We start from the raw sequence: 231,373 nt of genomic DNA, 5'->3' as shown, positions 1-231,373 counted from the left end.
ATGATGCTATGGCAGCCGTTCTCAATCTGTGGGTCATGACCCCACAGGGTTCTCATGTCATATACCCTGTCTATCAGATGTTTACATTATGATTCAGAATAGTAGCGAATTCATAGTTATGAAGTAACAACGGAAATAATTTTATAGTTGGGGTCACCACAACACAAGGAGCTGTATTAAGGGGTCACAGCATTAGGGAAGCTGAGAACCGCTACAGTAGAGGCTGAGCGTGCTGCTGGAACAGACCCACAGAGCCAGAACTGGTCAGGGTCAAAGACCCCCTATCCCGAAAGCTTGGAACCAGGAAAGCTGGAAGTTTAATTTTTCTTTTCTCATGTTTTAGAACTAGATCACAGGCTGGAGAGATGGCTGAGAGGTTAAGAGCACTGCCTGCTCTTCCAAACGTCCTGAGTTCAATTCCTAGTACCCACATGGTGGCTCATAACCATCTATAGTGAGATCTGGTGCCCTCTCCTGTCATGCAGGCAAAACACTATATACATAATAAATAAATAAATCTTAGAACAAGAGCGCATACAGAGTAAGAGATCTAAGCATGAAATTCACTTATGGCTCATATAACATTATGCACAGAGCCCGGAGGTCATTAATATACAGTGTTTGGTCTCTTGTTTTGTTTGGGACAGAGTATACGTAGCCCAGGCTTTCCTGAAGGAACTCACTATGGAGACCAAGCTCAAACTTGTAGAAATACGCCTGCCTTTTCTCCCCAAGTGCTGGGATTAAAGAAATGTGCCTGAGGGGCTGGAGAGATGGTTCAGCGGTTAAGAGTACTGACTGCTCTTCCAGAAGTCCTGAGTTCAATTCCCAGCAACCACATGATGGCTCACAACCATCTGTAATGTGATCTGATGCCCTCTTCTGGCCTGAAGGTGTACGTGCAGGCAGATCACTGTATACATAAGAAATAAGTCAATCTTAAAAAAAAAAAAGAAAAAGAAATGTGCCTCCACACCTGGCAGCACAGTGCTTTTAATAATCACATGCCTATAACAGAGCTTCATACTTTGGAATTTTCTAGATGTTGCCTTGTATGTGTATTTTTTGGGTTAGGGATGTTCAGCCGGTCCTTGGACTCTCTGGAAAACAAAACAAAACAGAACTTTTGTTTTATTTTGGTTTGGGGTTTTGTTTTGGAGGAAGGGCTCCTTTTGTTTGTATTTATGTTTTGTTTTATGGTGAGGGGGAGGGTTCCGTGTTGTCCAAGCCCTCTTCAAACTTGCTATGTAGTTGAAGTTGACTTTGGACATCTGACCCTCCTGCCTCTACCACGCAAGTGCTGGGATGACAGGTATGTAACCCCACACCCATCTCTGGAGCATCTTTGGTAGTGTGCCCCCAAATACGCTAGTGACTTTGAGACTTCTCCAGTCTAATGGGCAGGAGAATCTGGCGTTGGTAGGTGGGGCTGTGAACCCTCAGACCTGCCTGTACATGGGTGGATTCCAGCCCTCCTGGGACATGTGGACCTCTCTGTCACCGCTTTCTAGTTGTGAAAGTCAATAGCAGAGAGCCCAGGGTGATCACACCCACCCCTTTGGATGCTCGCACACTGTTCATGCGGCTGTGTTGTGTGACAGACACTGGCTGTCTCCTTTCCTGCTAGATCCACTTACCTTCAAACTTAAACACTTTGGGCAAATCAAGTAACAAGAGCCCTTTTCAATTTTAATTTGTTTTTGTTTTATACCACTTCTACAGCTAAAATAGCGTCAGCAGCCAATATGCGTCTGCGCTTTCTGGGCTGCTGTTCTCAATACCGTAGGGCTCTGCAGTGCAGTATTTCCACTGATGAGCATTTTATTGAGAACTCACCATAAAGACGGGCTACGGTCTGGGGTGCAGGAGAGAAGTCATTAGAAGGGAGTTAGCCAGGAAGAGAAGGAACAACACCCATCCCCACGCAGAAACCAGAGGACACAGAGGAACTGTGGTAGAGGGAGCAAGGTCAGTTCAAGGACAGGTCAGGTGGTTGGTGAGGCGGGAACACAGAAGAGCTGGTTAGTTACATAACACATGCACCTTAAAGCCTGGGTTCTTTTAAGCATTGGTAGCAAGAGGAAGCCATCCATTTCAGTGTCATAAGCAAGTCCTGAGAGTGTGGTGTGCAGAGCAGGGAGAAAGGCAGCTGATATAGTCTCGGAGGAGAATGTGGAAATAAGTTGAGAGGAGGGAGTTCAAGGCTACGCCCCCACACCGGTCCCTTGGGGGGGGGGGGTGGCGGGGTTGATATGCTAATGAACAGCACCCATCTGGTATGCACGTGAAGGAAGAATCAGACTCAAAGACCCTATATCCATAACTTCCCCTGGAAATCTGGCTAGTTGGCCTATTCACCCTGAGATCTCCAACCTTCTGCCTTCCTCGCCATCCAGTCAGTTTGCAAGCGGCCTCGACAAGCAGGAAGGGAGGCAGGGTCAGCCTCACTTAAACCAGGCCCCAGGGGTCACCAGCAGAGCAAACAGTGACTAACAAGGCAAGCACCCTGAAAAGGAACACGGCCCCAGGAACAGCCCTCTCAGATGCAGAGTAAGAGTCCCCAGATGTACTGGGGTGGGCCTGTCCTCCTCAGGAGGAAGGACTAGAAATAGCTCTTACTGTGGGCTTTGGGGCCTGGCAACATGATCACAGAACAGCCTCAGATGCTGATGGAAGCTTTCGTGAAATGAGCTACATGGGGTCTCGCCAGGTAGACACACCCAGGAAAGCAGCCACCATAGGCCAGAGCACACTCATTCAGTCCAGGGCTTCTATGGCCCTGTAGCCTCTAGAGTACCTCTCTGAGAACTACATGACAGAAGAATTTCACAAGCTAAACAACATCTCCTCTTCGGGGGTCCACCATCTTTGAAATAACCCTTAGTTTTCTGTTAGATCCCAGCAAATCCAGCCCCATGTTGTACACCACAGTGATGCATCTATGGGAGAAGGAAACTGCTTTGGCTGAAAAGCCCCTTACCTCTCCTCAAGCTGGGACCATGACTGGTGGAAGGTTCTGGAAAGGCTGGGCACCAGTTCTCACTGAGCTACCCACGAAATGTGGACGTGGGGCTGGGGATGTGGCTCCGTGGTACAGCGCCTGCCTAACCAACCTGTGCAAGACCCTGAGCTCCGACCCCAGCACGGTAAAAGGAAACGAAAACTGTGGAAAGTGGCCAAGGATGGTAGGGAACACCTGTAAACCTAGCATTCCAGAAGCAGAGGCAGCCAAATCTCTTTGAGTTCAAGGTCAGCTTGGCCTAATCAGCAAGCTCCAGGCCAGCCAGGACTGCTTGGTGAGACTGGGTCTTTGAAAAAAGTTAATGTGAGAGAGGGAGGGAGGACTGGAGAGAGGTGGCTCTGTCGTTATACAACACTGGCTGCTCTTCCAGAGAACTGTGGTGCAATTCCTAGCATCCATACTGCAACTCACACCCAGATGTGATTCTAATTCCAGGGGATGTGCTGCCATCTTCTGGCCTCTTCAGGGACTGCATGCATATGGTGCATAGACACATATGCAAGGCAAAACACCAAATTAATATTTTAAATTGTGGAAACTAGGAAAAAGTTATGTGTATCAATAAGATAAAAATCATTAGCTGCAGCTGTGCCTAGTGGCACACACCTTTAATCCCAGCACTCGGAGAGGCAAAGGCAGGCAGATCTCTGTGAGTTCGAGGCCAGCCTGGTCTACAAAAGCAAGTCCAGGACAGGCAAGGCCACAAAGAGAAACCCTGCCTTGAATAAATAAATAAATAAATAAATAAATAAATAAATCGTTCACTGCTTAAAGACATAGCACAAGACAAAATAATACTCCTTCAAAGAACCAGTTTCACTTATACAGTTTGCACTGTGCCTGGGAGGATGAGCCAGGTGATGACTAAATAAAACATGGTAAGTGATTAATATTACTTGTTTTTATTTTTGTCCCAAATACAGGTTTGTTTTTTGTTTTGTTTTGTTTTAAGAGTGTCATTGTGAATGAGGGAGGGGCTTCTCATGCAGCAGCTAGGCAGGATTAGGGGACTGGGTCTTCACCCACACATACACACTGTGTTGTCACCTTGTCAACAGTGCCTTCCCCTCCCATCCCACCCTACACCCACCCCCAGACCCAGGAGAGCTCCTGCAAGCACTTTCAGCATCTGACCCTTGTTGACGGCCTTAAGGGATTGTCGGAGAGAGTGACATTTAGAAGGTCAGGAGTCTCACCAACACGAAGCCTGGCTGTCTGAGCGGGAGACATCGGTTCAAGCATTTATCCATTTATTGACGTTCCGAGTCACAGGGCCCGGCTCGTCTCTGGCACTGTCAGAAGTGGGCAAAGCAAAGATGTCTAGAACCTGCTCAAAAGCCTCTCTGTCAGGTGTGAGATGAACTCGCGAGACAGTCGCAGGACACAGTGGGGTCAGAGCTGGTGGGGAAGTTGACAAACGAGCAAAAACAAAACAAAACAAAACCAAAAAAAAACAAAACAAAGAAAAAAAAAAACAGGAAGAAAATCCTGTAGTCTGTATGAACATCTGACATCTGAGCTGGACACCAGCAGGCAAGAAGGCCAGGGATTGAACTGGTGCTAAAAACAGTCAGTCCAACAGACCATCTGAAGGTAAGAAGGCTACAGTGAGGGCACCTGAAGAATGAGCGAAAATTAGCTCGGGGCTGGAGGCTTGCCGGGCAAGAACAAAAGCCCTGGGCCTCACGACAGCAACAAGGAGATGAAGGAATCACCTGGGAAACTTCGACAGAAGCCCCAGGCCCTCTCTCCTACGGCGGGAGCTAAATTAGGAGCCAGGTGTAGAGGGCCCTGGGTGGCTTCATTTGCATGCAGCACTTGGAAGTAATTTAAGGGTGAAGGGGCGGGGCCTAAGATAGGCCCCTCTTCACCCTGCGGACAGAAAGAAGGAGCGCCCGAGACTCTGGCTAGAAGCTGAGATACTGTGAGTGGGGTTCTTGGAAATGCGTAGAAATGAGAGCAGAGGGGTAATGTAAGAGGAGAGGGTGTAGAGGGCAGAATGGGCTGAAGGGGGAAGGACTCCTGGTCCTTCCGGGTCCTAACCTGGTCAAGGAGGGAAGGGTCTGTACCTTCCTGGGGTTGGTGACAGTATCGGCGTGGGTTGAACTAAAGCAGGAATCCTGCCACGGCCTTGGCTCTAGGTCCTTCACTTCCACTAGCCCCTAGGTGAAAGGGCACTACACTTAGGGGAGGCGAAGGGGGAAAGCTATTAATAAGGACTGTTCTGTTCCGTCCGGTCACACCCAGGTCCCACGCTGGTACCCGACTGGAAAGACAAGGGTCTACAGCCTTTGCCGCTGTCTACGCCTAGTCTCCACTTTCCCAAGCCGTGGTATCCTCCCTTTGGCCACTAGATGGCAGCCTTTCCCAGGAAATCTTGATAGGCTCGGTGTTTGCCGTGAGAGTGGGCTACCAGAACCTGGCCCTGGAAAGCGATGAAGGGTTCCTTGGGTTCCAAGAAGCCCTATTGCAGGATGGCATAGCAGCCTAGGGAACACAGAGACCGATTCTCATTGCAGCTCCTCCTTACACATCCCGGTACATTTCCCAACGTCCTTCACATCCTTAGTCGGTACCTCACTTTTTCCTCATTCCTAAAATAAAAACAAAAACATTGCTGGAGTCCGGCCACTTAAAGAGGTGGAGAATCCACGGGGGGCAGGAAGGTGGGGTGGGAGGAAGGGAGCGGGAGGAAGAGGGAGGGGGCGGGGAGGGGTGCCTCAAGGCCAACCTGGCCTATGTGAGACAGTCTCAAAAGAGAGCTTCAGTTGAAATCCCAACTGCACCCCCTCTCCAGCTACGTCTGAGCACTTGCCCTAACCTCTTCTTGTGAGGTGGGCATGAGAAACCCCAACCCCAGCCGCCAGTTGTTGTTGTTGTTGTTTTAAGTATGCACAAGGAAGCCACGATTAATGCTTCACAGTAGGCTATTTTCAACCTTAAGCAAAAAAGGTCCCTGGCCCTCCACCCACCTCCCAGTTTTCGAGACCTTTCCTCCAACCTCTCCCTTTCCCTCCTCCTCTATCCTTTTGTTCATCTTTCCCTCTGAGCCCAAACCCAGGGGAAGAAGAAGTGATCTCATACACTCACAGACCCTGTCATTCAAAGTAGCTGACCTCACTTGAACCTCCCACACACTGGGAGGCAGATGAGGGAAGGGGGCGGCAGGCCTGCAGGCCTAGAGAGGCCACATAACTAGCTGAGCAGACACCACCCTCCTCCTCTCCCCCCCCCCCCCCCCCAGATGGCTGGACATGTCTCCTCCTGCCATAGGTAACCATCTCTGACCCCAGGCTGGGTTACTCCCTCCACAAGCCCTTATCTTGCCCTCATCGCTACCCAAAGCATGCAGCTTGATTCTGAGGTGAGAGCCCTTGGCCTGAAGGCATCTGTCTTGTTGACAGTGACAGGAATGTTGACAGAACATCTGTGTTGTTAAGAGTCCAGCTTCTTTTTTTAAGTGAGATGATGAAGGAGAGAAACAGATTTGCTCCTGACCCCCAAAGGGCACCACAATATTAACCAAGAGATTTGTGGCCATCCGGGGAACCCAGGAGCATGGCTCACTCCAGGCATGGTGGAGTCAAGGGCTGAAAGGATGTCCTCGAGGTGCCATCTTTACTCACAGGCTGCGTTCTGCTTCCCTTGGGACGTGGCCTATCTCCCAGAGAGGCTTCCTCCTGGGGAAAGATGGTTGCTGTAGCCTAAGCCTTGTAGCAACCATGGCAACAGCAGAGAGACCCTGCCCCTCCCTTTGTTCCTCAGAAAACCTGAACCCTTCCAGGGATCCAAATGGTAAAAAAAATGGGAGGAGTCCAGGAAGATGGCTGCCTAGGTCACAGCAGAGGAGCCACAGACACACACCTTATCCATTCTGTCCCTAGTAGGGCCAGGCACATTTGGGTGCTCAGGAGAAGAAGTTGGGTGCTGGGAAGGGGGAGGGGGTGGGAAATAAACCAGCCATTCAGGCAAAGGGCACTGCCAGCAGAATACACAATAATGGAGGTATTGAGAGAGTGACCTCCAGCTCCTCCTCCATCATCAGTCCACCTTGGGGGCTGTGTCCAGTATGGAGCGGGCAGACCTGAGTGCTCCAGAGCCAGGAACTGAGTGTGTTGCACTGCCAGCTATCACATCAATAGAAATGAGAGGATGATGAGGAAGAGGAGGTCAGAATTTCCCATGAACCTTTGCCCAGGAGCAAAGGAAGGGTTATTGGGGCCCGAGGTAACAGGGCAGTGTATCATCTCTTCATCCTGCCATGCCCCATGTCAAGGGTCACAGAGACCCACAGAATTCCATGTGATGGTACATGGATGATGCTACTGCAGTGTTCTCTGGGCAAGTCCTGGGGATGCAGGCTCGGAGATTGATAACCCTTCCAGAGAGAATGTGAGCTGCTGTCTGCCAGTCCTCAGCTGCTAAATCTTCACTGGCTCCCTTGAGGAGATGGCAGGCTCAGCAGCACAATCTGCCCCATCACTTTCCCTCCTTGCCACACCCTACTTGTGTGTGTCTTGGTCCTTGTAGCCTGTGGCTTGAGGTGAGGTGACCATCGATATCCCAATGTTTATGAGAGAAAGGTGAACCAGTAGAAGGCCTGGCCTGCTAAGTGGGCCCTGAAGAGTCCAGCAGACTTTATTGTGCAGGGCAGCATATGTTACATGGGGCCTGCAGCAAGAGCAGCATCCTTCCTGTACCGGAAAATTCCAGCATCCATTGCGTGCCTGCCCATGTGCAAGGTAGCATATGCTGAATGCCCAGTGAGCTCCAACTAGCACCTGTGTCTATGTGCATGGAGGAAGAATGCCCCTGTGTGTTTGTGCTGTGCGTTGCAAGCACTCGGGACAATGTGTAGCGCGGGCTTCAGGAGGTGTATGCAGGCTGTGTGTATCCAGATGTGAGTGAAAGTGTATCAGAGGGTGAGGCGGAGAGACACACTGGGGTTGGAGGGTGTTCACCGTATGTCCAGCGAAGGCATACGAGATGCGGCATACACCAAGTGAGCCTTGGAGGTTTCTATCCATTCCCTGGTATTCAGACATATGTCTTTCTGTGCCAAGGGCAGACAGGACATTAGAGTAGGAGGCACGGGGCATCTGGCATATACTGAACACACATAAGAGTAAAAGGGAAGGAAACGCAGGGCACCTCTTTTCTCCTTCCTGCTTTTGGGTCAGGTCAGCTCTGTTCTGAGTGAAAATGTGGTGGCATAAGGTTTTGTTTTTGTTTTGGTTTGGTTTTTTCAGTTGTTTTTTTGTTTTTTGGTTTTGTTGTTGTTGTTGTTGTTTTGGGGGGTTTTTGTTTTGTTTTGTTTTTTGCTTTTCGAGACAGGGTTTCTCTGTGTAGCTTTGGTTGTCCTAGACTCACTTTGTAAACCAGGCTGGCTTCGCACTCACAGCGATCTGCCTGTCTCTGCCTCCTGAGTGCTGGGATTTAAAGGTGTGCTTCACCATGCCCAGCTTGCGTTAAGTTTCAGAACCAATGCTTTGTTTTGTTTTGTTTAACTGTTTTTCCCTTTATTTTGTTTTGCTGGTTACTGCAGCAATTTTATTTTTCTTTACAAAATAACATGTTGTCGGGGCTAATATTCTCACTGAATCATTTTTTCTAAAAAATCATTTCTTAAATAATTGGATCCAGTAGCACTTATATAAATTGAAAAGATGAGTAAATTCACAGATGTCAATGCAAATGCCCAACCCCCCCACCACCCCACCACCCCACCCCCGACTCAAGGCACGTAACAACCCACAAGGGTCTGGAGGGCAAATACCAGAGCGAAAACAGGATCCTAAGGCTCAAACTTTCCCAGCCAGTTAGACAGCAAGAGGGAAGGAGTAACTGGTTCAAGGGCCCTTGCTGAAATCCTGGAGCAGTCAGCTGTCAGGTAATACCCGGCACAGACCACAGCACACCGCTCGCACTGCTCCACCAGGCTGGCTGAGGATTTCTCTTCTGTAGCCTGATCTCCTCAGCTACCAAGTGACTGCGACTGCTAAAGGCCCAATTAAAATAAGGTATGCACAAGGTAGTAAATGCATACCAAGGAAACAGTTAACTTAAATACAAGGTCAAACTCAGATACAAGCTCCAAGGACAAGTTTCTTTCCAACAGCTTGTTCCAGTTTCATGAGGCTAGCATGAGGTGTGCACACTTTCCAGGGAAAACTGATACTTCAGAATCCTCTTGGCCTCTGCATGGTCCATCTAGAAGCATTTGCAGTAGATGATGGAGGGACCTGACTCGCCATACTCCTGTTTGCTGACCCGCGTCCTCTGGAAGGTGGACAGTGAGGCTGAGATAGAGCCACCAATCCAGACTGGGTAGCTGAGCTGAGGGGAGCAATGGCCTTGATTTTTGTCATGCTGTGTGCTAGGGCTGTGGTCTCCTTCTGCACCCTGTCACCAAGACCTGAGTACACAGTGGTACCACCAGACAGCACGGTGTTAACATACAGGTCCTTGGGGATGTTCACATATTATACTTTATGATGGTGTTGAAGGTGGTTTCGTGGATACCATGATTTCGTGCCCAGGAAGGAGGGCTGGGAAAGCTCCTCTGATACCAGAATCGCCCCTTGCCAATGGAGATCACCTGCCCATCAGGCATCTCCATGAGATGCATCTTCTCCACAGAGAAGAAGGGCAGCAATGGCTCTTTCTTGCTCAGAATCCCAGACAACTTAACTTAGTTTCTCCTTAGTGTTGCACACACTTTCCCACTCAGCCAGGGTGGTGGACTTATAGCCCCACTCAGTCAGGATCTTTATGAGGTTAGTCTATCAGATCCCAGGCAGTGAAGTCCAGATGCAAGATGGCTTGGGAAAGGGTATAGCATTTGTAGATGGGCACTGTATATGTGACCCTGTTACCAGAGCCCATGACAGTGCACCTGCCCACATGCATGAGAGCACAAATATGGTCACGTGCACAGGTCTTAGGGGCACCTAAGGGTATATAGACACTGCATTGCCTGAATGGCCACATACATGGCTGGGTGTTGAAGGCTTCAAACATTACCTGAGTCATCTTCTGTCTGTTAGCCTCGGGGTTCAGGGGAGCCTCAGTCAGAAGCACCAGATGCTCCTCAGGGGTCATGCAGTTTATTGGGTGTGGCACCTGATTGTCTCCCTGTCATCCCAGTTGGTAACAATGCTGTGCCTGAAAGGTACATCAGGGTCAGGATACCCTCTTTTCTGGGCCTCCTCTTCCACTCAGGTATCCTACTGGCCCATGCCCACCATGATAGCCCTGGCGTAGGGGGCGTCTGATGACAGAGGGGGAACATGGCCGTGGCGGCATGGTTGTCAGCAAAGCCAGCTTTGCACATGCCATAGGCATTGTCGATGAGAATCGATGTAATTTCTTCTTCCATTGTGATCAATGGAGCACAGTGCAACAGAGCAGTGAAAAGATGTGCAGCATAAATGAACATCAGGGAGAGAGACCCTCCCTTTATTTTTTACAAGATGTATTTGTTTTATGTATGCAAGTGTCTTTCTTGCATGTATGTCTGTGCACCAGGTGTGTGTGCCTAGTATCTTCAGAGGTCAGAAAGGGGCTTTTGATCTCCTGGGACTGGAGTTATAGATGGTTGAACACTAATATGCGGATGCTGGGTACTGAACTCCTCTCCTCTGAAAAAGCAACGGGTACTTCTAACCACTGAGCTGTCTCTCCAGCCCCTGGAATCAGTGATATGAATCTGTACCTTGTTTGGTCACATACTTGCTACAAACCTTGAGCAAATCTGATCCTTCCCATCACAAGGTTGACTCATCATCAAAATGGGAAGGGATACGCCCCACCTCCTGCAAAGGTTGTGAAATCAGAAGAAAATGTAGGGGCAAAGCACTTCCTCCAGAGGGCGCACTCCCCCACGGTGAGTCTAGTTTAACCAAAGGACAAGAAACACATCTTCCAACTTCTCAGAGATTCCTACAGCGCAGGGAAGCAGGCTCTTCCCAGCCCAGCTGTCATACCCCAATGCAGACCCCTTGCAGGGACATCCCCTACCTTTGTAAGCCCCCTGTTGAAGCCCTTGCATTAGCCTGCAGGGAACCTGACACAAGGAAAGAGCTGAGGGCCAGCACTTGAAGAAATGAAGTACAGGGTCCTGGTGTGCTTTAATCCCAGCATTTTGGAGGCAAAGGCAAGTCACTGTGAGTCCAAAGGCAGCCTGGCCTTCGGTAGTGAGTTCCAGGACATTCAGAGCTACATAGCGAGACCCTGTGTCAAAAAAAACTAAAACAGCCTGGCAGTGGTGGCACATCCTTTAATCCTAGCACTTGGGAGGCAGAGGCAGGTGGATCTCTGAGTTCAAGGCCAGCCTGGTCAACAGAGTGAGTTCCAAGGCAGCCAAGGTTACACAGGGAAGCCATGTCTCAAAAAAAGAAATGGGGTGCGAGTGAGGAGAGGAAGAAAAGGAAGTGGAGGAGGAGAGGAGAGAGAGATGAGATTCACAGGTGGCATCCTGTATATGCAAATGCTTTGAGACAACTAGGACAGAGACACAGTTACAACGGCTTAATACCCCCGGCCCTAAACACAAGTGCAAGGCAGGCAAGCCCTTCCCAGTACAAGCACCACCTGCGACACACAAGCTTACCCTGTATTCCCTGCTGATGTTCACACTGGCCTGCACTTAGGTGTGCTGACACCTGCTCAAAAGAGCCTGTGTGCGGCTCATCGGTGACATCACACTAGTACCTTGAAGTCCATGCCAGAACTATTTACACTATGGAAATTGGCGTATTCTCCTGAGGAAGGAGGGGCTAGGGAGGAGTACAAGAATGACTAAATGCAATAGATGTCATTGCAAGAAAAGAAGAGAGAATAATCAGGGGTGAAAGCATTCTCTGTTGACCCCAAGTATAAAGGCACCTTGACACCCAAGGTCAAGAAAGATCCAGCATCACTAAGCCAAAAATGAAAACAAGACCATAGAATGGCTAGGAGTACTGCAGGTAAATTATTATCTTCAAGAATAAGGACCCAAATTTGGTCCCCAGTTCCCACTTTAAAAAATCAGGCATGATAGCTGGACATGGTGGTGCACACGCCTTTAATCCCAGCACTTGGAAGGCAGAGGCTGGTTGACCGCTGTGAGTTCGAAGCCAGCTTGGTCTACAGAGCGAATCCAGGACAGCCAAGGCTACACAGAGAAACCCTGTCTCGAAAAACAAAACAAAAACAAACAAACAAACACATCAGGCATGGTGGTGCTTTTAATGTCACCACTGGACATGCAGAGGTAGGCAGACTGCAGCTTCATCTCCCCAGAGAATTCCAGACAAGGGACAGACCCTGTCTCAAAAGAAACAAGGTGGACAGTACCTAAGGAATGACACCTTAAGGCTGATCTCTAGTCCCCATGTGTGTTTGCATACAAGTAATCATGTACCTACACACATGCTCCTGTACATACCACCCAAAATGGAAGAACAAGAAGAGAACATCTTCCATGAATGGAGGGAGTTTTTGCCTTCTCACACTAGGACCATTCGGAACATGGTATAGTCTGTCCTACAGTGTGGATACAAATCTCAATTCAAAACCCAGGTTCTCTGTTACCCAGTGAACTGCCCAGGAACTCCCTGTGGGGGCAATCACAGTAAGGAAGCCCCATTGGTCAGTGCAGGGGCACAGGGCCTGGCTGCCAGCCTCAGTGAGCAGTGAGAGCTGCCTCTGAAGAGTTACCCAAGCTCCAGATCCCAGTAGGGTCAGCCAGGGCATAGTTGCTTCAGCATCCAGGACACATCTCTTTCTGCCCATCCCTGGGCCCCCATCTTCCTCCTGCCCTCCTGCGTATTACCCTTGATAGATCAGAGAAATTTCTTGTGTACAGATGATCCTACAGCCCACCTCCCCATCACAGTCCATCTGAAAGCCATCTTTCCTGAAAAGAGGGGAAGCTAAAAAGGCTGGAAACGACAGCAGGAATCCCTGTCCAGAAAATGCTCTTCTCCTCTTCCTACCCCCACCAGTGGGGGCATGGAAGTGTGTTGTGACATGCTGGGTGTCTACAGGGAGCCGCAGGGCACTGTCTCAAGAGCAGATGCAGCTCTAGGCATTACTGCAGAGAGTTCAAACTAGGCTGGAGAGCATGGATGAAACATAGCAAAGCTCATAACCATGTAAGCTGGTGTTTGTGCTCAAAACTGGCATGCCGGTTGGAGGACACAGCTAGGGGAGACAGGTCCTATGTGGTGGCAAGCCTGTGCTCTGTGTACCCAACAGAGATCTGGGCAGATGATACTGACACCCTCTCTGCCCTAACCCTAACCCTGACTCTTGTGGTCCCAAAATTTGGGGGGACTGAGGCAAGAGGATTATGTCTGTAAGGCCAATCTGGGCTGAAAAGTGAGAAGTTATCTCCCACAAAATGAAGTAACATCTGGGCCAGTAAGACAGCTTAGTGGTAAAGATGCCCTACCACCAAGCTTGACAACTTGAATCTGATCTCTGGGACCCACAAGGCAGAAGGCAATAACGGATTGCCACAAGTTATTCTCCATGCATGTGGTGGGACATGTACATACACGTGCATGACGTTGCTTGATTAAAATGTAATCAACAATAGCAGCAGCGAAATGAGACAAGGACAAGACACAGTGTCACAAACACAACCCACCTTTGCTTGTTGTATTGGTTAGAGGATTTTTTGAGATGAGGGCCTTTCACTATTGTTTCCCAGGCTTGCCTGATGCTTGTGAGGTCAAGAAATCTTCCTGCCTTGGCATCCTGAGTGGATGAGACTACAGATGCACACCACTGTGAAAGAACGATAGAACGTTCTGTCTGCCTTTAGTGGAAGCAAAGGTAGCCCCCGGCATCGGTCAATCTAAATCTCAGTCTCTGGTCTCTGATGGTCACCTAAGTTCCATGCTTCAGTGCACGCACCTACATTCATCTACTCATTGAAGGGTCACTGGGGAGAAGGATACATGTATCACTCTGTTAAGGCAGACTCTGTGAAGCCTCTCTCTTAACCTCAAGTTCCCTGTGGTTCAAGCCAGCCTCATCATGGGTTCTAGAGAGGTGAGCTAGGGGTCCTGGATGAAAGACCACGTTGGTTTCCCTTTGCCAGCTTTCTGGCAACTAAGCTCCAAAAGGGAATCCAGCCTGGCTTCCTCATCACCAGAGGATGCTGCACAGATGGCAGCTTCCCCACCACCTGGAGGAAGGGAGTTCCCGGGCCCCCGTGGTGGGAGGACTTCGCTTCACACTCAGCAGGCAGTGACTGTGTCCATGCCAGGTGGTACCAAGGAGAGACCGGGATTTGTTTCCCACAAGCAATTCCCAGCTGATCAAGACTGTAACCTGCCCCCCCCCCTTGGGGCAACCTCATCCTCTGTTAGCCTGCTGACTGGAAATTTGTTTTGAGTGAGGACTTGAAGAGAGGAGTCCTTGTGTTATCAGAATAGCACTGCATGGATCGGATCCCTGCTTGGATTAATCTAGAACTTTCCCGAGTTCTCAGATGCAAGATCTCACAGGCGGGTGCAGTCTTCTACATGCCCGGAGTTACGTAACTATATACTTAGCAGCCTAGATGTTTATGGCCAGCAGGCCTGAGTCTGGAGCCCCAGCCTGGAGACTGGATTCAGTTTGCGATAGGGGAAGGGACAGATCCATATGGAGAGAGTGCCTGCTAAGGCCTCCTGCTTAGCTTCTAAGATCAGATGAGATCGGGTGTGTTCAGGATGGTTCGGCAGTGGGCCCAACAGGTCATTTCATTGTTGTGGTGGTCACTGCTGCCTCTCAAGGAAGCCCCTGCCTTAACAACCCTGAACACCACCAAATGCCTGCTTTACCATGTTCCCAGCCCACACCACAAAGCAAGCAATCTAATCCTCTACTTCAAGGGCTGTAGGAAATGAGGGCTTCTGTATTTAGCCCAAACTTGTGCATTACATATGGTCATGATAGAACTGCCAACTCCAGGAGCCTGCCTGCCCACAGATCCCTAATTTTATGAAAGTGTGCACCTTCAGTATTCAGAGAGGTGGTGGCCCTTGCACCGGCTGGTAGAGTAGAACTCGGCCACATGCCACTGAGTGCTTTCAGGGACACGCGAGCATCTTTCCAGGAAGGTAGAGAGGAGAGGATTCCATCTTTCTTAGTGTCAGGCCAGGACCTGTGACTCGTAGGCACACTCATACAGAATTAATTTGCTTTGCTTGGGCTACACCAAATTTCTTCCCTCCCTTCTCTTTCTTTCTTTCTTTCTTTTTTAAAAATTTATTTATTTTATGTATGAGTGCTATATCTGCATGTATACCTGTAGGCCAAAAGAAGGCATTAGATCTCATTATAGGTGGTTAGGAGCCAACAGGTGGTTGCTGAGACTTGAACTCAGGACCTCTGGAAGAACAGCCAGTGTTCTCAACCACTGAGCCATCTCTCCTCCCTTCGTTTTCTTTATCAATGCACTTACCATAAAATATTAAACTCTGTGAAATATATTTAGAACTCAGGCCATATGGCACATTGGTAGCATGATAGCTACTCATCGGGTCGTTGTTTAGTAAACCTGCTCCAGGCTCCAAATCAAAAGTAGTTAACAGGAAGTCAGTAGATCATCTTAAGCAATTCTGTGCACATTTTAAAACAAGCTAGAAAGTATCACTGTAGCTCAGACAGTCCTGATGGAGAAACACTCCATATGAGACACTTTAGGAAGCTGGACAAGAGTTTAACAAAATATCAAATCCAGTACTTTTTGTTACCTTTTACTAGCTGTTAACCTTTTAGCTACAATCATGCTCTGTCCTTCCATGTGAAACTGGGACGTCTGAAGGTGCCTTACAGATGGCGTACCATTCCCAAATGTGTTACCAGAGAGCTCCCAAGTGCAGTAGTTGCCATGCCACCGTAAGTCCCCCATCCTTAATGCTGACTGGATAATGGCCTCTCACCCAGTCGGTATCCCAGCCTCTCCAGTAATCTCTAGAATTCTCTCTCTCTCTCTCTCTCTCTCTCTCTCTCTCTCTCTCTCTCTCTCTCTCTCTCTCTCTCTCTGTGTGTGTGTGTGTGTGTGTGTGTGTGTGTGTGTGTGTGTGTGAAGTAATCCAGGATTTGGTTCCCTTCTAACATTTTCATAGTTAGAAAACTCTGGAAAGAAAGATAAAGAACTGTCAAAAACACTTCCAACTCAAAAGCAAAACTCCTTTCATGCAAGAGCCTTGGATACCGCACAATCCTCTTTCCTCACTACAGATGGGCACATTATTTCTTTGAAGGGCATATGGGCTCCTAATTATTCCAACAGACTAAGGCCATCTGCTTTCTACAAGCAGAAGAAATGCCCCAAAAGCAGTGACAATAGGCCCTGGCCCACCCCTGACACAATAACCACAGCCCTGTCCTTAGAGGTTAATTTGTGGTAGGACCGACTTGGACATTGTATATGTGGTAAAGGGAAAGAAAAAACAAAAAGAAAAAAAAAACCTGTCCTCACTGAGGATTGTGGTCCAGGAGAGGAAGTGGGGGAAGTGGCTTTTTTCTTAAAGATAGAAGGCCTTACAGGGCAAGCTTGGGTAACAGAGGAAGAAGCCACACCTTAGCTGGAGAATTCTCGTCATGAAGGACACACACTGTACAGTGTGAGGGAAGGAGGCATAAAGTTATGATGGGAAGGATGGCCAGGGCCAGTCCACCCTGACCTATGACCTATGGAAGGTGCTTAGACGATGGCCATTTTACAATGGCAGTGTCAGCACTGCTGAGGAATCTCAGCTGCAAGTCTCCCAGAGGTGCTGGGAAAGGTGGCCTGTAACCAAAACATCTGGAGAGGTGACTCAGTGTTTAAGAGTGCTTGCTGCTGCTCTGTCATGGGAAACTGAGTTCAGTTACACACACACACACACACACACACACACACACACACACACGGCAGCTCACAGCCTCCTGCAACTCTAAGTCTCCCTCACGCCCTCTGCAGGCACCTGCACACACGTGACATACACTCATACAAATACCCATGCATAACCATAAATAAAAAAACTGAAACAAAATTATTTACTTTTCGTTTGGGGTTTTGTTTTGTAGTTTGTTTGAGACAGGGTTTCTCTGTGTAGCCCTGGCTGTCCTGGACTCCCTTTGTAGACCAGGCTTCTTCTACCTCCCAAGTTCTGGGATTAAGGCTGTGTGTGTGTGTGTGTGTGTGTGTGTTTTAAAGATGAGGTTCACTGAAGGATAAAGATTTGTGAGTACATGGTTGATCGGTGCAGCATCATAAAAACGGTCAGAATCCAGATGGTCAAAGAGAAGGAACAGCCACAGGGAGGCCACAAAGATGGGATGCTGACACTTCCTGCCGAAATATCTGCAAGGAGCATAACTGGTAGGGTGGAAGACCGGGGAAGAGGAAAATGAATTCTAAGGCAGACAGGCTGAGTTTCATTAGCTCCCAGTAAACAATGGCCTTCTGCTTCCCAGGGGATGGAGTGGACATACCCTCTACACCACCCGCTACCTCAGTAAAAACTTCAGATGTCACATGTGAGTCAAAGGAGGAGAATCTAGAAGATGTTAGGGTGACTGGGAGACCTCTCAACCTGAGAAATGGCCTGTGGCAAATTCCCCCCAGTTTTCCTTTTACATATCCCAGCCTGGCGCTGAAGGGACAGTCAACTTGTGAACACCAGCGGTTCTCTCCAAGGCACCAACAAAAGGCTATCTGGAGCAGAAGCCAGGACAAAGCAAAGAGCTAATTTGAAGATAGAACCACAGAAATTACCTAATATGACCAACGGACAGAAAATAGCTTTGTTTTGATTTTTTTTTTTTTAATATGAAACGCTTCACTAATTTGCCTGTCATCCTTGTGAAGGGTCCGTGCTAATCTTCTCTGTATCGTTCCAATTTTAGTATATGTGCGGCAGAGACTGGGTGTAGTGACGCATGCCTGGAATCCTAGCACTTTGGAGGAGGAGGACTGCAAGTTCAAGGCCAAGCAGGATCACACAGTGAGACCCTGAGGGAGACAAGGAAGAAGGGGGGAATGGAGGGAACCCCTGGTTCTGTCTTAGAAAAAAAAAAGAGAGAGTATGGAGATTACACAAAGACTCAAATAATGACTTAAATGGAAAGCATAAAATTATAGTTTTAGGGCCAGGCATGGTGGCGCACGCCTTTAATCACAGCACTCGTAAGGCAGAGGCAGGTGGATCTCTGTAAGTGCGAGGCCAGCCTCGTTTACAAAGTGAGTCTAGGACAGCCAGGGCTATACAGAAAAACCCTGTCTCAAAAAGACATAAAAACGGCTGGAGAGATGGCTCAGAGGTAAGAGTACTGCCTGTTCTTCCAAAGATCCTGAGTTCAGTTCCCAGCAGCCACATGATGGCTCACAATATCTATAGTGAGATCTGGTTCCCTCTTCTGGTGTGCAGGCAAAACACTGTATACGTAATACATAAATAAATCTTTTTTAAGCCATAAACAGACAAACAAATAAATAAAATTACAGCTTTATGAAGCTAAGTGAATCACAAATAAAAGAAATAGAAATGTACACTAAAATGCATAATTAGATTTTTTTAAAACTGAAAACCAGAATAAGCAAAGTACACAGGATTGCTGGGTTATATTAGACTTTTGAGGTCATAGCAGCTGACCTAGGGCTAGGGAGCAGACTCTGATTGTCAGCATGAGGGTAGAGTTGACAGTATAGGAAGCCATGTGCTTGGAATCCCAGCCTTGAGCAATGTCTACTTCTCATGGAAAACACCCGGCAACTGTTCCAGAGCAGTGCATGAAGGCCTGGTTCTTTGGACCCATTTGTCACATACATCTTTGGCTCCTTAGCTCCTCTGTGCCTTGATCCTAGAACAGAGGTTCTCAATCTGTGGGCCACGACCCCTTCGGGGAGGTCAAATTATCCTTTTACTAGGGTTGCCTAAAACTATCAGAAAACACAGGTATTTATATTACAATTTATAACCGTACCAAAATTAAATTTATGAAGTACAAATAAATATAACTTCATACTTGGGGGTCCATACAACACGAGGAGCTGCATTAAAGGGTCGCAGCATCAGGCAGGTTGAGAACCACTGCTGTAGCTCTATGCTCTTGGGCTAGTCTCTGCTTTAGTGTCACCTTCTCCTCCTCATGTCCTCCATCTCTAGTCCTGTCTAATGTCCTTTTCTTTTCTTTTTTTTTCAAGACAGGGTTTCTCTGAGCTCTGGTTGTCCTGGAACTTGCTCTGTCGTCCAGGCTTGCCTCGAACTCACGGATATCCACCTGCCTCTGCCTCCCAAGCGCTGGGATTAAAGGCGTGTGCCACCACCACGCAGCCTAATGTCCGTTTCCAGCCAATCCCTACCCTATACAAACCTTCAGAGCCTTCTGCCATTTTCATGTTATCAACAACAATTTGCAGCTCCTTATTTGTCTTCATTATGTGTCCTACTCCCCAGTAAGCTGTGAGCGCCACAAGACCAGTCTAGAAAACAGTCACATGTCACAGCATCTTGTCTGGCACACAGAAAGCAAACAAACAAAAATGTCATAGACCTGAAAAAGCAAAGCGACCTATTGTGTGCTCAAATGTCTCTCTTTACTATGATAAAATACTTGAGAAAACCACGGAGAAGGGATTTGCTTTGGCTCATGGAGTCAGCCGGTTGAGCGCATGCGCACTGGCACTGTTGAGTTTAGCTCTGTACTGAGTCAGGAACATCGCTTAGGAAAGGAAGGAAAGAAAAAACAAAAGGGGATTGGGACAAGATATACCCTTTGAAGGCATCCCCCCCCCACACACACACACTAGTGACCCACTTCCCCCAACTAAGCCCATTTGGTATGAATTCACCATCAAATGAACACACTGATGACGTTAGCACCATCTTACTCCAGTTGCCTTCAACAGCACCCCCAGGTCTGGACCAAGCCTTTGGGGGGAAATGCCTTATTCATTTAATCTTGAAACAGGGTCTCACTGTGTGACCCTAGCTGATCTGGAAACTCACCCTTGAACCCACAGGCACCTGACAGCCTCTGCCTGCCAAATGTTCTGGATTAAAGGTGTACGACATCACACTGGCTGCCACACTTTATAGGCGAACCATAAATAATACCTGCCCTTCGCAGAAACTTCAGGGCTGAGCCAGGCCCTCCGTTCCTATTCTAGTTTCATTACTGTTGCTATGATAAAACACCCTGGCAAAAAATAACTTTAAGGGGGAAAGGACTTATTTTTTCTGCTTAAAAGTCCAATTAGCAGCCCATCACCGTTGGGAGCTGGGAAGGGGAAGCAGGAACCCGAAGGAGCGAATCACACTCAAGAGCAGCAGAAGCCAGCGCGTGGTGGCGCAGGCTTTTAATCCCAGCACTCAGGTAGGCAGAGGCAGGTTGGTCGCTGTGAGTTCAAGACCAACCTGGTTTACATAGTGAGTCTAGGGCAGCTGTCTCGAAAAACCAAAAAAACAAATAAAAAGAGCAGAGGGAAAGCACTGCCTGCATATTTGTTACGTGTCAGCTACTACTTAAGCCCCAAGCCCAGGGAGTGGTGCAGCCCACGACAGACAGACCTTCCCACCTCAACTAAGATGACCACTCATCCAAGACATACCGGTCTGTAGGCCAACCCCATCTAGACGATTCCACCTTAAGACTCTGCCAAGGTGTTTCTACTGCGAATGGACAATTACAACCAATCACATTATTTCACTTAGTTGTCACAGATCATAGGTGAGCCCAGGCAGGAGTAACTGCCCACAGTTTTAACCTCAGCACCTGGGAGGCAGAGGCAATAGCATCTCTGAGTTCGAGTCTAGCTTGGTCTACATAACAAGTTCCAGGACAGTCAGAGCTATACGATGTTTGTCTCAAACAAACAAACAAAAACAAAACAAAACAAAACAAAACAAAAACGGTGAGGCGATGGACAGCATCACACATCACACGCCTACCAAAATGAAGGAAACTTTCAAATAGGATTTGTTGTTCCCTTCCTGCTCCACCCAGCCACCTAATGGAGGCAGGTTAGCTGGGTTTAAACCACGCCCCCACATCCTTTTCCTGAGTGCTTTGCTCATCTTCCCTTGGCTAAATTTCTAAAGGTTCAGGCTCCGACCTAGACAGTGTACAGGTAAAGAGTATCCCACTCCCGGCATCTCTAGCGGTTGGACTAGAGTTTAATTTAAGCTTCTGGGTACCATGGAGATCGAGTGCTATAAATACCCTGGGGACTTGCAGCCAGCCCTCTAGTTACTGAGCTCGCTCGTGTGCCGCCACCCCCATTTCCCACCAGGGCTCCGCTGGAGCTGCTGGGGTAGAAGTGGAAGAGAGCACGCCTGCGCTCTGTGCGCCAGCTCCCACCCTCTGCTCGCTCGCAGGCTTGCTTTCTCCTTGCACACACCACCCCACCCCCCCCCTTGAAACTGCGATTTCATCTCCACCTCCTACAGCGCATAACTCATTTCCTCCCCGGTGAAAGACACAACAGTTCTCAGGCCCCAGAGGACTCTTTGATGAGAGAGTTGAAAATAGGATGGACGCAACCTGCCCTGCCAGCTCCAGGACAGCCAGTGGTGTGGGAGAAATCCAGTCCAGTTAATGAATGAACCAGGAAAAATAGGGGCTGGAAAGGGAGGTGGGCACCAGAGAGAGAAAAATATTCTGCTTCTTCACCTGTTAAGCCCCCTGCTTTCTGCCCCTAAATGGGTCTTGGTGACAGCTCTGGGCAGGTGGTTAGAGGAGCTGTGTAAACCCAGTTTGGATTTCAGAGCCCTCAGCTCTCAAGGGCTCTGCTATGGTCTGACTTCACTTGCCCTCCAAAACCTCCAGAGCTTTCTCCCATCACTCCAAACTGACATACAACCAAATAAAAGCAGGAATTCAAGGGTGGTCCAGGCTGGCAACACTACCCTACTCCTTACAGCCAAACTGTGTCCTTGAAGTTTCTCTTTTCTAGGTTTCTGGCTCTGTTGGGAAACTGGGAGTGAAAATCCACTGGAGAAATGGGATGGAGCTCAGTTGAGAGAGCACTTGCTTAGTTAGTGTAAATCCCTGCAAGGGGCACTACATAAACTGGGTGTGGTAGTGCATGCCTCTGTTCCCAGCATACAGGAGGTGGAGGCAGGAGGATTGGAAATGCAGGTCTGTCTTACAAAGTGAGTTTGAAGCCAGCCCTGAGCTACAGGAGATTTCATCTTTGTTAAAAAAAAAAAAAAAAAAAAATCCCCGGAATCTGACTTTTAGAACCTGAACCCTATTAGTAGAGACTCATTTTGCCTTTTTGAGTCTCAGCTCCGTTCTATGGACCAGAACCAGGAAGAATACGTGATGGATTCATTAGGCACCGAAACTTTTTCTTTGAGAAAGGAGGAGGTTGTCTTAGACTCAGTCAAATTGGTTTCTCGGCATTGCCTTAAGACTGGACCCACAGGTAAATTAGCTGCCTAGACTCTCCTGTTGCCAAGGTTTCTTCTACCCAGACTTTCTCTCTCTGGCCTAGAGAGGATTTTTCTCATCATTGAAACCACCAATCCAGGGCACAGTTATGAACTTCAAATAATGCATGACCGAAGAAAGGGAACATTATTGGCTCAGTCACAGAACTTAATAGTGTGCATTCTCTGGGACATGTGGGTCGGACAGCATGAGGTAGAGATGTATAGTCAAATCCTAGAAGAGATTCTCCAAGCCTCCAGCCCCTGAAAGCATGCAGAAGCCACTTCTGATATCGCCTCTCTCTCTCTCTCTCTCTCTCTCTCTCTCTCTCTCTCTCTCTCTCTCTCTCTCAGGTTTACTTTATTGTTCTTTATTGTGTGCATATGTGCATGTGACTGCTGGTGCCTTCAGACCAGAGGTGTCAGATCCCCTGGAGCAGGAGTTAATAGTTGTGAGCTGCCAAATGTGGGTGCTGGGAATGCCATCGCTGTCCTATTAGGAAGTACCCCCGTGCTCTTGCCCGCTGAGCAGCTCTCCCGCCTCCCCTCCCCTCCCCTCCCTTTTTCTCCTTTTCCCTTTCCTCTTTTTGCACTTCATTTCCCCTCCTCATTCCCATGAAATGTTACCCCATCTCTCAAGACGTGTGTGGAAAACGGCACTCTTTGTTGTTTCCGTGAACACTGACTGTAAAAAAGAAGACAACTTGTTGTTGTCTCCCACGGGCCACCTAACTGCGAAAGCAAATGCAGACTTGGTAGAGACTGGTAGTCTCCCCTGCTTAGCCCCAAGAATATCCACACTCTTGAACTCAGCACACTGTTAAGTCAGAGTCGGTCCTAAGGGGAAGGGAAGGCCAGGGAAGGCTGCCTCTCTTCAGTTTGGATTCCTGTGGTTCAGTCACCTGTAGAATAACAACCAATTCAACCTATCACAAGGCTGAGCAGGTTTTACCTTTAATCTTTTGTGTGCTTGCCCTGGGCCTCTGAATGCCTGGAGATGATTCACCCAGCACTGCAAGGGGGGGAGGCCACCATCTGTAGATTACATCACCCTGACTTGCAACTCCTGGAAGATAACCTGGGATCGTTTTGTTAGAGGCAGGGAGGCAATTCCTGCTCCCAATAGTGCAGAGTAGCAAGCCACATGGAAAAGGCCAGGCTGTGGGCATCTGGCATACAACACATCCATTGGGTAAGCTTGGGAAATCACAGACACACAGACACACACACACACACACACACACACACACACACACACACACCAACTAAGCTTGTCTTAAGCAGCCATGCATACTTTTCAGAAAGGAAAGGACATGATGTTTGTTTGTTTGTTTTTAGCAAAAATCAGTTCAGTTGACCCACACTTTATATAAAAGTGTGCTGAGCAGGGCTGGTGAGATGGCTCAGCAGTTAAGAGCACTGGCTGCTCTCCAAGAGGACCCAAGTTCAATCCTCAGCACCCACATGGCTCACACCTGTCTATTACTCCAGTTCCTGGAGGGATCCAACCCCTACACACACACACACACACACACACACACACACACACACACACACACACACAAAACACCAATGCATATAAAAGTGCTGGTCATCAGCCAAGTGGACACTCCCCCCCCATGAGATTCCTGGGGTGAAGGCTTATCTTAAGCCCTTATTTTTCTCACTTCATTGTACTCTACCCAACCAGTTGGAAGGACTCAAAGTTGTTAAATTTTTTTTTCTTTCCTCAGAAGGAGAGGGCAGCAGGATGGTGATTTTCAAGGTTACCTTGGGCTACATAGCAAGACTCTGAAAAAAAATATTTCAAATAAAAGTATAGCGAAGGATGAGTGGTTGACCAGTAGTCTCACTGGTGCTGGGATGCTAGTGTCCCTTCTTAGTCCTGTCCCTGGCTATGTTGAGGTCGCAGTTTCCTCTGAGTATAGAAAGCCACCATCCTGTTCCAATGCTCTGTCGAGAAGATGAACTGAGATAGTACGTACTCGGAAGCAAGAGCCCCAGGTCAGCTTTACTTTGGAGTTGCCACTCCGGTCAACAATTGGGAATGTTGCAAGTGTCTCCAACACTTGGGAGGCAAAGGGGAAGGGAAGATAAGCATAGTTCAAAGCCAGCTTGATCTACATGCATAGTGAGTTCCCGGACAGCCAGAGCAATATATCTCAAAAACAAAAACCTCAAAACAAATGGAATGGTTTGCTGCGGGGGTGGGAGGTGTGGGGTGGGGTGGGGGAGGTGAACAGTTCAGTGATAGGGTGCCTGCCTGGCAAGTGTGACACCTTGGGTTTGTTCTGGACAGCACAGAAACAAGCAAACACTCCAGAAGTATTTAGAATAGTGAGGGCTTTGGCTGTGGGAGGCAGTGCAGAGGAAGGGAGAACCCCATCTTTCGGGTGGTGTGGACCTCCACACTAATCACCTAGGTCAGTCCTCCGGGCAGTTAGGTGTAGGGAGCCCCCCCCCCCAAAGGCCTTGTCTATCAAAAGGAGGTGAAGCCCAAACAGAGAGTCCCACACAGAAAGGGGAATTGACTGGCTACTCCCCAAACCAAGGGATTCTGACAAGGCACCGGACTTCATTTTTCCTGTTCAGGTTCCTGCCTCAGGCCTACTTAAGTTCGCACCAGACCTAAGAGGAAACAGACATGGCAAAGCCATCTTCTTTTTAAAATTTAATTCACTGTTTTCAGTTTCTCAAGACATGTATTTATTCTTGCGATAGGCTCTACTGTTTTGTTTTTTCCTCTTTCCTTTCTTTCTTTTCTTTTCTTTTTTTTTTTTTCCTCCGTGTTGACTTGGCCTGGAACTTTTTGGATCCAAGCAATCCTCCTGCCTCAGCCTCTTGAGTAGTTAAGAGACAGGTGCACTTCACTATGACTGGCAAAATTTGTCCTTCCCTCAACTCCCCTGGTACTCGCTGGAAGTCCTCTAAGGAAGCAGATCATAGCGTTCCTAATTTTAGGGACCCTAAGGAAAGCCGGCTACATTTGCAAATTACGGAGGGGAGGGTTGAAACAACGTGGGAAGAATTGAATAGGAGCGAGACAGATGGTGTGAGTGCTGGGGGAAGGGACTACAGATCTGGGAAAACTTATGTTCGCCGATTTGCAAGAATGTTTTCACTTAACCACTTCTTGCCTGACTCCTGATTCTGTATCATAGAAAATAGGGTGTGTCAATATTTGGGGACACGTATACCAAGAACCTGTAAAGAGAGCCTAGCCTCCCGGGGCTAAGCAGGGGTGGTCAGTGATCAGGACTGTCCCACGAGGGGGCGCGTCTCGGGCTCTAGGACCCGCCCTCGCCGCGCTGGGCGCGGGGAGGAGACCCGGGAACCCCGGAGCCCCGCGCTCCGCCTCCGGTTTCCGGGGCAGCGCAGTTACCTGCACTGCCAGAGCCACACCTGGCGGAGGCAGAAGTCTCGGGGAGCGCGGCAGGGGACCGGCAGTTGCTGTGAGAGGCGGCGGCGTGGAGCGCAGCGCGCGGCGGCCGAGACAGGCGGCAGGCGGCGGCTCGGGCCGCTCTCCCGGCCGGCTGGCCGCACACTCGGGCCGGCTGGGCGCCGCGGCGGGCGCACCACATGGCAGCGTGAGAGGCGGGCGGCGCGGGGCTGGGGCCGCAGGGCCGCATGGACAGCGGCGCCACTCTGGCCGGACCCCGATAGGGCCCCCGATCCGCGGGCGCCACCCCCCGATCATGCTACCTCGGCGGCTGCCTGGACCCAAAGCGGCCGGCCCGAGCCGCTGAGCCCCGTGGCGGCCGCGAGCTGCATGGGGGAGCGCGGGCCGTGCTCGGGAAGATGCCCCGGCCGGAGTTGCCCCTGCCGGAGGGCTGGGAGGAGGCGCGCGACTTCGACGGCAAGGTCTACTACATAGACCACAGGAACCGCACCACCAGCTGGATCGACCCTCGGGACAGGTAGGACCTGGGGAGCTCTGACCTGGACCCGGCACCGCGCCTGCGCCGCACCTGTCCTTGGTGTGCAGGGGAACTCTGCATGCCTCTTACTAGGTCCTAGTTTGCCCCTCTCCACACCCTCACCCCTTGTTGAACTCCACTCCTGCCCTAAAAGCTGCAACGGGGGGGGGGGGGCGGGGGGGGGCGGGGGAGGACGCCAAGCGAGCGGCCCGCAGCCAGCCTCAGGTGAAGGACTTAGGCCCCAGTGGCACCTGCCCAGAGTTTTGACCTTAAGCTCTAGCGGGGTCCCTGCCTTTTAGAAAGAGAAGTCTGACCAAGGTGAAGGCAAAGACCTAGCCAGGTGAAGTGAATCTTCCCTGGGGACTCCGTTGGCTGGGAGGGTGGTTTTGGCATGGAGAGGTGGTAGGGAGCCTACGGGTCGCTGGGAGACTACTGGAGGAAGGACATTCAGCTTGGCGAAGGGAAAGCAGCTTTTTGACAGGTGCTTCTTTGGCTGCTGTGAAAAGCTTTGGAGCGAGTCTGGGGAAGCTGGAGGTGGGAGGGGAAAGAGAGAGCGGGGGAGGGCAAAAGAGGGAGACTGGTTCTCCAGGAATCTCACAGCAAGTTAAAAAGCTGTTAGGATGCTGAGAGAAGTGAGAGGCCTCTGGCAAAGCTCTGCCTGTAGACTTCTCTCCTCTCTTTCTTCCTTCTGGGGCCAGAGCTAGTCTTGACCTTGGTGGGCACCTCACAGGGTGTCGTACTTGCTTTTACCGAGGCAGGTAGAGTCTTAACATTCCAGACTCTTTTCCTCTTTCATCTACTTACACCTGGCCAATGTGTGCCCCGGGGAGGAGGGGAGACGTCCTTTGCTGTTACGGTGTGTGGTCAGAGTGTCCCAGGAATGTTGAATTTTCAACTGGTCTGTGACCTTGGGAGTTAGGTGCTAGGTGAATTTGTTGGACCCTTCATCTTATGGGGTTCAGATAAGGGGCATCTGAGAAGTCCAGAATAAAGTGTATAGCAAGATGGGGGTTAAAGAAAAAGAAAAGAAAAGAAAAGAAAAAAGCAGAAATCAATTAGTTCAATTTCTCTTGAGTACATTTATCCATCCATCCATTCGTCACTTCATGAATGAAAACCCTTTGCTCAGCACTAGTCTTCTTCATGTAATTTGGAAGAGAAAAAATGCTATGGCATGCTAGGCAGGCTGCTCTAATCTTTTGGCCTCGGTTTCCCTTTCTGTCTGATGAATGGTTTGCTCTGACAGGAAGGAAAAACAACAGGGACTCAGCTGAGGGAAAGACAGGCTAGCCAGGGCTGCATAGTGAGGCCCTGTCTCAACAAACAAGTCTGATAGGAAACCAGTTAGAAAATGCAAGCCCAACCTTCCTCAAGTGCCTCCCCCCCACCCCCAGCCCTCCACCATCATGTGTTTAATAACATGTATGTGTGTGCATGTAGAGACCAGTGGCGAATGTGTAAGAGTTGATTTGCTCCTTCCACCAGTAACCACACTCAAGTGGCTCAGGGCCACTGCCTTTACCGATGGAGCCATCTCACCAACTCTCATTTTCCCTCATTTATTTATTTGTTTGCTCATTATTTATTTTTGATGAGATCTTGCCGTGTAGCCTTGCCTGGCCTGGAACTCGAGATCTCCCTGCCTCTTCCATCAGAGAGCTGGAATTAAAAGTGCTTACCACTGCACCCAGCCCGTTTTCCCATTTTTTTATTATTTGTTTTTTATGTATATGAGTGCTCTGTTTTTGCATACACCAGAAGAGGGAATCAGATTCCATTACAGATGGTTGTGAGCCACCATGTGGTTGCTGGGAATTGAACTCAGGACCCCTGGAAGAGGAGCCAGTGCTCTTAACCGCTGAGCCATCTCTCCAGCCCACCCCCCACACCCCCACCCCATTTTCCCATTTTTAAATATAACAGAAAATGTGAAACCGAGGGGCGTGGCTTGCTCTCAGTTTTGCTCCTCCCACTTCACTACATTGCCATTGGGCTCTGACTTCATAACCTGTAATCTTGTCTCATTCTCCCCCCTGCCTCTCAGAGCAAGGTAGCCCGGGGGGGAGGGCCTATAACTGTGTAGGTGAGCTTAGCCACCCCCTTCACCTTCTCTTTCCCTTAGAACAAACAACTTCAGCCTCATGTGTCCCACATTATACATGTCTGCAGCTGAGGCCAGTGTCCTCCTAGCAGGAGGACATCATGTTCCTGGGTGAGGACTACCCTTCCAGCCTTGATGATTATGCATCTGAGGGAATAATACTGCATAGAAGAAAACCTCTCAAAAATACCAGTAATCCGGTGCCCTTGGGAGAGGGTAAGTGGATAGTGTCCAAAAACTGATTTGACCAGAAGAGAATATCCCAGGATGTAGAGTAGTGTACCACATTCATAACTTTTTGGTCTATCTACCTGAACTGTTGCTTAATACTTGCCTTTCCGTCAAAACGTTTGGTGTCATTTTCACACATGGGAAACTGTTAATATCGATTGCCATTCATAGAAAAGACTCTTTTAAAAAATAAAATAAAATTCTACTTTGATAAGATACTATGTCTCATGTTCCCCACCAGGCCAGGGCCAAGCAACCTCTGTTTTTAGGTGGGTTGGCTTAGTGAGAGGTCACCGCCATGACAATGCTTGGTGGGGCCACTCACATTCTTTATTTTTTGTCCCTCTTGCTCATCCCACCCGCACTGGGTTTCGACGGGGCCTCTGAGCTTGGAGTCAGGGATGGGGATCACTCTTGAGGACCACTTTGAGAGTTTTCGGATGGAGCTTCGCAGAGGACGTTGCCTTCTCCATCTGTCTTGTATACCCAGCTAGGGGTTCCGCCTTTTAGCCCTGCCTGTGTAGGCGTGGGCTCACTGTTTAACGTCTGTGAGGCTTGAGTGCTCCGTGGGTCATGGGAACAGTTGGCTAAGCTCTCCACTGGGCTCCCAGTGCTATTTCAACTTTCCTTCTTTCCTCTCCCCCGCTGATTATGAGAGAGAAGGGGCTGTGATAAGGATAGCCTAGGAGCGTAAGCAGGGGGCAGTTTAACAAAGCTGAAAAGAGTTGAATTTTTTTTTTTTTTTTTTTTTTTTTTTTTGTGAGGGGTTAAAAAGGAAAGGTAAATTCTCCCAGAGTAGTTAGTTACATCTCTACCACTAGTTAATGGTGTGAAACAAACAAATGAAAGAAAAAAAAAAAAAAAACAGTTTAAGAAAATTCCACTCCTTAAGAGTGTGTGTATCTGAGTGCTCATCACAGCCATGCCCGCCCATTCCCCTGAATTTCAAAGAAGTAAGTCAAATGGTCCTTCAGTTGGAAAAGGGATTTCTCAGCCACCAAGGACAAAATAGTGTCTCTGGTTACCAACCCTAAAGAATGTCTTGGCACATTCCGCCCCCTGGGACTAAGCTGTTTTGTGTGCTGTCCATGGAGCTGCTGGGGGTAGAGAATCCAGTTTTCAGCTCTCCCTTTCACCAGGGGGGTGGACGAGCAGCCAAGCAGCCAGCTTTGCCAACTCTCTCCCCTTTTCACCCAGCAAAGACCGGGAGGCTGGAATTCCTGAGGACGGTTGTCCCAACAACAGGAGAGGGTCCAGTGGGCAGCTTGGACCCTGCCCACTGGGCCAAAGGCTGCGGTAGCACTTAGGCTTTACCCAAGTCAAAGCCAGTCAGGGGAGGGACAGGTCCCTAGGGAACCGGGTGCTGTAGGTCATACCTTGAACACCCCGTTATCGCTGAGTACCTTTTGCTTCTGGAAGCTGCCAGCAAAGGACCAGGCTCCTGCCTGTGTTCAGCTTCATGGTATGTAAAAACAAATGCACCAATTGTTGGCTGAGGAAGAATGGATCATGGGCACTGGCTCTTCAGAGAAGATTCCTGAAGCCTCCTCCTGAGCTTTGTGTTCAGACCTTGCAGGAACTCCCTGAGAACTCTGAGCATTTTCTGAGTTCCAGTAACATGCCCTGGAGACCCACTTAGCTCAGGACCCAGCTATCTCTCCCACCATCACCAAACAGCCAGTGTTTGTCAACCTATTTATTACTTCGGAAATATTATTTGTTATAGGAGCTTGAGTCTACAGTAGTTGAGGGTCCTTGCCTTCTAGGCCGTGTCAATCTGGTGGAAGAGCAAGACTCTTTCCCAAGTGCAAACAAGGTGAACTCCAGGCTCATCACTCCTGCCATAGACAAACTTGCAAACTGCTTGTCAACCTCTCTAAGCCCTTCGTTTTGGTGGAGAGCAGATAATGGTTGAACTGAGAGAGAGCTTTCCATGGGTTGCTAGTTCTGTAAATCCTCCCATCGGACCTGAGACTTAGTTATCTACGGTTCTGGAAGACTAAATGCAGCAAAGCCACACAACTGTATTAACATTACTTTTAATAGCATTGGGGATCGAACCTCGGGCCTCAGACTTGCCAAGCAAATGCTCTCCCACTGAGCCATTGCCCCAGGTAGGGTCACCCAACGTTTGCAAACCTATAGGAATGTTAGGCTGAATCTAGGTAGAACCTGCATTTCTTATTTATTTATTTATTTATTCATATTTTATGTGCATTAGTGTGTTGCTTGCATGTATGTGTGTGTGAGGGTGTTGGCTCCCCTGGAACTTTAGTTACAAACAGTTGTGAGCTGCTATGTGTGTACTGGGAATTGAACCCAGGTCCTCTGGAAGAACAGCCAGTGCTCTAAACCTCTGAGCCACCTCTCCGCCCTTCCTATCTATCTGTCTGTCTGTCTATCTATCATCATCTATCTAGTGGTGTTGGGGTGGGGCTCATATTTCTTTTCTTTTCTTTTTTTCTTTTTCTTTTTTTGTTTTTGTTTTTCAAAACAAGGTTTCTCTGTGTTAGCCTTGGCTGTCCTGGACTCACTTTGTAGACCAGGCTAGCCTCGAACTCACAGAGATCTGCCTGCCTCTGCCTCCTGAGTGCTGGTATTAAAGACGTGAGCCACCACCGCTGGGCCTGGGGCTCACATTTCTAAGGACTGCACCTTTTAGCCTCCAGCCAACTGAGTTGCTGACTCAGGACCTCTGCTCCGCTGCAGCAAGAATTTGGCCTTGAGAAATGGAACTAAGCCAGAAATGGTTTCACTTACCTGTGACCATTCTAATGTGGCCACAGTCAACCAGGGGGCAAGTGTGGATGATGGAAAGAGGCATAAGCCTTTCATTCCTGGCATCTTAGACCTCCCACTTGTCCTCTAGTGACCTTGGCTAGTGGACATATCCTCTCTGGCCCTTGGTTTTGCCTGTTTGTTTTTGCATGAGAACTTACACATAAACCACCAAAGGAGGCTGTGTGATTTGAAGAGGTAGGATGGCCGGCCACCATGGAGCCTGGCATGCAGGGAGCCCTGGAGAATGTCAGTTCTTCCAAGCTTTACTAGGAAAAGTACCTGTGAGGCACCTAAGTCAACCACTGGCTGATTCTCCACCCACCTGTGCAGTCGGAATGTGTCTTTCTGATGATGTAATCTGGGCTCCTGATTTCCCTGATGAAACTCAGACAAGTGACTCGCCCAAGGTCACACAGCACATCAGTTTTAGTAAAGGGCGCCTCTCTTCTTCCCCTTAGGTACCCGCTCCAGGTTCTCCTAACCTGTGGTCTTTTGCTGAGCTGTTGTTCTTCATGATTATTTCTGTCTGTGCCAAACAAGCAAGTTTAATTCGTGTCAAGCCATTTGTGTGTAGGGCTACAGGAATTTGTGATACGTGGGACGGTGAAAATGCTAGTGGTCGAGTGAGAATTACTTTTTTTATTGCTTACAATGGACTTAAGGGCCACTGTTTGACTGTTGTCTGTTGTAAGTAGGACGAAGTTTACATTGTGATGTGCTTGCTTAGGCGAGAGTGTCACAGGCTGGCTGGGGAGTTTGCCCAAAGCTGTGTATGTTCCATGCTTACGATCCTAATGTCCCATTACATATACACTTGCAACACTAATTTAACCTGTATGCAAGTTGAGAGCTCTTCCACCAGGCTTGAATTTATCCAGATGTGATAAATAACTGCCCCCCTCCCCCGTAACCCCAGCATTCAGGAAGCTGAGGCAAAAGAATAATAAGTTTCAGGCTAGCCTGGGCTATATAATAGCATGGCGCCCCTAATATTCTGTGAACACCTACAATGCAAGGGAACATCATGTGTCAATTGTAAGAAATAGTTGTGTTACAAACCAATACTTGACAAGGCTACACAGAGAAACCCTGTCTCAAAAAGCCAAAAAATAATAAAAAAAAATAAAAAATAAAAATAACACTTGACATAAACAAGAAGAAACAAGAGGGTTGGAAGCCCAAAAATGTGTAAAACAATATAATAAGTGATTCCGTATGTTGAATTGTCATTCTGAGCTGCTCTATAGGGCTGGCGTTTGTATTAGAATCTCATCTAATCCTTTCAATATCTGTACTACCCTTCTGTCTTCAGATGGGGAAAGTTAGTTAAGTAGAAATTAATCCTCTGCAAGGTGGACCTCTCAATCAATACCCCTATCTATTAGCAGTAGTCTGCTCCGGCTTGATCACCTATGTCAGGCCCACAATGAGCCCTTTGACAAGTTAGGCTTGCATTACCGCATGCTCTAGGAATGAATATATATCTGACACTGATCTTAGGGGAGATGCCACTAAAGTCCCTTGACCTGAGTAGCCAGTGGGCCCCTGCGACAGCTTAGGAGACTCTTTAGGATCTCTTCTATGTTCCGAGCACAGAAGCCAAGAGGATGAGAGACCACAGAAGGAGGCAGAGACTCTGGAAGATGCAGAGTTGTACAGCGAGGTCAGGGTCCTGTCCAAGTTGCTTGGGCAAATCTCCTACCAGCCAGGGAGTAACAGAGGAGGCATCTCCTCTCTGTCCCCAGCCCCCGCCCCTTTCTAGGAGAGGGCTTAGCCAAACTGACCTGATTTTCCAATCCCCTAGGGTCCCAGGTAGCCGTGAGAGAAACACTGCCCTTTTGAAGGGAGAGAATCAAGTTGCCTGAGTTACCAGGAAGGCTGGCATGTCATGTGCAGGTGCACAAAAGGAGAGACAGTTTTGATTATGCGAGAGCAGGGGTTGGCCATCGTGTTGCCCCACGGAGAGTCATGGCCACAATTTGATGGCATTTTTAGGGAATGCTAACTTAGTGGCCGTTGGGTATCCATATAGTGTCAAGTGCTTCTCAGCTCCTTACTGCCCCTCCTGCCCCCCATCAGCAAGGAGCCCAGATAAGTGGAATCAACTTCCTTTATTGAGGGAGCACTTCCACCTGCATAGGACCGAGAGGGGACCGATGCCAAATCCACATGGGAAGGCCATGCTGTGCCTCTCCCAGTCTTGAATCCCTCTTTCAGAATGTGACAGTGGGAGAGAAAAACTAAGATTTTTATCATTAACCTTTAATTAATTAATTACATATATAACAATTAACACATTGTCATTACATATGTATATAATCCATTCAAGCCTCTAGCTCTTAGGTGGGAAACCTCTTAACAAAATACAATGGGATAGGAGGGCAGGATAGGCATTCATTGTGGTTGGGCAAGGAGCACATTCTATGAAAATGCTGGTCTGGGAAGAGTAGATGGGTAGAGAAAATGACAGGGAGGGAACAAAAAGGGACAAGTGTATGGGGTCATGTGCTCCCCTCAACCCCCCCTCCCAGTGCCTCCTAGATGCTTCTACCCATGACATCTCCCAGTTGGGAAGAAACGGGATCTTTCAGTTTCAAATGTCTGCCAAAGAAAAGGGGCTGAGGCTTAAATTCTCACTCAATGGTCAGCCAGGGAGGGGGGGAAATGAAGCTGCATCAAGATTAGGGACACCTTTGTTGGCTGTTTCTTTTTCTTAGTCCTCCATTCATCACTTGCTGGCAGCAGGGACACCAGGCCAGCAGCAGCTGCTGAATTTCCCCAGTCAGCTGCCTGCTGCTGTCCCGCCCTGTCTCCCTACCCCACCCCCCCCCCCCCCCCCCCCCAACACCTTGGCTTCCTCTGTCCCTGGGCCATCATTGGGGTATCCCTGGGATTCACCGACTGGCAACTGCCTTGGAGGGATAAAATGTCAAGATACAGGCATCAGGTGTCCTGTTCAGATGAGATGATCAAAAACAGCCCTCGCACTCTGCCTCTATGGTTGCTTTATCAAGCTCCCTGAACATCTCACTGTGCACTCCAGGAATTGTTCATGACTGTGTGTCTTGCCTTTGTGTCAGGAAAACAGTACTGAGAGCCATAACTGTTATGGGAGGATAGTGGTATTCAAGAAAAAATGGTAACTTTTAGCGATGTCTACCCAGCATCTGTGATGGGCGGGGCCCTATTGTGCACCACAGTTCCTGGCATTTTGCAAGCAGGGAAACTGAGGTAGGAAGATGTCAAGCAACAAATCCCAGGTCATGCAGGTGCAAGGGGGTTAAGATTTCAAAGCCTTGCTCCTTTCTACCCCTGCAGTTTTTTGAGTTCTGAGAAACAGGAAAGGCAAAGAAAAGGGACCTTAGTAAATACAGCAAAAGAAATACACAGAACTGTCAGTGCATATGCTTTGTCACTATAGAGAAAAAGACAAGCACGGTTGTATCTTACCAAAAGCACAACCCAACCCACCGTTCCCTGCACTTCATAAAAATCACTGGAGGACACTATGTAAAAATCTGACGCTCTTGCCACTAGCAAATGACATTGAACCAACTCCTCCTCAACTGTAAAATAGGGAGATGTAAAAATACACAGTACTTACCCCAGAAACCTGTTTGGGGGTGATGAGCTGACAACAGTGTGTAAGATCACAGCACTCTGTCTACTATCATGCTGTACAAGTCAAGCCTGCACTAGGTAGACTAACTCACCCACCTGTTCTAGGAGAGGAGCTAACCCTGCTGTTTCCTCCTTTCCAGCTAAAGCGTCTCAATGGCCATAGCTCACCTGAGCCACACTGACGTTACTGCTTTGCCAACCATCTTGGCAGTGCTCGTTATATAAATAAATCAATAAACTTTTCCTCCTGGGTCTTATCAGAGGCAAGCCCTTCATTGGAATTTCTTGAGTGGAGTGACTTGCGGGTGAGCTGGCACCGGGGACCGTGTGTGTGTGTGTGTGTGTGTGTGTGTGTGTGTGTGTGTGTGTGTGTGTGTAGCATGGATAATGAACTGTGCTTGTCATCGCTGAGCTCAGAAGACTGATGTAGGAACATTCTCTCGTAATGCTTTGTTAGCAGATCGCTTCCCTCCGTCTCTTTCCCTCTAGTTGCTGTGGAATCTAGGGATTTTTGGCAAGCGGGAGGTGCAGAAGGGCCCTGGCACTTATCAGTCCCACCCAGCCAGGTAGGTGTTGGCCATTCACTCCACAGGTATTTATGAAGTGCCCGTGGTGCTGGGGATCGGAGCAAAGTCCCACTGCGGTGGGGTGGACCCTTGGTTAGGGAAGACTAGCCAATGGTTAAACAGATAGTTGCATTATGACCCGGGACTTGGTTCTCTCAAATTCCTTTCCCCGAGTGAGGAAAATAGACAACGCCACGCTGGTGGGATGGATCTGAATTTGGAAACTGGAGACCTTTGTGCTCACCATGGCTTGTTACTGGGAGCTTGCTGTGGTGAGCTGGTTTTTAGTGCTGGGGAAGTAAGTTGTGAAATCCAAAGTCTCCGGTGCACGGGCGCTTACTGTAGACTGGTGAGCGACATAGCAGTCACGGAACTATGCGAATAGCAGCCCTTTGAGTCCATTTCTTTCTCATCTGGATGCATCCAGTCATTTAACAAATATTTATTGCATGGCGTGCCTGGAATATGCCAGCCCGCGTTCCGCACCGGTGAATCAGCAGTGACTGTGACTGCAGAAGTGGTTGCCTTCCTCGGGGTTACCGTCTAGAGCACGGACCAGCAAGCAATCAGAAGGGCCCTAGGGCAATGGTCCTCAGCCTTCCTAACCCTGCGACCCTTTAACGCAGTCCCTCATATCGTGGGGACCCTCAACCATAACATTACTCTCTTTGCTACTTCATAACTGTAATTTTGCTGCTGCTCTGAGTCATAATACAGACATCTGTGTTTCCCGATGGTCTTAGGTGACCCCTCTGAAAGGGTCATTCTCACACACACACACACACACACACACACACACACACACCACACACACCCTCCCAAGGGGGGCCTCAACCCGCATGTTGAGAACTGCTGACCCAGGAAGTAGAGGAAGGGGGGTGGGGAGTTTGCCATCACTCGAGAGAGTTCCACTTCAGCCTGTGGTACATGACAGGACCCCGCCTCAAAAGGAAAAAGAGAATAGAAAACTCCCCGGGTGACTCTGGGGTGCAAACAGATTGGGGAATCATAGATATAGCTCGGTAGCTGTTTTCTGGCTTGGCTTAAATGGGATTATGTGGAAACAGGGCATCAAGGGCACCCACGTGAACATCATCTCAAAACATATCATTATACAGTTCTCCCTGGAAAAACTGAGGTGACTCAGGAAGTGTTAAAACAGTAGTGGCAAGAGGTGAAGAAAACGTACCTAGAGGATATCAGGTAGTTTGCTTTTCAGAGGTTTTCCCTCTTTCCTGCCTATCTTGGTATTGCTGACATGTGAAGTATCAAACGCTCCTTGTCTGCATAAGAAAAGTCTTCCCCTCCCATTGCGCCCATGATACTTTTAAATAAATTGGTCTAAGCCGCTTCATGCTGTCAGCCCCGGAGGCTAGCCTCAGCTTCCTTTCCACCTGGAGGACTATCTCCTGATCCCACCCTTGCACCTGCATCCACCAGCCCCTTTAAGAGTGGGTGCCAGTGTGCCCCCTCTCTGCATCATAGCTTGTTGACCAGAACTGATACTGTCTAATGCTGACTAAGACTTGAGATTAGGGGCTGGAGAGATGGCTCAGTGGTTAAGAGCACTGACTGTTCTTCCAGAGGGTACTGAGTTTAATGCTCAGCAACCCCATGGTGGCTCACAGCCATCTATAATGTAATTTGATGCCTTTTTCTGGCCTGTAGGTGTATACGCAGATAGAGCACTTATACATAAAATAAATAAATAAATCTTTAAAAAAAAAAAGAGAAGCTGTGAGCTTCGTCCAATGCTGAGAGGAAAACTCTTGCCATGGGGAATTGAAAACTTGCCTGTGCTTGCAAAGCTACCAAGTGGCAAACTTGTCACGTGATGTACCCTCTCCCCCTTCACGTTCCTCACCATTCTGTAGGTCGGGCCAGCCTAAGTCTTTAGGGGAGCCATGCTGAGTTGGTCGGGCCATCTCAACCGCAGCTCCCTTAGCTTACTGTGACCAGGTCACGGCTACTTGAGGCTACTTAGGGCTTTCTGCTTGCTCTACTCCTGTGTTAGCAGCTGTGCCTCTCAGTTTACATGGTTGGTGAACTCCTCTGAGACCACTTGGGTTGTCAGCATTCCTCCAGGTAATGGTTTCCTTGGCCAAAGGTCCTATCCACAGTGTAGTCTTGTAGTCTTCTTCCTCCCTCTTAGAGACCCTGTTCTGCTTAATGGCGTTCAGTCAGGTGATTTGGCTCCAGTCCCTGCTTGGCAAGAACCAAGTCTCCCTGTGATACCCAGGCCTGGATAGCCTGTGGGCTTGGTCTGGAGCATTTTTGGTCAGCCACTGGAACATCCTTCAGGATGTTTGTTCTGAATTCACTGGAAGTCAAGTGGGTCAGCTCAGACTTAGGTTTGCTGAGCAGGAAGTTGATCTAGCCACGCTCGGATCGCTTCCCTCTTGTAGACACTGGGTAGAATTGAAACTAAGAATTCTAAGCCAAGTGTGGTGGCACATACCTATAATCCCAGCTCTTGGGAGGCTGAGACAGGAGGATCACAAGTTTGAGCCTGGGCAACCTCATGAAACACTGCCTTGAGAAGAAAGAAAAAGAAAGAAAGAAAGAAAGAAAGAAAGAGAATCCCATGAGCTTTGTATGTGTGATTCCTGATGGACATTGTGCTAAGAATGGGTACAACCGTGGGCAGAAACAACATCCTACTGGCACTCACAGACAGTGGCAGATCACAAACAAAATGATAGCAGACTGTGAGAACATAGAAGGGTAGTGAATTAAAAAATAACATGCCATGTCAGTGTCACCACAGGTCAGAGTGCAAAGTTGGAAAGATATGTAAATGGAAAAGTGAGGTTTTTTTTTTCCTTTAGTTTAAATAAGGCCCATGTATATTGACCTCCTCTTCACCTCTTTAGCCACCTTTTCTTATCACAGCCATGAGTTCATGGCACAGTATTGGCAACAAGTAGTATTCCCAACTTTAGCCAGCTTGAAGGCTCTGTGTGAAATGTAAATGCTTGCAACCAGATCATGAAAGGGTTGGGAATGTTTGCCTGTACATCAGGCAGCATCTTGGGGGTAGGGGCCGGGTCAAAACATGGTGTTCACAGTGTTCCATGGACACCCTGTATGTACAAGCTGGTGGTTATTTCACATATTATCAGTAATTTTGCTCATGTGACATGGATCTGTGCGGTGGAACTTTCCATTTGCATGCTGTGTTAATTTTCAAATCTTTGCAATTTCGGAGCAGTTCAGACACTGTGTGGATGTTCAGCTTTCAGTATTCAGAAAATTATCTGTACTAAAGATAAGCTGGAGTCTTTTTCTTTTTAATTTTACAAAATGTCCCCCACCCTCAAAGGGCCAGTACTCAGTAGCTGAAGTTACAAATTCTCAGCCCAGGTCCTCTGCTTCTAGCCTATGTGAGTCAGGGCAGTCCCAAAGCCTGGCCTACACTCTGATGTTCCCCTTACGTGGTTCCCCTGCCCCTCATTATAACCAGTGGAATCCCACCTCCTTTCAGGACAGTGGCTCCCTGAGACCAGCCTCTCCTGCCTCCCTTCCTTCAGCTGGCTGGAGAATACCTGAGACAAGAAAGTCTGTCCTAGTCAGGAAGGCTGTAGCTCACTTGGGATAGTTCTTGCCTGGCATGCATGAGGCCCTGGGTTCAATTCCCAGCACACCATATGTTGAACACAATAGCTGGCACTTTCCTGTAATTCCAGCAGTCAGATGTTAAGGCAGGAGGTGTAGAAGTTCAAAGTCATCTCATATACATAGTAAGTTTGAGGCCAGCCTGGGCTACAAACAAATGGCAAACAGGTCCATTCTGGTTCAAAGCCATGGTGGCCTTTGAAGGCTGGGCCTAGAAAAGAGAAATTGTGTAAGGACTGGGGCCAGGGAAGCCAAAGAAAACAGCTCAGGCCTACCTGGGGCAGATGGGAGCAACTGAGTACCATGGTCCTTCAGCTGTTCCCCTGGTTCTCCTCCCTGAACCCCCATGTATGAACCTGCCTTTTACTACTTCTAAGTACTAAGAAGCACCAGGAGTTAGTATGCTACTATAGTGTTCCTGTACTGGAGACCCAACTAGTGCATAAGGCTCCGGCTAACCTCAGACCCTCAGTCCAGACACAAGCAACAAGAGATGTTGATTGAAAAGATAACAGATTGGCCTTGAACTGGATTTCCATGGTATATAGTCATATTACCATAGCAGCTGTCCACTAGGGCGTTGTCACCCACAGTGGGCATCTGTAGGGCATACCTTCCCAGAACCGTGAGAGCAAATTGTTCTAAAGCTCATGACAACATACAAGGTTTGATGTCTCCTGCATCTGAGCATCTGTTTCACTCCAGACCGTCCAATGTGGCAGACTCCTAGCCCTCTCCTCTCCTTCCTCGGAGTGAGAGCTCTAGTCGCGCCCATGACCACTGCCTCAGAGGTTTCCATATGTGCCCACTGAATCAACATAGGCACTAATTAAAAATTTAATTGACACATTCACTGCACGTTATTTACTGCTACCAGTGAGGTTGTTTCAATGACAGGTATGAGCTACGCTGGGATGTGAGCGAGGGCCTGAGTGTTGATACTCCAGGTTGTGTGGCCACTTTGCTTGGTTGCAGCCTCAGCTTCCCGTGAGCTCTGATCTGGGCTACGCCGCATGGCTCTGGTGTCATGAGCAGTACACTTTTACAGCCAGCTATAAACGCTATCAGAAAGGAACTTTTCAGTTCATTCTCAGAGCCCTGCATGGAGTAAAGGAATTGAAGCTGGGTGGGGTGGGGTGGATGGGGCTCACCTGATTAGGGGTTCACACCTGCTGAGAAAATGCAAGGCCATGAGGCCACATCACCGTGGCTGGATGCCAAAGGTTAGAGTGGCCAAGCTGTAAAACTCAGGATCTGGGGAATGTGGGGCCAGGGATAGGACCCCCTCACCCCCGACAAGAGCATTGTGGTTATTGGCTGGTGGGTATGATGAGGGGATGGAAAGACAGAGGCAGGATTGCAGTCTTCCCAGACTCCGGACAGGAACAAGGATGAGGAGGCAACAAGGTTCCCAGCAATGCACGGGCCAGTTTCCTGGGATTAAAGGACCAGCAGGAAGGAGGCATCAAGGTGGGCGAGGAAGGCTTTGGCTGGCTAAGCCAGGGCCCTGCATGCAAGCGCTGGCCTGAGCTTGGGCACCCACAGAGTGGCTCCTACACTGGGCTGGCTGACCAGAGGGTAGGGAGCTAGTCAGAGGCTGCAGAGAGTGCGGGCTGCTTCTCCAAGCGTGAAGGTGGCTAGGAAGTGTGGCCAGTCTCCAGAGGCTTTTCCATTCCACATGGGGCCACTGCCCTTCCCGGTAGTGCTCACCTGTGAACTGTGTTTCAGTGTAAGCAAGGACCTTGCCCCATGCATTCCTGAGATAATAAGCCCAGGCCCTGCCTCTGCCTTCCCTTCGCCCCCATCCTCCCTGGAAATCTCTGACAGTCTGCAGACAAGAGGCTGACAGTCTTCCTCGGTTCATTTCTACAATGTTTCACGTTGGTGTGTAGCTGTGTACATGACCAAAGAACAAGTCATTAGCAATCTGCCCAAAGTCCTCTTGGGAACATCCCAAGAAAGCAAACCACTCTTCTGTCAAAGCCACACATAACTTTCCCCTCTATTCCTTCAAAGCAGGGTTTCTCAGAGTGTGGTCCCCAGATGCCCCATGTTAACCACCCTCACAGAACTGTGTGAGGGTAAGTAGAATAAAACCTCAGGGTTCCTGGGCATCTGCATTTTCCATATGGTTGGTTCAAGTTTGGATGCCTTGAGACATCACTCTCATGTCCAGTGTGGCTGCTTTTCCCTAGAAGGTATAACGTTTGACCTGCTTGAGTGGGGCTGATTGGCATTCTAATGAGAGTCTTCCCTGTAGCTTTCACTGTCTCATGGCTGCTCCACTCAGTGGTGAAACATCCCATGGGGGTCTCTGTAAAAGTAACTTTTATTACCCTGATTTAATTGTCATCTCAGGCTTCCTGCCTCTGTATGCTAACCTAGGCCTAGTCTTGGAAGCTTCACGCCTCTGTACAATCTAATCTAGGCCTAGAATGTTTTCAACCTTTGAGATTTCCTGCTGAATAACTTCACTCTGTCTATCTCTTTCTGAACTCTGGTTGGGTGGTTCAATCGGCTGGCACAGTGCTCCTCTCCAAGATGACTGATTCGATCTGGCTTCTCTCAGCTTCTGACTGAATTGCTGTGCTTGGTCTCATACTAACTTTGGCACTACTTTCTAATCATCTGGTTCCTTCTCATTCTCCTGTCTTCATCTGTTGCTAGCTTGTTCTCTCTTCAACCTCTCTCTGTAAAATCTCTCCCAGTAAAACTGCCTGTGAATTCTATATACTGAACTGCCACAAACTCAACTCCACTGCACTGCCTCTCTTACTAACTTACTAACTCAACCAAAGTTCCTGGACAGAACTGACTAGAACTCAGAGATCTGCATGCCTCTGTCTCCTGAGTGCTGGGATAAAAAAGCATGCACTACTACGCTTGGACCTAAGCTTTTCTTTACCTGAAACTTGCTCTGTTACTGGGCTGGCCTTGAACTCAGAGATCTGCTTACCTCTGTCTCCTGGGAGTAAAGGCGTTTTTGTATTCCATCCAGATCACACAGACCTCGAAGGCCTTTGGATAAGACCTCTTGCCAGAGCAGTCAAATTCTGAATCACAATTCCTCCACAGGCCTCTCCAGACTTGGTTAAGGTTTGGCACTCACCAGTGAGAGAGGGTACCTGTGAAGGGCTGGTGGACTGGAGCACTGCTTCCTACCAGCAAACAAACTGCCTTCTTCTGCCTCTTGTCATAGTGTGAGCACTAGATCCCAGCAGAGCCCAAGCTGAGACTGGCCAGAGGCATGCTTACGTTTTGGAGGCTGAGGGGACTGAGATGTTCCTGGGGACTGTACACAGTAGTGTGTGTGTGTGTGTGTGTGTGTGTGTGTGTGTGTGTGTGTGTGTGTGTGTGTTTGAGGAAGGGTCTCATGTAATCCAGCAGGGCTTCAAACTTGCTTTGTAGTCAGTAAAGATGACCTTCAATTCTTGACCCTTCTACCTCTCCGCCCTGGTGCTGGGATTACAGGCATACACAGCATGCTGGGCTTATGCAGTGCTGGGAATCCAAGCCAAGGCTTCATGCATGCTGGCAAGCACCCTAATAAGTGAGTGTGTCACCACACCTGGCTCTTCTGTCTGGATTTGGGAAAGATGCTATGGGTTGAGAGACTTTCTGCTGTAGGTGAAAAATAAGACCCTGCCACTTGTTCACACCTTGGGTAGCTGCAGTGCTCAGGCTGCCCTGCCCCCTGTAGGCAAAAGACATGGAAGGTAGCTGTCTGACCATGAAACTCAGAGGGCTTTCCAATGCTTCCTCAGAGCTCAATGGCACAGTCTACCCGAGAGGTTCGCCATTACTATGGGCCCAACCCAATAACTGTTGACCCAATCAACAGATACCAGACTGAGCTGCCAGCACCCTAGACAGGCTGCCTCTGTGTGATGGTTGTGGGAGAGCCAGGTTCCTGGTATCCACGATTGGTGTCCATCACACAGCCCCGAGAAACAGAGTTCTCAGCAGTGGATGAGTCAAGCTTTCTTAATACCTTAACTGATGGTAAAGGTAAAAAAAAAAAAGTCACATTGGCCACTATGGTGACCATCTGCTGGTGGTAGTGCTATTTGGGGAGGGGGGGGGGTGTCACATATACCTTTCCTTTTTTTCTTGTCCTCATCATTTCAGACCAGGCCAACATAGCAGCTGAGTCCCAGAAAGGTATAGGAGCTTTCAAAGTCACACAGCAAGTTGGCAAGAGTGCTGGGGCTTCTGTCCCTGCCCACATGGCATTGTCTCCTCAAGGTTATTGGCTCTTGAATTTGTTCACAGAGCCTTGCTCTGTGCGTCTTGACTAAGAGAATTAGCTAAACTCTCACACTCTCCAGGGTGCAGTGGCTGGAATTTGGGTCTTGGAGGAAGTTCTTGCCTCACTCCTGGATCCCACAGACCCTGCTCTGAGGATAAGAAGGGTCCAGAAGTAGGCAGTGTAATTGGCAATGGACCTTAGACATGCTCTGTTCAGGCCACCTCCCATGCCCTTCTCGTTGCTTCCAGCCCTCTTAGACTCTTAATTGTGTAGGAATAAGCAAGTGTGTAGGGCCTCCTGTCATGTATTGCTGCTGTCCTGGTTCCTTGGAGAGATAGAGACAGGACAGTTGGGGAGGAGAGGCCAGTGCTGCTGACAGCTCCAGTGCCATTGCTAGTAACTGAGGGAAGAGGTCCTCTCAGATGTCCCCATCTTCATTCAGAGGCCATCTCACAAAGCAATGACCAAGTGACATGAGCAAACCTCCTGTTTGTGTGAACTCTTCCATGGGCCCCTGTGCTCTGTGGAAGCAGGTTCTCATGGTCCAGCCCTCCAGGCCAACTGGGTTTTCTTCCTGAACTTGGTCAAAAGATGAATTTTTTAAAAAATAAAATATAAATAGGTAGTTTAAGCCTGGTCTGGTGGCTTATACCCTAATTCTAGCACTTAGGAGACAGAGACAAGAGGATCACTGCAAGTTTGAGACCAGCCTTGAGGATCCTGTCTGGGGGAAAAATTCTTTTTGAGGACGGACGGATGGATAGATGGACGGACAGATGGACAAATGCGTCAGTAGGCTGAGGCTGTTCCTCATTGCTTTGAATTTGCATGTGGACCAAGGGAAGTCCACAGTATTCGATTTATTTGCAGTATTTTCTCAGTCCCCAGAGTTCAGAAGTGGACTCAGCCCCCATTACATTTCTATTAGACTGGTACACAGTATGATCCTGACCATCTTTACAACAAAAGTCCTTGGCCTTATCACACAGAAACAGAGCATTTATAGTTTACATTAAGCAAAACCTGGTTGACATTATATTGAAAACAAAGCCATGTCTCATAGTTTGCTGGCTGATCTCAGGCTTACACATAGCCAAAAATGACCTTGAATTTCTGATCCTCCTGCCTCTACTGTGGTCCTGAGTACTGGGACTTCAGGCCTGTACGTCCATGCGTGATGCATGTGGTGCCTCCTCTATTCTAGGCAAGTAGTCTACCAACTGAGCTACATCCCCAGCCCTCAGACTAAATTATCTTTTAATAAAAAAAATGTAATAGAACGTTTGTCATTTTAACTATTTTTTCTAAGGATTTATTTATTACATATACAGTGCACATTAGATCACATTATAGATGGTTGTGAGCCACCATGTGATTGCTGGGAATTGAACTCAGGACCTCTGAAAGAACAATGAATGCTCTTACTGCTGAGCCATCTCTCCAGCCCCATTTTAGCAAATTTTTATTTATTTTTAAATATTTATTTGTGTGTGTGTGTGTGTGTGTGTGTGTGTGTGTGTGTGTGTGTGTGTGTGTGTGTTTGCACCATGTGTCTGTACGTGCCCTTTGAGGCCAGCAGAGGGCATTGGATCCCCTGAAGCTGAAGTTAGGGGTGTTGCGAGCCACCCGATGTGGGTGCTGAGAACTGAATTTCTGTCCTCTGCAAGAGCAGCACCGAGCCCTCTCTCCAGCCTCTATTTTAACCATTTAAAATTATACAGTTGAGCAGCTTGAAGACATTCTCAACTGTTACACAACTGTTTCCACTGGCCAACTCCAGAACATACTTCATCTTGCCATACTGCCACTCTGGGGTTAGAACCAGGAGGCATGATCAGAGGCAGTGTCCACTTGCCACCTGGGGGGCACTCGCAGCCCATGGCAGCCACCGTTCCATCCCGTTATGTTCCACCTTTGCCTCTGTGAACTTGACTTTTCTGTGGAGTCTCTGTTAAGTGGCCTCACAAAGCTTTTGTCTCTGGGCCTGGCTGTGTTACTTAGCATACTCCCCTCAAAATTCATCCTGGTTGTCGTAGCCTGTATCGCAGTTCCCATCCTTTTAAAGATCAATTCAAATTCCTTTGTACTGTATAACACATTATTTTTGTGCACCCTTTTATGGCCCACTGTTCCCTTTTACCTTCTAGTTATGATTCATGCTGTTGCAGACGTGGTGTTCAACTTTGATGATGATGATGATGCTTTGTTTGGTGTTTTGAGGCAGGGTTTCTATATGTAACATCCCTGGCTGTCCTGGAACTCGCTTTGTAGACCAGGCTGGTCCTCATCCATGGGAGAAAGAAATTCCCATCTCTTCGTTAAATCCTAATTTAGCCAGGGATGGTAGTGCACACTTTTAATCCCAGCACTCAGGAGGCAGAGGCAGGCAGATATTTATGAGTTTGAGACCAGTCAGGTCTACAAAGTGAGTCCAGTACAGATAGGGCTATTACACAGGAGAAACCCTGTCTCAAAAAACCAAAAGTTAATTCATAAATAAATAACAATAATAATAAAATAAAGTCTAGTTCAATGTCCTTAGCAAGGCTCAAAGAACAAATGTACTTACAGAAGGGAGAGCTGCCCTCCCCACTTTTGCCTGGTGACACTTGTTCTCACAGCCCAGTTTAAAAGTTACTTGCTCAGGAGCTTCTGGATAGGGCCAAGGTCAAAGAGACTTGCTCTTGGAGACAGTGGTTTTCCTCTGGATCAACCAGCTGATAGCTGGTTGTTTCTTTGTCATGTCGGCCTAAAAGTTTTCTGTTTTTTAAATGACATCTATTTATTTAATATTTTTAATTTATTTGTGTGTGTGTGTTCGTACATATGTGCACCTGTATACGTGTGTCTCCATGTGCCAGAGTGGGCATGTATGTACTCAGAGGACTTCAGCAGTCTGTTCTCTCCTTCCAGCATGTGGGTCTCAGGGATTGAACTCAGGTTGTTAGCGTTGGCTGCAAGCATATTTTCCCACTACACCATCCTGTCACCCAGAAATACACTTAAATGGATTCATTATCTTGTTTTGTTTTTGTTTTTGTTTTGGGGGAGGGAGTTTGTTTTAAAGATTGTTTTGTTTTTTGTTTTTTGTTGTTTTTTGTTTTTTTTTTCCGAGACAGGCTATTCTGGAACTCACTCTAGACTAGGCTGGCTTCAAACTCAGAGATCTGCCTGCCTCTGCTCCCAAGTGCTGGTATTAATGGCATGTGCCACCACCACCCAGCAGATTCATTTATTTTTGTGTGTATATGTGTATGCGAGTGAGTATGAGTGAGTGTATGCAACACGTGTGCGGATGCCAGAAGAGCAAGTCAGATCCTGGAGCTGGAGTTAGAAGTGGGCTGAGAGCCACTCACCGTGCCTGCTGGGAAGCGAACTCGTGTCCTTTGGAAGAGCAGGAAGTGCACTTAACTGTGGAACCATCTCTCTAGAGTTTCATTTCTGATATGATAACTATTGTCAGTAAAAATCTTCACGGGAGACTTTTTTTTTTTTTGAGGCCTTCAATGGGGAGTGTGACGGAGTCCTGAGGCCAGAAGGTGTGAGAACTATTGTAATTGACAAGGGCTAGGGGAGTCTTTCAATAAAGGCCTGTGATGTCTTTTACACTTTGTGCACAATGCCATCTTTGTCTTAAATATTTAATTCTGGAGCATTAAAGCAGCTAAAGGCAGTGTGTGAATAAGGAGGCAGGGCTGTGTCTCAGTGATAGTTTTTGGGGAATGGATAATGGCAGACTCAGCCTGCAGGCTATGCTTTGCCACCCGGTTTCTGAGTTAATAAGCCTGAAGAGAGGGGAGCCATGTCTGTCATATAAATTGCTTTACCCCCAGCACCTCGCACAGGGCCTGCCTGTTACCTGGCGAATGCTAGTAATTTCAATAGGAACAGTGTTTAGATGCTCACAGTATAGGTCAAATAGTGGTCTCTCACCATCGAGATGGATGTTGGCTTTTTTGTTATATTAAAAAAGAAAAGAAAGACTAAGATCATAGAATACATCCTGAAGATCAAGGGCAGGCAGAGCTACATAATGACACCTTTTTGTAATCTCCTCCCTTCCTTATTATCCTCAGCCAGTTAAGGCCAGGAAGCTGCCCCCCCCCAGTCCCGTCTCCCCCCTCCCCCCCCCCCCCCCGCCGGTTGTCATCAGGAGCCCGAGCTCCCTACTCCACTCTACTCTATATTGTTATTGTTTTAGCTCCTTAAACCCACTTCTTAGTTTGACAACAAGCCTCACTGGGATTACTCTGACTAGTTAGTAAGTTAACCACCCACCAGAGCAAAGCTTAGCATTCTTTACAGTCCAGCAACTTAGCATTCCTCGTGTGCAGGGTATGATAGGAAAGTAATTGGTTTGCAAGAACGGCAATAGAAAGCAGCGATGCTAGGCAGAATTAGCAGGAAACGACTTTAAAACAATGGTTATAGGTACGCTTGGAGATTCAGAGGACTGGAAGTCAAGAGAGATGAACGATCCAGGGGAAAGCAGCCATATCTGAAATGGGAAACATGCGAGATGGATTTAACCATGTACTGCGGAGGAAAGAGCAGGGAGAATGAGGAAGGGAGCACTGGGGAAAGTGTCAGGCCAGGATGAGATAGGGAGAAAGCTTTGGGATGGAATGTTAGAACCCTAGTGGTCTGTGGGGCAGTATAAAGCGGTCTATGAAGTGTTTTTTGATTTTGATTTTGTTTTTTTGTTTTTTGGGGTTTGTTTTGTTTTGTTTTGTTTTGTTGGTGGGCATGGCCAGCCAAAGGCTACGTAGACCCTGTCTTTAAAAAACTTAAAAGAAAAGAAAAGTGAGTGTGTATTTGGGGGCTGGAGAGATGGCTCAGTGATTAAAAACACTTGATCTTCTTATAGAGGACTAGAGTTTGATTCCCAGGACCTAAGCCACAGGGCTCACAGCTCCTTGTAACTCCAGCCCCAGGCGATCTGACACCTCCTAGCACCACCACTACCGTCACCCCCACATAAAAGAAAAAAAAAATGAGGATTCATGAAAGAAATAGAGAAGAATGATTGTGTGTTTGTGTGTATGGTGGGGGTGGGGGACGCGGAACATGTAGGTACGAACACATAAAGACCAGCAACTTCCACAATTGATGGAAATACCAGTGCACAGATCCAAGAGACATAGCAGAGTCCAGGCAGATTGGGCAGCCGTACAAAGACCCACACCTAGACACATCAATCCACACTGATGAAGACTGGGAAGACAGTAAGAATCTGGAGAACAGCATGCGGGGAAACTAGAAGGGTTGGCCAGCAGAGAACAGTATGAAATGCTGATGACTTCTGGATAGGGTGAAGCTCTGAAGGTGCTGGAAGGCAAGGAAAGGAATGCCAACCTATAATTCTGTGACCTATGAAACAATGTCCTTTTAAACATGAGATTCAAATGCAAACATTTGCAAATGTATAAGGTTGAGAGAAATTATCACCAGTAGAGCTACATAACAAAAAATGTGAAATTCTTGGCAGGGAAGCTCAACTCTACACTAGAAACACAATGAGGGCTGTTTTGGTTTGGTTTTATGTCAAAGCCTATAATGCCATCTAGGCTGGCCTTGAACTTGCAATCTTCCTGCCTCCTGCCTCAGCCTTTCCATTTGACCGCCAGTGGGCGCAGCTTTAAAAGACTTGTTTACTTCATTTTAATAAAAGAGATTTGACTATTTAAGCTAAAGTAGATAGAGTAATGAGGCATTGTGGGTAAATTCTTTAGAAACTGAAAAGTAGGCACAAGGAATCAAGACAGAAATGAAACAAATGAAAAAGAAAGGAGAAGAAGGTTGACTTAAAGCTACTCATGTCAGTAGTTTATTAAAAATAAATGGACTGTCTGGGCACAATGATTCATATCTTTAATCCCAGCACTTGGCAGAGGCAGGTCACGGCCAACCTGGTCTACATAGTAAGGTGCTGTCTCAATCAGTTAATAGCTAGAACACTCCAGTTTGAAGATGGATATCAGACTGGAGTGTAACCAGTGTTGGAGGACTTGTCTAAGATGCATAAACACCATGGATTCAACCTCCAGTACTGCAATAAAATGGAAAAAAAAGGGGGAGGGGGAGACAAGTACCAAGTTGGGAGAAAAAGTATTGCTCAAATATAGAGGTTGCCTGGGAGAGATTTACTCTAACTCAGTTCAGTGGCGGGCTAACAGTAAAAAGGCGGGAAAGTTATAGCACACGGTTATGAGAACTAGAGTGGCCATCAGAGTGCCGTGAAAGGAGTTTTAATAATTACAGACAGAGTCATCAAAGCAAGACAGGGCTACTTGTGCAAATAAATACCTGATAGCTGAGTTCAAATGTATGAAGAAGTGACAAGATCCAGTAGAGCAAGCTTGGTGGCTCTCTGCAGGGGGTGGACTCCTGGGTCCACTTCCTCATTCCAGTCCTGGATTTCTATGAATCACTGACAACGAAAGAAAGGTAGAAGACCTGAACTCAGGTTTTTAAGACCAGCTGTTTCCTACAAGGAGGCCCCTGAGACAGGAGGCCTGGCTTAAATGACAACCAAAGGGAATTCCACTCCTAACTTTTCTTTCCGTGAAGAGATTTCTGGAAACTCCCAAGCTCACTTGGGATGCCAGCCAGGGGCTCGGACCATGTTTGCCGGTGTTGGAGGAAGCTAGGTGAGGTGCTGGAGTCATCACTGGTCATCAGGAACGCTGGGTGTCCTAGAACACAGGAGAGGGTAGTGATGTCCAGCTTCAGTTCTTAATATTTAGCTGTTGAAAGGACCCTGGGTAGGGCAGGGGCAGGTAAGGGGGGGTTCTTCAGTAATAATGAAAAGCTGCTGGAAAAAGAAGAAGAAGAGCTTCCACAGGGGAGTGTGTGCCTGACAATGTGCTTCAGGCAGCGCTGAAGTTGAGGTTCAGTTGGTCTTAGGCATTGTTTTGGTTGTTAATTGATGTAGGAGAGTCCAGCCCGCCTTGGGCGGCACCATTCCATTGGGCTGTATAAGAAAGCAAACTAACTGTGAGCCTACAAGTGATACAGCAAGCAACTTTCCTTTGTGGTTTCTGTTATAGTTCCTGCGCGTATTCCTACCCTGACTTCCCTCTGTGATGGACTGGGGCCTAGAAAGTCTAAGCCTTTCCCTCCCTTTCACTCCCTTAGGTTGCTTTTGGTAAAAGTATTCTGTTACAGCAACAGAAACAGAGCTTGAACAATGCACAGTTTGCCATTTTCATTTTATTTTTAAATTATTATTGTTGTTGTTGTTTTCAAGACAGAGTTTCTCCATCTTGGCTGTCCTGGACTCACTTTGTAGACCAGGCTGGCCTCAAATTTACAGCAAGCCACCTGCCTCTGCCTCACTGAGTACTAGGATTACAGGCAATACAACATTGCACCAGGCTCAATTTACCATTTTAATTATGATTTTCTTTAGGCTGTGACTTACCATTTAATCGGTTTTTCTTTTAAGTTCTTTTATTTAATTATATATAATGGTGAGGTTTATTAATTTTTATCATTTTTAGTTATCCCAGTGTCATCGAGTACCTTCGCAGTGGACAACCATGAGCACCACCCTGCCATTTGTCTCCATTCATCTTAGAAAACTGAGATGCTGTATCCACCAGATCAGATCCCCATTTTCCATCCCCTCCAGTTCTAATAACTACACTCTACTTTCCAGCTCTTCAGAACTGATGCTTCGAGGTGCCTGGTGTAAGTGGAATTACACCACATCCATCCCTTACACAGTGTCTTCAGGGCTCAGCCTGTGTCAGCATTTCCTTCCATTTTAAGGCTGACATTGGTACCAGTATACGGTCAGATCCCATCTTGGTGGTTTCCTACCCCTTTCGGCTGTTGCAAGCAACGCTGCTATGGTGCGTCCATGAGCATGATGTGAGATGATACTTTTCTTCCTTCCTTCCCTTTTGCTTTAGGATAATAAGATGGGAATTAGTCTCTAGGTTGCTGGGGTGTGACAGTTTTGTGTCACGTTTGTTGATACAAAAACAAGTTACTGGTCAAGTTTACCTTTGTGCACTTGCATTTCTAAGCATATGGCCTGACAGACACTTGGAGTGGTTGAGGTCTTAGGACGCGATTTGCTTTCTGGCCATGGTCTCTGACTGACCTGAGTTTGTCACTTACTGTTTCAGCTACTGTCATAAATAGCTGGCAGGGTGAGCAGACTACTGTTGGAATTTATTTGTTTGAGACAGTCTCATTACCTAACCCAAGGCTGGTGTCAAGCTTACTATGTAGCCAAGGATGACCTTGTGCTGGGATGGCAGCTCTGTCCCACCATGCCTGTTTCATGCAGTGCTGAGGATGAACACAGGCTAGGCAAACACTTTACCAACTGAGAGCAGCTACAGCCCCAGCCCCTGCTTTTGGACTTCTCTTCCAGAAATTCAAGAGCAAGTTGCTTCCCTTCCCAGAAATACCTCCTGATTCTCTGGCGGCCATAGAGAACCCTAGGAGATGGTCACATAACTCAAAGTGGCCATTGGCCTTCCAGACCCTCCCTGTCCCTTCAGCCCATTCCTTCACTCAGCCATTGAGTCATTTGTTTCTCCTTGCCCTGTGGGTTTGGATCTGCTCTGACATGTGTGTTTGGTACAGGCTCTGTGTTACAGGGCTCAGAGCACGAGGAAGGAGCCCACTCATTATTTCTGTTGGGGAGGTCTCCTCACTGCTTCTCAAAACCTAGCAGGGTAAATAAAGCCTTTCATCTGCGTTGACAAATTAGGCAAGCAAGCTTCAGAAGTTCAGAGAAATGGGTTTGTGGTTTGGGTCCTTCTGTTAAACTTAGGAGGCAATCCCCTGTGGCTTTGGTTTGACGAGCTCACAGGAAGCTGGAGGTGGCAGGAATCAATGCCATGGCATCTGCTTCTGCTCCCTATCAATGAAGTGGTGAACTTCGGGCCTGAACTTAAGTAGCCAAGAAGAGACTTGATACCCTATGAGAATATACAGGGGGACGTAATCCCCCTCAGGAACAGTCATAGGGGAGGGGAATAATGGGAAAATGGGGGGGGGAGGAATGGGAAGATACAAGGGATGGGATAAACATTGAGATGTAACAAGAATAAATTAATAATAAAAAAAAAGACTACTAAAAAAAAAAAAAAAAAAAAAAAGAATAAACCACCAGAGCTTATAGAGATATTTGCCTCAAGAAAACGGATAAAATAGTGCCAGGATAGCCTTAAGTTGGCAGCCTTTCTAGCTCCAGAAAAGTGTGTAATGATTCTGTCAGGTTATGATGAAGATGACATGCTTGTCGCTTTCTGAAGAACCCGGGATGCAGGGAAGCCCCAATCAAAACACACCATGCGCGTTCATGCTAATCAGCTCAGGGTATTGGGCTGCCCTTGAGAAGTCAGGGCAAGTGGGTGGACACGGACTCCTTCCCACAGCGGGCAGCCCATGAAGTGCAGCTGCTGAAGACAGAAGTAGGATCAGAGCCCCTGCAGAGGCCCTGCTCCTTGGTGTGACTTAGCATCTCCAGACTGAGCTGGGGCCTCACAAGTAAGAGAGGCCAGGGTCAGCTCTGGGAGCCCTGTACTGCAGGCTGCTCTGACAGTGCTGTGTCTTCCAGATGAAGGGGTGTGGGAGAGAACAAGCACTTGGCCAGCGTTGGCCAGGTTAGTCCCCCTCAGCCACCTCCTCACTGCTGACCATCCACAGGCAGGTGTATCCCCATGGCAGCCATCAGGGACCTGGAACAGAGTTGCCTGTAAATCACCCTGCTTCTTTTTTTTTTTTTTTTTTTGTTGTTGTTGTTGTTGTTGTTGGGGGCGGGAGATTGTTGTTGTTGTTGTTGTTGTTGTTGAGGAGACAGGTCACTCTGTGTTAGCCTTGGCTGTCCTGGACTCACTTTGTAGACCAGGCTGACCTTGAACTCACAGTGATCCTCCTGCCTCTGCCTCCCACCACCGCGCCCTGCTGGACCCTTCTTGTGAACAGTGTCTCTACGGTGTACCTCTAAACTCACACTCCCCTCGGTCTTGGGTTGGTCTTGAGCGGTGAAGTGTTTGTTGCTAGAGTCACCATGCCGCTTTTCATCGTCCCCTTGCTTTTTGTTGTTGTTGTTGTTTTGTGAAACAAGGTTTCCGTGTGTACCAGCCCCAGCTAGCCTGGAGATATCCAGAACTCCCAGAGTTCTGCCTTCCAAGTGCTGGGATCTTAAAGGCGTATACCACCACCACCCAGCTTTCATCGTCCTCTTCCTTAGTGAAGCACGTGCAGTCTCAAGTGACTCCATGTGCCGTGGCATCTGTCACCCTGTCATGTCAGCCAACATGCGCTGTGGGCTGGCTGTGTCCCACCATCCCACTGCTACTAAAACATTCATGCCTTGTTGACAAGATCAGCATTGTCTGGCACAAGCAGGTGAGCAGACAGCGTTGTTTTGGTTTGGTTTTTTGGTTTTTGTTTTTTTCCTGCTAGTGAGTTGGTCTGATGCTTTGGTTCCCCCTTTTCAGCATGCTCCTGCCTCCCTTCCTTCGTAGGGTCTCGGCCAAGAAGAAAGTCCTCTGTGAGAGTTTCCAGGAGGCCACTTGAATGCACTGTTGACCTTCAGTTTTCTGCTTAGGATTTAACGACCACTGGCCTAAAAGCCTTGATTATTCAAGCCTGAGAGATTTTCTCTTCCACTCTTAGCTTTTCCTCTTCCTTCTCCTCCTCTTCCTCCTTCTTCAATTTTATTCATTCATTTCTTGAGACAGAGTTTCTCTGTGTAGCGCTGGCTGTCCTAGAACTCACTCCATAGACCAGGCTGGCCTCTAAATCAGAGATCAGCCTGCCTCTGCCTCCCTGGTGCTGGGATTAAAAGTGTGCGCCACCACCACCTGTCTTAAATTTTATTTTATTATGTATGTGTATACATGTGTTGAGGGTGTCTGCATGTGTGTATGTACCTGTTAGGCCAGAAGAAGGCTTTTAGGTCCCCTGCACCTGGAGTTACAGGTGATTATGAACCACCTGACTGGTCTTCTGCGGGGAGCAGCAAGTGCTCCGTTTGTTTTTGTTTTTGTTTTTGTTTTAATAATTTATTTTTATTTTATGTGTTTTGCCTGCATGTATGTCTGTGGGTGTCAGATCTTGGACTAAGACAACTGTGAGCTGCCATGTGGGTGCTCGGAATTGAACCAGGGTCCTTGGGAAGAGCAGTCAGTGCTCTTAACCACTGAGCCATCTCACCGCCACCCTGCCCACCTTTTTTGGGGGGTGGGGGTGGCAGCAAGTGCTCTTAACCACTGTGCATCTCTCCAGCTCTTATTTTCTTATTTTAGGTGTTTGGGAAGGACTCTCCTCTTTGGGGTCAAGACTTCAGAGACAGCATTCCAGGCTCCACTTCCCTTCAATAACTCTTAACCAGTGTCAATGTTTACCTGTATGTTGTAAACCCTCCTCCGAGGTCAGGGTGGGGAGGAGGGATTTCAAAAGCAGGTGTCCTGCCAGCCAGAGTTAAAACTTAATCTGCTGTTTTGGGTGTTTGGAGAGAGGGTTGGGAGAAGGAGAAGAGAGTGTTTATAACAAAGCTACTGCACTTGGAATTGGGTCTCCCCAGCATTCTTGGGCCCCTGGAGAAGCAAGCTTAGGAAGCCCCACTTTGCTTCTCCCCTGCGTGGGGGAAGTCGGTCCCACACAAGTGGGAGGGGCAGAGCAAGCCAGTCACTCAAATGGTGGAAAGATAAACAAAGAGAAAGTGAACTGAAGCAACTGGAGCCTGATTATAAGCCCTGGCTCTGCTGAGAGTATAAATTCTCCAGAAGGGCAGATGATCGGAAGGTTCCAGATCCCTCAGCACCCTCAGAATGGTCCTAGGCAGCCCGGGGACTGAAGGGCCTTTGGAACTGCTTGGGGGCCTGTGCTTTCAAGGAAGAAATATGGTGACTCTGGGAAGAGGGCCTGAAAAACACCACCTTGGAAGGAATCCATGAGCAAGTAAGGCATTCTTTGGAGGGAGGCCATTGACAGGCTGTACCCTTGACCTTCCCAAGGCTTAGGCTTCTCATTAATAAATTGGAGGGAGCACCAGGCACCTTCAGAACTAGTATTATTTCTTGTGTTTGCTCAGCACTGTGTTGATGAGGTCAGTGGTGTTATTCCCATCCTGTGGCACTCGCCATGGGTGCATGGAGTGCCCTAGAGGATGGGATGATAGAAGGTGACTCTGGGACCGCCCCCTCCCCATGTTCACTCATTCACAGAAGCCTGTCTGGTCTTTCAACTGGAAGGTGTGCTGGAGATGCCAGAGAAGGAAAGTGAGGGACACGGTACAGAGAAAAGGTGCAATACAGCTGTTTGGAGCCATTGGCAGGAGCAGCTGGATTTTTGGGTGTTCTAGGGCTCTATAGTGTAGGAGACTGGGGAGGAGTTGGTCCCCTTCGCTGTCATTATCTTCTGTGAGTATCAGCTGATGCCATTAGAAGTCACTCCATCACTCCCTCCTCACCTCTCCCGAGGCCTCATTCATGAGACCGAGTGCCAAGAAGTAGCTAGGTGACTCACACAGCCATTCGCTAGGCTGGGGCATCACAGTGTGCACCCTGCCACTCCACAGGAGTTGTGAGTCAGAGCTACAGCTTTTCTTGCTCCCTCAGCCATGCATTTAAGAGCAGGAAACCAGCAGCCAGCCCCACACCTCTCCCCCTGGAGGCAGCGCAGTTGTTTAATGTGCCATTGTGCCATGCAGGCCCATGTGGACATTGACAAGAATGAGGCAAGGGTGAGCATGGTGTGTCCCTACCTATAACCTTAGCATGCAAGAAGCGGAGACAGGAGGATTAAGATTTCAAGGCTAGCCTGGGCTATATGAGGCTTCAGGGCTAGTCTGGGCTACTCAAACCCAACTCTACAGTGAGACGTAGCTATAAGAGGCAAAACAGTAAGAGTTCCAAGATCGAGCAGGTTTCAGAATAGTATGCTTCATGTTAAAGAGAAGACATTAAAAATGTTCTCACACACAGCTGCTATAATTCTAAAGACTTATCAACATCACAGGACTACTTGGTCCACATAGCTGCTGGCTCAGCGCTACCCAATGAAAGGCTTTATTACTCTCCCTACTTCCTTGGGTCATGCTGGGATTTGAACTTGCAACCCAGGTCAGCTGAGTCTCTGGAGTTTTGTTTGGAGAGTAGTTTCACTGATTCCCCAGGCTGGCCTCAAATTTGGTACGTGGCCAAGGATGACCTTGAACTTCTGACTGAACCCAGGGCTCTATCTAATGTTGGGCAAGCCCTCTACTGACTGAGCCACATCCTCAGGCAGGGAGAGTGTGTATGCGCTGTAGTTCAGCCCATCTTTTTCAAGATGAACCTGCCTTTTAGCCTGTGAACATCTTCATATCAGGGTGAGTCTTATAACTGCTGTATCCATTATGCTGTGCTTGCTGAGGGGTCCATAGAGCTGCAGCCTGTGTCTGTTCTCAATGCCAATCCCTTCAAGACCATTGCAAACAAACCTCTTGTTGAAAAACCTTTTTGCAGCCAGTGGTGGTGGCACACACCTTTAATCCCAGCACGCAGGAGGCAGAGACAGGCAGATCCCTGTGAGTTCGAGGCCAGCTTGGGCTATAGAGTGAGTTCCAGGACAGCCAAGTCTACATAGAGAAACCCTGTCTCAGGGGGAGGGAGGGGTGGGGAGAACCTTTCTCCCCAGGAAACTGAGGCAGGGGGGATTGCAAGTTGAAGGCTAGGACGAAATACTTAATGAGACTTTGTTTAAACTAAACTTTTTTTTTAAGGGGCTAGGAATGTAGGTCAGTTGTAAAAGGTGTATGTAGCATGTATGAGGCAATCCCACTAGTGTGGGTGTGCAGGGGTGGGGGTGAAAGTGCCATAATACTTACTTCTATACTTGCTACTAAAATCAAACCCCTGAATCAAAACTCAAAGTAGTTTTCAGTGGCTGAGAAGAAAGTGGGCTTGAGATCCTCTCTCAGCTTCCCTGGAGCTGGAGTTAGAGGCAGTTGTGAACAGCCTGATATGGGTGCTGGGAATCAAGCGCAGGTCCTCTGTAAGAACAATATACACTCGTTACCACTGAACCATCTCTCTAGACTTAGAGATGTCATCTCAAAAAAAAAAAAAAAAAAAAAAAAAACCTAAGAAGGGCAAAAAGAAGAGATCCTTCGACATTCTATGGCACAGAGACTGACATTGAACTACCCAGTGTCTGAGGACTGGGGACTTTGTCCAGTGCCAAAGATAGACCCCAAGGCTTTGCAGGTGCTAGACCAACACTTTACACTGTGTCTCAGAGATCAGTTCTTTAGCCACCTTACTTTGTGTCTTTGTTTTGTTTTGCTTTTTTCCTTTCTGAGTGTGCATAAATATACCAAATAAATAAATAAGCATGCAGAAATATACAAAATAAGTAAATAAATAAATAAATAAATAGGCATGTGGCAAAAGGTGCTTTAAAAAAAACACTGGGTCCTAGGCTGCTCCAGCACCTTCTTAGTTGTACATATAATAAACTGTGTACATGTGGTACTTTCTTAATGACTGTATGAATCTATTTTTGATCACTCCGTGTGTGTGTGTATGTGTGTGTGTGTGTGTGTGCATGTGTGTGTAGGTGTAGGTGTTTGAAGAGACCAAAAGACAGCAACAGATCCCCTGGAGCTGAAGATACAGGCAGTTGTGAGCCACCTGATGTGGATGCTGGGAACAGAATCTGAATCCCCTGTAAGGGAAGCAAGCACCCTTAGCCACTGAGCCATCTCTCCTTCCCAGTATTAGTACATTCTTACAGAAACAGTTTCTTTGCATAAAATGCTTTTAACCCTTTGCTGTGGCTCTTAGTATAATGACTGCCCTGCCCTGTGTGCACAGGCTTCTCATGAAAGTCGGACTCTGTCCTTGTCTCTGGTCTCCACCACAGGCTGGCCACAGGTCCTCAAAGACATCATCATGGCAACCTTTGCAATGTAGAGGTTTGCCAGTGCTGGTCCCTCTATCTAGAATGTTCTTCCTTCTTCTCTCCACCTCTGTCCGCTTACACACCCATCAGTTCTGAGTTTAATACTCCTTTCCTGGGGGGAAGCCTGTCTTGATCTTGAACATAACCACCCCCACACCACACACCGCTGTGCGCCGCCATTTCGCGGACTGGCTCGGCTTGTTTTTGCGTCAAGCTCCTCCACTGCACTGGGACTTCCAGCCGCTTACCAGAATGCCTAGCTGCGGGAGCCCTGAGCGTGAGTGTTGGGCCAGTGAATGAATGAACGACCCTCCTGGTAAGCAATGATGCTTTTCCCATGGACCAGGGCAGGCCTTACCCCATAGGAGGGCAGCTTAGGATGGAGCTGAGAGCTTGCGAGACCACCAGACCAGCCAGGAGGCTGATTGACAGGATGGAATGCTGCAGGTCCCTCTGGTATCTTGGATACCAAGAGGGTGGGAATGTAAACTGGGCCCAGAGGCTGCATTCTTGAAATTTCACTGCAGCCTTGAAGGAGCCTGAAGGGAAGTGAACCTGACCTTGAAGTTCTTGTCTTTATTCTCCACCCCCACTTGAAAAGAAAAAAAAGAAAAAAGAAATCAAGATAAAGGGTAGAATCACAGAACACATTCTTTCTGTGGGGGCCTAGATGTTAGGTCGAAGTCACACTCCAGTGTCAGCTAGGTCCTCTTGCAGGTGCTGAGGAAACAGCCTCAAGATTCTTTTATCTCTGCCCTCCAAGGAGATGCTGAGGTTCCTGGCGGATGCTCCCTAGGCACTTGCAGGAACATTTCCCAGACAGGTCCTATAATGAGATGGTTAGAGGACGTCAGGAAGTTTGCCTGTCCTCTTCACTCCTTGCAAATATTCTGGACCTCCCAGCGCACTTGCATGCAAGGAATTGTTGTGCCAGCTGGACAAAGGAGGAATTAGAGCTCAAAGAATTGCTGTCACATGGCTCAGGATGGAAGTGCTGGTGTTTGAACATGGATCTCTCTCCCTCTCACAACTGCCAAGCCTTGACTCTATAACCACTGGGCCACCTACCGCCTACTGGCCAGGCAGCACACAGTTCCTTTTGTCTTTCTGGGCTTCCTGCTCACTGGTTTACTTTTGTGTATAAAGCTTGTTGAGGAAGATAGGGTCGGTCTGCTCTTGGCTGATGAGTAACTGGTGTTTAGAAAAACTAACCTAATAGCGGGACTGAATTCAGTTATGGCTCCATCCACCCCTAAGCTTTCCTTTCTCTGGGGAAAAGGGAAGTTTGTGTTGCACAAGACGATTTTTTTCTTCTCTCGTCTTCTGTTCCCTTATCTATTGACTCTCAGATGTTTTCAGAGCTGCGTCTTCAGATGCACCGAGATTGGCATGCTAACCACTCCCTGGTCCCTGTGTATACGGATGCCTAGGATCCCATCTGTGCATCTCTGCTGTGTGTGACTTCCAGGTGCCTGTGCAGTATGGGCAGCAGCATCAGGGACTTGTCTCACTGCTGTAACAAAATGCCCCGACAAATGCAACGTATGGGAAGAAAGGTTATTTTGTTCATAGACAAGACATGGTGGCAGGAGCATGTGTTGGCTGGTCACATTGCATCTGCATTCATGAAGCAGAGACAGACAGACAGACAGACAGATGTGGATGCTCTTGGCCCTTCCCTATTTATTCCATCTAAGACCCCAGCCCATGGAATGACACCACTCATACCTAGGGTGGGCCTAACCACCTAAGTAAAATCTTTCAGGAAATTCCATCCTACCCATGGGAAGTGGTATGCTTCCATGGTAATTGTAAATTCCATCAAACTGACAATGAAGATTTGCCACTGAAGCAGCTATCTTTGTTTCAGTCCAGTGAGAGCTTAAGTGTTCTCACTTTTAAGCACAGCATTAGCTATGTATGGCCGTGTACACTTGTAATCCTGGTATGCCTGAGGCTTGGGCAGTAAGATTACTGGGTAGGTAAGGCTAACCTGGGTGACACAGTAAGTTACAGGCCAGCCTGGGCTAAAGGGGCCAGGGATTGTTTTAACAATACCAACAGACTCCCACAAAACATCAACAAAAAGAAAACACAGTATCTGGTGACCTCTAGCTCTGACAGAGGGAGCCAACCTTGGTTGCCGAGTGCCTTCCTGTGTGTGGGCACTGCAGCCTTTAAGAGGCTCATTACTTCACACGTGCAGTTGCATTCCGATGCGAGGGATGTCTCTGTGAACTAGTAGTTGATGGAGTACAGCTGCCACCAAGGCCTGTGGTTCACATCTCTGTGCCTTGGCTCTGCAGCCTGCAGCTGGGAGGATGCCCAGCCTGGCTCTGCCTTTGTTTTTCCCATATGTGAGAAAGGAAGTAAAGACTACCTCAGACTCCAGTTTTCAACCAAAAAGATACTAGCTATTAAACATTTATTTTGTTGTTGATATCTACATATATGTGCTTATCTGAGTACATGTATGTGCACATGTGAGTGCAGCTCCCCAGGGGGCCAGAAGAGGGTTTGGATCCCCTGGAGCTGGAGTTATAGGCAGTTCTGAGCTGCCGGACAGGTGTGCTGGGAATTGAACTAAGGGGCCTCTGGAAGAGCAGCACTTGTTAACACTGAGTGATTCTCCAGCCTGCAAATGCTACGTAATATAATCATTTCACCTGCCACACTAAGGCCCAGGTCTGTAATTTTGATTCTTGGGAAGCTGAGGCAGAGGAATACCAAATTTGGTGTCAACCTGGGCTATATAGAAAGAGTTATCAAAAAGAAAAGAAAAAGAGAAAGAAAGATGCTATTGTAGATGTTAATAGCATCTGAAATCCAAAATTATTCAAGAATCCAAAACATTTAAACATCAGTACATGATCACAAGCTGAAAATGCTACAGGTGACCTCATGGACATAGATGGTTAATAGTTGAAAGGCAGGGCCACTAAAACCATTATATAAAATTACCTGCAAGCTACATATATAAGGTATACATGAAACCTACATTTTTAATTGGTATATGTGTGTGCATGATGAGGGGCACACACATGGAGGGCAGAAGATGACCTTCTGGAGTTGGCTTTCTCTTTCTACCTTTATCTGGGCTCTGGGGATCAAACTCAGGCCACCAGGTTTGAACTATAAATGCCTTTGCCTGCTGAGCCATATTTCGAATAAGGGTTTGGGTTGGTTTTTTTTTTTTTTTCCTTCTATGAAGCATATAATTAATTTTATGCTTAGAGCCATATAATTAATTTTATGGGTCCATTTCCCAAGATGGGTCTGAAATCTGAAACACCTTTGGTCTCAAGAATTTGAGAATGCAAGAATCCCTATATTAATCCTGATTGTGGAGAACCTGTGGTTTCTCACGTACCATGGCCACAACTAGAAAAGGACACTGGGTAAAACACCGCTGAGTTACGCAGAGTAACCTGAGTGTTATCCTACGGAAAGGGAGCATGGCCTCATGTTCCTCATGCTGGAGGCACAGCAGATATTTTCATTACGATTTATAACAGTAGCCAAATTACAGTTATGAAGAGGCAATAAAAATAATTTTATGGTTTGAGGACCGCCACAACATGAGACACTGCATTAAAGGGACACAGCACTAGGTCGGTTGAGAACCACTGCTCTAAGGGAAATGACCTTCCCTCCCTCCCTCCCTTCCCTTCCTTTGGCACACGTGCCAGTGTCTGGAAGCATTTTAGGTTGTCAGAACCAGTAGGTTAGCCTTGATGATTAAAGGCAAAGAATTACGATAAACTCCATACTGTGCGTAAAACAGCCCTCCACAGCCAAGAACAATACAGCCTTATGGCCAATAATGTCTCATGGTAAAGGCCCAGGTTGAAAAACCCTGAGCTTCACGCTAAACACCCTCTCTGTGCAGACCCAGGGATTAAACCGTCAGACTTAGCACCTGCTTGTATGGCATCTCATACAGTCTAGAGCTTGTGATGAGGACAGAGGCCAATTACACATTCAGTGAAACAAAGACATAACAATTGCCAATTGTCACAAGTGAATGAAGGAAGTAAATGATGCCATACTGGGAAGGAACTAGGGACCAATTAAGATGGCTCACTCAGATAAGAAGCTGACCTTTAACCTGGGATCCGAGGGCCCTGGAGCTAACTGTGCGAGACAGTAAGAGGGAGGGTGCACAGTGGTGTATGCTAGGCCCCCTCCACAGATGTAGCGCAGGCTTCACATGGGTCCCCTAGTAAGGGGAGCAGGGGCTGTTTCTGGCATGGACTCTGTTGCCTGCTTCCCGCCCCCCCCCCCCCAGACAGGGTTTCTCTGTGTAGCCTTGGCTGTCCTGGACTCACTTTGTAGACCAGGCTGGCCTTGAACTCACAAAGATCTGCCTGCCTCTGCCCTCAACAGTGCTGGGATTAAAGGTGTGCTCCACTACTCCCGGCAAGTTGTTTTTGATCATTTCCCCTGGCAGGGCTGCCTTGCTAGGCCACAGGAGAAAAGGACTTGCTCATTTCTGATGTGACTTGATGAGGTGGAGTGAGTTTGGGGTGGGGAGGGGGACTCCCCTTCTCTGAGGAACAGGGGAGAGGGATGGAGGAAGAGGGAGGGAGGGAGGGTGGGACCAGGAGGAAAGGAAGGAGGGGAGCTATGATCAGAATATAAAGTGAGAGTCCAGGATGGCCAAGGCTACACAGAGTAACCCTGTCTCAAAAAACAAAACAAAACAAAAAAACAAACAAAAAAAAACAACAACAACAGAATATAAAGTGAATTAATTCATTAAAAAATAAAACAGGCAGGCTGATGTTGAGTTTGGATTCAATCTCAAAGAAAAATACAGGGAACACACACACACACACACACATACACACACGGGGGGGGGGGGGGGAGAGTTAGAGGAACAAAGACACAGAGAGATTATGAATTAGAAAGGACTTTACTGGTATAAAACCAGACATTAAGAGGCAGAGGCAGGCGGATCTCTGAGTTGGAGGCCAGCCTGGTCTACATAGCAACCTCCAAGCTACCCAAAGCTATGTAGTGAGACTCTGCCTCAAACAACACCTGAGAAGGGACGGGAAAAGGAGATGCCAGGAAGTGCTAGGAAACGAGGCCTAGACATCAAGGGCACCAGGAAAGTCCCTGGCTTCTTAAAAGGCAGGTGGATCGCTGTGAGTTCAAGGACAATCAAGGCTGCACAGAGAAACCATGTCTTGACCCGCCCCCCAAAATGATGTGGGGACATCTAGACTGATAATAACTAGGAGCTTGTCCACTGGAATCCTCATGACAACCAGTTACACTTCTACTCCTTGTGGGAGGGTCCTGAGAAGTGGTCAGCTGCCACGCTGCCAGTTACACAGGAAGAGAGAAAGCAGGCAGACAGCTTGGAGGATGGGGTGGGGGTATCTCTGAGAGTCAAGAGAAGATTTCTTGGTTTACGGTTTTGCTAAGTAAGTAAGTAGCTCCTGCTTTAAGCCAAGGGGCCTCTGTGCTGGAGACCTCCTCCTCCTGTCTACGTGAAGGCTCAGGGCAGCAAGTGACTTACCAGCCTGGTTCTGCTACTTATCAGCTGTGTCACCTTAGGGAAGGTGTGTGTCACCTTAGGGAAGGTGTGTGTCACCTCAGCTTCTTCATTTGTGGAGTGGGAAAAATAGAATCCTGTTTGGTGTTGGAGGTGCTAATAGGGTTAACCCGTCAGGAACACTGAGCGCATCTCCCTGTGTAGTTTAGCCTGGGTAGTAGACATTGGTAATGTAGTTGAATTCTTAAACAGCCCAGTGAAGTACCTTTTTTTTTTTTTTTTTTTTTTTTAACTTCCAATGCTGGACCTGGAACCCCAGGGCCTTGCCCATGCTAGGTCAGTATCTGTCACAGGGCTATATCCCCACCCCGGATTTCCTTAGTTTTTAGACATTGTCATTGTTAATTCATTCATTTCAAACTCGCAGTTAAGGGACTTTTAGTGTCGTCACAGAGATCTACAACCGTCTTCACACTTATTTTTAAAACGCTTACATCACCGCTTGAAGCCCACATCCCTAGTTTTTATTTCTAGGTCCACCTCCTGCCTAGCCCCAGGCAACTGATACCCTACTGTCTGTCACTAGACATTTCCTATTCTGAACTTTATTTTTCCTTTTCTTTATTTTAAAAGCTCATTTGACACACTCTCTTTCCCCCCACCCCCCTCTGTGTGTGTGTGTGTGTGTGTGTGTGTGTGTGTGTGTGTGTGTGTGTGTGCATTTTAATTTGCTTTCTCATTTTGGTGTATCAGTAGTATGCATGTTCTCACGTGAGTGTGTGTTCATATGTGTGCATATAGAGGCTACAGGGCTTTTTCTCATCACTCTCCAATTTAGTTTTTTTAATGTGTGTGTGTATGTATAAGCATTTGTGTAGGCATGCAGATGCCATGGCGCACATGTAGATGTCATAGGACAACCTTTGTGAGTCACTTCTCTCCCTGTGTAGTCTCTGGGGATTGAATTTAGGTAATCAGGGTTATGCAACAGCCACTTTTATATTTTGAGCCATCTTGATGACCTTTTATTGATTAAGTAAATATTTAATAAAGCTATTTATTTATTTGATGGATACGAGTGTTTTGCTTTGTGCGTTCCTGGTGCCTGTGGATGTCAGAAGAAGACATTGGATTCCCCAGAACTGCAGTTACAGATTGTTGTGAGTCATTACGCAGGTGCTGGGAACTGAAGCTTTACAAGGGCAGAAAGTACTTTTCACCACTGAGCCAACTCTCCAGACCCAGCTGACAGGGTCTCTCACTGATGTAGAGCTCACCCATTGATGAGACTGGCTGGCCATCCAGAGCCCAGGATCCTTTCATATCTCACCTGCTATTACTGGAACTGTAGGGACACACTGGCTCGCCCATCTGTAGGCTTTCTATTTGGGTCCCTGTTGTCCCAACAGAAGTCTTCAATTACACAGCAAGCATTCCACTGAGCCGTCTCCCTGGCCCGCTGGTTTTTGTGGCAGGGCCTTGTACATACTCAGGGCTATATCTCCACCCTGGATTCTCTTAGTTTTTAGACATTAATTAGTTAACTAATTAATTAAATGGTTGTTGTTGTTTTTCAAGACAGGGTATTTCTGTGTAGCCCTGGCTGTCTTGGAACTTGCTCTGCCTCCTGAGTGCTGGGATTAAAGGCACGTTCCACCACCACCTGGCTTAATTAATTTTTTAAAATTTTATGTGCATTGGTGTTTTGTCTGTAAATATGTCTGTGTGAGATGTCAGATCCCCTGGAACTGGACCTGCAGATGGTTGTGAGCTGTCATGTGGGTACTGGAAACTGAACCTGGGTCCTCTGGAAGAGCAGCCAGTGCTCTTCACCTCTGAGCCATCTCTCCAGCCCTGATGTACCGTTCTTTTTATTACTAAATAATATTCCATTGTATGGCTGTTGCACTACTTAACCATTTACCATTCACAGCTACTTGGCTTCTCCTTTGGATATGAAATAACACTTCTGTGAGTTTCTCCCCTTCCCTCACCTTGGTGACCCCAGCCCTCCTGCCTCAGCCTTCCGAGTATTGGGATTACAGGCAAGTACCATCTCATTCAACTACTTTGTCCTTGTTACACTGAGGCTCAGAAAGGTTCAGTTATTGTCCTGGGCCACACATCTGTAATTAGGATTCCTGTTTTCCTGCTCAATGTGTGCTCTTCTTCTGAGTACCCCTCCTGAGTGCTTTCTACCCAGCAGCCATCGTGCCAGAAGCCAGACAGATCAGGGACATCAGAGCAGACATGCCCCCACCTGGCCAAGTTTCTAGGGTGACATAGCCAGTAATTAAAACCTTAAGGGTGACAGTGGGGAGCCAGGCAGTAATGGCATGCAGCTTTGATCTCAGCACCCCTGAGGCAGAGGCAGGTAGGTCTCTGTGAGTTCAAGGCCATCCTGGTCTATAGAGTGAGTTTCTGGACAACTAGGGCTACACAGAGAAAGCCTGCGTAGAGGGTGGCCAGTGGAGAGTTCCAAGATTTGGCAGGTGGACGCTGGGTCTTGTTATTACTAAATAAGACAGGGATGGAGGCTTCCGAGAGAGGAGATGCTTGCTGTAAAATTGGTAGGATTCCTGTTACCCAGGCAGAGATGAAGGGAAGGAAAATAGCCACCGGAGTGGGGTTCAAGCCCTTGGGAGAAAGGCTGGATGCGAGACACCCTCTGAGAACTAAACACTTACTTAGTCCCCAGTTCAGGCACAGGCTGACTGAGGAAAGGCTCTCTGGCTCAGGCTCCAGACAAGAACATATCTGACTGTCAGGCATTACCACTTTCTGTCAGAAAAACACAGGTTTTGATCCCTCCTCTCATCATTAACATCAAAAGGCTGGCATGCTTCAGATCAGAAACCCGGCTGGCTCTTTTCATCTCCTGGCCCTCCGGGCACTTGGCCTTTCAAATGGTGAAGAAGATCTGCTCCCCCCTCAGAGGGATTGCTGGTGCCTTTCACTGGTTTTTCTTTTCTTTTCTTTTTCTTTTTTCTTTTTTCTTTTTTAATGGATTTGGAAAAAAGTAAAGGTTTCAGTCACCAGATGCAAAACTGTCAGGTGTTTGGGCAAAGAGTCCTTCTTTGTCCCTTCTGAGCCAAGTAGAAGACCAGGTGGCCCATCAAAAGTCAGTAGAAGGAAACCTTTGCTATCAGCCATGAAAACCATCCCCATCCCCTGAGGAGGTCTACAGCAGGCTCAGAGCTACTGTGATCATTCCTCCTTTTAGAGCCACGCTGCTCCTGCTCCAGGGCCAGAGCACACCCTGTTAAGTGCCAATGTGTGAGGTGAGGTGCTGAGGAACACTGGCTTAGGGCACTTCAGTAGACAGTAAGATATCACCTCAGGGTAGCAACCCCAGTTCGGGGGGAAATGGGGAGCAGTGCTGCGACTTGTGGGATGGCGTCCTGGTACAGGGAGGATTCACCACAGCTCTGGAGCAGTTAGCATCCTTGATTCTGAGTTGTGTGCAGCACAGGAAGGAGGGGACAGACACACAGCCCTGGGTCTGTGGTAATTCTAGAAGCCGATGGAATCAAACAGGGGAGGGCTGGTAAGAAATCCAGCAGGCCCCAAGCAGCTGCCCAGGAGCCTGGCCAACCAGATCCAGGGGAGTCAATGAAGTGCGGGACACAAGTGCTGTCTCGGGGTTCAGTCAAGGAAGCATCCCCGGGCGCTGTAAGCAGTGACTTTGAATGTAGGGTTGAATATGCACCCAGCAAAAGCCACGCACAGAGAATCCTGCAGATTTTGAAGAGGCCCTAGGGGATTGTAGGACTAAGAAAAGCAAAACGGCCTAATTTGGAGCAGGGTAAAGGCATCAGAGACATCAATACGGAAGGGAACACAGTGACTAGATGGGACCTACTACATGGCAGATGAGGTCCATGGAGAGAAAGACTTCCCCAAAGGGTTAACAAGGAAGAGCCTTAGTGACCCAGATATAGAAACCATCCCAGATTTGTTCTTTCTTTAAAAAGATTTATTTATTTATATTTTGTGTGTGTGAATGTTTGCCTGCGTGTGTGTGTGTGTGTGCACCACGTGTGTTCCCAGTAGTCATTGAAGTCCAAAGAGGCCATCATCATTCCCCTGGGACAGAAGCTACAGGTGATTGTGAGCCATCATATGTGCACTGGGAATCGAACCTGGGTCTTCTGCAAGAACAAAAAGCTCTCTCAACCACTGAGCCATCTCTCCATCCTCTCCTAACCCCCATCATGGAGAGTATGAAAGTGCTGAGGGCTCATGCCAGGCCTGGCTGAGGGCCACAGTAGTACCTCGAAACATTTCCACCCTTGGGGCAGTGGGGCTGGACCACATATCCAGTGTCAGCTCTGGCGTCAGCACCAGGCAGTGAGCAAGGGTGTTTCTGATTCTAGGGTTAACTGAGTTATTTCTGCCGCCGCCTTCCCAGAACACGTAGGCAGAGCTTGAGGTTCTTACCCCGGGGCCAATCCTAAGATCCAAGGATCTACGTTTATCTCTGCTGTACACATTGAACCCGACTCCAGACTTAGCCAGGATCCCTTCCCTTTCCGGTTGGCATGGACGATTGTCATGGTTTTGAAAGTCATGAGGTCCCTTGTTTCAGGAGATAAATGAAGGGACTGCATCTTGAACGGATGCTACCATGTGACTGCACTTGAAGATTCATGACAACCTGGCTGATGTGAGGGTTGACCGTGAAGCAGGCTCTGCTAACTGTGCCCTTATTTCCCTATATACCGTCATAACAAACACAGTCATCACCCATTTTACAGATGAGGAATACTGAGCCTCACAGAGGGAAGTAACTTTCCGAGGTCACAGGGCTCGGGCCTGCCCCATTCTAGAACATCTCCGCCTCCACCCCTCTCCACAGCTTGCCAGAGGCAGCATACACTACAAAGGAATTGCTGACTTACACTTCAAGGGTTGAGCGCTCGCTTCCACCAGGCATTACTTCCTGGTTCTCAGGGGCTTAGTCCTCTTAGATGCTTTCCCCCACCCAGTCATTCATGGATGGAATTTCTTAATAGTTCATGCTCTGCTTCCTTGCCCAGTTAGGCATTAAAGAACCCTGCTCAGTCTGGTCCCCCACCCCCACCCCCTGTAACTAACTCCTGGCTCGTATACAGTACAGCAAAGAGTGGCTCATGAGGCTTGTCCTTTCTGACCATTTAAACAGTGTTCTTCTGAGACTTGCTTTCCACTGAGATCGGCCGCAATAGGGTAATGGTGGCAATGCACGCATTGTGCCCCTTTCGGGCCTTTTCTGTGACAGCAAAGAAGACAGATGTGCTAAGGACCTTAAGGTAGCTTTACATCTAGCTTTTTAAAAAGAATACATTGGTCTGAAAATACACAGGTCTGCAAAACTTTGAGTTGTCAGCCCGACCCTTAACAGGTGGGTATCCCAAGGGGGAAGAAGAATAGTTGCCTAAAACTGCATCGAAGTTGAGCATGGGAGGGGCATGTCTATAATGCCAGCATTCCAGAGGCTGAGGTGGGAAGATCTTGAGTTCAAGGCCAGCCTGGGCTTCATACTAAGACCTTGCCTCTAAACAAACAACAAAGTTTGGGTTCAACAAAGAGCCAATACATAAGGCAAAAGGCATGCCAATCACCCTGATCTCGTTACACTGTGCACTGGCGTCTCATAGCACCCGATGAGTTTGTGCAATTACTGTGTGTCAAATAAAAGCCCCCAAGGAAGGAAACTGTAAATGGGGGGGTAGGGGTGGGGATTCTAGGTTCTCTTCCTATAGCTCTCGGTGGTGGGGGAAGAGGCCTCGACAGGCTGCTTTTATCTGAACCTCTGTTTTCTCCTCTGTAAGTTGTGTGGGTGACTTTTGTCCTGTAGAATTGGCCTATGGGTCAGGGTAACAGCACATGTAATGAGAGCCCCTGCATGATGCTCATAGAGGGGACTCCATGGTACAGAGTTTTCTCGCCTTTAAGAGCCATGTATGATGGCTGCGAGGCCACCCGTGGGGGAATGCGTCACGTCATGGGTTCAGTCCTTCATGGCACGTCGCCATGTTTAACAAAGCTGAAGTGACAGTGGCAGCTATACCCTTACGATTAGTGTGGGCCAAGGCAGTGTTTATTAACGGCATAATTATTTTGACACAAAAGCACAACCTGACGGCTCTCCTCCTCTGACGTCTCAGCGGCTCATAAGGGAAGGCTGCTTTCTTTTGCAAAGTCCTAGAAGGGAGCAAGTTTTCATGGTAGCGCCTTTAACTCCCCAATGTCACCTTCCGTCTGCTAGGGCCTGTAACCCCATTTTAGCGTGGTGGCTTCGCCTCCTTAGCTGTTAACCTCACCCCTCCTCAGATGTGATTTGAGTAGTCCTTCAGCATCCCTTTCAGCAACTCTGTGAAACCTCAGCATTGTACACCGTATTTACACTGCTTGGTGAGATCGGAGAAGTCTGACCAAGCCGTACGGGTTTCACCTGCACAGCTGAAGGCCCGGACACTGGTAGCAGATGGGGAATGGTGCTTGAAGGGGCTCTGGCTTTCATAAGCTCACAGTTTATGGGTTAAACTTGCATATTTTGATGATTCCCGCTTTACAAAGTAATCTTCAAAGTACAAGAAAACAAATATCCAATTTCCGGGTTTCCCATGATGAAAACAGCCTGGGTTTGAATCTAAGCTTCTATTTATGTAATCTCAGTAGCCCTTGATAAGATAGTCTCAACTTCCCCCCAGCTGTATAAAGGGAATAGTGTTGTTCACTAAACTCAGGGGGTTCTCATGAAGGGTCTTGTAAGGTAGTTGTGGTAAGGACTGTCACCTGGTTCAAATGGCACACTTCCCACAAAGGCTAAATATGAATATCCCTGGGTTTGTTTTTTTTTTTTTTTTTCATTTATTTATTTTGTATTTTTGAGATAGGGCCTCTCTGTATAGCCTTGGCTATCATGGAACTCACTCTGTAGACCAGGCTGGCCTCTGCCTCCCCAGTGCTGTTAGAGGTGTGTTGTTGATTTAAAGCGACAACAAAAACTTATCTGTGCGCCGCCACCCACCCCGCTTTGTGATGCTGCGGTTCGTGAATTCTGTGGTACTTTACATCCAAGATCAAGGTCTGCAGCTAGGTAGAAGGGATTGAAGACCATGCTACAGCCAGGACCAGAGCATTACCAACAGGCTTTATGGTGGCAGGTCCTGTCCCTCCAGCACCAGGTGTGCAGGGAGGAACAACAGCTGTGCCTCTCATGACAACCAGATGGATGATGGGGCAGCCGGAAGCTATGTTATGAATGCTGCAGAACTGGCTGTCTAGCCACTTGCAGCCACGGTCCCTGTATATTAATTAGGACCCTTGTGTCTGATATAAAATGGGAAAAGAAGAGGGGTGTGGGACGGGTAAGCCCTTTCGGATGGGTTAGCATAAGGATCTGTTTTTTGCAGATAGAAAAACATGGTAACAAGATACTTGCACACACCCTGAACTTGGTAGGCAACCCCCCCATCCCCACCCCAAAATACTCCCAGGGAGACTAAATGCATGGAGAATGCCTGTTGTGTCCGAATACCTCCTGTTTGGCTCTGACCTTAGGAATTCCAGCAAAGCACTGTTGAGAAACCTGTCCAAAGAATTAGCATTAGTTAAAAAGTATAAACTAGGGACCTCCCAGGGCTCAACTTTGCTATGCTGTCCCACTGAGATTGTTTCATAAATGGGTGGTGGCTTAGAAGTGATTGCCAGCCGTGACTTTAATGTGGTGCAGCCATTTGGCTCTATGAATTTGAGGTGTGCCACTTGAGGGCTTGTGCCGGGCCCTGTGTCTCACCCAGTCTCCTAGGCTTCTTCCTCTTGGACACAGGAGCACACAGCAGACATTCTAAAGATAACGTGAGTCTCTGGGACCAGACAGGTCAGGAAGAGCTGAGCAGAATGAGGCAGAAGGATGCTGCTGTTTCTCTGACAGTCATGGTTTCCCTTGCTCCGAGAAAATTCATCTAAGATTTTGACACTGGACTTGCATCTAGTCTGGACTCCTCCTCCTCCTATTCCTCCTCCTCCTCCTCCTGGGATGGGGGAGGGGATTGCAGTCCTTGAAAACTATCTCCATGTACTGACTAAACCCTACCTGCTGAGCACCTAGGATCCTCCCTGGAGGCCAAGGGCAGGGTCTGCCCAGGTCAGTGGCACTGCTGTTCTAGACAGCTGGAGTTCTTGACTTAAGTAAGGTCACTGGCTCTGTGGGCCAACCCCAGAAGGGAGGACTTTCATGATAGTTAATAGTAGCTTGGCAGAATTAAGGGTCACCTAGGATATAAGCCCCTGGCTGTATCTATGAGGACCTAGTTGCATTGGGCTCATTGAGGTGGGAGACCTACCTAAACCCTGAGCTCAATAAAAGGTGAAAGCAAGTTTAACGCTAGCTTCCTGTCCACAAATGCAGTGTGACTGGCCACCTTCAGCTCCTACCACCGTGCCTTCCCCGACCATGAGGGACACTTAATAGGTAAACCAAAGTAAACCTTTTCTCCATTAAGCTGCTTTTGTCGAGGTATTTTGTTATGGAAATATGTAAAGTAACACAGAACTCCTCTGAGGGCTTTTTGGTTAATGCAACAGTCTAGGAGAAGTCCATACCTCAGTGTCCCCCCAACTCCCATTCAACCACACTGGAAGATGGAGCTTGTCAGGGCCCCAGCATCTTCATGCACCTCCTCTGATATGTTAGTGAGAGGGAGGAGGCTTGCTCATCCCCTTGGGACCTGTCTTTAGGTCTTTCCACTGAAGTAGCAGCGCTGTATCCCTCTTTTACCATTCTGGCATCTCCTGCCCAGCATGCACTCTCTTTTCCATCTGCACTTTTGGTGTCAGTGTAGGGGTATCTTTCTATCAGCCTGGGGAAGCCTGATTGGTGACTTTGTTCTATTTGTTTTTCACTCTCTGAGACCAAGTCTCACTCCATAGACCAGACTAGTCTGGAATTTGCTGTGTAGTCCAGTTTCAACCTCCTAGTGCTGGGATTACAGGCATGAACCACCACACTGTATATACTTGTTATCCTTATTATAAATCAGGAATAATTCTGGCCACTGTCCAGTGGGGCATTGCAGTGGTCCTGTCTTGATCCCTGCCTTTGTAGTGATCATCATTCCTAGGGAAAGGCAGTAAAGCATTGTGAAGAGCTAGGAAGGCAGACAGAAGGGCTACGACATAGACCTAACTGGATCTGTATGGGCAGAGGTAGAGGTGTCTTGTTCAGGAGACAGCTATATTTAACTGTTCAACATATCTGCCACCATAATGAAGCGCTGAACACCACTTCATGCAAACACTATACAAACCCTCAAGAGTCTTGAGTATGCTTCCCGACCCTGGTGTTACCCTTAGCATAGTGCTGTACACAGGGCACACAGCTGGCAAGTGTCAGGCCTGGCATTTGTGTTTGGGACGTGATGTGATTGTGTGTGTGTGTGTGTGTGTGTGTGTGTGTGTGTGTGTACACGTACACGCCTATATACATGGATATAAGATTGGGTAGCAAAAGCCCGTAGACTGAAGCCATCACCCTAGCCCTGTCTCCTGTCCTCCTGCCACTGAGGGGCACATCCCCAGGATGTTTGCAGGCTTTATTCCGCCTGGGCAGTTACCCAGGCTCCTTTAATCCATAGCCGGATGGGGACTGCTGCTGGCACAGGGAAGGGCCACACATCATTGTCCCTTTCACTGAAGCACACCTCTCAAGAAGTTCCGGGGTGGGGCGGGAGCTTGGCTGCAAACACAGGCCTGCCATTATGCCACTTCAACAGGCCAGAAGGAACCTACACATCTTGCCAGCTGGGGGTGATGGCCATCACAAACAAGGGCTTCTCCAAGGAGGAAATACAAAGGCTCCATCCGGAGGGCTGGGGATGAGGAGGATTGAAGTATAGTTGTCTGGTCAGGGTCCACTGGAGAAACACAAAGAAGAAAATGATCAACCCAGGAAAGCCCTTCCTGAATGTGGCCTAGCAGGAATTTGGTTGGGGTGGCGCTAAAGGTGTTGAGCCCCCAAACTGTGGTCTGGATTCTTTGCTTGGGGGAGATGTGGAAAAGGGGTCTTCTCTCCTGGTGATGAAATTGCTGAGTGGTGTGATCTGCCCTGCTGCTCGATTTGGAGTGCTTTCTGTGTCCCAGTTGTGCCACCTGCTATGGCACACTGTCCTGTAAATCTCCCTGTCACTCGGTTGGAATTCTCATGTTATATAGGAGAAAGCCTTTTCAGTGCTAGAATCTTACAACTGTGGGTCCCCAGCAGCTAGCCACACAGCCTTGGCCTCTCCTTGAGCTCAGCCTTGTGTGAGGGCCTTAGTTATTCTTAGCAGCTGGCAAATACTGCCCAAGGATACACTGTGAGAGAAGATACCAGCCTGAGCATGCTACCTAGTCTGCTCTTTAGCATGTGGTAGGTTCCCAGGACTGCCACTGTCTTCTCCTTTTAGGACCCTGGCTCAGCTCTTTTTATTTACCTCTCCCTCCCTCCCTTCCTCCCTCCCTCCTTCTCTCTGTCTCTCTCTGCCCTGTGGAGAATAATCAGTTGTAAATAGCCGCCCCCCCCCTCTCTCTCTTTCCCTCCCCCCTCCCACCCTTCCTCCCTCCCTCTCTCTCTCTCTCTTTGCACATGCAGGTTAGAATGATTAAGTGTGAGCATGCCATTGCACACACACACACATAGGTCAGGTTTTGGTGCCCACCTTCCCCCTGGTCTGAGACACGATGTCTTAACAGTTTTATGGCTGCTTATACCAGGCCAGCTCATGCACAGCCCTCTGGGGTTCTCACGTCTCCTGTCTATGTCTAGCCAGCTTCACTGCTGTTTTTGGAAGACTTAATTTGGACCATCAGCCCCAAGCCTGTGACCACCAGCAGCCTCCTTGGTAGCCCTTTGTTTCCTCAAAGTAGTCTTCTGTCCAGCAGACAGATGGTGACCAATACAGACAGTACCTCCCCTTCCTGCCAGCTCTCCTTCATGCTTGGTCTATGTGATTCACTACCCAACCACAGGTCGTCCCTCTGAAATCTCATACAGAAGCCTCAGCCAAGGTGGGTCTTAAATGCTGGAGAAATACATTGGTTCACACATTGGAAAAGTCTAGTATATGATGTCACTTTGAAGCGAGGGCTCTGCTAATAGCACTCAGAATCCTCCTCTTCCCCTTCTCTCTTTTCTCTTTGCTGGCTCCTACACTAGTCCACTTTGCTTAGGCAATCTTCTGGGACTGAAGGAAAGTGCAAGAAGAGGTCTCTTTCCCCCAACTTCTCAGCAGGGCACCTGCGTTGCTTCTGTGCCCAGTCCCACAGGGCCCATTCCACCCATCCTGGATATACTCAGATCTTTCTAGTGCTGCTTGGTAAGTGCACCTAGCTATAACATTTGTGTGTACAGTGCCATGGCCTGCCCCTTGGGACACCCTGCTGTGCTCCACACTGTGTGCAGGGACCCTGCTGTGCTCCACACTGTGTGCAGGGACCCTGCAGGGGAGGTGCTGTGGAAGGAGAAACTGCAGTCAGGCACATTTGAGCCCAGATTTCAGAGACCTACTTCTCAGCAACTGAGGAGATTACATAGTGAGCTTGTGTGTGTGTGTGTGTGTGTGTGTGTGTGTGTGTGTGTGTGTGTGTGTGTTGGGGGTAGGAGGTGGTTCGCTAAAGGTCAACCTTGGATTATTCTTCGAGAGTTACCCGCCTTGCTTTTGAGTTGCGCTCTTTACACTGGGACCTGGGGTTCTATGATTAAGCTAGGCTGCCAGTGAGCCTAGCTCACTGCCTGTCTTGCCTCTCCGGCACTGGGTTTACAAGTGCACACCACTGTGCATGTGTGAGTGCGCGCATGCGTGCGTGCGTGTATGCGTTTAACAGCATGTGTGGGTTCTTCACTGTTGGCACTTTTAGGTATCCACTGGGGACCTTAGAATGTGTCTCTGTGGGGGAAGAGGGTACCACTCTGGCTTTGCAAGGTATTCATACCATTGATCCCTGTTTCACTATGTGACCCACGGTGTTTCAGAAAGCCACACGATGATTCACACGCCAGCCCTGCCCCATCCTAGCTGGAGTGCCCTGTGGAGACTAATCAGTCGTGAATAGTGTCTTCTCACAAGGTTGCTGGAGGATTACCTTGAGTTAGTGTGTATCGTAACCCTGGTACTGCCCAACAAGGAAGCAAGGAGAAACCTTCACTGTCACTGTCTGACAAGTCACCAACTCACCAGCAATTGGCTGAACTGAAACTTGAAGCCAGACCTTCATGTTCTGAAAAGCCTGTGTTCTTTCCACTCCGCTGGCAGCCTCCACGGCTCTGAGACCTCATCCCGGGGCCCACGACACACTCCCCATACTTCTCATCCTTGACCTCTCAGACACACACGCATTCACACGCGCATGTGACCTTGCACCCTTTGACCTTGACACACTTTTTTTTTTTTTTTTGAGAGACCCTGTGACCAGCCTCACTCTTTCCAGACCTTCCACTCTCACAATGTCTTTCCAGACCCTGAGGTAATTCTTGCCCTTTGCGAGTGAAGGTTTCTGAGTAAAGAGGCAAGAAGCGTAAGCAAACAGCAGTAGCCCACAACCCTGCCCCTGGGTCAGGCTCCAACCCGTCTCCACTGGCTGCCTCCCTTCCCCCAAGCAAGAGAGCCTGACATCCTTTGCATAGGGCAGATGTTCAAGGCCCATTCTTTGGTGTTTTCCAGCTTGCTAGGAAGAGATGGAGAGCCATGGGCTTCAAGAGTGAAGAGTTCCAGGCCGGGTGTGTGTGTGGCCCACGCCTTTAATCCCAGCACTCAGGGAGGCAGAGGCAGGTGGATCACTGTGAGTTCGAGGCCAGCCTGGTCTACAAATCCAGTCCAGGACAGCCAAGGCTACACAGAGAAACCCTGTCTTGAAAAAACCAAAACCAAAACAAAACAAAATAAAAGTCAAGAGTTCCATGGCCTGTAGTTAAACTGTGTGCTTTGTGTCCCCCAGAACACTGTAGAAATGAGTCACTGGTTCTATAAGTGTAAGACTCAGGAACTTGAGAAGAAAACAGACAAGGACCGCCCCTAGAACCCAGGCCTTCCCTCTGGGAGAGGGGTGCACACATGTCTTCTGCTCTTCCACCTCTCTCCCTATTAGCGGGCATGAACTCCATGCCAGGACTTAGGCTGGACCACACTAAGGCTGTAGTGAGATATAGGTACGGCCCTGATGGAAAGACAGTCAATATAGCAAAGAACAAGATGACAAACAGCTGAAGGAAAGGAGAGGCCCACGTAGGGCTGCCTAGAAAGGCCTCTGAGGAAAGACTTCAGCTGTGAGCCGAAAGACTGAAGGAGACGGTCTTGCACAAGCTGGGTGACTGCGAGGGCAGGTCACAACAGCAGCCAATGCACGGAGAGCTGTGTGAGCAAAAGCCGTGATTTAGGAGTGTGTTCACTGCAGTCTGAGAAGTGAGGGATATCTACCTGAAGGGGGCACAGAGGCTTGGGCAGGGAGACTGCACAGGCCCCAGCAAGGAGTCGGAGTTGCATCTAGTCTGGGCAGGAAGACACTGAGGAACTGAAAGGAAGATAGTGACAAGATAGGGTCGTTGCCTGTTCGCGGTCTTCTTTGTTATGGAGGGGATAGGGAGAGCAAACAGGCTGGAGGGAGTGGAAGATCTGGAAAGGTCAACAACACCTAGGGAAGTAGGCAGGCCTTTGTAATGTAGGGAGAGAGATGTCAAAGGTGCCCTTGGGGGTAAGACCCCGTGGGAACAATCTAGGGGGCTTTTGAGAATCCACTGGGTGACAGCGCAGGTGAGGTCTAGAAAAGGGAGCTCAGGAATTGATTCCTCATCCCTGTAGGATGGGGAGTGAGGAAGGAGCAGAAGAAGCAGGAGGAGAAAAAGAAGGTGGCAGTATACACTGCCGCTACATCCAAATTTCTTCTTTTCCACCATGAAGTCTTGTCTATGAGTTCTGCCTTAGGCCGGTTATATAGTGGAGAGCATCTTTATCAGAGGCCTCCTGGAGAGAGTGATGCGCATTGTTTGAGCCCTGTTCTTTGCAAGGGGCAGGCATGTTGTGTAGGCAAAGGGGTCTGGCCCAAGCTAGGGAGATAGAGCCCTGTGGTTCCAAAGCCCTTGCCTGTCTCCATGGCCTCTGGGCTCCTCTGTGTCATGGGTGTCTGGGAAAAGAGACCCAGGGATATCAAGTCAGCCAGGCTGCACGAGCTCCCTGGCCCCACACCCTGCTCTGGTCCAAGGCTCTCATGTGGTGAGACATACTTACATTCAGCCAATAAGATGCTTTCCACCTTGTGCATGCTCCTTCCGGCAAGACTCCGGAGCAGAGCCATCCAAGGGCTGCAGAAGCAGGTGCCAGGATGGGTTTGTTTCTGCATGAGGATGATTCCCCTGATGAAAATGAAACGGGAGCCGGTCAATTCCCTAGGGGCGAGCGGCTCACACACCCGCCCCCCCCCCCCCTCAGGGAAGGAGAGTTGGCTGGAGTCACACTTCTCTAGTTACCAGCTGGGAATGAAGGAGAGGCCCTTTGGGATAATTCATGGGGGAGGGGACTGAGCAATGGGGCCACGGTTCTAGTGGCCCACATCCAACCTTGTCATGAGACAGGCACCCAGGAGCCTCGTCCTATAGGAAAGTGTCTGGATGTCTCCTGGCTGTCTGTCAGATGGAGGGAAAATAATGAGGGTTACAATGTTGCTGCCGTTGATGGTTATTTGAGAATCAAACTATGGCGGAAGGCAGAAGCACTCAGAGGACTTTGTGGTGTTTCTTTAACCACAGACTTCCCTTTGTTAGGACCAACAAAACTACCTGAGAACAGCCGGCCGCTCGGAGTCCCACTGAGGCGTTTCTCCCTTTCTTTATGAATTCATTTATCCCCTCAGTGAAGGCTCACTCAAATCAGATATTGAAGTTGGGGCAGTTACTAAGAATCTTCTCAGGCCCTCATGGGACTCTCGGAGGTGACAGCATATGGGCAGATAATAAAAGTAAACGTATTGTAAAGAAATCACTTTCCACGCTCTGGGCAGAAAAAACAGCAAGGACAAAGCAAGCAGGATGTTTGAACAGGCTCCACTAGTGTACTGAGTGTCCCCCAGTCACCATGATTTGGGGGGCTGAGTGGTTCTAGGAGTGGGGTACAGGTGTACCTGTTAGCACATGTGTCTAACCGTGGCCTCACCTGTTTTGTGACGAGATCTTTGACAGCTGTTTGTTCGACATGCAGGGCAGTTCAGGCTGCCCCTAGTACATTCACCCTGGCAGAGCCAAGCCTTTTGTGATCTGGGGACATCACTATTGTTTTCTTTGTCTGTTTTCTATGTTCTTTACACCCAGATGCCCAAGAGAGAAGTATGCAGAGAGGATTCCCAGGCTTCCTAGGGGCCTGTCTTTGTCATCCACTAGGCAGTTACTCAGGCTGATGCCTGTGGGGGGTCGCAGGCTGCAGGGTAGGAGAACAGGAGGCTAGAGCAAGGCTCACACTGCCTGGTGGCCGCCTCTGAGTAACACCAAATAACTACTGTTCGTGTTGTACTTCTTTCTTTCTTTCTTTCTTTTTTTTTTTTTAAATTATGTTCTTGTGGTTATATTAGTTACTGTTTGTGGCTGTAACAAAACACCATGACCAAAAGAATTTTATGGAAGAAGTTTATTTTGGCTTATGGTTCCAGAGGGAGAGTCCACAGTGGCAGGGGGGAAGGCATGACAATAGTCATGGAACAGGAAGCTGAGAGAGATGATTCGTCTGCCACAAACAAGAAGCAAAGGGCAAAGCTGGCATTGGGGCCAGAACTATAAACCCTCAAAGCCTGCCCCTCAGTGATGTACTTCCTCCAGCAAGGCTCCCCAGACAGCACTACGAGCTGGGACCAAGTGTTCAAATACCTGAACCTGTAGGGAACAGTTTCCATTCAAATCACCACAGTAGCTCTGTTGTTTATACTTCCCCACCTAAGTTGGCTAGTACGTCCCTAAAATATTTCACACCAGACGTGTTTCAAATTATAGATTTTTGTGGGTTTAGAAATATTTGTTTATACATTAATGAGTAGTCTTAGGAACAAGACTCAAGCTTAAATGTGAAATTTATTTGTTTCCCGTGTGCTTTATTCATGCAGGCAAAGCATAGCCTTACATGGTATTTTTAGTGTAACTCCTTTCAACCCAACCTGCCACATGAAGATCATGGGCAGATTTTCAATATTTGGCATTATGTTAAAATGGTCAAGAAGTTACAGCACACACCAGTAATTGCAGCACTGGGGAGGCCGAGGTAGGGTGATAGGGAGTTCCAAGGATAGCCTGGGCTACGGACAGCAAGCCCTTGTGGTGGAAGGAAGAAAAATATAGCTTCAGATTTGGGTTTCTTTCTAACATTTTAATTAGGAGTGGCTTTTTGACAGAAATATATTCATTTTGGAATGAATTTTTGCATGTGTGTGTGTGTTTACATGTGCATCACATGTGTGCAGGCACTTCTGGAAGACAATACAGGGCATCAGATACCCTGGAATTAGAGTTTCAGGTGGTTGAGCTGTCTGGTGTGGATGCGGGAAACCAAACCCAAGTCCTTACAAGAGCAGCCAGTGCTCTTAACCACCGAGTCAGCTCTCAGGCCCCTGGAGGGAATTTTTTAAGGAAGAGATCACAGTAAGAGATTCCAAATAGAAGGACTAAAACTGTATAGGAAAATACTTTCAACTTTTTTTAAGGGAGGGTGTTTGAGACAGGGTCTATCTGTATAGCTTTGGCTGTCCTGGACTCGTTTTGTAGACCAGGCTGGCCTCGAACTCACAGAGATCCACCTGCTTCTGCCTCCTCCCTGAGTGTTGGGATTACAGGCTAGATAATTTTCAACTTTTTAAGGTTTACTTATTTGTCTTATTTTTGGTTATAAACACACACACACAAGCAAACAAACAAGCAAACCCCCTAAATCTTATCCCTACTCACTGAAAGGCAAATACAATCAGTATTTTGGAATTTTTCCCTATAAATAGTCAATATTTAGGGCAATTTTCCTTAAAATCATTTTTCTTGCAGGAAGGTCTGATACACACACACACACACACACACACACACACAATTTTTTCTTAAAATTCTTTTATAAGGTTCCTCATGCCAGTCTGAATATCTTATTTCAAATAATCAAATATCTATGATCATTATCAAAATATTCAAGCTGATTTTTTTTTCTCTTCCCATGATAAAAATAGAGGGTTTGGGGTTTTTGTTGTTGTTGTTTTGGTGGTGATTGTAGTTGCAGGGTGGTGACTGGGGTTGAACCTTGGGCCTCACACCTGCCAGGCAATTCTCTACCGTTAGGCAGTATCATCAGACTCTGTTCCTATGGTAAGCAATGCTGTGTTGAATATCATTGTATATAAATCTTTCCACCTAAGTAGGTAATGTATACATATGCATGTGTGTGTGTGTGCGTGCGTGCGTGCTTGTCTGAAGACTGAAAATGGAACCCAGGGCCTCATGTGTGCTCAGTGAGTGTTCCACCCCAGAGCCACATCTCCAGTCTTCAGTAGCTGCTGGCCTAGCAATGGCTAGTCACTGGTGCAGCCATCTTCAATACAAGTGAAGTTCTTTAGAACCTGTCCCTGCTAGACTCTTCTCTGCCTGGAGTTCTGTTGGTCATCAATAGTGACAGCTGCTCCTAGGTTGGTTTTTGAGAATGAACATTTCCTTCTGGTTACATAATGTACTTTTTCTCCTTTCTTGTCTCCTTCAGCCGGCCACCTTCTCTGCAAAAAACAACCCCTTCATTTTTCCTTCTATCTAGACATTACAAAGGGCGGCACCTTCTGGGATTTTTTTTTTTTTTTTCTTTTCTAATTACATGGTACTTTACAAATCTCCTCCTTCTGGTCACCAGTTGTGTGGAATCAGCTGTTCCATTTATTTTCTGAGCAGCCATAGAGACCCAAACTCAAATCTGCAGTCCGTCTCTGAAGAGCCAAGCGACCTCAATCAGTCTAACACGGCTTCAGGCAGGCACCATCTGTACCTCAGGAATGAAAGAGGAACCATGTGAACAAGACTTCACAACACAACACATGTAAAGTCCCGAGCCAATGTTAGGCAGCTCTCATGTCCCCAAGAAGAAAGAAACATTGAAGCCAAGCCTCAGTGACAGCATTATGACAAAATGACACCATGAATACCTGTCCTGGGACAAAGAACTGGACCAAGGTCTCCTAGGTCTAGGACATAAGTTATAATGTCACAAAGCACCCCTATCATAGTAAGAAGGGTAGTGGTTGAGACTTGTGATGGCTCTCTTGTAGCAAGCCTGACAGGTGTACCCTGTAATACCTAGACCCTAGGTGGGCTCACAAGGAGCTCCATGGTGCTATTGCCATGCTCTCAGAGGGGACACTAGGATCAGCTCGTCTGTGTCCCACCCACATCAGTCCCAGCTGAAAGCTCATGGGACATCAGGAACACCACATGGTCTCTCCTGTGTATGCGTGATCTCCTCAGCCGTTGTGTACGTGCACACGTGTCTCCCTCTTTCCCTCACTCTTCCCAGGCCAATTGGAAATGCAGACCTCCTCTCCTGGCCCTGGAGCTAAATGCGTCTGCCAACTGTGTGCAGGTTTCTTTTCCGGGTGGCTCACCATCTGGAGTGGCATCCTGCCTTCCTTGCGGTAGCGTGCATATGTGCGTATACACGTGCACTCATGAGTGCACGGGCCAGGTTATTGTGTCCCCTTTCTGTGCTTGAGCGGGTGAGTGCACAAGAAAGAGCAGACACCCACAGAGAGGACAATGGCCTGAAGCCATCCTTGCAGTAAGAATGAATAATTCATACTGTATCTGCCTCTTTACAGGGTTTCCCAAAATAGCCATTTTAATTGCTCATGTGTTACGCTGCTGACTTTAATGCCGTCGCCTTCAGCTCAGAGCACTATGGTGTCTCATGTTGACTAACCAGTCAGGCTTCCCTTTGGAAGAAACATCCTATTCATCTTCTTCCTTAGAAATAAAACATGGGGATATTAAAGAAGACCATACTTTTTAGGAGGGAAAATTATTTTTGTTTTTAATTCCTCTGTGGATCTCTTCTTTAACCAGTTACAACTGACCTCTGTGGTCCTAAAAAATTAAATGAGGAAAAACAATAGATGAGTGGGTAATGCAGATTTTGTTCTCCCCCCCCCCCCCCCCCCCCCCCCCCCCCCCGCATCAGTCTACCCTCTGTGATGTGATCAGCAAACACTTGGGAACTACAGATGTCTTTTTTTTTTTTTTTTTTCTCTCTTTGCTGCTGGAGCTGGCTCAAACCTAAGAAAGAAACCGTGTATTCTGAAAGTGGCGGAGATAGAAGAGTGAAGCTATCTAAGCCTTTTGGAGCCCAGTCGATAACATTAAAAGCTCCAAATGCCAGACATGGTGCTGAAGGATTTGATGTTTCCCAGGTGGATATGTACTGGTTAGTTTTTATTATCAGTCTGACACAACCTAGAGTCTGGGTGGGCCCAGACCACTGTGGGTGGCACCATCCTTAGGCAGGTGGGTCTGGTATGTATAAGAAAGCCAGCTGAACATAAGCCAGTGGGCAAGCCAGTAAGCAGTGTTCCTCCATGGCCTCTGTTTCTGTTTCTACCTTGAGTTACTGTTCTGACTTTCATCAGTGATGGATTGTGATCTGGAAGTGTAAACCAAAGAAGCCCATCCCTCACCATGTTGCTTTTGTTCAGTGTTTTTTCGTAGCAGCAAAGAAGCAAATAGAACCGGGTGGTTATTTTATTTCCCAATCCTTCCCTTTGGAATAAGGAATGCTCACTCTGTGCTGTTATAGATTAGAACTCTGCCACTTGGTCTTGGTTGCATAGGTTTAGTTGCTCACAGTTAAGAGACTTTGCACTTTTAAAATCTTAGAATAGGGGGGCTGGAGAGATGGCTCAGTGGTTAAGAGCACTGCCTGCTCTTCCAAAGGACCCGGGTTCAATTCCCAGCACCCACATGGCAGCTCACAACTGTCTGTAACTCCAAGATCTGACACTTTCACACCAATGCACATAGATTAAAACTAAATAAAATATTTTAAAAAAAAATCTTAGAATAGTCAATGAGTTTGGGGGATTTTAAAGTTGAGTTGTAGTTTACATTATGAGATAAACGTCAGACTTTGGGGTCAAAGGATGGAAAAGGTTGTGGCTTTAAAATGATGAGCTCAAGTGTCAAGTTGACAAAGGGGGGAGTTGTGATGGTTAACTTTCGTTGTTGTTGGTATTGTTTTTGGTTTTTCAAGACAAGAGTTTCTCTGTGTATCCCTGGCTATGCTGGTACTAGACCAGGCTGGCCTCGAACTCAGAGAGATCGCCTGCCTTTGCCTCCCAAGTGCTGGGATTAAAGGTGTGTCCCACCACCGCCTAGTACCTAGCTTGATGGTTAGGTTTTTTTTGTTTTTTTGGTTTTTTTGGTTTTTCGAGACAGGGTTTCTCTGTGTAGCCTTGACTGTCCTGGACTTGCTTTGTAGACCAGGCTGGCCTCGAACTCACAGCGATCCGCCTGCCTCTGCCTCCCGAGTGCTGGGATTAAAGGCGTGCGCCACCACGCCCAGCTTTTGATGGTTAGTTTTAATACTATATATTGACACTCATGAGAATAGAGTCTCAATGAGGAATTGTCTTCATTAGGCCATCCTGTAGGAATTTCCTTTTATAAACATATTTTTATTATTTTTTTAGTTATGTGAGTCTGTGTGGTAAGGGGTGGGTATGTGCGCAAGTGTAGGTGTTCTGAGATCCAGCAGGCTCCTCTTGGAGCTGGAGTTACAGGTGGTTGGGAGCTGTCTAGTGTGGGTGGTAGGAATAAAACTTGGGTCATCTGGAAGAGCAGTATTTGCTCCTCACTACCTAGTGAATTTCCTCTAATACAGGCAGCACCATTTCTTGGACCTGGGTGCTGGACTGAGTAAGAGAGAGAGAGAGAGGCAGCTGCATACTGGCAAACATGCTTTAATTCATGGCTTTCTGATATTGAGTGTGGATGTCATGGGACCAGTTCTCTCAAGCTTCTGCCACTGTGATTTCACTGCCATCATGCACAGTAACCTGACACTGTGAATCAGAATAAGCCCTTTCTCCCTTAAGTTGCTTTTGTCAGGGATTTTATCACAGCAACAGCGAAAGACAAAAATAGATGCTTGTAAGTACTATTAAGAATTTGATATTTACACATAGAATACATAGTATAGCGTAAAATGTATAAAGTAGCATTCACACTGCAACCATAAAGCTATGACTGACTTTTGGTTTTTTTTTTTTTTTTTTTTTTGTGGGGGGGGGGGGGGTGGTGGTCCGGAGGGGTGTTGTTATTTGGTTTTTTGGAAATAGGATTTCTTTGTGTAGCTTTGGCTGCCCTGGACTCACTTTGTAGACCAGGCTGGCCTCGAATTCACAGAGATCCACCTGCCTCTCTCTCCCCAAGTGCTGGGATTATAGGCAAGTGCCACCGCACCTGGCTGACCCACTGTTTTTTAATTAATCACAATGTCTGTATCATACATGTTGAAGGAAGGAAGGAAGGAAGACAGACAGAAAGAAAGAAAGAAAGAAAGAAAGAAAGAAAGAAAGAAAGAAAGAAAGCTTTCAAACTTGGGTATTTATAATTTCAAAGGGGTGGTGTACGTCTCATGTACCCCAGGCTGACTTTGAACTCACTATGTATGGAGCTGAGGATGGCCTCCTAAATAGTAGGGTTACAGGTACGTGGGGCTAAAGTGAAGTGTTTGTTTTAATCCACACACCAATATGTAGAAAAATACCCAACAAAACAAAACAAAACCCAAACAAACAAGAAACAAAACAAAAATAAAATGTGTGACGTCAAGTTCCCTAAGAGCTGATTCCTTTCGTTGATCTCACACTGAGTTGCTGATAGCTGTGCTTTTAGCCTTGTCCTTTGTGTTCCTGGCACAGCCTTGTTATCTGGCCCCTCACAGGAACTTGAGCTTTGGCTGCTGGGCTCCAGCAGCTGCCTGGCACTTGTGTAGTGCTAACCTACTTTCTACTTTCAGGTCCTGCGTTAGGAATGTTGCTGGACAGGTCTGTTCACTGCCTCCTCCACCTTCCCCACAGCCTGTGGCACCTAGGAGTTGAAAGAGCTTCACTCTTAACTGTGGGGTTTTATCCTAAACCTGTGGCACCCATTCCACCAGGGCCTATGCTGGTGTCATTAGCTGTGCTCACACGGGCTGGGTATCTCCTTGAGATGCAGCCTGGCTGACAGTGGTGGCATGATGCCAGCATTAGTTGTGCACAGCTCCAGAATTGCTGAGTGTGCTCAAAAATGGGCATTTGGGGCTTGGAGAGGTGGTTCAGTGGCTAAGAGCCCTGGCCGCTCTTCCAGAGGACTCGGGTTCAACTCCCAGCACCCACATGGCAGCTCACTACTGTTTGTAACTCCAGTTCCAGGGAATCCGACGCCTCACCTAGGCATACATGCGGACAAAACACCAATATACATAGAATAAAAATAAACAGTTTTAAATGGGCGTCTCAGAGTCAATGAAATGAACTCCATGAAATTCAGCGTGTGTTTTCACTGTTAAATATCACTTTCCTGTTGGCTAACATGCAGAGGGCGGGTATCTGCCTCACAAAATTAGTGTGACAGTAAAGGACGTGATTTGTTTTATGGACAGTGTTTATTCTTGTCTATGCTGCTGTCATCCTTAGTGGTGCTAAGGATGTACAAATCTAATGCCTGGATTTATTTGGCTTTGAGAATACATGTTTCTGTTGTCTTCGTGTGTGTGTGTGTGTGTGTGTGTGTGTGTGTGTGTGTGTGTGTGTGTGTGTGTGTATGCATATGTGCAGATGTGAGCACCTGGTGATTTTAGGTGTCCCCTGCTGTTGCTCACTGTCTTTTTCTCTTAAGATAGCATCACTCACTTTACCTGAAGCTAACTGTTTCACAGCTAGGCTGAAAGCCACCAAGCCTCAGCAGTAGCCCCTCCTGTTCCCCCTCTCACTCAACCCTGATGTTACTGTGTGGCTACATGTGGGCGCTGGAGATACCCACTCAGGTTCTTATGCTTGCCCAGCAAGCACTCTTACCCACTGACTCATCTCTCCAGCCCTTGCCCTACCTTTTGAAGTCAGGTCTTACTATGCAGCACATGTTGGTCTAGAACTCCTGTCAGTCCTCCTGCCTCAATACTGCAACTACAGGAATGCACCACCACACCAGGCTTGAAAATGTTTTGATTACAGTTTACTCTATTTCAGTCTCTCAATGCCCTCTACCTTTGGGAGAGGCAGTTAGTTACTAGAGTTACAGAGGTGATGCCACAAAGGGCCTTAAGAGATCTTCATTCTAGCTTCCTCACTGTCCTGAAAAAGCAGGTGTTTGCCTAAAGAAAGAGGATTCGAACTCAGATATTGTCATTCCTGTTCTGAGGCTCCATCTGAACCACACCAGTGTGGGAGAGGCTCCGGCATATGGGATCCCAGAGAGGGCACCAGAAACCATCTTTCTCCTTAGAGGATCTGGTTTCTCAGGTGGTACGGCTCATGTGAGAGTTAGCACTCAGATAAGATTCTGGACCAGCTGTATACCAGGGAATGATGGAGGGCTACATTCTCCGTTCTTACTGCTTAGGAGGCATCTGGATAGCCTGTTCCTTGGAAACCCAGTTCATGGCACCAAAACATCAAAACAAGGAACCGAGTGTCCTTGGAATTCCATGTCCAGAAAAGAAGTGATGGCAGGTTGTGCCAGGGGCTGGGATGGCAGGTGTTCTGACAAGGCATTGCTGGGCATGAATTTATTTTGAGAAGGAAGTTTTCTAGATTGATCAATGCCTTTGGGGAAACTGAGGGCTCCAAGATGGGGAAGGAAAGGGCTGAGATCATACAGCTAGGAAGGGTGAGCCTTGGTGGTTCTATGCAGAACTTCTGAACTGTAGCTCCCGACTTGAGGATAAGGACTCAGCTGGGCTGGGGCTGTCTGAGGGCCAACAGGCCAGGGATGTGAGGAACTCCAGACTGCTGTGGTGTTGGGCCTTCAGGAGACGGTTCTCCAAAGAGGTTCGTTTAGAATTAATCAGAGTGTCACAGTTTACTCCTGGTTTCCAGCCCACAAGTCCTGAGTATGTGTTAACATGACTAGGGAAATACTGCTAACAGCTATTTCCTGGAGACTGTGCTGACACTGAACCCAGCCCTGGGATGACTCGGTATATCTTGGTGTCTTGAGCGTGGTACCACCCTGAGGCTAACCCCTCAGTTTTGATCTCAGCTCTGCCTCTGGGCTCTTGGGTGGCTCTGGGCAAATCTCTTCTTTTTGTGTCCCAGTTTTCAGTAAAAGCTGGGCCTCTCATTTGTCAAATCCTTTGAAGTTCTAAGTTTCTTTAGTAAGACGACTTCAATGGCCCAACTTAGACATTAGTGGGATAAATAAATAGCAAATAACTTGAGTTTACTGACCCCTCACTGTGCCCGTGCATACTGTTGCATTCGCTGCCTTGTTTGGCCCACAAAGACCCCTATGTAGGTCCGAATGATACTTACCTACAAGGGTCGTTAAGGAAATGAGAAGATGCCTATGAAGTGCTTTCACAGCTGCTGGTGCCCAGTGAAGGCTCAGTAAATGTGTATCTTTCTTATTCTGCAGATGTGCTTTTAAATATCCTCCTGCCCAGGGTCAGAGAGCTAGACACTGGCAACATGAGAATGCAATCCCAGGGAGTGTGGGTCCAAGGTCCCCTGTTCTTAGCTGGCATTCTACGGTGTCTCTCAAGGTGGTAAGGTACATGAGCAATTCATTAAAGAGCAGTTGGGGACTGAGCACCACAGAGATACCTGTCCCCAAAAGCAAGCTAACCCCACATTTAAGACACAATACCACAGTGCACAGTCACACCTGCAGGAGGAATTGGGCTGGCAGGTTGGCCATGCCTGTTGTCACTCCTGATTGCCCCAACTGTAGCCTGAAGTTCCAGTAGGGGATACACAGAAAGGACTCACACACATAGTGTCCTTTTGCACAGGTGCACAATATGGATATTGACACGGAGGGGCAGGAAGGGAACAGCCGTGTGACTCAAGGTGCTTGGCTGGACAGAGAGAAGAGATTTGACAGGAGGAGATATTGCAGGGTCCAGTCTGAAGTTGGAGGAGGATGAGCTGGTAGGAGAAACAGCCTGGAATCTTCCTTGTAGCTCCTCCCCGCCCCCCCTTCCCACCTTCATGAAAGAATTCCAGGAGTGGGAGTGGCTAACCCAAGAAGCTTCTAGGTAAATCAGCCAAACCAAAGCAGGGACCTTGGGTGACTCTAGGGTCTGAAAACAAGAATGTGGACACAGGTATTTGGAGAGCAGAGAACAGGAGAAAGGGAGAGGAGGGGTATTTTAGAGAAACGGGGGGGGGTGGGGCAGGGCATGAGGCTTCCCAGAGCAAAGGTCATCATCTGGAAAGGGCAAATACAGAGAGCCAAGCCCCAAACACCTGCCGACTTGAAGCTTGTCTGTCTGCTTTCCTTTCTACAGGTGCTAGGGGCACGTGTAGATTCCACAGTGTGTGGAGGTCAAGATGTAATTCTCAGGAGTCGGTTCTCTCCTGCCACCTTGTGGGATCCAGGACTCAACCTCAGGTCATCAGAACTGTGTTGTGCCCACTGCGCCATTTCAATAGCCCTTTGAATTGCAAGGCAGCAGGGCCAGTGAGGGTGAGGGTAGCAGTGTGTGTTTCACAGTCCCTTCTTCTCAGGAAGGCAATGGGGTGCGGCACAAGGCTTCTTATAGCTACATAAGGCTAAGAGGTTGTTTTGCCATAGGCTCCATGGCATGTTATGGAAATCAGGGGCTATATATATAAAGCCCGACACACCGCAGCTAATAGCGTTCACATGCTAGGCATAGCCATCCTCAATGAGGTCGCTACCCTGAGCATCCTCCACTTACACACAAGGAGGTGAAAGTTGATGCCCATGCAGACAGGTGTAGAACCCAGGAGGCTGTTGCCAGAGCCTAGTGAGTTGCAACCACTGCTCCAGATCACCTTGGGTAAAGAATTTTGGTGGGGCGGCTATGGTGGAGGCTCGTGTGTTAAGCATGTAAGCTGCAGGGTGACATAATTCCCACAGTGCACAGGCATCTCTCCAGGGATCACATCTCCAACGCACGTGATCAGAGGGCTTGGTACCTGCAAAGTCTGTGCTCTGTGCTCTCTATGGGTTATCTTATTGCACAGCCGCACCAGGTTTACAAGATGGGAGCTTCTTGTGTTGCGCGAAGGAAACACCTTTTAGCAAGGTTACCTAACCGCAAGGTGGAATCTGAGGTTCAGCCTAGCATTAAATTCCTGATCCTCGGTGCGTGACATCTACCTGGCATCCTCCTAGACCATGAAGCTGCCTGCCTTTGTCTTTTCCCTCTCTTGGTCCCCAGCCCTCCCTGTCTATACCCTGTCTGTCATTCTCCCAACGGCCTTGGCATCTCACATCTTTCTGGCTTACATCCTCTAGTTGTAGGTGGCTCGCTGACTCTGGGGGGGGGGGGGGGGGGGGGGGAGGGGAGTGTCTTGGCCACACTTCCTGATGTAGAATATGGACCAGGATCATCTCTTGTTTGAAGTGTAAACTTTGTCACCCTAGGCACCCAGTGCTCTGGAGGACAGAAACCAGCCTCTTTCATCATGCCTAGCTGGGACTGGGGCTGCGGGGTGCTTCCTCCTGCTTGGTGGGCTTGCTGAATTGAGAGGCAGCAGCAGGAAACTGGAGGATGAAGTGGGGCGCTTCTCCAGGTCACCTTATGCTGCTTAGGATATGGGCAAAGAACAAAGGGGACAGAGGGGGCGTGGCCTAAACTCCCCACCAGCAGCCGGGAGGCCCGCCACCCCTCCCCTAGCAAGCTGCACCTTCCTTTTGTATTTGAAATGCACCAACGCTAGCCTTGGAGTTTGCTATTCCTACTGCCTCTCCCTCAGAGCCTCAACACGTCTCCTGGCTAGCTACTTGCCGCCACCAGCTGCCCTTTGTTTTCTGTCCCAGCACCTTGATTTTTTTTTCCCCCTGAACGTCATGTATCTCTGGAACATTTGCTCACGCCCGCAGAGTGTCTTCCACCCTATTACTCTGCCTTGTTACTTCTGTGGTAGTTTCACTAAAGCTCCCGAGAGCCATATCCTCCACACCACGCTTAGCCCTCTTAGAAGGCTTCCAGTGTGTGTGAATTGCCTTTTTTTTTTTTTAAATCATCCTTATGCCTGTTAGAGGAATAAGTAAAGATGTCTGCACTGAACCAAATTAAGGGAAGAACCGACACCAAGGAAGACTTTCAAACTTGAGGGCAGAACCTGCTTAGAAATTGGCCCAAGGGGGAAGCCACCTTATCAGGAGATGAGACATCTAAACTATGGAAACTATGCATGTGAAACAGCCTGGGGCAGAAAGAACCAGCCTGCCCATGGTGCCTGGGTAGGGAGGAGAGCTACTACGGAGTAGAGATTGTTCTTCGATTGGGGCAGGGGTGGCTATAGCTGGTGATCCCTCACAGCTAGCCCTTGGAAGGAGAGAGCCAGGGTTGAGGGTGGAGAGGCCAGTGTTCTCCTGGACGTCCTTGAAGGGGGAGGCTTGGGCTTGCTCGGGCGCCTCAGGGGATGTGGAAGATGACTTAGCCAGTCTGAATTTAAGTCCCTGGAGAATCACCACCCAGTGTTAACACTTGGCCAAAAAGTCGCCTGCTCCTCCTCCTTCATGCCACCCTAGAAAAGACACACTGGATAGCTGCTTCAGCTTTGGCTAGGGCTCATCGTCTGGGAAAGCAACAGCTTGCTGTGTGAGGGAAGTGGGACCTGTTGGTGCTTCTAGCTCTTGAGCTACTTGCCATGGTCCTTGACAGGTGTTCCTGTGTGCCCCTTGTAGAGTGCACCTGGCAGAGCCTTACCTGTCTCCAAGGCAACACATCCGGGCTGTTTTTCCAGGAAGGCCAGTTGCGAAACATTCAGGAATGTTTGTGCTCATTCAGAGATTTGTAATTAAAAAAGGGCAGAACCCGCTCTTGCCTGGCACCTCGCCCCGCTTCCCTCTTGCTCTTCCAGCAACTGGGTCATTTGATTTTATGGTTGGGGTTTTAGGTGGCCCTGGGACACAGGGGCTGGAGGCAGGGACCTAGCTGGCCTGGCCAGGTGAGGGTTTGAGGCTGGACGTTCCAGGTCCTGGTCACGTCAGAAAGCAGGCATCTCTTCCTAACTGTGAACTGTGCAGGCCACGGGAGCACCACAGCTCCTGGGGGTGGGGGTGGGGGGAGAATAGGGTCCACAAACAGCCCTGTCTCTCTCACTTGGTGTGTGTGTGTGTGTGTGTGTGTGTGTGTGTGTGTGTGTGTGTGTGTGTGTGTGTGTGTGTCGGCCTGCCTCCAAAGCTAAAACACTTCTCTTCACACTGACTCTCTGAATGACACCTCTCTGCACACTGAATAATTCATCTCCCTCTTGGCATTTGTTCCAGAGAGAACTTTCTGTCCAGATTTCTGTAAGTCGTATAGTTCCTTCCCATAGCAACTTTCCTGTTTCCCATAGACAAGCTCTGAGCATCAGCTGCTGGCTGCTCCCCCATGGCTGCATCCAGAGGGGGGGAACCTAAATACAAAACCCAAAGCCTTTCTTTCTCTTCTGGCTGCTCTTTCTAAGATGGGCCCTCTTGCTGTGCGTTCCTTCCTGTTGGGTAAAGTGGCTGCAGTCAGTGCTGGTGGGAATCACATCCCTGATGCTGCCGCGAATGGCCAGAGCTTCACCTTCTCAAAGGAAGGCTGGAGCGGTATGTGGAGTTCACGAGTTTCTGGAAACCTGACACAGTTGGGGTCCTGTTCTCCTATCCACATTCCTGTTCCTGGATTTGTACTGATGTCCTATGCGTAGTGAATAGGAAAGAAAGTAAGAGGAAGGACACGTCTGCTCCTAGGTGTGGTAGAGAAAATGGCTTATTGTAGACAAAAGGGAAAACATAGGCAGAGACATCAGGGAGAGTCCAGAGTGGACATGACCAGACTGAGCTAGGCCATGTGAGAAAAGAGAGAGAAGGAAGAGAGAAGAAGAGCCACCGACCAAGAGGAGTCACCTGCTGCCAAGAGAGTAAAAAGTAGACCAGAAGGGATGGGGACTGTATAGCAAAGGGGCTGGGTTTTATAGGGAAGGGCAGCTGAGGGCAGGGTGTACCAGCTTGAAGGGCCCTGTAACAGGTAGAGACTAAGGGATACTGGGAGAACCTGGTGGTCAGCATCTACCTGGATATGTTAATGGACCCCTTAGCAGTTTGCCCTGGGCTTGAGATGTAACATCTAGGAGCCATGGATTTTCTAGGTTTAATGAGCAGCATTGTACCAAGACACCAATGACTGAAGACACTCATCACTTAAACCTTCAGAACCTCCTGTCTGCTTCACACACACCCATTCTCTCTCCTCTCCTAGGCTTCTCGCACGGCTCCAGGTTGTTCCGAGACCCAGAGCTTCAGCTCTGGGACCTAGCCCTGGAGCCTCTGGTGTATTAACTATGCATTGTTTAGTATGTGCTTTCATTTGTAAAATCGAACAAGAACATCTACTACCCAGAGAGGGCATGTGGTTTTCATAGCATGCTTTGTACGGCTAGATAGAATCATTGTTCAATACTTAATTACTGTATAACTATTACTGCAAATTTAGTTTAAAATAAAAGAAAAATAAAATGGAAATGTTAACATTCCCTATTGTTTTGTTTTTGTTGTTTTTGTTTTTCAAGTCAGAGTTTCTCTGTGTAGCCTTGGCTGTCCTGGACTCGATTTGTAGACCAGGCCTCGAACTCACAGGGATCTGCCTGCCTCTGCTTCCGAGTGCACCATTACACCTGGCTCAATGTTAGCATTCTCATACCTAGTTTTTTGTTTGTCTTACTTTGTTTTAAGTTAGGTTCCTGCTATGTAGCCCTGGCTAGCCTAGAACTCACTATGTAGGCCAGGTTGCTAGGCTAGCCTCAAACCTACAGAGCTCTGCCTCTGCCTCCTGGGTGCTGGGATTTGAGGCATGTGCTATCACACATCACACCTGACTAGATTTTTTTTTTTATTTATTTAAGTCCAGTCTCATGTAGCCTAGGCTAGCTCCCAACTTGCAATGTAGACAAGGTTGACCTTCAACTTCAGCTCCTCTTGCCTCAGCTTCTGGAATTACAGGCGTGCGCACCCATACTCAGGTTTATGTCAGGGGTCAGACTCAGGGCTTTGAGCATGCTAGGCAAGTAGTCTCCCTACTGAGTCAGATCTCTAGCCTGAGACATTTTAATTCATATCTTTTAGTTTCTCCCCTCTCCTCTGCTCTCCCTTCCCTTCCCTTTTCCTTTCCAGCTCTCTTGAGAATATTATAGGCCTTTAACCAGGTGTTCTGTTGTAAACCTGGATTCCTAGCACTCAGGAGGCTAGGGGCAGAAATATCAGGAGTTTGAGGCCAGCCTGGGTTACATAGTGAACCCTGTCTCAAAACAAACAAAGAAGAGACTACTTTAGCCTTTTTAGTCCCAGTGTTCCCTTTGTGTGTCCGTGCATGTGTGGGTACACATATATACACAGACCCAAGGTCGATTGCTGACAGGACCCTTCCCTGATCACCGAGAGAGACGGTTGGCCAAACCCAGAGGTTACCAACGTAGATAGTCTCAGTGGCCACCTTGCTCCAGGAGCCCCTGTCTCTGCCTTCCAAGGCTGAAGTTATAAGTGGGCTGCCACACTTCCCTTGCGTTTAGTGGGTTCTGGGGAGCTAAACTCTGATGATCTTGCAAATGCATTAACTGCTGTGCTACACCGCCCCCCCCCCCCCGCCGCAACACACACACACACCCTTTATGCTATATATTTTAACCCAGCAACCTAAAGAGTTTCAGTTAGTCCCGACTTCACAGATGAAAAATTCTGAGGCTCTGAGAGATTTAAGTTTTTGCCCAACTCACCCAACTAAAGAACAATGCTTATCGGATCCTTGATTGATAATTCTTAGTTTGTTGCATATAAAAACATGCCCCTGGCCCCGGTCTCGTGAAACCACAGTCTCCCACAATGCAACCATGAATTATTAACCAAAGCCAATTGATAGATACAGTTCACAGTCTCTGAAACCCTGAGTATGAAGCAGGCGGGTGAACCCGTCCATGTCTCGTCTGCCAGGGACTTTTTTCAGTGTCATGGTGTCTCGTTGTCCCCATGTAGTTTTACATTTGGTTTAGACTGGGCAATTATTGGTCAGCTTCCCATCTCTCTATCAAATGCCTACAACAAGGGGCTTGCAAAGAGAAAGGGTTTGTTATGGTTCTCCATTTTAGAGGCTTCAGTCTATACCTGAGTGACTTTCTTTCTTGCTTTGAGCTTGTATTATTGAGGCAACAGATCTTGACATATGCATGTGGCTGAGCAAAACTGCTCACTTCATGGCCAGACAGCAAAAGATGGGAAAAAGAAGGCTGAGTCCTCCTCTCTCCTCTTCAGGGACACGTTTCTAGTGATCGGGGGACCTCCTGGGGGCTCCATCACTTCCCATAGCACTCAGCCAGGACACACAGGCCTTCAGCGAGGAGAGCGGTCATCCGGGTTAAGGAAGAGATGGTCAAAGCATCACCTTTCCTGTCCCTTGGTACCCCAGCTTGCCAGTCTGTTGAAAGAATCTGAAACAGTCTCCTGGGCTTCCAGCACTGGAATGAGGAAAGAGCAGATAGAAGAAACACAGGGGTATTTAAATGAGTGTTTCAGGGCCGGGGACATGGCTTTGTGGATTTAAAAAATGGCAGCTGTGCGTGCTACCCGGTGGCCTGAGTTCCTTCTCTGGAGCCCAGAGTGGTATGTTTCAATCCCTAACTGCAAGACGGGAGTCAGAGACAGGAGAATCACACACAATAGCAGAAAACAAGAGAGACCCTGTCTTGGGCTAGAACTGACAACTGAAAGTTGTCCTCTGACTTCTGCACGGGCATGGTAACATGTGGTTATCCTAGGCAGAAGCAGCACTGGGCATACGTGAAAGGGGCTGTCTTGCAGGGCCACGGGTCCCATGTGTTAGTTTCCTGGCTCCCTGTTCTCTGGCTGAAACTATGGACAAATGGTGTGTGGTGCAGTTTCCCAGCCTTGACAAGCCTTTGCTGCCTGACTTGTTTATCTGTCCGATTTAGCCACTAAGACTTGATGATTACTACCAGTTCGTACCCTGCGGGATGGGGCCTTAGAGAGTTATTTTTTGCCAAATAATCAGTTTGGCCAATACTGGCAGAGCAGAGCCAGCAGTGGGTGCAGGCATTTAGGATCCAGCTCTATCGGCAAATAAATATGGCTTGCTGGCTAGGCTCCTGGGGCCGGGGCATCTGTTGCTCTAGAGCTCACAGGAGGCCTGCTTTTCAAAGGGCAAATGGGCATGACCAATACATGACAGAGCCGGGACAGAGACCGGAGTCGGGTGGGCCAGCCAGCAGCAGGTGGAAAAGCCAGAAGGGAGCTGGCATCCAAGTCACGAAGCCAAGACTTGGCCTTCAAGCTGTTGTGCAAACTATCAATTGGAGATTCAGAAGCCCAAGCATCAGACAGAAAGATGACTTGCCAAAGTCACTGCCAAGTTAGAGGCAAAATGTTGGGACCAGAATACATTCTCTGCCTTCCTCCTGGGGTGGGGCTGGTTGGGGTGGGGTGGGGTGGGGGGTAGCCTTACCCCGATGCTACTGCAGAATGTCTTTGCCTTCCCAGGGGCTCAGGGCACACCAGAGGCGGTGCTATAGTGAAAAAAAAAAAATGCCTGCCTGCATCTGCTGAGCAGGTCAGGAGAAGCGGAGAGATGGAAAAACAGCACAGCAGTGTTGGGGGCTACAGGCTGACGGATCGTGTCTCTCATCTTCCTTGCCAGGTACACCAAACCGCTCACCTTTGCTGACTGCATTAGCGATGAGCTGCCGCTGGGATGGGAGGAAGCATATGATCCACAGGTTGGAGATTACTTCATAGACCACAATACCAGTAAGTGCTTTGCTGCCCTTCTCCTCGCCAGGCCCCATCCCCCTGCCCATCCCCTTCCCTTCTCCCGACCACCTCCACAGAAGCACCAGCAGAGCCTTGAAGGCAGATTGCGTTCTGTGTAATGTAGACTTAGAGATGTCAGTGCAGATAGAGATAGATAGTGTATGCTCATGTGAAAACAACAGTTCGGAAGGTTTTTTAATAGAATCTGAAACTTCTTTTAGCTCTGTTCCAGCTCCCCACTTTTAGTGGCAACATTGCTGACGATTTCTTCTCTATCGTTTCAACATAGCATTTCTGTAATATTTCCAATCGTGTGTTTGTATATGTGCCTGTATGTATATTTTTTGCATATGTTTATGAATGGCTTTCTTACCATTAAAATAATAGATGCACATTATCATTTTCAAGCATCTGAAGCCCTCGCAAGCCTCTCGCAATGCAGGTGCACGTATGTTCTTAGTAGATTAGTGCCAGTCTACCCACTTTCATTTCCTATCTGTGCCCACAGTATTCTGATCCAAGATGAACATTCCCACTCTCACTCTCTCCTTAAGACAGAAGCGTGTGTGGAGGAAGAGATGCCCCGCTGAGGAGAGGCGGCGTGGACATATTCTTAGCCAAGCCCATCTCTGTCCTCTGAAATGGTGTGCAGGAGGACAGGGTTTGCCTATCTTAATGTGTCTTTAGAACCTTAACATACTCCTTTTCCTCGCAGGCAAGGGGAAGATGAAAGGGATGAGCCTGGCAAAGGCTGAAGGCTGAGGACAGGCTACCAGCTGCTAACTGCCTCCTGCATCTTGAGTGCACACTTGGCTGTGTGCTTGTGGCAGACTCTCAGTAGGCAGTGTCTTATGGTTAACTTCATCTTATTGAGATTTAGAGGTAGCAATTGGCCGCTCAATTCTCAGAGTTAAAACATGGCCAAAGGCGAGCATGATGGTACACACCTGTCATCCCAGCACTAGAAGGAAGATTGTGAATTTGAGACTACAGTGATTTTTTTTCCCCCTGGCCAGTCTTGGACCCATCTCAACAAGGGGGAAAGGAGAAACCATGGTTGAGATGGGATTCAAACTGATACTGGAGAATGGAGTTGTGCCTCTGTTCATCCACTTCCTCTTCTAAATTTCCTTTGCTCGTACTGTTGTGCCTTCTGGGGGAAGTTACTGTGTCTAATTCTATCTCGTCCTCAGCCTTGGCCCACCGAGGTACACAGTAGGTATGCACTTAACCCTTGCTAAGTAGAGAAGGGCATATGTGCATGAATGCATGAGTAAGCGGATGAGTGAGCACACCGTTGTTGGCAACAGAGTGTAGAAGAGTATCTGAGAGACAGCTAATGGCATTAATGACATTGTTGGGGACAGCAAAGGTTTTTATTAGCACTCATGATCGCATACTGGATAATGAGAAGTAAATATGCCTAATTGAGTGTGTATGGGGAATGAGGTTAACGCTTGGAGGGCCGCTTCAGAGGCTGGGTTAAACACTGATGTACTAGAGCCCTAATCAGTCCTTTCCTGTTTCTAATTGCTGAGAGCATCCCCCTCATTAAAATCTCATGGCAGGAATGGGATTTTTTTTTTGTTAAGGTGCTTCTGGGAGTTGCTGGAGGAACAGAAGGGAGGAGGGACTAGCAGGCTGTGGTGGAGTTAATTCTCCAGGGGGTGATGGCAGAAGTGAGATTTTGTGTGCCTGTGTTCGTGAAATGGGACCCAGCAGGGAGGAACATTATCTGGTGGTTTAACCAGTTCTCGGGCTACTGGTTTCCCTTTGATTTGTAAGTTGTGTTGTTGGATAGAAGATACCATATCTGTAGATGGCAATATTGAGACAAATGCAAGGGGCGGGGGGGGGGGGGGGGGGGGGGGGGGGGATGTGACCATTACAGCTTTAATCATTCGAAGCCATGGGCTACAAGCCCTCTTACTCATATGTGTTGTTCTTGGGCAAAATTCTTCTCCAAATCTGTTGTAAATAAACACTACAACCAAAAGCAACTTGTAGGACAGAGGATGTTTCAGCTTATAGCCTGCAAGTCCATCATGAAGTAAGATGAGGGAAGGAACTCAGGGCAGGAACTGAGGCAGGGACCATGAAGGAGTGCTGTTAACTAATTTGCTCTCCATGGCTTGATCAGAGAACGTCTTACACAGCCTGGAGCCACCTGCCCAGGGGTGACACCACCCACATTGGGCAAGGTCCTTCTCCATCACTCACTAATGAAGAAAATGCCCTCCACCCCACATTAACCTATGGAGGCAGTACCTCAGTTGAGGCTCCCTCTTCCCAAACGATTCTAGTGTATGTTAAGTTGACACAGAACTAACCAGCAGACCCACTGGGACTGGGCTCTACGACTCTGGGTTTTGATTGGTTGTGGTTCTCTGTTGTGGTCCCCATACTGTTGCAAAGAGAAGTTTCCTTGATGAGGAGTGACGATGACACCTCTCTGTGGGTGTGAGGACAAATGTCGGGAGATTGTTGCTAGGGCTTGTGCCGGTCTAGTAAATTAGTGGTTGTAAATTCTCCTCCAAGGACTTAGAGTTGATCAGATCTTAAATCCAATTAGAGAGCAGTTGGTTACCACTGCAGTGTGTATGGAGGTCATTGATTTGCTTCATGGGGGTCAGAGCTGAGTAAGACTGTTGGTCGCTTCCTTCCCCTGGGAGCTTGCATGCGCCTTTTGGTGCATAAAGCTAGTCCTCAAGGAGAAGGCGCTCAGGGTCTCTCTTTTTTTTTTTTTTTTTTTAAATGAATTTTTCCATAGGTTTAGACTATGTCTTGGCTGTTTTTAATTTATAGTCCTCTGCACAGTTAACAATGTTGCATATTCCCCAGATGTTCAACTGTTTTTTGTTTTTTTTTTTTTAAACACAGTTGCTCTTCGTGTTTCACACCTTCGGAAGATACTGTTATTAACTTTGTGAAAAGCACACGTGTGGTGTATGTAAGAAGCGGGAAGGGATGGAGGGATGGGTTCGGGTGGCACACAGCATTGGTCCCAGCACGAGGGGGAGGGGAGGACATGCAAAGTCCTTGCACGGAGAATGTGCATATAAGCAGAGATCCGGAGCATGAGGTAGAGGGAGTGAAGTGGTTCTCTATGAGGGCTACAATAAGCATCTAAGAGATTATTGAGGTGGCTGCCGTTCTGTGGGGAGATGTGTGAGGAAGAAAGGGTGTGGTGGCTTGGGTAGTGCACTTTGTAGTACGCTTAACTGTGCCATGGTGTCATAACTTTATACATGTCAACAATGTGCATGACTTTAGTGAAAACAAAATAGTTAGCCAAGACGATCTTGAAGAGCCTACTCAGATATGGCCTTATCTATTGTAAGGAGCAGCCATGGCGCAGGAGGGCTGGCCTGGAGAAGGGCCACTTTACAGAGTGACCAGTTCAGAACTAGCAGCATTTAGCATGACTCCATCAAGGGACCTTCAGAGTGCCTACTTCTCCAAAGACCAGACCCCAAGAGTTGCTGCTACAGGTGCTTTCCATATGCGATTGCGGTAGAAGAGGGAAATCTACCACTATCCCTACCTTGAGCCACGGGAATATGGAAAAACAAATCCAAACCTGGGCCACAGCTGTAAACATAAAAGCTAAAACTATAAAACACCTAAAAGAAAGCACAGACAGCTGGCTGCAGTGGCGCACACCTGTAATGCCAACACTCAGGGAGGCAGAGGCAGGCAGATTGCTGTGAGTTTGAGGCCAGCCTGGTCTACAAAGTGAGTCCAGGACAGCCAAAGCTCCAAAAAACAAAACAGAAGAAGGAGGAGGAGGAAGAAGAGGGGAAGAAGAAGAAGAAGGGGAAGGGGAAGAAGAGGAAGAGGACAGGGAAGAAAAGAAAAGAAAAAAGAACAGGCAAAAACTGAGCTGAGCCTGGTATGGTAGCACATGTCTGGTCTCAGCACTGTATACTATACTTAATCTTAGCTAAAATGCTGAGAAGTGAGTGTTCCCAAATTAGGCTACCAGAAACTCAAGACCCACTTTCATTGCACAGGTGAGGAGAAAAGGAAGAAAAATGAAGTAAGAGAAAAATCTGAAACATTTTGAAACACACACATATTTGGACAATACACAAAAAAACACTAACTATAAAAATGTAGCAAGTTAAGCTTTGTCAAACTAAAGCATCTCTTTTTTTTTCCTTCAAAAGATGCCACTAAGAAACTGACAGTGCAAGCCAGAGATAAGGAGAAAACAATTGCACAAAGCCCACAATCAGAGTATATAAAGGACTCTCACACACCAGGAAGCATAAATATGTTCTTGCTAGTTTTGTGTTGTTATACAAATATATCTCCACCTGAAATTTTAAAATTATTTTTATGATAAGTTACTATGGAGGAATTATTGGTCAAAGTATTAATATTTTAAGCCTGTTTCTAATTTATATATTATACTATTCTGTTTTATATTGCTAACAGAGAATAGAGTGCCTATTCATATTTTTTAAACTGATTCCTTTTATATTGAGCCATAGCAGATAGCCTTGAACCTTTGTTATGCCTTAACCTGTTACTTCTTTTGGTTGTTATCAGACAGAACTTGGTGCTCAGTTTGAAAACTGATCTTGATTTATTTATTGTTTTATTATGTTTTATTTTTGTTCAGGTAACTAATCCAGATGGAATTGCTTTGCCCCATAGTGAGCTTAACCTGTTTATATTTATTGGCTATATTATGCTCAACAATATAAAACAATGAGCTTCTATACGTCGTACTTTTGCTTTCTGGTGGTAAATCCTACAGGCCACCAACACAACAGGTGCTTGTATGGTGCTGATATACTGCTCTGGGATCTGTTTCAGAAACCACTCAGATCGAGGATCCGAGGGTGCAATGGCGGAGGGAGCAAGAGCACATGCTGAAGGATTACCTGGTGGTGGCCCAGGAGGCCCTGAGTGCACAAAAGGAGATCTACCAGGTGAAGCAGCAGCGCCTGGAGCTGGCACAGCAGGAGTATCAGCAGTTGCATGCCGTCTGGGAGCATAAGCTGGGCTCCCAGGTCAGCTGTGAGTACCTCTCATCGCCGGGACCCATTACCAGCATCCCCAGCACAAACTACTACGCTCTCTATCATTTCTCCTGTTGCTTTTTCACCTTCCCTTTATTCTGTGTGTGTGTGTATGTGTGTGTGTGTGTGTGTGTGTGTGTGTGTGTGTGTATTGTAAGCACAGGTATGTGTTGATGCTGGTGCCCGTGCATAGATGTGGAGGCCAGAGGAGGACGTCGGGTACCCTGCTCTATTTCTTATCTCATTATTCCTTGCTAGGGTCTCTTGCTGGTCTTAGGCCGGTGGCTAGCCAGCCCCAGGGACCTTTCTGTCTCCCTCTTCTGCATTCTCTCCCCCAATTGCTGGAGTTACAGGCACACACAGCTATGTCTGGCTTTTTACATGAGTCCTGAAGATCTAAACCCAGGTCTTCAGGAGTTCACAGGCAAGTGCTCTGACCTGTTGGCCATCTCCCCAGAACCCTCAAGCATCACTTCATCTGCCGTTTGCAGCCTGTTTTATTTCGTTTCATTTGTAATCATTTTAGACTGTTAACCAGATTCCTCACCATTTCATTTAAAGCTCATCCACGGCTATGAGAGAATGGGAGCAGGGAGTTGTTTAATAGGTACAGATTGTTGCTTTGGAGAGAAAAAATAGTCCTAGAAGTGGATGATTAATAATAACAGTCAATAACACCTTTATAACGTCAGGAATATACCTCAGTTTTTCTTCTTCTTTATTCTTCTGTCATACAGCACATCTTGACTAAAGCCTCCCTCCTTCTCCTCCTCACACTCGCCCCCACCTCCCCTCTCCCCTAGATCCACTGCTCTTCTGTTTCTCTTCAGAAAAGAGCAGGCCTCCCAGTGATATCAACTGAACATGGCATAACAGAATGTAATAAGACGGCACAAACCTTCATATTATGGCTGGATGAGGCAACCCAGTAGGAGGAAAAGGGTCCCACAAGTAGGCAGAAGAGTCAACGATACCCCAACTCCCACTGATAGAAGTCCAACAAAAACCCAGAGTTAAGCAACCAAAGCACATATGCAGGGGGCCCAGTACAGGCTCAGTGATTGCCGTTTCAGTCTCTGTAAGCCCCAATGAGCCATGCTTAGCTGGTTCTGTGGGCTGTGATCTCCTGGTGTCCCTGACCCCTCTGGATCCTACAATCCTTCTTCTCCCTTGTCTACAGGATTCCCCCGAGCTCTGCCTAATGTGTGGTGTGGGTCTCTGCATCTGCTCCTGTCAGATGCTGGAGGAAGCAAGCCTCTCTCATGACAATTGAACTAGGTGCCTATCTATGAATATAGCAGAATATCATTAGGAATCATTTCATTGACTTTTTTGTTTTGTTTTGGTTTTTGTTAGTTATGTTTGGTTCTACCCTAGGTCTTCTGGTTCCTAGCCACTCAGGCAGTGTTGGTCATGGGCTCCCTGTCATGACTTGAGCCTCAAGTTAGACAGGTCATTGGCTGAAACTCTGAGGCACCATTGCCCCAGTGCATCTTGTAGGCAGGATAGGCTATGGGTTGAAGGTTTTGTGGCTGGGTTGATGTCCCAGTTCTACCACTGGAAACCTAACCTGGTTGTAGTAGATGGCTGGCTCAGGCTGCATATCCTCCATTACTAGGAGATCTCACTAGGGTCACCCTCACAGGTTCCAAGAAGTTTCCACTGCACTAGGTTTCCATATTGCCTCCTAAATGCCCACCTCTTTCAGTCATCTCTCCCCATACTCTCTCCTCCACCTGATTCCTTTCTGTTCCCATCCTCACCTGCCCCCTGACCACCCACAAAATCTATTCTATTTCCCCTTCCCAGGGAGAGCCATGCAGCCCCATCTTGAGCCCTCCTTATTGCTTAGCATCTCTGGGTCTGTAGATTGTAGTGTGACTATACTTTAAAGCTAATATCCACTTATAAGTGAGCATAGACAATACGTGTCTTTCTGGGTCTACATTACCTTACTCAGGATGATTGTTTCTAGTTCTATACATTTGCCTACAAATTTCATGATGTCATTGTCTTTAACAGCTGAATAATATTCCATTGTGTAAATGTGCCACATTTTCTTTACCTGTTCTCCAGCTGATGGACATCTAGGTTGTTTCTAGTTTGTGGCTATTATGAATAAAGCTTCTATGGACATAATTGAGCAAATGTCCTTGTGGTAGGATGGAGCATCTTTTGGGTATATGCCCAAAAGTGGTAAAGCTGGGTTTTGAAGTAGATCAATTCCCAATTTTCTGAGGAGCCACCATATTGATTTCTATAGTGGCTGAATGAGTTTGCACTCCTGCCAGGAATATACTTAATGTTATGAACAGCGTGATTTGAAATATAGTGGTAATGAAGTGGTAATCCTATATTGTATGTGTGTATTTTTGTTTTTGTTGTTGCTGTTTTGATGTTTTTTAAACTTTACTTGTTTTAATCTATATGAGTGTTTATCTTTCATATATGTTATGTGTACCATATGCATGCCTGGTACCTGAGGAGGTCAGAAGAGGGCTCTTAGCTACTAAGCCATCTCTCTAGCCCCTGTTTATTGTTTGGGAGACAAGGTCTCATAATGTAGCCCAGGCTGCCCTTTAACTCACATAGATCCACCTGGCACTGCCCCCTGGGATTAAAGATATGTACCATCATGCCCAGCATTGTGTATATTTTAAAATTACATTTTAGTGTGTGTGTGTGTGTGTATGTATGTAAACACACATGTTATGATATGTCAGAAGACAGCTTACAAAGCATGTCTCTCTCTTTCCATCATGTGGACATCTCAAGGATTTAAGTCAGATCGTCAGGCTTGGTGGCCGGTGTCTTTACCCCCTGAGCAATCTGGATGGTGTCCTCCTTAAGAGACAGAGCCTCTCTGTAGCTGAGAGTGTCCTCTAACTTGCTGTGTAGCCAAGGTTGGCCTTGAGCCAAGGCTGACCTCATCCTCCTGCCTCTACTTCCCAAGGTTATAGGGATTATAGCTGTGTGCTCTTTCTGTGTCTGCTTCTACCTCCTAATTGCTGGGACTATAGACACGTGACTTCACATCTGGCATGCTGCTATTTTTTACGAACCAAATCTTTCCTGTGTTTATGGAGTCTTTATTACATGTCAGGGACCTTCCTGCAATCTATATATGTTAGTTTCAACAATCTTCATGGCACTTCTGTTCCAATCCCATATTAATTATGGTGCTATTAGTACCCACCTTAACAGATAAGGAAACCAAGGCTCAGGGTCAATGATGTGACTACAGCTGGTAAGAGACAGTTACAACACTAAAACCCATCTGCCGTCTCTGAGTATCAGTCAGGTAGTGGGAACAAGCATGTCACTGTGATGTCCAGGCATCTGTGGGTTGGTTGTGATGTCCTTAATTTGGAAGGTTCATTTTAGCTAGCAGGCTGGAGCCGGCCATGATGGACCACTCCCTGTCCCCATCCTGCCCTCCTGTGTCACTCAGGAGCTCCCTCAGGATCTCAGCTATGTGTAGGTCCAATGACACACTAAGATGCTTCCAGCATGGGCTCTGCTTTGGTCAATGGGAGCTGCTGTAATACCACACCATAGATGGCTACCACCACAGTGTTCTCCCACAGCTGTGGAGCCAGACGCTGGAGATGAAGGAAGTGCTGACATGAATGGGCTCTCGTAAGAACTGTTTTGGTTTACAGCCTTCTTCTTGCTGTGATGTCACATTCTATGGCAGAGACAGACCGCAGGCTTTCTGGTTTCTTTCCTCTAATGTCACCAATCCCAGCCCAGCAGCCCAGTTCTCAGGACATCATTTAAACCCACTTACTTTCCAAAGGCCCTACCTCCACACCCTGTCATTTTGGAGGTTAGGGCTTTATGTAGGAAATTGGGTTCAGTGCACAATGATATTGTTAAAACTGTCCTGAAATAGAGATATTATTTTTGCTAGTGAGACTCTGACTTACACAGATGAAGTTGACATTTTTTCTTTCTTTAAAGCTCCATAGTTTGAAAGGTGGCAAATATACTTTCCTTTTTGCCATGATGTTTAGATGCAGAATAATAGCCCACAAACCATTTGCTAATTTTAGGCTGTAAAATGTTCCTTATTGTTGGAGACATTTGCAGCCTTTATATATTGGGTAGAATTTATATCACTAGCAAATAGCCAGTCAGTATCACAAGCCCCGTGACATGGGTACTTCACAGAGTCTCCCACACAATAGTTCATCTGAATCTGTCTAATCATGAACACAGACAGAAATATCTATAATGTACACTAGTCTGCAAGATAATTGGTCTAGATTGTAAAAGGCCAAAGAAGCTACCTGAAGTGGTGGTCAAGAAGACATGGGGGGAAACTATGCTGTCAAGCTAAGTGTCAGTAGCTATTGATGACATACTTTGAATATGGCTTTGAATATGGCTTTGAATATTGTGTGTTTTCAGGCAGAAGGATGAATGAACAAATGAGGAAATGTTGAAAGCTGGTGGATCTAGTCATGAATGGTGGAGCATGCCCCAAACCCCAGCTATTCCAGAAGCCAAACCAACAAGATTACAAGTGTGAGGATAGTCTAGGCTACATAATGGATTTTTGGGGGAGGGGGTGCGGTTGGCCTCCTCATACCTAAATTTTTAAAAGGGAAGTAGGGATAAATAGAACTCAATAGCAATTCTAAAATGTACAAGCCCTGGATTCTGCTTCCAATTCCAAAAAAATAAATAAAACCCTGGATGACCTAGGTAAAGGATGCATCCGTATTTGTCGCGTCACTCTTGGATTTGTGGATAGAAACCTGCTAAAATTAAAAGTCAGACGGGGAAAAAAAAACGAGTCAAGTAAGAGTAAGATGTTTCATGAGATACACTGCCTAATGGCAGCCACTGGGAAGCTGTTCTCAGAAGGCCTGGGTGCACACATCCTGGATGCACACATCGGTTGTCATAACATTGACTGTGGGAGATTGTTCGTACCAGACTCAGACTCCTTATGTCTAACTGTAAACATGTTAATACTGCCTTTTTCTGATGAGTCCACAGCAAGATTTTTAGCCATAGTACCACTGGCATTTGGAGCAGGCACTGAGAATGTCCTGCATGTAAAAGGATGTTCAGCATCCTTCTGGTCTCTCTTCACTAGGTACCAGCAGTGCACCTTCCCCAAAAGTTGTAGCAAATAAAGCATTTCCAGACATTTCAGCATGCCATAGAAGGCAAAATTGGCTCCGTGTGAAAGCCACTGGTCTAGGGAAAGCACCTAGTACAATTTCTTTAGAAACATGTTAATGGCTAAGTAAATATCCTAATCGACATATAACTCCATGGTTAAAATGGGACTTAGCTCAAAGTCCCCAGCTGGTTTGACAGCATTTACACTTTATTTATTTATTTTTTTATACGCTTGTACATATGGGTACCCATGTGTCATGGTGCATCCATGAAGGCCAAAGGACAGCTCATCAGTCTTGGTAGCAAGTGTCTTTATCTACTAAGCCATTTTATCTGTCCAGATATTTGTTATTTTTAATATCAATTAATTAATTTGTGTGTGTATGCCCATGAAAGTGTATGCACACATGCGTGTGGTGTACATGTGTGTGAATAGAGGGGAGGGGTGTGCCTGTGTGTGTGCAGAAGTCAGAAGAGGGCCTCAAATACCTCAGAGCTAGAATTACAGACATTTGTGGGGTGTCTAGGTTATTATATATGTGCTGAGATGTTGTTGCTGTGTAGTCCTGATTGGCCTGGAACTCACTGTTGTAGACCAGGCTGGCCCCTGACTCACAGAGATACACCTGCTTCTGCCTCTCAAATACTGGGATTAGAGGCCTATACTACCATGCCTGGTCCCATATATAATATTGTCAGGGGCAACACTGAAGACAGACTGCCTGCTTTCAAGCGCTTGAGTCACCCAGCTCTGTAGCCTTGTAACTTCTTGTTCTTTTGTGTGTGCAAAATTGATCTATCACAGGATGCCTTCTGAGGAATTTTATGGGATTAAATTAGCCAATGAGGGGATGGAATGGTACATTTCACATTGTTCATTGATCAATAAAATGTTGTTATTTATTGGTACTGTGAATGAATTTTTACAGATCCCTGGCACCACAAATATAAGCTGAGTGTCCCTAATCTATAAAACCAAAATCTAAAATGTTCCAAAATCTAGAATGGTTTAAGTGCCATTGTGATGCCATAAGTAAGATATAATGGACTTTGTGTCATGCACAAAAGTACTTGGAATACTAAGTTATTTTCAAGCCAGGTGTGATGGCACATATCTTTAATACCACCACTGGGGCAGAGGCAGGTGAATCTCAGACAGGTGGATCTCTGTGAGTTCAAGAGCAATCTTGTCTATATATAGTGAGCTCTAGGTCAGCCTTGGCTACATAGCAAGGCACTACCTCAACATAAGTAAATAGAGTTACTTTCAGTTCCTATCAAACATGAATAAATTTCCTATTTTTGCCTTGTGTCATATCCCCAAGATACCTCATTATGTATACGCAAGCATTTCAAAATGCAAAAATTCTGAAGCCTGAAACCGATCCAGCACCATACATTTCAAATAGCAATGCTCTGCCTGTAAATACCCGGCAAAGACAGGAAGCGAACCGTGCAGGTCTTCAGCCCATTAGTGTAACTTTCAGACATCCCCAGGAACTGAGCCAGCCTCAGAGACCACCTCCGTGGGGGTCACATCAGGGAGCAAGATCTGGGATCCAGATGAGCCAGGCACTGTCAAGCCCCCCCGCCCCCAAGCCAATGATCCCAGCTAAAGGAGGGATGGCCAAAGCCTCATCTTCATCTTCTTTTAGGTTTGGTAAGTTTTCTTGGGTGACAGACTGGCGAGGCCACATGCCTGTCCTCTAACTCAGCCTGCTGAGGCTTGTGGAGGTTTCATCATTTGGCTTTGACCATCGTGAGTGCCGGGCACAGGTGAGGCCACACCCTGGGGTAGACTTTTATCACCAACTCTCTGATGTCATCTCTAGCCCCATGGGGAAGGAGGGAGAGACCGAGTTACTGTGTACCTGCTGTGTCCCCGGAGAGCGATAGGCAAGGCCCTCTACTTACACACACCCTCTTGCAAGAGAGTGTTGTGTCGACTCTATGAGCCAGAAAACCAAAGTCCCAGAGTGGCAAGTAGCCTCCTCCAAAGCAGTGGGTACCTTGATACCCAGGCAGCTCTGATCTCAAAGTCTCCATCCCTTTCATTTAATCCAAGTTGGCAAGCCACGTGGAAGGTTCCCGGCCTGCACCTCGTTCCTCCGAGCCTGAAACGGGAGATCTGAATGCTTTGGAGCCCAGCTATGCTCCTTCTCCTCTCCAGATTTTGATTTTCCAACTGAGAGAGAGAAGAAAAATATCACTGGGGCTCCGTAGTTAAAAAATACCAGCAGGAGAACTAAAGTGCCTCAGTATGTAAAAGTGCCTGCTGACATGCCTGACAGCCTGAGTGTGCTGGCAAGTTTTATGTCAACTTGACACAAGCGAGAGTCATCTGAGAGGAGGGAACCCCAATTGAGAAAATTCTGTTGTAAGATCAGACAGTAGGCAAGTCTATAGGGCATTTCTTTTTGTTTGTTTTGTTCTGTTTTGTTTTTGTTTTTGTTTTTCGAGACAGGGTTTCTCTGTGTAGCCTTAACTGTCCTGGACTCACTTTGTAGTCCAGGCTGGCCTTGAACTCACAGCGATCCGCCTGCCTCTGCCTCCTGAGTGCTGGGATTAAAGGCGTGCGCCACCATTTCTTAATAGTGATTAGTGCTACCCCTGTGCTGCCTGGTGGTCTTGGATGCTATAAGAAAGCAGGCTGAGCAAGCCATCAAGAGCAAGCCGGGAAGCATCACTGCTCCACGGCCTCTACTTCAGTTCCTGCCTCCGGGTTACGGATTTGAGCACCTGTCCTGACTTCCCTGAATGATGGACTATAAGTTGTAAGAGGTTCCCAGGTTGTTCAGTCATGGTGTGCTTTGTTTGTCTGTTTTGTTTTGCTTTGTAAATGTCACAGAAAGATCTGGAGGCTACAAGTCAGGTGGTAACCTCCTTGGACAGCCTCAGAAGAGGGAAAATGGGCAGGAAGTGGGGAACCTGACCGCTCCGCACTTAGTGCAGAACATAAAATTTGGCACAGCAGCAGCTATCTCTGAAAACAGGTGTGAAGAGAAGAGAGTCTGAAAAGATTGTCTGAAAACGGACCATGTCCTATATTGGTAGAGCCAGGTGATTACCCATTTCTAACCTGGCAAGAGACTGAAGGTGTGTACTGCAGCCTCTGGACTGGAAGATTAGAGGACGCCAGGCAAGCTCAAAGCCAGGACATACCATGCTAAAACGTAATTATTATTTGAACACAGGCTTTGGAGAACCCAAACCTCGTGTTTCATTTGGTGCCCAGAATGGTGGCAGGCCATCACTCACCAGGCTGAGTTGGGAGACCTGCCCAGAAGAGAGATGTGAAGAGAAAAATAAATAAATAAATAAAAATAAAAGACACAGACATTGAGGGTTCCAGAGTCAGATAGCCAATGAAGTCATGGACCACACAGTGCATAAACACGTAGATTGGCCTCTACTTTTTAGTATATAGAAGAAATACAGACTGACCACACAGAAGGAGAGGCTCCGGGGAAGTAGGACGCGCTCACGAGAAGATGGTCTCCGCAGAGGCTACATAGCCACGAGACAAGACTAGGGAGCTATATTTCAAATCTAGGAGACTTCCAAGAGCCACGTGATGTTTTAGATATCAAAACATGAGCAGTAACAGCTATATTGGAAGCCTGGAAAATACAACTGAGGAAACCTTCTAGGAAGCAGAGCCAAAGTAAAGTGAGATTGGCAACCAAAGGAGAAAACAGCACTGGTGCCGAGAGTCTATTCCAGATCAGAGTGTATCCAGTGGGACTGAGGAAACAGGGGACGAAGCCGCATGAAATAAGTCAGTGAAAGTTCCCAGAACTGGAGGAGGGCTTTTTTTTTTTTTTTTTTTTTTACATTGGAAAGCTTCGCCGAGTACCCAACACGGTGGATGAAAGTCAACACGCAGGTATCCACCACTGGGAAATTTGAAAACCCAGGAACAATGCCACATCGATCCGTAGGGAAAGATCCGGGCACACAGAAATGATCAGGGCTCCAGTTGTTCCGTACTTCTCGCTTGTCACACAGGACAACTAGATGGGCACAACACGTTACCCTTTTCAGGGAAGTCAGTTCTGACCTAAGTATCCGTAACTGTAAAACTCCCTTTAAGTATAGAATAGGATAAAGATATTTTGAGACGTGTGGGATTTCAAAACGTGTGCTTCCTTCCTGTCTGCTTTCCCAGGAAGACACTAGAAGTGATGTTCTGCCAACCTAAAATGAGAGACCTGAGATGTAGCAAAGAGGGAGGGTGCCCATGGGCGCTGCTGGGCGTACCCAGCCCCCAGGTCACGTGGAAGCTTCCTGAGAGAAGGCAATAACAGTGCCTGTACTCTAAGAGCAGGGATTTGGATAGTGCAGGATGTCAGGCTGACTTAGTGGTCTGTTTGTGGACACTGAGCTAAATGTGAAAATGACAAGTGTTAACTCTAGAGAGGAGGACTGGGCAAAAAAAATGCTTAGTAGGACAAGTAAATGAAGCCAGCTAGGTCACTGCCCTGAATCATTTGCAGAATCAAAACGAAGCAGATGCTGAAGATGGCTTTTCCCAAGTGTGTTGTGTTGGAAATATGTGCTGGTGAGAGGGGCAAGTGTGTGGTGTGGGGCTGGGAAAAGAAGAGAAACTAGATTATCTCCCAGAGGAGGGGGAAGTGAACAGATAATGCCTAAAACCCACACAGACCAAGGGGTACCACTGATACACAGCCTTCTAGCTGAAGGGCTGGGGGGCTGGGGGTGGAGTGGTACAGTGCCTGTGTGAGTGAGTCTCTTGAATTTGATTCTTAGGATGAGAGGCGGGGAGAGGATGATGGGGGAGAGAAATAACACTAAACATAGAAATTAGCTTCAATTGGAGGAATGAGTTAGTGGTTGGGGACTATACCATGCTTTCTTTCTTTTCTTTTAATAACAAACCTTACCTTGGGTTGATTTTTTTTTCTTTCTTTCTAGTCCCCCCCCCCCCCCCCGGTTTTTCGAGACAGGGTCTCTCTTTAGTTGATTTCTTTCTTTCTTTCTTTCTTTTTTTTTTTTTTTTTGAGACAAGGGTTTCTCTGGTGTAGCCTTGGCTGTCCTGGACTCGCTTTGTAGACCAGGCTGGCCTCAAACTCACAGTGATCCACCTGTCTCTCCCTCCCGAGTGCTGGGATTAAAGGCGTACACCACCACTGCCCGGCTTGATTTCTTAAACTGTACTCACATATAACTCTTCTAAAATGACTTAGATCATGGAAACAAGACTGTTTCTAAGGTCCTGTTGGGATATGAGACTCTTTCTGTGGGAGGCAATGAAGGGATGCACACACAGAGTCTCTGTCCTGAGCGCAGATCACTTGAATGTCCCCCTTTTGTGAAAATTTGTCCAATTGTAAACATGTGGCAAATAGTGTGTGTGATTTTATTAACTTTTTAAAAAGTGTATTGTGTTCTATAGCTCAGTATCTCCCTGAATCTTAGTCCCCTCGCCCTGGCCTCTCCTGAGTTTATATAAGATTATATAAGTTTTACTGTACTGGGCTTATAGAGGTCTCTTTAAAAATTAAAAAAAAAAAAATAGCTGGGCAGTGGTGGCACATGGCTTTAATCCCAGTACTTAGGAGGCAGAGGCAGGCAGATCAGTGTGAGTTCGAGGCCAGCCTGGCCTATAAAATGAGTCCAGGACAGTCAAGGCTACACAGAGAAACCCTGTCTCAAAAAAACAACAACAACAAACAAAAACAAAACCAAAAAACTTCAGGAAAACGTTTACCTAAAACCTATGCACCAGGCTGTGTTCCATTTCAGCAGCTTTGTGTATAAATTGTACATTTTGTAAGTTTTTCTCCAAAGAATAAGAATTCAATTCTCTGGCAGCCCCATTGGTGGTAGAAATGTTCTTCTTTTCTTCTTCTTTCTTCTTTCTTCTTTCTTCTTTCTTCTTCTTCTTCTTTTCTTCTTCTTCTTCTTCTTTTCTTCTTCCTCTTCCTCCTCCTCCTCCTCTTCCTCCTCCTCCTTCTTCTTCTTCTTTTCTTCCTCTTCCTCCTCCTCCTCCTCTTCCTCCTCCTCCTCCTTCTTCTTCTTTTCTTCTTCTTCTTCTTCTTCTTCTTCTTCTTCTTCTTCTTCTTCTTCTTCTTTTCTTCTTCTTCTTCTTCCTCCTCCTCCTCCTCCTCCTCCTTCTTCTTCTTCTTCTTTTTCCAGAATTTCCAAGCATGCCCAAGGGATGCTAATTTGTTTCACAAGGACTTATCTCAGAATCACCTTCATCCAGCCTGGGTCAGGAATCGCCACTTCTGACAGGTCTTCAGATTGTCACCACTCTCCTGAACGTCTCTCCCATAGTATAACAGTGTCCCCAATGGCGGCTGCACAGCTTCATGATGGGAGGGGGACGGGGAGTAGCAGACTGTGTGGTTCTTAGAATAGACAGCCCCTCTGATGACCTTTCTGTATACATCTCCATCTTATTTCCACACTGACAGCTTCCCTGGGCTTTTCATCGTGTTCTTGCCATCCTCCGTGGATAACAGACTGTGTGAGCCACTTTAAAATGCTGAGAGGTACCTCTTTGGAGAATATGCTTAAGCCATATTCCAGGCCTGTATCCAGCCAGGTCCCTCCCAGACACCCTCAAGCCCACTGAAGTCTAGAAGAATTAGAAAGTATGAGGTGATGGCACACCCTGAGCACCTGAGTCCCCGTCCCATGACCAGACAAAGGTTGGAAAGCCCTCCCCAGCCCTGTTTGTCTCTTGTGATAAAGCCCACGCTGGTCGTCACTGTGAGCTTTGCGGAATGAAGTGCTTTGCTGTCCACTGACACCTCATCTGTTGTGTGTACAGAGTGTTTTTTTTTCCCATTTCCCAAACTTTATCTTTCCTTGTGCATGATTCAAAGCCCCGCTAAACTATGTTAACTAAATCCAAACAGCAGCTTCGCGCCTCGTCCCTGTCAGACACTGAAAACAAGTCAGAAGAGCCTGGTCTCCCTTGCTTGGCTTCTTACTGCAACATTCGGACCACCAGGAGTGAGTGGGGTGGGGGGGGAAGGTGAGCGAGCCCGTCTGGTGTGGTTCAGCACACCCCAGGATACTTTCCCTGCCAAGAACAACTGCTCAACAGTGGCGAAGGGTTTTATTTAAGATACAACAAGTCACGTATCTAGATGTTTTTCCCTGCTATCTCACCCTGGGCACACAGAGCCAGGTCGGTGGTAACTCTGGTTTAGTTAGGGAGAGGTATGTGGTGGTTTCCCTTTGTCTCGTTTTCTTCCTTGAGGTGCATCACACTGCGTTGTGTTCCCTTTCATAAACCAGAAAGACATAAAAGGCAGTGAAATTTTTGACATGATAAAACTAGAGCTAAGCATTAGGACTTAGGACAGAGATAATTGTTCTATGGTGGTATAATCATGGGAACTTTATTTTCTTCTCAAGCATACATTAATATAAAAAAATTAACTTTTTAGCATCTTTATTAGAGAAGTAGATATTCATGTTAGAAAATATGAAAAGACCAAAGAAAAAACAAAGGTGGAAAATAGCTTCATTTATCATCCACCCCTCCAGACAGCAGTGTTAACCAAGGGTCTCACACATGCCAGGCAAGTAGCTTTTCTTAGAGACAGGATTGTGTATTGGCTTATGAGCTGTATGTTTCCAACACTTAACTTTCCTGTGCGTTACTTTGTCAGCTGGGTTTCATGGGACAATATGTGCCAGACATTTTCTCATTTCACTCTGTAGTTTTCTGTATCATGGTTTTAAATCGTTTTAGTTATATCTGTAAGCGCAGGTGCAGTAAAGAATCCAACAAGATGGCCACTCTGCGGGGTGGGTGTAAGGTTTTTATCATAGATGTGGGGGCGGTGGGGCGGGGGGAGAACATCCAGAAGAATCTGGAAGTGTTCAGAGCAGAAAGAAAAAGAAGCAGACTGGACATGCCCAGGGCTGTCTGTGATAGAATGGAGAATAGCAAGGGCAAGGGGAAGCCTTGTTGTTATAAAGAATGTGGGGAAGTGAGCTGCAATCTGGAACAGCCTTGGAGCTAGCAGAGTGGGGGAGGTAAGGAGGACCAGGTGGCTTAGCATAGCTTTGAGATGCATAACAAGTACATTCCTATCCAGGAAGGAAGAGTCTGGAAGCCAGCCTTAGCTTGGTACACACCATAGGCACATGTCGACAGGGAGCCACATGGCTCCTCAGTCAGAGGAAGAGGAGATAGGGAAGTGGGTCTTACCGAGTCACAGGTTTCTGAGCAATGCTAAAAGTATCCACTAGCAATCCTGTAGTCCAGGGTGAGCTGCCAAGACTGTCATTTCGGCACATATGCACTGCCCTGGGGAGTTTAAGGCCTAACAACACCATCTTCATCCTCCACGTATCCTATCTAGTTAACAAACCCCCTTTGATGGGACATTTAGGTTGTTCGTGGTTTTAGTCCTTTCTCTCCAAGTTTATTTAGATGGCCAGGAAAGCCAACATTCCTTAACTGAGATTGTCTTCTTTCTTCCTTGCAGTGGTCTCTGGGTCGTCATCCAGTTCAAAGTACGACCCTGAGATCCTGAAAGCTGAAATTGCCACTGCAAAGTCCCGGGTAAGGATCTTCACAGCGTCCCATTGCCCACTAACTAACTAGCCAACCCTCCAGGCCATGGCAGCCCGAGCTCACGAGGCCCCCATGACAACAGCAGGGTGGTGGTTCATGTATTAATAATGGTACTAGCAGTCACCTTGTGACAGGTGTAGTGCTGGGCACTTTTATCTTGCATCCTAGCATCACCCTCTGGAAGCAGCTGTTGCCGTCTTCTGCACTTTAAAGATGAGTAAGCAGAAACCAAGGACGTTGCCTGAAGAAACAAGAGTCCTTGGCAGAAGTTTTAGTTTGGTTCCTCTTCTTCCTCCTCACTGCTGCCCGCACCGCGTCATCTTAATTCTTGATGTTAAAGTCACTTATTACTATCTCACTTTACTGAGATGGAAACTAAGGTGTGGTGGTTAAGTGGCCTGTTCACGATAGACTGTGTATTTGGAACACTGGTTTTGGTCAGGTCTGAGTAATTTCCACATACTAAAACATAAATAGGGGAAGTGGCCTGAGGCAGGATGGAATATTGGGGCTGTTGTGTCCTGTCTGAGGGGCTAAGGTTTTTCAGCCCTCGTACACCACACCCATAGTGGAATGTAAGCACTATGTTTCTTTTTTCTTTTCTTTTCTTTTTTTTTCTCTCTCTCTCTCTTTTTTTTTTTTTTTTTTTTTTTTTCTTTTCCTTTTTTTGGTTTTTTAAGACAGGGTCTCTTTGTGTTAGCCTTGGCTGTCCTGGACTGGCTTTGTAGATCAGGCTGGCCTTGAACTCATAGCAGTCCACCTGCGTCTACCTCCCGAGTGTTGGGATTTAAGGTGTGCGCCACCAAGCCTGGCGAGCACCATGTTTCTAGTCAGGTTTTTTTTTTTTTTTAAAGAAGTATATATTGAGGTTCAGTATATGAAGTCTCTCAGAACTTAATCAGCAGCTCTCATTGAACATTTTGCCAACACCCCACAGGCCAAACATGGTCTGGAAGTGGGCTCTGGCGATCGGCCGTGTCTTGCCTCTGAAGTTGCTTCATCGCTTCTCTCCTCCATGCAAAGCGCTCTCAGACCCATCCCCAGCAATAAGCTGAGTGGGACCCACTATTGTCCCCGTCCATCACACAGGCAAGAAGGGGGTAAGAAGGGGCCAGTGGTGCAGGAGAGATCCCGTAACTAGGTCCCTAGTGTAGAGACTGGCTAGCAGGACCTAACAGGAACACTGACTGGGATTCTGACTCCCAGATCCATGCACGTGAAGGGAGGGTGCTGTGACCTACGGTGCCCAAGGGATGTGGGCATCTTCTTCAGCAGTGGCAGTACAGTCAGGGCCTTCAGGATTACCCTTCCCAGCCTGCAGCCCCCCCCCCCCCCCCCCCCCCACCCACCCCCCCCCACCCCCCCCGCTCCTCTGACTCCATCTTCTGTGTGGTCCTCTGTCATCCAGGTCAACAAGTTGAAGAGAGAGATGGTCCACCTACAGCATGAGCTGCAGTTCAAGGAGCGTGGCTTCCAGACCCTGAAGAAGTAAGTCTACCCTGCGGTGGAGTGCACGGGACAGCGTCCTTCCCGGGCCCCATCTGCTCTCTCTGCCCCTCTCTCCCTCAGTCTTTCCCTCCCCTTCTCAAGATGCATCTCCCATAATCCTATTTAAATCCCACCCCCACCCCCATGCTGGCATTCTCTAAAGATGCCGTCATCCAAGGGTGGAGGTAAACAGAATTATTTCAAACCATGGAGTCCTTGTTGTGCCCAGAACTTCTATGCCTATAACCCTTATATAGATGAGGAAACTGAGTTGTATGCTAAATGCTCAGTAAATATCAGCCTGTTGTTATAATTATGCCTTTTTAAATATGTCTTATATGTGTGTGATTTACATATGTGTGTGTGTCTCTCTCTTTGTGTGTGTGTGTGTGTGTGTGTCAATCTTTCAAACCAGATTCTGACTTCATTCCAGCCAGGGTTAGTGCTTTGTGCTCCTTGTTAAGTTTTAGTGAACACCAGAGACAATTCAGGGTAACAGTGTGAGCGCAGGCATTCCTGGCTTTGACCTACTAAAGCCAGGGCCTCTGTGTGCAGCGACAGCAGCTTTTGAAGCATACTTTAAGGCGGCTCATTCCTACAAGTGCGCCATTATTTTCAGAGCCTCCACAAACCTGCTTTACAACTCTGTCACCTTGTAGCCGGGCGTGCGTTGAAAATTCTGGTCCTTTGGTGTGTTGACAACCCTCCCCGCCCCTTCCCTTTTCCTCCCAGTTTACAGAGCTGGCTCAGAAGAGACTCTTTTGCAGCCCTGGTTACCCACAGTCCTCAGCGAGAAGCAGCAGACTCCCAGTCCGGGGTGGAGAAAGATACCTGCTCCAACACACAACCTGGCACAGAGGGTTAGGAATGTAGCTTCACAAGGCAGTGGGCCAGGGTTCAAGTCCCAGGTACCCAGGACTTTGGGAAATAACCTACCCTTCTGAGTTTTGGTATTGTCATCTGAAAAATCTGTGGTTGTCAGGACTGAGTTAGAAAATCCCAGTCCAGGATGTTAACAGAGCCTGGCACTGACTTGGAGCTCAGTGAGGAGGCTGGGACCGACCACTAGTTAGTTAGTCCTTTAGTCTCAGGAAGTGACTCTGAGACTCTAACCCGAGCTTGCAGCTTGCTAGGGAGCCCTGTTCTAATAGCTGCCTCGCTTCATTCTCATTATATATACAGTGTTCTGCTTGCATGTACACCTGTAGGCCAGAAGAGGGCATCAGATCACATTACAGATGGTTGTGAGCCACCACGTGGTTGCTGGGAATTGAACTCAGGACCTTTGGAAGAGCAGGTGGCACTCTTAACCATTGAGCCATCTCTCTCACTTCATTCTCTTTACCTCACTGAGAATGGTTTTTGTTGTGCCCCCACATTGTTGATGACGGCACTGACAAAGATGAAAAAAGTAATATGCGGAAGGCCATCCAACCAGCAAGGTTAGAATTGGGACTGGAAGCCAAAGTTTGGGACTTTGTGTATGTACACGAGGGGGCACAGTAAAGAAACTGCCAACATGGCCTCTCCATTCTTAGGGGAAGATTTTTATTGTGAATAAGGGGGAAACATATCCAAAGGCATTTGGAAGAGGTGAGAGCAGAGAGAGGAAAGCAGAGTGGACATGGCTAGGGATAAAGAAGCAAGAGAGTGGGAGAGACTAGTTGAGATAGTGAGATAGCAAGAAATATGGTGAGAGAGCACGAGGATAGCCAGAGATAGAGGATAGATGATAGATAGATAGATAGATAGATAGATAGACAGACAGACAGACAGATAATGCATACATACATACATACATACATACATACATACATACATACATACATACATGCATATACACACACATAGATCAATGCACAGATACATAGATTGATACATGAATAGGTAGATGGATATACATACATACATAGATGACATATATGTACGTACATAGGTGAATAGATGATAGGTAGGTGGATAGATAGACTGTAATAGATAGTGAGAGAGGATAACTAGAGATAGAGAATGTGGGTGGAGAAGTCACGTGGATTGTAAGGAGTATGAGCAGCTGAGGGTAGAAGGGGCCTGATGTGGAACAGGAAGCCTGGAGTCTAGCGTGAGCTTTCATATGCTGATACACCCCACAAGTAGCCATATGTCCCTCCTGCCGGAAGTAAGGGAAATGACTCTTTCTCACAGATGGGAGCTGGTTTCACAAGTTCCTAAGGAATGCTGGCTTTTATCACCAGGAATGGCCCTATAGGCCCTGCATGAGCTATCATTTCTAGATAATCGGACGACGTGAGACCCAGCTCTCTTCATTCTTAGTGCTTACTTATCTGCTGTTTGGTGCTGGGGGTGGAACCCAAGGAGGCTGGAAATGTGTTCTAGCCACTGAAAGGGATATCTAGCCTTTGTCTTGTTCGTGTGTGTGTGTGTGTGTGTGTGTGTGTGTGTGTGTGTGCGCGCGCGCGCGCGCGCGCGCGCGCGCGCCTGCATACTCAAGAACTGAACCCCACTAATGCACACAGCACACAGTCTGTCGCCCAGGGTACACCCCCAGCTCAGAACTATTGGATTGTTATCAATTACTATTATTGTGGTGCTTGGAGAGTTACAGGATTTTGAAGTTTACACCCCAGTCTCTCTCTAGACACCACCTTAGAGCACCCTCTCCCCAGACCCAAAAAGCATAGGGCCCCTCAGGGCCTGGAGGGAGGTGACTCTGGCATTCCCACCCCACAGTCTCCAGTGTTTGCAGAGCCTGGGAATGATGAACCTCATTCTTCAGGAGTAATTTAGGGGGTTTGCAGAGGGACCCTGACAGCATGTCATCACTACCATCACTGTGAGTTCGAGGCCAGCCTGGTCCACAAAGTGAGTCTAGGACAGCCAAGGCTACACAGAGAGACCCTATCTCGGGGCAGGGGAAGAGGGGAAGAACGGACGAAAAGGAAAAGTGTGAATACTGAAGGAAACCTCTCAATGACTATGAAGAAGAAAAAAAAATCAAAACCTAAGCATAGGGGCTTGGGCCTGCAGCTTAACCCCCTCATAAGCAGCTTAACCCCCTCATAAGTTAAGACTCGGGCTAACACTTTGGCAAGGAAGAACATGGCATAGTCTTTCTTTTCGTATTCCACAAAGCCCCTGTGCCAGAGTTGTCTGGACAAGAGGAACCCAGCTCCCGTCAGAGGCTGTGCCTGGCTTCTAAGGCTGCTGCGCATGTCAGTCCCCAAAGGCCTGAGAGAAAGGACAGCTCCATCCTTGGGAAATCCGAAAACGTATCTCCCCACCACCCAACACACACACACACACACACACACACACAACTTTTCTTTCCCTTTGCCCTCCACCCCAAACGATTCTTTCACACAGCGTATAATGGTGAGCCTTTGTTTTCCCTCACCCCGTCTCACTCCAGCTCTGATCCACGCGTTCCCCCTCAGAGCTGCTCTCTGCAGCTAAATTCCGGAGCTGGGGTTGCTAAGGGCCTAGAGAAATCAGGTAAAAAGCTCTTTGCGGCCCAGCACACAGACTGCTCTGTCCATCCCTCTGGCGATGCAAAGCTAGCCATTTGTGGCCTTTTGGCAGGGGACAGCTCTACCCAGCCTTCAGACCTGGTGAAGTATACAGCTCTTTCCCCCACCCCCAACCCCTGATAGTTTTGGGCAGAGCCACCTCCCACCCTACCCTCATTCTGGAGTATTACCCACAGAACTTTGTAGACCAGTGTTCCCTTCCTGAACTTTTTCAGACTAAATCTGAGACAGGTCTTAGCCAACCTGGCAGGCTCGGCTCACCCAGGCCCCAGCCCTCGAAAGAAATAGACAAAGCTATTTTTAGTGGGAGACACAATTGGGGCTTTGTTTTCGCTCCACAGAAGCTGAAGTAACTGCAGGGGGCAGCTGTGTGGGGACCCCTCCCTGCTGCCCTCTCTCATATTCCAAGGAGTAGGCCAGGGTGGAAACCTGCTCCCCTTCCCTCTTTTTTCCTTTCTAAGTGCCTTCCCACTCAGGCTAATTTTAGCCCAGGACGGTTTGGGCTGTAGCAGGAAGCCAGAGAGGAACGCCTGTGAGGGTTTCTCATCCTGGAATAATGGGTTTGTGGTGTTCCCTTGACTGTTACACTTCCCTTTCTCCACCCCCCACTGATGCCTCAGGCCAGCCTTTGATGGAAGCGTGAAGCAGTGAAGTGTATCTGCTCTCAGAACCTTCTCCACAGCCTACGCCTCTTCAGATCCCTCTGGTGTCTTAAGTCATAGCTCAGTGTCCCAGTGCTTGCCACCCATGTGTACAGCCTTGGACTTGATCTCAACACTTCAAAAAGGAGAGAGGTGAAGGACACTCCACTCTTTTCTTTAAACAACCGTCCCTTTCATCAAAACAAACCTACACATAGGGCCCAGACAAGCCAATAATCTCCAAGATAGAGGTTTTTAATCCCTCACCTTTGCACATGACTTTCTAGTTCTCCATAGAATTTAAGTTCTTTATCCCATTTGACTATGGGAACAGCTCTGAACACGGCCAGGCAGATGTCATAATCCAGGTTTCTTTAGAACACCGAGGTGTGTGTGTGCTTGGGAACCATGCCCAAGGCTGCGCTGCAGACCAGTGTGACAGCTGGGAGTCTTTTATCCTTCTCACTTTTCACTTGTTGCGTTCCGTGACTGGACACATTTCTGGCTGACAGGGGTGGTGAGGTGCTCTTGCCATGCCAGGTACCACCTGAGTGCCAGCCCTAGAGCCCACGTAAAGAACTAAGTGCACTAAGTCAGACATGGTGGTTCTCCACCAAAGGTGAGCTTGGACCATAGGTTTGGGCAACATGTGGGGAAAAGGGTTCTTTGAGACTATGTAGCCTTGGTTGACCTGGGACTCACAGAGATCTGTCCACCTCTGCCTCCCAAGTGCTGGAGTTTAAAGGTGTGGTCATCAGGCGTGGCAGCAAATAGTCCCAACTCAAGCCTAGGGTGTTATTAACATTTTGTGACTCAGTGCTGGGGACACTGGTAGCCTGTGACATATAGGACAGAAGAGACACACCATCTCCTCGTGCCCAACTCTCTCGGTCATGTTCAGCTCTGTTCTCCAGGTGCCACTGTTAAACCACAGATTCTACTTCATAAAGTCTAAGTTACCAACGCAGCATAGCAAGTGAAGTTTCTCAGCTTTTGAGGACACATTATAGGAACCCCCCTCCCCCTGAGTGGGGGGGGTTGTCGGGAGGGGATCAGGGAAGATGTTCAGTAAGAGGTCATAGTCAGAAGAGCCCAACTCTACGAAGCGTGTTGTTCCAGCACTCCGCAGCCACACACGTCTCAGTCTAACAAGAACATTCAGTACCTTCTCTGCCACGTACAGGCTGGAGAAAGCTGTGTGGGATGCAGAGGAGACCCGAGGGCACCTGTGCTTTCCCCCATGTCCTCGTGCGCGTCTGACCTCTCCCGTTTCCTAGAATCGACGAGAGAATGTCCGATGCCCAGGGTGGCTACAAACTGGACGAGGCCCAGGCTGTATTGAGGGAAACCAAAGCCATCAAGAAAGCCATCACCTGCGGAGAAAGAGAGAAGCAAGACCTGATTAAGGTGATGACAGCCAACCAGGGATGCGGGCCCCTGGTCCCCTTGGGCATAAGGACTTCACACCGGCTATTTTCACATACCACACAAACAACTCAGTTCTGATGAGTTATCTGATGAGTTTCCCTGGTCCAAACTTTTTGAGCATTAATATGATACCACCATGGAAAATTCTGTACCCAACTTTGTGTGGTGGGCACAGACACAGACACAATATGGGTGCATCAAAAATATCAAGGTGCTTTCTGGCTGTGTGCATAAAATACAATGTGTACATGAAACATCAATTTTTTTTTTGTTTATTTGTTTAGACCTCGGCCACATCCCTAAGATAATTTATTAGGTAGTGCCAATATTCTAAAATTAAAAGAAAGAATCTCAGGCATTTTGAATAAGATATACTTACTCTCTCCAGGTGTCTTGAGATTGACCCCCCCCCCACACCCGCCTCCTTTTATAAAGGAAGAGCACAGGCACAGAAGCACGGAGTCACTTGTTTGAGGCCGTACAGTCAGTGCCAGCAGCAAAACTGGAATGGAAGCTTGGCCTGGTTGTACTACCAAAGCCAGGTCCCCATCTCTTAGCTTTCACTACCCAGCTTGTTTTTTAATGGACCAGATGACAGAGCCATTTAACCTGAACATCACACTGTCCATTAGTCTGTCTCCTGCGTTCTCTGTGCCAGGAACTGAACTGAGAGATAATTCCACCACATGGGATGGGGCTAAGCGCTTCGCATGCATGCCTCAGCTTATCTCCTCCGTTCTACAGCTAAGGACAGGCTGGCTTGGGGAGCGAACGGCAGAACCATCAATCAGGCCTGTGACATGTGATTAACAAGCCCATTGCTTCCCCACCCCGGGTTCCCCAATGTGATCCCCCACTCAGAAGCCACCTAACCCTGAAGACACCTTCCCATCACTCCACTGACACCAAGAGTCCAGCATTCAGAATTGCCATGCTGGCTTTGGAAGGAGACTTTTGACAAACAGTAGGGCTGTGGTGCTCATGGATAGGGAAGAGTAGTTTGGCTTTGCAATTAAAAGTTAAGAGAACCCAGCTGTCATTGCCAGCTTCTCATTGGTGCAGTGGAGGTGAGCTTGTTTGATGCAGTAACATTGTGGCGAAGCTGAGCTGCAGAGTGCCACGGTGCCTTGACTGCACCTGTGCCTGACACGCCTGTAAAGTAATTGTCTTGTTAGGGTTGAAATTGCTATGATGAAACAGCATTACCAACAGCAAGTTGATGAGGAAAGGGTCTCTTTTGCTTACACTAACACATCTAGTCCACCACTGAAGGAAGCTGGAGCTCCTTCCTTCCAACAAGAAGGAACCTGGGGACAGGAGCTAAAGCAGAGGCCATGGAGGAGTGCTGCTCTCTGGCGTGTTCCCCGTGGCATGCTCAGCCTGCTTTCTTATAGAACCAGGACCACATGCCCAGGAGTGGCACCCCATCTCACTAGGCTGAACTGTCAATCACCAATTAAGAAAATGCCCTGCAGGCTTACCTTCTGGAGGAATTTTCTCAATTGATGTTTCCCCTCTCAGATGACACTAGCTTGAGTCAAGTTCACATAAAACTAGCCAGCACAGTAAGGCCTGGATTTTCCCATTTTACAGGCACATAGGTAGATGATAGCTAGCTCAGCTCACACAGTGAGAAACAGCAAAAGTTCCACCTCAGGCCGCTGGAGAGGTGGATGGCTCAGCTGTTTAGAGCGCTAACTGTTTTTCTAAAGGGTGCGGGTTCAATTCCCAGCACTCACATGATGGCTCACAGCCATCCATGTCCCCAGTCCCAGGGGACCTGATGTCCTTTTCTGCACCCCCCGAGGAAGGCACTGCCGATGAGTCGCACCACTCACTCTTCCCCACCCCCTCCCTGTACTGCAGAGCCTCGCCATGCTGAAGGACGGCTTCCGGACAGACAGAGGGTCACACTCTGACCTATGGTCCAGCAGCAGCTCTCTGGAGAGTTCGGGCTTCCCGATGCCAAAGCAGTTCCTGGATGTGAGCTCGCAGACAGACATCTCTGGGAGTGTGAGTCGGCAGGGGGTGGCATCTGGGGGCTGCTGTAGTAGGGTTAACTACCAATCCTTGATCGCCTGAGGAGCTGGCCTGTGACTGCTGACTTGGCCCTGGGGAGCACAGCTGGCCCCAGAAGATGTGACATGATGGTGTGAGGAAAGGGTAGTGTTGGGGATCCCACAGTCCTAAGTACTGCCTGGCCAAGAACTTATGCCTAGAGGCCCTGCACACAATGTGTTTTTAATGCATGAAGCATCTTCTTCTCATTTCATACTGTTTTGTAGCTCCGTTCTGGTTTTCTTTGACCAGCTGGAAAGCAAAGTATATTTCTCTCATGATTCCCCACACAATACTTGCAGCTTTCAGACAGCTGCTGCCTCTTGGTGCCAAGGTTCGGCCTGGTCCCAGTTGTGGGTAGTGAAAATGCTGCCAGTCATGAAAGTAGCCATGTATGACCAGGCCTCAGTGAGTGTGACCTTCAGGGAGCCTTTGCTCTCCTGGAGCCCTGAACACTGGGGGAGCGTGCCTCCTAGCTTCTGTCAGCTAAATGTTCTCCCTGACTGACTCTGTGGCTCTTCTCCTACCTGTTCGCCTACATGCCTCATTGCTTCTGTTATTGGGCCTTAGCCCTTTCCCGGCTGTAAGATTACAGTATCGGGGCCTTTGGATTCTTTTCCCAAAATCCTTAAGTATCTGAATTTGAGACTGTTCTTATGGTCCGAAGGAAGAAAAGTATTTTTGTTTAGCCATCTTCCCCATGGTCCACACAGCCAGCTCAGTGACTGGGGACTTTTCTTGGCTCTGCCCCCACCGTCAAGTCCCCCACGTGCCATCACTGGCCTGACTGCAGACCGTAATTCCAGCCTTTTATTCTCATCTCATCCTCTAGTTCGGCACCAGCAGCAACAATCAGTTGGCTGAGAAGGTCAGACTGCGCCTTCGGTATGAAGAGGCTAAAAGAAGGTAATTCATAGGCATGGAAGGCTCTTAATCGTAACTCCCATGGGGGGCCCTTGTGAACACTCTTCTTGTTTGGGGGGTTTTAGGGGTTTTTTTTTGTTTTGTTTTTTGGTTTGGAGTTTTGTTTTGTAAGTCAAGTATCTCTTTGTAGGCCTGTCCTAGAATGAGCTCTGTAGACCAAACTGGCCTCACACAGATCCACCTGCCTCTGCCTCTCCGGTGCTGGGATTAAAGGCATGTACGACCACTACCCAATGGTCTTACACTCCTCTTATGTAATCCTCACATAGATTATAAAGGTAGATATAATCATCTTTATATGTTAATCCTCCTGAATTCAGAGAGGAAATGACTGACCCAGGACACTGTAGTAGAATAGTTAACCTATGTTTGAACCCAGATCTGTTTAACCTCAAGGCCTAGTAATTTTTCTATTTACCTGTCTTGGTTTCTGTAGTCAACACTTTCTGGTGTTCTTGGAATCAGTTCGGTTTGAAGGAGCAATAGGTTTGTTTGACTTGGCTCAGCAGCAAGCTGAAGAAGACTGTGGACATTTCTCACTTCAGTGAGAAAGGGTTATTTGTGATGGTCTTTTGTAAGTGTCATACTGGAGATTGAACCCATGGCTGTATCTGTGCCGTGCGAGTGCAACCAGCTGTGTCTCTAGTTATTTCTCTAGGTGTGTTGTTGTCTGTTTTAGACAAGGTTTCTCCATGTTATCCAGGCTGCCTAGCCTTAAACGGATGACTCTGCAGTTCAAGAAGGCTCTTTACACTTCTGAGATGAGGATGGGCACCTGGGAGTTAAATCTAGGGCCTTGCACACGCTAGGTGCTTAATATTCTACTATTGAGCTAAGACTTTGGCCTGATTTGTTATTATTATGTGTATATGACATGTGTGATGGGACAGTGTGGAGAGGCACACGTGTCACTGTGCACATGTCAGAAGGCAACCTTGTGGAGTCTGTCTTCTCCTTCCACACATGGGTGCTGATGACAGAATGCATGGTGCCGAGTGCCAAGCACCTTTACTTGCTGAGCTGCCTCACCAGCCCCACAGATGTTTTTTTCTGAATGTAAATAAATTTAATTATGAAATGAATCTTAAAATCCTGAAGTAGCACCTGCTGCTTCCGTAGCTTGTGCTTTTCCACAGCGCAGACTCCAGGGACTTCAGATGTTCTGCGCGGCTGGGTAGACCCTTCATCAGTTGCGTTCTGCCACCACCGTGGTGTGGTAATAAAGCTGTTGTTTCTAGAGCAGTTCTGGAGAAGTGTCAACAGATTGTTTATTGTACTAAAAATACCTGTGCGGCTTGCGGGCTTATCTAATCTTAAAAACGTACAGCAGAGTGGGTGAGACGGTTCAGTGGGTAAGGGCGCTTGCTGGCTGAGAAGTCTTGACTACCTGGGTTCGATCCTGGGGATCCACATGGAGAGAACTGACTCCAGCAACTTAATCTCTGGCCTCCACAAACATGTAGCATGGCCTGCACACCTACACACACACCTGAACAAATAAACTAAATAATATAATATCTTTAATTAAAAAAAAAAAAAAAAGCTTACAGTGGAGCTAGTATCTTATCATCTGTGTGTTAGAGGGGAGAGAAATTTGACCTGGGATGGTCCATGACTTTCTCTAGTGGTGCAGTTAAAAATTAAACCCTGATTGTTCTGGCTTTGAGCTCCTGATATTTTTTCTGCATCCTGCACAGGTCTTACTGGGAAACAACTGGCTGGGTATTTTGGAGATGTCTAAAGTTAGTGACATCCATTGCTTTCTATACCAAGTTGCAGGTCTATGAAGCTTCTCAGTGGGGCCAGCTACAATGTCGTGGTGCTCAGCCAGTGGCTCTGAGAGTTCCCAATAAACAGCCCGGCTCTTTGCAGTAGTGTCAGAAATCGCATGGAAACCAAAAAAATTAAAGAAAGAAGGAATTTAGCAGTCTAATCCATGCCTCCCCCAGCAGGGGTTGTTGGCTTTAAGCTGAACTAGATATGGCGTTCAGATAGAACAGCTTAAATGTAATCTCATCCTCTCTTCCCTGCTTGCTGTTGTGTTGTCATCATTCTCAATCAGGCTTTCCTACCAAAACAGCAAGAAGGAGCTCCAGCAGACCTAATCCCACACACTCTCAGGTTGGGTCTAAGCCCACACACTCTCAGGTTGGGTCTAAACCCATACACTCTCAGGTTGGGTCTAAGCCCACATACTCTCAGGTTTCCAACCTCAGCAGAAAGGCTACTTTTCTTTCCACCAAAAGACAGGTGTCTTAGTTAGTGCTTTTGTTTATCTTTGTTTGTTTGTTTGTTTGTTTTGATGGGGGGCGTAATACGTGTTTGTCTTTTAAGCTTTTGAGACAAGGCCTTGCTATGGATCCCAGGCTGGTCTCAAAATCCTCCTCCTCCTGCCACAGCCTCCCAAGTAGTGCTCCCAATGGTTTTGATAAACACTGGGTCTGAGAGTCAGACAGTTATGAATGACCTGTCATTGTTGCTGGGCCAGTAGAAGATAGGGGAATTACAGCTCTTAGAAGGTCTAGGCGTGGATGATGAGGGGTCATGCCGGGATGGGGACTGAGGTCAGCTCGCCAAGTGGCCTGAGGGCATATCATTTCCTCAGGACAAGCTACAGTAATGACAACAAAGGAGTTGGATAATGGCAAAGTGAGAAAAAAAAACCTGTCCCTCAGGGCCCAGCAAGACAGCAGCATTTGTGTTTGTGCCCCTTGTCCTTGAACTTCTCTGATCGCTTCCAACCTGTAGCCATGACTGAAGGAGTGCAATGTGCCCCCTGGGATTGAGCCTTTAAATGTCTCATTACATCCCAAAGCTAGAGTTGGTAGAAAAGACAGCCCCTTATGAGGTGAGGAAGCAGAGGGCGCGGGTCTCAAAGGATGGAAGAGATGTTGCAGTAGTTTGTGGGAACCTCTCTTGATCGGCGCTTGCCAGGCTTTGTCCCCTATGCACGTCTGAGGGAGAGGCTACTAGTTCCACCTGATTCTCCCAAGGCTGGATGACCGAAGGTTTAAAATACAGTGGCACAGGAAAGGCACCCTGGGAAGTACACTGAGGAAGATGTCAGTCACTCCTCAGTGTCTGATTGTAGTTGAGTCCCACCAGAGTTTATCGTATCATTCTTTAAGCACTGGCGATCGGCAGCCACAAACGTATTCCTCGCTTGCTGTGTCCACGGATATGAAATAATGAGCTCGGAATTCTTGCTAGGAACCCCTTGTTGGAGAAACAGCTAGACGGGGGTCACCTAGGTCTATGTGGAGCTTGTCTGTATGGAGCTTTCACTACGTGTCATAGCACTTTGGTAAAGGAAGTGTGGCCACATTTCATGTAGATCTGGTCTCACGAGGACTGGCCATGTGTGGTGATTTTTTTTTTTTTTTTAAGTCTTGAGGGAGCCATAGCGTACCTGTCCAATGAGATCAATAAGCCTTTTGTGTCTGCTTCTTAGGGATGTGGTAACACTGGGGCACAAAGAGCCCCAGTGCACTTTGCAGAGGTCAGATCCTAAAAGATAGCGCCGCAGTTGCTTTTGGAGGTTTACAGCAAACCTCGTTAAGTGACGTGAGAATAATAGCCAGTGTCTATAGAACCCTTGGCAACATACCGGGCTCTTTTTGCAAATTTCTCACGTGGCGCTCACGGGCTGTCTTAGGTTACTGTCATTATCCCCACCTTACAGACGAGGATGCTGGTGCTCGCTTCGGCAGCACATATACTACACGCGGAATGATACAGAGAATATTAGCAAGGCCCCTGCACAGATGAGGATGCTAGGTTTTAGGGAAGTAAAATTCGGGGCTGCTGACTGCTTTCCTTAACATTTGATAAATGCCTCCAACAGACCAGGCATTGTGCTAGAAGCTGCGATACCAAAATGATTTTTGTTGCTGCTGCTGGGAATCAAACCCAAAATCTTGCTTCTGTAAAAGTGTATGTTACACCATAGAGCCCCCAAATGTCCCCATCCCCCATCAAATGACTCTTTTTCTAATAAGTGATTCTTTTCATCATAAAAGTCAAGGCCAAAACTCCTAACTCCAGGTCTCTGAACTTAAAGTTCATGACAGTTCTCACAGTGCCACTACCACCCTCAGAACAGGAAGCACACGGGTAACTTCCACCCAATGATTCCCTGGCCAGTTATTCAGTACCAATTGTCCGCACACTCTGCATTACATCATCACTGGCTTTCATACCAATTCTGTAGGATAAGTAGTTGCCTCTCCTATCTCTGAGGCTCGGGGCATTTCCCCAATGTTACATAACCAGTACGTAGTCCAACCACTGCTAGCAGTAGCATAGAAGCATTTCATGAGGGCTTACTATTATCCAATACTGTGCTGCCACCACCCCAGGAAGGAGATCTTCTACTTGCCTTCAGAGATGTGAGCACCACACTCAGGGTCCTAGAGCTCATGGTCGGAAGCTGTTGCCCGCCCTGGTGTCTAGTCTTGACTGTACCAGGCTGGGACCTGATTAGAGGGAAAGCAGTAACTGGTAAAGTCTCCTCTGAGGATGTCCTGTATCCTGGTACTTCCTGTCCTTACAAAAAAACACCTGTTTCCCCATTCCTACCATGCCATTTTTCATCTATCATACCTTCTCAACTCCCAGGATCGCCAACCTCAAGATCCAGCTGGCCAAACTTGACAGTGAGGCCTGGCCTGGGGTGCTAGACTCAGAGAGGGACCGACTGATCCTCATCAACGAGAAGGAGGAACTGCTGAAGGAGATGCGCTTTATCAGCCCCCGGAAATGGACCCAGGGAGAGGTGGAGCAGCTAGAGATGGCCCGGAGGAGACTGGAGAAGGACCTTCAGGCAGCCCGGGACACCCAGAGCAAGGCGCTGACTGAGAGGTAGGTCTAGGGTGAGGAGACGTATCCCGTGGGCCCAGGGAAGAGGGAGAATATGCCAATCTGACGTGTCAGCCCAGCAGAAGCCAGGAGTGAGGGATCACTGTGGGTGCATAGCTAGTGAGCACCTCAGTAAGAGATGTCACAGCATTCCAGGGTGGCACATCAGAAAAGATGACTTACATCCCTGTGTACCAGGGCCCTGGAACTTTACACAGGAAGCACTGTACCAAGAAGTGTGGGCCAGTGCAGGCTCTCAGAAGGGTCTCTGATCCTTGAAGTAAGCCCTGTAGTACTCTTATCACCTGGGGTAGCAATTTTCCAGTGCTGTAATGGTGACTCTTGGTCTCTTATGTGAGCGGACGCTAACAAGTTTCACACAGTGAGCATTTCTGCTTTTCAAACTAGGCTTGTTCCAGGATCACTGGGGAAAGCTTATTCCTGCTCCCAAACACATACATTTGAAGATCACTCTGTGTGTGTGTGTGTGTGTGTGTGTGTGTGTGTGTGTGTGTGTGTGTGTGTGTGTGTGTATGTTGTGGTCGGTCTTCTGATACTTCCTTTCTTCCATTAAAGTCAACACTTGGTACCAATGGGTTCCATATTCCTGAAACCAATCACAGATTGGAAATGTTTGATGAGTAGATTGAAAAATTAATATTACAAATATTCAATGCATTACACTAACAACTAAGTTTATAGCACTTACATTAGATTGGGATACAATGTATAGAGATGACTTAGAGCATTCAGGAGGGCAGATGTGGTCACTCAGTAGGTAAAGGTGCTTGCCACCAAGTCAGACAAATTGATCTTAATCCCCAGGACTTACATGGTGGGAGAAGAGGAAAAATTGGGCACACACACACACACACACACACACACACACACACACTACCACCACCAATAATAATAAATAACATGTATGTTATAAGATAACATGTATGTGCAATATACAGGTACTATTTTATTTGTGTGCAGTCTTCAACATCTGAATGCACTGGTATACATGGGAGTTTCTGGAACCATAGCAAGGATATATGGCTATTTCTTTTTCTTCGTTATGACCTATCAAACAGATTTGAGCACATCCTGGGGGTCAAAGTGTGAGGACCAGTGGTACGTATTAGGGTGGCAAACGGGAATGCTTATGGGTCATACAGGTAATGGAAATGCTTGAGGCCCACCTAACTGTAGACCTGTCAGTCTGGAGAGCACCAATCATACTTGTCTAAAGTGGGGGCCATCTCCTAGATCTAGCAAGCAGAACGGGCCTTGTGCTGTCCGTGGCCCTTGTATTTCTTTTCTGCAGTGCTAGGGATATAACCCAGGGCCTCACACATGCCAGGTAAGTAAGTGTTCTACAACTGAGCTGTGTACCATAGTGGAACTTGAAAAGCTTATCACTTGGGTTTTTAACTTTCAAATACCGACAATTAATGTAAACTGTAAAGAAAACTGTGAGCCAGCTTCATCTTTGACCTTGACTTAAGCAGCAAGCCACAAGGTTATGCTGTCTGCCTCAGGCCTGCTTCAGACTCTGTGTATTTCTTTTGGTGTTCCTTGTGACCCCTACTTCCGTGTTGCAAAGTAGAAAACTGTGTCTGAAGGAGATCTTCCAGCCCCCCAGACATTCTCCATCCATCCATCCACTCACTCATTCATTCTGGCCATCATTCATTCTTTAAAGGCTGTCCTGTAGCATGGCATCTGTATATGTGGCAATCTGGAGGTTCAAAAGTTAGGATGCGGGTTTGGAGAGATGGCTCAGCAGTTAAGAGCACCATCTGCTCTTCCAGAGGTCCTGAGTTCGATTCCCAGCAACCACATGGTGGCTCATAACCATCTATCATGAGATCTGGTTCCCTCTTCTGTTGTGCAAGTGTACATGCAGGCAGGGCACTGTATATATAATAAATAAATAAATCTTAAACAAAAAAGTTAAGATGACTATTACATGAGGTCAAAATGAGAAGGCTGCTGTCAGTGAATCAGCGTGTTGGTTACTTTTTCTGTTGCTGTGAGAAAACAGTGTGACCGAGACAACTGATAGAAGAAGAAAGTTTATTTCAGATTACCATTCAGGTTACAGGTGGTCCTGGCAGGGGAGCCTGGCAGCAAGTGGACAGAGCAGCAAGCTGAGAGCTCATGTCTTGAAACACAATCAGAGAGTAGGAGAAGCAAACCACACATAAGGCAAAACCTGAAGCTCTCAAATCCTGGCCCCAGTGACACACTTCCTCCAGCAAGGCCACACCTCCTAAATGTCCCCAGACAGCTCCACCAGTTGGGAAACAGAGGAGCCTATGGGGGACATTTTCATTCAAACCACAGCGACCACCAAGGGATTCCTCCACAGCAACCAAATCTGCTGGAGACTTGACCTCCGACCTTCCAGCTTCTACCACCATTGGAAATAGATTGTCTAAAGCAGGAGAAAGTGAAGGAGTGTGTGTGTGTGTGTGTGTGAGAGAGAGAGAGAGAGAGAGAGAGGGAGGGAGAGAGAGAGAGAGAGAGAGAGAGAGAGAGAGAGAGAGAGAGAGAGAGAGAGAGAGAGAGAGAGAATGAGAACACAGCAGGGAGGAGGGTTGCTGGGAGAGTGCTTTTCCAATGACTTGCAAGCCTCTTCTGATTATTTTCATTTTGTTCATAGCCGACTTTGAGCAAAGCCCCCCCCCCACCTCCCCCTGAAAGAGAGCAGAATTGAAGCAAGTGATGCTTCATCTTCATTTTTTTATATTAACATAAACAGTGCCCATAAATATTTACAAAGCAGGATGATATTTCAGCATATGTCCACCTTGAATAATGATGACACCAGGATAATTGGCATTTCTGCTGTCAACATTTATCATTTCTGTATTAGGAGCTTTCAGATTCTCTGTGCTGTTTTGAAATACACTGTAAGTTGGTCCAACTGCAATATAGAAAGAACACCAGAACTAATTTCCCTCATGTGAATGTTTTTCGGGACTCATTAACTGACCTCCCTCTAGTCTTCCCAGTGACCAGTTATGCCCTGCTCCTGTGAGATTGATTTTTGTAGCTTCTAAAATGAGAATATGCAGTGTTTATCTGTACTCAGTTTATTTCACTTAACACGACATTTTCCAGACCCATCTATCTTACTCCAAATGACAGTATTTCATTCTTTTTTTTATGATTTAATAATATTTGTACCAACAGATATGCACCCACAGACCCACACAGTGATTTTCAGATGTGTGCAATTGTTCAGGAGCAGGAATAAGCAAGGGGATTCATTTTTCCCAGCAATGCCAGCTACAAACCTGGTTTGGAAAGCAGGGAAACGTGCCTGTGCCTCAGGAGAAGCAGTCTGGGAACGCCAGGTGCCTGTGTGCGCTCTGTGCATACACAGCCCTGCAGCCCTGGACCTGTAAAGCCCCCGGGTCGCAATAGCATCCTAGCAACTGAGTAAGCTCCAGTTTCACCAGTGTCTAATAGTGTTCAGCATCTGCCCAGCCCCTCAGGGCCTCAAAGAGTCCCTTGATTACTAACTGGACCAGTCTTTTCTGGCCAAGCACCTGACCACAACTACTAACAGGGACATCTGGAGTCTACCCAGGAATGGCTGGCCAGCTCTGACCCATCACCAATTTAGTATAAGAAGGATAATGGTAGACCTTAAATAATTGTTCAATAGCCCTCAGAAGCACTTGTCCAAAGGCACTCTGCTGCTTTTTCTGGAACTGTGCTCTTTGGGGATAAGGGTTCTGGGTATATGTCTTGTGGCTTTAGTGTTTGTTGAATGTATAAATTGGTGGGTAGCCTGGGAAAGTCCTGATTGGACGTCAGTGCCACTACCTGGACTCTCATCTGCAATTAGACCCAGCGACTGTCCCTGGGAGCCTTTGGCTACCCATCATCTTCTCTGCCAGAAGCTAGAGAGAACCGACTGATGATAGTCATACTTGATTCTTGCCGGGTCGAAAGAGCCACCTTATACATGCTAACCCCTATCAAACCATTGACCAGTACAGGCCTCATTTGCCTCATAGAGACAAAAGAAGGCAAAGGCACTGAGTGCTGGAAGTCTGCAAGCAGGCACTGGAGCAGATTGTGAATTGAGATGGTTCACTGCCATGAAGGTTTTCCTTTCCTGAAGCAAGAACTAGGTGTCCTATAAGTGCCAGACCCTATATTCTGTCTAATACCTTGAGAGTAGCCCCTGTTTTACAGATGAGGAAACCGAGGTTCACTTGGCATCACCCAGTGACAGAGCTGGAATTAGAAGCCTCCATACTTGTGATTCAGGCCCTTACTCATGTTAGGCAGCTGCCCACTCCGAAGACCTTTCAATATTGCTTTCAACTCCGTATTTCCAAGTTCCAGGAGCTCTGATGGAGCAGCAAGTCCACACGCCAGTCTAGAGAGCCTAGACTCTCCACCCTTCCACTGATGGGGCCACACAGAGGTCCTGAGAGGCAAAGTCCTTGGGGTGATTGCACAGGGGCAAGAAGCCATGTGTACCCTAAGAGGGGGTCTGAGGAGAGACGCCACAGCAATGGTGGGGAAGGTCCCAATAAATGTACAGTTCCTGCATTCCGATCCCTGTCCACATCTAGATTCCTGCTTCCTGTCTCTGTGCCTCTATGTCTCTCTCTCTCTCTCTCTCTCTGTCTCTCTCTCTCTCTCTCTCTCTCTCTCTCTCTCTCTCTCTCTCTCTCTCTCTCTGTCCATGTGTGTGCGTGTTTGTGTGTGTGTGTGTGTGTGTGTGTGTGTCTGTGTCTGTGTCTGTGTCCCTTTCTCCTCTCCCCTTCAGCTCCCCTCTGCCCTTTTTATATTTCTCCTTCCTCTTCCCTCCCTCCTTCCCTCCCTCCCTCCCTCCCTCCCTCTTTTCTTCCTCTGTCGGAACTGCCTTAACATTCTTCACATCCCCCCTGCTTTACTCTCTCAGCCATGCATCAGAGCTGATGTGCAGCCACACAGGATTCTTGTTAGATCATGGGTACCATGGCCTCCTCCCCAGGGACCAATTCTTCAGGTCTGAGATGCAGCCCAGGCTGTTGCATTTTTAACCAGCACCCCAGGTGCCAAGCTACAGCTTGCAGGCACTCGGCCCCCACTCCCTGGATCTTCTGCCTGTTTCCACGATTGATGTATTCATGGCCTCCCAGCATGTGCTGGGTGCATCACTCACATGCCATCTGGCCTGCTAAGCCTGCTGCTCCTGGGAAGGGACCATAGCACCTGCATGCTGCAGCTACCCTTGCCCTGCTCAGGGAGTCAAGTCATTCCAACAACAGCTCCCTCCCCCCATCCTGCCCAGTCTCCAGTGGGGACATGCATTTGCTCCCAATGTACTCTGGCTTGCTCCATAGACAAACCATGAGCTCCACCTCTTGACCCCTGACTTATCCCTCCCTTATGACCTTTGTTCTTTGAGAGGGATGGGAATTCTGGGGTTCATTTGTTACACGCCCATCTACCAGCTTTCTTCCTGTCCCTTTCAGCCCCAGGCAAGAATCTGGAAGGATTCTAGAGATTGAGTTGGCCAAGAATCATGCCAAGGCCAATCAGCCTACTGCTCTGCTTGTCTTGTCAGTAACATCATAGGTCCACTTGCCCAGGACGAAACCCAACATGCCCTCTGTGAGTTGTGTCCAAGGTCACCTCTGGTCTCCAGGCCAGAGGCTGGGCTGGCTGAGCTCTTGATCCCTTCCTGAGTCCAGGTCAGTCAGTTCCTTCTGCAGCAGAGACACAGAAAGGAGCAGGAAATGGCCTCTGCGTGGAAACTTATCATCCAGACCCCTCAGCAGAGGGAATGATCTCAGCCACTTCCCCTAGGGAAAGGGTACCTCTTCCTTGCCAGCTCCCCTCTGTCTACTGAGCCCCTTCAGTTTCTCTATTAGGTGGGGGTCCATCTACTGCAAGAAATAGCCCCAGATCTCTGTGGATAAACACTATTGAAGTTTCTTATCCATATAATCTTTCAGTATTCCCAGTAACTGGCACCCCCACTTTTGTTGTCCCCACAGCCTTTCTACCTCCCCTTTAAGGCCACAAGAAACTGAGGGGGACACTTTCTGTACACTTCAACCTGATACGCATGGTTTCTGCTCTTGGTCCATTGGCTAGAATTTGCTCATGTGCCTCAGTCAGATGTCAGGGAGCCTGGAAACCCAGGGAGACACAGAGAAGGGTGGATGTCAGAAATCTGGGCCACAGAGCCATTTGTGCAGTCTAAGTTAGGGATCCATTCCTCTGGTTTTTTTGTTTGTTTGTTTGTTTTTTGTTTTTTTTTCCTGGACTTTGTGATACCCAGCGCTACCTAGATGCCTGCTATCTTCCACCCTCCATGCTCTTTAAGCGTGTCGATGAGGTCTCTTTCCCTCACTGCTGTGTCCCTAGTGCCAGGCACAGCACCCAGTGTAACCCAGGTACTCAGTGAATATTAGCAAATGAAAGGAAAGAGCGAGAGAAGGAAAGGAGATAGCAGTTGAAAGGGGGAGGTGCACTGACTGCTCTTCCAGAGGTCCTGAGTTCAATTCCCAGTAACCACATGGTGGTTCACAACCATCTATAATGAGATCTGGTGCCCTCTTCTGGTGTGCAGGCAGAGCACTGTATACATAATAAATATATTTTTTATAAAGAAGGAAAGGGGGGAGAACGAGAGGGAGGGGAAAGGGAGCTGGAAAGAGGAGAGGGCGGGAATGGTAGTTCAGCAGATTCCTAATTCTTCTACTAATTCCATACTTTTGAGTAAATTATGAAACTAAGAGACAATTCTTTCATTTGTAAAACTGTTAAAATTGCACCCACATAACATTACAGACTAAATCAATGCAGTGTGTTAAAGTTCTTGTCTTGGTCTCTGATGTATGGCAGGTGGCTTCACGGTTACTATAGAATTCATATATTAAGAGGCTGTTTTCCTCCACAGCACCATGGTAAGATGTTTCTATGAAGTTCCTGTGCATGTGTCTTTGGGCTGGCGTGTCCATCCGTCAGTGCACGTACCTTGTTTTCCTTTTTGGAGATCAGGAAGGGAACTGGAGCTCTGCGTCCCTTTGGAGCATCGTTGTCATTCATGCCTTCCCTCCCTTCAGGTTGAAGTTAAGCAGCAAGAGGAACCAGCTGGTGAGAGAGCTGGAGGAAGCCACTCGCCAGGTGGCTACTCTGCACTGTCAGCTGAAAAGGTGAGTGGTGGGTGGTGACTGTCCCCACGGGGGAAGGCCAAGAGGTGGTCCAGCCCCACTCCGCTCTTCACCAATCCTCCTTGGTTGGAGGGAAGACATTGCACAGAAGGTGGTTATTCTAGCAGATGCAGCCTTGGCCAGGGTGGCTGGCCACAGGGATATTTCATCCGTTGGGACTGTACCCACAAAGGAGGATGCCCATGTGTCTGAAAGCATATCACTCCTGCCTGCCAGCCTGCTTTTACAGCATGCCATAGGCTTCTTATAAGCTGAGGTCTTGAGGAGTGAAGTATGCTACTGGAACTTCATAGCAGCATTTTGTTAAGTCCCCCTACCCCCTAGTCCCCAGCAAAAGTGGTTTCTTCCTGTTTATAGCAATAGATGATGCGTTTCAGTTGTCAATTAGCATATAAGGTCTCCTTTGAAGTTAAATAAAAAAGTAAATGGAGGCTAGGCATGGTGGCACAAGCCTTTAGTCCCAGTACTCGGGAAGCAGAGGCAGTTGGACCTTTGTGAGTTCAAGGCCTACCTGGCCTATACATCAGGTTAAAGGCCGGCCTGAGCTACACAGTGAGAGCTACTTCAGCCAATCAGTCAATCATTAGTCAATCAAAGAAAACAAAAGAAATATTTTAGTAAAGATTGAATGTTGCCAATGAAAAACAGAGCTAGAAGAAAAACACGGAGGCCAGGGGTATGGCTTCCAACTGTAATCCCAGCACTCAGCACTTCAGACAAGAGAGCCATGAATTTGAGGCCAGCCTGACTTGTAAACCAAGAGACTCTTGCGTCCACATCCCAGCTCTGCTACTCTGGATACATGGCTTTCTCCAGATCTCTATTTTCTCTTTAGTGACATTGGGTGCATGGTCCAGCTTAGGCTGACAAGTGGGCTAGGAAGGTTAATGCTTACAGGGGCCCGTAATTCCAGAGTCCAGTGGAGTTCCCAGTGGCCACCTCACTCTGCATTATCTTTCCTCCCCTCCCTGTCCCCAGCCTGTCAAGCAGCATGCAGTCACTGTCCTCAGGCAGTAGCCCTGGGTCACTTACATCCAGCCGAGGCTCCCTAGCTGCCTCTAGCCTGGACTCCTCCACCTCAGCCAGCTTCAGCGACCTCTATTACGACCCATTCGAACAGCTGGACTCGGAGCTCCAGAGCAAGGTGGAGCTGCTGTTCCTAGAGGGTGCCACGGGCTTCCGGCCCTCGGGCTGCATCACCACCATCCATGAGGATGAAGTAGCCAAGACGCAGAAGGCGGAGGGAAGCAGCCGCCTGCAGGCCCTGCGCTCCCTATCTGGCACTCCCAAGTCTATGACCTCCCTGTCTCCACGTTCATCGCTCTCCTCCCCCTCCCCTCCCTGCTCCCCTCTCATCGCTGACCCCCTTCTGGCTGGAGATGCCTTTCTGACCCCACTGGAGTTTGAAGACGCAGAGCTGAGTGCCACTCTTTGTGACCTGAGCCTTGGCGGCGGCAGCAGCAGCAGAGAAAGATACCGGCTGGAGGAAGCAGGGCCTGAGGTCAAGCCATTGGGCCAAGGTAAGTAGCACAGCATCCTTATGGGGAACTGGGGAGGCAGGGAATTCCTGTGGTAATTCCTGACTATTGTCTACGGCTGGATCTCTATGTGGTTGGTTGTTTATTCAGTAGATACTGATAAATGCAGGCTGTGCTAAGTCCTGGGGTTTTGTTTTGGTGGATTTCATTCGCCGGATATTTAGTGCCTGCTCATGTGTATCACAGACCCTGTGCAAAGTGGATGTAAGTGAATTCATCCAAGCTTTCCATAGATGTGTCCTATGGCAAACTTATTGGCTGAGGTTCAGTGTTGATGACAGACAAGGCCCCTCCTTGAGCTTACAAAGCTTGGGTTCAGCTGGAGCCACAGGCACTAGACATGAACCAGACTAAAGCGTGTGAAGTAAACACAGCAGGGTGTGTGGTAGGGCCTTTGGGTGGAGGTGAGACAGATGGGCGGTTCAGAACGGAGAGAAGCCTAATTGTGGGGGGGGGTGTCAGGGAGAATAAGGAGGTGTGGCAGCATCTGACTAACACCCCAGCATTTAGGAGGAAGAGGCATGAAGATTAGGCGTGCAGAATCATTCTCCACTATGTAACCAGTTTGGTTGGAAGTGCTGAGCTCTTATCTCAAAATGCAAACTGCATGGGCCGGTGAGAGGTGGGATGGCTCCGTGGGTGCAGGTGCTCTCTGCACAAGCTTGACAGCCTCAAGATACCCCAGACCCACCAGTGAAAGCAGAGAACTGACTCCTGAAAAGTTGTCCTCTGACCTCCACATGTGCACCCCGGCACGTTCCCGTGCTCACATATGCATAGATACACACAATAATAATTTAATTTAAAGGGGGGGTGTGTGGGAGGTAAGGTCTCTGGGACCACTGTGGTGAATGTAACTTGGGCCTGAGAAGCTATGACTCAGCGAGAGCATCCTGAGCACACAGGAACTGAGAGTGAGATGTGGATTTCATGCTAATTACAGCAAGGACCCACATGACCTTGGAAAACTTCTTCATGAGGTCAAAAAAGAACATCCTGGAGTTGGTTAGGATGCAAATGAGCATCCGAAATGACAACCAAGCCCTACTAGAAGAAAAACTGTAAAAGCTCTTCCATAACAAAGTGCAGTTCCTCACACTTAGATGTACTGGATTTTAAAGCAAGGTTGTTTCTTCTCTGCCCACTCCATAGATGAGGAAGCAGAGGTTCAGAGAAGCAGCCCTTGGCCAGGGTTGCTTTCTGATCTCAGAGCCCAATCCTATTTCGGTCATGCCTCATCATTAGGATTGAAGGTAGCTCTTTGTCCCCAAAATACGTGACTCTGTTGGTGTTTGCTAGCCCCATCTGGACGTGACAATGTAGCAGAGTGCTCATTAAGCTCCTGTGGTGGGAGGGGGGATTGCCGTGGTGTGGGGAATCCACCCAGCACTCTCAGAATCCTAGCAACATTAGCATTGGCTTTTGTGTTTGGGTGCAGGCATGCAGGGTTCAGGTCCTGATGCCTGCGTTTACCCATTTGACCCTCACACCTCTGTGAACTGTGTATTGTCTTTTTTAGAATGGTCAGTGGTGTTGTTGCCTGGAATTGCTTGTCTGTGCATAGGAGCCAGTGTTAGAGGACTGGGGGTACCCAGTTAACTAAAGGCTCTGAGTGTCAGCCATTTCTTTAAAGATCCCTGGTGTTCCCTCATCAGGGAGGGAATCTCACAGAGTTCTGTCAAACAAAAGTAAAAACAAGCTTCCTACGACTGCAGGTGGCAAGCTTCAGCAGATCTGTCCCCAGAGAGGACTGGGAGCGGGTTGAACCTCTGCCATGGCTTAAGAAGTGTCTTTGTTTAGGATTCAGGGTCACATCAGGACACTCAGACTCCAACCAGGTCCTATGAGGAGACCCTCCCCTACAGACCCCTCCCAACATAGGCTAGAGATAGCACAAGGTGAGGGACGGATTTCTTTTCACGCCATCTCCAGCAAGCTCCCCTGCCGTGAGCAGTGCCAGGCAGAGCTCCAGCACTAAGCAGGTTATGCGATTAGTGCTGCCGTTTCAGTCAGCAGACAAATTAATCTCTTTAAGTGGTTTAGCGGAGGGTGGAGATTGTGTGGGGCTAAAGGTGGGAAGTCTCCCTCGGGCTGGCTCAGCGGGTGTGGTGCACGGCTAGGGAAGCCTTTTCATCTCTAGCACCTGATGTGTCCCAGGCTCTCCTCACCACTGGCCTGCCTTCCCAAGCTGCCAAAACTCCAGCCTCTGTGTACCCCAGGGTTGTCTCCTTCTGCCCCAGGGCCTAGCGTGCACCAGTGCTTAGGGATATTTGGCTGTAGGGTGAAATACCTGGAGCTGGCCTCTGTGGATGGCAAGGTGTAACTTCTTCACCTTCGTAGCTCACGACTTGGCAGTGGGCTTTGGACAACCATGCATGCTCATTACTTGGGCATGGAGGAAATGTGTGCCAGGTGCAAGGAGCCCCATTATGACCCCAGCCAGAGACTTCTTCTGGAGGAGCTGACTAGAGGTGCATCCTCCTTTGCTTTCCTTTAAGAGGCAGGGTGTTAGGCTTCTGCTTCAGTCTGCCTACCTGTGATGTCATTGCTTACCTGCCATGGGGGTGTGGCCCTGCCCAGAGCCATATAAAAGAAACCCTCTACTCCTCTCTACCTCTCCTCTCTCTACCTTCCCCCTGCCCCCCCCCCCCCCCCCGTGTCTCTCTCTCTCTCTCTCTCTCAGGTACCCCTTCCTCCCTTTCCTTCTCTCCCCATGCTTATCTAATAAACTCTGTATAACATAATATCTGCCTGGTACCTTGTATTCTCTCATCCTCTTTAATCTTTAATTTTTATCTATAACACAGAGGCTGTTCGTTTGTCTCGGGTATGTAGGGAGGACCTAGAAAACAATACTGCTCTCTGAGCACAGTGACTCTGGCTTGTAACTCCAGCATTCGGGAGGCTCAGACAGGAAGATCCGGCTTATGAAGCTAGCCTAGCCTGCATATCAACCCCATCTTAAAAGCCAAAAACAGGCAGGTCTGGGGAGCTAGTTAAGTGTTTGCTTCACAAACGAGAGGACCTGAGTTCAACTCCCAGAACTCACGTTAAAAAAAAAAGAAAGAAAGAAAGAAAAGAAGCCAGTATTGATAGTGTGTGCTTGTAATCCCAGCACTGGGGAGAAGGAGACAGTGGATCCCTAGGGCTTGTTGGCCACCTAACCTATCCTAATGGTGAGCCTTGGGCTGGGAAACTCTGTCTCAAAAAACAAGGGATGTGACTCCTGAAGAGCACTGCTGGAGCTGACCCCTGGACTGAACATGTATGTAAACATCACACACATGCACACGCACGCACGCACGTGCATACACATCCTGAACATCATTAGTAGTCTGACTGGTATGGACTTTCCCTCATCCAGGGCCCCCAGTGGCCCTATAACATAGGTGTTATTATCCTCACCTCACAAAGGAAGAGCCTGGGACTTCCTGGGGTTCAGCCAGTGTCCCAGGGTCATAAAGCAGTACGTGGCAGAGCCATGTTTGCAGCCAGGCAGTTTTATATTTTATGTGAATGAGTGTTTGTCTTGCTTGCACCTACATGCACCACATTCATGCCCAGGCCTTTGAAGCTCAGAAGTGGGAGGCAGATCCCCTGGAACTGTGACCACAGTTGTGAGCTGCCACGCAGGGGCTGAGAAGTGCAGTTTTGGTCCAGAGTCTGAGTGTTAGCCATTATAGTTAGGCTTCTCTACCTAGCACAGTGGTTCTTAGCCTTCCAAATGCCGCAACCCTTTAACATGCTTCTTCGTGTTGTGGTGACCCCCCAACCGTAAAGCTATTCCATTGCTATTTCATAACTGTAATTTTGCTACTGTTATGAATTGGAGTTAGAGGTTTGTCAAAGGGGCGGTGACCCACAGGGTCAACGGGATTTATTAGAATGACTCACGGGCTGTGGTCCCGCTAATCCAACAGTGGCTGGTTATGAACAGAAGGTTCTAGAACATAGTAGTTGTTCAGCCCATGAGGCTGGATGTCTCAGTTGATCTTCAGTAGATCCCAAATTCCAACTAAGTAGGTTCTAATACCAGTGGAAGAATGGACTGCCAGCAAAGCGAGAACAAGCAGGCAGAGAGAGAGAGAGGGGGGGGGGAGGGGCAGGGGGGGCAGCAGAGAATGTGCATGTGCACTTCCTTTTTCTGTGTTTTTATATGGGCTTCCAGCAGAAAGTGTTGTCCAGATTAAAGACGGATCTTCCCACCTCAAGAGGTTTAAAACTTTACCACCCCACCCCAAAGATCAGGATTAGAAGCGGATCTTCCCAATTGAAATATTTTAACTAAGGAAGAAAAAAAAAATCCCTCACAGGTGTGCCCAGCCATTTTGGGCTTTAGTTCCTTCCAGATGTGGTCAAGCTGACAAACAAGAGCAGCTATCACAGACATGAAATCACATGTGACCCCTTCCCTTGTCTCAAACCCAGGAGGCCCTTGCTTGAGTCTTCAGAGGAATCGGAGTTCACTGGGACCATCAGGGGAGTGGGGCAGAATCATGTGGCTTCTGAACTTGATTTCCCTTCTTTTTCGTCTTCCCCTCTGCTCATACAGCTTCAAGTAAGACCCCAGGGTGTGGCCTGAAAGTGGCCTGTGTATCCGCTGCAGTGTCCGATGAGTCAGTGGCTGGGGACAGCGGTGTGTACGAGGCTTCTGTGCAGAGGTGGGTTCCCAGGTGTTGTTCTGTTCCCCCGGGAGTGTGTGAGATCTGGATGTTCACGCCCACACTCCACAGGATGAGGTAGGGCTTTCCTAGCCTTTGCTCTGGCAGCCTTCTCAGAAACCATGCCCAGCATGCAGGCAGCAAAGAGACAGCTGGTGTCCAAGGCTCCTAGGGTAAATTCGGGTTCTGGGGTGACAGTTTCAAAGTGTACTCCAGGGAAATAGATGCTAGAGAAAGGGAGTGCATTCTAGAAAGGGATCCCAAGCACCTAGGAAAAGGAGGACCCAGAGGAACAACTGATCACATAGCCATCAGCCTCGCAGCAAGAACCCCAAGTCCAGAAAAAGCCTTTGTTCTCAGGCAGGTAGCTAACCCTTTCCACTGGTGTCTTTTAGACTGGGCACTTCTGAAGCTGCTACATTCGACAGTGAAGAATCGGAAGGTGTGGGTGCCACTCGTGTTCAAATTGCCCTGAAGTAAGTGATGGAGGGGGCACACAAGGACAAAGGGAGGGTTTACATAGGACCTCTTCTTCATGGACAGTATTGTACCTTCACGGCTATCCAAGGGAGAAGCAGGACCCGCTAGCCTTGGTGAGCTCTTGAATAGAGGGCTACTGGTCCCTTCACCGTAGATGAGGAGTGCCAAGTTTCTTGTGACTGATGCTGAGCCCTTGTGACGGGTACTGAGCTGGACAGTGGCGGAGGACATGGGCTTCCTGTTTGCATAGTATCTACTCTTACAGTGTTTCCATTCCCGTGCAGATCCTAACTCAGGTGAACCTGAGATCCCTGGGAACCGCAGCCCAGCTCTGTCTGTCATGTGCACTGCTGTTGCTGCTGGTTTTTCTTCTTGGGGGATGACTTCCACGTTTTCTTCTGCAAACATGTTAATGTCAGAAAGTTTCACACTAACATCTGGCACCTCTTTACAAATTGAGATGAGTAGAACAGCTGGATGGCTTCCCCATTAAAAGCACTTACCGCTGGGCGTGGTGGCGCACACTTCAATCCCAGCACTCAGGAGGCAGAGACAGGCGGATCACTGTGAGTTTGAGGCCAGCCTGGTCTACAAAGTGAGTCCAGGACAACCAAGGCTACACAGAGAAACCCTGTCTTGAAAAACAAAAAACAAACAAACAAACAAAAAAAACCCAAAACAAACAAAACCTTACCAGGACAGCCTGAGTTTAATCCCTAGAACCCAGGGAGTAGGGGGGGGGCACTGACCTCCATAGGTGTCCTCTGACCTCCATACGTGCCCTATGGCATGTGTACACCTGCATGCATTTTTACCCACTCTCTCTAATAATACTAATAAGTAAAATAGCATTTTTACAACTTAAAAGAAAAACCAAAAGTCTAAAAACTAGGGTAGAGTGCTATACGCCTGTAATCCCACCACTCGGAAGGCAGAGGCAGCTGGATCTCTATGAGTTCAAGGCCAGCCTGGTCTATATAGGCTAGCCACGGATACAGTGGAGAGACCCTGTTTCAAAAGGAAAGAAGGAAGGAAGGAAAAAAAGGTAGGAGGGGAATCGTTTGCTGATTGGTGTTCTATGCATCCCTTCCTTTCAGATACGATGAGAAGAACAAGCAATTTGCGATATTAGTCATCCAACTGAGTAACCTCTCTGCCCTGTCCCCGCAGCAAGACCAGAAAGTGTGAGTATGGAGCCCTGCATCTGGAACCGCCTTCCCACCTGCTGTGCTTCTCCCTGGGAAAGCTCTTTAGCTCCATCCCGCTTCCGCTCCAAATACCGCTGTGGGTATTTAATGCACGTGAGCATGCCACTGCTGTCTGTGTGTACATGGGCACAATGGCAAGCTTACCAGCTTTGGAGAACGGACTGTAGATAGCTCCCCTCCTTCCTGGTGTAGTCTGGATCCCCACCGCACGCTGCCCTAAGAATGCTGGGTGAGCTGGTCCTTCGTGGGAAATCTCCTAGACTGTGACCTCATGAGGACAAACAGGTCCCTATTATCTTCTCTATGTTGAAAGGACAGTCTGGTTCTCTAGTCAGCGCCGGTCACTGTGCTTCTCTAGGAAGAATGTGACCGAGTGTTGCCTTCACCTGCATGCACCTGCATGCACCTGCACGCACCTGCACGCACCTGCACTGTCTGCATGCATCCCTACAGTAGACTGGGCTTATGTTATATTACATTCATCTACCTGTACATTTCCTAACTAGACCATAAGGCCTGGAAAGCGACCTAGAAAGCAACAGCAGTAGCTGAATTCAATCAGTGTCTTGGGAGAGGATGTGGGGAGAGAAGAGAAAAAGCCTGACAAAACCCAAGAAAGACCAGACTGGAGCTTTGGATTATTTTAATTTCTGCCCCCTCAAACAATGCCAGGACCGGAAATGCCCAGATTCTCTTTGATCCTTGTGCAGGGCTATCTGTGCCTAGAAGCACAAGGTGTAGGGCCAAGGACAAACACATCTGTAGTTTTTGTTAGAATTGTTGGTAAAGTGCTTGCTACAAAAGTGTGAGGGCCAGCGTTTCATCCTAGGACATGATAGTGCACAGTTGTAATCCCAGCACTGGGAGGCATCGATAGGCAAATCCATGGGGCTTACTAGCCAGCCTCCTTAGCCAATGTAGAAAGCTCTAAGCCAATGGGAGATCTATTTTTTTTTAAAAAATGAAAACAAAACCAAAGGGTAGACAGCATGTGAGGACTGACCCACCAGGTTGACCTATGTCCTCCACTTGCATGGACACACGAAACAGACTTATCAAATTTCTGCCTGCAGGGATTAGAGCATTTGCCTTCTGTGCCTGAGTGCCTCTCTTCCCACCATTGCCCAGTGGAATAAACTGCTGTCTATCCATGTTTGGAACCAGTTTGCCTCAGCTTCTACAAACTTTGAGACTCTAAGAATTTGGAGACCTAGCCAGGCATATTGGCACACGCCTTTAATCCCAACACTGAGGAGGCAGAGGCAAGCAGATCTCAGTGAGTTTGAGTCCACCCTGGCTTATATAGTGGGTTCCAGGACAGCCAGAGCTACATAGTAAGACCCTGTCTCGAAAAAACAAAAACAACAACAAAAATCTGGAGACCCAAGGCAGAAAGAACAATTGGTACCCAAGAGCCCTTGCTGCATCCCTCACATAAGACGTTCTGCACTCTCTCCTTCACAGCTGTCTCCCTGGGGATTTCTGCAATATGTCTGCCCTAGACAGCTGACGCAGCTCTCTGATGATTCTGTCTCCCCCAGGAACATCCGTGTAGCCATCCTGCCTTGCTCTGAAAGCAGCACCTGCCTGTTCAGAACGCGGCCTCTGGACTCTGCAGCTACCCTCGTGTTCAATGAGGCATTCTGGGTGTCCATGTCCTACCCAGCCCTTCACCAGAAGACCTTACGAGTAGATGTCTGTACCACTGACAGGAGCCATGTAGAGGAGTGCCTGGTGAGAGCTGAGTCTGTCTGTCTGTCTGTCTCTCTGTCTGTCTGTCTGTCTGTTCGTCTGTTCCCCTGGCCTTCAATCATTAAGGCACGAGGGTGATACAGGTTATGGCATGTGTCTGCACCACTGACAGGAGCCATGTAGAGGAGTGCCTGGTGAGGGCTGAGTCTGTCTGTCTGTCTGTCTGTCTGTCTGTCTGTCTGTCTGTTCCCCTGGCCTTCAATCCTTAAGGCATAAGGGTGAGACAGGTTGTGGTATGTGTCATGTTCATACTGGATTTCAGGCAGAAATGCCTCCACAGAGAATAGTGGCCTCAGACTTGGGTCGGGGAGCCCCTATTGGGAGAGGAGTAACAGACCTGAAACGACCTGGAAGTGCATGCCATCTGCCTCACCTTCACTGTGCAACATGAGAGGTCAGACAAGAAGCAAGGAATAGTAAGAACAGCCTAAGGATCGAATCTCACCTTTACCATCAAGGGCTAGCTGAGTGGCCATGGGCACGTTCCCTAATACCTCTGCTTACCACTTTGTCTGCAGTGCCTTCCTGCTTGCCTGCTATGAGTGCTGGGAGGTTTATGAGCATGCACACAAAGCACCCACCAAAGTTTGTGGCACAGGTTCTCAGTTAACAGAGCCTTTTCTGCTCTCCCGCCCTCCTCCTCCTCTGCATTGGCAGGAGCCAGGGTCAGAGACGCTGTGGCCCTTCAAAAGCCATGCACTTAAATATAGGCAGAGCAAGGTTGTTCAGCCTTGAGTAACCCCTCCCTGGGGGCTTCTGGGATACAAAATGTTTGTTCTGAGCTGAACAAAATGAAAGGCTTTATTACCTCTGATGCCGTTTCAGAGTGTTTAAACGGCAGCTCCAGTGTCTTTAAAGCAATGTGGGCTTTAGAGGCCTCTGCTGAGAGCCTGCTAGGTACCTGTGCCTGTGTTGGGCACTGGAGAGCAGGTAAGAGCCCTTTAGATGAGGAGGCAATATTTGAAGCTAACACACAAACTACGGTTCAGGCTGTGTTGGAAATGGGTGGGTTCAAGTGACAGAAGAAAGTAGGAAGCTCATGTAGAGGTTAGGCCAGGAATTTGTCCATGGCACTAAGCCATCTCCCTGCATCCCTGTCAGGAAGCTGAGAGAGTAAATGCGGCAGTTGCTGCCTCCGCTGCAGGCCAATCTTTCTCCTGGTGGCAGCCATGGGCCTGTGCTCAGAGTGAGAGACTCTTAGTTCTCACCTTACCTGGGTCTGCTTGTGATGGAGAACCCTTTCCACTGGGGAATTTGGGGACTGTGTCCTCAGGATTTAAGGGCAGATCACCAAGCTAGCCTTCTTAGCCCCACCTCCTGAGAGTCTCCAGTGCCCAAATCTGCCATGCAGCTCCTGTCACCAACCGTTCCATCTGATCTTGTGTCTGATGAAGCACAAATACAGTAGCGGGTGTTGTGAGTCACCTGGTGCTCTGGTCACAGTCTGCGCTCCTCAGACACCGCACACGTAGCAGATGTTGTGAGTCACCTGGTGCTCTGGTTACGGTGCAAGTAGAGATTCAGCAAAGCTGAGAATCTGCATTTCTAGCAAATTCCCAGGGAGCAGGGATGCCACAGTCCCTGGTCACATTTTGAGCACCATAGACTTAAAATGGCAGAGTGGAGTGTCCACACAGGCTCAAAGGACGTGAGCATCAGTCACTTTCCTACTCAGCCCGTGACAGAAAGCCTGCCTCTTAGGATGATGTTACCATGGACACAGATGCAACAGTGAATGTCAGTTGGATGACATTTTCTGACAGACAGTAAATTAGGTCCCCGACAAGCACCCTTTCCATCGATTTTACTCATCTTAAAAACAGGTCCTTTGTGCCAGTGGGAAACTGAGTCACAGAGACGCGAGATCTTACTTTGAATCGCACAGTTACACAGTGGCAGAAGCTGTATTTGGACCCCTTGTCTGTAGGACATACATTCAAGCCCCTTAGTGTCCTTCCTTTGCTAACTCAGTGCTCCTTGGAGGCTACTAATGGTGACAAAAAGGGCTTATTTAAGAAACATGGTGGACATTGAAGGAAAGCGTTTCCAGACCCAGGCTCCTCTAGGGAAGCTTTCCTCAGCCCTGGGAATTCCAGAACCAGAAGAGACTAAATCCTGCTTTCTTCTCCTAAGTGGGTGCCTTTTATTCTTCCCTCCTAATTGAAGCCTGGCCATTACTGGTTGCCATGGCAACAGCCAAAGGCGCTCATCTTACAGTGGCTGGTTGCTATCCACGACCAATGGGAAACCTCCTTGCCCGCCTACCCGGGGGAACTTGAAGCCTCGGTTTGGGTGACTGGAAGAGGAGAGAGACAGCAAGGCAGGAAGGGGAAAGGACTCCCCAGCTCCCACGAGGCAGCAGTGGTGTCTTCTTGCCTTGGTGGTGTTGTGGAATCCCCAGTCTGTTTTAAGCCATTTAACCAGCTATACCATTAACCAGCATTGTTTGTGTCTTTACCATTGGGCCAAAAGCCCCTTATTTAACCCCCAGCAAGCCCTGGGGAGAAGTATCCGGGTGATCTTCACTTGAGAGAATGAGCAAGGCCCAGTTCCTCCAGTGAACTGACTAAGCACCAACCTGGATTTGAACACACCTTCTTCATGTGTCCCTGTCTTACTGTGTTACATTTCAGGGTGACCAAAGGCTCTTGAGTCCCCAGATCTCAGGATTTAGAGGAATGCATGACCTGCCTTCCCCCAAGACTGTCAGCAGCCATTTTAGTGAGGCATCACATCATTCCCACACAGCCACTAAGGCCAGTGTCACACAGCTCAGGTCCAGCCTCACTATTGGCTGTCACAATAGCTCCCTTGTTCCTTTCTCATTTGGTGTCACTAACTTGGCACAGCCCCAGCCCTGCCTATGTGACCCCCCTCCCACCTGTGCAACTGGACATAAAATATACCTAGGCAATGCTGTGCAGCATCCTTTGAAAGTTACCACTCATCACCGTCTTCCCACAAACCCTGATTGGTCCTCATCCTCACACTCTGTCCCCTTGGGACATTTGCTCTCCTGCTTGTACACGCTAGCACTTATGAGCTAGTCGGTAAATCATGTATGTTGAATCCGTGAGCAAGTAAATGCTCCCCCAGAAATGCTTCTAGTTTGTGAAGGTGAATGATATTCATACACATGAGCCAGTACCAGCCGGCAGAGCATCTTGGTGTCATCAATAATAATCTGATGAAGGTGTCATGTTTCCACACTGTTCTCATGATCCCTCCTGAGCTAGTACCTCAAATGTAGCCTGTCATGTTCTGAACTGCAATATCCAGTATGTTTGTGTGTCTCACCAGGAAGTTGTCATCCCCTTGGTGGGGAATCATGTTCTAGATGTTTCTCTGTCTGCAGGGAATACTTGTGGGATGAATAAAGGAGTGATATACATATTCTTGAGTGTACTTACATCTACTCTGGTGCCAGGAGCATGCCAGCTATTCAATTGCGCGCGCGCGCGCACACACACGCACACACACACACACACACACACACACACACACTCTCTGCATATAAAAGCTATTTTTCTCATTCCCCTGGAGAGGAAGCTAGTGTCAAGATAGTAAAGTGTCAGTGCTGACTTGTTTTCCCGACTCCACACTATTCTCTTAGAAATTGCTGTTAGTCAGCCAGACTCAGCAGTCTGTGCCATGACCTGGTACCTCCTGTTGTAGCTTGAATATCCCTGTCAGAAATACTTGACCAAAACTGCTTCAGTTTTTTTTGTTGTTGTTGTTGTTGTTTGTTTGTTTTGGTGTTTTAGAGGAGGTGTTTGTTTGCTTGGAATTTCTTGGGTTTTTTGTTTGTTTGTTTTACTGGTTTAGAATATTTGCATATATAGTGAGATATGGTGGAGCTGGAATCCAAGGCTAAACAGGAAATTTGTTTGTTTCAGATATACCTTGTATCCCTAGCCTGGAGACAATTATAGAATATATAGCTTAAGTAACTTTGTGCATGAAGAAAGGGTGTGGCACGGCATTTTTTACTTGCGGCATCCTGCTGATGCTCAAATGGTCTTGGGTTTGAAGCAGTTTCGATTCAGATTGACGTTAGAGTCTGCCCATCCTACCAAAGGAAAAAAGCAGAAGACAGGCTCACGGGTGGGTGGAAGAGCCCCTGACTCAGACAAGCCCTTCCTGGCTATAGCCCCACTTTGCAAACTGGCTTCCCATTGACCCAGCCACTGTTACGTGAAAACAAGAGGGAAAGTGGATGAGTTGAACCCCAAATGTCCTGAGCTCCTCAGAAGAAGGCTAGGTAAAACACTTCCATGCCTAAGGAATGAGTTGAGGTTAGGATGTGGGGCTTCCCACTGCAGCTGGGCCCATGGAGCCTATTCTTGAACAGGTTCCTCCTCAGGGAGGTAGGTTAATCTATTGGTCTTCACTGCTAACTGCACAAGGAGTGCACTTGGATGCTTCAAAGAAAAGGCGCATGAAAAGCCCCTACTCGCTGACATCACCCCTGATTCTACCATGTACCGTTACTTAGCCATTTGGATTTGAGTGTGGGTGTGTGAGCATGGGTGGGTGGATGGGTGAGCAAGGGTGTATATGTTTGTTTGTGTGTAGTTGTGTTTGCATTTGTAGGTGAACCATAATTCTAGAACACTCAGAAGGTAGAGTCAGGAAAGTTAGTTCAAGGTCAGTTTCAACTACATAATAACTTCTTGTGGTATTACCAAAAAACACCCAAATGAGAGCTTCTGTTTATGGGTCTTTTTAAACTGGTAGCAATGGGATAGGCACCTGCACATGTGATTTCCAAGCCACGGGGTAAATGCGTCTATATTTTTCTTGCTAGATGTGCATATTCCTTCCATAAGGAATTGTAAAAGCAACTTCTCTTGTAATTGCTTGTTCAGCGTTGTGCTCCTTGGGGCTCTTAGTGGCTAGAAAGTGTGACTGTGTAGGGACCATCATTGTCCTTAGTGCTCAACCCAGAACCTAACCCAGATTAGCACAGAAGTATCAACAAACAAAATCCAAACAACCCCCTTTTTCAAACAGGCCACGAGCAAGCCTGGTAGCACACAGCCATAACCTTAGCACTAGGGAGGTGGAGACAGACGGATCTGAAGTTGAGCGCCATCCTCAGCGACACAGCTAGTTTGAGGCCAGCCTCTGCTGTGTGGAGATCTGGGTCAAAGGGCAGTAGATGTGTACATTCACAGAAGCTGTGGCACAATGGCTGTAAATTAGCACTCAGAGAGGCTGAGTTCTGGACTAGGGTGGGTGATGAGGTGAGTTCAAGGCCAGCCTGGGTTACATTGCAAATTATCATTAAAGGGGAATGAGACAGGCTGTATACATGAATGTGGTGACATGCACCTAGTCCTAACTGCTTGAGTGGCTTAAGGTCACTTGAGACCAGCCTGGGTAACAGAGTGAAACCCCGCTGGGAAGCTCCACTCCTATCTCACTGGAACTGCTGTTTTCCATATTGTTACCATTAACTGGCACTCTTTTTTATTTTTTTCGAAACTGGGTTTCTCTGTGTTAGTTAGCCTTACCTGTCCTGGGCTTGCTTTGTAGACCAGACTTGCCTCAGACTCACAGTGATCCACCTGCCTCTGCCTCCCAAGTGCTAAGATTAAAGGCTTGCGCCACCACACCTGGCCCTAGCTGGCACTCTTAAAACTCACTCTTTGTTTGTCCCTAACAGGGAGGTGCTCAGATCAGCCTGGCTGAGGTCTGCCGGTCTGGGGAGAGGTCAACCCGCTGGTACAACCTCCTGAGCTACAAATACTTGAAGAAACAGGACGAGAAGGAGCCCCAGCCAGCAGGAGCCCCAGGGCCTGACCACATGGTGAGATGGCTAAGTAGCCTGATTGGGCTGGGGGCCCACTCCCACTCTCATGCCAACAGCACTGGATGAACTAGAGCCAGGCTTATGATGGTGAAGGAGACAAGGCCAGGGTAGGAGAAAACAGAAACAAGCAGGAGGAGAGGGCCATACACGAATGGTCTTCCCTGAGTGGTCCAGACCCAGCTCCCTGTGGGTTCTCATTTTCTCCTTCTGTATTCTGCTGTGCTTTATATTGTCTCTGTGATTTCAAAACAAAACAATAAGACATTTAAGGTTTTTTTTTTTTTTTTTAAGGGCTAGCTGAGTGGTTCAGTGGATGGGGCCAGCCTAACCAAAGTGAGATCCCAGATACAAGAAGGTTAGGGAAGGCTGTTCAGAACTTGGCTCTTGGGCCAGGCATGGTAGCACACGCCTTTAATCCCAGCAAGTGGAACGCTATGAGTTCGAGGCCACCCTGGTCTACAAAGTGAGTCTAGGACAGCCAAGGCTACACAGAGAAACTCTGTCTGAAAAAAAACAAAAAACCAGAACTTGGCTCTTTCCGGCTGGGTGATAGATGGGCCAAGCATGTCACCTCTTTGAACCTCCATTTTTTCATGTCTGTAAGGAGTTTGATAACATTAATGGGAAACTTCAAAGAAATGGATATAGGGAGTGCTTGTTGCAAGGACTGGGCAAATGGCAACTGGCCTGTTTTGGGTTACTTGAAAATGTTTTCCTTGCTTTGGTTTGGAAACGCGTTTTAGTGCTGCTAATCATTGAAGACGTCCCGAAGCCATCTCTGTGCAAGGCTGTAATCCCCCATAAGGAGGCAGACACAGGAGAATCACTGAAGGTTTGGGGCCAGCCTGGTCTACAAAGCTAGTTCTAGGCCAGCCTGTCTCCAAACCAAAGCCAGAAAAGACATGCATCCACTAGGCTGCCCATGGCTTCTCTCTGCCAAGCATGGCGGTTGTATGGTTCAGTGAGCTGCTGTATATGAGCAAACCACCTGTCATGGTCCTTGCTTAAGTTTAGGTCTTTCTTTCAATCCCCAAAGAACTTGTCAGGAGTTTCCCAGCCTGGGAGTTGGGGGCGGGGGCTGAGGGTGAAGGCAGATGAGCCCCAAGATGAGAAAGCCACAGCTTCCTCTTTGCTCAGATGTCAGCTCTTGTGTGGTGAATACGGTCTGCTAGGCTACTCTGCTCTGCATAGATCAGCGCACTTAATCCTCATGATGACCTTTCCTGGTGCTTACTGGAAGAAAATGAGGGTCAGAGAGATTCAATCATTCATTCTCTCAGGTCACACAGTCTTCGTCAGGAATGCCACCCCCACTCAGGGTCCCCTGGAAGCTGTCCATGTATGCAGCATCCGTGTACACACACACACACACACACATACACACACACACACACACTTGCCACTGTGTCTCTGTTCCCAGACCCACGGTACTTACCTTTCTTTTGACCCTCATGGTTTTGCTGTGTCCTTGATGGTTTATGTGACATGGCAGACAGCTCTCTGATCTCCTTCCATCAGCACTGTGATGCTTTCCCTTCAGTGCCAAACTAACTGTGCCAAGTAGGTGCACACACATAGAGAGAGGCTCTGCGGACTGGCCGATGAAGCCAAAACAATACTTCCCGTGTGTGCATGCGTGCGTGACCATGGGTCCTTTGGGGTTTTCCCTGGGTTCTCTTGAAAGGTTACATTCTGGGGTGCCTGATAGGTACTGTGACACCCAGGGTCCCTGCTGACCCGGCAGCCTCTGTCTCTGCAGGATGCTGTGTCTGCCTTGCTGGAACAGACAGCTGTGGAGCTAGAGAAGAGGCGGGAGGGAAGAAGCAGCTCCCAGACACTGGAGGGCAGCTGGTAAGTGAGGCACCCTCTCCGGCTGGACTCAGAACAGTCTGACCAAGGGGCAACCAAGGGAAGGTTCCGCCGAGCATCTCGAGGACCTGTGCTTACAGTCACGGGCAACAAGGATAGCTTGGCATGGGGGTGGGGGGGCTTGGGGGGACACCTAAAACCCTTCCCCAGTTTATGTTTCACGAATTTCCCATGCCTTGTTCCTGCCTGATGCTGCTGTTTGTTTTGGTATAATGGCATTTATTTGGGCTTTTTAAAAAATGGAGGCTCACTTCTGTAATCTCAGCACTTGGGAGACTGAAGCAAAAAGATTACTGTGAGTTCCAGGCCAGTGTAGGTTAAAGAAAAGAAAGAAAGAAAGAAAGAAAGGGCTTTTAAACCCTACTATAGATTTTAAATTTGAATCATTTACCATAAGTTGTGTATTGTACAATAAAAATTGTGTTTGGCTGCTAGGAATGTAGACCAGACTGTCCTCGAACTCCCAGAAAACTACCTTCTTCTGCATCCTCAGTGATGGGATTAAAGGCATGCGGCCATCAAACACAGCTGCACTTTTACTTTTAAAAAACTTAACATGTAGCCAAGCATGGTGGCACACGACTTTAATCACAGCAGAAGCAGGTGGATCTCTATGAGTCAAGGCCAGCCTGGTCTACAAAGTGAGTCCAGGACAGCCAAGGCTACACAAAGAAATGCTGTCTTGAAAAACAAAACAAAACAAAAACTTAACATGTAGCAGGGCAGTGGTGGCATGCATCTTTAATCCCAGCACTCAGGAGGGAGAGGCACTTGGATCTCTGAGTTCGAGGCATCCTAGACTACAGAATGATTACAGGGCAGCCAGGGCTACACAGAGAAACCCTGTCTGGAAACGTCATGGTCACAGAGGACTGACGGCTGTCATATCTACTTCATAGAGAAGCATGCAGACCCTGCGCTTATAGCCATTTTGTTGGCTAGGCTTGCTCTGCTTTGTTTGAGATAAGATCTGACTATGGATGGGCTGGAGAGATGGCTCATTGGTTAAGAGCACTGCCTGCTCTTCCAAAGGACCCGGGTTCAATTCCCAGCACCCACATGGCAACTCACAACTGTCTGTAACTCCAAGATCTGACACTTTCACACTAATGCACATAGATTAAAATTAAATAAAACATTTTTTTAAAAAAGAAAGAAAGAAAGAAAATGTTTGCTGTTTAAAAAAAAAAAAAAATCTGACTATGGAGCCCTGACTAGCCTGGCAGTTACTATGCCAACCAAGCTAGCCTCAGAATCGTGGATAATCCTCAAGCCCCTTCCTGAACTATTCCTGGCTTCTTTTAGCCACTCTTATACACGACCTACTATTAACTGTAGCCAACCTGTGCAGTAGCGTGGCAGTACTTATTTTTCTCTCTCAGTCACGTGGTACTCACCATGTGAACGCTTTTTTCCTCCCCTCTCTTGGAGCCACCATTCTCCCCTCTTCTCTGTGAGGGCAACTTTTTGATTCCATATGTAAGAGAATGGGCGGTAATTTGTCTTTCCATTCCTGGCTTCTTTCCCTTAGCCTGATGTCTTCCAAGTTTTTCTGTGTTGTCACAGGTGACAGCTACTGTGGCCGACGGGCATTCGGTTAGAGACAGACTGTGGTTGCTGATGGACATGTGGCTTAGCCTATCCCTCGGCTGCAGTGAACAGGGGCTGACCAGACTTTCTGTTGCAGTCAACAACCTAGATGGCACGCCCAATAACTCTTTGCATTATCACTGTTATAGTCCAGAATGCTGTAGTTGGGCTTGGAAGCAGCCTTCCCCTTGCAGTCTTTTGACTCAGGGGTCACCATATGTTTCTTGGACAGGACCAGATGGCAAAAGCCATCTGCTGTGGCCACACCACTTCCACTGTGCCTCTTCAAGTTGCCTCTACAGTGTGAAAGCAGCCATGGGCCATGAGTAACCAGTGGCCATGTCTGTGTTCTGTTGGCAATCCATGTGTGGACGCTGAAATTGACATTTCTTAGCATCCGTGCCTGCCACAATGACAATCGCCTTATTTATTTATTTATTTATTTATTTATTTATTTATTTATTTCCAGCCATTTAACAAATGGTCCAGGGAATGTAATTCGGTTGGTAGATACTTGCTTAGCATGCACAAAGCCCTGGGTTTGATTCCCCAGCACCCCACAAATTATGCGTGATACCACATTACCTAAAATTCCAGTGCATGCACTCTGGAGGTGGAGGCAGGAGAATCAGATTTCCAGGTGGCCCCATAATGAGGTCAAGGCTAGCCCGGGATACTTTGAGACCCTGTCTCCACACAAAAAAATAAATGTAAATGTAAAAGCAGTTCACAGCTTAAACCACCACCATCACTACCACCTCCAGAAAAATAAGTTGGTAGGCTGGATTGGGCCCACTGACAATAGTCGCTGACACGTGTTCTCTTCTTCACTATTTCCCCATGTGATAAGGATCGTACAAGGCCACTGGAATTTTGTATTCCTTTGTTTCTGGCTTGGTCACAGTGTCCATCTCAGTCTCCCTGTCCCTGGCAACCCTTATGCTGCCAGTCACCCAAGCTAAGGCTCTGATGCCAGAACCAGCCCAGGTCCCCTCTCCCCATACCCTGGCACAAGATCAGTGGTTTCTCCTGAATTCCAAGCTAATGCTGAGACTTTTCAAGCCGTCTCCTAGCAACCACCTTCTGTTCTTGCTCCCCTTGTGGCCCCATCTCTCCCCACCCCCTGCCATTCACACTTCCCAGATGCCAACTCACAAAGAGGGCCAGGCCTCCCAGGGCTGCTGCGGTGGGGTGGGTCCATCTGCAGCTCCCTCCCCCATGCCTGGAGGTGGCTTTTGATCCTGGGGCAATCACCAGCTTCAGTGCACCTGCTCAGCTCTGGAGTGGAGGCCTCCCAGAGACCAGCCCTCAGCACTGGGACACTGACCAGCAGTATTTAAGGCCCAATGCATCTCTGCTACCCTCTCCCTTGCTCTTTTTAACTGTTTAGGTGCCTTCACTGCTAGCATCAGAAGAGCATTTATCTCTCTTGGTGTGTTCTGTGGCAACACTGGCCTCAAACTGTCTGAGATCAGGTGCGCATCACCACACCCAAGTAGAAAACTTCACTGGTTTTGTTGTAGAGTCACAAACAAAACAATGCTATGAGTATTAGAAAACGTAGACGAGCCAGCAAGATGACTCGGTGTGAAAAGCCACTTGCCCACCAAGCTATATGAATACACAGAATCCACACAGTAGAGGGAGAAAACCAACTCCTGAACGTTATCCTCTGACCTCTGACCCCCCATGTGTGTTCTGCAGCATGCTCATGCCCTTACTCACATGTGCACACCATGCACACAATAATTAGCTAGAAAGAAAGCACAGGAAAGATAATCTCAAACCTTGGGAGAAGGAATAGCCTTGATGTGTGTCTGTCTGAGACAGTGTTCACAGGTGGTACTGCTATGTCCCTGAGCCTGAGCAGTGGCCTCTCAACACATAGGCCGCCTTCCCAGGTAGGATTGTTAGACAGGAGGCACTCCTAGCAACAGTGACCAAGAATACCGTTCTAGCACTTACTGTATTTTTCAGACTATAAGACACACCTGACCATAAGACGCACCCAGTTTTTAGAGCAGTAAAACAGTAAAAATAGCAATAAGGTGCACTCTAATCCCCCCTACTTTGGTGGGGGTGCATCTTATGGTCCAAAAATATGGTAATTGAACTGCTGTAGTGACATAAAATATTTTCACTGGGACTGGGGATATAGCTCAGTAGTAGAGTGTTACCTAGCATGGAGGCCCAGCACCCCCAGAATATGAACTAAATGAAACTCATGTTTGATTTGACAGATGATATTACTAACTTGCCTACGAAGTGAGCATCACTTGATCACATTCTCACTCTGCACAGGGACATGTCTGTTTTCTAATCCTTCACCAACGCCTGATAACATGGGCTGGCATTTCGCGTTCGTTGTTTCCTTTGCTACTACAATGGGTGAAAGATGCCTGTTTTGTTTCTCTGCACTGTTAAGATGGAGTGGGGTCATTTTTCCTCTCCAGGAACATTTCAATCAGAGTTACAGTAAAATAGCCGAGACCAGCCTAGCCGCCAAGTGTTCGCTTGTGCTAAACCACCTTGCTCCCCTTGTTAGCAGCCTGTGAGACTCAGACTCAACCTGTGGGGTGACCACACACTCCCTGTCGGCACTGTTGACTTTCTGAAGCAGCCAAAAGGGGCTGGTGAGTGGCTTCTGCAGACTGCTCTGTGTGTGTGCTGCCTGTGGATCTGTGTGTCTAAGGCTAGCTAGGCCAATGGGGCTAGAGGAGAGCAAGGCTCCCCTTATCGCCAGCTCCTCCTTAGTCTCCATCTCAGGGCTTTAAACAGAGAATGAGGTTGACTCTCCCCACTGGGGAAGCCTCAGGGAGAGGCTGTGTTTCCCCCACAGTGCGCCTCACAGCAAACTGTGTGTTTTGACATTCTGCTTTGGCTGGGATTCTTGTGGTCCAGTATGGTGACACTGTTTCACACAGGCCAGGGCGTGGCAGTGATGTACATCTTTGAGAAGTCAAGATAGGACGAGATGTAAATTACCACCCAACATGTGCAGTCTTTTAGTCTCACAAATCCTTCCAGCCCCGGAGACCAGGGGCCAGGTAAGCCGGTCACCCCCTGTTGTCACCAGAGCAGAGCTGTTTGGCAAAAGGTGCTGGAACAGCCGGCCTACAAATGGAAAAATTAATTTTTTTCTTTTTTGGTTTTTCGAGACAGGGTTTCTCTGTGTAGCCTTTGGCCATCCTGGACTCTCTTTGTAGACCAGGCTGGCCTCGAACTCACAGCGATCCGCCTGCCTCTGCCTCCCGAGTGCTGGGATTAAAGGCGTGCGCCACCAAGCCCGGCTCGGAAAAATTAATTTTTATTCTTATTTCACCTCAGTCAAAAGTTAATCTGGTTTGAATCATAGAGCTAAAACATTAAAATAGAAACTAGGAAACTTCTAACAGAAAGGGTAGGAGAGCCTGTTGGATGAGATGTAGCTCCATGGTAGAGCACTTGTCTAAGTGCACATGAGGTCCTGAACTCAATACCAGTACAGCCATAAAGAAATAAGTAATAAAGCCAGGCTGTGGTGGTACACACCTTTAATCCCAGTACTTGGGAGGCAAGGGGAAGCAGATCTCTTGAGTTCTAGGCCACCCTGGTCTACAACGTGAATTCCAGGATAGTCAGGGCTACACAGAGAAACCTTGTCTTGGAAAACAAACAAACAAAAAGGTAAGGTGAACCTAATCCAACCTGATGGGTATATTTATAAAAAGAGGGAATTTGGGCCCATAGCGACACCAGGTACTTGTGATCACAGAAGTGACCCACTGAGGACAGCAAGAAGGCGCCATCTACAAGCCAAAGAAATGGGCCTCGGGAGAAACCATTCATTCTGTAGCCTTGATCTTGGATATCAACGCCTAGAATTGTGGAAAATGTAGTTCTGGGGTATTTCACTTAGGCTGCCCTAACCAATAGCACAATACCTAATAGAGATGACAACATTGGCTCCAGAGCAAATACTTGTCCATGGGTATTCATAGAACCTCAGTCATAGTGTCTGAGAGATGGCTGCAGTTCAGTGTCCATGAGTTGATAAAGTGTTAAACACACTACATCCTGTGGAATATAACTCAGTAATGAAAAGGAAATGAGCCGGGCGTGGTGGTGCACGCCTTAAATCCCAGCACTTGGGAGGCAGAGGCAGGTGGATAGCTGTGAGTTCAAGGCCAGCCTGGTCTACAAAGCAAGTCCAGGACATCCAAGGTTAACACAGGGACACACTGTCTCAAAAAAAAAAAAAAAAAGGAAAAGAAAGAAAAGGAAAGGAAATGAGCTCCTGATGAATTTAGGACCTGGATGAACTTCAAAAGCATACTAATGGAAGCCAAGGATGTAAGGGCCTGTATTGTCTGACTCTTATATGAAATGCAAGAAAAATCTAATTGGATCTGTAACGCCTGGAAGCTCACTGGTGGCCACCAGGGAATAGAGGAGAGGCTAGGTGGGAAGGGTAGATAGAAGGGCACCTTTCTGATATGTAGTGTTCTGTCTCTTGACACCCCCTTCTGGCTTCCATGGGCACTCGCACCCACGTGATGCACTCATGACCGCACACATGTGCACACACACATACACAAATAAATAATAAAGCTAGTTGTTTTGTTGGGTTCTAGAGATAGACCCTGGGCCATCAGACATGCTTGGAAAACGCTCTGCTGCTGAGTTCCAGCCAGTTCCATGTTGGAGGTTCTTTTGATAAATACCATTATAACCATGAGTCTTAGAGACTGTGCCTGGATGCGCTTCCGAGCAGGGGAGTAGAGGCTTCCGGAACGGTGTCTGGGAGAATGACCATAGCGTTATGTTACCACAGGACTTACGAGGAAGAGACCAGCGAGAATGAGGCAGTAGCTGAGGAGGAGGAAGAGGAGGGAGAGGAGGATGTCTTCACTGAAAAGGTCTCCCCGGAGGCAGAGGAGTGTCCAGCATTAAAGGTAAAAAAAAAAAAAAAGCCCTGCTGAGGAGATAATTTTCATGCCCACGTCTGGGCTGTCAGAAAAGGCTCTCATCATCAGGGGACAGCTCTCCAAATGGGCAGGGTACTCAGTCACTGTCCCTGCACTTTGAGTCATATTTGAAGACAACAGAAGGGGCACTCTGTGACTTTCATCTTTCTCTGATCAGATCCCAAGCCCAGCTGTGCCCCTGCCTGGCTGTGTAGTCTTCATTTCCCACCCAGCCTCCATGTTTTCATCTCTAAAAACAGGCACATAGTAACACCAGCCTTGCTCATAGGCCTGGAGCAGAGATCTCTGTTCTCAGTGCCCTCCAGATGCCTGCATGCTGTTCCTGAAAGGCGACCTGGGGCAGAGCTTCCAGTGTCTGCCCAGGGGGTTCCTAAAACCAAGCTTTTTTCTGACACCCCTACACTAAGGTGTGTCTCCACAGTTTCTCCCACTAGAGGGCGCTCTTGTCCCACTTAAGCAGGTGCTGTTCCTGCTAAGACAGTTTCTGGGCTGTGTTTTGTTGCCATCTTTCTCTGGTGGCTGCTGTGTGCAGGCAGTAGAGAACACAATGGTCTCTATTCTTGTCTGGGTTTTTTTTTTGTTTTTGTTTTGTTTTGTTTTGTTTTGTTTTTTACAGGGTCTCACTATGTAGCCCAGGTTGGCCTTGAACTCAATTTCCTGAGTGCTGGGATTATAAGTATGTGCTACCATGCTTGACTTTATCATAGCCTTTATTGCCAAAAGGAGGTTTGCTAGGTGCCTCCATAATTCCAGAAGTACTGGCTAGGACCATAGAGGTCTTGGATGTAGCTGGTGCTTAGGTACAGAGGATGGATAGTTGGCACACTTGAACATGAGTACTGCCATGCCTCCTCCAGCTCCCAGGAGTACATGGGGTAGAAGAGTGGGCGTGGGCACTCTGGCCTCGGTAGGTCCAGCTGATTAGGCCAGCATAGTGAGAGCCCAAGAAGCACATCTCTGCATGTGGCCAAAAGTGAAATAACACAAGTGGGAATTGCCAGGTAGACCAAGAGAGGGCCCTGAGACTCAGGGGAACACTGGTATAAAACCTGACTTCTTCCACAGGTGGACAGAGAGACCAATACAGACAGTGTGGCCCCATCTCCCACGGTGGTGCGCCCCAAGGACCGGCGAGTGGGGGCCCCTTCACCAGGGCCGTTTCTTCGAGGGAATACCATCATCCGCTCCAAGACCTTCTCGCCTGGACCCCAGAGCCAGTACGTGTGCCGGGTAAGCAAGCAATGGTGCCTTCTCCGTCACTCAGAGCAGCCAGGGGTCTACTCCATCTCTGGATATAAGTGGGGGGTCATTCTCAGTGTGTCTGAGTATCTTCTGGTTAACTCCATGGACTTCCGTTTCCGTCCTGTGGAGTACACAGGCCCATTTCACAGGGCACCTTTACTCCTTGACTGATTATGAGAAAATTAGCTGGCCCGTGGGACTGAGTGGACGGCCCAGAGAGTAAGAGCACTTGCTGTGCAAGCGTGAGGACCTGAGTTAGAATATCCCAGCACCCATGTGAAAGCCACACATGGCCATATGTGTCCATAACCTCAGCACTGGGCCACAGAAACAGGTGGATTCACAGGACCTCAGGACCTGCCAACCTAGCCAAGTTAATAGGCTTTGGGTTCAGTGAAAAGAAAACAGGGAGTGTAGAGGAGGACGCCCCATTTAATCCTCTAACCTTTATATGTATGTGCACACACAGAAAACACACTCTATAAAGAAAAGAGTCTAGCCGGGCGTGGTGGCACATGCCTTTAATCCCAGCATTTGGGAGGCAGAGGCAGGTGGATAGCTGTGAGTTCGAGGCCAGCCTGGTCTACATAGTTAGTCCAGGACAGACAAGGCTACACAGAGAAACCTTGTCTCAAAAACCAGAAAAAAGAAAAAAGAAAAGAAAAGGAAAGAGTCTATGCCGTGAAACAATAAAGCTTCCGGCAAGAGGAAGAGGTTGCCTGGCATCTTATTTTTTTAATCATTACATCTTCTCTTCCGGGTTAAGTCTCAAGCTAATCACTCAAGCCCACCAGTATCTGTGGGAGCCATGCAGGCCCAGCACATATGAGCTGCAAACATGTAGGAAATGTGGGATTTCCTCAAGTCACAGAACGCTGATGTTGGGAGACATCAGTGGAGCACACTGTTTTCTACTGTAGGATGCTATAGCTAAGTCAGATCACAACTGTAGAGAGAAAACCCCAACCATGCCTCGAACAGGGGGCAGGGGTGGGGTGGGGCCTCTGAAAGACTTAGAAAAGCCTTTAGGGTAACAGCTGAGACCTCAGCTTTTACGGACCAACTACCTCGAGAGCATGCTGTGAAAATCAAATACAAATAAATGGAAGCCACTCATCTGAATTCACACAAGGGAAATCAGCAGTTGGGCTACACCAGGGGAAATTAATGCTCGACTCGTTGTTTTTCATCAGGATTAGAATGTAGCTGTGATTTTTGCTAAGATGGGGAAAACAGAAGCATATCACTGAAGTGGTGCTCCTTTGCACACCTGCCCCCCCCCCCCTCAGTCATGTAGTAGCCAGCTCTCCTTCTTGGCTGAATGTGTCTGTGTGAGTCTAACTATGCCAGGGAGTGCAGGTGTCTGCAGAAGCCAAAGGAGGCTGTTGGGTCTCCTGGATCTAAGAGTTAGAGATGTGAGCTGTGGGCTCTGGCTGTGAGCTGCCTGACATGGGTGCTGAGGACCGAACTCAGGTCCTTTCCAAGAACATTGAGTGCTCTTAACCACTGAGCCATCTGTCCAGCCACAGATTCACTGCCATGGTCCAGTAATCTTCATTTTAGTTGCTAATAGCCCAAAGAACAAGAGCAGTGAGGGAGGCCTGCTGTTGACATGCAGCCCAGGAGCTGTAAAGTCCCTCTTTGGTGAAAAGGCAAACGCTCAGACTTGAGGAAAGAAAAACTGTCATATGCTGAAGTGGCTGAGACTTATAGGAAGTAATTGCCAATCTCCAGTTGTGTTTATTTTATGAATCAAAGCTTTGTTGTTATGCATGTATAGAAGAAACGTGCTATCTGTGGCTTCAGGCATCTGATGGCATCTAGGACTGTGTCTTGCATGGGCACTGCTATACTGATGCACTGTCAGGACAGTGGCCACACAAACTCTGATTGCTGTTGCTGGGTTGCCCTCTTGCCATTGGTAGCTTCTCCCTGAGATGTGGGCGGATGTGGTGCATTCATGCAGCACAAGTGACTAGCCTGCCTAAATGTCAAAGGCAACGTAATAGAAAACTGATTGGGTTGAGATTCAAAGCCTAGGACAACTGCATATGCAATCGAGAGCCTAGCTGTAAAGGGAGGCTGTGAAAACAAGACCCGGGGCCCATCAGCTTCCCTACCGAGAGACCAGCCTTGTTTCTGACCGAGAATCACAAAGTGGGATTTTATTTTTATTTTTTGATGTGTGAGTAAGTGGACATCAGTGTGTATACTATGTGGCTGGGATGTAATGTGCTTATAAATGAGTGTGTATATATGTATATGGTTGGGATAAGTGTGTGTGTGTGTGTGTGTGTGTGTGTGTGTGTGTGTAGCATATTTGCATGCTTCCGTGCATGTATGCAAAAGCCAGTGTCTTTTTCCATCACTCTTGCCCTATTCCCTCCAGACAAGGTCTCCCACTGAGCCTAGATGTAGGCAGGCAGTGATCCTCTTGTCTCCACCCTTGAGAGCCCTGGGCTAACATGCACACATGTGGCCACTCCTGGCTTTTTACATGAGCGTTAGGCGGCAAACTCTGCTACCCACTGCACCATCCCCACAGACCAAAATTGTTTCCTTATTATTAGTCTTAGGAACTACGCTACCACGCCCATTGTATTTGTACCTATCTCATAGATGAAAAAACTGGGGCTCCGTGCCTCAGGCCACAGAGCTAACTCTGGAGCTTGCCACTTCCTGCCATCCAGCCTCATGCCCTAAAAGGCTTTCCTGTGGCCTGATCACTGCTTAATTGCCCTGTCTTGGGGTCCCCACTGGATTTCTAAGTCAGAGACAGGACAGTGAATTCTGTTTCTTGCAGCATCCCACGGCACCTGTGTATTACTAGCAGCACTCGCTGTGTATTTGCAGTTGTCTGACTTTGACCAAGTGGACACAGTCTTCTGATGTTCTTTCCTATGACCTTATTTTTATTTATTAATTATGATTATTTTACGGCAAGGCCTTGTGTATGGTAGGCACTGAGCTACCATAGTTCTGTCCAACCACTCTAGCCCTGAGCTATATCCACAGTCTCTTTTACCTTTTATTTTGAGTCACTTTTCATTCTATAGCCCACGCTAGCCTTGAGTTCATCTCTGGGCAACCTTGGCTTTGTAATCCTTGTGCCTCGGCCTTCCGACCAGCTGGAGTTACTGCCCTGCCACCACCAATGCTCCCTGTGACATGAAATCACTATGCTTCTCTGCCTCATTTTTTTTTTTTCTTCCTACTTTGTTAAATAGAAGCAGTAATAAGTTGATGGTTTTCTGTCATGTGTGAGATTAAACCCGTTAGGATGTCTGGCTATAAGGGGAAGTGACGTTCAAAACTAGCACGATAGTACAGTTGTGTGACTGCAGCATTTAGGAGGTAGGATCAGGAGATTTCAGGCCAGCTTCCAAGGCCAACCTGGGCTACGTGAGACCTTGTCTCCAAAAACAAAAGCAAACAAAAAGTGAAGTGCAAGAATGAATGGAGCCACAGCCGGTGCGGTGGCGCACGCCTTTAATCCCAGCACTCGGGAGGCAGAGGCAGATGGAGCTCTGTGAGTTCGAGGCCAGCCTGGTCTACAAAGCAAGTCCAGGACAGCCAAGACTACACAGAAAAACCCTGTCTTGAAAACAAGAACAAACAAACAAAAACAAAACAAAACAAAATTAATGTAGTCTTTCCTACTGTCTAATAACGTCATCATCAACATATAAACATCTAGGTCTTAAGGCTCAGTTGTCCTGATAACTTTTTTCTAGGCATTTATTTTCAAAATGCCACCTTTAATTGAAACAATTAAGTGTGAGGCTGTCTTCAGGTCCCTCATGCAATCAGTAGACTCCTCTACCTTAATTTCACAGTGCCGTGCACTGCTCGGGTCTGTGGTAGCCCACTGGGCCTTGGAGTCTCCATTTGGTGATCCCTGCTTGTGTGGACTATGAAACCATCATTGTCTCTAGAATGTTTTTTCTGAATGAAACTATAACTAAGGCACAGAGCACGGAGTCAGGGGCTCCATCCATGCAGTCAACATTTGCGTGACTCACCATGTTTCTGGTCTGGTTCAGACTCTGTCTGGCACAGGACCGTTAGTGTCATTATCTTTAATAGTGATGAATAGCCAATAAATAAATAAATAACACTAGTAGCTTCTCAGTAGAGACCCACAGCAGTGGGCTGACAGCTGCCAGGTGGGTGCAGGAACATCAGCCCATGTTAACACTGTTGAGAATAAGACTCATCCAAGAACTCACCCTATCCTCCTTGCCTGATGGAGAAAGACTGCGTAGATGAGAATGGGAACCTCTGGGGAAGCATTAAAAATGGGCAGTGGAGGGATTTGAGTGGGGCAAATGGCTGAGCTCAACTTTGCAGCGTCTGTACATTCCTTCTCAATAAGGATGTAGCTCCGTGGCTCTGTGGCGCGCTTCCTGCTCTGCATCTCCTTGCTTGCAGTACTGAAGATCTGGCATATGCATGGCCCATGCTATGCCACTAAGCTGTATCTCTGGCCCCAATATATGTCTCCAAAGTGGTTCTATTCGAGTCACTAAAGGTGGGCTCTCTAGGTGACAGGGACAAGTGGATGTAAGTAGCCCTTCTTCACATGGTGGGACAAAAGGACTGTGTCATAGTACAGTGGTGCTGCCATCGTCACACTCTGCTGAGCAGCTCTTCAATGGCTTTGGGTGGGTTCTATGACTCATGAGCTTCTATGTCCTGTATGTAACATGGTGACAGTCCTCACACAGTGTTGTGAGGATGCAGCACACCCCCAAGTCTAGTGCATGTTTAGTGAATGGTCACTTTAAAAGGACAGGAAGTTCAGAGCAAAGCCTGGAACAGGAAACTCAATGTCTGTATCAAATTTGGGGAGGTGATCTTCCTGTTCCAGAACACACATGTTTGTTTGTTTGAGAAAGGGTTTTTCTGTGGCCTTGGCTGTCTTAGAACTCACTCTTTAAACCAGGCTAGTCTCGATCTCACAGCGATCCCGCTGGCTGAAGGCTGTCTTTTGTTGTGGTGGTGGTTGTTGTTGTGGTTGTTCCAGAACATGTTTTTATTATGCCTGATGTCCTTTGGTTTCTCTCTTGCAGCTGAATCGAAGTGACAGTGATAGTTCCACTCTGTCCAAGAAGCCACCTTTTGTTCGAAACTCCCTGGAACGGCGCAGCGTCAGGATGAAGCGGGTAAGAGTGACTTTGAAGGTCTTTGTGTGCCTGCTGCTCTCCATTCTGGAAGGCCTATGGATAGCCAGGGGCTGGCAAGGCAGGGAAGAATGGGGCGGGGGAGGGGTGAGTGATACAGGGTGGGCAGGATGGCTGTGCAGTACGGTGCTCGCTGCACAACCCTGGTGACCTGAGATCCATCCTGGGGACCCATGTAAGGAGAGAGCCAACTCCACAAAGTTGTCCTCCTAGCTCTACATGTGCACCCTGTGTGCACATACAGGCACTGTTATCCAACGTACACACGTGTAATGACAGAGAGACAGTTACACAGGGGTTCACTTTGGAAGGATGTACTAGGACACTTCTGCATTGAACTGTTTTCTGTTCCTAAAGTTATGCTTGTCACAGGCTGGGGAAATCCCTCAGTGGGTAAGAGCGCTTGTTTTACAAGCACAAGGACTCAAGTTTGAACCCCACATAAAAAGCCGGGTATGGCTGTGTTTGCCTGTAGCCCCAGCTTTGGGCGTGGGAGCAAGAGACAGGGGGCTCCTGAGAGGCCTAACTAAAATGGCAAGTCCCGGTTCAGTGAGAGACCCTGTCTCAAGGCACCAAGATGGAGGAGCAATGGGGGAAGATGGTCAACATGATGCTCTGGCATCTTACTAAACAACTGTGGCTAGTTGAGCATACGGGCCTTTTTTTTTTTTTTTTAAATAAACAAATATTTATTTATTTATTTATTATATATACAGTGTTCTGCCTGCATGTACACCTACACGCCAGAAGAGGGCACTAGATCTCGTTATAGATGGCTGAGAGCCACCATGTGGTTGCTGGGAATTGAACTCAAGACCTTTGGAAGAGAAGCCAGTGCTCTTAACCACTGAGCCATCTCTCCAGCCCCCATACGGGCCTTTTTAAGACCCAGCCATAAGTCTAGAGATCACTGAGAGGATGTCTGCCTAGTACGTGTGAAGGCCAGCACTATAAAACAAAACAAATGAAAACAACAATATAACCTAGAAAGTCAGCTGGCTGTGAGACTGCCTTCAGGCATGGATTGGTCCAACAACTGCAGTAATGCCAGCAGGCCTCTTACTCTCATGACAATGCTCCTGCCAGACAGCCAAATTATTCTTTGTTTTTGTTTTCTTTTGTTTTTGAGACAGAGTTTCCCTGTGTAGCCTTGGCTGTCCTAGAACTTTCTCTGTAAACCAGGCTGGCCTCGAACTCACAGAGATGCACCTGCCTCTGCCTCCCAAGGGCTGGAATTAAAGTCATGCGCCATCACACCGGGCTGATAACTTGTATTCTTCTCTATTTTAAATATTTATTTATTTATTTATTTATTTATTTATTTATTTATTTATTTATTATGTATACAGTGCTCTGGCTGCATATACACCCCCCAGGCCAGAAGAGGGCATCAGATCACATTATAGATGGTTGTGAGCCGCCATGTGGTTGCTGGGAATTGAACTCTGGTCCTCTTGCTCTTAGCCTCTGAGCCATCTCTCCAGTCCCAATAGCTGAATTCTTAAGCAGGGTCTGGTTACTGCAGGCACACAATCAAAGAGATACATAGCACAGTATGCACTGAGACAGAACCTGAGGGCAGGGTTGCATCGGATGCCATTCACAGCAGACAAAAGCTGGAAGCACTGTGCTGGAATCTCAGCTTTCTACTTGTGTTCCGCCCACTCTAACCCAGTGCCTCACCTGTGCAGATACTAACAGCTGGGCCCTCCCTCGGAGGGCTGTTGCGAAACAGGGGAACTGGATCAGCTAGGTATCAGGGAACCTTGTACATGGGACACACGCTGTGTGACTGGCTGTAAGTGTGTTCCGTAAAGGGAGGAGGCAGGTCTTGCGATTCTGGGGGCACGGCTGTGTGGGCTGAACCCCACCCCCACCCCACCCACACCCACACCCCACCCCCCCTTGACATGGGTATCGTCTCTGCCCCCTCCAGCCTTCCTCTGTCAAGTCCCTGCGCTCCGAGCGCCTGATCCGCACCTCGCTGGACCTGGAACTAGACCTGCAGGCCACGAGGACCTGGCACAGCCAGCTAACTCAGGAGATCTCAGTGCTGAGGGAGCTGAAGGAGCATCTGGAGCAAGCCAAGAACCACGGGGAGAAGGAGCTGCCTCAGTGGCTGCGGGAAGACGAGCGCTTCCGCCTGCTGCTTAGGATGCTGGAGAAGAGGGTAAGTGCCCCTGGCTGGCTGCCTTTAAGCAGCCCTGTGATCCCATGGCTGGCTGGTCCGTGAGGTGTGTTCAAGGACCCAGGGTGTTTTCGTTGATGTTTCTGTGTGAGTGCTCCTGATTCACACTCACTCACCGTTAACCCTTCGTCAGCTCTAACAAGCACCTTATCCAGGCGGTGCACTTAACAGAAGCAGAAAGAGAGCTGCCTAGACCATATAGCGAGTTCTAGCCTAGACTAAGGTAGAATGAAACCCTGTCTCAAAACGCAAACAAGCAAAAAACAACTAAGAAAAAAAAAAGAGGGGGTAGATACAGCAAAAGAAAAACAACAAAAAAAAGATGAGTCGTTTCTTGGTCTGTAAAACTAAAGCAACTGTAAACTCTCCCCTCCCAAGCATTTGATGAGCAAGTGAGAAAGTACACTTCATTAGGCATCTCTCATCTCATTTCCTACAGGCACACATAGGTCTTCTATTCCCTGACTCCGTACTCAGTCCTCGTAGGTACATGGTGTGAGCACAGCCCGTTTTCCTTCTACACAAAGCAGACCCCGTGGTACAGACTCTATGTTGCCGACAGCAAGCCCTACGGGCTGGAGGGCTCCCTCCCATGTCAAACCCATGTGCTTTGCCTCACAGGTGGACCGTGCAGAGCACAAGAGTGAGCTACACACAGACAAGATGATGAGGGCAGCTGCCAAGGATGTGCACAGGCTTCGAGGCCAGAGCTGTAAGGAACCCCCAGAAGTGCAGTCTTTCAGGTGAGTCGGTGATCCCGGACTGCCTTCCAATACCCAGCCAGCCCACCTAGCCCTCATCACCTTGGCTGGCCTCACTGTGCCCAGGCCCAGCTCCTGAGCACTGTCTCTGTAGCTAGCAGAGCTGTAGCCTACGTGGGAACGGACGTTCATCCTCCGCCAGGCTCCCATAATGCTGTGAGCACCAATGATGCTCTGTTGCCAGTCTCCACACAACTCATGCCAACTTGTGCAATCCTCTTGTTTAATGAACGAACCACCTGCTTCATCCTTTGCTCTTAGCCTTTCCAGCACTAGTCATGGCAGGGGCGTGGCTGGTGGTAGAAGGGGGAATGGGGAGTGGGGTGCTATGGATACTCACCTAGTTTCCTGGCTCTGATTGTTTGCCTGCCTGAAAGGATCACAGCTGTGTGCTGGCCTTGCTGAACCTACACATGTCAGAGGAGGGTCAGAAATGCCATTTGGCCTGGGCCTCCCAACACAGAGGGATTTAGTTCATCCACCATGCACTATATTGTGAGTTCAAGGCCAACTTGGGTTTCATGAGACCCTGTCTCGAACACATGAAAAGCCAAAATATCCAGGCATGGTGGCACATGCCTTTACTCCCAGCACTTGGGAGGCAGAGGCAGGTGGATTGCTATGAGTTCGAGGCCACCCTGGTCTACAGAGAAGTCTAGGACAGTCAAGGCTACACAGAGAAACCCTGTCTCGAGAAAAACAAAAGAAAAGCCAAAATAAACCAATGTTTTCACACACACACACACACACACACACACACACAGAGAGAGAGAGAGAGAGAGAGAGAGAGAGAGAGAGAGAAATATATGTGATATATGTGGATGTATACGTATGTGTTTCCTGCATTGAACAAAAGGTAGTTGATCATGCTAATGGGTCCCTAACCAGGCATGATTTTGTCTCCTTTGTTGTTGTAGAGGATATTTGACAATGCAGATACTTTTTTTTTTTTTTAAAGATAGGTCTATATGGCTAAAACCTAAATGTCATGGACTCAAGATACGTTCATCTATCCATGTCTAAAGTTGCTGGGACTAGGGGCATGTATGCTCAGTGTCCACAGGGTTCAGATTTCCCAGCCAGAGTTCAGGCACGCTAACAGCATTTAACAGTGGCCAGGGCTATCACTAAATATCCTACAGTACATAACAAAGGGATTGGGGTGTCACTCAGTGGCAGACTACGCAGTTGGCATGCCTGATGCCCTGTGTTTCAGACCCAGAACAGACTCATCCTAAGGGAAGTTGAAACATCTGTTTTCCATTACAGGGAGAAGATGGCATTTTTCACCCGGCCTCGGATGAACATCCCAGCTCTCTCTGCAGATGACGTCTAAGCACCAGAAAAGTATTTCCTTTGTTGCACGGACCATGCTGTGAAGGTTGACTGTGCCTAAAGTTATTTATAAGGCATTATATGAAGGTACCAAGTCACAAGTCCCCGAGCGCTCTTGTTGGTTTGAAGGCAGATTTTTTTTAGTTCAGGTTTTCTTGTTATTATTTAAACAACAATGACAAAACACCATAACAACAACAAAACCAAACAAACAAACAAAAAAAAACCAGCATTAAAATGACAAGATTGTATAGTTTGTATATTTAGGAATGTATTTTTGGGAAAGAAAGTTTAAATGAACTAAAGCAGTGTTAAGTGGCTGCTCTTCTTAAAATTGCCTAGAGTTTTCTTTTTGTACAGCAACAACTTTTAGAGATTTCCCTGCAATAAAAAGTCGTGTTTGTGGGACGATACTCCTCAAAGGAAGTTCCACAGGTGGCACCGCACAGCCAGCCTGCCCTGGTTGACATATTTTGTACAATATTACAAAGAGGAAGATGTACAGAAACCGTGGGCAATTCCAAGATTGTCCACGGATCTTTGTGAGCTGTGATGTGTCTTTAATTGTGGCCGCCTGACCTAAAGCAGGCAATGTGAAGCTGGCAGAGCAAAGCCAGCCCAGGCTGGTGACAGGTCACACCCATCTCAGATGCCCAGTGAAGCCACTGTCAGAGTAGGAGAGGGCTGCGGAGAACTGCATTTGGATCTATCTCTATCAATAAAGTGGCCTTTTAAGAAACAGTTTCTTGTTGTTTGTTTCCCTTGACTTCTTCACTTTTATTTCTCTGGCTTCACTCCCCTCTCAATCCTGGAAGGCTGTCTGTTTTCTTTTTTCTTTTATTTTACTCTTTACACTCATGTGTCTGTTAGAGCCATGTGACTACTCAGCTCTTTGAGAGCCTAAGGACTGGTGGCATATGTACATGATCCTGGAACCCAAGAGGTAGATGCAGGAGTTTGAGATCATCTCAGCAACATGAAAGCCTGTCTTTAAAAAAAAAAAAAAAACTGAGACAGAACCAAAAGAAGAAGAAGAAGAAGAAGAAGAAGAAGAAGAAGAAGAAGAAGAAGAAGGAGAAGAAGAAGGAGAAGAAGAAGGAGAAGAAGAAGGAGAAGAAGAAGAAGAGCGACCAGGCATGGTGGCTCATGCCTTTAATCCCAGCACTCAGGAAGCAGAGGCAGGTGGATTGCTGTGAGTTCAAGGCCAGCTTGGTCTACAAAGTGAGTTCAGGACAGCCAAGGCTACACAGAGAAATACTGTCTCAAAAAACAAAACAAACAAACAAAAAAAAAAAACTGAGACAGGAGCCATGTGTGGTGACACCCCTTTGTAATCCCAGCACTCAGGAGACAGAGGCAGGAGGATCTCTGTGAGTTCAAGGCCAACCTAGTCTACAAAGTGAGTTCAGGACAGCCAAGGCTACACAGAGAAACACTGTCTCCAAAAAACAAAAACTGAGACAGGAGAGGTGGTTCAGTTGTTAAAAGCACTTACTTGGCTGCTCTTTCAGGTGACCGGTGTTTGATTCCCAGCACCTACCTGATGGCTCACAGCTATATCTAGCTCCAGTTTTAGGGACTGAACACCCTCTTCTGGTCTCTCTCATACCAAGTATGCACGTGGGTGCACATATGTACATGCACACACACCACCTGTACACATAAGATAAGTAAGCGATTAATGGGACCAGGGAGCTAGCTCAGCAGTTGAGAATGCTTGCTTGTTGAAGGGGGGGGGGGAATAATATGTATTTTGATGCCAATTCCTGCTTGATGACTGACCCACCTTTTGCTTAATAAAAAGCCATTCCACCTGAGCAGGGTAGGAGTTAGGTAGGGCTTAGAGCGGAAGGAATTCTGGGAAGAAGAAAGACCTAAAGTGAAGAGAGGAAGGCCGCCATGGCTTAGCTGGAGAAGAAGCACATGGCTGGCAGCGTGGATGGAGAATCCATCCCACATGAAGAACATTAGCAAGTATTTGGGAGTGTGCATGGGAGGTAGCTTGATAGAAGTTATTGGAAGCAGATGGCATGGGATTGAGACAGGGATCCCATGCCTGCCTCACTATGGGAAGTAGTTTAGAGGGTTAATGTCTGCCCTGCCCCAGGTTAACTAAGGCTATTTTAAAATATAACAAGTGTCTGTGTCTTGATTGCTAGCCGGGCCTACAGGTAATACAGGTAATTTTTTAAAACAATACTTGCTTGTCCTCCAGAGGACTGAGGACTGCTGAACAGCACCATGTCTGTCAGCTCACAGCCACTTGCAACTCTGCTTGCATTCATGTGCATGCGCTCGCCCTCAGCCTGAGACACCCAAGTACATATAAGTAAAAGTGATGAGTTTAAACCTAATTTTCTTATTTAAAATGTTAGTACCTAACTCTAGCAAGTCCAAAGGCTACAGAGTAAGCCGTAGAACCATACCTTGGCCCTCACCATAGACCTAGACACTATTTAAAAGTTTATTTTTAGCCAGGCATGGTGGCTCACACCTTTAATCCCAGCACTCAGGAGACAGAAGCAGACGGATTGATGTGAGTTCGAGGCCAGCCTGGTCTGCAAAGTAAGTCCAAGACAGACAAGGCTACACAGAGAAACTCTGTCTTGAAAAACCAAAAAGACAAAAGTTTATTTTTAGAGGGTCTATCTTCACAATATTCTGCTATTGTGGTCATCCCTACTTTATGATTTGAGGTTTTGTTATTTTGAGAGAGGGTTTCACTGTATAGTTCAAGATGACCTCAAACTCAAAGCAATGGTCTCCCCTCAGCTCCTCTGGGACTTCAGTGTGCATCTTGAATATGGATGGATGATGGATGGATAGAGATATTTTTATTTTATATACATGGGTGCTTCATTGTATGGATGTCTGTGTACCATGTGGGTACAGTGCCCATAGAGACCAGAAGAGGGTGTCAGATCCCCTTGGAACTGGAGTTACCAACAGTTATTAGCCACCTTGTGGATACTGGGAATTGATTTGGTTTTGTTTCTGGTTTTTGGTTTTTCGAGACAGGGTCTCTCTGTGTAGTCTTGACTATCCTGGACTTGCTTTATAGACCAGGCTGGCTTCAAACTTACAGTGATCCGCCTGCCTCTGCCTCCCAAGTGCTGGGATTCAAGGCATGCGCCACCACCGCCCGGCTTGTGGATACTGAAAATTGAACCCAGGTCCTCTGGAAATGACTTCAGTGTCTAAACCACTGAGCCATCTCTCCAGCACCTCGGTGTGCTTTTTATTTTATTTGGTTATATATTGATACCAGGTTAGTCTCAAACTCACTCTGTAGTCTAGGATGGCCTTGTTTGTTAGTTTGTTTGTTTAAGATTTATTTCTATGTATGTCCAAAGGTGCCCATGAAGGCCAGCAGAGTTTTTGTACCCCCTGGAGTTAGAGTTACACGGGCCATCTGACATGAGTGCCAGGAGTCTGGAAGAATAGCAAGTGCTGTTAACCACAAAGCCATCTCTCTAGGTCTTGTTTTGTTTATTTTAAAAAGTAGGCGGGGGAGGGGTCTCTCAACCAGGCATACTGACAGGGTTCAAGACAGGGTTTTTGTGTGTAGCTTTGGCTGTCCTGGACCCACTTTGTAGACTAGACTGGCCTGTGCCTTCCTGATTACTGAGATTACAGGCATGTGCCACCATGCTCAGCTTCTGGCACATGCCTTTAATCCCAGCATTCAGGAGGCAAAGGCAGACACATCTCTGTGAGTTTAGGGCCAAGCTAGAGACAGAGTTTTGGTTTGGGGGGATGTGGCTCAATAGCAGAATGTTTATTTAGCAAGCACACAGCCCTACCGAAAATGAGCATGGTTTATCCCAGTGCTTCCAAGGTCATAAGTTCAAGGCCAGCATGGGTTACATAAGTGAGTTCCAGACTGGCCAGGACTACAGAATGAGTCAGTCTCATAAGATAAAAGATAAAAATGAAAATAAACTGTCCCAGTTCTCTCTTTGCCTTTTCTTTCTTATATGTATGGCTGTGTCTGTGGACAAATTACTGCACATTTTTGAATGCTCCATATAATCTAAAAACAGTACCACCCAGACATTTACTTCCTGCATGCTCATCCCCAGTGCTTGAAAGGCAACAGAAAATGACAACACTTTGCAAACTAAAGCCCTGCATTGTTTATTCAGTGTCTACTATTGTGGTCCAAATTAGATCCACTATCTACTGTTGCAGACCCATAGTGCTGAGATACACTCTCTACTGTTGTCAACCCACAATGTTAAGCCACAGTAGTAAAGTTTATATTCTACTTGTTATAGTCTACATGTTTGGGGGATAAGTCATTATCCTATCTTTGGCCATACCATTAGCACAGCTATTCCCAGGGTTTTTGACTAAATGTATTAATGGGAATATGGTAAGAACAGTCATCAATTACTGCCAACCACTGGATAGTGGGTAGATGAAGCTAATTGAAAATATAGGTCTCCGAGTTCAAGGCCAGCCTGGACTCCTCAGAGAGTTCCAGTACAGCCAGGGCTACACAGAGAAATCCTATCTCGGAACAAATCAAAACAGAGAGATGGGCGTGTGGGTTCTGTGCCCATGCTCGTGCCTTGAGAGACAAAGGATCTAGGTACATGGCTTCCATGTCAGTCCAAGCACAGGTAGCTTTGGCCTAAGTCTCCCTAACCCTACCATCAGCTAGCGGCCTCACTCGCACTGCCTCCTGGATCCCGCCAGGGGGCAGCAGAGTACGCGCACTGAAGGACTGGAAACAATAGTGGTCCCAGCTTGGAGGTTCCGTTTCCGGTCAAAACTAGCCACTTCCGCTTCCGGCCACTTGGCGTGTGAGTTGCTGAGAGGAGGATGGACGGTCTGGTGGCACAGTGCTCCGCGCGGCTGCTGCAGCAGGTTTGTCCCTGGGCGGGGCGGAGGGCCCTAGACCGGGTGTCGGCGGAGCAAAGTCCGCAGTGGCTTCCGCCGGCGGCGGGGGCAACTCTAGCCCCGGATCTGGGAGCTTGCGAGGTCCACGCTTCCCTGGCGGAGATCATTTCCTCTTGTCTGAAAGAGGAAAAAATCCATCATTGGCTGAGGTCGTGCTGCTGTCACTCAGAAAAGAGTGTGTGTCTCAGTGCCAGTGAGGCTCTGTGCGCTGGCTGGCTGCTCAGGCCAGGTGGGACAGGGCAGGTGTGTTCTGGAACCCAGCCAGAAACTTCCCAAGAAGTTGCCAGCTTTGGTCTGGGACAACGTCGCGACTTTAGAGAACGAAAGTGAGACCAGTCTCATTTCTTTTTTAAGGCTTAGCTACGAGGGATTAAAAACTCAGTTTGCCTAAGTCTGTCCTTGTTATAGCAACTCCTTTATGCAAATCAGCAGGCAGGACGTACAAGTTAAATGGACAAGCTCTTTAGTGCTATGAGTCCGGTTTATTGTAACAGACACTGGAGGGGGGTTGTGAAACTAGATAGATAGATAGATAGATAGATAGATAGATAGATAGATAGAGTTTACTTAGACCCAGAAAAGGCAAAAACACACGAGTGAGTTTGAATATGACAAAAGATGGACGTTTATGTTGGCTTCTTTTGTCTCAATGGGATCTAACCCCAAAACCACCCAAGTACTAGGCAAGCACTAGACATAAGATTTAGGAATAGAGGCAGTTTGTGAAGCCAGAAACTTGTACTCTGATCTAAGTCAGGATGCATTAATGAGCTGAAGAAGAAACTTCTGTGTTTGAGAAAGGGTCTTGCTATGTATCTATCCTAGGCTGGCCCCAAACTTTCAACTCTTCTGCCTCAGCCTCCCAACTGCCAGGATTATGGTGTGTGCTACTGTGCACATTTCACTGAGGTATGTTCTCGGCACTACTGTCCCTCATTACCAACTCACATATGGAGACCCAGTTTATCTTATAAAGGATAATTGCTAATGTTAGTAAGTTCGTTGTTCTCAAGGGGAGAAGTCTGCTCTCCTTATCTGTTCTCCATATACTATGGAGAACTGAAATGAGGAAGTGAGTCTATAGTACAGTTTGCCTTTATTGAGGAAGCATGTATTTTTTTTTTTTTTTTTTCTTTTTTGTTTTTTCAAGACAGGGTTTCTCTGTGTAGCCTTGCCTGTCCTGGACTTGCTTTGTAAATCAGGCTGACCTCGAACTCAAAGGGATCCCCCTGCCTCTGCTGGGATTAAAGCCGTGTGTGCCGCCACACCACACCCAGCGAAAGTGTGCATTTGAGCTGGATTGGAAAAGTGCCTTTCCCTTACCACAGGAAAAGGAGATTAAATCTCTGACTGCTGAGATCGACCGGCTAAAGAACTGTGGTTGCTTAGAAGTTTCTCCAAGTTTGGAACAGCTTCGAGAAGAAAATTTAAAATTGAAGTATAGGCTGACTGTTCTTCGCAGGGTGAGTACTCTGGGTGTTTTCAAAGAAACGTTTTGTTACTGAAGCTTCCAAGAGTATGCACTACAGAGACCGAAAGAGGGAGTCTGCTTTCCCGCAGAAAGCAAGTTCAGACTTATTAGGTGCATACGGTGGAGAAATTGTGGTCCTAGCTTTCCAGTGCCCTTTGAAGTGGCTCAGGCTGGTTTAAAGAATGATTTGCGCGTTGAGATTCCTTAAACATGTGCTCTCAAAGAAATGTTTTAAATCACTGCCGTTATCCTCAAAGAAACCCAGGAACAGACTGATGAGGATGTTTTAAAATACACTGAATGAAACATAACATCGATGCTATTAAGTTACTTGTTTTTAAAAAAGCTTACCTTCAGGTTTTTGGCCTGCCTTTCAGGTTTGCTAATGACACATCTCAGAGTGTTGCCTCACTCTCCTAATTGTTCTCCGGTGTGTGTGTTACCTCTCGGGTTGCACAGGCATTACTCCATTTACTCACCTAGGCTGCCTGGCCCATACCTTTGAAGTTTTTTTATTACCTGTTTGGGATCAGCTGTGCTCACATCTTCTAACATTTTCTCATGGACTTCTCAAAAAAGAAACACCATTTTTGGTTACATCATTTAGTCTGCATTTATCTATACTAAACTGTCTGTTGTGTTTACTTTAATTCGGTTGTATTTTGTGTGTGTGTGTGTGTGTACATCTTTATTACAAAAGATGCCAGTATCTTACCAGTTTGTTTGTTGTTTTTGTTGTTGTTTAAGTTAAAATTTATTACTGATTTTTGGACCTAAAATTATATGTAAATGACATTTTTTCAAAGATTTTATTTATTTTATGTATGAGTGCTCAATCTGCATGTACACCTGCATTCCAAAAGGGGGCATCAGGTCCCAGTGTAGATGGTTGTGAGCCACCATGTGGTTGCTGGGAATTGAATTGAGGGCCTGAGAAGAGCAGACAGTCCTCTTAACTACTGCCTCTGCCTCCCGAGTGCTGGGATTAAAGGTGTGTGCCACCATGCCCAGCTCAGACACTTTACTTTTACAAAGTTGTTTTACCTCAGTGTCTGTTAGCAGTTTTTGTAAACATGTACAGAATTATACTGTTGAAAAAGAACAGTAAGAAAGAACTGCACCTTGCATTGAGCCTTACTAAAGCTGACTGATGGAATTGAACTTTGTGGAGAGGTTGGAATGTTGCAGGTGTGGAGGCCAGTTACAGTTTACCTGAGCCTATCTACAGCCTCCTTCAAAGTCAACCATTCCTTGCCCACTTCAGTATCTGACCTAATGTTTTATCTGGCTTTTTGATGAGTTTTTGAAGCTGGGCATGGTGGCACAGGCCTTTAATCCCAGCACCCAGGAGGCAAAGGCAGACTGTTCTCTGAGTTCAAAGACAGCCCAGTCTACACAGAAAGACTCTTTCTCAGAAAAACCAAAACAAAGACTATACCTTGATAGTCTGAGGCAGGAAGCCAGTGTATAAATCTTTCATTCTGTAGCAGACAGTGATGAGGAGGCTAGGGCTTGAGCCCTACATTTCTGTGCACCTGGTTCAGAATCAGTCACTGATCCACGTGAAAGTAAGGATACCTGTTGCTGTCAACGTTGTGCACTGTTGGTCTTTTGGGAGTTTTGTTGTCATTTTGAGACAGGTTATATAGCCCAGTATGATTGTTCCTCCTGTCTCAGCCTCCTAACTTCGAGGATTTTACATGTGAGCTCTTGGACTTGGCTTTGATTTTTTTTTTTTTTTTTTTTTTTTTTTTTTTTGAGACAGGTTCTAGAACTCAGAGCAATTCATCTGCTTCTGCCTCCCGAGTGCTGGGAGTAAAGGCATGTGCCGCCATGCCGGGCTTTTTTTTTTTTTTTTTTTTTTTTTTTTTTTAATGTAAGATAGTGATTAGTTGGGCTGGGGCGGCTCTATGGCAGAGCCCCTGCTTCATGACGTGCTTGAGGCCCTAGGTCCACATCTTAGTACACAGGAAGCGTTTTCATGGTGCTCCATGGAAAGCATCTGTTTACCTGTCCTGTCAGGAGGGCTCTGGGGTTGGCTCCAGGACCTCTGCTAGGCCTGTGCCCTGCTGACAAGCCCTATCCCGTCCTTTTCCAACTTTTTTGAGATGAGGTCTCACTCTGTAGCCCTTGTTGGCCCGGATCACTTTCTGTGCTGCTGCATCATCTGTTTTGCTAGCATCTTACATGGCAGGTGTGATGCCGGGTGTATCGGAGAGTCCCGTGAGTGAAACACTCCTACATTCAGCAGTCCGGTGGTAGAGACACAGGTTTGTGAGCTGTAATGAGTGATAATAAGAGTAATTATATCCTACCTTAAATGAATATGCTCCATTTAAAAGCTGTTGAGAAATAATAAGTAGGGGTCGGCCCAGGGGTTATTTATAGCGAGGGAAAGCCTGTGTTTCTGGTACAGCGCTGTCACTCTGTGTCCCTTTCCTCCTGCCCTGGAAGGGTTGGTTCTGGAGAGACTCCGCAGTTGTTCTGTCCATTGACTTTTCACTGCCAGGGCTTGGTGTAAAGCAGCCTAGGACTCACTTCTGTTTTTTTCTAAACACAAAGACAGACAACCAGACGAAAGTCTCCCTGCATAGCCCTGGCTGTCCTAGAACTCACTATGTAGACCAGGCTGGCCTTGACCTTACAAAGATCTGCCTGCCTCCGCCTCCAGGGTGTTAGGCCTCACTTCTCTTTTCTGTTCAGTCACCACTTTTTACGGTGTCTGTTCTGATACGGCAAATTCAGGGTCACTGGACTGGGCGTGCCCCGTGAGTGTCTTAGTTCTGTGGGGTGTCTGAGTTATTCCCATCCTGCCTCTGTTCTCTGTATGCGGAAGGTGTGTGTGATGTTCTGCTGCTTCACTGAGACACTGCCGTGTTTTTCCTGCAGAGTCTTCAGGCAGAAAAGAGAAGGCCAACTAAAAATATGATTAACATCAACAGCCGCCTGCAGGAAGTGTTTGGCTGTGCCATTAAGGCTGCATATCCAGACTTGGACAACCCTCCTCTGGTCGTAACACCTAGTCAGCAGCCCAAGTTTGGAGACTACCAATGTAATAGTGCCATGGGTATTTCTCAGGTGATGTATCATTTCTTACGGCTGGCCCTGGTTCGCTTGATTCTCTTATATATCGTTATCACTCGTATGAACATAAATAACAGCAAAATCTTGTATCTTTAAGAAAGGGGGAAAATAAAATGGGAGGGGCAGTTTCCACATGGAGCTGGAGTGTAGCTCAAGTGACAGCAGTGTTTATATTGTTTTGTCTTGCTTCTTCCTCCTGTGTTCGTATATATGCTTAATGACATTTAGAAAGTGAAATTAAAGGTTAACAAATTACTGCCAGGCATGCATGGTGACAGATGCTGTGGCTCTCCAAAGGCGGAGCAGGAGAACGGCCACAAGGGCAGCCTGGGGTATACATGTGCTCTCTGTCTGTCTGTGACACAGGGTTCCCTGTGAAGCCCTGGCTGTCCTGGAACTCACTCTGTAGACTAGGCTGGTCTCAAACTCAAGAGATCTGCCTGCCTCTGCCTCCTGGGTGCTGGGATTAAAGGCATGCATCACTTTTTCCCTTTTCTGTTTTGGTTTCTTAAGACACAGTTGCTATGTGACCAGGTGTCTTCCTCGGCCCCCAAGTACTGGGATTGGTGGTATATGACAGTCTCAGAGCTACATTTTGGTTTTGAGCTAAGGAGTTCCTTACTTGCAATATCTACATTATCTGACTACACACTGCCTGTAACTGTTTCCTACTCTATGTTGATTAGGAAAGGTTTGCTTTTGAGCAGACATTTTTCTCTAAAGGTCCTGTGAGCTTTCTATAGTTGTTTGCTTTTTTCGAGACAGGGTGTCTCTGTGTTAGCCGTGGCTGTCCTGGACTCACTTTGTAGACCAGGCTGGCCTCAAATGCACAGCAATCCACCTGCCTCGGCCTCCTGAGTGCTGGGATTAAAGGCGTGCGCCACCATGCCTGGTGGCTTTTGGTTTTTGGTTCTATCATCCTAAGGAGTCACAACCACTCAGCTACACCCCCTAATAGCCTAAGAGCAGCTTATGAGTCGCAGACCCTTTCCTGACTTGGCATTAGGAATGTGAATGTGCTGGCTTGGGCTTTGCAGCTGTAGGCTTTGTTCTGTCCTTTAAGAGAGGTGGGGGCGGGGGAGCTGATTTTAATACAGATGTGTGGCTTTGCCACCTTCTGGTACCTCTTGGCACTAATGATGCTTTGGTTTATCCATTCACAGGTCGGGGCTTTTGCTTCTTCATGAGAGTTTTCTAAATTAGGTCATGCTTTGTCAGTAACACATTCTCTCTGAACTTGATACTTGGTGCTAATGAATTGTTTCACATTGTGTTGTAGATGCTCAAAGCAAAGGATCAGAAAGTTAATCCTAGAGAAATCGCTGAAAACATTACTAAACACCTGCCGAACAATGAATATATTGACAAAGTTGAAATTGCCGGTCCTGGTAGGATATGCTATCTGTCTTAGTAATTATGTTGCATTGATGATAAATGCTTTTTTGAGATTTTTTTTTCCCCTTGGTTTTTGAGACAGGGTTTCTCTGTGTAGCCCTTCTGTCCTGGAACTCACTCTGTAGATCAGACTGCCTTGAACTTAAGATCTGCCTGCCTCTGCCTCCCAAGTGCTGGGATTAAAGACATGCGCCGCCGCCACCTGGCTACTTTTTGAGATTTAAAAAGGGTTAAACAAAAAAAAAAATAAAAAATAAAAAATAAAAAAAATAAAAAAAAAATAAAAAAATAAAAAGGGTTAAACTTAGCCAGACATGGTGGTGCACTCCTTTAACCCCTTAATCCCAGCACTCAGGGAGGCAGAGGCAGGTGGATCACTGTGAGTTCGAGGCCAGCCTGGTCTACAAAGTGAGTCCAGGATAGTCAAGGCTACACAGAGAAACTCTGTCTCAAAAAAAAAAAAAAAAAAAAAAAAAAAAAGGATAAAATTTAAATCTGGGTCTGAGTGTGAAACTCAGTGATAAAGATATTTCCTAACATTATAATATCTTTGAGCATTATCCTCGCATGGCCACCAAAATTAATTTTAAAAAGCCGCCATGCATGGTGGCACACTCCTGTGAGCCCCTCTACTCAGGCAGCAGCATGTCATGTATAGACAGCTCAGGCACTTAATGAACATCTGTCTCAATTTTTGAAATGAAGGATGGGGGTGTAGCTCATTGTTAGGACTTGCCTTAGCATGGGGAAGGCCCCAGCTTCAAGCCAAGACCATCTCCCTAGTGACCTGGATTATAAGAGCTACCATTTTGACAGCCTGTCCTTGGATGGGTTACTTTGCCTTCACTGATTCAGACTTTGATCAGAAAGGGGCTGGGTAATGGCTAGTCCTGCAGCAGAAGGGCCTTCTGTGGAAGTCATGGCCTGGAGTAAGCAACAGGTTTTCAGGGCGGGGTGACCGTTTGAAATAGATGCTTCAGTGGTATTTCCACAAGAGATTGAGTAATGGTCTCGATTGCTGTTAGAATCCTCAAGAGTTTTGCCATGGCTATATGACACTTTTTAGAGCCAGCATAAATGAAATAGAGAAAATCCTTCAGAGTAACCAGTCATCCAAAATGGGAGGCTGAGCACCTTTTACTGCCCTCTTTTAGGTTTCATTAATGTGCATTTGAGAAAGGATTTTGTGTCAGAACAGTTGACCAATCTCCTAGTAAATGGGGCTCAACTTCCTGCTCTTGGAGAGAATACAAAGGTATGTGTACAATTCTGTACTAATACTTTGGATTTTAACCTGCATGGAAAATGCTATCACTGGGAGTGGCCCTCACTTTATACTGTGATCATGAGTGTAACTGGAAAGTACATTTCTGGTGGTTTTACAATTTTTTAATTTCGTTCCATAGGCATTTATGGTTCATAATTGATACTTAATGCAAGTATTGCTGAATAGTATACTTAAGTAGTAATTTCTATACATTAATGTGATTTTTTTTATCAGTTGGTATCCAGTTAGAGCCACAAGAAAATCTAGTATGCATGAATTGTAATCTACACTAATACACTTATCAAGTGTTGGCATGATAAAATATATATGGCTCCTTTTAAAAATCTTTTTCTGTTTTAGGTTATAGTTGACTTTTCTTCTCCCAACATAGCTAAAGAGATGCATGTTGGCCACCTCCGGTCAACTATCATAGGAGAAAGTTTGTGCCGCCTCTTTGAATTTGCAGGGTATGATGTGCTAAGGTATGTTCTCTTGCTTTTGTTTGGACATTGCTATACAAAGTGACATCTTATTTTTGAAGTATTTTTAACATTCTGGCTCAAAAGCTTACTTCTGTTTTGTGGTCACTTGCCCAGTATTCCTTAAAATACCTGGGGCCTGGGAAGCTGGCTGTGGGATTAAAACACCCACTGTTCTTGTTGAGGACCCCAGTTCCTAAGACCCACATGGGTCTGTAACTGTAACTCCTACTGCCTGTAACTCCTGCTCCAAGGGATCCAGTGTTCTTTGCTGGTCTCCACAGGTTCTGTGTGCATGTGCACAAACCCACAATCATATACCTAAACACTTGGGAGGCAGAGGCAGGTAGATCGCTGTGAGTTTGAGGCCAGCCTGGTCTACAAAGTTAGTCTAGGACAGCCAAGGCTACACAGAGAAACCCTGTCTTGAAAAACCTAAAAATAAAAAAAAAAGAATAAACCTAATAAAACATTTCAACTTCTTTTGCATCCTTTTTGTAGACTTCCATGAAATCAAAGATACATCTCTGTTCATTCCACAGATGCTGGGTTGTTGTTGTTTTGTTTTGTTCTGTTTTGGTTTTTTAAGAGAGAAGCAGATTGCTTGAGTTTGAGGCCAGCCTAGTTTATATAGTGAATGCAAGGATACCCAGAGCTACCTCATGAGACCCTGTCTTAAAATAACAAAACCAACAAGAAAGAAGGTTTATTTACATTGAATGTCCCTGCATGCGTTTCTGTGCACTGTGTGCATGCAGTGCCCATAGAGGCAAGAAGATACAAAGGGCATTGTATCTACCTGGAGCTGTAGTTAGGGGCAATTGTGAAATGCCATTTTAGGAGCCAAACCTGGGTCCGCAACTCCTGGGCCATCTAACCAACCTCCACCTCCTGAGTGCCTCATATTTAACAAGAACTTACCTTCTGGTAGTCAGAAAGGCCTAAGCAAGAAACAGATGTATTGGGCTTTGTAGGCCACAGTATGAAATTGAGATTTTATTCTGACTAGTGGAGCATTGTGATCCACAAGATTGCTCTGGAGGGAGTGAAGGAGCAAGGCGAGTAAAGGAAGCAGAGTGATAAGCAAGCTGTCCTCTTCTGAGAAGGTCAATAGTTTAGCGTTAGGTAAAGGCAGAGAAGGAAGGATAGTACTCATTGGCATTTGGAGCCCTTTACATCCCCTACAGTGATTGATAGAAAGCTACATCTTCTTCCTCCTTTCTTTTATTACACAGATTTTTTATTGGGGAATGATGCTTATAAGGGTCAGAGAATACCTTACAGGAGTTGGTTGTTTCCTTCCAGGGTTCAAACTCGTGTCTTCAGGCTTGGTGGCAATGACTAACATTGGCTCAACCATAATATTTTTAGTTAGCTATATTATAACAGACATTTTATAGCCCAGTGAAATTTTACTCATTCAAAAAAAAAATTTACTCAATTAGTACGTCTCAAGTTCTTGCCATATCAGGCCACTATTAGTTGAACAGAATTGAATGAATGTAAGAGCCCTGGCAGGGAGCAATCTGCTACATAAACAACTTTTACTAAGGTGATAGGTTGGCTTCTAATGGAGTATACTTTTCACATAATCTTAACAATTTTGTTACTTCCTGTTCTCTGATTGTGTTAGGTTAAACCATGTAGGAGATTGGGGGACCCAGTTTGGCATGCTCATCGCTCACCTGCAAGATAAATTTCCAGATTATCTGACAGTTTCACCTCCGATTGGGGATCTTCAGGCCTTTTATAAGGTTTGGCACCGTTGTTGTATTATTGTTTGTCTGCCACCCATTTCCCAAAGGAAGTTCAAAACCATATTTGAAGTTACTGTGTACTGAAACAGAATAAAGTGAAAGCTGATAAAATTGTGAATTATTTAACAAATGGGGCTAGAGAGGTGATTTGGTGGTTTAGAACACATACTGTTGTTCCAAAGGACCTGCAATCTGTTCCCTGCACCCACAGGTGGCTCAGAATTGCTTCTAATTAGCTGTAGGGATCTGGTGCCCTCTTCTGGCCTCCAAGGAAACTGCACTCAAGTGCACGACCCACACAAGGGAGCATATATGTACATAATTTAAAATACAGCCTTTAAGCTGAGCATGGTGGCACATGCCTTTAATCCCAGCACTCAGGAGACAGAAGCAGGTGGGTCAATGTAAGTTCGAGGCCAGCCTGGTCTACAAAGTGAGTCTAGGACAGCCAACGCTACACAGAGAAACCCTGTCTCGAAAAAACAAAACAAAACAAAACAAAAGCAAAAAACCCCAGCCTTTAAAAGACACATGCTTACCAAATTTTGCTTAACAAGTCTAGAAGTTTTCCACATACAGTAGACACCTTGAAAATGCTGCATTGCTTTGAGTGAAAATAAAATAAAAGTTGATTCACAAAGTTCACTTGCTTAAAAAAACTGAATTCTACCCATGGTAGCACATTCCTTTAATCCTAGCAGTCAGGAAACAGAGGTAGGTTAGACTCTTAGTTTGAAGCCAGCCTGGTCTATAGAGCAAGTTCCAGGACAGCTAAGTCTACACAGAGAGACCCTGTCTCGAAAAACCAAAAGGAGGGAGGGAGCTTAATTCTTTCTTAGTCCTAGATCCAATCTACTTGTTCTGTGTGCTTGGAAACAGCCACCCTGGGGTCCGTTGCTTTGCTGTCCTCTACCCCTTTGCTTTGTTTATGGGTATAGGCTAAAACTGAATTCTGCCACATCACCTGCTATACACTGTAGTGTAAGTCGGTAAGAGCAGTTTGGTTTTGTATTGTTTTGCTTGGGTTCTTCTGAAATGGGGTCTCTGTAGCCTGGATTGACCTAGAACTCAGTGTCTCCCAGACTGCCCTTAAACTCGTGACAGTTCCCCTCCCTCACCCTCCTAGGTCTGGGTTTATACATGAGCCACCACACCCGGCCAAAAACAAGTGGTGAGGATTTGGTTTTTAAAATTGATATCTTAAATATTTGGACATTTATTATGTGTATATGTTAGAGGATGAGCCATGTGTCATGGCATGTGAGTAGTGGTCCAAGCACACCCTGTAAGAATCAGTCTTCACCCTGTGTGTGAGTCCTGGGGATTGAACTTTGACCCACTGTGCCATCTACCCAGAGCAGTTTTTAAAAGACAAGCATACCTCTGGGTATAGATCCAGGAGGATGAAGAGTTCAAAGTCAGCTGTCTTAGTAAGTTTGAGTCCAGCCCTGTCTTAAAGAAAGGACAAGCAAATGAACAGACACCTTGTGTTGTTCACAGTTAACATTTTATTGTTTCATTGTGTAGTTACTTTTTTTTTTTAACAGTTTTGTTTTGTTTTTTGAGACAAAGTTTCTCTGTGTAGCCTTGACTGTCTTGGACTTGCTTTGTAGACCAGGCTGGCCTCGAACTTACAGAGATCTGCCTGCCTCTGCCTCCCAACTGCTGGGATTACAGGTTTGTGCCACCATGCCCATATTGTATGGCTACTTTTTAATTTTGTTTTTTGTGTGTTGTTTGTTTCTCTGTGTATCCTTGGCTGTCCTAGACTCACTTTGTAGACCAGGCTGGCCTCAAACTCACAGCAATCGCCTGCCTCTGCCTCCTGGTGTTTTTTGGTTTTTTGAGACTGGGTTGTATGGTTACTTTTAAGGACGTTCTGCTGAATTGGTGTACCACAGTTTTTATTCACCTACTAAAAAATTTCTGTGGCTCTTTTCCAGAAAGTAGCATTGTATATACAGCTTTGTGTTATCAAAGTTGTTTTTCTTATGATAAATGAACCAAGAATTAGATTATTCGATTAAAAAGCAAACATTTGGTTTTGGTGTTTTCTAGTAAAAATTTGAAAACTAGCCAAATAACTATAAATTAAAACTTAATTATGAGGCTGGGCGTGGTGGCACATGCCTTTAATCCCAGCACTTGGGAGGCAGAGGCAGGTGGATTGCTGTGAGTTCGAGGGAAGTGAACTCATATACTTTAGCTTGGTAGCAAGCTCCTTCACCAACTAAACCATCTTACCTGCCCCAGTTGTTCTTGAAAGATGTGTTTGCAAAGAAAGACCAGGAAGCATACCCTATAATGAGAAAGCATGCACTACCAAAGTAAAAATAAACCACCAAAGGTTTTTGTGGGTTTGATCTTGATTTGGGTGTGTAGACCAGGCTGACCTGTGACCTTAGCATTCTGACTTCTTCCAGTGCGTTTTGAGTTACAGGAGCCACCATGCTCACCTGAGTTTTGGGGTTTTTGTTTGGTTTGGTTTTATTTTGTTGTTGTCGTCGTTGTTTTGTTTTTTCAAGACTGAGTCTCTCTGTGTATCCTTGGCTGTCCTGGACTTGCTTTGTAGACCAGGCTGGCCTCGAACTCACAGCAATCGGCCTGCCTCTACTTCCCAAGTGCTGGGATTAAAGGCGTACACCACCACTGCCCAGCGAGTTTTGTATTTTTTAAGAAAAAAATAATTTCAAGCCAGTTGGTGATGGCACAAGCCTTTAATCCTAGCATTTGGGAAGCAGAGGTAGGTGGATCTCAGATTTCGAAGGCCAGCCTGGTTTTCAGAATGAGTTCCAGGATAGCCAGAACTACATAGTGAGACCCTGTCTTGAAAAACCAGAAGAAAATTTTTTTTTCATCAAATAAATTAATTATTTAAATAGCTGGTCTGTTTGTCATGTTGATCTGTACCAATTTCTCTTTTTGGGCTTTTAGTTTTGGTTTTGGTGTTTTTGGTTTTTTGCTTTTGGTTTTTCGAAACAGGGTCTCTCTCTGGTAGCCGTGGCTGTTCTAAACTCACTTTGTAGACCAGGCTGGCCTTGAACTCACAGAGATCCACCTGCCTCTGCCTCCTTAGTGCTGGGATTAAAAGTGTTCACCAACACCACACCCAGCTAGTCTGTTTTGTTTGTTTGTTTTGTTTTTCCTTTTGGTAACTTGAACAGTGTTCTTGGCTTCGACGTAGAGCACGTGTGGCATTCTCATTGTCTGTGTTTTACGGCTTGTGTATATATACAGAAATGAGTACATTCTTCATCTAAAACAGCACGATAAGAGTTTACAAATTTTTCAAAACAGGAGTCTAAGAAGAGGTTCGATGCTGAGGAGGAGTTTAAGAGGCGAGCCTATCAGTGTGTGGTTTTGCTGCAGAGTAAAAACCCAGATATCATGAAAGCCTGGAAGCTCATCTGTGACGTCTCGCGTGACGGTGAGTCTCTAGGTGCCGTTCAGCTAGCTTGAGGAATTTGTTTGGTTTGTATTTTTAAGATTTACTTACAGAGTTTATATATGTGGGTGCGCTATCTGCATATACACCTGCACCCCTTAAGAGGGCATCAGATGGCATTACAGATGGTTGTAAGCCACCATGTGGTTGCTGGGAATTGAACCGGCACCTCTGGAAGAGCAGCCAATGCTCTTAGCCTCTGAACCATCTCCCCAGCCCCCCAGCTTGAGTTTTTATTTAGGATTGTTACTGGGTTTTTATAATTGGGTAGTTTGTGTGTTTTTCTTTTTGCCCGTTTCCTTAAACCTCCCATATACTTTTCTAAATTAATAGTGTGAATGCAGGCATGTGCATGCCACGCCCAGTCCACATGGAGATCAGAGGACAAAGGCAACTGGGGAGGTTCTGTTCTCCTCGTACCTTATTTCAGGCAGGATCTCCATTGTTTCTGCCATGCTTCATGTTGTGCTCCAGGCTAGTCAGCTCACAGCTCTCCCATCTCACTGTAGCATGCTGGTGTATATGTATGTACATATATGCACACCGTCACATACAACAATTTACTGTGTCGACTGGGCTAACCCCGAACTCAAAGAGATCCACCTGCCTCTGCTTCTGCCTCCAGAGTGCTGAGACTAAAAGCATGTGCCACCGTGACCAGCATAAGATTTATTTTAAACTATACATGTGTTTGTGTGCATCAATGTTGGTTGGTGGCTGAAGTGACCAGAGAAGGGTGTTGGGTCCCTTGGAACTGGAGGTACAGGCCATTATAAACCTATTGACACAGTGGTGGGAACTGACCTTAGGTCAAGAATGTGATATCAGCTGCTCCAACCCATACATCAGGTTCTTGCATAGCCATGTAAGGTCCTAGAATCAAGATCATGTCTTTGGTGGCACTGTTAACTGCTGAGTCATTTCACCGGCCACTTTGGTTTTTGTTTGCTTGCCCTTTTGTTTGTTTTGTTTTGAGACCAGGGCTGTGTGTTCCAGGCTGGCTCTGAACTCCCAATGCATCTGCCTCCCATGTGCTGAGATTACAGGCATTTGCTACCGTGTTTGATTTAACAAAATTAATTTAAAGGTCACTTTGACTGGAAAATGAATGAAAGTAGCCAATAGGTCTTTTTCAAAGATGACTGATTGCTGTGCAACCTAGGTTTTAAAGTATTAAATTGTTGCGGTTAGGAAATACTGTGTCTCTGTTAAGTGAAAAACAAGTCCAGGGTACCAAACTAAAAACAGTAAATGTTTTTGATCATCAATTAAGAAGGGCTTTTTTTTGAGACAGGGTCTCTTTGCTGAGCCCTAGTGAACACACTTTGTAAACCAGACTGGGCTTAAACTCAGATCAGCCTGCTTCTGCCTCCTGAGTGCTGGGATTAAGAGTACTTTCACACACATTGTTCTGTATTGTGCATATTAACGTAACTAATTTCTTTTTGTGTTTCAGATAATGAGTTTTCTATATGTTGTGGTTTTCCCCCTTTTGCTTAAGTGTTTATTCATTTACTGTGTTTGTTGGTAATTTCTAGAGTTTAGTAAAATCTATGATGCATTGGACGTCACTTTAATAGAGAGAGGAGAGTCCTTCTATCAAGATAGGATGAACGATGTTGTAAAGGAATTTGAAGATAAAGGTAGGTGTTACGCTCTTTTAACTTGTTTTATTATTACTGAAACTTACAAACTGGCAAAAATAGAATGGAATTTATACTAAGTAAGACCATAAACTCATCACACAACTTCAAAACTTACATTAAATATAAAATATACCTTATTCTATCCATACACTCTTCATCATTTCAGCTACCACTCTGCCCCTGAAAGAACATGCTCTTAGACCTGTGTTAATTATTCCATCCAGGAAATATTCCTTAATTTCTGTGTGTGTTTGTCTGTCTCTGCCTCTATCTATATATGTCTGTGAGAGTGTGATAGAGACAGGGTCTTGGCTTATAGCCCCGGTTGGCCTGGCATTAAATATCTAGACCAAGATGACCTTGAACACTTAGGAACTATCCTGCCTTCCCCATGCTGGGATAATAAGTGTAAGCTGTCAGGTTTGGTCATAATCTCCCCCCGACTCCCCAATGACATGTATGTTGTACATTCTAGGCTGATATGTTGTCAGCAATAATGTCTTTTTGTAAAAAAAAAAAATAATAATAATAATAATGTCTTTTTGTTTTGGGTTTGGTTTGGTTTTTCAAGACAGGGTTTCTCTGTGTAGCCTTGGCTGTCCTGGACTCGCTTTATAAACCAGGCTGGCTTCGAACTCACAGCAATCCACCTGCCTCTGCCTCCCAAGTGCTGGGATTAAAGGCATGTGCCACCACCACCCAGCCAGCAATAATGTCTTAATGTCATCCAATAGACAATTCAAATGTCCCAATGGGATTCATTTTAACTTGTTCATTTGTTCATTCAAATATAGGGTCTTTCAATGAAGTGTTTGAAGTATGTCCAGCTTAATTTTTTAATCATAGGCTTTCCTTCTCAGAGTGTGTCCAATAAAGTTATAGGTTCCTTCCTTTTCCTATGTACTTTTTTCTTGCTCTTTATAACCCTGGCTAGCCTGTAACTTGTACAGTGTCCCCAAGTTTGTGGCACTCCTTCTCTTTCTGCCTACAAAATACTGGGAGTACAGGCATTACACTGCCATACCTGGGTATAGTTCATTCGTTCCTTTATTCACTCATTCGTTTTGGGGTTTGGTTTTTCAAGACAGGGTTTCTCTGTGTAACAGCTCTGTCTCTCTTGGATTCACTTTGTAAACCAGGCTGGCCTTGAACTCATAGATCTGCCTGCCTTTACCAAGTGCTGGGCTTAAAGGTATACACTACCAAACCCAGCCTGAAATTTTTTGGAGGTGTGTATGTGTGTTTTGTGTTTTGTTTTTTCAAACAAGGTTTCTCTGTGTAGACCAGGCTGGCCTCAAAGTCACAAAGATTTGCTTGCCTCTGCTTCCTAAGTGCTGGGATTAAAGGTTTGCGCCACTACCGCTCGGCTGCAGAGTTTTATTTAATCCACTCCTTATTCCAGAGACTACACCATGATATGTTTAAGCATTTGAAAGGCCTTATTTTCCTTCCAGGGGAAAGCTGTGGTTCTACCCAGAGAGCAAAGCACATATGTCCCTATTTTGTCTGCTGAGAGGGTGTTGTATAAGTTTGGCCAGATGTTGTGAGTGCAGTCTTACCTATGCCATGGAGTCAGTCCTGTGTGGCTTTCCAAGATTTCTAGTAGATCCTGTGGGGAGTACCATGATTTCCTTAATCATCTTTTAAAATACCTAGGGCTGGTGAGACAGCTTTGCAGGTAGCGGTACTTGCTGCCAAGCCTGGCGACCTGAGTTAGGTCCCTGGGACCCACATGGTAGGAAGAAGAGTAGCAGCTAGTTCCCAGAAGGTATCCGCTGGACTCCAGTGTAGTACATGGTCTGCTCACATTCTTTCTCTCTCTCACAAAAATATATGTAAAGCTTAACTTAAAAAGGAAAAGGGGGAGGGGCTAGCCAGGCAGTGGTAGTGAACACCTTTAATTCCAGCACTCGAGAGGCAGAGGCAGCAAATCTGAGTTCAACACCAGCCTGGTCTACAGAATATGTTCCAGGACAGCCAAAACTACACACAGAGAAACCCTGTATCAACACCACCACCACCACCACCACCAAAAGAAAAGCCATAGAGTGACCAAATACTTATGTCTTCTAAGAACAGACTAGGATTCTGCTTGCAGGAGGGCTCTTTTAGAATTGTTAGTCAAGGTCTTTGTTTTGTTTTTGTTGTTTCTTTATTGCCAGGATTTGTGCAAGTAGATGATGGCAGAAAAATTGTGTTCGTACCCGGGTGTTCCATACCATTAACCATAGTGAAATCAGATGGGGGCTATACTTACGATACGTCTGACCTGGCTGCTATCAGGCAGAGACTATTTGAAGAAAAAGCAGATAAGATTATTTATGTGGTGGACAATGGACAAGTAAGTTTTTAGATTTGTCTAGAGCCTGATTGTATGTGATTTTATTTAAATTAATTGGGACATATAAAAATGCACAGAAAAACTATACTTTATGGAAATACCAAAGCCATGTGACTTTTGTTGTTGTGAAATAAGGTCTCGTGTAGCCATTTGTTTTGGTTTCTTTACTCTGGTAAGGAGCAGATCCTGTGTCTTGTATATGGTAGGCTAAGGTACTCTCATGGCCTCCAGTGCTCATGAAACACTGAGACACTCTCATGGAGACAGCATAGGCTGGCCTCAACACCTGATTCTCCAGCTCTGAAGCCCTGAGCTCACAGGCATCTATCAACATGCCTGGCCTCTTTAAGACCGAGTGCAGAAAATGTATTGTAGAGCTAGTAAACTAACAAGAACCATTCTGTTTCCACCCTATAGGCTATGCATTTCCAGGCCATATTTGCTGCTGCTCAGATGATTGGTTGGTATGATCCAAAAGTAACTCGAGTGGCCCACGTTGGATTTGGTGTGGTGCTAGGCGAAGACAAGTAAGTGGACGCTCCGAAGCTGGTCCCCACATGGTTCAGCAGGGGCTTCTCCTTAGGCAGACGCCTAGTGCAGGTTCTCCACTACACTGCACTCAGCCAAGCCACTTTCCCATGCTGTAGCTCTCCAGAGGATGTAGCCTCTTAAGGACAGTGTATGGCGCTGAAAGAACGCTAGACTGCTGTCACACAGCACATCAGGTTACAAGGGGGATTACACAACCACCCAGGATGCCTGGCAGTGAAGTCGGAGCCTTTAGTCCCTTTCCCTTCACAGTTATAGACTTGAAAAGGTGCAAGTTGTTGGCGTTCCAGTTGAGTGTAGGATTTGCTGCTGTCGTTTTTGTTTCAAAGTATGAAGCCTATCAAATTGACAGTTAATCATGCCCGTGCTTTTTCTGTTTTCCAATCATTTCCCTTTGGTCTGGTCTGTTCAGTCTTTGAAACACAAAGGTAAATATATTGGGATGTTTATAGTTAGTATTCTTTAACTCAAAGGCACAAAATGTTTCTTTTTAATTTGGCTGGCTGGCTTTCTTATTATATTAGTCCAGTAAAGAATCTGTTGACCAGCCAGGAGTAGAAGCAAATATGGTGGTTTTTGTTGTTTTAGTAATTTTTCTGAAAGGACAAAACACTTAGACAAAACAAAAGGAGCTTGTTAGATTCTTACATTTGTATGCGCATGTGCAGTACGCATGAATAGGGTCAGGCCGCTGGTTGCTGCAGCTGCAGGTAGTTGAGAGCTGCTCAACATGAGTGCTGGGAACTAGACCAGGGTCTTTTGAAAGAGCAGCAGGTTTTCTTTGATGCTGAGCCATCTCTCTAACCCTGTAGGTGCATTTTTATTTCCCTACTAAAGTGTTGTAAGGATAGAGTTCCCATTGGGAAAAACAAAAGCCCAGGATGCTTTGAGCTGAGAGACATCGGAAGGGACTTTCTTTGGCACACTTCCCTGGTAGAATAGGACCCTGCTGCCTTGCCTGTGTTGCGTATGTGGCTAAATGCCTCAAACCTTCATTTCCAAGGATTTTTACACTGAAGAATCTAATTTAGAATTTATGAAACTTTAAACTTATTTTAGGAAGAAGTTTAAAACACGGTCAGGTGAAACTGTGCGCCTTGTGGACCTGCTGGAAGAAGGACTGAAACGGTCCATGGACAAGCTAAAGGAGAAAGAGAGAGACAAGGTAAGGCAAGACCATATTGGCACAGACACCATGGGGTGGGCAACTTTCATTAGCCGTGTTCCTGGATGTTACCGAAAGCTCTAAGTCTTCCCCTTTGCTAATGTGGCATTGTGGCTCCACTTTAACTTAATTTTAACATACATAAATTGAGCTTTATGAAAGTACAAAAGCCACATGCCTTTTGTTGTGGAATAGGATCGTATGTAGCCCACGGAGGTCTGAAACTCCCTGGTTATCCTAGGCTTGCCGTTAGCTCCTGATGTTCCCGTGCCTGGGTCCCACACAGTGTCTTTATGCTGTGTATAAATTGTTTAAACATCATCTCACTGTTGTTGGTTTATGGTTAAAAAAAAACAAAACAAAACATTCAAGATCCCTTCTAGCTTTCTGAAGTATCTAGTGTATTATCAGAGTTACTCCCTGGAACTTTCCATTTTTACTAAGTGTAAAATAATAAGGTCCAGTATGCAGTTTTCAGACTCATCTCTCCACTTCGTCCCCCTGCTCTCATGCAGTGTCCTGGGTTGTGTGGACTCAGTGAGCTTTTGCAGCAGGGTCAGTGTTGAGCCTACTTCCCAAGTGTTGACCTCACAGGTGTATGCTACTTCAGCTACGATGGACTGTTTTTTTTTTTAAGATGTATTTATTTATTACATATACATGTATGCCTGCACACCAGAAGAGGGCCCTATAGATGGCTATAAGCCACTATGTGGTTGCTAGGAATTAAACTCAGGACCTCTGGAAGAGCAGACAGTGCTCTTAACCACTGAGCCATCTCTCCAGCCCCTACAATGGTCTTTTAATAATACTGATTTTCAGAATCCATAAACATGCTGTGTCTCCTTTGCCTTTGTATTCTTGTTAACTCACTGTGTAAATGAAGCTAACCTGGAACTACTTAAATCTTCCAAATGTGTCAGCAGCTGTCATATGGAAAGGTCTTTTTCTTGGTTCCAGACAATTAGGTTCTTACCTGTAGGAAATCTGGGCTTAGAGACAGGAACATGCTAAGGGTTAGGCCCTTATAAAATGTGAATTCTGTCGGTGTCTGTGCAGGAAGGTGTGCGGCTCTTGAGTGTTGGTGTGAAGGTAAAGGAGCACAGGTTGCCATGAGACTTACTTAGTCCTTTAGCTTGTCACCAGGTTGTCCAACTTACACCTGTGTTGTTTTCACTGCTTCTGTGAGACTTTGGATTGGAACTGCACAGAAGAATTTAGGATGCGGGCCAGGCCTGGTGGTGCATGCCTTTAATCCCATCACTTGGGAGGCAGGCATATCCTGTGAGTCTAGGCCAGCCAAGCCTACACAGAGAAACCCTGTCTCAAAAAAAGAAAAAATTTAGAATGTGGTACATTTCAGCGTTTTGCTTGGGTGGCAGGGTAGCATAGGGTCTCACTGTAACCTAGTCTGGCCTTGAACTACAGGCATGACCCATCATCCATAGCTGTAGTTTTTCTTAAGAAAAGCCAGTTTATAAAATGAATTGTATTTGATTGTTCATGTAAGTGTAACAGAAAAGTGGCGGTTACATAGTCATTCTCAGATAGAAAACCACACCTGTAGCTAAGGTCACTGTAAAGCTGGGACCCTTGGAGACTAGAGAGATGACTCAGTGGGTAAGAGCACAGATTGCTCTTTCAGAGGTCCTGAGTTCAATTCCCAGCAACCATATAGCTCACAACCATCTCTAATGTGATCTAACGCCATCGTCTGGCCTGTAGGTGTACATGCAGGTATAGCACTGTATACATAATAATAAATATGCCTATAATCCCAGCACTTACTGAGGACACTGAGATGAGAAGAGCACAGATTCAGGCCAGCCTAGCTTACATATAGCAAGACCAATGCAAAGAAACAAGCAAAAAGTTAACATTGAAATAGTCTCTTACCGGGGAGGGGGAAAAAAAAGAAAGAAATAGTCTCTTGCCTCAAGGTTCTAGGTACTAAGATTATAGTCATGTGCCACCACTCCCCAGTTTATACAGTGCTGGGGATAAAACCCAGGGACTTGTGCATGCTAGGCAAGCATGCTTCCAACTGAACCACAGTCGCATAGGTTTTGAATTTGGGAAGAATATATCAGATTGCTATTAAAGTATAGAGAGTTTAAAGGAGTTACCAAGTCTTCACTTCCATTGATTGAGAAATTATCAGAAACATAGTCTTCAAGACAAAAGACTTATAGAAGCCATGGCTCAAATTTTGATGAGAGTTCAGCAATGAACAAGGAAATTCAGTTTTGTTGCATTTTATGATAAGACTTTTAAAGATACCAAAAACATTTATGTAAATGTTACTTAAAACATGTGGAGTACAGCCATCCACGGTGGCAAATACCTGTAATCCCAGCACTCAGGGAGGCTGGGGCATGTGGATCTCTGAGTTCCAGGCCATCCTGTCCCAAGCAAACTTTTGACTCGGCATGGTGGCACAAGCTTTTAATCTCAGCACTTGGGAGGCAGAGGTGAGTGGATCGCTGTGAGTTCGAGGCCAGCCTGGTCTACAAAGTGAGTCTAGGACAGCCAAGGCTACACAGAGAAAAAAACAAAAAGGTAAAATTTTGGCCTTACTTGTCAGTGCTTCCCAGACATGTCTAACATCAACTTCATTAGGCTTTTATCTGGACAAGATGAAAGCCTACCTTTCAGAATCCCTAGGAACCCAACTGGAAAATATGAAAGTCATATAGAGTTCTTATAAAACTTTAGTCCAAAGAAGCTTGCCATAAAAGGTTTAAGATACTTGATCAAAAGCTGATCACAGACCATTGAGAAGCAGTATCCATCTACTGGGCAGAGTTAGAAGTAATCAAAAGATGTTGGTTTTAAAATATCTTTCAAGTTTGTTCCTAAGTAGTTAGAACAAAAATATCAACAGGGACTGACTAGCTGAAAAGATGAGCTCATGGGACTTCTCAAGTAACAGTTAAGTACAAACAGGAAAAGCTGTAGTTTGCAGTATAGTTAGATTTTATTAAAGAACATCTCAAGCTGGGCATGCAGTGTTCACCTGAATTCTAACTCTTAGGAATCTGAGCTACAGAGGATGAGCCTGTCTCAAAAACAGAAAACATTTTTAGAATTTAGCCAGGCAGTGGTAGCACAGATCTTTAATCCCAGCATTTGGGAAATAAAGACAGGTGGATCTGTGAGTTCAAGGCCAGCCAGGTCCACAGAGGAAGATATAGGACAGCCAGAGCTACACAGAGAAGCTCCCCGCCCCCGCCCCCCAAAAAGACCAGTATTTAAAGAAAAGGTCATTTCTTTAAGCAGAATTAGATTCAGGTTCTACATCAATGTATTGAGCATTTCGGCTATTGCCTCCTTAAGATCTTAGGATCTCAGAAGAAGGGATGGCGCGGCACATCCTTGCCATGCCTTACCCAGCTTGTTCAGATCCTTTCTAGCATGCTCAGGCTTTTAGTTTCAGCCTGTTTCCTTCTTCACATCTAGTCGGCTTAAGGATAATTTCTTTCCATACATGAAATCCTTCCCACGCGAGCTCCTTCCCACATGGTTTTTATTCCTTCCTTAGAAAGCGACTCAGTAGATTGCTTGTCTAGCGTGAGTGAAGCCCCGGGTGTGGCCCCAATACTACATGGCACATACCTGCAGTCCCATCCAGCCTGTAGTAGTGGAGGCAGAGCATCAGGAGTTTGAGACTCTGGCTGGGGGTGGGGAGGGAAATTTGACTTTTACAGAATATTTTTTGTTAGAGTGTCTGCTACAGCTTGGTATGCTATCTTGTTTTACAGTTGGGTTTTTGTTTTGTTTTGTTTGTGACTTGCTATGCGGGTCAGACTGGCCTTAATTTTGTGATGCTTTACTTGTTTAAACATATGGCAATTGGTTATAAATAGGTATCATTTAAAGTTATTTTCTTGTAAAATAAAATGCTCTAGAAGTTACATTGTATCACTTAATATGTGAAAAGCAATAGACAAACATAGCATTACACTGTCATCTGCTTACTGGGTAAAATGTTTTGTAAAATGTTTTATCTCACGATCTTAAAGATTGTCACAAGATAGAAAAACATGCTTTAACGGACTCACAGTAAATCCAAAATCAGGGTCATGTATTGAGATGGCTAAAGCTTTAAAATCTAAATTGTTGGGTATGGCAGTCCCTGTACTGCTAGCTAGGTTTTAAAAGCCTCTCTTGTCCATTAGGTGCCAGTAGTAGAGTTGGACCCTAGGGCCTCACATAGGCCAGAGTTTTGCTGTTTCCAGCCGCACCCCTCCATATCAGAATTCCAAGTGACTGAATTTAGTAACAGAATTATTGTTTGCTACTTCATGGAAAGGAAACTTTTTGTTGTTGTTGTCTTTGTAGACCAAGCTGCCCTCAAACTCTGAGATCCACCTGCCTCTGCTCCCAAGTGCTGGCATTACAGATGTGCACCACCATGCCTGGCTGTGAATAGAAAACTTTGTCTAAAATTATTTTGATTCATCTTTTGTGGGAGGGTGAAGGTTACTTGTAGGAGCATGAACAAGTTAGCAGTGGCTGCACACTGCAGAGTGCGCCTCCCTCCCTAGAACCATCAATTGCCTATAGTTGGGGGAGGGGGCACTGGTGAGCCTTCCCATCACTTCCCTGAGCCTCAGAAAGGGCGACATGAGGGTCCTGTTTAGGGCTGAGCATTAGTCAGTCTTTGCAGTAACTGCCAGGCTTTCAAAAGAAGCTTTTCTGACCAAAGCCAACAACACTAATTATTCTTATAAACCACTACTTACAAGGTAACTTGATGGGCACAGCATGTCCATTTTGCAAAACAGCAGCCAGCGGCTGCTTCTTTAGGACCTGTGGCCTTCCCCCAGCCATGGGCTTTGGGCATACAGTAGCAAACATGAGTCCCTCTTGACAGCGAGCCTTGAGCCTAAAGAGTCATGCTGCTATTGCCCCAGTGAGCACCACTTACCTGGCAGGGTCAGTAGTGAGCTTGCAGATGCACAGGGAAACAAGATTGTTGATGACAATTCAGCCCCATCTGACTGACTGCATCATGCCTTCTGGGACCATCCACCTGGAAAGGAAGGTTCCAGGTCAGCTCTAGCTTGATTTCTGTAGTGTTACTGCATTTTCATTCTTCCAACTTGGTTATCTGTTTACTCAATAGATCATTGTTGACTATTGTAATCAGAACAGAAAGTACTTTGGAGTTTCGTCTTGTTTTTTAAGACAGGGCCTCACTCTTAGCCCCAGCTGGTGGGACATGCAGCAGTCCTCCCACATGTTCATAAGGAGTACACCATTTCCATCTCCCACCCCTGAAATAGCATGAAGGTAGATATAATTCAGTGAAGTCAACTATAAAAATAGTCCTCAACATCAGAGCTAATGAATTTACCTTCATTATTTTCTTTGTACAGTGGCCATGTCATTTTACCTCATTTCCAGTGCTAATTGACAGGGACTCCTTAGTTGCTGCAGAATCGCTCTCCTACTCATAAGCCCTGGGGCTTATGCTCTCAAGCATTCTTTTCCCAAAGGTCTTAACTGAAGAGGAGTTGAAAGCAGCTCAGACATCCGTTGCGTATGGCTGCATCAAATATGCTGACCTTTCCCACAACCGCCTCAATGACTACATCTTCTCCTTTGACAAGATGCTGGATGACAGAGGAAACACGGCTGCTTACTTGCTATACGCCTTCACTAGAATCAGGTAGTGATGATTGTTCCAAAATGGTGTTTTTATTGTTTGGCTTTATGAACCATGGTCTTGATTATGTATATGCATACATATGTGTATATATAGTGTGTATACCATACATCTATATACACAATATGTATGTCCCAAGCTAGCTTCTGACTTGTGATCCTCTGCTTCTCAGGGGGTTAAGTTCAGCTCTACCACACTGGCTGTGACTGTTTTAATTGCTGATGTTTTCTGATGAGTGTGGAAAGAGTGTATGCATGACCAAAGGGTACTTACCTGATATTTCAGGTCTATTTCTCGTCTGGCCAATATTGATGAAGAGATGCTGCAGAAAGCTGCTCGAGAGACCAAGATAGTTTTGGACCATGAGAAGGAATGGAAACTAGGCCGGTGCATTTTACGATTCCCCGAGATTTTACAGAAAATTTTAGATGACTTATTTCTCCACACACTCTGCGATTATATTTATGAGCTAGCAACTACTTTCACAGAGTTCTATGACAGCTGTTACTGTGTGGAGAAAGATCGACAGACTGGTAAGTGTCTCATCCACTGTCCATCCTGAGGAAGGGCTGCCACCAGGGTGTCTGCATGGAAACTAAGGCATTTTACAGCAGGCTGTGGCATTTCTGGTGGGCAGTTTGACATGGGGCTAGTCAAAGCAGAAACAGAATTCTGCCCATTCTGTCTGTTGCTCCACCTTTGAGCCGTACCTTAGGGAATGAACGAGAAGGCACTGAATAGGAACTTTGTAGTACAAGCAAGATGTCTTGAGTGTTGAAAGTAATCCTAGTTAGGGCCCAAATTTTTCTATAGGTTGTGCTACTTACTTTTCGGAAAAATTTTAAAATAACCAGCTATTTAATGACTTTGAAACTGGGAGACATTAATGTCTTTTTTTTTTTTTTTTTTCTTCCCAGGGAAAGTTTTAAAGGTGAACATGTGGCGGATGCTCCTGTGTGAAGCAGCTGCTGCTGTCATGGCCAAGGGGTTTGATATACTGGGAATAAAACCCGTCCAAAGGATGTAATTTTACCAAAGTGGCAATTAGTACTATTTGCTTTTTAAACAATCATGTGGACACAAAAGTAGTAAAGGAATTTTCACAACTACCTATGCGAAATGAGTTTCTTTGTCTCTAACAGAATTGATTCTAAAAGAAAACAATCATTTTAATTAGATGATGAATCCCAATTTATTAAGTCCTCTCCACTCCCACTCTTCTTTGGTTGAAACTTAGAACTATGCATAGCTCACTCTCAAATTCCATTTTAATAGAAGATGACATGGGGGCTAGAGAGCACTGGCTGCTCTTCCAGAGGTCCTGAGTTCAATTTCCAGCAGCCATATGGTAGCTCACAACCATCTGTAATGGAATCGAACTCACTCTTCTGGTGCACATCAAAACCAAGCCCTCATATACATAAAACAAATTAACAACAACAAGAAAAAGATGGCATTGGCAGTACAACAGAACCTGGTTTAGAGGACAAGAAAACAATCAGGCCCAGATGAATCTAGAATGAAAAAGAATTCGTCCCTGAGTTCAGCATAACAGCTAATTCACATTTTTTTAACCAATAAAATTCCAGCCAGTTTGCCTTCAGAAAACCCTTAACTGCCTTCATTTAACTATAAAAACCATTGTATGATTTACCTTGTCTCCATTTGACCATTTAGGGGGTCAAAGAATTTATTGAATCAGAAAAAGAAAGAACATTGTATTAGTGATAAGACACCATGCTCAAATCAACTTATAAAGAGTTTAATTAGGCTTATGTTCTAGAGGGTTAGAATTTATGATAGCAGACTGAAGACAGCTCATATCTTTTTTGGTTTTCAAAATGGTTTCTCTTATGTAGCCTTTCCTGTCCTGGAACTCGCTCTGTGGACCAGGCTGGCTCAAGAGAGAGCTGCCTGCCTCTGCCTCTGCCTCCCAAGTGCATATGCTGCCATTGCCCATTAAGAGCTCACATCTTGACCCATAGGCAAGAGGCAGATGGGAAGTGGGGTGATGAGAATGAGAATACTGGGAAGGACACAAGTCTTTTGAAACCTCAAAGCCCATCCACAGTGACATACCTCCAACAAGTCCACATCTCCTAATCTTTCCCTAACAGTTCTGCCAACTGGAAGTATTCAAACATGAGCCTGTGGGGGTAATTCTCATTCAAACCACCACAGTTTCAGACTTCAGTTTTATTATCTACGTTAGTGTGTGACATCTTTAGTGTTGATACTATAGTTATTTTAGGGTACCACAAACCATGCTCATGTAAGATAACACTTGGGTAGGTGATCAGTCGGTGTTCTAATGGCCCCACCAACAGACCAACTATTCCCCATCTCTGCAAGACCTCTCCCTGGGCCTCACTTTTTCCTTAAGACAGTCCATAGTGGCCTTTAGTTAGAGTGAATGGAAGGGTTGCACCTCTCACACTTAAAACCAACAGCTAGAAATGTTTTCACTCGGTAAAAAGGTTCATTCTAAACAGCCACACTTTAAATGCACAGGAAACATTCTTAGACACTGAACACAGAAACAGAAAGGAAACACGAGAGCCTCAAACCAGCCAAAGCCCAATACAGACCAGGCCCTAACTCCCTTAATTCCGTCAAAGAAGCTACAGAAGAAAGGTGTGATGCTAGTATGTTTTTCATGAAGTAATAACGAAAACAGCCATCTCCAGAGTAGAATGTAAGGTAAGACAGAAGGGCTGCTGTGCACCGTGCAGAAATCTGCCATGAACAGTCAGGAGGGCAAGTCACACAACTCATCCATTTGAGATGAGGTGTCATGTAGCCAAGGATGACCCTGAACTGCTAGTCTTCCTGCCTCCACCTCACCATTGTTGGGATGGGTATGCACATAGCCAGCCAAGCATGTTTCTCATGTACACGAAATAACCTTAGGGACTACAGAGATGGCTCAGTTATCTGGCTGCTCTTCCAGAGTTCTGGGGTTCAATTTCCAGCCCTACATAGCAGCTCACAATGGGCTGTGATTCTGGTCTCAGGGCATCCGATACCCTCTTCCCACCTCCATGGACATTGGTACACAGATACATGGGAAACATTCATATAAAGAAAGAAATAGGGCCGGGTGTAGTGGCGTATGCCTTTAATTCCAACAATCAGGAGGCAGAGGCAGGTGAGCACTGTGAGTTCGAGGCCAGCCTGGTCTACAAAGTGAGTCCAGGCCAGCCAAGGCTAACACAAAGAGACCCTGTCTCAAAAAACCAAAAAAGACATTGAAAGATCAATTCTCAACTTCATATGGGAAAACAAAAAACTCAGAATAACAATAAAAGATCCTCCAGAGGAATTTCCATACCCAATCTCAAGCTGTACTATATAGAGCAACATTAATTAAAACAGCATGGTACTGGCACAGCAATAGGCTGGTTGATCAGTGGAATCAAATCGAAGACCCAGAAATTAATCCACATGCATATGGTCACTTGATTTTTGACAAAGAAGCCAAATCTATTCAATGGAAAAAGGATAGCATCTTCAACAAATGGTGCTGGTCTAACTGGATGTCTACATGTAGAAAAATGCAATTGGACTCATATTTGCCACCATGCACAAAACTCAAGTCCAAATGCATTAAAGACCTCAACATAAAACCAGAGACACTAAATCGGTTAGAAGAAAAAGTGGGGAAGACTCTGGAACACATTGGCACAGGAAACAACTTCCTGAACAGAACACCAACAGCCCAGGCCTTAAGGTCAACAATTAATAAATGGGACCTCATGAGGCTGAGAAGCTTCTGTAAGGCAGGAGACACTGTCAACAGAACAAAGTAACAGCCTACAGACTGGGAAAAGATCTTCACCAACCCTTCATCTGACAAAGGTCTAATACCCAAAATATGTAAAGAACTCAAGAAATTAAACACGACCAAACCAAATAACCCAATTGAGAAACGGGGCTCAGAACTAAACAGAATTCCCAACAGAGGAATAATGAATGGCTGAGAAACAGAAATGCTCAACCTCCTTAGTCATCAGAAATGCAAATCAAAACGACTGAGAATCCATCCCATTAGAATGGCTAAGATCAAAAATTCAAGTGACACCACATGCTGGCGAGGATGTGGAGAAAGAGGAACACTCCATTACTGGTGGGAATGCAAATTTGTACAACCACTTTGGAAATCTATCTGGTGCTTTCTCAGGAAACTGGGAATAGGGCTTCCTCAAGACCCAGCTATTCCGCTGGGATATATCCAGAAAATGCTCCACCACACAAGGACATGTGCTCAACCATGTTCATAGCAGCCTTATTAATATCCAGAACCTGGAAACAGCCTAAATGTCCCTCAGTAGAAGAATGGATAAAGAAACTGTGGTACATTTACATTATGGGATACTACTCAGCTATTAAAAACAAGGAAATCCTAAAATTTGTGGATAAATGGATGGAACTAGAAATGATCATAATAAGTGAGTTAACCCAGAAACAGAAAGACTCACATGGTATATAATCACTTACACATGGTATATAATCACTTATAATTGGGCACTAGCCCAAAAGGCATGTCCCACGAAAGTCTTCATTTACCAGGATATTGAAATAGATGTGAGGGGATTGTGAGACTCTAGGTAAGAGAAATATAGGAGATGGGGAAATAGAAGGACCCAGAGGGTCCTAGAAGCCTACAAGAAGAACATCATGATGGGTGGATCCGGGCCCAGGGGGTCTGATCAAACTATTGCACTAACCAAGGACAATACAATAGTAAACATTGAACCCCTACTCTAATCTACCTAATGGACAGGACATTCTCCACAGTTATGGGGAGAGCGGGGACTGACTTTGACATGAATTCTGGTGCCCCATATTTGACCACCTCCCCTTAATGGGGAGGCCTGGTGGCCCTCAAAGAAACCATAAGCAGGCTACCAAGATGAGACTTGATAGCCTATGACCATATAGAGGGGGAGGAGGTCCCCCTGGGTCATAGACCTAGGGGAGGGGAATAGGGGGAAAGCAGGAGGGAGGGAGGAATGGGAAAATACAAGTGATGGGATAACAGTTGAGTTGTAATCTGAATAAATTAATAAAATTAATTTTAAAAAAAGAAATAGGGGAATGGAGAGATGGCTCAGCGGGTAAGAACACTAGCTGCTCTCCAGAAGTCCTGAGTTCAATTCCCAGCAACCACGTTGTGGCTCACAACCATCTATCCTGGAATCTGATGCCTTTTGTCATGCAGGCGTACATGTAGATAGAGTATTCATACATAAAATAAATAAAATCTTTAAAGGGGGGGGTGGTTGTGGGGTTGGGGAAGAAAGAAAGAAAGCCTAGGTGTTCCACAGGGGAAGAAAAGTCCTCAAAAGACAGACTAACTTTACTTGGAGCAATGTGGCTGGTGACTTTACATTCAACCCGTTGCTCATTTACCCTTCTAAACACCCAATGGCCTCTTTGTAATGAGTAAAAGGAGCGAGGCCTAGACACAGCTGTAGGCTCAATTTTTTTTTTTTTTTCGAGATAGGGTTTTTCTGTGTAGCCTTGGCTGTCCTGGACTCTCTTTGTACACCAGGCTGGCCTCAAACTCACAGCAATCCACCTGCCTCTGCCTCCCAAGTACTGGGATTAAAGGTGTGCGCCACCACCGCCTGGCCATATAGGCGCAATTTTCTTAAACAATATATTTTATTACAACTTATTAACCAAGCGTACGTCACTTATAACCCGACTAAGCAAACCAATAGGAAAAGAGGATTAAGGAGGACAATAACAAAACCTGAAGGATATCAGTTCTGAGGAGCGATTCTTTTGGTGTAATCAGCAGGATTTCTTCTGCTGGAACCTGGAGTAACCAGAACCTGGAACCTCAGGAGAAGCCTGGAGCCCCGAAGCCTTCCCACGAGCAGTTCTCTCTAGGAGCAGCGAACAGCCAAACTATCCCAAGTCTCCAAAAAGCCCCGCCTCCAGTTTTCGGCTTATTTATATAGCTCCTCCCAGAGTCTGTTCACGGGATCTTTTCAGCTGGCAACAATTAAGCTCCCACATGAGGTGGTTGTTCTTCTAGTGGATTAACCTCACCTGTTCTCTCAGAAGACCATTCCGATCCCAGACTTGGGATCCAAAAAAACAGGTTTATCTCTCCTTCATCTCCCCCTTTCTATTTAATAAAATAAGCTATATGCAACAAAATAAGAATTATCCATTAAGTCAACATTTGCAAGGACCAGTTTATTTAAAATTAATTATTTTTAAGAAATTATTCCAGTATCCTATGCTACTGATTCTTTTAACTAAACTTATTTTAATACTGTGGCTATCTAGTCTTCAACCCCATCAGAGACCCCAGAAGGAAAAACTATCTAATATGAAGGAAGTGCAGGCAAGCAACTTGAAAAAGTATTGACAGGACAGAGAGCTGACTGTCTGGACAGTCACAAGTTCCTCTCCATTGTCAGGGCATCCAGTCTTCAGTCAGGCAGCCCAAGGCATCTGACAGACTGTTTCTGGACTGTAACAAGTTTCTCTCCAACATAGGTGCGTCCCACCTTCAGCCAACCAGCTCAAAGCATCTCACAGACTGCTCTGAAGCATGAATCCTGAAGGACTAGCCCACCTGGTCTCTGCAAGGCTGGGCAGCCAATTGCTCAGCATCAGGCTTGATCGTAGTGCACGGTCATTCTGTCATCAGCAGTAAAGACAAGCAAAGTTCCTCAGACCAGTGGCTATCTGCCACTCACAACACATTTGTCTACAGTGTGGGTTGCTGGGTATTTTAAGCTCGCCGTGTAGACCTGCCACTCAGGAAAAATGAGTGCTTTCAATCAGTGTCAGTGCTCACTGACAACGCACCTGGTCATTCAGGGCCTTCAGTGAATGTACACACAGCCATGTTTTCCCTTCATTCATTTCGTGGGCCTGCTAACACAGAGTCCTGGGTGCCAGAATCAAGCGGTACTGTTTGGATTTCCATGTCTTGGTGATTTCTGATGCGTCTGGAGTAATGTCAGCTGAAAACCTGGGAAGAATTTGCTGTTGTGGATGTCATTAAGGGTGTGGTTCACAGTAGTCAGAAACAGCAGGAACAGGAGGGCTCAGGATGGGAGCGGAGGGCGGTCACCACAGGTCTAGCAGGGGAACTAGAGAGAGGCAGCAAAGCCTAAAGTGACCGGTGATGCTTTAGTGCTGAGGAACCGTTGCTTAAGGATCAAAACTTTGGTGATGGAAGCCTGCTGTTGAAGACACCAAGCAGCCCAGACTGGGAGCCTTGACTACGATTTTGAAGGAAGTTTCTGATGTAAAAGGCTGTTTACACACACAGCATTGCGTGCTCCAGCAGACTTGTGTGTGGAGCAGCAATCTGGCCTCATTTTAAGAAACGATACTGTGTTAGCATTTTTAGCAATAAAGTGTTTGCCATAAGGGTTTTGTTGTTGTTGTTAACATACTGTTGTTGCACACCTACTAAACTGTGCTATAATGCAAACATAAATTCTTAGATGCACTGAGAAACCAGCAATGTGCTGCCTGTACTGTGATGTTTGGAGTTAGGTTTTTGGTGTTTTGTTTTTTGTTTCGTTTGTTTGTTTGTTTGTTTGTTTTTGCGATAAGGTTTTTCTGTGTAATAGCCCTGGCTAGTCTGGAACTCACTCTGTAGGCCAACCTGGCCTTGAACTCACAGAGCTCCACCTGTCTCTCCCACTACACCTGGCTTCATGGGCTTGGTTTTTTTGAGATAGGATATATTTATGTAGGCCAAGCTGGTCCTAAAACTCAGAAATCCACTTGCCTCTGCCTCCCAATTGCTAGGATTAATGGTATGCACCACTATGCCTGGCACACACGCACAAAAAAAAAAATCTAAGGAACTCCAAAAGTATATCACTACATGTAAACAAATCAGTAAGTATGTAAGAATTAGTATTAGCTGGGCGTTGTGGTGCACATCTTTAATCCCAGCACTCGGGAGGCAAAAGTAGGTGGATTACTGTGAGTTTGAGGCCAGCCTGGTCTACAAAGCAAGTCCAGGACAGTCAAGACTACACAGAGAGACACTGTCTAGAAAAATCAAAAAAAAAAAAAAAAGAATTAGTATTAAGCCAGGTGTGCTATTGCATGCATGCCTTTAATCCCAGCACTCAGGAGACAGAGGCAGGCGGGTTACTGTGAGTTTGAGGCCAGTGTGGACTACAAAGTGAGTCTAGGACAGCCAAGACTACAAAACAACAAACAACAACAACCAAAGGATTAGTATTAGTGTAACTAAATCTACATTGATGAGCAATGGATGTACAGATTATACAGACAGTAAATACTGACAAAGGAACTGGGCGACACCACTGTACACAGGACCAGGTTTTTGTATACTATCAAAATTGTTAGTACACATAATACCCTGGGCTAAAATAGTGCGTACAAAGTTAACACAACCTGTGTAACAAGTTGAAACTAAAAGAAAATTCAGACATGAGTAAAATATAGGCTATCTAGCATTAAAAATAAAACTAATGGTGCTTCCCTAAAAAGATCAAATTGACAAACATTTAAACTAACAAGAGGGGACAGAGAGATGGCTCAGAGGTTAAGAGCGCTGGCTGCTCATCCAGAGGATTTGAGTTCAATTCCCAGCAACCACATGGTTGCTCACAACCATCTGTAATGAGATCTGGTGCCCTCTTCTGGAGTGTAAGCACATATGCTGACAGAACATTGTATGCATAATAAATAAATAAATCTTTAAAAAAAAAAAAAACTAACAAGAGAGAAGACTCAGATTTATAAAATCAGAAATGAAAGAAATAGTACCAAATAAAAAGTGGGGATTTTTCAGAAATAACAAATGTTTAATAAAAAATAAAAAAAAAATAATCTAGAATAAATGAACAAATTCATAGAAATAGAAAAACTATCAAAGCTGAGAAATAAGGATATCAGCCAGGCATGATGGCACATGCCTTTAATCCCAGCACTTGGAAGGCAGAGGCAGGTGGGTCTCTGTACATTTGAGGCCTGCCTGGCCTACAGAGGGAGTCCAGGACAGCCAAGGCTACACAGAGAAACCCTATCTCAAAAAACCCAAAGATTAAATTAGTGCTCACAAAACTTCTCACAAAATTTTTTTGAAAGAGGAATTTCTCACAAAGAATAAGCCAAAGATCAAGTAAATTCCCTGATGGGCCCCTCCCAACCTTTAAGAACCAGCCTCACACCCATCCTGTGAGAGACAGCCCACCCCCTGGTACTGTTAATCATACTCTGCTATGCTTGCAGACAGGAGCCTAGCATAACTGTCCTTTGAGAGGCTTCACCCAGCAGCTGATGGAAGCAGATGCAGAGACCCACAGGCAAACATTAGGTAGAGCCTGGGGAGTCTTGTCGAAGATGGAGCAAAGGATTGAAGGAGCCAGAGAGGTCAAGGACTCCACAGAAAACCTACAGAATCAGCTAACCTGGACACATAGGGGCTCACTGAGACTGAACCACCAACCAGAGAGCATGCATGGGACTGACCCAGGACCCCTACACATATGTAGCAGATGTGCAGCTTGGTCTTCATGTGGGTCCCCCCAGCAACTGGAGCAGGGACTATTGCCTGCACTTGGATCCCTTTCCCTTAACTGGGCTGCCATATGTAGCCTCAATAGGAGAAGATGCACCTAGTCCTACTGCATCTTGATATGCTGAGGTGGGTTGATATCCATGTGAAATCTCCCCTTCTCTGAGGAGAAAGGGATGGGGGTGGGGTAGGGGGTGGAGGGGTGGAGGGAGGGGAAAGGTCTGGGAGAGAGAAGAGAGGGGAAACTATGATCAGGATATAAAGTAAATAAATAAATGAATGGGGGGAAAAGAACTAGCCTCATGGACGTGGCTCAATGGCACAGTGCTTGACTAATAATTATGGTTCAATTCCCAGCAACATGCACACACATGCGTGTTCACACACACACACACACACACACACATGGGAATAAAGAAGTCACGTATTCAATCTTGAAGCCCATTAGTACTTTGCTATTAAGGCCCAAAGCATCAAAACATGAAAAGAATTGATATCCACCATATATATCCACAGGGAATTCACAGAAAGATCTAGGACAGGGAGCTGTGCTATGAAACATTGTCTTCTGGATATGGCCTGGCTGCTGAAAGCATGAACACAGCAGCTGTGGATACTTGGCCAAGACCTACTTCATTCCATCACAGATGGAAGAAGGGCTCCTGAGGCCCCGCCCCTTCCTGAGCAACATTGGCAAAATGCGCCTGCTGGTGCAATAGTGTCAAGTCCGATACGGGGTGACCTGCTGCTTTCTGGTTGGATTTGATGCCTGCTCCATAGGATAGAATTCACATCTGATATTGTAGACTTGATTTTAAAAAAACAAAACAAAACAAAACCATGGCTCCAGAGGTAACAGGCCTTTAGTACCCACTAAATGTTTTCTAAATGGGTATGATATGTCCCTCAAACTGCCTTCTAAATATTTGTATTTGTTGGCATTTGCTTTAGTCAGAAAAGCTTTTTGCAGCAGGCAAGATCCATAACTGGCCATCGAGTTGAGAATAAGAGACTGTTGAATCCAGAGCCCTAAATGGGATGCCTATGTCACCCGCTCAAAGGCTAAGCAAATGCTGTGAAGGCAAAAAAAGTGGAGGAGCTGGAGAAAGGGTGGTGTGCTTTATGGTGCTGACTTCTGGATATGACATGGCTGTTGCACTCGTTTGTTTTGTTTTTTTCAAGACAGGGTTTCTCTGTGTAGCCTTGGCTGTCCTAGACTCTCTTTGTAGATCAAGATGGCCTCAAACTCACAGAGATCTGCCTGCCTCTGCCTCCCAAATGCTGGGACTAAAGGCATGCACCACCACGGTGCCGGCGCCTGCTGCACTCTTAAACTCACTGGAGCTGTGGTTACCTGTACAAGCCTGGGCCCAACCAACACCCTTCCAGGAAGAGGACAGAGGAGATCTTTGTCAGTGGTGTAGCTATTAGTAGTATGCCTGTGCTCCTGCAAACACCACAGTGAAACTCATTGTGCACTCACACAGAAGACATGAAAGTAGAAGTGGGGCTAGCTGCAAAGAGGATTAGCTAGAGTGACAGGGGGACAGTGAGGACCATAGGAGGGAGGTAAGATAAAAACTACATATAGCCAGACACAGTGGCACACGCCTTTAATCCCAGCATTCAGGAGGCAGAGGCAGGCACATCTGTGAGTTCAAGGTCAGCCTGGTCTACATAGTTCCAGGGTAGCCAGGGCCACACACAGAAACCTGTCTTAAAAACCAAATACACACACTCTGTCTGTCTGTCTGTCTGTCTGTCTGTCTCTCTCTCTCTCTCTCTGTCTGTCTCTGCCTCTCTCTCTCTGGGATTACAGGCATGCGTCACTACACCTAATTTATATATGTTAATTTTTAAGGTGAAAACAGCTTTTTCTGGCATGTTGGTGCACACCTTTAAAACTAACACTCAGGGAGGCAGAGACAGGTGGATCAATCGAGGCCAGCCTGGTCTATAAAGCAAGTCCAGGACAGTCAAGGCTACACAGAGAAACCCTGTCTCAAACAACAACCAAACAAAAAACAAAAACAAAAACAGAAAGGAAAAAAAAAAAAAAAAAAAAAAAACCAACTCTGAATAATGACAGTAGTCCTCAGCTGAAACGGCAGTGCTGGGAGGTGTATGTAAAACCCAGACTCAAATTATAGTAGAGTCAAAATACCACTACTACCTGGCTATACTTCTTTTTTTAAAAGAAAATTATTAGTTGCATACAAGTTGTTTTGTCAAATACTGGCATACTGTTATTACTGTACTCCAAAGTCTTAGGCCCACCTCTGATTTCAGTTGCGATAGAACTGAAGCCCTTCATACGCCTCAGGGTCAGTGCATCACTATGGAGCTTGCTGACGCTTTGAAGGCAGAGAATAATGCCCATTTCCAAAAATGATTTACGTAGCCAGGCGTGGTGGCGCACGCCTTTAATCTCAGCACTCGGGAGGCAGAGGCAGGCGGATTGCTGTGAGTTCGAGGCCAACCTGGTCTACAAAGTGAGTCCAGGATGGCCAAGGCTACACAGAGAAACCCTGTCTCGAAAAACCAAAAAGAATAAATGATTTATGTATCTTCATTTTTGTCTGCATTTGTGGTTTTCCTGCATATATGTCTGTGTGAGGGGGTTGGATCGTCTGGAGCTGGAGTTACAGTTATGAGCTGTCATGTGGGTGCTCGGAACTGAACCTGTGTCCTCTGGAAGAATAGCCAGTGCTCTTAACCGCTGAGCCATCTCTCCAGACCACTGTTCCCTTTTGTTTGTTTGTCTTGTTTTGTTTTGTTTTTCCTTTTTGGTTTTTCAAGAAAGCATTTCTCTGTGTAGCCTTAGCTGTCCTGGATGTCTCTTTGTAGATCAGGCTGGCCTCGAGCTCACAGAAATCTGCCTACCTCTGCATCCTGAGTGCTGGGATTAAGGGTATGAACCACCACGTCCAGCTATCAGCACATAATTTCTTTGGATGCTTTCCACACCATTCCTAAGAAACTAGCTGCACCTCAATCACCCTCAGCGTTTATTTGTTTCTCAAAACATCCTTTCTAGTTGCCCTGTCCTCACTCTCCTAGCTATGTGTATGCTTCTTGACATCACCTCCATCAGGACCCATGTGAACTTGTCTTTTTTTTTTTTTTCTCCTGAAGACAGAATCTGTAGGGAAAGGATGATGCATACACACACAATATATTTTTCATGCAATTATGGGTGCTGGCAAATCAGAAATCTCCAAAAATCAACATTCTTCTTCAAAAGTCGTTGGATAAGAAATAACAGGACTGAGATCAAATGTGGAAGGAATCTCTTGTGTGTTTGTATGCATGTAGCACCTGTCAACGACAAATCTGATGGCCTATAGCTTAGGTGGGAAATAGGAGGTGTGACATCCGGGAGGTAGAAAGGATTCTGGAATAGGGCCAGGTGGGAGAGACTCAGCTTGGCAAGATGTGAGGATGGGCTCACGCCTGAGCATAGGTAACCAGTTACATGGTAGAATGTAGGTTAGAACAAATGGGTTAAGTTATGAGCTAGTCAGAGAAGAATCTGACTGTATGGCCTAGGGGTTTGAACGATATTTTATTTTTTATTTTTTGGTTTTTTGAGGCAGGGTTTCTCTGTGTAGCCTTGGCTGTCCTAGACTCACTTTGTAGACCAGGCTGGCCTTGAACTCACATCGATCCAACTGCCTCTGCCTCCCAAGTGCTGGGATTAACGGTGTGTGACACTACGTCCAGCCCGGTATTTGAATAATATCTTGAGTCTCATGAGTTATTATTCCAGGAGCTTGGGGCTGGGAGAAAAGCCTCCAGCAACACTCAAAGTCTACTGAGTAGCATAATTCTCTTTTCCTTGAATGGTCAGCCTTCTATTTTATTCAGGCCTTCAACTGGTTAAATGAAACCCACCCACACAATACAGGATAATCTGTTTTACTCAAACAATTTAAATGTTAACCTGCTCAGAGACATCCAGAGTAATATTTGATTATCTGGGCACCCCACAGCTGAGTCAAGTAGATGAAAAAAACTAACCATCAAAAGATCTGATTGGAGGAAACACCATCAAGACATCAAATGTAGCACATTTCAGAGAACAGTCTTCAATTTGTACAAGTGTTTCTTGTGAACCAGCTATTCCTGGAATTAAGCATTTCTTGCTCTGCCACCTTGTCTGTACCCTAATACAGACTTGTAGCCCCCATCAAGAAAGCCTTAAAGGGCTGGAGAGATGGCTCAGAGGTTAAGAGAGCTGTCTTCTCTTCCAGAGGTCCTGAGTTCAATTCCCAGCAACCACATGGTGGCTCATAAATATCTGCGATGAGATCTACTGCCCTCTTCTGGCAGGGAGGCGCACACGCGGGAAGGATGTTGCATACATAATAATAACTCTTTACGGGGCACAGTAGCATGAGCACTCAGGGAGGCAGGGGCAGGTGTGGATCTCTGTGAGTTTGAGGCCAACTTGGTCTACAAAGCGAGTCCAGGATAGGCAAGGCAACACACAGAGAAACCCTGTCTCTACAGACCCCTCCCTTTTCCCCCTCCCCCCGAAAAAAAAGAAGGCCTTATAATCTTCAGGGTGGGGAGGAACCAGTCCTGCCATCTCTGTCTGTGAGACGGGAGAGAAGATTAACTGTGTGCACATCTAAAGAGTCAATATCATCTTCCTGACTCATAATCAGGTGCATTCCGCGTCTCTGGCCTTGGCACTTAATTCCACTAACAGGGAGGTCAGACAGTCCAGTTTAGGAAAGGCCCCAAAGACACCAACAGTGGTCAAAAGGGACTTGCTTTTGGTCGCTGTCCCTGGTACTGACTGAATGCTAAAGCCCGTGCCACTAAGTCTCAGTTTGTGTTCCCGGTGCTGCGCATTGCTTCCTTCTTGTCTCGAGGTTTGGTTGACAAAATAGCTTTTTGGTTTCTGAAGCAAAGACAAAGCTTGGAGGGTAAACATGCCATTTCCTTTCACATTGAAGTAAGCCATTTCCTTTCACATTGACGTAAGTGCCATATGAATCGGGTTACACGTAAGTCTCTTGAGGCCGCACGGACAAGCATGGAACAATGAGCGGATGCACTTCTTTCCTGCCATAGAAAGCCAGCCACTAGGAGGTCCAGGGGAAGAGCACAGAGTCCCCAGGAACGCAGAGAGCACAAGCGGAGAGAGAAAACAAAGGGTTACAAGTGAGCAGGCTGCGTCTGCGCGCAGGTGGAGCAGGGGGGCCACAGGGTCTACAAGACGGCTCTGATGCAATCACGCAAGTCACCGCGTCAAAGCGTGGATCTGGGAATGCGGCATTCCGCATCTCACTGCGGCTAATCCTGCAGGCAGCCTCCGCCATCAACTTGTCTCAACTGCGTAGCAATCTCCCGGCAATCCCCGACCACCGCGGCAATTCCAGAGTGCAGGGGCTATGAAGCCGGCAGGCAGCCGCAGCGGTTGGGGCTGGAGTGGCAGCAAAGGAAGCGGCAAAGGAGGCGGCAAGGGAGGTGATGGGGGCTCGGGGTCCAAAGGCGGCTACGGATCACGCTCCCGCGGCTATAGTGGCGGTGGTGGCAGAGGTCGGGGACGCAGCGGCGGACGCGGCGACAGTAGGGACCGCGGCGGCAATAGCCATCATCGCCGTGGCCCGGGCAGGAACAAGAACCGCCGCAGAAAGGGTATCACCGTGTCGGTGGAGCCGCATCGGCACGAGGGCGTGTTTATCTACCGCGGAGCGGAGGATGCGCTGGTCACGCTTAACTTGGTACCCGGAGTCTCCGTGTATGGTGAGAAGCGCGTCACCATAATTGAGAACGGTGAGAAGATAGAGTACCGAACATGGAACCCCTTCCGTTCCAAACTGGCGGCTGCCATCCTGGGCGGCGTGGACAAGATCCACATCAAGCCCAGATCTAGAGTGCTGTACTTGGGCGCAGCCTCGGGAACCACGGTCTCCCATGTTTCTGACATCATCGGCCCCGACGGCCTGGTCTATGCGGTTGAATTCTCCCATCGCGCTGGCCGCGATCTGGTCAATGTGGCTAAGAAGCGCACCAACATTATCCCGGTACTGGAAGATGCCCGGCACCCACTCAAGTATCGCATGCTCATTGGTATGGTGGATGTCATCTTTGCCGACGTGGCCCAGCCAGACCAGTCCCGCATCGTGGCGCTGAACGCCCACACCTTTCTGCGCAACGGAGGCCATTTTCTGATTTCCATCAAGGCCAACTGCATCGACTCCACAGCGTCTGCTGAGGCCGTGTTTGCGTCAGAGGTGAAGAAGCTGCAACAGGAGAATCTGAAGCCGCAGGAGCAGCTGACTCTGGAGCCCTACGAAAGGGATCACGCCGTGGTCGTCGGAGTCTACCGGCCCTCTTCCAGGAGCAGCAGCAAGTAGTAGCAGCAAGTAGCAGCAGCAGCAGCAGCAGCAGCAGCAGCAGCCCCAGCCAGGGAAGGTGCCCCCATACTGCCATGAGACTGTGTTGTGTCTTTGTGCCTGTCCTATTGTGTTGCTTCTCTGTTAAATGAAATAAACAACTCGCAAGTGAAGCCCGAGTGGGTTTTGCAGTGGCTCCAATTCACTCTCCGGTCCTGGTGGCCTACGCAGTTGGTATAGGGCCCCTTCTAGGAAAAACACGGGAGTGGAGTGGTATCTATTCTTGTCACCATGGGGTCCGATTTTTACACTTGTATCTTCTAATCACCGGAGCAGGGAAAATGAGCCCGATGGTTATCTTTAAAATATTTCCTAGGGAAAAAAATGAGGAGGCACTGTCTGTTCCTGTTAGTGGAGTCACATGACCAAGGCTGAGTCCCGGGAAGGATAATGGATGCTAACCTATTCAACTTGATTTAAAGCATGCTTTGTTTTCTGAAACAGAATGTTGCTTTGCAGCCCTGACTGAGCTTAAACGTCAATCCTCCTGCCTCTACTTCCCCATTAGGTGGAGATTACATATGTGTACCATGAGACCCAAATGCAACCCAGAATTTCAGCCACAATGGTTTTTACTTCATTTTTCTGCAGTCACTGTAACTTTTAACCATCTCTCCAGCTCTAATGTGGCCTTGTGACCATTTTAGTGTTCCATGTGAAGCAACGGGGCTTCCCAAGGTAAACAAACACTAGTTGCCTAAACCTACCCAGGTGGGAGAACCTCCTTGCCACTATTTGGCATCCTTTGTGCTCTTACACACACACACACACGGATCTGAGGCCTAGCTGGTTGTGTTCTCTCTTCCCATCTCCCTAGACTATCTCTTTCTAAGGCTTCACAACAGCAAAAGAAGACAGGGAAACACATGGGGTGCTGGTCTGACATCAGTAAAGGGTGAAGGCGTCATCAGTAAAGGTCTTCAGAACAGCCAGCAAAAAGACTTCCAGGGACTCTCCCTCTCAGAAGGGAATTCTGGGCTCAGTACATGGGAGTCTGGCCCTCGGAACTAACCCAGCCTAGCCTTGGAAGGTGGAAGCAGAAAGACTGAATTTTAGGCTAATCTGGGCTACAGGGTTTATTGCAAATAAAAACAATTTCAAACGAAGAGGAGAATAAGCTATGGCAGAATTGAGGATGCCCTAACAACCAGTTCCCCTGCCCCAAGCCCCAAACAGGCCTTAAACGCTTTCATTCACTTCCCACTGCCAATTGCCAAGGTTACCAAAAAGAAACCTAGGAATGCATCATTTGGAGAGGGGTTGATTTCTTCATGATGTACTCAGGGTGGGGCTGACAAGATGACTCAGCAGATAAAAGGAGTTTGCTGCCAACCCTGGTGACGGGAGTTCATCTCCAGGGCCCACACTGGAGAAGGTATGAGCCAACTCCCCCAGACTGTCCTCTGACCTTCACAAGCACGCATGGCACATGGGTGTGTGCACACATATATACATTTAAAAACGATAAAAAAAAAAAAAAAAAAAGACACTTAGATATGTGCTCAGGGAACGATGCAGCTTGGTCGGCTTTGCTCCAGGGCGTACCTCCTTGAACAACAAAAGGGTAGAGTGTCACATTGTCACACCTACACCAAAACGCAGGCAAAGTTACAGGGCTATTTCTTTCTTTAGCAATCGAGTGGGCCGAAGCTCCACGTGGAGACATCGTTTACCACCTAAAAGGCTCACAGCCAGAAATCAAACATCAGACCTGCTCCAAAATCAATGTCATTTTCACTAATGTCTATGCTGGTCCTGTTGCCTTACAAAGCACTCTAATCCCACCACAGTAATGAGTGGCTAGGGTGCAGTGTGCAGGCTGGAAAACGGAATATCAGGGACTAGGGGAAGATGGCAGGGAAGAGACTGGGGGGCCCTGCTTTCCTCAGAGCCAGCCCTGCCAGGATGATGATTTCTTGATTCTTCCTGACAGGAAAGGCACAGGGCACAGAGCAGGGACTTAGTTGTTTTCCTTGCAGCAGGTTCTCCCTTACTCCAGACAGTTACATAGGCTACTTCTGAAGATGCTGAAAATGGAGCCCATTGAAGATGTAGTGACACGAAACTCATCTTTTGCAGAGTCCCTGTGAATCCAGATATGGCAGCTTGCTCTAGTATTTTGTCAGGAAGCTGAGGTAGAATCTCTTAAATCTAGGGGTTCACGGTAAGTTTGGAGACAGTCAATCCCAACAAATTTCAGATGGGTTGTGGGTCAAAAGAAGGGCACAGTGAGAACTGAGAGACATGCAAAAGTAAAGAGAGAGGGATTAGAGCAGGGAGGATGGAGCCTGGTTTGTGAGGTCGGTAGGGAAAGAATGAGACTAATCCAGTGAGAAGCAATCCTGAGGTAACAGAGACACCAGGGTACCAGGTTTATTTAGGTCAGACCTACCCAGCAACCCTGTTTGGTTTTCCAGGAAGGTTTGTGTTTGGGTCCCTTGGTGTGCTTGCCTATTCAAGCCATGCTGACAAAATAACATCATGTCTCAGGGCCCAAGCCAAGATACTCATATCATGGAAAAACCAGTATCAAAGAAATGAATGCTGGGGATAATGAAAGGCTTTATTCGCTGGCCTAAGAATGGACGAGGAGACTCTGCCCACAAACCTGCTTCTCCCTCAAACTGGTACTCTCCACCCCCACCCCACCCCCGCCCCGAGACAGGGTTTTTCTGTGGAACTCTCTTTGTAGAGCAGGCTGGTCTCAAACTCACAGAGATCCACCTGCCTCTGCCTCCTGAGTGCTGGGATTAAAGGCCCTGCGCCAACACATCCAGCTCAAATTGGTACTTTTTAAAACAACTAAGTGCAATGAAACTAGAGAGTTTTTGTAGGTTTTCCCCCTTAACACTAAGGGAGAGATTTGTTAGGAAGGGTTTTTCCTAACAAGCTGTTCAGCATTTGAGCTGGCTTTGGGGGTAGGAAATATCCTGCGGTGAGATTTTTGATGGTTTGAATGATAAATGCCCCACCCCCTGCATACTGTTTGAATGCTTGGTCCCTGGCAGCTCTGTTTGGAGAGATGTTCCAGCCTTGTTGGACGCTGGAGGCAGGCTTTTAGAGTTCATAACTTCACCCCACAGTGTTCACTCTGCCCCCCAGGCCCCCCCCCCCACTTTGTGTTTGAGGTTGAAAATGTGATCTCTCAGCTTCCCACTCTGGCTAGCTGTTATCAGACCTCCACCCTGGCCCGCCCCAACATTAGAGACTGTCCTTCTGGAACGAACGGTAAGCCAAAATAAACTCTTGCATGCAGTCACTTTTGGTTATAGTGCTTTACCATAGCAAAAGAAAAGTCATAAGAGCCGGGCATGGTGGTGCACACCTTTAATCCCAGCACTCGAGAGGCAGAGGCAGGCAGATGGCTGTGAGTTCGAGGCCAGCCTGGTCTACAAAGCAGTCCAGGACAGCCAAAGCTAACACACAGAGAGAGAGACCCTGTCTCGAAAAACCAAAAAAGAAAAAAAGAAAAGTCATGAATACAAGTTTTGTCAGAAATAACACACAGACCTGGTGGCTTACACAACAGGTCTATTTGATCAGTTCCGAAAATTACAAACCCAGATGCAGCCTGTGTCAAACCTGGCTTCTGAGGAGGGTTCTACCCCATTGAGGATGGGCCATCTGTTTCTCACAGAAAGAGTTCTTTGGTATTCCTTCTTCTCCCTACAGGATCATAGGCCTGGTCTCATGACTTCCTGGATCTGCTATTGCCCCCTTGAGGTTACCTGAGGAGCTCCTTTAGGCTTCAACCTAATAGATTTGGGGCAACACATTTAGTGTATAATGCTAGAAATAGGTGAGAATATGTTAAAATGACATCCTTACCGAACTGTGAGAACTGGCTGAGGAGACCAAGTCCATTGAAGAATGGAGGAGGCGTGGTTGGTGCGCAGCATGCTTTCTTCACCCTCTAATCTGACTGTCAACAGATGAGACCAACAAGGTAGATGAGAAGCGGAAGTCAAAAAGCTGGGCAGTGTACGCTTTTAGTCCCAGTGTTCAGGAGGCAGAGGCGGGTGGGTCTCTGAGGAGAGAGAGCATGGAGAACTCATGGTGCCAGAGGTTGCCTTGGAGTGTAGAGGAACTTGGTCTAGCATGGTTTTTACAGGGACTGGTTCCACTGGACTAGATGGAACTTGTTAAGTCTCAGTGTCAGCTCCACTGTACCAAGAGCCAGAGAGAAACCAGTCTAGGCCATCAACATGTGCCAAGCATTAGAGGAAGTGAGTCTGGAGGCTGCTGCTGCTGCTGCTGGAAGGGTCACACAAGGTGGACTAGCCAGTAAGAGCAGAATGTGGGTCTGTCTTTGCGCATGGCCCTCACCATCAATGTGAGGACCATGGACATGACGTCCCCCTTGACCAGGTGTTACACATAAAGCCTGAAAGAAAACACAGGCCATGAAACGGTACTTTCCTCTCCTATCCTAAATTCATCTGGTGAGTGCATTTGGATCCCACTGTAATTCATATTCATGATGCACTTGTTCTCAGGTATAAACCACTTACTTGAATTTTATTATTTATTATTATAACTATGACTTTGAGAGTTTCTTTTGGGTAGTTCTATCCTGGAACTCTGTAGACCAGGCCTGCCTCTGCCTTCCCAGAGCTGAGATTAAATAAAGGCTTGTGCTATCAACCTCCAGCTACTTAAATAGTAAAGTTATGATCTTTAAGTTAAATTTTTAAAATGCTGTAAGTCCAACACTGAACCTGATGGATTGCTACAACATGAACACAGGGGTCAAAGCAAGAGAACACCCCGACTCTGGGGCTGCTGTTCTTGGTGGTCAGGGTCTGGACTGAAAATCTCCAGGTTGTTGACCTTATTCAAGAATGAAGTGAAAGCACAGATTGAAAGGTAGATCTTTTTTTTTTTTTTTTTCTAAAGTGAAGCAATAGTACAGATTAAGAATATACACAAGACTGACAGCAAGAGGGAGTAGATATTGGAGTTGGGGGGAGTGTGAGGTAGGTGAGTATGATCAAAATACATTTGCATGCATATATAAAATTAGTAAAGTCTATTTTTAAAAAGATTGACAGCAGGTCATGTGAGTACAGCTATGTGCACTCAAAGGCTCCAGGTCACTGCCTGGAGTCAAAGGGAAGACAGGGCTGGCTATTAAGGGTCAGTTTGAATAGCTCCTCATTTTAAGACTGGCTACATTAGGCAATCAGGTTATGACCCAACAGCTATCCCACCCAGTGGGAGGGATCTCAGGATTTAGGCACATCTTTTCTCCTAGTCTTAGGACATGATGCTGGGAACTATCTCAGCAGTACAAAGAGCACGATTGGCGGCCCAGCTGCAGGCCTGCTACTCTGCTCTAGCCTCAATTCTACTCCGTTCTGGACCAAGTTGATTTATTCGCCCTTTGGTGTAACACTGGCTCTCACCATTCCTGTGCATGCCAGACCCATCTGGGTGAGAATAGCCTATCTTGTGCATTTTAACATCTTCCTCTGGTCTTCTGTACTTCCATTTAAAGCCCTCATTCCTGCTGTGTTCTCAGATTCATAAGCAATCAGGGGTAGGTAGCTCCAGTCTACCTTCATTGTTATCTCCCGTCCTGATCAGTTTTATGCTATCTTGACACAAACTGGAGTCATCTCAGAGGAGAAACTTTAAATCGAAAAAATTGCCTCCATTAAAAAGGGGGCTAGCTAGCCAGGAATGGAGGGACTTTTGGGGGGGGGGATCTGTTTCCTCTTAGTTCTCTCAGGAGGTCCCCCCAAAGCCATTTTGTTGCCTGGAAGGAAAAAAAAAAAAGGTTATAAGCTTTTTATTCCAGTACGTGTGTGGCAGAGGTAGGCAGATCTTTAAATTCAGGGTCAGCAGAGAAACCCTGTCTCGGAGAAAACAAAGTAAGAGAGCGGGGCAGTAGTGGCTGTAAGGCATATAGGCCTGTGGTGCATTTTCTTAACTAGTAATTGATATTGGGGGCCCAGCCCATACTGAGTGGTACCACCTCTGGGCTGGATGTGGGTGCTGTAAGGAAACAGGCTATACAAGCCATTAAACACTCCATGTCCTATCTATTAGCTCCTGCCTGCAGATTCCTGCCAGGACTTATCTCCATGACAATGAAATGGAAGTTTAAGCAAAATTACAATCTTTCCTCCCCAACTTGCTTTTGGCCATGGCGTTTCATCACAGCAATAGGAACCTTAAATAAGACATAACCTGCCAAACTACCTCATTTTTGCCAAGTATTTTTCTATCAGTGGTCCTACACTTTGAAAATGTTTCCCAGGACTACGTTAGCTGCCCCGTGACCTGGTGGGCTTATTTTGGAAGATAGGAAATGAGTCTAAACAGGAGAACGTAGTACATAGAAGTTAGGAGAGGCTCAGAGAAGAAACTGTAGGGCTAGAGAGATGGCTCAGCAGCTAAGAGCACTGACTGCTCTTCTAAAGGTCCCTGGTTTGGTTCCTAGCACCCACATGGTAGCTCACAATGGTCTGTAACTCTAGTCCCAGGGGATCCACCCAGGGGAACATCCTTTTCTGGCCTACTCAGACGGTGCACAAAACCAAACTGTGGGTAGATGATAATAGCTATCTACTGCACACAGTTGGTTTCTCTACCAAGTCTATCCTCCAATTAGTCCAGGCCAGCCACACACAGCACTGTGTTTTGATTTTTTTTTAAATATGTAAGTATGGCAGCTAGAAAGAGTTGAGACTGGATTGCACAGGATTCAAGGGCCAGCCTGAGCAAGACCATGTCTCAATGACAACCATGTCTCAATAAAAGATGGCTAACCAGCCCAAGGTGCTGCATAAAAAGCCCCCAAAACCTAAAGAAATAACCTTAAAACAGAATTTTACAAAGCTTAAAATAGACTTGGTCAATAAAGTTCAGATGCGAAACCATCAGCGATTATTTAATACACAATGCCTTTTACTGACATTGAGAAATGTTAATAAACAGCTTGCTTCCGCAATTTATACATATCGGCTTTCCCACATGCAATGTTGACCTTGCAGTACTTCATGTGTGCAGAGCTGAATTAACCCTCAAGTACACTTTTCCACATCTTCCCATCTTCTCTCAGTCAAGGCCTCATTCATCGTTCTCCTTCTCTGCTCACTGGATTTTAACAGAAAGGTTCTGTTTTACATCATAGTTCAATCATTCATATACACCTGGAGTCAAGACAGTGGCATCAATTTGAACTGTTTCTTTTCCTCTCAGACAGGCTTTGACACTAAAAATAAGATGGGGTGGAGATGGCTCAGTGGTTAAGAGCACTTACTGCGCTCTTGCAGAGGGTTAAGGTCACAGCACTCATATGGCAGCTCCCAACCATCTCTAACTCCAGTTCCTGGGATCCAACAGTCTGTGGCCACCCAGGGTACCAGGCAGGCACATGGTATACATCTATACATACAAAACATGCACATACACAAAATAATACAATCTTTAAAAAATAACGAATTGGTTCAGAATAAATGCTCTCAAATTGTGTCACTAAAGGTATCATAGATGTCCTGACAACTTCAGGATCACCCTGTCAGATGTACACACATGGCACAGGAAAATGGTCTCATTTCAAGACCATTTTTTTCTGTATGAGTCTTCAAAGGTATACTACCTTACTTAAGCAGCTAGATACATAAGGGCACTTTATAGTCAGTTCAGTAAACATATTTACTGAGTACTTTCTCAGTAGCAGGTACTGGAGGTGCTGGAGTGAACAAGTCTTTATAATGTCCTTGCTCTCTTGGAGGTAATGCTCTACCAGGTAACAGCTGAAACAATCAAACCTTATGCTGAGTCAGAGTGGGACTGCAGTTACTTAGCACTATAGGATGAACAATCAAGAGACACATGTAGTAAATAAGAGAATTTATTTGGAAAGTAGGATATAAAAAGCATGATTGTAACACTTAGAATATTAACAAATTAGAAAAGTTAGAAACTACAGAAAATGTAGACATCCCAAGACTGGCTTAAAGGCTACACAGTACAAACAAGCAGAACCCAAGATTTTCTCATGCAAATAAGCATTAAGGGAAAAAGCATGGGAATGTTTACAGAGCTGGCCACAACAAATATTTTTTAAATTTACATTAAGAAACTGTACATAAATGGAAAAATAAATTAGATAATTTACAAGAAGTGTTTTATAGGTTACAATAGGCTATAACTTAGTTTTATGCATAAAGTTTATAGTACATCATACATTTTTACATAAGATTTAATATTAGAAGAATTTAAACATAAAGAGTGGCCCTAACAAGAATAATGCAACCAACAGAGAGTAAGGCAGCTTGCACTCAAATGACGTGTGGTATGTAAAAGATGCCCTAAGCTGGGACAGAAGTCACCTAGGAATGATTTCATTGGAACTTGGCAGAATTAAGAATGCCTTTCAACTTCAGTTAAAATGCCAGGAATTTACTTAGCTCAAACACAGTGAGTACAGGTGACAAAGCACCTGAACCTCACTCACAGCAAGGGCTCAGGGATTACAGGTAGGATAGGAGACTATCGCACAAGTGTTAGATTTTATAAAAGTATTATTTTTTTCTTTCTAGATGCTGTAAACTATAAGGGTTCATTCAAAACAAAACACAAATAAACAAACTGGCTAATTTCCAAATGGTACAGTAGCAGAGTTAATTAAGTACTGACTGAGATACTGTGACATTCAGTCATGATGACACTCAGTCATGCAACACAGAAACAGAACAGTCATAATCTCAAACTATTTTATATCACTTACGGGCACTTTAAAGTTATGTAAAAATGAAAATGTTTTCTGTCAAAGTTACATTCTTCACCAGGTCATTTAAACAAAAATTAAGGGCAGCTGCAGGAAGAAAAGACTTGGAATCTAAAGCTAAAACCTTTGTTTAGAAAACAAAATTGTTTGTGAATGAAGATCAGATCCCCATGCACAGGGCTGAGAGGCAGCAGCAAGATCCCAGCCTCAGCCCACACTTTCAGAAGGAAGGGCACTCAGTTCTGTCCCATTAAGCTCAGAACAGAGTTTAAGTCTCCTGTCTGCCTCAATAGGTAGGACTGTAATCCATTTCAGCCTACTTACAGGTAATCCCATTTTCGTTTTCTAAGTGTTGCTGAGAATTGTGTGTTGGATAAACGCAGTAATCTCCAAGGGGCTTGGTGTTCAACCACACACAATGATCACAAATACAAACAGGTCAAAGAGAAGGGCTACTAAAAACTCCAAATATATTTAATACTTCAACATCTCTGAATTTATAGCGTTATTATCCTCTTGTACAAATGAATAGTAGTAATAATTCCATAAAGGAATTACATGAGGTTAATAGTTAAAATTCAAGATACTTTACAGATGAACAGTACATACATACTTTCCAATAGCCATCATAGAGAGTATCAAGAGATACTTTTCTGCTTTTGAAAGTATTTTTCAACATATACAAACGAAAGGCAAAGGACAACTGTGTCACTTCCCACAGCAACCACTGAATTCCCAGTTTATAAAGATAACATTTGAAGAAGCTAGGTCAAGGAGCAGAACACCCTCACACTATCGGAGCAGAATTCCACGTGTACTGAATATATAAGGCAGCACAGTGTGACCAATAGGGAGTGTTTTAATTTTCAAAGTAGAAGAACTGACAACAGAAAACTTGGAACAATCTATTTTCCTGCTTCTGTTTTGAAATGGCTATCATAATACCTCGAAGAAAAAAATTCATATTATTAACACAGACAATTCCTGTTACATATTGCAAAACCAGAAACCATTTGGTAAGATAATGTGATGCAGGCCAAGTGTAGTGGCACATGCTTTTATTACCAGCTCTTGGAATGCGGAGACAGGAGGATTTCTTTTAGTTTGAAGCCAGCCTGGTCTACATACCAAGTTATACAGCCAGAACCCAATGGAGAAACCCTATCTCAAAAAGCAAAAACAAAACAAAAAAATAAAATAAAACAAACAAGAGATTATCTGGCACAGATGAAGGTAGCTGGTCTGCATCAATTTCAGTGTGAAGCACACTTGGTAACACAGGAGGTTAGATGGAAAAAGACAACACTGATGTTTAGAGGCAATCACCTTAAAATCAGAGTATTAAAAAAGTATTTCTATTATCGTATTTGCATACACCACAAAACTAAAGTCGAATGAAAAGTAATGTACACTTATTTCATTATGCTTATCAATGTTTTATGTAACTTTTATATTCAAAAAATGCAAAACACTACCAAAGATAAAGTGCTCAACAAAAGAAGATACAAGTAAACTAAATATGAAAGAACTTTGTTTTGGTTTTACAAAGGACATTTAGAAACTAAGGCCAGGCTAAGATTTCCACCCAAGAATGTAAGCTCCTAACATTATCTTTAAGAATGGGTACCTAAAGCAGGGCGTGGTGGGGCATACCTTTAATCCCAGCACTTGGGATGCAGGGGCAGGTGGATCACTGTGAGTTCAAGGCCAGCCTGGTCTACAAAGTGAGTCCAGACAGCCAAGGCTACACAAAGAAACCCTGTCTCAAAAAACCAAACCAAACAAACAAAAAAGGAACTACACAGTGAAACTTTGTCTCAAAAAACAAAACAAACAACAGAAGAATAGGTACCTACTACACAGCAACCACATGCATTTAGAGTCCAGTTCTGTGGATAGTGAGAATCCCTTGAGGGCTGGCTTTCAATTAGCATGCATACTGCTGGCCATGGCAATGACTTTATCCAAAGGAGGAATCTATTATTCTCCCTTCCACCTACTAAGAGTAGCTGAGAAAGGAAATGCCATGCTAAGCTATGGGATCTGTGTATAGAAGCCCAGAGAGATCTAGGTAAAAGGCAGGATTTTGGGAGAATGATGGTATTTCAGATCTTCATGTGCGTTTTACAACCAAAACCACGGCTGACCATGTTCTTAGAATTTGAAAGGTTTTTTTTTTTTCCCCCCAGAATTTTTATAAAGAAGACTCTCTGTATGTATAAAAGACAACAATGAGATAAAAAGTATTTCTCGGTAATCCTTCAAAATTGACTGCACAAAAACTCAGAAACTTTATAAACTAAGTCCCTGGAATTAATTCTGCTTCCATAAAGGAATTACATTAGTTTGGAGATTGCTAACTACTAGGATGTGTCACAGGTAGTTTTATCAGTATCTGTTATTACAAAAATCCCATACACTAAGAGATGAGGTGATGCTAAGATACTGTATTTTTAGAATAGTAATAACTTGTCTGTGTAAAATAAACGTGCCCAAATAAATGGTCTTACCTCTATTTAAAAAAATTTCCAATCCACTCTTTTAAAATTCCATTAATCATAAAGTATTCATGTACACACAATAGTGCTCTCTTTTAAGCAGTTTTTAGCACACCTTTATTTTCAGTATGCAAAAGGCAGAGGCAGGTGGATTTCTTTGAGTTCAAGGCTTGCCTGGTGTGCATAGCCAGTTCTAGGCCAGCCAGAGCTATATAGTTGAGACTTTGTCTCAAACAAAAACAAAACCAGAAAATACTAATACAGTGGGCACTGTGGTTTATATACATACATACATATATGTGTGTGAGAGAGAGAGAAATGAGAAATGTGGTGAGTCCAAAACTGAGATGTGTCATTAAGTATAAAATATACATCAACTGAAGACTAAATGATAAAATAAACAAAAGAGGGCGAAATACATCTCTCAACTGAAAGTAACACATTAGATACACTGGTTTTAAAAAAATGTACTGAAGCCAGGCATGGTGGTGCACACCTTTAATCCCAGCACTTGGGAGGCAGACTGCTGTAAGTTCAAGGCCAGCCTGGTCTACAAAAGCGAGTCCAGGACAGCCAGGACTGTTACAGAGAGAAACCCTGTCTCAAAAAACAAACACAAACAAACAAAAATTGTACTAAAATGACTTTCACCTATTTCTTGTTAGCTTTTAATGCATTTAACTAGAAAATATAAAATCATACATAGTTTACATTTTTCTATTAAATGGCACTTTTAAAGAACACAGACCTTAGCAGGGCATGGTGGTGCACACCTGTAATCACAGTACTTGGGAGGCAGAGACAGATGAATCTCTTGTGAGTTCAAGGCCAGCCTGGTTTACAAAGGGAGTCCAGGATAGCCAAGGCTACACAGAGAAGCCCCCGTCTCAAAAAAACAAAAACAAAAACCAACCAACCAACTAACCAAACCAAAACAAAACAAACAAAAACACACACACACACACACAAAAAAGCACACACAGATCTTCAATTAAGTTGAATGATACCAAAAGCAGACCTATTTCTGACAGTATGCTTACAGGAAGTTTCAAGATTAGAATCTTGGCAGCCCTAATCAATCATGATTCTGTATAAAAGGTAAATGTATGAGCTAGTTGGTTCACTTTTCATGGACTTTCGTAGGTAATTTCAGTTCCAAGTGGCAAAATGTTAGTTCCCCTATCAGCCAAAGTATAGTGATCAAATTAACTAGAGAACTATTCATCTTTTCTTAAAGATAGCCCATAACCTATAGTTGCTGATGTACAGAATTTCCACAGGTAGATAATCTGCAGTTTCTATCATTCAATTATTTTTCTTATCTGCACAAACACTCAAGTCGAAACCTTTAAAACACTCAGGATGGTGGCACAGACCTTTAATCCCAGCACTTGGGAGGCAGAGGCAGGTGGATCTTTGAGTTTGAGGACAACCTGGTCTACAAATTGAGTCCAGGACAGCCAAGGCCTAGGCCTATTACACAGAAAAACCCTGACGTGGGGGACTTTAAAATAAAGGAGGCAGTGGCATTCCAGCTGGATGGACTATCCACTGCCACGCAAACACTGAGTGACATCACCATAGAATGTTTTCTGGGTGGCTAATTTCAAAGTTCCAAGCAGTCTACTGGGCAAACACTATCTTCATGTGCGACCCTCCCTAGATACTATGTTCATGTTCATATCTTTAGGTAAAGAAAACTGAACTTTAAATACTTGTACATAAAATCTGTAAATTACAGAGACCAGTCTTTATCAAGCACCTTTTGACAGTCTGCTGGAAATTTTCACTATTGAACACTGGGGCCTCAGAAAATACTCTTAGAAATGTAAACAATCTCTAACCTCTTTAAGGTTATTTCCAAAAATATTAGAAATTAATATAGGTCCATTTTCCTTACAAAACTCAACTTCATGGTATTACTGGTCTCCAAAATGTTACTTGTCTATGTAAAGTCTGAGAGACTTAATATTATAAAAACAGAAATTCAAACCCAAGAATGAATTTCAAGGCAGAAGGAAAGGCAAATTCTGGATCTGCAATGCTTTTATGACCAAAAAAACCATGAACATTGATCCATCTGTTAATTCAGCAACACTGCCCCACAGTCTCACAGTTTCAAAACATCCTTTGGACAACATCTGATTCTGCCCATTGCTACTGTTTATACCAGGATAAAATCAGCTTTCATAGTTTGTAACTAATAAGAGAAAAATGTGTATGTTTGGGCCTGAAATATACATAGTAGAGAAAGAGCACTTAGTGTCACCCACTCTAACCATACTACATTTGAACAGTCCAAAGACTTAAGACAGACTCCAAAGTATGTGATTTGCTCCCAATTTTAAAGACAATAAACATTAAAACACATTGAATGAATGAATGAAAAAAAAAAAGAAAGAAAGAAACGGAAGTGCCATTAAATACGTACAAAAAACCAACTTCAGGGATTCAATAGAAAAATTCATATTTAAACAGTATTTCAACTCATCATCATCTGACAGAGAATTGTACTCATGGGTGAGGTCATATAATCATGCTTTTTTGAGGAGAATATTATAAAACTACCATAGTTAATACTTAATATTGCCTTAACATTTCTAAGTCACAGAAAATGATTATCTTTGATTGCCAGTACAATAAATTATGTTATTTCCTGCTCACTAGTAACCAAACATACATAAAACAGACTCAAACAAA

The 231,373-nt window shown here is 46.7% G+C and overlaps 3 protein-coding genes, 1 non-coding gene and 1 pseudogene across 4 annotated transcripts; 4 read left to right on the top strand and 1 right to left on the bottom strand.

Moving 5' to 3' along the window:
- Positions 1–17,816: 17,816 nt before the first annotated feature.
- Positions 17,817–17,917, bottom strand: LOC127208900 (uncharacterized; annotated as a pseudogene).
- Positions 17,918–26,009: 8,092 nt separating this feature from the next.
- Wwc1 (WW and C2 domain containing 1) lies at positions 26,010–173,054 on the top strand. Its single transcript, XM_051168253.1, has 23 exons — positions 26,010–26,342; positions 96,784–96,893; positions 101,721–101,924; positions 115,537–115,613; positions 117,034–117,113; positions 122,556–122,685; positions 124,573–124,719; positions 125,597–125,670; positions 130,306–130,548; positions 137,619–137,708; positions 138,705–139,246; positions 143,817–143,925; positions 144,321–144,401; positions 145,503–145,589; positions 147,155–147,347; positions 153,034–153,177; positions 154,940–155,031; positions 161,453–161,573; positions 162,672–162,836; positions 167,921–168,013; positions 169,968–170,201; positions 170,841–170,962; positions 172,250–173,054. Exons 1-23 carry the CDS (start codon positions 26,224–26,226, stop codon positions 172,314–172,316), a joined length of 3,324 nt encoding a protein of 1,107 aa, XP_051024210.1. The 5' UTR covers positions 26,010–26,223; the 3' UTR covers positions 172,317–173,054.
- LOC127208914 (U6 spliceosomal RNA) lies at positions 129,383–129,487 on the top strand. The gene has a single exon (XR_007833169.1). It is a non-coding gene; the product is annotated as a U6 spliceosomal RNA (small nuclear RNA).
- Positions 173,055–177,099: 4,045 nt separating the features above from the next.
- Rars1 (arginyl-tRNA synthetase 1) lies at positions 177,100–202,599 on the top strand. Its single transcript, XM_051167526.1, has 15 exons — positions 177,100–177,187; positions 178,549–178,683; positions 181,581–181,769; positions 183,055–183,163; positions 184,325–184,425; positions 184,798–184,919; positions 186,550–186,670; positions 189,971–190,100; positions 191,657–191,761; positions 193,927–194,105; positions 194,523–194,632; positions 195,714–195,819; positions 201,321–201,493; positions 201,776–202,023; positions 202,408–202,599. Exons 1-15 carry the CDS (start codon positions 177,143–177,145, stop codon positions 202,515–202,517), a joined length of 1,983 nt encoding a protein of 660 aa, XP_051023483.1. The 5' UTR covers positions 177,100–177,142; the 3' UTR covers positions 202,518–202,599.
- Positions 202,600–216,160: 13,561 nt separating this feature from the next.
- Fbll1 (fibrillarin like 1) lies at positions 216,161–217,574 on the top strand. Its single transcript, XM_051167892.1, has one exon. It carries the CDS (start codon positions 216,428–216,430, stop codon positions 217,394–217,396), a length of 969 nt encoding a protein of 322 aa, XP_051023849.1. The 5' UTR covers positions 216,161–216,427; the 3' UTR covers positions 217,397–217,574.
- The last annotated feature ends 13,799 nt before the right edge of the window (positions 217,575–231,373 follow it).

Source organism: Acomys russatus, chromosome 25 (assembly GCF_903995435.1).
Source record: "Acomys russatus chromosome 25, mAcoRus1.1, whole genome shotgun sequence".
Taxonomy (NCBI): Eukaryota; Metazoa; Chordata; class Mammalia; order Rodentia; family Muridae; genus Acomys; species Acomys russatus.
Note: the sequence above shows the minus strand (reverse complement) of the source record. Positions and strands in the feature narration are given on the sequence as shown.

Excerpts from the sequence above, each read along its gene's own strand:
- Fbll1 (XM_051167892.1), top strand. The coding sequence starts at position 216,428 with ATGAAGCCGGCAGGCAGCCGCAGCGGTTGGGGCTGGAGTGGCAGCAAA.
- Rars1 (XM_051167526.1), top strand. The coding sequence starts at position 177,143 with ATGGACGGTCTGGTGGCACAGTGCTCCGCGCGGCTGCTGCAGCAG. Across the intron at positions 183,164-184,324 it reads AGTTGAAATTGCCGGTCCTG|GTTTCATTAATGTGCATTTG; the intron begins GTAGGATATGCT and ends GCCCTCTTTTAG. Across the intron at positions 201,494-201,775 it reads TACGCCTTCACTAGAATCAG|GTCTATTTCTCGTCTGGCCA; the intron begins GTAGTGATGATT and ends CTGATATTTCAG.
- Wwc1 (XM_051168253.1), top strand. The coding sequence starts at position 26,224 with ATGCCCCGGCCGGAGTTGCCCCTGCCGGAGGGCTGGGAGGAGGCGCGC. Across the intron at positions 101,925-115,536 it reads GCTGGGCTCCCAGGTCAGCT|TGGTCTCTGGGTCGTCATCC; the intron begins GTGAGTACCTCT and ends TCTTCCTTGCAG. Across the intron at positions 125,671-130,305 it reads TATGAAGAGGCTAAAAGAAG|GATCGCCAACCTCAAGATCC; the intron begins GTAATTCATAGG and ends CTCAACTCCCAG.